This window comes from Corella eumyota, chromosome 5 (assembly GCF_963082875.1).
Source record: "Corella eumyota chromosome 5, kaCorEumy4.1, whole genome shotgun sequence".
NCBI classification, from domain to species: Eukaryota; Metazoa; Chordata; class Ascidiacea; order Phlebobranchia; family Corellidae; genus Corella; species Corella eumyota.
The window spans coordinates 11,211,825-11,497,661 of NC_137494.1; the positions used below are offsets into that span (position 1 = coordinate 11,211,825).

Consider the following 285,837-nt stretch of genomic DNA (forward strand, 5'->3'; position numbering starts at 1 on the left):
CTAACTTTTTATACTTTTAATAAATGTTTAATGCTTTTGGTAAAGTAATACAATAAGATATTAGTTTTATTGTTTTACGTGTTAAAATTTTTAAGCGCATGGTGGTGTTATTGAGCTAATTAAATTAGCTCTGCCATTTACAAAATTTCTGCTTAATCCTCTTACTGAAATTTTTTATTGTTACGAATTCTTAAATTTGCTGTAGTAAATAAATTATACATTAACTTTCTTCTGGTAAAAACACAACATATAAAAATATAATATATAAAATATGGTTTGGTTTTACGTTTTTAATAGTGGCAAAACAAAATAATATAATTATGATTCAGTTCTTAGCTAAAAAAATTTTTTTTTGAAAACTATTTCCAAAATAAATTTACCTAAAATAAATTGTAACACTTCGGGCCACATAAGAGCGCGTGTCGCCAATGCGGGCAGTGTTGGCTATAGGTAAATGCTCGTAAACGTAGATTATTAGGTAAGTTATTTGCTGAAGATAAGAATCAAAAACGAGGCGTCGTGAGTCTGCACCGCAGTGAATCGTCTAATCGTCTCTATTATTATGAATATGTCCATATATTACCAAAACACGGCGATAACCTATCTGCATAACCCAAAGCCTTTGATAAAACACAAATGTAAACGCACGGCTTAATTAAAACAGGACGTAAAAATGTTTAACTCTCGCGTTATCTTAAGGCTCGATCTGCAAGAAGCGTGTGTACCTTAACATATGTTCTACACTCTAAAATATCATCCTCCGAGACATATTTATGCAGGTTAGGCCTGCGATAATAATTACAGTCTACTAGATCTTATGTTGTTGCCAATTAAGCTCTTAAGCTCGTTTTAACATATAATTGCTACCGTAGATGTAGCACACGTAGGCTGAACCTTATTTCAAGTACCCACAATCACGAATTTTTCGTCTAAAATTTTTGAGTTTTTTAGATTTTAGTTATTTGCTGAAGTACGCCGTCCTATTGAGAAAGAAATTTATGGATAAGACTTAAGATATTATTTTCCCAAAGTTAGGGTTAGTTTATTGTATTAGTGGTTCGTATAAACGATTGTTTGTGTGCTGGGGTTGTTTAATAATTAACTTAGAATAGACCATAATTAGAATAAGTGGCTGTAATTTTAAACCAAATGTTTATATTATAAATTTAGAACTTAAAATTTCAAAGAATTTTGACGTTAAATCAGTCGGTACATTTGGGCAGGCGAATTGCATTTTTTTGCAAACCTAAAATCGCCGCAATTCGAAAATTCAAGTAAATTTTAAAAATCGCGAAGTTTGTTGTCGGGCTTCATCCCGTCTTAGCGTCGCCAAAAACGCGGCCCGGGCGCCAACTTATAAATCTCAGCTCGTATAGCTAAACATTGGGTGATTTAGGTCTGTGACGTAGAAATGCATTGTTTATTGCGTTTAGTTAATTTATGACGCTTAAGCCATTAACCCAGCTGTTAGTATGTATCAGAACTATCAAGTTTCACTTTTTTTCCTGATTGTGTCTCTTTTATTTCGTCACAATAAAGGCTTGTGTTAAATAATAACACACAAGGCCGTTTATAAACAAGGGGTCTTTGTGGCTTCACAATCATTCAGATAATAAACGGCAAAAGCGCGGCGTCAGTGGTCTGCGCGAATCTTAATCGACGGAAAAAAAATACCAAGGCACAGCCAGTCCGGCGCTTCTTTTTTCGTTCATTTGAAAAGTGATATTAGTTTAAACTCGTACGCTTCAAGTCGTAGTAGTACGTTGTAATTAAGGCAAACGGTCGCTCTTCACCATCGGGCGTTTTTACAGTTGTTATTTATAAAATATTTTTGTTTTTCCAGAAAAATTTAAGATATATTTTTATTGCTATAGAATGAGAATGAATTATTTTAAAAGTCAAACCTTGATGAAACCATTCTCGCTAAAATGGTTGGTTTTGTTGGTTCTTATGGTTTTTATTTTGATTGTAAACTTACAACCCGTGTCAGCTCGAAAGCGAGACCGGAAGAGAAAAAATCTGTCAAGTTCTGCAAATGTTGAGACCGGTACATCGACAATAAGCGGCGGGGTATCGGACCCACCCACCCCGTCAAATGTAGCGGAATCGACCGATGTAGTTCGGGAAAAACCGAAGCGTGGCAGAAAATCGCGAAAACGAGAAGGCCTCAATCAAGAATCGATAAAAACTGGCAAAAAAGCAAAAAAAATCACCGAAAGGAATCTGGTGCGAAAAGACTGGTGCAAAAGTCACCCAGTTTACCAGACCATCACCACAAAAAATGGTTGTAAAGGTCGACTAGTCAACCAGTTTTGTTATGGGCAATGCAACTCGTTTTATATTCCGCGGGATATCGAAGGTGTGGACGACAAAACAGATTACATCGACCAAAGTCTTTATTTTAAGTCTTGCTCGTTCTGCAAACCCAAGAGCGAGGTCTGGGTCCCTGTCAAATTTCGATGTCGTCGCGGCAAAGGCCGACGAAAGGGTCGTTACGTCACAAAGATGGTGCGAAGGGTCAAAGGTTGCTCCTGCATCGCCGTTCCCAAACTGAGTAGTCTAACCGGGGAAATTCCCTTAATTGAGGTGGGGGAGGCCGCGGCCCACGTCCCCGCGCCTGTGAACGCAACTGCACTGACGCGATAGTGCCTGTGACGTCATAGAAAACCAACAAAAACGTCATAATAACCGAATAATGGGTCGGTATAGCACAAGGACGAGTGGGCGCGAAAACCAATTTTGCCTCATTTCGATCACGGCGCGTGCTCGGCGTCGATTATGACGTCACAAACATCATTTTGACAGAGGAGAGTCAAAAAGACTCACGTGACCAAAAACACTCGGGAAAACGGTTTCACTCAAGACTGTTAAACTTGAAATCAGCTTTCCCACGAAGTTTAAGACGTTCCGGCGCCAACCGGGGTGAAAATAATCACTCTTGATATTCGAGCATCAAATTTAAACCTCGTTAACATTTTTTAAAACTTTTTTTTCAAAATACGATTTTTTTTTGGTTACAAGATGTTTATTCCAATTTTTGTGCTCTGTTCTGTTTTATTTTTCTCATTCCAACATTTTTTTTTATTTTTAAAAATGTCATTTTAAAGTATTTTAATTATATTAAGTGGGACAGTGAAAATGTTTGGATTTTTTCGGTTTTAATTAAAATACCGAGATCGCCCACGAGCTTTAATCGAAATTTAATTATCATGTTTGTCGAAAAAATTAATTTTAATATTTTTCTAATTTCCCATTTTTCAGTCGTTCAATTTTCTTTTCTTGAAAAAAAAAATAATAAAAACACACAAAAAATTTCAAATTTTTGTGATTATTAATCGACTTTTATTACGTCATAAACGCTTAAAAGTAACACCGAAAAAATAGGAATAACACCAAGAAAATTGCAGGTAAAATTAACACCATGACATCACTAATAGATGAGCGTGACGTCATAAATAGGAAATTAAAATCTAAAACGATTGCTTAGTAAACGGAGTGTGTAAAAAATACAAAAAAGAAAAAATGTGTAAAGAATAAGTACAAAAAATGATATCGACTATTGCGCATGTGCAACACAGATTACGTAATACTGGTGACGTCATGAGTTGCTAACGACAAGAGTTGTACAAAAAGTGACGTCACAAATTTTTATGACGTCACGGGAAAAGACCAGCTTTTCAATTGGGGCCGATAAGGCTGTGTTTCTAAAAAAAAAAACTGAATTAAAAAATTGATGAAAAATATTTAGAATTTAAAAAAAAATTAAAAATCTGACAGACTCGAAAAAATGTTATTCTTAAAAACAAATTCGTACGAGTAACATTCCTTGAAATTTAAGTATTTTTGTAACAAAATTGGCAAAACAAACCCAGCCTTTCATGTTCGCAACATTTCAACAACACAAAAAAAACTAAAAATAACGAATTAAAAAACTTCAAAAAATCTTGGACTTGGTTTACCGAAGCCGCAGACCCTTTACCAACGACAGTCAAAAAATTAACCCAAATTTAAATGCGATAAAAAGTCTCGAGGCCGTTAAAGGGTTGCCCGCTAGTAAAGGGTGCTTGTTAACTTTTTTCTCACGCCTCCCAGGGTAACTCGAATTGTTAAACCTTAAACAAACCAACACTTAAAAAGGTCAAGGGTCAAGGTAGATTACTAAACAACATTTGGTCACGTGATCGCACTTCAAAGACAAAACATCGGCGCTTCAAATTTAGGGCAAAAAATTAAAATTTTTATAATAAAAAATTCACGAAAATTGTTGGAAATTTAGTTACATTTTTTACTGCGCGCTTATTTTTCTTTCCATATAATTCTTTAAACAAAAAAGTTTTTTTGAAATTTATTATTTATATTTTTTTTTGGACGAAAGCAAAAAGTGTGAAAAAATTAAATGTTTAAAAAAAGATTTTTCAAACTATTTTTTCTTCAGACTAATTTCCTTCTAAAATTTTTCAAAGTCTTTCGCTGTTTATTTTAACGTCTTAATTATCAAAGTAATTGCATTGGCCTCCGTAACCCAAAACTTTGTAAATTCAAAAAAATTCGAAACCAAAATTCGAGTCGTCTAAAGCCTTGTTTGTTTTCGGGTTTTTTATTACAAAGTTATTTTAACCCAAAATTTTGCGAAAAACAAATCAAAAATGGCCTAAAAATCGTTTTTTTTCAGTCACCGTCTGGTACATTATTACGTCACAATTTAATCGAGGCCGCGCGCTAAACAAACTTCCCATTATGACGTCATAATCAACAAATAATGCAGGAGTCGCGTGGTCGCTTCGGAATATAACACACGGCGCCACTGGACCCCGCCCCGCGAAAAATCGGATCTCGAATTTCAATTAATTAATAGACCGGTAAACCGCGGGCTCGTCGGCGGGGATCAATCGATTTAAAGCCCGCCGAATCTAAACTGGGCGCCCGTGATGCGATATCCTAAGTAACCTTACACCCAGCACACTTTGCGTTGTTTTTCGACCACAAGCGTATTTTTATTTGAAAAAACTTGTTGTTTTCGTAAGGAAATAAAAGGATTTGTCAATTCAAATAAACAAAACTCTCCTTTTAGTAAGATATCCAATTAAACTAAGTTGTTAAGGCTAAAAAATTACAACTTTTATTTTAATTCTAATTATCTTGTTACAATATCTATTAATCTTCAACATTGGTCGCGGTTTGTTAACACTTTCGATCGTTACCAGTGGCGCCTTAAAGCGTGTAGCCTATGTGACGTCATAATTGCCTCATTGTTACCGCTAAAAAAGTCCCCGGACGCTGTAAGCGCGTTGAAAATTGATGACGTCACGAATCGAAAACCTAGCTAATTGTAATTTTTATGCTTGAATTTATTTCTAAACCTAATGTTGTTACCAGTCCCGTAACTACATGTTCTTAAGGTGTTATGACGTCACAGAAAAATAAAAAGTGATTGTGACGTCACACTTACCAGTCTTTTGCGAGTCCGGGTTCTGAGGACCGATTTAATTTGAACATCGACTTGCTTTTGCCTGCAACGAAAAATCGAATTACAACAATAGAAAATGACGTCACCAAAATAAAAGCATTCCTTGAATGACGTCACAAAGTTACGTGATTGATTGTAACACAAAAAAGTACAAGCTTTTTTCATTATTAAAACATAAAAATTTTACTATTATATAATGGTCAACAATTTTGTACTGACGTCACTAAAAATGTCGAAATGACGTCATACTAACTTTCGATGACGTCACACTTACTTTGTAGCAACTTCCTTGGCGATGGTGGGTTTCCACAATTCATTGAAATCGGAAACGAACGGAATCCAAAGCTCAAAAAAATCTTTCGGTTCCAAACATTTCGAATCGAAGCAATCGACCGTGTCCTTGAAACTATGACGTAATAAAAAAATTATGACGTCACAATATACTTTTTTGAGTGTTTCATGTAATAAAACAAAGAATAAGTTTTGTTGTTTTTTTTGTGAAACCACAATTGGAATCATCGAAAAAACGCGATCATAATTATGACGTCACAAGAAAATTACGCTTCCTTTCAAACTGTGTCGAAATGTTTCAAGATTTTGAAGATAATTCAAATTTAAGTTGAGGCTTACACGAGCTTACCGCTACCCTTTGCCCACGAGGAAAATAATTTCCCCCAATTTTTAAGTACTAACATGTTTTCCCGGGGGTTAAAGAGTTAATTTGAAACAACTTAGCTTAAGAAGAGAGCTTGTGGCATAATTATGTGGGATTAGGTGGCCGTGGCGTCGTCCTGTCTCGACCACAACCCCTCCTCCTAATCACCAGCATATTTAGGGGTTAAAATTCACCCCCAATTAAGATTAAAACAGTAATTGACGGTTTAAACTTAAGCGATGTTTACTTGGAATTTATGTTGTTGAACCTATTTGTGGTTAAGGGCTTATCTACCGGTCTATGTCTCAAGTTAAAAATATATAGCCCCGAGTTCGAATCCCACCGAAAGCAATACTTTTTTTTTATTTTAAATGAAAAATAAAATAAAAATAAATAATTTCCTAAAAATTATAATTTAAAATCCCCCAAAAAAAACAAAAAAAATGTTAAAATTCAGTTTTTTTACCTTTTTTGGGATTCATTTACTTTTGTTTCCAATTCTTCGATTTCAAACGAGGCTAAAAATTAAAAAAAAAAATTAAAACAAAGACCATTTATTTTGGTTTTTTAATTATGTATCAACAAAGTATTACAAGTTAATTAATTAAGTTCAAAAGCGCAAATCGCGATTGTTTATTATGACATCATAGAAAAACATTGCCGAGTTTGATTAAAAATAAACACAACCCAAAAAAAGTTTTAGAAATCAGAAAACGATCTAAAAACCGAAAAAAAATCATCAAAAATCTATTTTTATATATAAATTATAAATTTAAAAAATAATTTAAAAAAATGTTTTATTTTTTATTTTGACTTCTCAGAATTAAATTTTTTTTCATCATTGAAGTTTTTTTGCTTCCGCGGAGCATGGTGGCTCAGATTGAAAACTATTTATTATTATCACGTGACAATCAATTGTGTTGTGACGTCATCATTGCCGCTACGACGCGGTCGCAATTAAAAAAAAAATATAGAAAAAAAAATATGACAATTACGTCATCACGTTTGTGACGTCATAGGTTGTTACGGCGAACACGTGATACTTTGACACGTGATCAAATAACGATGACGTAATAACATTGCTTTAGGTCGACGTGTAAGCACGTGACTTGAACTTAAAGTCACGTGTTCTGGGTCGACCAAAAAAAAATTCTCATTTTTATTAAAATTTATTTATTTCAAAAAAAAAAAAATGTTTAAAAATATAAAACAATTAAACAACAACTAACCCGTTTTTATAAATTCTTCCATACTCGATTTAAAAGGTTCAACCTGACTTTCTTCAGTTTTGGATAAAACAGTTTTAACTCTTCGACTGCAATCTAAATATTAAACAAAAAATTTTATAAAATAATTATGATCAAATAATAAAATATTTATTTGATTAAACATGCATAAACAATTTATCGGCCTTTCAAAAATCAGAAACTGCCATTTGTGGTGCGCTGGTAAAATAAAATAGCACAGGCAAAGATATTAGATACAAGTTGCTACTAAATTAAGATAAGCGATTTTATTAAGTAAATAAGAAAAAGGCAGTCTGGAAAGCGGGCGCTAACTAGAAATATTAAGGCAGTAAATAAATTTAAATAATTATTAAATAAAACAATTATTTCTGATTTTTGTTTAAAATTAAAGAAAGTGTAAATTTTAATAAAATATATAAAAAATATGTGAACTGTTTTAAAATCAAAAGTAATACTATTTTATTTCTAAATATTGGTATCTATCGTTCTATATAGGTTTTATTTCTTATAAATTTTAATGTTTTAAGATTTCCTAATAAAAAAAATGTGTAAAAGCTCAAAAAAATGTCATCTAAAAATACAACATTTAAGCAAATAACAATTCAAGTTATAGAGAAATTCCCATAAAAAATCTTCAAATAAAGATCAAAAAAATAAGATAACGTTATGGAAAGCGCCTAAATAAATCTAATATTTGAATAAATTCGAAATTTTTAATGTCACCACGCCCAGAGTGGTGCCAAAATTTTATTTTTTTATTGACCTATAGTCTTTTGTTAAATATAAACCTATATAACTGGCGTCTTATTTTACGATATTACCAGAGATTATTCGATAATTAATATCATGTAAAATCATGTTGGTGAGCTTAGAGTGCGGTAGACATATTTTGTTTGATCATTTTTTTGTTCATTTTCTTTTAAAATTAAAAACTGCCATTCAGGATTACATTTAATTAATTAGAAAAAAATCCAAAAAATTACTACGTATTCCTATTTAGTTAAACTATAAATTAAAAGAAAAACACCAAGAAAAATAATTTATTTTGTTTTAAAGCCAAAAATTTTTTTTTTTTTAACTTTAAATATTTCAAATAAAAATTTATTTTTAAGAATAAAAAAATAATTTTTTACCTTTGAGTTTTAATTCAATTTTTTTCCTCTGCCTAAGAAGATCATTATAACAGACCCCTGCCGCTCTTAACAAATTCACGGTTTGCGGAATCGGGCACGTGACCGCGCTGACGTCATCGTCCTGTGACGTATTAAAAAAATATTTTTTTTCAATATTTGTTTTAATAGTGAAATTAAATAAAGTATAGGTATAAAAAAAGCTTTATCTACCACGTCACAAATGTTTGTCGTGACGTCACAAAAATTATTTGTGTACGTGACGTCACTACCTACCTTTACGGCCATCCGGATGTAAGCGACTATGACGTAAGAAAGAAGAGTTTCTTTTCCTCTGTTCGCTCTCACGTCTCTCAGCTTTCCCAATATCTCGAGCTCGAATCCCTCCGCTTCCCCTCGCGCGTCGTTGCCTGTGACGTAATAGCAACAGATACGTCATAATCATTCGATTTTATACGTCACCAATTTACTTTTTTGTCATTGACATTTTTTTAGGTTATAATACTAAATAATTGTAATAAGGAAAGCATTGCTACGTAATGACTTTCTGATGACGTCACGACCATCGAAATACAATAAAATAGACCATGTGACGTCACCGACATGACGAGGTTAAAGCTTCAGGTATTCAACGGTTTTCGTCAAGAAAGTTTAAATAAATTTCGGACGAGCAAAGTTTTAATAAAACGTCAATCATCGCCCCTAACCGAACGAAGAGACATTGTCGCGTAACAATAGAAAAATCAGACGGCACGCGAGTATTGTGACGTCATATTGTTATGTTAATATTTTCGACGACGCCACCAGGTTGGTGAATTTGTTGATCTTGTGTCGTGGCAGGAAGCGATAAACAGAAAAAATTAAAATAAGGATAAAAAAATGAATAAACCTAATGACCCCCCTTTAAAAAGGTTGTATAATAAAACTTAATTAAAATAAATTAATAATAAAGGTAGTTTTACTGTTGAAATACACACTAAAAATTTAAAATTTCTGTTTTTTAAGGACATAAATATATTATCTTTTTATTTTTTATTTTAACTCAAAGGTTTTTATCAAATTTTTATTTTTTTTTAATTTTTTTATCAAAAAATGATAATAACTATGACAGTGATTTTTACCATAATCAGTTTCTTTAAGTAGTTTAAATTAAATTCCCAATCCTTTATGACTTTATTGATTCAAAATCAAAACATTTTAAGCTAGAATTTCAACAGGAAAACTTATTGTTTATTTTGTTATGCCAAACAAGGAAAATCTTATTTTGAAAAGCTAAGCAAAATATTTAGTTTTAATTTGAAGGCCACCTCCACGACTTACTCTAACCGCGATTAAAAAAATAATAAAAATAATCAAAATCCACGATCTTCGAATTCGAAAAATGCCAAAAATGGGGAAAAAATTCATTAAAAAAAATGCGCAAAAAAGATTCAATTTTATCTCAAATTCGATTATGACGTAACAATGTAACTCGATACAATAATAAGGGCGGAAATGAAGACTTAGTCGCAGGCAACGGCGCCAACGTTCAAATTCGATTATGACGCCGCACATCGCCAACTGTGACGTCACAAAAAAGAAGTCGCAAATTGACGACAGGGCGTCTCGGGACATGGCGGGGCGACGAATCGGCGATTTTTTGACAAATTACAAAAATTTTAAAAGTTTTTGATGATTTTCGGGCGGAATCCGGGGCGTCGTAAATCAATTTCAATTTTTAATTGAATTTCGAATTTTTTTCGAATATCAAAACCCTGATCGCGAATCGCGCAAATTCCTGGGGGTCGCGTGACGTCATACAGAATATTTGAACCGCCAAACACGAGAAAATTCAATAAAAAATTCGCCCAAAACCGCGGGGGTCAAGAAAAAATAAATATTATCATGTTTATCAAATTGGTTCGAATTAATAGACAAAAATTAAAATTTTTAGACGAACGCGTCAGAAAATCTAAAAACTAGACAAACTAAAACAAAAAATTTAAAAAAATAAAACGAAAAATTTACATTACAAAATTTATTTTAAAAAAATATTTAAAAATTCTTTAATTCTGAAAAAAAAAATTATTCTAACCTCGATTCATGCAATTTCCAACCGACAGAATAATGCCAAGTAGTCTCGTAACAGCCTCGCCTTTTAACTCCTGCGAACAATAATTTAAAAACGTGACAAAAAATACAAAATTTTTTAATATTTTTTTTGCATAATATAATGACGTCACCTGGCATACGTCATCGACAGTTGCAATCATTTTCTTAAGGTCCCTGACGTCATTTTGAAAATGGTTCGAAAAAATGATGCAAAAAAGTCGGTCGGACAAACAGGGAGTTCCCCACAGTTTCCATAGAAATCTAATGACGAAAAAAAATGTTGGACTTGGTATGGGTTATCACTGGTAAACCTTACCCAAATACGATTCTACAATTTACACAATTTTAATATTATTTGTTGAGAAAGTATGCAGTTGTGTGTTTTGAGATATCTGTAAACGCCGAACCCAAGGGTGAATAGTTTGGCATTGGTGCGGCTTGAACCAAATACCTTTAAGCTTATGTCGCCAAGACTGTGCACCACACTATCGAATAAAAGTTTGTACGTTACTCCCGTTTTAAAAAACTTACTCTTCAGCGCGATCTAGCGGTTGCTTTTTATCGTCAGGTAGGTTCGCCTCCTTCTCCACGTGACTCCGTATCAGCTCAAGCTCGCCCGCTTGCGGTCGCTAATAAAAAAAATAACAGATAATAATGATAAGCAAATCACAAGAAATCTAATATACCAGTCATTGTATGGAACTATCAACGAAAAGGCAGCGTGGTGCAGTGGTAAGAATATTTGCTACACCACACATGAGGTCGTAGGTTCAATTCAAACTGCTCTTATGCTTTAGCGCCTTTGAGTAAGGCATTATAAACGGTGTGAACTCCTGCTGAGCCAGCACTTAATCAGCAGAATAATTATCAGGCAGTTATAATCTATAATATCCCAAACTGCCACAGGCAACTCGAGACTGGGTGGGAGTAACTGATGTTACTTCTTTATGTTTAAGTCGCGCATTCGACTTTCCCACATTGAGGATAAAAATATATACAAAAAAAAAAGGTTTCGGGTTCGAGCCGCACCAATGCCATAACATTCGCACTTAAATCCGGCGTTTACAGAAAGCTTAAAAACATCACAACAGCACACGTTTACCCAAACATAAAACTAATCACCTAAAGATCAATATTTACCTGTTCATATATCCCCATCATAACTTCTACATCAACACTAGAAGTATCTACGTTTAATATCGCGGTCTTTATTTCGTCCGAGTTCACGCTTAAACTTGATAGAAAAATGGCGACCATTTGAGAACGTTTCGTGTCAAGCAGTTTCACACATTTAACCTAAATATATTTTTGTTAGAATTACTGATTTTGTAAAGTTTAAATAAATAACAGGCTTTACTACACAAGTCCTGGGTTAGATTCCCACTGCTTCCATGTAGTGTCAGACTTAAGTTAAAAGCAAAAAACCAATCAACAAGCAAGTAACAGAGTATAAGATTGATAATATCTTTAACTGCAACTAATAACTTGGTTGGGTTAACAAATGTTGCTATATGCTAAGGCCATGATGTCAACCTTTTAAATTTCGGGGATAAATAATTATAATTTTTATTTTTTATAGATTTATTTATCCGTATTTTTAAAAGATTGACTTAACAACCTAAACATAGAGTAACATTAGTTACCCCAACCAAGTTTCAAGTTGTCTTTGGCAGTTTGATTTATTATATATTTTAATACCCCGAAAAGTATAAACGGCTGATCAAGTATTGACCCAGCAGCAATTCATACAGTTTTAGGCGTGTTACTCAAGAGAGCCACAGCATAAGAGCAGTGGAGACCGAACCCAAGACTTCATGTAGTGAAGCCAAGTGTTCTAACTACTACACCATGCTGCTGATAAAAAAACTGAAATATTAAAAAAAAAAAAATTGTATTTTTTAGAAATAGTTATAGCCCACATATTTCAACCACCTAAAAATAAAACAAATGCCTATAAAAAGTTCAAATTATATTAAATTCCAGAATGAAATACCTTTTTAGAGGCTTTTTTAGCCACAGCAGCATTTGAAACATGCTTTTTTCTTTCGACTGTAATTTTACAAAAAAGTTCAGTTACTTCTTCTTCATCCAAACATTCTTCTTTAATCGTAGACCAAATATTTCTAAAAAATAAATTAAATTAAATATAATTTAAGTTTAAATTCTATGTGCACTTTATGCCCCTAAAAGTTTAAAATTTAGTTGCAAGAACTGTAAAAATAACAAGCACAATATTTATTAATTATCGCAATTATAAAATAATAATAATCTATAATTAAATATATAGTACCTATAGAGTTAGAGTTAGAGTATATATACCCATATATATATTTATATATTTTAAAGAACCATAAAATTATTGTGTTAATTTGAGGACTGTAAAGTACATATAATTTATAATTAGTAGCAATACAGGCTGAAACAGGGAAATTAAGCTAATTAAAATATGAAAAAAATTCAAGTAAAAAATAGAAGTTTACTTTTTAGGCTGAACTTGTGATGTTTTAATTTTCTTCCAATAAAGAGCTTTCATTGGTTTTAAAGGTACTTTTGGAACTTCTAAAATTTAAAAAACAACGAGTTAATGACCAGGTCAAAAAGTAAAAACATTTCAGGTTTATAGGTAAGTTTTAAAACCTCAGTTAACATTTTTTTTCTAAATTTTGTTAATTAGCCACAAAGACCTACCTTTTGGTTGAACATTTGGCATTGGCAAAGGTGGAGGAATACCCCCTAAGTTAGGGGGTGGTGGTATTTCCAAATTAGGGGGTGGAGGTGTCCCTAAACTAGGGGGCGGTGGTATTCCCAAATTAGGGGGTGGTGGTATCCCTAAACCAGGGGGTGGTGGTATCCCTAAACTAGGGGGTAGTGGTATCCCTAAACTAGGGGGTGGTGGTATCCCTAAACTAGGGGGTGGTGGTATCCCTAAACTAGGGGGTGGTGGTATCCCTAAACCAGGGGGTTGTGGTATCCCCAAATCCGGGGGAGGTGGTATCTCCGAATCAAGGGGTAATGTCTCAGTTGAACTTTTTGAATCAATCTGAAAAAAAAATGTTTTTTTTTAACACAACTGAAATAAAATTTTTACAAATTTTAAAAGTTAACCTAAATAATATTTATTAAGTACAAGTTACAGAGAATTCAATTCAGGTTTAACCATACCTTATCTGGTTCGAAACTGGTCTGCGTACCAATGTTAACAAGAATAACAGTTTTATTGTAAGAACCACTATTTCGGTTGGTTCCATTCGGTAAAACAGTGTTTTGAGATGAAATAGAGTTTTGGCTTGAGGTCGGTATTAAAATGGTACTTTGAGATGGTAACATGGTACTTTCTTCTGGTTGCATAGTGTTTTTGGTTGGTAGAGCTAAGCATTGGTTTGGTAAAGTAGAGCTATTAACCAGATCTGGTGTTTGATCAGCTAAATTGGTGGTTGCTTTATGATCCAAATTGGTTTCTAATATTGGGAGCTTAGTTTTGGTTTTAAAATTGGTTCCAAAACTGGTTTCAATGGTACCAGATGGTGTTGTCATGGTAACAGGAGATGCAGCCAACCTTTTGAATTGTCGTTTTGACTAAAATTAAAATAATTTTTTTTTAAATCATTTAACTCTAGATATAAAGCTCAACTATATAAAGTTTGCCCATGACAGTTGTTCAAACACAAAAATGCACCAACACCAAGTTTAAAACTAGTTAACATTGCCAACTCAACTTAGCCATTGGCAAGGTGTAGTGGTTAAAAAACTAGAATTTAACTACATATTACACAAAATCATTGGTTTGATTCTAGCTGCCTTCATGCTGTAGTGCCCTTAAGTAATGTTCTATAGCAGTATAAACTTCTACTGAGTCAAATACTAATCACCAAATAAGTTATCGGGCAAAATTAATCAAAAAACATCCCAAACTGGTAAAAGCAATTCGAGACTAGTTCGGAGTAACCAAATTCACTTTTTTTTGTATATATCTTTATCCTCAATGTGGAAAGGTCGAATGAATGACCTAATATAAATGCCTAGTAATTATGCTGCTGATTTAGTGCTGGCTCAGCAGGAGTTCATACCATATATAGCACCTTACTAAAAAGCGCTACAGCATGAAAGCAGTGGGGATTAAACCCACGCCCTCATGTGGTTGTAGCAAGTGTTCTTACCGCTACACCACACTGGTGTTATTCTACCCCTTCCTACATTAAGATATATACAAAAGATAAACACTTACGTAAGATCTGCTCAATTTCCTTGCATGTTGGTTTCCAATCAGCTGAGATTTAACAATGTAAGCAGGAAGCGAGGTACGCCGTTGCCGTAGACAACTAAACATGACATCATCATCCGTAGAAGGGGAAGTCCCCGGTGATGTAATAAAAGTAGTGTTCCACGTGTAGTAGGCAGATTGCTGTTAAAATAGTTTTTATTTTTTAAAAATTAATTTAAACAAATTTTTAAGTTAGGTTACCTTTTTTTTCTTAAATTAAATAATTTTTTCTTGCAACAAACTTTAAAAATTTAATTCAAAACTATTTTTATTTAAAAAATAAAAAGGATAAAGAACCTGAAATTGAGTGGATTCTATAGTGTTATCTAAAGACACAATCAGTTTATATTTAAGTAAAGTTTGGCATAATTCCTTTATAAACTTGGTTTTGTTTTCACATCCATTCAACAACCAATTGTACAGAGATTCACCTAAAATAATAAAAAATCTTAAAAACTACTTTTAAACAATTTTTTTAAGTAACAATGTGTAAATAAATGTTTAAATATTTTGCCAGTTTTTAAAGTGTTTTACTTAAACAATTTAAATCAATTGCAAAACAAAATTGTAACATTTTATAAATTGGTTTTAAATATTAAAAATAATTAATGAAATGTCAAGTAACCAATGTCAAGTAAAACCATTTTATTACTTGCCTTTAAATTTTTGCAGATTTTTTTCTCTTTTTTTATCAACTTTCTTTTTGTATCTAGAAGGTTTAGTACTAAGTGATAACGACCGTCCCCGAAAATGGGTCAATTCATTTTCATTTAATAAACCAGTATTAGAATTTGGTGAAAGCATATTTACATCTTCTGTGTTTTTAACACTACATAAATTGTTATTTTGTGTTTCAGAATTTGTGTTCGGCATTTTAGAAACTTCATTATTACAGATTTTTTCAATAATTTCGTTTAAAATTTCATGTGAAATATCTTCGTAAGAAAATCCGTTTTTCAGATCGTTGTCCGAAATGCCATCCACTTTCTCTTTAAAATCACCAGGTAAATTTATTTCAGCTAATATCTTTGTTTGGCAATTTTTGGTTTTAGAAACCAAGTTATTTAATTTAGGTAAAGAGTTGCTTCTATGTAATATTGTCGGGTGTATTTCAATTATTTCTTTTTCGAATAATGATGGTAGAGATCTAGAGGTTTCTTTTTCTTTATCTTTCTTTTTTAAACTAAAAATAAATATAAAATTCAGATAAACTCAATAATCGACAAAATAACACTAAAAAAGCTTATATATATTATACTCCTATAACAGCAATTGGTTAAGTCGCATAAAATTAAAAACAATTGGTAGCCTATACAATAATATAAACAAATTAAAAAAGTAAACTAAATCTTAAAATCTTTATTATGTGATTGGTAAGGCAGTTGTTTTGGAAGGTATTTTAAAAGGTGTATTATAGTAGTTATTTTAGCAGTATAGTTGTTTTTTTTCAAAGAATGGTTGTCATTTTAAAATGATGGTTATTATTTTAAAGAGTATGGTAGTAATTTAAAAAAGATATGCTACGTAGTTTAAAAAAGATGGTAGTTATTTTTGAAGATATCATAGTTGTTATTTTGAAAGTATATATAGTTATTTTTTAAAAGGTTTGGTTGTTTTATGAAGATTAATAATAAAAAAAAAAAAATATTATGACCTGATACAAAATTTTTTTTTTAAATCTAAAATCAACTTAAATACTGACCTTAACTTTTTAGTACCAAAACCCACAGCATTTAATACAGTAGAAGTGGCATCAGATTGTAACAAAATATCTCCATTTTCCTTTTGAATTGTAGTTAGTCTATCCTGTAACCCTGATATGACAGTTGCTATATCACTTAATGCTTCACTTGTTAATATTTCATCTGTTAGCAAAGTTTCCTCCAAATTTAATCCAGCAAGAGAATTTTGAATTTCTGTGAATATTAGATAAATAATAATTCCTAAATGTATTTTTGATCTATTATAAAATCAGTTTTAAAAAAATTAAAAATGGTAATAAAATAAATAACAATATTTAAAAAGATGGTTCGGTCGCAGAGTTTCTTTTTTAATTATGTTAGATTTTTCCAACTTGCACGTGGATAACATTGGGACTTTCCCTATTTACAATATTTTAACTGCAAAGTCCGATATCTCGAAAACTACTTGACCAATTTTTAAAATAATGGTATTCTCGTGCATGTTGAAAAAATTCCAACATAATTAAAAAAGAAACTCTGCGACCGAACCATCTCTTTAAAATATATTTCAAAAAGTAAAAAAATAAAACATAAATATTTTTTTCATTCTAAAGCAAAGAACAATTTAAATAGTCTATAAACTTTTAAAATAAAATAAAAAAAAAACAATGTAGACTATATACTTTTAATGTTTTTAACGTAAAAAATAACAACAGGCTTTTGAAAGTAATATTTTATTTTTTAATTATATCTTAATTATCACAACCAAAAAATTAAAATTCTAATTCAAGTGAAGTAACAAAAAGGTTACCCGATTGTAATGAAGTTTGAATATTAGGATCATATGAACATAACTGGTTTATAGCAGCTTCTAATTCAGCGCTCATATTCGATTCTCCTTGTAAAGTAGTAGCATTATCTAGTATTAAAATAGGTACTGTTATTGAGTGTTTAGAAATTACGGTCATTTTTGAATCAATCGTTTTTTGGCACCTTCAAAAAATTAAGAATAATAAAATGATGAAACAAAAACTGTAAACGTAACAAGAACAATATATATATAAATTAGTTATGGCGTTCCTTAAATTATAATACCTAATGTTAGATAACAATATGTTAATGTCTGATATGTTAATGTCTTTTAAAAAATCATAAGTGAAAAGTTTGTTTAACAACCAGAAACCACAAGCAATTCTTTTTTAAAGTGTTATATGACAAAGTTTTGCATAAAAAACAGGTTACCATATTTTTTGTGTGACGTGAAAGTTCTAAGTACCGTAGTAAATGTATACAAGCTAGTACTTTCTACGTCATCACAAACAGGGTTTCCCTTTTCTTTTTTTAATTAATTTTAATTCTTTCATTTAAAGTTGTATAACTTAAAAAGTAGGTAAAATTATTTAAAGTTAAAACCAATTTTGTATTCAGTGACACCAACTTTTTAAATCTTTAAGTATAAAAATATTGCTAATATATGACTATAAACAACATATTCGATTCAAAATATTGCTTTAATGACAATAAACATATAAAGGTATATAAACTTGCAACTATATTTATATAACATGAATTCAAAAACTAAAGTCTAAATAATTTTAAAATTGTTATAAAATACTACACTATACCAATTGGCTAATTTAACTTAAATAATCTTATAATTCTACCCAAAAATCTTTCTTTTAAAAAACTAATTTGCTATCTATTTTACATTGATAAGGTTTTACTATATTTGCTACACATATACGCATAAAAAACTGTCCGTCAAATTTAATTAAACTTAAAGTTTACAACATTTACAACATTATGTAAATATTGTTTAGGCATTAATATCAAAGGCTTTTGATTTAAATGAAATAGGTGTAAATGGAAAAATTAATGGAATCAAGTCCAGTTATTAAAATAAAATTCTGTAAAGTTTAAAATATCAAATCTTTGCAAATCCAAGAATTTAGTTCAATACCTTTTGTTATATTTGCTTATGTTTCAAAGAAAACTCAATAACTCAAACACATTAACATTAATACAATATATTCGACAAACATTGAACCTGATTGTACAAATAAAAATTTAATTTACAATACCCTAATTAGCAAATTCGGTTGGCTTAAACAAATACCTTAAAAATAATTTTTGCTTTGATGTAAGACTAGAATATATTTAAGTATTTAAAATATTTTAACCCTTTTGTGCAGAAATAAAAACAAGATTGCCAAAAAATATTTTTTGTTTGAATTTTTTAAGGTAAATATACCACAATGCACATCCACTTTTAAAAACTGAACACAATTTACAAAAAAAATCTACTAAAAAATTTACAAATAATCCACATAAATATTCATAATTTTAACTTTAATCATTTTTTAAAAATTATTTCGTTAATTATTAATGATATTAAATTGTTTTAATTCTTACCATTTTCATTGTTAATTTGGTCATTAGTGGCATTAGAAGAAACCTCACTTACATTGTCATAATTCTCTGACAGCCTAAATTTAAAAATATTGTAAATAATGTTAACATAATTTTACTTGATACAATTTATTTATATTTACACAAAACTTGTTTATATGTAAATATATAAAGTATTACCTATACAAAAAAATATTTTTTTTTACAAACAGAACATTTTAAATTATTACATTAAGATTTATCAAGAATAAAGATTGCCTAAAAAACATATTTTCATCTAATTAAACTTAAGAAAAATTAAATATTTAAAAATAAACAAATACCCAAACAATGCATTAAAATAAATTATGCAAAGCTTTCAAATTGTGGCGCACCAAACATTAAATTATTTAAAAAATTAAAAAAAAAAACAGGTGCACAAATACAAATATCAAAAAAAGGTTCCTAAATATAGTTATTAGGGCGTAAGCACATTCCTAATACTTTATTCACTTTTTAAAACATGTGACACCCTAAAAATAAACATAACCTTGTTTAAATGTATAAAGTTTTTTTGTTTAAATATTACATATGGTTGTATAGCCTTTAGTTTAAACCAACCTTATTCCCTTTAGTTTCAATTTATTTTGTTCTTTTTTCCGTTTACGACTTCGTTTGTGGACATGAATTTCATTTATTTCTTTTAAACCTAAAAAATGAAATCACTTTTTTTTTGACAATATATAGAAGTACAAATCACTTTTAAAAAACATATTTTTAAATTTAATTCAACTTGAATTTATTTTTTTTGCCAAAATTTTAATTATTATATTGCATCAAGGCAAAAAAACAACAACATTTTAAAACTTAATTGTGAGAGAATGGTTTTAAGTATTTAATTCCATATTTAATTGACGTCATAGTATAAAGATAATAGGATTTTCACTGACTTTATGACATCATAAACTGATATACATAACACACCTATATACCTAATAATTACATGAATATAACTTAAATAACAAAACAATTTATTAAAATTTAAACATTTAAAAACAAAGCAAAAATATATAAAACAGTTTTACATATTTTACATTTTATTTGAAAAAAGCTCTAAATTTTACGATATTATCTTAAAATAAATTTTGGTTTTTAATTTTTTGTTCAAAACAATTACTACAAAATTGCTATCATAATATTATTTTTATTAACTTACCATTTTGAAGAGCATTATGTTTATGTAATTTTCCCTCAATATTGCCCATACTAAAATATAATTTTAAACTTTTTTAAATGTAATATATATAATAATACAAGTCTAAAAATAAATTTCACATATTATATCGGCAAAAATTAATTTATAAAGTTTTATGGTATTCTATCGAATTAATTAAAAACAGTATTTATATATCTACTTTCTTTAATATTAAAATAAATTATTATTTTAGTCATACTGTATAATAAAACATTACTTAGCTTGTAAATTTTATATTTTTCTTTAAATTAGTATTTTAAAATAATTGCTAAACTAATTATTATTATATTCATAAATAACAGTACTAAAATTTAAATGTAAACAAAAATATCATCACAACTAAATAAATTATTCACAACTAAAATCAGTCAACTATTAAACATAAAAAAATTACTTTAACAAAAATCTTATAAAATTAACAAGAAATTTGAAATCACAAGTGGAAAATTGCTTAGTGTAGGCTGAGCGTCTAATAATTAGCATAATTGTGGCAGTATTATTACATGGATAAGCCCATTTATGACATCATAATGTGTGTTTATTACAAACTTACTCGTCGATTAAACTTTCTTCTTTTTCAAGCTCTTCGTCGTCGATGAATTGAAATTTTTCTAAAAATAAGAAAATTAAAAAATAATTAATTGGAATGTATGGCCGGAACTTTGTACTTTAAAACAAAAATTTTAACGTCAAGTAACATTAATATATGTTTAGAATTTTTATTAAAACAATAAAAAATGGTTTTTGTTTACACTAAATTCTAAAAATAAAAAATCCACCTGCATTATTATCTATTTTTTCATAACTTTATTAAAATTATTTTAGTTTTAGTTCAAACTACTGGTTATTATAATCATCATTATTTTTTTTTCATACAAGTGTATTGTGTGGTTTAATTATCTTGTTAAATTATGGCTAAAGAGAAAGCTGTATAAACAAATTGTCTAACTGCTTTCTTAACTAATTGCTAAAAAAATATTTTAAGCACTTTTAAAATATGATATCGCTTTCTTATTTTCAGTTAATAAATTAATAATATAAATTATGAAGCAAATAATTGTTTTTTTTTTATATATATACAGCACAAAAAATAAATTGCTTAAAATTTGATATATTTAATTTGTAATTTTTAAAAATCACAAAATCACATACCGCAATATTAATATTGAAAAGTCCTTGACAATGTTTTAAAAATTAAACTGATAATTCAAAACCGCGTTTAAAAATCTATTGATTTTTTAAAAGTACTAGCTGGTATTTATCACAGTGACTAAATTCTATAACTCTTAACATTAATTGGTAGGTATTTCAATACTATAAAAACAATTTCTTTAACTTGTACAATTTGGAATTAGATAAAAATAATTATTTTTGTTCAGTGTATTACCTGTAAAATTATTTAAAATAAAAAATAAGTAAAAATCTAAAAACACTTTTGATTCAAAATTAAATTTAAATATGTATGTTCAAAATTAAAAAACAGCACAAACATTTACATAATTACACGAAAAAAAATTGTCTGAAATATTAAATATTACTTTTATTCTAAAATAACTATTATACAAAATATTTATATTATTAAATAATGTGCTTACCTGTTAAAAGTGACCCATAAGTTGCATTATCATCCAAAATTGTAAGAACATTGTTGTTATTTTGATTAACATCTTTAACGTTATCTTTTAAACTCGTAACTTGGTTACGCATTTGCATAGCTTGCACAGTGCATTGATTAGCGTCATATTGATCCATTAAAATCTTACATTCCCTCGGGAAAACGTCCTTTACTAATTTTCAAAGGTTGTTTAATTTATGCACTTAATAAAATAGCAAAATTCTTCGTCAACGCTTTGTGCGATTGCATGATTCTGGACAACGCCGTAAGCAATAGATTGGTTTGCTTACTATGTTAATGAATGGGTTTTAAACTTTTTTCGCTATAGCGATTAATAGTTGTTGATAAAATTTGCTTATAGTGGTTATCTATATTAAAAAAACTTTTTAAAACAATGTTTAAATAAACGTTAAAGCTGTCTAAAATTGGTTATTTTTTACCTTAAACATTCAAAATATATATGCTATACCTTTTTTAATTAAATAGTTTAAAATAGTTGAATTACAAATTAAAAATGGCATACTTACATGAAGTAATGTGAATATAAAATAACGTGTTGTCCACGAATTTTTAAAATTCTAAATTTTTTCTTTTTCTTTTAACTTCTCTGTAGTCAACAGCTAAAGTAATGTAAGTATTTAAGTAAATCTAACATAATGTAAGGACATTTAATATTCTAATTCTTAAGTTTAACCTTAAATTTGGTTTTTAAATTATACTTTATTCCTTACAAAGTAAATAACGAAGCTAAGCGCCATTTTCTGTCAGTTCTGCGCAAGCGTATGGTAGTATTTGAAAAGCGTAACAACAATTTAATTTTTAAATGCTATACGATTTTATTGATTGCTTTGTTATGTAAAGTCGTTTAAATGGCAAAGGATCAATATTGATTTTAATGTTAATTAGGGTTGTTTTATAAAATCAATTTTTGGTAAATTATGTTATGCTTTTTAACTGGCAAACTAGACGGTTGCTAGTGATCCATACTTAAGTTTATGCATCTTAGGTGATCTGCACTTAAAAACAGCGTAAATTTTAAAATTTCTCTGCAAGGATTTTTTTCCTTGCAGGAACCATGCAGGCTGGCTCTACTGTTAATTCGTACTCAGGCTATTTACATTACTCGTGAAATAAAAAAGTGATGAAAGATCATAACTTTTATTTTTAAAGATCATATTTACGAAAACCAAAAAACACGCAGTAATTTAAAAAAATAATGATAAAAAGTACTTTTTTGTAATTATAATTTAAAACATTTCGCGACTATTGACCATGTGCAAGGTTTGTTAAGGTGGGCACATGCGTTTAAAAGTTCTTGGGTTGTTGTAGTTCCTCTGTTATATTCATCCCAATAACCGATTATTTTTTTGCAAATCTTTGTATTTTTTGCACTATTGTGGTTTTAACTTATTTGTGATACCAAGCATATTTAGGCGACGAGAAGGTATGTTTAGGCGACCAAAAGATAAAGAGGCATGTTTAGGTGACCACAACCAAGTCTTAATCCATGTTAATCTTATATAAGAAATATGTTTTTGAAGTTGAGTATTTGTTGCTGTGCACGCAAGCCAGCTCGGGATTTTGATTGTTGTTTTTTCATGTAACTCTTTTTTGGATCTATAAAAAATTGGTAAGAAATTAGCATTGTTGTTAACAACATGAAGCTATAACAGTATTGTTTGTTCGATTGCGTTATTAGTGTAGTAAAAATCTTTATTATAGAAATTAAATTTAAATTTTTACTCTGTTTTTTTAACATAAGTTCGATAGGTTTTCCGACTCATTTCTGAATCACATATTCTATGTTGCCAGTTATGGCAGTAATTACACTGAAGTCCTTTGCCAAGGTTAAACAGTATTTTTGCATACCACGCAAGTACTTATTTTTAAATATAACGTAAATGTAAGTGGTATTACATGATGTACAGCCATTCATGTTTTGATCTTTCTTCAACATTTGTTCAACTGGTGTTGTGATTTTTAAAAAGCACAACGACTTCTTAGTTTCATATTTGTTTTAGTTTTTATTATTGTTGAATAAGGAAAATGCGATCGAGTAAAATAAAATGGACTGTGTGATTCCTAAAAAGTTGTCTAAATTAATGTTCATTGGTGTAATTTTTTCCAGCGAAAAAATGTTTTTTCCAAAAAAATATCCTGAAAAGTTCATGGCTAGGATGCCATTAATGTTTTTAGTATTGCTATTCCAGCAAACTGTTAAATTATTGATTTAACTTCATGCATGAGTGGTATCACATGATGTTTGACACTTAGGCTTTGATCTTTCTTCAACATTTTTTTATTTTAACTGTTGTGATTTTTAAAATGCACAACAACTTTTTAGTTTCTCATATTTGTCCTTCTTTTACTTATTCTTTATTAAGAAAAATGTGATCGGGTAAAATAGAATGGACTACATGATCCTGAATGATTTTCTAAGTTAATGTCCATTGATGCAATTTTCCCTGCAAATACATTTAAAAAAATATTCATATTCGTTCACGAAAAGCCATTACTAAATCGAAATTAATATTTTAGGAAATTGCTGTTCCAGCGAAATTTTAGTTTTTGTTTTATCCAGAAAACTGTTAAATTATCGATTTAACTTCATGCATGAGTGGTATCAAATGATGTTTGACACTTTAATGCTTTGATCTTCTTTGAACATTTTTTTTTACTGTCATGATTTTAAAGATGCATGCCAACTTTTTAGTCTCATATTTGTCCTAGTTTTTTTTTGTTTTTAAATAAGAAAAATGCGATTGGGTAAAATAGAATAGACTACTGCATCATCCTTGAAATGTTGTCTATATTAATGTTCATTAATGTCATTTTACCTGCAAGTACATTTTACAAAAAATCCCATGGCTAAATTTACATTAATACTTTTTGTATTGCTATCCCAAGAAATTTGTTGTTTTTAGAAAACAGTTAAAAATTGGTTTAACTTTATGCATTGGTGGTGTCACATGATGTTTCACACTTTTTATCCATTGAACTTCTTTAAACATCTGTTCAACTGTTGTTGTGGTTTTTTAAAAGGAACAACAACATTAAGTCTTGCATTCGTTTAAATGTTGACTAACTTAATGCTTATTGATGCAACTTGCTCTTTCCATTAAATATTTTTTTTAAAAAACTTTTGGGAAAATTCCATGGTTAGGATAGATGCTAGCTATCTCAGCAAATTTTTTAATTTTTTAGGTCTTTAAAAGTTATTACCTTTACTAGTGAAAAATCTTAAAACAAACAAACTTATGTTTTTTTTATTTTCTGCCAAAGTTATACAAAACTTGGTTTATGTTTTATACTTTTTGGCTGCAGTATTTTTGGAAGTAATTGCTGCTTCTGCCAACCAATCATCTCATCTTATTTGGGACATTTTTTCACAATTTCGCTGTTTTTATGTGGCTAATTTTAATTTTTTTATATACTTTTTTGCACAAAACTGGGCTAGCCTGGCAATTTTTATTATAGTATCCATACTCTAATAACATCAAGAAAACAGCACTTTTTTTAAAGGTATTTTCGAAATGATGCTGTTTTTGCATTAAGAAATTCTTTTTAACATAAACAATTAAAGTTGGTTTAAGGTAAAATGTGTAACACTCTTTTTGAAATTTGTTTTAAAAATTACTTAATTTTATGTGTTTTTATTAAAGTTTTTAAATTTAGTTTGGCATATAAGGTTTTCTAAGTTTTTTTAATATATAATGTTAAATATTTTTTAGGTTTGGCTCTGTAAACATGCTACCCAACAACAGCTTTGTGATAACTACTCGGTAATTAGATTTAAACAATGTGGAATTTGGGAGCGTTATCAGACATTAAATACTTAAAGTGTAACCCAGTAAATTTGTTCGTATTTATTTAGGGTTCATGTCAATTTACATCTTGTCCAATTTAAACAAATGTTGTAAAAATTCAAAGTTTTACTACAGCATTAGATTATTATTGTATGTTTATTTTAAAACAATGTATATATTATTCAACTAATGTAACTAACATTTGTTTTTTTAGGAATTGAAATGTAATGCTTTCTAACATTGTTTAGCAGTTAAGATAGTGATAAATACTGCCTTCATTGCATTCTAATATAAAACACCAAATATGATAAACAAAATTTTTTATATACATTTATTATTTACTGTTTAAATTTAAGGCTGTAAATTTTGATTAAATAACATTACCTTCAAAGCTTGTTTTAAAAGTTTTTTTTATTTTCCTAGTTGTTTTTTTGTATAAACAATTGGTTATACTATAGATTATAAATACCCAAGTTATAATTTTGGTGGTAACACGTAGCCAAACAACTAGGAATGACCAAAAACTATTAAACCAATTTAAAAAACAATTTTTAAACTGCTATAAGGGGTAACATCAGTTACTCCCTCGAGTTGCCTTTAGAAGTTTGGGATATTAGATAGGTTATAATTGCCCTATAATTATGCTGCTGATTAGCATTTTTAAATCTAACACAATCATGTTAAATTAAAAATATATTTACATTCAAATGTAGGAAAATTTATCAACGTTTTTTCAACTAATGTTTTGCTAGAATACGTGCCAAATACAGCTAACGACAAAGATTAGAACAGTGTAAGAGTGACCACAGGTCTTACGTGTTTTTTTTATGACATACAGGTTATACGTTGGCAATTAATCACAACAGACGTGTTGTTTACTGTTTATCAAAAAAAAACGTTTTGAGTGGAAATGAGTTAAAGATGTTTTAGTTTGATTACTTTTCAGTACGAGCAGACGCTGTCAGATAAGCCCTTAACAACTCTACACACAGTTATTTGGCTTAAGGTTTTTAAAATGCCTATCATAGAATATCGTATAATTTTGCCCATAACTGTAGAGGAATATGAAATTGGCCAACTTTGGTCAATAGCAGAAGCAAGTAAAAGGGAAACTGGGGGTGGAGAAGGAGTTGAAATTGTTCAAGACGAACCGTATGCTGAAAAAAGTGGAGAGTCGGGACACTATACTCAAAAAATGTATCGCTTTCAATCCCAGCTACCTACCGTAATTACGAAACTTATTCCCTTTGACCGACTTGCGATAAAAGAAGAGTCTTGGAGCACCTATCCCTACTGTAAGACTAAGCTATCAAATCCTTTCTATATGAAAGATAATTTCGGTATAACTGTTTTAACAAAACATAAGGCGGACGGCGGCGAAACGGAAAACATCCACGGCCTAACGAAAGAGGAATGGGATAACACTAAAGTTGTTACAATCGACATAGCAAACGACCCAATATCAAGTTCAGATTACAAGGCGGAGTTTGATCCCAAATTGTTTATGTCGGAAAAATGTGGTCGAGGCAAACTATCATCAAATTGGATTGAGGAATTGAAAGCTAAAAAACAAAACGGAGAAAATCCAGCCTTGATGTGTGCTTACAAACTTGTTAAGTTTAACATTACTTGGTATGGAATGGAACCAAAGTTTGAAAATATTATTGAGAGCAAAATGCACCGTCAATTTTTTGATTTTAATCGCCAGGTTTTTTGTTGGCTTGATAAATGGTACGGATTAAAAATAGATGAAATTCGAAAAATTGAAGAGAAAACTAAAGAAGATTTAAAAATACTAAGGGCAAGTGGAAGTATTTAAAAGGGAGAAAAAATAACAGCTTTCTGTGCTTGTTGCTTATAGTTACTTATATTTATAAAAGAAATATCATTGTATTTACTTATCTAGGTTTTATTTTGTTTTTTTTAATGGTGTGTTAAATTTGAAAAAAAAATATTTTTGTGACTTTTAAATATATGCTTTTTTTATGGTAAATATTTTATTTTATTATTCAAAACATTATTTGCTGTGAATTCCTTTATCGTTATTTTATTTGTTTATATTTGTAATATTCTACGAAGAACTGTTTTATTGTTTATACCGGACATTCATAGTTTCCCCTTAGTTTTTAACGCTTATAGGCCTAACTATATTTCCGCTATTGCAAATGTTTGGGTTAAATTAGTGTAGGCTACAACATTAAAATAATTATAAGTTTAATCATTTTTTCTTTAATTCTAAGTTTACTGTTTTAATTTTTCTTGTTATACATATCTTACCAATAAGTTTTCCTTTTTGTGGCAAAATGTAATTACTATTTGATTTATGTGTTGTTTATGTTAGGTTTGCTGTAAAATCCGCATATATCTTGCTTTTATGTTAAATACCATATTAAAATATATGAAGTTTTTGTTTAATACAAATTTTAGAGTCTGTTGTTAGGTTTTTAGCTTAGCAGAAGTTATAGTTAATTATGCGACTAACTATTATGTGCCACGGCATGGTAGCAGTGGATTTTAAACTTAAAACAAAATATTGTAAAATCAAGTGTTATAACCATTACTTCACGCCTTTAGTTCATTACAAATATTGGCATAATAGTTTTTTTTATATTTAAGACAATTTGGCGCCGAGGTATAATGTTTAACTTGATCTTATAACAAAAATGAAAATATTATAAATTTTGTACACTTTAGGTACCAAATTTCAGATGGTGTTTTTATGCTCTATTTTTACCTTGATATGTTAATAATCTACGAAGAAAATCTCGTTTTAGAGAAAATTAGGTACACGGGCAAATTTTATAAAGTCATATATTAACGATAGTTTTTTTACCCCGAAATTGGTGAAGTTGGTGTCATTGAACACAAAACTGGTTTTAACTTTAAATAATTTTACCTACTTTTCAAGTTATACAACTTAAAAAAAAATTAAAATTATTAAAAAAAAGGAAAGGTAAGCCCTTCTTGCGATGACGTAGTAAGTACCAGCTTGTATACATTTACTACGCTACTTAGTACTTTTACGTCACACGAAAAAATATGGTAACCTTGTTTTTTATGTTAAATATTTTTCAGTATTTTTGACTATTAAATTGTAAGTATAACATACATTTTTTAAAAGTTCTCAGGCCATTTTGTGATTCTTGTTAACCATACTAACGTGCTATATACTCAACTTACAAAATTGCAAAACTCTCTAATATAGCACTTTAAAAACAGGAGATGCTTTCTTTTGATTTGTAATTACAACGTTGAGTTTTCTTTAAACTACAAGTTTAACAAATATTTAGTTTTTAAAGAACAATATTGTGTGTGCATTATAAAAATGTTAAGTGATAATTTAATGTTGCAATATGAATTAAACAACTGCATATGTTTAATGTAGCTAGCAATTTTTAACAAAACAATTGCATTAAGGGGTGTTTTAGTCATTTTAGTAATATTGTTTATGATTGCGACATACTTACTAATGTTTATCTTAAAAACAGGATATACGTTTTAAGTAAAAATGAGTTTAAAATATTTTCTTATATTAATTTGTATTACAGGTCTAAAGGGATAGGTATCTAAGCGCGTTAATACCCAAGGCATATCCTTTTGGCTGTAGAAATGATAATAACAGAATTTCGTATAATTTTGCCTCTAACATTAGAAGAATATGAAATTGGTCACCTCTGGTCGTTTGCAGAAGCAAGTAAAATTGAAACTGGGGAAGGAGAAGGAGTGGAAATGGTTGAAAACGAACCATATGTTAAAAGTGGCGAAGCAGGGCAATATACTTATAACATATATCATATAAAATCACGGTTTCCGTTTGCAATTCAAAAACTTGCTCCCATTGGCAGCCTGGACGAGATACATGAAAAATCTTGGAATTCTTTTCCTAACTGTAAAACTGAGATGCATAATTCAATCTTAAATTCTCTTGCCTCGAATGTTCTTACAATTCATAAAAATGACGGTGGCGAAACGGAAAACATTCACAATTTACCAGAAGATGAGTGGAATAACACTAAAGTTGTTAAAATCGATATAGCAAACGACCAAATATTAGGTTCAGATTATAAGGCCGAGTTTGATCCCAAATTATTTATGTCGGAAAAATGCGGTCGAGGAAAACTGTCGTCAAATTGGATCGATGATTTAAAAGCTAAAAAACAAAACGGAGAAAATCCAGCCTTGATGTGTGTCTATAAACTGGTGAAATGTAGTTTTGAATGGCGTGGCTTGCAAGCGTACGTTGAATCTATAATTGAAAGGGAAGCGCACCGTCGACTTTTTGATTTCCATCGCCAGGTTTTTTGTTGGCTTGATAAATGGTATGGACTAAAAATGGATGAAATTCGAAAAATTGAAGAGAAAACTAAAGAAGATTTGGAAATACTAAGAGGCGATAGTGTTAGAGCTGTGCGAAGCTAAATACCTATATAACATTATAGTAACTTTAAATTTTTTTCTATGTTAGTTTTTTTTATGTATATTGAAATATATTAAAAATAAGAAAAAGGTTTATAAAAATTTTGTGGTTTTTAAGTACATGCTTGTTTAATAATCAAGAAATAATTTTATTTTAAATATTTATTGCATTATAATTTAACTTACTTATTATTAAAAATGTGCATTTCTAAATGGTTTATTTTTCATGTTTACATTTGTAGTTTTAATCAATAACTGTTTATTGTTTTGGTACCGGACAAGCTTAGGTTCTTCTTCGTTTTGAACATTATGTTACGTGCTGATGTTTGATTTTTGATATAAACAAAAAATGATTAAAAACAATATCTTATTTTAATATGTGTTTAAAAGTGGGCCACTACAAAATAACATAAACTTATTTCTCTAATAAATTGTTAGTACGTCGGTTAAATTTAATATGTTACACACCCTGCTTATTAGTTGTTGTCTTTTATTTGCGAAATGCATTTAGCATTTGACTTACATGATGCTTAGTTTAAACTTGCCTTTCTATAAACGGATCTTTAAAAAATAGAAGTCTTTGGTACAAATATTCAGATTGTGCTTTGTCACATTTTGGCGACAAACTCAAAAAAAATGTGTGTGAAATACAATAGATTACTTTTTCATTGTTCAATGCAAGTTTACTGTTTAAAAAAGTTAAACAATAAATTAGCACCAAAAAAAGGCAGAAAATATTCGCCAAATGTATATTCTATATGTCCAAATTACCAGTTGTTGGTTTACAACAAATATTTACTGAACAAACAGGTATAGTGCTTTTTATTTAGTAGCAAATTAACTGGTTCACCTACAGTAACGCTTATATGCTATAGACCTTCTTATAATAAAGAGGCCAGACATGTAAATGGCATATAAATCTTTAACACAAACTTGCCATTGCAACATAGAACAAAAATCTTAAATTCTAAAAAAAACATAACGCTTTAAAACTAAGGTCGTAATGTTATTTTTTTCTGCTTAAAAAATCTACGAAAGCGTACAAGTTATTTATTGACAGGTAACATTAATAATAGCACACTTGTTAAAAAAATTCTTTTAGGAAAGCCAATGCTCATTAGTAAAATTAAAATTAAGATGATTTTTAAACCCTTTCCTGCACCAACGTAGTGAAAACGTTAATCTAAAGATTTTAATTTCTGTGTTGCATCAATATATTTGATTGTCATGATTTCGTAAATTAATCTACATATCTGTTATATAAAACATTATCATTTTAAAAATGTAAGAAACAAAAGCATAATATTTAATTTTTTTAACACCAGGTTTAAACTAAGTGAAATGCTTTACCTGTACATTAATCTTAATCACCCAAACAAATATTTGGCAATGCAATAACCGAACTACTTAAAAAAGTGGAGAGTCAGGACACTATACTCAAAAAATTTATCACTTTTAATCCCAGCTACCTACCGTAAATACAAAACTTGTTCCCTTTGACCGATTTGCGATAAAAGAAGAGTCTTGGAGCACCTATCCTTACTGTAAGACTGAACTATCAAATCCTTTCTATATGAAAGATAATTTCGGTATAACTGTTTTAACAAAACATAAGGCGGACGGCGGCGAAACGGAAAACATCCACGGCCTAACGAAAGAGGAATGGGATAACACTAAAGTTGTTACAATCGACATAGCTAACGACCCAATATCAAGTTTAGATTACAAGGACGAGTTTGATCCCAAATTGTTCATGTCGGAAAAATGTGATCGAGGCAAACTATCATCAAATTGGATTGAGGAATTGAAAGCTAAAAAACAAAACGGAGAAAATCCAGCCTTGATGAGTGCCTACAAACTTGTTAAGTTTAACATTACTTGGTATGGAATGGAACCAAAATTTGAAAAAATTATTGAGAGCAAAATGCACCGTCAATTTTTTGATTTTAATCGCCAGGTTTTTTGTTGGCTTGATTAATGATACGGATTAAAAATAGATGAAATTCGAAAAATTGAAGAGAAAACTAAGGAAGATTTAAAAATACTAAGGGCAAGTGGAAGTATTTAAATGGGAGAAAAAATAACAGCTTTCTGTGCTTGTTGCCTATAGTTACTAATATTTATAAAGGAACAATCATTGTATTTATTTATCTAGGTTTTATTTTGTTTCTTTTAATGGTGTGTTAAATTTGAAAAAAAAAAATTTTGTGACTTTTAAATATATGCTTTTTTTATGGTAAATATTTTATTTTATTATTCAAAACATTATTTGCTGTGAATTCCTTTATCGTTATTTTATTTGTTTATATTTGTAATATTCTACGAAGAACTGTTTTATTGTTTATACCGGACATTCATAGTATCCCCTTAGTTTTTAACGCTTATAGTCCTATCTATATTTCCGCTATTGCAAATGTTTGGGTTAAATTAGTGTAGGCTACAACATTAAAATAACTATAAGTTTATTCATTTTTTCTTTAATTCTAAGTTTACTGTTTTAATTTTTCTTGTTATACATATCTTACCAATAAGTTTTCCTTTTTCTGGCAAAATGTAATTACTATTTGATTTATGTGTTGTTTATGTTAGGTTTGCTGTAAAATCCGCATATATCTTGCTTTTATGTTAAATACCATATTAAAATATATGAAGTTTTTGTTTAATACAAATTTTGGGGTCTGTTGTTAGGTTTTTAGCTTAGCAGAAGTTATAGTTAATTATGCGACTAACTATTATGTGCCACGGCATGGTAGCAGTGGATTTTAAACTTAAAACAAAATATTGTAAAGTCAAGTGTTATAACCATTACTTCACGCCTTTAGTTCATTACAAATATTGGCAAAATAGTTTTTTTTATATTTAAGACAATTTGGCGCCGAGGTATAATGTTTAACTTGATCTTATTACAAAATGAAAATATTATAAATTTTGTACACTTTAGGTATCAAATTTCAGATGGTGTTTTTATGCTCTATTTTTACCTTGATATGTTAATAATCTACGAAGAAAATCTCGTTTTAGAGAAAATTAGGTACACGGGCAAATTTTATAAAGTCATATATTAACGATAGTTTTTTTACCCCAAAATTGGTGAAGTTGGTGTCATTGAACACAAAAATGGTTTTAACTTTAAATAATTTTACCTACTTTTCAAGTTATACAACTTAAAAAAAAATTATTAAAAAAAAGGAAAGGTAAGCCCTTCTTGCGATGACGTAGTAAGTACCAGCTTGTATACATTTACTACGCTACTTAGTACTTTTACGTCACACGAAAAAATATGGTAACCTTGTTTTTTATGTTAAATATTTTTCAGTATTTTCGACTATTAAATTGTAAGTATAACATACATTTTTTAAAAGTTCTCAGGCCATTTTGTGATTCTTGTTAACCATACAAACGTGCTATATACATTACTTACAAAATTGCAAAACTCTTTAATATAGCACTTTAAAAACATGAGATGCTTTCTTTTGATTAGTAATTACAACGTTGATTTTCTTTAAACTACAAGTTTAACAAATATTTAGTTTTTAAAGAACAATATTGTGTGTGCATTATAAAGAAGTTAAGCGATAATTTAATGTTGCAATATGAATTAAACAACTGCATGTGTTTAATGTAGCTAGCAATTTTCAACAAAAAAATTGCATTGAGGGTGTTTCAGACATTTTAATAATAATGTTTATAATTGCGACATACTTACTAATGTTTATCTTAAAAAAATAGGATATACGTTTTAAGTAAAAATGAGTTTAAAATATTTTCTTTTAATAATTTGTATTACATGTCTAAAGGGATAGGTACCTAAGCGCGTTAATACCCAAGGCATATCCTTTTGGCTGTAGAAATGATAATAACAGAATTTCGTATAATTTTGCCTCTAACATTGGAAGAATATGAAATTGGTCACCTCTGGTCGTTTGCAGAAGCAAGTAAAATTGAAACTGGGGGAGGAGAAGGAGTGGAAATGATTACAAACGGACCATATTTTGAAAATGGCAAAGCAGGGCAATATACTCATAACATATATCATATAAAATCACGGTTTCCGTTTGCAATTCAAAAACTTGCTCCTATGGGCAGCCTGGACGAGATACATGAAAAATCTTGGAATTCTTTTCCTAACTGTAAAACTATCGTGCGTGATTCAGGCTTAAATGTTCTTGCCTCGAATGTTCTAACAATTCATAAGAATGACGGTGGCGAAACGGAAAACATTCACAATTTACCAGAAGATGAGTGGAATAACACTAAAGTTGTTAAAATCGACATAGCAAACGACCAAATATTAGGTTCAGATTATAAGGCCGAGTTTGATCCCAAATTATTTATGTCGGAAAAATGCGGTCGAGGAAAACTGTCGTCAAATTGGATCGAGGAATTAAAAGCTAAAAAACAAAACGGAGAAAATCCAGCCTTGATGTGTGTCTATAAACTGGTGAAATGTAGTTTTGAATGGTATGGCTTGCAAGCGGACGTTGAATCTAGAATTGAGCGGGAAGCGCACCGTCGACTTTTTGATTTCCATCGCCAGGTTTTTTGTTGGCTTGATAAATGGTATGGACTAAAAATGGATGAAATTCGAAAAATTGAAGAGAAAACTAAAGAAGATTTGGAAATACTAAGAGGCGGCGATAATGTTAGAGCTGTGCGAAGCTAAATACCAATAACATTATAGTAACTTTATATTTTTTATCTATGTTAGTTTCTTTTATTGGTACGTTAAAAATAAGAAAAGGGTTTATAAAAATTCTGAGGTTTTTAAGTATTTGCTTGTTTATTAATCAGAAAAATTTTTTATTTTTAATATTTATTGCATAATAATTTAACTTACTTATTATTAAAAATGTGCATTTCAAAATTATTTATTTTTCATGTTTACATTTGTAGTTTTAATCAATAACTGTTTATTGTTTTGGTACCGGACAAGCTTAGGTTCTTCTTCGTTTTAAACATTATGTTACGTGCTGATGTTTGATTTTTGATATAAACAAAAAATGATTAAAAACAATATCTTATTTTAATATGTGTTTAAAAGTGGGCCACCACAAAATAACATAAACTTATTTCTCTAATAAATTCTTAGTACGTCGGTTAAATTTAATATGTTACACACCCTGCTTATTAGTTGTTGTCTTTTATTTGCGAAATGCATTTAGCATTTGACTTACATGATGCTTAGTTTAAACTTGCCTTTCTATAAACGGATCTTTAAAAAATAGAAGTCTTTGGTACAAATATTCAGATTGTGCTTTGTCACATTTTGGCAACAAACTCAAAAAAAATGTGTGTGAAATACAATAGATTACTTTTTCATTGTTAAATGCAAGTTTACTGTTTAAAAAAGTTAAACAATAAATTAGCACCAAAAAAAGGCAGAAAATATTCGCCAAATGTATATTCTATATGTCCAAAGTACCACTTGTTGGTTTACATCAAATATTTACTGAACAAACAGGTATAGTGCTTTTTATTTAGTAGGAAATTAACTGGGGCACCTACAGTAACGCTTATATGCTATAGACCTTCTTATAATAAAGAGGCCAGACATGTAAATGGCATATAAATCTTTAACACAAACTTGCCATTGCAACATAGAACAAAAATCTTAAATTCTAAAAAAAACATAACGCTTTAAAACTAAGGTCGTAATGTTATTTTTTTCTGCTTAAAAAATCTACGAAAGCGTACAAGTTATTTATTGACAGGTAACATTAATAATAGAACACTTGTTCAAAAAAATTCTTTTAGGAAAGCCAATGCTTATCAGTAAAATTAAAATTAAGATAATTAAAACCCATAGTTTTTAATTTTTCATCGCTATCTTTATCTTTTTTTAGTGGTATAGGTTTTCCTGCACCAACGTAGTTTTAATTTCTGTGCTGCATCAATATTTTTGATTGTCATGATTTCGTAAATTAATCTACATATCTGTTACAGTAAACATTATTATTTTAAAAATGTAAGAAATAAAAGCATAATAATAAATTTTTTTAACAAATTGAGATTCTTATTTACTTAGTTTAACAATTTTCGTCATTTTATGTAAAGGATAAAATATTGAGTCATTTAGCTCCAGGTTTAAACTAAGTAAAATGCTTTACCTGTACATTAATCTTAATCAAAACAAACAACTATTTGGCAATGCAATAACCGAACTACTTAAAAAAAGTGGAGAGTCAGGACACTATACTCAAAAAATTTATCACTTTTAATCCCATCTACCTACCGTAAATACAAAACTTGTTCCCTTTGACCGACTTGCGATAAAAGAAGAGTCTTGGAGCACCTATTCTTACTGTAAGACTGAACTATCAAATCCTTTCTATATGAAAGATAATTACGGTATAACTGTTTTAACAAAACATAAGGCGGACTGCGGCGAAACGGAAAACATCCACGGCATAACGAAAGGGAATGGGATAACACTAAAGTTGTTACAATCGACATAGCTAACGACCCAATATCAATTTCAGATTACAAGGACGAGTTTGATCCCAAATTGTTTATGTCGGAAAAATGTGGTCGAGGCAAACTATCATCAAATTGGATTGAGGAATTGAAAGCTAAAAAACAAAACGGAGAAAATCCAGCCTTGATGTGTGCTTACAAACTTGTTAAGTTTAACATTACTTGGTACGGAATGGAACCAAAATTTAAAAAAATTATTGAGAGCAAAATGCACTGTCAATTTTTTGATTTTAATCGCCAGGTTTTTTGTTGGCTTGATTAATGATACGGATTAAAAATAGATGAAATTCGAAAAATTGAAGACAAACCTAAGGAGGATTTAAAAATACTAAGGGCAAGTGGAAGTATTTAAAAGGGAGAAAAAATAACAGCTTTCTGTGCTTGTTGCCTATGGTTACTAACATTTATAAAATAATTATCATTGTATTCATTTATCTAGATTTTATTTTGTTTCTTTTATTGGTGTGTTAAATTTGAAAAAAAATTATTTTTGTGAGTTTTAAGTAAATGCTTTTTTATGGTAAATATTTTATTTTATTATTCAAAACATTATTTGCTGTGAATTCCTTTATCGTTATTTTATTTGTTTATATTTGTAATATTCTACGAAGAACTGTTTTATTGTTTATACCGGACATTCATAGTATCCCCTTAGTTTTTAACGCATATAGGCCTATCTATATTTCCGCTATTGCAAATGTTTGGGTTAAATTAGTGTAGGCTACAACATTAAAATAACTATAAGTTTATTCATTTTTTCTTTAATTCTAAGTTTACTGTTTTAATTTTTCTTGTTATACATATCTTACCAATAAGTTTTCCTTTTTCTGGCAAAATGTAATTACTATTTGATTTATGTGTTTGTTTATGTTAGGTTTGCTGTAAAATCCGCATATATCTTGCTTTTATGTTAAATACCATATTAAAATATATGAAGTTTTTGTTTAATACAAATTTTGGGGTCTGTTGTTAGGTTTTTAGCTTAGCAGAAGTTATAGTTAATTATGCGACTAACTATAATGAGCCACGGCATGGTAGCAGTGGATTTTAAACTTAAAACAAAATATTGTAAAATCAAGTGTTACTTCACGCCTTTAGTTCATTACAAATATTGGCAAAATAGTTTTTTTTATATTTAAGACAATTTGGCGCCGAGGTATAATGTTTAACTTGATCTTATTACAAAAATGAAAATATTATAAATTTTGTACACTTTAGGTATCAAATTTCAGATGGTGTTTTTATGCTCTATTTTTACCTTGATATGTTAATAATCTACGAAGAAAATCTCGCTTTAGAGAAAATTAGGTACACGGGCAAATTTTATAAAGTCATATATTAACGATAGTTTTTTTACCCCAAAATTGGTGAAGTTGGTGTCATTGAACACAAAAGTGGTTTTAACTTTAAATAATTTTACCTACTTTTCAAGTTATACAACTTAAAAAAAAATTAAAATTATTAAAAAAAAGGAAAGGTAAGCCCTTCTTGCGATGACGTAGTAAGTACCAGCTTGTATACATTTACTACGCTACTTAGTACTTTTACGTCACACGAAAAAATATGGTAACCTTGTTTTTTATGTTAAATATTTTTCAGTATTTTTGACTATTAAATTGTAAGTATAACATACATTTTTTAAAAGTTCTCAGGCCATTTTGTGATTCTTGTTAACCATACAAACGTGCTATATACATTACTTACAAAATTGCAAAACTCTTTAATATAGCACTTTAAAAACATGAGATGCTTTCTTTTAATTAGTAATTACAACGTTGATTTTCTTTAAACTACAAGTTTAACAAATATTTAGTTTTTAAAGAACAATATTGTGTGTGCATTATAAAGAAGTTAAGCGATAATTTAATGTTGCAATATGAATTAAACAACTGCATGTGTTTAATGTAGCTAGCAATTTTCAACAAAAAAATTGCATTGAGGGTGTTTCAGACATTTTAATAATAATGTTTATAATTGCGACATACTTACTAATGTTTATCTTAAAAAAATAGGATATACGTTTTAAGTAAAAATGAGTTTAAAATATTTTCTTTTAATAATTTGTATTACATGTCTAAAGGAATAGGTACCTAAGCGCGTTAATACCCAAGGCATATCCTTTTGGCTGTAGAAATGATAATAACAGAATTTCGTATAATTTTGCCTCTAACATTGGAAGAATATGAAATTGGTCACCTCTGGTCGTTTGCAGAAGCAAGTAAAATTGAAACTGGGGGAGGAGAAGGAGTGGAAATGATTACAAACGGACCATATGTTGAAAATGGCAAAGCAGGGCAATATACTCATAACATATATCATATAAAATCACGGTTTCCGTTTGCAATTCAAAAACTTGCTCCCATGGGCAGCCTGGACGAGATACATGAAAAATCTTGGAATTCTTTTCCTAACTGTAAAACTATCGTGCGTGATTCAGGCTTAAATGTTCTTGCCTCGAATGTTCTAACAATTCATAAGAATGACGGTGGCGAAACGGAAAACATTCACAATTTACCAGAAGATGAGTGGAATAACACTAAAGTTGTTAAAATCGACATAGCAAACGACCAAATATTAGGTTCAGATTATAAGGCCGAGTTTGATCCCAAATTATTTATGTCGGAAAAATGCGGTCGAGGAAAACTGTCGTCAAATTGGATCGAGGAATTAAAAGCTAAAAAACAAAACGGAGAAAATCCAGCCTTGATGTGTGTCTATAAACTGGTGAAATGTAGTTTTGAATGGTATGGCTTGCAAGCGGACGTTGAATCTAGAATTGAGCGGGAAGCGCACCGTCGACTTTTTGATTTCCATCGCCAGGTTTTTTGTTGGCTTGATAAATGGTATGGACTAAAAATGGATGAAATTCGAAAAATTGAAGAGAAAACTAAAGAAGATTTGGAAATACTAAGAGGCGGCGATAATGTTAGAGCTGTGCGAAGCTAAATACCAATAACATTATAGTAACTTTATATTTTTTATCTATGTTAGTTTCTTTTATTGGTACGTTAAAAATAAGAAAAGGTTTATAAAAATTCTGAGGTTTTTAAGTATTTGCTTGTTTATTAATCAGAAAAATATTTTATTTTTAATATTTATTGCATAATAATTTAACTTACTTATTATTAAAAATGTGCATTTCAAAATTATTTATTTTTCATGTTTACATTTGTAGTTTTAATCAATAACTGTTTATTGTTTTGGTACCGGACAAGCTTAGGTTCTTCTTCGTTTTAAACATTATGTTACGTGCTGATGTTTGATTTTTGATATAAACAAAAAATGATTAAAAACAATATCTTATTTTAATATGTGTTTAAAAGTGGGCCACCACAAAATAACATAAACTTATTTCTCTAATAAATTCTTAGTACGTCGGTTAAATTTAATATGTTACACACCCTGCTTATTAGTTGTTGTCTTTTATTTGCGAAATGCATTTAGCATTTGACTTACATGATGCTTAGTTTAAACTTGCCTTTCTATAAACGGATCTTTAAAAAATAGAAGTCTTTGGTACAAATATTCAGATTGTGCTTTGTCACATTTTGGCGACAAACTCAAAAAAAATGTGTGTGAAATACAATAGATTACTTTTTCATTGTTCAATGCAAGTTTACTGTTTAAAAAAGTTAAACAATAAAGTAGCACCAAAAAAAGGCAGAAAATATTCGCAAAATGTATATTCTATATGTCCAAAGTACCACTTGTTGGTTTACAACAAATATTTACTGAACAAACAGGTATAGTGCTTTTTATTTAGTAGAAAATTAACTGGTTCACCTACAGTAACGCTTATATGCTATAGACCTTCTTATAATAAAGAGGCCAGACATGTAAATGGCATATAAATCTTTAACACAAACTTGCCATTGCAACATAGAACAAAAATCTTAAATTCTAAAAAAAACATAACGCTTTAAAACTAAGGTCGTAATGTTATTTTTTTCTGCTTAAAAAATCTACGAAAGCGTACAAGTTATTTATTGACAGGTAACATTAATAATAGCACACTTGTTAAAAAAATTCTTTTAGGAAAGCCAATGCTCATCAGTAAAATTAAAATTAAGATAATTAAAACCCATAGTTTTTAATTTTTCATCGCTATCTTTATCTTTTTTTAGTGGTATAGGTTTTCCTGCACCAACGTAGTGAAAACGTGAATCTAAAGATTTTAATTTCTGTGCTGCATCAATATTTTTGATTGTCATGATTTCGTAAATTAATCTACATATCTGTTACAGTAAACATTATTATTTTAAAAATGTAAGAAATAAAAGCATAATAATAAATTTTTTTAACAAATTGAGTTTCTTATTTACATAGTTTAACAATTTTCGTCATTTTATATAAAGGATAAAATATTGAGTCATTTAGCTCCAGGTTTAAACTAAGTAAAATGCTTTACCTGTACATTAATCTTAATCACCCAAACAACTATTTGGCAATGCAATAACCGAACTACTTAAAAAAAGTGGAGAGTCAGGACACTATACTCAAAAAATTTATCACTTTTAATCCCAGCTACCTACCGTAAATACAAAACTTGTTCCCTTTGACCGACTTGCGATAAAAGAAGAGTCTTGGAGCACCTATTCTTACTGTAAGACTGAACTATCAAATCCTTTCTATATGAAAGATAATTACGGTATAACTGTTTTAACAAAACATAAGGCGGACTGCGGCGAAACGGAAAACATCCACGGCATAACGAAAGGGAATGGGATAACACTAAAGTTGTTACAATCGACATAGCTAACGACCCAATAACAATTTCAGATTACAAGGACGAGTTTGATCCCAAATTGTTTATGTCGGAAAAATGTGGTCGAGGCAAACTATCATCAAATTGGATTGAGGAATTGAAAGCTAAAAAACAAAACGGAGAAAATCCAGCCTTGATGTGTGCTTACAAACTTGTTAAGTTTAACATTACTTGGTATGGAATGGAACCAAAATTTAAAAAAATTATTGAGAGCAAAATGCACCGTCAATTTTTTGATTTTAATCGCCAGGTTTTTTGTTGGCTTGATTAATGATACGGATTAAAAATAGATAAAATTCGAAAAATTGAAGACAAACCTAAGGAGGATTTAAAAATACTAAGGGCAAGTGGAAGTATTTAAAAGGGAGAAAAAATAACAGCTTTCTGTGCTTGTTGCCTATGGTTACTAATATTTATAAAATAATTATCATTGTATTCATTTATCTAGATTTTATTTTGTTTCTTTTATTGGTGTGTTAAATTTGAAAAAAAATTATTTTTGTGAGTTTTAAGTAAATGCTTTTTTATGGTAAATATTTTATTTTATTATTCAAAACATTATTTGCTGTGAATTCCTTTATCGTTATTTTATTTGTTTATATTTGTAATATTCTACGAAGAGCTGTTTTATTGTTTATACCGGACATTCATAGTTTCCCCTTAGTTTTTAACGCATATAGGCCTATCTATATTTCCGCTATTGCAAATGTTTGGGTTAAATTAGTGTAGGCTACAACATTAAAATAATTATAAGTTTAATCATTTTTTTTTTAATTCTAAGTTTACTGTTTTATTTTTCTTGTTTTACATATCTTACCAATAAGTTTTCCTTTTTCTGGCAAAATGTAATTACTATTTGATTTATGTGTTGTTTATGTTAGGTTTGCTGTAAAATCCGCATATATCTTGCTTTTATGTTAAATACCATATTAAAATATATGAAGTTTTTGTTTAATACAAATTTTAGAGTCTGTTGTTAGGTTTTTAGCTTAGCAGAAGTTATAGTTAATTATGCGACTAACTATTATGTGCCACGGCATGGTAGCAGTGGATTTTAAACTTAAAACAAAATATTGTAAAATCAAGTGTTATAACCATTACTTCACGCCTTTAGTTCATTACAAATATTGGCATAATAGTTTTTTTTATATTTAAGACAATTTGGCGCCGAGGTATAATGTTTAACTTGATCTTATAACAAAAATGAAAATATTATAAATTTTGTACACTTTAGGTACCAAATTTCAGATGGTGTTTTTATGCTCTATTTTTACCTTGATATGTTAATAATCTACGAAGAAAATCTCGTTTTAGAGAAAATTAGGTACACGGGCAAATTTTATAAAGTCATATATTAACGATAGTTTTTTTACCCCGAAATTGGTGAAGTTGGTGTCATTGAACACAAAACTGGTTTTAACTTTAAATAATTTTACCTACTTTTCAAGTTATACAACTTAAAAAAAAATTAAAATTATTAAAAAAAAGGAAAGGTAAGCCCTTCTTGCGATGACGTAGTAAGTACCAGCTTGTATACATTTACTACGCTACTTAGTACTTTTACGTCACACGAAAAAATATGGTAACCTTGTTTTTTATGTTAAATATTTTTCAGTATTTTTGACTATTAAATTGTAAGTATAACATACATTTTTTAAAAGTTCTCAGGCCATTTTGTGATTCTTGTTAACCATACTAACGTGCTATATACTCAACTTACAAAATTGCAAAACTCTCTAATATAGCACTTTAAAAACAGGAGATGCTTTCTTTTGATTTGTAATTACAACGTTGAGTTTTCTTTAAACTACAAGTTTAACAAATATTTAGTTTTTAAAGAACAATATTGTGTGTGCATTATAAAAATGTTAAGTGATAATTTAATGTTGCAATATGAATTAAACAACTGCATATGTTTAATGTAGCTAGCAATTTTCAACAAAAAAATTGCATTAAGGGGTGTTTTAGTCATTTTAGTAATATTGTTTATGATTGCGACATACTTACTAATGTTTATCTTAAAAACAGGATATACGTTTTAAGTAAAAATGAGTTTAAAATATTTTCTTATATTAATTTGTATTACAGGTCTAAAGGGATAGGTATCTAAGCGCGTTAATACCCAAGGCATATCCTTTTGGCTGTAGAAATGATAATAACAGAATTTCGTATAATTTTGCCTCTAACATTGGAAGAATATGAAATTGGTCACCTCTGGTCGTTTGCAGAAGCAAGTAAAATTGAAACTGGGGAAGGAGAAGGAGTGGAAATGGTTAAAAACGAACCATATGTTAAAAGTGGCGAAGCAGGGCAATATACTCATAACATATATCATATAAAATCACGGTTTCCGTTTGCAATTCGAAAACTTGCTCCCATGGGCAGCCTGGACGAGATATATGAAAAATCTTGGAATTCTTTTCCTAACTGTAAAACTATCGTGCGTGATTCAGGCTTAAATGTTCTTGCCTCGAATGTTCTAACAATTCATAAGAATGACGGTGGCGAAACGGAAAACATTCACAATTTACCAGAAGATGAGTGGAATAACACTAAAGTTGTTAAAATCGACATAGCAAACGACCAAATATTAGGTTCAGATTATAAGGCCGAGTTTGATCCCAAATTATTTATGTCGGAAAAATGCGGTCGGGGAAAACTGTCGTCAAATTGGATCGAGGAATTAAAAGCTAAAAAACAAAACGGAGAAAATCCAGCCTTGATGTGTGTCTATAAACTGGTTAAATGTAGTTTTGAATGGCTTGGCTTGCAAGCGTCCGTTGAATCTATAATTGAGAGGGAAGCCCACCGTCGACTTTTTGATTTCCATCGCCAGGTTTTTTGTTGGCTTGATAAATGGTATGGACTAAAAATGGATGAAATTCGAAAAATTGAAGAGAAAACTAAAGAAGATTTGGAAATACTAAGAGGCGGCGATAGTGTTAGAGCTGTGCGAAGCTAAATACCTATATAACATTATAGTAACTTTAAATTTTTTTTCTATGTTAGTTTCTTTTATGTATATTAAAATATATTAAAAATAAGAAAAAGGTTTATAAAAATTTTGTGGTTTTTAAGTACATGCTTGTTTAATAATCAAGAAATAATTTTATTTTAAATATTTATTGCATTATAATTTAACTTACTTATTAATAAAAATGTGTATTTTTAAATTGTTTATTTTTCATGTTTACATTTGTAGTTTTTATCAATAACTGTTTATTATTTTGGTACCAGACAAGCTGGGTTTCCTTTCCGCCTTTAACGTGATATTACGTGCTGATGTGTTATTTCCGATATAAACAAAAAATAATTAAAAACAATATTTTATTTTAATATGTGTTTAAAAGTGGGCCGCCACATTAAAATAACATAAACTTATTTTTTAATAAATTCTTAGTACGCCGGTTAAATTTAATATGTTACACACCTAGCTTATTAGTCGTTGTCTTTTATTTGCGAAATGCATTTCGCATTTGACTTACATGATGCTTAGTTTAAACTTGCCTTTCTATAAACGGATCTTTAAAAAATTGTAGTCTTTAGTACAAATATTCAGATTGTGCTTTGTCACATTTTGGCGACAAACTCAAAAAAAATGTGTGTGAAATACAATAGATTACTTTTTCATTGTTCAATGCAAGTTTACTGTTTAAAAAAGTTAAACAATAAATTAGCAACCAAAAAAAAGCAGAAAATATTCGCCAAATGTATATTCTATATGTCCAAATTACCAGTTGTTGGTTTACAACAAATATTTACTAAACAAACAGGTATAGTGCTTTTTATTTAGTAGGAAATTAATTGGGGCACCTACAGTAACGCTTATATGATATAGACCCTCTTATAATAAAGAGGCCAGACATGTAAATGGCATATAAATCTTTAACACAAACTTGCCATTGCAACATAGAACAAAAATCTTAAATTCTAAAAAAAACATAACGCTTTAAAACTAGGGTCGTAAAGTTATTTTTTTCTGCTTAAAAAATCTACGAAAGCGTACAAGTTATTTATTGACAGGTAACGTTAATAATAGCTCACTTGTTCAAAAAAATTCTTTTAGGAAAGCCAATGCTTATCAGTAAAATTAAAATTAAGATAATTAAAACCCATAGTTTTTAATTTTTCTTCGCTATCTTTATCTTTTTTTAGTGGTATAGGTTTTCCTGCACCAACGTAGTGAAAACGTGAATCTAAAGATTTTAATTTCTGTGCTGCATCAATATTTTTGATTGTCATGATTTCGTAAATTAATCTACATATCTGTTACAGTAAACATTATTATTTTAAAAATGTAAAAAATAAAAGCATGATAATAAATTTTTTTCAACAAAGTGAATTTTTAATTTATTTAGTTTAGTAATTTTCGTCATTTTATATAAAGAATAAAAGGATCACGTTAACTGTCCGTAACTCAACAAAAAAAGTTACGTTCTCAAAACCAGTGAATCAAAACCAGGAGTTATGTAATATTTTTGAGATAGCTCTCTCGCAATGTAGCCTATGCGAATAAATAATAAACAATAAGTAATAAACATTAGCTATAAATTACCACATTTTAGTGTAATATAATTTAATTAAACTGTGATATAGTTTAATTAAACAGTTATAAGTTCGATTATGTTCCGAATTAGGCAGTACGCTTGTTGATAAACAATAGTCGTCAGACAAGACCTATTGTTTTAAGTTTGCGACTTTACTGAACACCGACGGTTGTTTTGCAGACATCATCTTAGTCTTCAAATATATATACCCTTACCCCAACCCTATCTAAGTTTGTTGTTAGAGAGAACCACACAAAACGAAAAAGGCGTTGCGTAGGAGAGTTATGTACAAGCTACGAGTAAATTTGAGAGGTACATAGTTTTTATCAGTTTGTCTGGGTACGGACAGTTAACGTGAACCGAATGAAATATTGAGTCATTTAACTCCAGGTTTAAACTAAGTGAAATGCCTTACCTGTACATTAATCTTAATTAACCCAAACCAATATTTGGCAATGCAATAACCGAACTACTTAAGTGTTAAACACACAAATTTTATTGGCGAAAACCAACATGAGATCTTTTTGTAAATTAAATTTCTCTAAGCAAAAAGTTAACTTACATTTGATGAAAATGTACATACAACAAAATCGCATTCGGTGAGTATACTAAAATCCAAAAGTATTCCTTCCAAGCCATTTTCACCGTTTCGAATTTTGACGTTGCCGTTTTTGGCAATTGTTTCGTTGTAAAGAAACGTATAGTTCTTATATCTGTAAAACATAACAGCTTTAATTTCAAGAAAAACTAATTTTGTTTTTAAAATTTTGGTGGCAAGTTGTATCGGGTAGTGATTCAAGCACTTCGATTGCAATTAAAGGATCCGGTTTCGTTTATGTTTTTTTGTATATACATTTATTCATGAAGTGGGAAAGTTTAATGCGGAGTAAATATAAAGTAAAACAAGTTACCCCGACCCAGTCTTAAGTTGCATATGGCAGTTTGGGATATTATAAAATATATTTGCCCAATAATTACGCTGCTGATCAAGTATTGGCTCAAAGGGAGTTCATATCGTTTATAGCGCTTTAGTTAAGGGCGCTACAGCATAAAATCAATGGGAATCGAACCCAGGACCTCATGTAGTGTAGGAAATGTCCTGGCTACTACACCACGCTTACACCATGTAGTATCGTTCTTAGGTATGACGCTGACCTAAACCATTTATACCGATACCGATACCATAAGTTAAAATATAAAAGGAAAGTAATGTTAAGCAATATTATTAGATCGATATTATTTAAACCAGGTAAATAGAAACTGGTTTCAGGTGATAAAATATATTATTCAACGTACCGTTCGCGAAGCTGTTTTAAGGCAGGTACATCATCAGTTGCTACAAAAACCATTCGGGGTATAGAATAATTGCCGGTTGTAGCAGTTAGATTATCATACCATTTTTCTACTTGTTTCATGTAAAGTTCATTTGCTTTCAACTTAGCTTCCGAAATAAGTTTATCAGTTCGCCGTATGTGTATACTAGATTAATAATTTATTCTGAGATAAACATAAGAAGGGTAGTTAAACCAAAATTTTACGACATACCCTGCTATTGGAAAATTTCGTGGCTGATTTATTCCCAAATTTTTTCTGTTTTCTTTTATTTTTTCCGTAAAATTTCTGTTAACTTGCGACATATAACCCATAATATGTCCAATCCACCAAACAGATGGTTCTATGTCAAATTTAGCGGCAATTGGCAGCAATCCTTTAGGAAAAGTGCCAGGAAGAAAACGCCTTTTTCCATCTATTTTAACTCGAATAATTTTCGGATCGCCCGCTTCTATTAAAAAATAAAATTTTTATTTGGCAACTCTTAAATTTAAACCACTGTATACATTCTAATTATAACAATCAGTTTAAAAGAAAAACCGAATCAAACCAGTGTGTTAAACGCTCGTTGCATTTTCTTACTTGAATTTCTAAATTCTTTGCATTTACTAAAGCTAGGAAACATTCTGTAAATGTTTTGAACCCCATATATCGATTGAGTCAAATCCACAACCATAGTTCTGTTTGTTCCCAATGCTTCAAACATGCATCTAGATGTTTGATGTAACAGGCAACCAACCCCACATTTCTGTTTCATTTCACATATTAGTAACTTTCTATCTTTGCAGTCTTGAACATTCTACATAAACAAGTGCACATCAGTTGTGTTTTATAGGTATAATGTTAAAGTAACACTATAAACTAAGTTACATATACTTGCAATTCTTCAATTTTTGCCCTAATTTTTTGGCCAAATTTAAGGAACTCGGTTTCAAGGGTTGAGGTTTTACTTTGTGACGCTTCTGTTGCTTCTGTAATCAATATAAGAGACAAAAAAGATTATACAAATCTCTTAGAAAAAAAAGCATATTAGACAAAAAAGTGTTAAAGTCTTAAATAAGTTTAGGTTTACCTGGAATATTATGTTGTGAAGCTGTAATATTTAACTCATTTTTATTTTCTACATCATCTATTTGAAGCAGTTGTCTGTAAAAAACATCGATATGATTCATATTTAAAATTTTTAATTTTTTATATTAAACTCTAAAACAATATTTAAAACTCTAACCTGTATTTAATCATAATGTAAATACATATGCTTGCGGTAAACACTAAAAATGTTATACGCAAACCAGTGTTAACCATTTTTTGCTAAAGATTATGTATCCTAAGTTAGACAATAAATAATAAAGCAGTTAAGTGTTGTCTTCGTTGTTTGCCAAATGTAAAAGAAATGGCTATTTATTAACCAGCAACCCTATTGCGATAAATGTAAACATTTGTTTTTTAGCGCTTGTTTTAAATTTAGTCAATAAACTATAAAATTTATTTACAAATTTATTACAGAACATTATAATGATAAGGTAAATTAGTTTTAAAATGATAAGGTAAATAAGTATGATAAGGTAAATTAGTGTCCCTATGATAACAACTTTATAAAAGAATATTTTATAGCCAAAGTTATTAAAAATGTAAAAATTACAACCGCATTTTGTTTATTTTAGTGTAAAACCTTAATTTTAATTAATTTTAATTGTAAACCTTAATTTTAATTAAATATTTTGGAAAAAATATAATAAAAGCTTGGGCAAAAGGCTTTTTAGAAAATTTGGCAAAATAAAAATATTAATATTTACCAGATTATGTCAAAATTATTTAAATTTGTGGAAAACTACTTTATTTTAAATCGTGTATTAAAAAAGGTGTATTGTCGTAACTAGTTAAAAAAAGATTTATTTGATTCGCTATCAGCGATTCGATTTTCAAATTAAAAACCAGAAATAATTTTTTTAAATAAAATGGCCGATAATAAAGTGTGTTCATGTCAATAATTGTTGCAAAATAGTCAAAAAGTGTTATGCTTATCTAAAAATTAACACGAGACCCTCGCCATTAATGCGTTTTTTTCTAATAAAAAGTTTCGCCATTAATGCGTTTTTTTCTAATAAAAAGTTTTGAAAAAGGGGCTCGTCCGGGATTTGAACCCGGGACCTCTCGCACCCAAAGCGAGAATCATACCCCTAGACCAACGAGCCACATGACGAGATACTGTCGTATTATTGATTCTATGCGTTCCATTTAAAACTACGACAACTATTCACAAAAAGTAAAAGTGTTCCGACTAAAGTACTTACAACTGTTTTCAAAAGTTTTAAAACTACTTATATACACAATACACGATGTCTATTTCAATAACCTACAATTTTGCAGTAATTTAAAACATGTGGCTCGTTGGTCCAATCCTCCTATTTTGATAATTTAAATATCACTAATTTTTTCTACTATTTTTTATTTTGTGTTTAATTAGCTCACGTGATATTTTTGGCCAATTATATTGCATAAAAAATTTTTTTTTTTTAATTTTAAATCGAAAAATAACTGTTCTGTTAGAACTGCACATGTCCAATTAAAGTGCTTAAAAATAATTTTTGAAAATATTAATATTCATAAAAGTTATCAGACTTTTTTAAAAATTGATTAAATCTTAAAACCTAAAATTTTATCAGGTCTATCCCTGGGGGACTTTGATTTTCTATTCTTATAATCAACAAATGAGCTAAATATATAGTAAAGGTTAAGTCGTCGGCGCCAAAAGCAAAAATCATATCCCCGATTATGTAAGAACGTTTGTTCCAACAAGCACTTATTATCGACTCTATGCGTTAGATTTAAAACTAGGACAAGTATTTATATAACTTAGAGGTGTTTGAACTGAAGTACTTACAACTTCTGTAAAAATTTTAAAACTACTTAGAGCGAAGACAATATACAAAGTTCCTTTCAAGAACTTACAACTTTAATGGATTATGGAACATGTGGCTCGTTGGTCTAGTGGTATGATTCTCGCTTAGGGTGCGAGAGGTCCCGGGTTCAACTCCCGGACGAGCCCTTAATATTTTTATTATAATTTTATCATTCAAAAATATATAATACATTTTTTTAATGAGTGTTTAGAAAGAAGTTTAAAATTTTGTAGTGAAACATTCCTCAGCAAATAAGCCTTTAAAGATTAAACACTAGGTAAGGAAAGCCACTACATGTAAGTTTTGTCAATGTTAACGCTAGTAAACCAATTGAAATTCTGAAATTTTTATTGAGATTACGAAAACACTTGCAATTTTTCTTATATAATAACAGAAAAAAAATTTAAGAAAGTTAATAATATTAATTTACAAGACATATTAATTATCGAGACAATAACACATCGAAGCACTTTTTTTTATTTCTATAATACTATAATACACCAACATTAGTTATTATTGCGACATATTCACTAAAAATAACATATTATGCAAAAATTTCTATAAAAGTTGTTCTAGTAAATATAAACAAAAAATAACTTAATTTAAATCTTAGTTACACCTAAATGGGCATTTTTGTTATTCAAAACCAATTTTTTTACATTTTAAATATTAGTAGTATTGCCTGTAATACGTTAATCGGTCAATCAAAAGCACGATACTAAAATCACTAACTTTTATTCTATTGACTTTATTCAAAAAATACTTTATTTAAACCTTATGTACACCTATACGAACCCATTAAAACACAAAATTATAGGTTTTGTGATCTCGCATATATTTGTTAAATCCGCCATAACTTCTGCAATTATTAATATTATGTATTAAAGTTTTGCAAACAGGCCTTTTAAACCAGCAAGGTTTTATTAATAAACCAAGTTAGTTTTTTTTTCAATAAAACTAATTTTAAATTAAAAAATTTTTTTTACAATTTTAGTACTAGTAGTATAGCCTATGTATGTAAGAAGTCAATGAGTCAGCTACAGGGACAATTATAAAATACAATTATATTGACTATTTAAAAAAAATTCTTTTATTTGAATCAGAGTAACGCCTATACGGACTATTTTTCAAAAAAATTAGGTTTTTTGAATTCGTGTATATTTAATAAATCCGTCGTAACTCTCGTGAATATTAATATGATGTATTACAATTATGCGAATAGTTTTTTTTTAACCAGCATGGATTTAATAATATTACCAAATTTAAGTTTAAAATTTGTTTTTTATAATTTTAATACTCTTAGTATATATAGCCTATATATTAAATGGGATAATAGGTCAGCCAACGGCACGAACAAAAAACTATTAATAAAACTAATTTTAACTTAAAAAACGAACAAAAAACTATTAATAAAACTAATTTTAACTTAAGACAATGTTAACAAATATGTCAACGTACTATAAGATAACTTATAGCTTATTGCCATAAAATTAAAAAAAAAAAAAAGTTTATAAAATATACTTTTTTATTTTAATTTTAATATATATTTTTAGTACAAAGTCGATTATGTGTTGGTTGTCAACATTACAACTTATTAAGACTTCTGAGTTACTTTTTTCTATTTTAATTTTAAAATCGACTAGCTAATATTTGTAAAAAACTGTAAATATTTCGCCTTTTTGCTGATACATTTATTCTACCTCTTTAAAGTATGCAGCAACAAAAACGATTTCAAAATCAAAACAAACTGTTACTGATAAGCAACTGGCTATTCAAGCAGAACGTTTGGTTTATTTACAACCTTTAGGCAGATTTAATTTTTGTATTTTTATTTCGTAAACTAGGGCTCTGGGTGAAAAATTACCTGATACAATTTTGTTATAATTTTTTTTTTTCGACCAGTCTTAAATTAAAGATTTTATTAATAATAATTACTATATTACATGGCAAGACAATAATAAATGAACTGACGATTACAAAAGGTTAGATATAATAACTGTTATAGAAATTGCATAAATATTTGAAAACGGTTAAAAATAACATGCATAATTAAATAGCGAAGCATACATTGAAACATCAAAGAATATAGAATATTTACAGAAAAAAGTGCATTTATAACATTTAAAAAGATATACGCAATCCAACTAAGTTTACGAAATTCGAAAGTTTTTTGTTTTAAAAATCTAATATAGATTCTTACATATTTTTTTTTATTTTTTACTTACTTAATTTCATAAAGAAGGTAATAGATGAGTTAGTTATCAATAGTTAATAAAATGATTCGTTTTAAATCTTGCATACTAAAAAATCGAAAAACTCTACAAAATTCACATAATAATTACAAATAATGTCAACAATTTAAAAAAACGACAATTTACATAGAATGGGTCCGTTTTAACCCCACTTTACCCTACCCCTTTCTTTTAAAGAGAATGCCCGTTAATTTTTAAAAATGCCGACCTAAATTTCGGTAAAACGTCGCTTCCGAAAATCTTGTTTTGGAAAATGTCTTTTCGAGCAAATGGTTTATAGTAACATGGGCGGGTACAAGTGAAAAAAAGGATTTTGCGATGTCATGCAATAATACAACCGCGTAAAAAAAATTTAAACGTCGGCAATCTCTTTATCCAATTATTACTGTCAACTTTTTAGTCAAATATCACAAAATCAAAACTCATATAGTTTTGATAATTCCACGAACATAAATACAGAGTTAAATTTGTGTGGAAGTGTTATTGATTGTCGTTGTTCCATAAGTCGAATTACTTCGCGAATTTTTATTATTAGAGCTGGATAACGTGCCGTTGCTTGCCGTTTTCGACGACCCAAACCAGGTACTATGTGTCGCTAGAGAGGCGTATTCACGAATCTTTGAAGTCCAGAATGTTCTCATGGAGGTTTGCTTAACGCAAGTCAACAAGAAAATGCTAAAACCCTATACGGAAAATAAAATTTTTAATATTTTACAAATACCGATTTTTTTTTCTGCTTAATGTGGTAAGGCTCTACGACATAAACCTAAAAGTAACATTGTTACACCGATTCAGTCTCGAGTAGATTTTTGCGATTTAAAATGTTATTAATTGTAATAACCACATAATTAAGCTGCCTAACACAAATGGTAATAATGCTAAGCAAAAATCTAAAAACCAATTGACAGGTTTATTATAGGGCGATAATGTCTGTAATATCTCTTAACGCCAAAGTTAACTCATGACTGTGCAGGAATTACAAACGTTATGCTATTGCTATAGGCTGTAAAGTTAGTTATACAACATTTAAAATAAATGTTTTTTAAATATATAAACCTCAATATAAATTAAACAAAATAAACGTAATCTTTTATGTGTTAAATTCATAAAACTTTCAAATAAAAAATTCCCTTTCTACTAGTTGCGAGTTGTGATCATATAACGACAACCTAAATTTAGCTTGTAGGGCGGACAATTTAATAACATACAATATATATGTAAAAACCGGCAGCGAGGTGTAGTGATACCGGCAGAGTGGTGTAGTGGTAAGAACACTTGCACCACCACACATAAGGTCGTTGGTTCGATCCCCACTGCTCTTATGCTGTAGTAACCTTGAATTAAGCGCTATAAACGGTATGTCTTCTGCTGAGCCAGTACTTAATCAGCAGCATAATTATCAGGCAATTATAATCTATATTATTCCAAACTGCAACAGGCAACTCGAGACTGGGTCGGAGTAACTGATGTTACTATATGTTTAAGTCGCGCATTCGACTTTCTCACATTGAGGATAAAGATATATACAAAAAAAAAAAAAAACATTTAATACTTAAGATATTTTTTAAATCATAAAATTAAGTTTGTCATTTTTTATTAATGTAACATTTTTTGTATATCTTTTTATAACTTTTATAGATGCGCAAACCCTAAATAAGAAATATCAACTTACCTGCAGCGAATTAAATACTGCAAAAATCCAGCTCATCACAGCAACGTAAACTGCATTCCTTGAAATCAGCAAAATAAATCCAAAAACCCACGTAAGGCCCATGATAACTGTCATCAGAAGCGCAATTAAAAATGTTTGACTATTTTTTCGTTTAAGGTTTGGAGAAGCAGCCTAAAATAAAATTTGTTTTAATTTAATGTTAGAAGTTTATGTTTTTTTGCATAAAATTGTTTTTTTTTAACATTTTAGTTGAGATTTTTTTTAAAAATGAGAGTTTATAGAAAATTTGTAAATAGTTGGTAAAATAGCGTTTTTGAAAATAAAATTTTCGGTTAAATCTCCTATCGGTAAAATGGATTTCGTTAGTATTTTAGTAATCCATTTATATATAATAAAATAAAATTTTCTTTTTAAAACAATTTAAAAAGTTTAAACAAAAGTAAAATAGTGCAGTTTATACTACAGATGGACTACAAACACGGTAACTAAATAATATAAAAAAATACCGAATTTTTGAATGCAATTTCCCTGAAAACACAAGTAAAAACAACAATGTTGAATAACAACATGATTCCAACAGGCAGTAGAAATCCAATATAGAGTGAATAGGAATTTAACCAACATGCATTATCAGCTAAGTAATGAGAAGAAACCGATGGATCTGGTTCTAAAATTATAATAAAAATGTAAATTTTCTTTAGTCTCTAATTTTAAAACATCTATAAAAATAAAAAGGTTTTGATCAAAAAATACAAATCTGACGTTTAACTTTTAATTTAAAAAAATGGTAAGTGTAAAAAAATTCAAAATTTTGAATGTAAAAACTGGTAAAATTTTGAGTGTAAAAGCAATTAAAATTTTGAATGTAAAAAAAATTAAATTTTTAAGTGTAAAAACTGTTAAAATTTTGAGTGTAAAAACAGTTAAAATTTTGAGTGTAAAAGCAATTAAAATTTTGAATGTAAAAAAAATTAAATTTTTAAGTGTAAAAACTGTTAAAATTTTGAGTGTAAAAACTGGTAAAAATTTGAGTGTAAAAGCAATTAAAATTTTGAATGTAAAAAAAATTAAATTTTTAAATGTAAAAACTGTTAAAATTTTGAGTGTAAAAACTGTTAAAATTTTAAGTGTAAAAACAGTTAAAATTTTGAGTGTAAAAACAGTTAAAATTTTGAGTGTAAAAGCAGTTAATGTTTTGAATGTAAAAAAAATTAAATTTTTAAATGTAAAAACTGTTAAAATTTTGAGTGTAAAAACTGTTAAAATTTTAAGTGTAAAAACAGTTAAAATTTTGAGTGTAAAAACAGTTAAAATTTTGAGTGTAAAAACAGTTAAAATTTTGAGTGTAAAAACAGTTAAAATTTTGAGTGTAAAAACAGTTAAAATTTTGAGTGTAAAAACAGTTAAAATTTTGAGTGTAAAAGCAGTTAAAGTTTTAAGCACAAAAAATTTAAGTGTAAAAACAGTTAAAAAGTTAAGGGCGAAAAATATTTTTAAAAAAATGAAAAAAAACGTAACAATTTTCAGTTAGTTGTATATGTAACACTTAATGTAAATATAGCATAGTTTAATATTTATTAATTTTTTCACAAAGCAGTTTTAAAAAGATCTAAATACCTCCACCACAAAAATCTGAAGTTGTTTGTTGATCCAGATATCCAATAGTTAGCCCAACATTAAAAACAACAATAATAAGAGGAACGATGTAAGCAAATATTGCACATTTTTGCAAAAACTTTTTCTCTATCTCTCGAAATACCTGCAATTTAGAAGTTTACATCAAATCAATAAAAAAAAATCAGTTAAAAATTAGTATAATCAACGATATTGGTGACCATGCCATAACATACTTAAAATCTTTATGTAAACATTAATACTTTTGGCATGTTTTAAATCATTAAATTGATTTTGTAATTTTTTTCCGTCGCATTGTTGTAATATTAATTGTATATCATATTTATTATTTACTTTTATCAATGTGCGAAAAAACAAAATAAAAAAAAAATATCCAAAACTGCCAAAGTTAGCCTAAAGTTGAATCAGGCAACAAATGTTATCTTATGCTTAGGCTATCGCTGGCCTTTTTTCATTGCAGATAAATTATACAAGAAATATCCAATAAATAACAATGCAAAAATGTAAAATTAATAAAATATGTAAAAGTATTTTGTAAAAAATATTAAATACAAACCTTCACTATTGACATATACATTTCAAAACTATAAATTGCCATCCACGACCAAGCCACCAAGAAAAAATATTGTAACAAAACTGCCACACTTATGCAACCACCCCTGTTTTCAGTAGAATCAATTCCGACAATGAACACTAGATTGGCTACCAATAAAGTTAAACAAATTTGAATGAGAATTTTAGAAGGGCGGCGGTTTCTGGACTCTCTGTTTAAAAAAATCATTTTATTAAATTTTTTTTAATTTTAGGTTTTATCGTTTAACCTTGCAAATTCATAAAAAAAAATTTTCGTGTCCATGAATGTTTTGTGAAGCCTAGAGGACCATATTCATATGTAAGTATGCTGGATTTAAAGGCATTTAAAAATTAAAAAACCTTAATTTTGGTGCATGGGTAAATTATCACAGGCATATCTAAGTGGCAAGGTATGTATAAGTTTTACTATTACAACAATTGAAATATAGCCCAAAGGCTGGCTATTAACTAGTTCTAACAACTCATATAAAAAAAAAAAAGTTTCAAAATATATTTCAATTGTAAATAGTAAAAATTTAATTTAATGTCACATTGGCCAGCAGCGTAGTGTAGTGGTCAAAACCCACGGCTGCACTACATAAGATCCTGAGGTCAATTCTTACTGCTCTCATGCTGTAACAAACATTTCATTTCTGCTAAGCCAACATTTATTCAAAAACTTAATTTTGGGGCAATTAAACTTTTTATATCCCAAACTAATTAAAGCAACATGAGAATGGATCGGAGTTACTAATGTTACTCTATGTTTTGGTCATAAAGTCGACTTTCCCAAATCAAGGATAAATAAATGTAAAAAAATTAATTTGTATAACATTAAACAACAGCATACCTGTTAATAATATGAAGTATTGCAGTGACCAACAAACCAGCAACAGACAATGAACAACCAACTTTGCTTACAATTTCCAAAACGACATCTGCTGCTACTGGCTCAGAGCTCTGTAAAACATAGTTAAGCATTAAACATTTTTTGTATACACATAAGGCCATGGGTTCGATCCCCACTGATCTCATGCTAAAGCACCCTTGAGTGCGATATAAGCGGTATAAACTTCTGCTGAGCCAGCATTAATCAGCAGCATAAATACCGAGCAAATATATTCTATAATATCCCAAACTGCCACAGGCAACTTGAGACTGGGTCTGAGTAACTGATGTTACTCTATGTTTAAGTCGTACATTCGACTTTTCCACATCAAAGATAAATTTGTACAAAATAAAAAAAAGTTGTTTAAAACTTACCACAATAATAGCAAAGTTGGTGAGATGATTACATGAGCATCGGGGAGGATCAACATTTGCATTTAAACAACAACCCTCACTCGACCATTTACTTGTGTTAAAATCCCAAAATACACATTCCAGTTGAGTTTGAGATGCCTATAGATTTTATTTTGTTTAACATTTTGTTTGTCAATTTTGGTAACTGAATTTGGGGAAATTTTTTTTTTTGTTTACTTAAAAAAACCTACCCCTGCCAAACCAAAACAGCATTTGGCATAAAAAGAAGAACATTTTACTAAGTCAATGATATTCAAAAAAAACAATGTCACCTTAAACCTTGTTAAAAGGGGTTACAAAATTTTAAGTCAGCCTGTTTTAATATAGAGCAGTAATTCTCCCTCGTCAAATTAAAAAAAAATTTAAGAATATAAAATATAAAAAAATGTTACATACCAAGTTTGATCCATTATTAAAAGGCACTTTTCCATAGGTAGTATTAATATCATTATAAGCTATTTGAACTGGGTCATCAAGATCTTGCAAACTCCCACTTTGGCCTAAGTCAACTGATGTAACCTTCAAGCGATATTAAAATTAACGTTTTTTCTAGTTATCTTTACTTAGAAATGCCTTGTTTAAAATTCTTACAAAGTTTAAACCCACTATAATTTTTCTCTGACAATGTTGACCCATAAACAACTTTTAAATAAAAATTTAAGTAAAAAAATTTAATTTGTACAAAATTAATACAGGGAGGGGGTCAACGGAACAGTTGTTTACAATAACAGACCTTTCCTTTAATTTACCGGCAGCGTGGTGTAGTGGTAAGAACACTTACTACACCACAAATGAGGTCGTTGGTTCAATCCCCACTGATATCATGCTGTAGAGTAAGGCGCTATAAACGGTGTGAACTCCTGCTGAGCCAGCACTTAATCAGCAGCATAATTATCGAGCAATTATAATCTGTATAATATCCCAAACTACAAAGGGCAACTCGAGACTGGGTCGGAGTAACTGATGTTACTCTATGTTTAAGTCGCACATTCGACTTTCCCACATCAAGGATAAAGATATATACAAAAAAAAAATCAAAAACAGAAAAACTAACAAAAAACAAACTTACCGTTGAAACGTTGGCACTAGTTTGAAACAACTCAGGATTTTTGTAATATATTATTGTCACTCTTAAAGGTTCTGTTACTTGGCGTTTTTTGCGACTTGTTTGTTGACTAAGTGCTCTTTCAAAAGCGCTTCTTGGGATGCTAACTTGAACCAGTGTTAATTGTGAAAAAGTGTCGACCACAGTAAGTTCAACATCCTCGCTCTGATCAGTTAAATCCAATATCTATGTAAATAATTTTTGAAGATAATTATTAAGAAAAATTAAAAAGGTTTTAACAAAAAAAATATTTTTTTTCTAAAAAAGTATTTGTTTTAAATAATAACACCAAAAAATCAATGTGCAAAAAAATTAAATTTAGATTTTTTATGATAATTTTTTTTTAAATAAACTAGGTCTAATATTCATCCCCCAAAAAACGGCGCACCACAAACAGAAGTTTTTTGTAGGCCATATAAAAAACCTAAGCTGAATCATATATAAATATTAGTCAAAATTTTACTTTTTAAAAATAAATTGATTTTTTTTAAACTGACCTGCACAAACATCACCTCATTCGCAAATGTAAATGAATCATTTTCTAGATTCAAATTCCTTGCAATCGTGGTAAGAGCTTCAATCAGACGATTGTTTACTTCACTGTTTGAATTATTCAGACTAGTAATTATGTTGGCAGTAAAATTTAATAAGCTTTCGAAATCGTCCTCGGAAAGCTAAAAGAACAATTTATAAAATAAAAACCTGATAATTTAGGCAGTATTTTTGTAAAAATTCACATTGGGCAACTTCTTTGTAAATTTTTTTTTGTATATAGAAAAAATGGTTACAAAAACTACAAAAAGTGTCTTTATCATATAGTGTAGATAGAACTTAAAATTACTGTGCAGGAATTACATTGTAAAATAGTACATAGTTCGATATTTCATTAAAGTGTTTTAATTGGGCAATATTACAAACCTGATATTATTAAATATCATATCGAAGTGACAATTATGCTGTAGTAAAAACTTACACCTAAAATTTTTGATAGAAAAAACAAACAAATAAAAAGTTTCTGCTTACAAATTCTTGGTCTGTTTCTACTTCTGATGAAATATTAGAATACCGGATCGCTAAATTTTCCTGTTCCAAAACACTTAATATGCTGATTTCCATAGATTGGTTGCGTAATTGACTCTAAAAATAAAATAAAAAGTTTAACAAACTAGTAGCGTAATGTGGTGGTAAAAACACTTAGCTCTGAAAGTCCTGAGTTCGATTCCCACTGCTTTTACAATGTAGCTTTCTTAAGTAACATGCTATAAACAGTACGTAATAGAACCGCATACTTATCAGCAGATTAATTATCCTACAATTATAATTAATATAATTACTTTCTAAATGAATAAATGCAGAAAAAAACAAGATTTGTTGATATTTTATCAATAAAATTAGATGTTCTCCACTTAAGAATTTCAGAATTATGGTATTACTCAAGATAAAAACATAATTAATATACTTACTAAAACAATAATGAACCCAGAATTTGACAAATTTAATGTCTGATTTAGAAAACCTAAATAAAACAGAAATAGCAAATTCGAATAAAAAATTTATAAACAAAATTTTGTCATTTTAAAATTAGCAAAAATTTTTTAATTTAGATTTCAAATAAAAACAGTCAGGTTCTGACTTACTGCTTAAAGTTAAAGAAACCGTAAATAAACATTCAAATCCTCCATCAGTATTATTGCATGTTTGAAAAGCATTACAAGAATTTGTAGTTGAACATTCATCAATATCTAGACAAAAAACAAGTCATTTAATAAACATCAAAGAAAGGGGTTAAAAAAAACTATAAGGCTAAAAAACTTTTCCACACAAAATTAATATAATTTTTTCCATCAAGTTATTCTTTTTTATTCTTTGAAAATTTACAACATGTTGCTTGTTAGAACACTGTAACACTTGCATTAGTATATGTTTACAAATGGTTTATTTATTTTACTCTGTAAAAGGTAGCAGGTTATAAAATTGCAATGCAAAATAAATTTTCTCAAAAAGTCTTAGAAAAAAATTTAAAAAAATAAAAACCGTTACCCTTTCATCAAAAAATATTGAAAATCTTGAAAAAAAAAATGTATACAAAAAAATTCTAGCAGTATAAAAATTTAAACAATAAATTTTAATAATTATTTGCAATCGTTGTTAAAAAAAACATGAAAAAGAAAATTGAAAATTAAATTAATGCAAACGTAAAATATTCTAACTTGCAACATGCAGTAAAATTAAAACTAAATCAAACTGAACAGTAAAATAGCTTTAATTTAAAAACAAATATTTAAGAAATAGTAAAATCCTACTTAAAATTTAACACTTTTGCTATAGCTTTTAAGACTGGAAATAAAACAAAAAAACCTGAGCAGAAAAATCCATTGCCAGTGTATCCAGAATTACAGGCACAAATAAATGATCCATTTGTGTTTGTACAATTTGCATTTAAACCACAAATGTTTGGTGTTAAATCACATTCATTTATGTATGTGCAGTTAACTCCATCACCAGTGTATCCAATATTACAAGCACACCTATAAGATCCATTTGTGTTTGTACAACTTGCATTTAAACCACAAATGTTTGCTGTTATGTCACATTCATTTATGTCAGTGCAGTTAACTTCATGGTCAGTGTACCCAGTATCACAGGCACAAGAAAAGGATCCGTTCAAGTTTATACAATTTGCATTCGAACCACAAATATTTGGCATTATTTCACATTCATTTATGTCATTGCAGTTAGCTCCATTGTCAGTGTATCCAGTATTACAGTTACAAATAAAAGATCCATTTGTGTTTGTACAATTTGCATTTAAACCACAAATGTTGGGCATTGTAATGCATTCATTTATGTCTGTGCAGTTAACTCCATCGCCCGTGTATCCAGTATCACAGGCACAAATAAAATTTCCATTAGTGTTTGTACAATATGCATTTAAACCACAAATGTTTGCCATTATGTTACATTCATTTATGTCTGTGCAGTTAATTCCATTGCCAGTGTATCCAGTATCACAGGCACAAGAAAAGGAACCGTTCGTGTTTGTACAATATGCATTTAAACCACAAATGTTTGCCATTATGTTACATTCATTTATGTCTGTGCAGTTAATTCCATTGCCAGTGTATCCAGTATCACAGGCACAAGAAAAGGAACCGTTCGTGTTTGTACAATATGCATTTAAACCACAAATGTTTGCCATTATGTTACATTCATTTATGTCTGTGCAGTTAATTCCATTGCCAGTGTATCCAGTATCACAGGCACAAGAAAAGGAACCGTTCGTGTTTGTACAATATGCATTTAAACCACAAATGTTTTCCATTATGTCACATTCATTTATGTCAGTGCAGTTAACTCTATTGTCAGTGTATCCAATAATACAAGTACACCTATAAGATCCATTTGTGTTTGTACAATTTGCATTTAAACCACAAATGTTAGGCGTTATTTCACATTCATTTACATCTGTACAGGTATCTCCATTGTCAGTGTATCCAGTATCACATGCACAAATAAAAGATCCATTAGTGTTTGTACAATTTGCATTTAAACCACAAATGTTTGCTGTTATGTCACATTCATTTACATCTGTACAGGTATCTCCATTGTCAGTGTACCCAGAATGACATGCACAAGTAAAAGATCCATTAGTATTTGTACAATTCGCATTCAAACCACAAATGTTTGCTGATATGTCACATTCATTTACATCTGTACAGGTATCTCCATTGTCAGTGTACCCAGAATTACATGCACAAGTAAAAGATCCATTAGTATTTGTACAATTCGCATTCGAACCACAAATGTTTGCTGATATGTCACATTCATTTACATCTGTACAGGTATCTCCATTGTCAGTGTACCCAGAATTACATGCACAAGTAAAAGATCCATTAGCATTTGTACAATTCGCATTCGAACCACAAATGTTTGCTGTTATGTCACATTCATTTACATCTGTACAGGTATCTCCATTGTCAGTGTACCCAGAATTACATGCACAAGTAAAAGATCCATTAGTGTTTGTACAATTCGCATTCGAACGACAAATGTTTGGCGTTATTTCACATTCATTTACATCTGTACAGGTATCTCCATTGTCAGTGTACCCAGAATTACATGCACAAGTAAAAGATCCATTAGTGTTTGTACAATTTGCATTTAAACCACAAATGTTTGCTGTTGTGTTACATTCATTTATGTCTGTACAGTTAACTCTATCTCCAGTGTATCCAGTATCACAGGCACAAGAAAAGGAACCGTTTGTGTTTGTACAATTTGCATTCAAACCACAAATGTTTGCCATTATTTCACATTCATTTATTTCATTACAGTTACTTCCATCGTCAGTGTACCCAGAATTACAGGAACAAATAAAAGATCCATTAGTGTTTGTACAATTTGCATTCAAACCACAAATGTTTGCCGTTATTTCACATTCATTTATTTCGGTACAGTTGGCTCCATTGCCAATGTATCCAATATTACAAGCACATCTATAAGATCCGTTTGTGTTCGTACAATTTGCATTTAAACCACAAATGTTTTCCATTATGTCACATTCATTTACATCTGTACAGGTATCTCCATTGTCAGTGTACCCAGAATTACATGCACAAGTAAAAGATCCATTAGTATTTGTACAATTCGCATTCGAACCACAAATGTTTGCTGTTATGTCACATTCATTTACATCTGTACAGGTATCTCCATTGTCAGTGTACCCAGAATTACATGCACAAGTAAAAGATCCATTTGTGTTTGTACAATTCGCATTCGAACCACAAATGTTTGGCGTTATTTCACATTCATTTACATCTGTACAGGTATGTCCATTGTCAGTGTACCCAGAATTACATGCACAAATAAAAGATCCATTAGTATTTGAACAATTCGCATTCGAACCACAAATGTTTGGCGTTATTTCACATTCGTTTACATCTGTACAGGTATCTCCATTGTCACTGTACCCAGAATTACATGCACAAGTAAAAGATCCATTAGTGTTTGTACAATTTGCATTTGAACCACAAATGTTTGGCGTTATTTCACATTCATTTACATCTGTACAGGTATTTCCATTGTCAGTGTACCCAGTATCACAGGCACAAGAAAAGGATCCGTTTGTGTTTGTACAATTTGCATTCGAACCACAAATGTTTAGCATTATTTCACATTCATTTACATCTGTACAGGTATCTCCATTGTCAGTGTACCCAGAATTACATGCACAAGTAAAAGATCCATTAGTATTTGTACAATTCGCATTCGAACCACAAATGTTTGCTGTTATGTCACATTCATTTACATCTGTACAGGTATCTCCATTGTCAGTGTACCCAGAATTACATGCACAAGTAAAAGATCCATTAGTGTTTGTACAATTCGCATTCGAACCACAAATGTTTGGCGTTATTTCACATTCATTTACATCTGTACAGGTATCTCCATTGTCAGTGTACCCAGAATTACATGCACAAATAAAAGATCCATTAGTATTTGTACAATTCGCATTCGAACCACAAATGTTTGGCGTTATTTCACATTCGTTTACATATGTACAGGTATCTCCATTGTCAGTGTACCCAGAATTACATGCACAAGTAAAAGATCCATTAGTGTTTGTACAATTTGCATTTGAACCACAAATGTTTGGCGTTATTTCACATTCATTTACATCTGTACAGGTATTTTCATTGTCAGTGTACCCAGTATCACAGGCACAAGAAAAGGATCCGTTTGTGTTTGTACAATTTGCATTCGAACCACAAATGTTTAGCATTATTTCACATTCATTTACATCTGTACATGTATCTCCATTGTCAGTGTACCCAGAATTACATGCACAAGTAAAAGATCCATTAGTATTTGTACAATTCGCATTCGAACCACAAATGTTTGCTGTTATGTCACATTCATTTACATCTGTACAGGTATCTCCACCGTCAGTGTACCCAGAATTACATGCACAAGTAAAAGATCCATTAGCATTTGTACAATTCGCATTCGAACCACAAATGTTTGCTGTTATGTCACATTCATTTACATCTGTACAGGTATCTCCATTGTCAGTGTACCCAGAATTACATGCACAAGTAAAAGATCCATTAGCATTTGTACAATTCGCATTCGAACCACAAATGTTTGCTGTTATGTCACATTCATTTACATCTGTACAGGTATCTCCATTGTCAGTGTACCCAGAATTACATGCACAAATAAAAGATCCATTAGTATTTGTACAATTCGCATTCGAACCACAAATGTTTGGCGTTATTTCACATTCATTTACATCTGTACAGGTATCTCCATTGTCAGTGTACCCAGAACTACATGCACAAGTAAAAGATCCATTAGTGTTTGTACAATTTGCATTTAAACCACAAATGTTTGCCGTTGTGTTACATTCATTTATGTCTGTACAGTTAACTCTATCTCCAGTGTATCCAGTATCACAGGCACAAGAAAAGGAACCGTTTGTGTTTGTACAATTTGCATTCAAACCACAAATGTTTGCCATTATTTCACATTCATTTATTTCGGTACAGTTACTTCCATCGTCAGTGTACCCAGAATTACATGAACAAATAAAAGATCCATTAGTGTTTGTACAATTTGCATTCAAACCACAAATGTTTGCCGTTATTTCACATTCATTTATTTCGGTACAGTTGGCTCCATTGCCAATGTATCCAATATTACAAGCACATCTATAAGATCCATTTGTGTTCGTACAATTTGCATTTAAACCACAAATGTTTGCTATTATGCCACATTCATTTATGTCAGTGCAGTTAACTCTATTGTCAGTGTACCCACAATTACATGCACAAATAAAAGATCCATTAGTGTTTGTACAATTTGCATTCGAACCACAAATGTTTTCCATTATGTCACATTCATTTATGTCAGTGCAGTTAACTCTATTGTAAGTGTACCCAGAATTACATGCACAAATAAAAGATCCATTAGTGTTTGTACAATTTGCATTTGAACCACAAATGTTTGGCGTTATTTCACATTCATTTACATCTGTACAGGTATCTCCATTGTCAGTGTACCCAAAATTACATGCACAAATAAAAGATCCATTAGTGTTTGTACAATTTGCATTCAAACCACAAATGTTTGCCATTATTTCACATTCATTTATTTCGGTACAGTTACCTCCATCGTCAGTGTACCCAGAATTACATGCACAAATAAAAGATCCATTAGTGTTTGTACAATTTGCATTCAAACCACAAATGTTTGCTATTATGTTACATTCATTTATGTCTGTGCAGTTAACTCTATCTCCAGTGTATCCAATATCACAGGCACAAGAAAAGGAACTGTTCGTGTTTGTACAATTTGCATTCGAGCCACAAATGTTTGGCATTATTTCACATTCATTTACATCTGTACAGGTATCTCCATTGTCAGTGTACCCAAAATTACATTCACAAATAAAAGATCCATTAGTGTTTGTACAATTTGCATTTAAACCACAAATGTTTGCCGTTGTGTTACATTCATTTATGTCTGTGCAGTTAACTCTATCTCCAGTGTATCCAATATCACAGGCACAAGAAAAGGAACCGTTCGTGTTTGTACAATTTGCATTCGAGCCACAAATGTTTGGCATTATTTCACATTCATTTACATCTGTACAGGTATCTCCATTGTCAGTGTACCCAAAATTACATGCACAAATAAAAGATCCATTAGTGTTTGTACAATTTGCATTTAAACTACAAATGTTTGCCGTTGTGTTACATTCATTTATGTCTGTACAGTTAACCCTATCTCCAGTGTATCCAGTATCACAGGCACAAGAAAAGGAACCGTTCGTGTTTGTACAATTTGCATTCAATCCACAAATGTTTGCCATTATTTCACATTCATTTATTTCGGTACAGTTACCTCCATCATCAGTGTACCCAGAATTACATGCACAAATAAAAGATCCATTAGTGTTTGTACAATTTGCATTTAAACTACAAATGTTTGCCATTAAGTCACATTCATTTATGTCTGTGCAGTTTACTCTATCTCCAGTGTATCCAGTATCACAGGCACAAGAAAAGGATCCGTTCGTGTTTGTACAATTCGCATTCGCACCACAAATGTTTGGCATTATGTCACATTCATTTATTTCGGTACAGTTAGCTTCATTGTCAGTGTATCCAATATTACAAGTACACTTATAAGATCCATTTGTGTTTGTACAATTTGCATTTAAACCACAAATGTTTGGCATTATGTCACATTCATTTATGTCAGTGCAGTTACTTTCATTGTTGGTGTATCCAGTATTACAGTTACAAATAAAAGATCCATTTGTGTTTAAACAATTTGCATTTAAACCACAAAAGGATGGCACCATATCACATTCATTAACATCTGAGCAGTTGGCTTCTTTACCTGCATATGCAGATTTAAATAGAAAAAAAATTCTAACCTCACTATTAAATGCAATACAACATTTGCAAAAGGTATCTGGCAATACTGGAATAAAATGTTTATAAGACCAAGTCATTTTTATATAAAACTTAGCATACCCTAAAACATAATACAATTTACAAATTTTAGTTTAACAAAATAATTAATCGCTGTCAATAAAATCAAAAGTAAATTTAACTTGGAACATGCAGCATGGTTGATTTATTGTTATAGAAACAGTACATGCTTAAATGTGTTAAAATGGATTTGTCTGATTCTAACACTTTTATATTTATATTATTAATATTTCTACCGGTCATATAATATATAAATATAAAAGTAAAGGTTAGTCAGTTAGTATTGTATGTAAAGCATAAAAAATATGCTAGATTTAAAAAGTAGTAAAATTAATAAGATACAATAAAAATAAGGTAAAAGCTTTAAAAAAATATCACATACCTGTGCAGTTATTTCCATTATCACTATATCCAAAATGACAAATACAGAAAAAACTTCCATTGGTGTTGGTACAATTTGCATTTAAACCACAAATGTTTGTCATTAAAGTACATTCGTCAAAATCTGTGCAGTTTACTCCATCGCCCGTGTATCCAGTATTACAAGCACAAGAAAATGATCCATTTGTGTTGGTACAATTTGCATTTATATCACAATCACTGAGCATTAAATTACATTCATTTATGTCTGTGCAAGTACCTCCATTGCCAGTGTATCCAGTATTACAAGCACAGGTAAAGGATCCATTAGTGTTGGTACAATTTGCATTTAAATTGCAATTGTTTAACATTAAATTACACTCATTTATGTCTGTGCAGGTAACTTCATCACCAGTGTATCCAGTATTACAGGCACAAAAAAAGGATCCATTTGTGTTGGTACAATTTGCATTTAAATTGCAATTGTTTAACATTAAATTACATTCATTTATGTCTGTGCAGGTAACGCCATCACCAGTGTATCCAGTATTACAAGCACAAGAAAAGGATCCATTTGTGTTGGTACAATTTGCATTTAAATTGCAATTGTTTAACATTAAATTACACTCATTTATGTCTGTGCAGGTAACTTCATCACCAGTGTATCCAGTATTACAGGCACAAAAAAAGGATCCATTTGTGTTGGTACAATTTGCATTTAAATTGCAATTGTTTAACATTAAATTACATTCATCTATGTCTGTGCAGGTAATGCCATCACCAGTGTATCCAGTATTACAAGCACAAGAAAAGGATCCATTTGTGTTGGTACAATTTGCATTTAAATTGCAATTGTTTAACATTAAATTACATTCATCTATGTCTGTGCAGGTAATGCCATCACCAGTGTATCCAGTATTACAAGCACAAGAAAAGGATCCATTTGTGTTGGTACAATTTGCATTTAAATTGCAATTGTTTAACATTAAATTACACTCATTTATGTCTGTGCAGGTAACTTCATCACCAGTGTATCCAGTATTACAGGCACAAAAAAAGGATCCATTTGTGTTGGTACAATTTGCATTTAAATTGCAATTGTTTAACATTAAATTACATTCATCTATGTCTGTGCAGGTAATGCCATCACCAGTGTATCCAGTATTACAAGCACAAGAAAAGGATCCATTTGTGTTGGTACAATTTGCATTTAAATTGCAATTGTTTAACATTAAATTACATTCATTTATGTCTGTGCAGGTAACGCCATCACCAGTGTATCCAGTATTACACGCACAAGAAAAGGATCCATTTGTGTTGGTACAATTTGCATTTAAATTGCAATTGTTTAACATTAAATTACACTCATTTATGTCTGTGCAGGTAACGCCATCACCAGTGTATCCAGTATTACAGGCACAAAAAAAGGATCCATTTGTGTTGGTACAATTTGCATTTAAATTGCAATTGTTTAACATTAAATTACATTCATCTATGTCTGTGCAGGTAATGCCATCACCAGTGTATCCAGTATTACAGGCACAAAAAAAGGATCCATTTGTGTTGGTACAATTTGCATTTAAATTGCAATTGTTTAACATTAAATTACATTCATTTATGTCTGTGCAGGTAACGCCATCACCAGTGTATCCAGTATTACAAGCACAAGAAAAGGATCCATTTGTGTTGGTACAATTTGCATTTAAATTGCAATTGTTTAACAATAAATTACACTCATTTATGTCTGTGCAGGTAACTTCATCACCAGTGTATCCAGTATTACAGGCACAAAAAAAGGATCCATTTGTGTTGGTACAATTTGCATTTAAATTGCAATTGTTTAACATTAAATTACATTCATCTATGTCTGTGCAGGTAATGCCATCACCAGTGTATCCAGTATTACAAGCACAAGAAAAGGATCCATTTGTGTTGGTACAATTTGCATTTAAATTGCAATTGTTTAACATTAAATTACATTCATCTATGTCTGTGCAGGTAATGCCATCACCAGTGTATCCAGTATTACAAGCACAAGAAAACGATCCATTTGTGTTGGTACAATTTGCATTTAAATTGCAATTGTTTAACATTAAATTACACTCATTTATGTCTGTGCAGGTAACTTCATCACCAGTGTATCCAGTATTACAGGCACAAAAAAAGGATCCATTTGTGTTGGTACAATTTGCATTTAAATTGCAATTGTTTAACATTAAATTACATTCATCTATGTCTGTGCAGGTAATGCCATCACCAGTGTATCCAGTATTACAAGCACAAGAAAAGGATCCATTTGTGTTGGTACAATTTGCATTTAAATTGCAATTGTTTAACATTAAATTACATTCATTTATGTCTGTGCAGGTAATGCCATCACCAGTGTATCCAGTATTACAAGCACAAGAAAAGGATCCATTTGTGTTGGTACAATTTGCATTTAAATTGCAATTGTTTAACATTAAATTACATTCATTTATGTCTGTGCAGGTAACTTCATCACCAGTGTATCCAGTTTTACAGGCACAAAAAAAGGATCCATTTGTGTTGGTACAATTTGCATTTAAATTGCAATTGTTTAACATTAAATTACATTCATCTATGTCTGTGCAGGTAATGCCATCACCAGTGTATCCAGTATTACAAGCACAAGAAAAGGATCCATTTGTGTTAGTACAATTTGCATTTAAATTGCAATTGTTTAACATTAAATTACATTCATTTATGTCTGTGCAGGTATCTTCATCACCAGTGTATCCAATATTACAAGCACAAAAAAAAGATCCATTCGTGTTTGTGCAAGTAGCATTTGAATCACAAATGTTTGGCATTAAATCACATTCATTTATGTCTGTACAGTTAACTCCATTGCCAGTATATCCGGTATTACAGGCACAACTAAAATTTCCAAATGTGTTTGTGCAGTTTGCATTTGGGTCACAATTGTTGGTTGTATTACACTCATTTTTGTCTGTAAAAATATATGTAAACAAAAGAAATAAATAAATAAATAACTTGAGAATTTAAATTCACATTTTAACACAAATTTTATAATCCTTTTTTAAAGCACATATAGAATGTTTAATTAATATTACATAAACTTTGGCGTTTTTTTTAATTTTTATTTATTTTAAGCTAATTACTTTAATTTTATGGAAGTTTAGATTATTTAAAAAAATATAAGAAAGCAAATTTTAGTGTTAGTAAGCAATTATTCAGAGTCTATCTAATCTTTGAGTAAAAAAGAAATAAGAAATAAAAAGTTTTTAAGTTTTGCGAGTTTTCAGCCAAAAATAAACCATGCATTATTTTTTAAACATAATAAGTAAATACATTGTAAATTTAATATATAAAGTCGATTTAAAATATTTTATTTGTTATAAAAATATTACATTTGTAAGTCAACATACCAACACAATGAGTCATGTTGCTATTAACAAGGCCTGGAAAGCATATACATTTAAATGTACCTGGCAAATCTTCACAAATAGTAGTAAGAGGATCACAAATATTCAAATCACATCCAATTATATCTAGAAAATTAATTTTTTTGTTTCTTGTTTTTTTAATTATTATAAAGAAATTACATTATTAGTATGGTTTGATGTTTTATTTGTTTAAAATTAATTTTAAATCCTGCTGATATAAATTAACTAGTAAAAAAAATAAAGGTTTTTGATGCCTTTTATAGCCCAAAATAAGAAATTAAAAAATTTTAAGTTAGTTATATTTATTTGGTTAAAAAAATTATTACTGGTGCAGGTCTTTCCATCACTAGTGTATCCAGATTTACATTCACAAGCAAAAGATCCATTTGTGTTTATACAGTTTGCATTTGAATCACAGTTGGCTGTCATTGAATCACATTCATTTATGTCTGAAAAATATAAGTAATCAAAATAAATAAATTGTTATAATTGTTAGAAAAACCAAGGTTTTTCCACAAATTTTAATAAATAATTATTTGTGGCATGTGTACAGTTGTTATTTTGTATTATTCTTGTGCTTAAAATTACAAAATAGCAAAATAGTTTAATTCTTGATTTAAGATAATACTACATCATTTTTGTCTATCATTAATAAATGCATCATTATGTGTTGTTTTTAGCAATCATCTAATTTTAGTAAACATTGTTAATTGCGATTTATTTTTAAGTTATGACTGTTATTTTTGGTTAGTAAATACTTTTTAGTGTTGATATGTAAATGTATGTAAGCTTTATTCAATGAAATAAGAATGTGTTCTTTCATATTTCTGGGTAATAAACAAATGAAAGATAAAAAGAGTTTGTGACAAATTTAGTAAATTTATAATAAGAAAACAATCAAACTAATCATTTTTGAAGTGGTATATATATAAACATTAAAACTGAAAAATAAGGTTTGTTTTTTTAAAAATTTTATAAAAAGTTATTGTTATTTCACAAAAATTCCCCAAACTCAACATACCAATACAAACATTCATGTCGTTTAATATATATCCAGAAAGACAAACACATATATGAGTCCCAGCTAAATTGTCACATTCACCACCCGCACAAAAATTCAGTGCACATTCATCAATATCTATTTTTACATATTAATTATTTATTTGAGACTAGTCATTTTGTTACATCTAACAAAAAATACCTTTAATTAAATGTTTATGTATTTTATCAACTTTTGTTTAGCAAAAAAATAAAAGGTCAGAAAATATAATTATGTGAATTTTCATACCAGCGCAAACTGTGTTATTAACAGCATAACCAGGTTCACATTCACACATATAAATGTCATCTGAATTTAAACTACATTTTCCATTCTCTCCGCACGTATCTGGATCACAGCTACATTTATTAATATCTAAAAAAGATAAATAAATAAATTTTTGGAATTTAAAACTTAAGATTTTTTTTAATTTTATTTTGCAATTTAAAAAAGGTGATTGTAATGTGATAGAGTTTAAATAATAGTTGTATATTTAAAAAAAAATTTTTTATTTAAATGACAAACCAAACAAATCACATATTATGCAGCATTAAAATAATAGAGGTCCATGGTAACAAATGGACAAAGTCTTGGCAGTTAAAATTTATAAATACAAGTAAACATAAATTTAGGTAAAATTTTGTTTTTTTTTAAATCAAAGACATATATAAAAATGCTTTATTGTCGGTAAAGTGGAGTTTTTGGCATATTTTTTTTGTTATTTTTAATCAAAAATTATACTTTTCCCAATATATTTTTGGTAAAAGCTTGCATAATAGTGTGTTTTGTTTTTTTTATGTAGCCTTTTAGAGCAACCCCATTACTTTTGTTATCTTTAAAAAGGAAGCACACTAATGCTAAATTAGTTTACTTAGTTTACTACAATTTTCAATAATTAACTGAGTTGAATTTTATATCACTTACTTTCACAGCTACTTCCATTGCCAGAAAAACCAGTATCGCAGATACAAATAAAATCTGTTCCATTGGAGGAACAAGTGGCATTCAAATGACAATTAGAATTTAAACAAGGATCAGTGGGAACTGTAGGGTTTAATGGTGTAGTTGATTGTACATTACCACTAATTTCTAAAAAAAATCATACAGATTTTTTTTAAATTTTTGCTCTAGATTTATACACATTTTTTTTATATTTTTGTGCCTTATATAAAGAGAGCAAGTTTATATAAAAAACATTAAATAATATTTTAGCAAGGGCACTAAGACGTGTTCTAAACCAGTTTTTAAAGCTATTTAAAAAAAGAATTAAGCAATATAGATGCAAAATTGACAAATTTACATGCAGTCTTGACTAACATTTAAACACTACAATATTACTAAGGGAAACTATTGCATATTTTCCAACATTCACATTTCTAAAATTATGTTTTCTTGTTGCAATATGAAAACAGGTTCGAAATTCAATTTAATTCAGTTTTTTTCTTTTACAAAGTGACTTTTACAACCCATATCTGATTGCAATTAAATGCCTATGTAAAAATTGCTTAATTGTTACCAAAACCCGAGCTTAAAAACTACGAATTATAGTTGTGTTATAATTTTTCATAACAACATTTAAAAAATCCAAAAGGTAACTTTAGTTATAAATTTTAATTTTTTTATATATAATATTAATTTTTTTCTATGCTTTTTATGTTACATTGGTGCTAACATTTTAAACATATTAATAACTAGTTTAGGTAAAATAATAAAAAAATTAAGTGAATGGCCTAAAACAATTAGCAACTTGGCCTACTGGTTAAGGGAAACATTGAGTAAGATAATATAAATAATACCAACTCCTGCCAAGAACCTTTGGCCAAGTTAACAATTATGTAACATAAATGTTACTGTATGGTAGTCTACAGCCCATAAGATTCAATTTAAATTATTTAACTTTGTTTGTATTTTTTATATTATTAATTTGAATTTTTGTATTATTTTAAATGAAAAAATTATTAGGTAATAGTGTTAAATAATAAATAGGCCTATAAAACTCTATAATAATGGCATGCGGGCCAAAATCTTTTTTTAGTAAAATCGCTTAAGAAAAAAATTCTGTTTAATAAATAATATAAATATTAACATGAATATTAACCTGTACATTCCAATCCACTTCCAGTAAACCCTGAATTACAAACACACCCTGAATCAATAAGTGAATTAGTGCATAGAGCATTTTCATGACATCGAACTGCTGCCATACAAGCTGATTCTAAAACAAAATACTTAAATATGTATTTTATATCAAAAACATCACAATTATTTTAAAATTTAAAATTAAAACCAAATTCTACTAATAAAACTAAAAAGTAAAAAATTTACTTTATTTTTTAAAATTCAAAATTAATGGTTAGCGTGAAAATTAATTACACAGAAAACTATGTCTAAATTCTAAAAAAAAAAAAAAATTGGTACTTGTTAGTATTTTTTTGAATATTCCAAAAAATAACAACAATTTAATGTTCACGTATTTAATAAAGTTTTTTATGTTTAAAATTTATTTTTTGTGTACCAATTTATTTTGTTATTATTTTTTTTTAAATGTAAAAATTCATACCATCACATGAATAAGAACCATCTGTATTTCTACATAATCCTCTCTCACAAATAGTTAAATCAAGACATTCATCAATATCTTAAAAAAGAAAAAAAAGTGGAATAAAAGTTATAAATTATTTGAATTTTTTTTGGAATTTGAAATAGGTAATTAAGGTATATATAAGCTTAAAAATATTAATAGGGTTTAAAATTTTACTTATTTACTATTTAAATGAGAGGTCAAACATGGTTTAAATAATACAGCATAAAAGTGAAGGCTATGTGCCCATTAACACATAAACATATCCTTGACAGCCAAAATTTTGCAATGAACACTAAGCAGAAAGTAAGATTAAATTTTCTTTCGAAAATTTAGATTGAATTTTCTTTCGAAAATGTAAATTAAATTTTCTTTCGAAAATGTAGATTAAATTTTCTTTCAAAAATTTAGATTAAATTTTCTTTCGAAAATTTAAAGAAAATTTACTGAGGAATTTTAGAGTAGAAGCGGTTTATTGGCAAATAAATAATTCTATAATATACCTACATAAAATTTATGGCATGGATAATAATGATATTGTGATCAAACCGAATTTTAATATATTGCCTTGTAAAATAGTTTCGTGGAAAAATCAGAGCAAATCGGTTCATTTTTTTACTTATGCAGGTTTTTGTTCCATCCCCAGTGAATCCTGTATTACAAACACACCCTGAAGCTGCATTACATGTGGCATGTGAATGACATGTCAATAAATGGCATGGTATTGCAAAAGTTAGTGTTTTAGTCTCTGATTTTACTAAAAAATTAAAAAATGTATTTACTTTCTATTAAAACATTAACAAATTTTTAATAAAAACTAGCTTTATTTAACAAATAAATAATGGTTCGAAATCATTCCCCAAGTTTATATTTTGATTGTTTAGGAAATTCTTTATCCATTTAACATGTGAACACACAAAACCAATTTTCAGCGGGGGTTTATAATTTACATGTGATCATAAATATTAATTACTTATAAATAATGTCAATAAACAGTAACCAGAATTTTGTATATCCTTATTGAGTGCCTAAACATGCAGATGCACATGACTTTAAAATTTTTTTTTTCCGGATTGAATGCGATAGATTTAATAATCAAAACCTATTCTAAGGTTTTTAATTCGTGATACTTAACATAATAAACAATCAACTATTTGTCTGCCTTATAAGTCGCAGTTTAACCTTTAATCGCAATAGTTGCAAGTCTTTTCCTAAACTTCTAATCAGAAGTGTACACGATAAACGCAAGTTTAAATTTTTTAAGTTAATATAAAATAAACATGCTATTATTTTGTAAATAGTGATCACCAAAATGAGTTATTGGCGAAACAAAACGAGGCTGAAGATCAATATTATTGATAATAATAATACTGACGATAACAATATGTTACGAAATCATAGTTTCGAACCATTACAAATAGATTGACAAAAATTAGGATGAAAAAAAAGAGTAAAAAAAACACAAAAAGAAACAAAAATTGTAAAGTTAGCTGAATAAATTTTTTATTACAAATTATTTTACCTTCACAGTTCGTTCCATTTCCAGTAAATCCAGTATTACATGTACAAGGAAATGTATTTCCTCTAATCGCACAATTTGCATTTGCATCACATGGATTACTGCTACATGGCGTTATTTCTAAAAATAATATTTTAAATACAATTACTCACTAAATAAAAAATAACCAAATTTTGTTTACTCAAAAGTTCAATAGATAAACTACTGTGAACTAAAACAATTGTCTTTTTTTATAAATTCATTTTTATGCTCACCTTTTTGACAGATAAATTTCAATCTTAGTGCACCAGTGTTTTCATCATGCCAAAAACCATACCCATCTCGACTTTGATTTAGCCCGGAAATCTCACACACCCCTAACAACTGCACAACATTTGTGGCATTAAGGGGAAGGTTATCAGGCTGACCAAAACCCCAATTTTCAAAACCTTGTCCTTGTAGGTTTATTTCTTCCCCTGAATGCTGCCAATTCCAAGTATTGGAATCAATGTTGTATCTTCCACCAGTCCAATAACCTTGGTGGTAACAGCAAAAATTGGTAGCATTTACTGGAGTGGGATTTAAATTTCTTATTATCATTGTTAAATGATTTTGTATTGGCTGCCTTAAAACTTCTACAAGATACGAATCTGTTGAGTCACAGAACGCAACAGCTTCATCATAAGTTGCTGTTTGGTTGTAGAAAGTATATTGAACATTTTGAAATTCAGTTTGGGATTCTATAAATAAATACAATTTTCATATTATATTTTTTTAAGATTTTAATTTTTTTATATTTAATATTTTAAAACTGTATAAGAATTAATGGTTAAATGCAACACAAAAACCTAATAAGGGAATTTAAATAAGTCAGCTTTTTTGGGCAGATGGACAGATTTTTAAGTCCATATTTATAAGTCCTTATTAGTAAAAATCAGGCAACTTCATTAACTAACCTATTACTTAAAGTTATTACTTAAAAATAAAATAAATCTAGCAGCAAGGAAGGGTGTTAGTGTTGTTTTATTTTTAAGTAAAGAGTTAAAAATTAAAATAAGCTATGTCTAAAACATTAGCAACTGAACCGCGAACTTTTGATAGGGGGTTACCCTAAAATATATTATTTTATTTAGTCAACAGCTTTGTTTTCTTTTTAATAACTGTCGCCCATTGTCATATAAATCGCGAATAAAAATGCGGGGTTATATTATTTGATCGTAAACTGTTTTTGTTTCTCTCAGCAAAAGTACAAAATGATAATCAAACTTAAATACTATCTAGCCAGCTGACATCATTACGCGAAAACAGAATTTTCTGCGGTAAATAAAACGCTAAAGTCCCGCTGTTTTATAAAAAAAACGTTGGGCCAAGGTGTTTAGGCTGAGGTGTCCGCGGTCCAAGGCGTCTGGTTACCAAACTAAATATTTATTTTATCACGCAACGAAAAAAGCGTACATTAATGGCTGTTTAAGATACAATTAATTTTAAAAACTAAGCCAACTATTAATGAAAATATTATACATCTGCTACGTTTTAATATCTCCGTAAGTTTTGGTATGGTTACCCTTATGGTTAGACAAATAGACCAATGGGACCATCTGGTGTTCATCGCACATGCCCGCACTATTTGTAGATTACTGTCGAATAACCGAAAGTCAAATAACCGTAAACAAATAGACATTTGACTAAAAACCATAAGCCCAAAAACCCTCATTTTCTTCATCAGGCTGCGATCAGAATTGATATATTAAATGTAGTTGGTTTACCACTTTATTTTTTGGTACAAAGATATTATTAAAATCCACTTACCTATATATAAACTTAAATCCGAAGTTTCGGGAATCGGTGGAATAACGTCATTACAATCCATAAACATGCAACCTAAATTAAATTGAATATTACAAATTTTTATATTTGTTTTTAAAATTTAAAACGGTAACTTAATATTTTAGTTTAATAAATTTTATTTAATAACTTATAATATGTAATTATAAAATTAAAGATTAAAAAAAGGAAAAAATGCGCACTTGATTATTTTTATAACATTTTTACAGTTGTGCAACCTGAAAAACTAGATATTACTCAACAGCGCCGTTTAGCAACAAGTTATTCTTTGGTGCAAAACATTTTTTTATGCAAAAAGGCTTACTTAACAAAGCCTTACGTAAATCTTTTCAGGTAAAAAGCTAATTGATTTTTATGCTTGTCGGTTGTAAATACCGGCAGCGTGGTGTAGTGGTAAGAACACTTGCTACACCACACATGAGGTCGTGGGTTTAGTCACTACTGATCTCATGCTGTAGAGCCCTCGAGTAAGGCGCCATAAATGGTATAAACTCCTGCTGAGCCAGCACTTAATCATCAGCATAATTATCGGGCAATTATAATCTATAATATCCTAAACTGCCACAGGCAACTCAAGATTGGGTCGGAGTAACTAATGTTACTCTATGTTTAAGTCGCGCATTCGACTTTCCCACATCGAGGATAAAGATACAAAAAAATAACCTTATGTAGAAAAACGACCGAATAAGTTTAAAAAAGTTTTTGCAAAAAGTTTATGGTCATGAGGGCATAAAGTTATCGAACTTCTTAATATTAAAATAAATTTATTACTAAAAAATAAAAATAAAATAACTAAACACTAACAAATATTAAAAATACTAACTTAGAACATCACAGGACTGCCGCGCTGAAGTATTGTATATGATTAGGACAAAAGTTTCCAAAAATATAATAAACTTGAACATTTTTTCACCTGAAACAAAAAATATTATTTACAATATAAATACAATATAACAAAGCCGTTTTTACTAGCTGCCGATGTTTATAGAAAAAAGCAACTCTATAGACATAGTTAAGCAAGTTGTTGGAGTTTAACATTAGCAATCGCGTTGGGCGAGTTTAGAGCTTGGCCCGCTATTTGGACAACCTAAACCCTACAAGTTTAAAAGGAGGCAAACCTAAAGTCCAAAGAACCCAACGTTGCCGTCACAAACGTACGGCTCAAGGAAGCTGACGTGTCTAAAGTAATATCAATCGACCAACCTAAATTCCAGCGTAGTTGACATAACCGATGTTAACTTTACCGGTCAAAAAGATGTTTAACTCAGTAAACGCTCTTAAAGTTATGTTTATTGCAGACAAAAAAATACACAAAATTTTAAAAATAAAAGGAGCTTAAGTGTTTTCGTTAGAGAACAAGGAAACGGTTCTTAACTTGACCAACGAAATGTTTAACCGGACCAACGTGTTTAATTAACAAACCTTTGTAATTTTCAACTAGGCAACGTGGTATATATATATATGCAAAAGACTTGCCTTAATTCAAGCAGTTGTGTTTTTATTTAAATTTTAAGCCTTTTTTTCTTCTATCGTGACGTCTATGTATGTAAATGAATACGTACTTCCCCTCGAGTTACTTTTATTGCTCGAATTCTTTTCAGTGTAAAACTGTCTTGCGCTATTTATGGAAGCAGGGAAATATTTAAATACGGTGAGAAAAAAAAATTGAGATTTGCAAACTTGCAAAAAAGTGGGTAAACAAAAACGAAATTTTTAGAACATCTTATTTTATTTTATACTTGCATAACTTGAATAATTAACATATAACGACAATTGAAGTGAATGCCCGTGCTTGTAAAATATTTTTGTTTAATACATGCATTTTTAATTTTTTTTTACCCAATTTTTGACTCGACAGCATTAAAAAAGTAATATAACCAGAATCTTTCTCAGAAGCACTTAAACGTGGAAAAGGATTTATTTTTAATTACACCAAAGCTATATATATATGTATATAGATAGATATTTCTATAATAAAAATCTTACCTTTTTATGTTCTCTTACATTTCTGAAAATACGCAACTAGTAATTAACTCTACAACATTTTATTTTAACGATTACGCTAAAAAGGGTAACAGATTTTTATATTAAGTTTTCTTTGCCCTGATAAGGTCGACACTAATTTAACCTGTCGCTTAGAAAATAGTTTGTTTTATTTTTTTTACTTTCACTTTTTTTAAAAACATCGCTTTTGTTATTATGATTTAAAGAACGAAAAATAACCCGACAATTTAAAATGAAACCCCATATCTAAAATAAGGCGCGATAAATTATACCCAAACATAAAATTACCCATTTAGTTGCGTAACATCGTATATAATACGAACAACTTTTTTGTTTAAACGTAGTTATTTAGTACTAAAATACGCAAATAAAAAAATAACAACAAAATAAACTAATAGCAGAAATAATGAGGCTGACTTTAAAAATTTTTATAAATTATAAAAAATCTTTTTTCTTTATTTTTATTGGCACCGTTTACTAAGAAACTTAAAACATGTGTGACGTAAACTGCGTGACGTCACGGACAGTTCGTCTTACTTATTCACGGTCTACGGGGTTTTTGTTTTCCTGTGCCTTTTTGACCCAACTTAACCCAAAAAAATTTTATTGTTTGGTCGTTTCACCTCGCCCCAAAATGTTAACTAACTTCCTTTTTTTTATGGACAAAATTAGAACAAATACTAATTTGAATACCAGTTTTTACCGCAGATGACGAAAACAACCCTATGACACCTACTCCGTAAAATATTTATCTGTTGTTACATTACCCTTCTAACAAAAAAAGTTTTGGTAAGCGATGCGTAATATATCGAGGTAGTCTTATATTAAAGCCTATAAATAAAAAAATAGTAACAAATTTAGACACAATAAATTTTAAGATTTACAACCAGCCCAAAATTATTTGTAGTTATAAACCAACTTTAAACTGACATAAAAAATAATTGAACCGTAAATCTGTACAAAGCATTAACATTAAGCCTTTATAGGTACATAACAACTATATTTAGTAGATTTGCCTAAATACCTTTCATTCACATGCAATAAACTATTTCAATTTTGCCGAAATGTTTAAAAACACAACACAATTATATATATAACTCATACCAATTGGTAAAATTAAAACTACCGTAAAACCATACTTATAAAAACTGCCTAAATGACTAGAAAATCTATGTAAAATTGAAATAAACTTAAACTAAAATCGAAGAAACACGCATCTAGCGTTTTAATTAAACTGCTTCTGTTTATTTTCTTACAAGATTATTTCGACCTATGCCAATTCGATAGAATTCAACTGTATGGACTTAAGCACGAAACGCTTGTTTTCCTCTATAAAACAAGCGGGTTTTTCCTAAAGATAGATTTCGTTGGCCCTACAAACTGCGTGGTTTTTCTAATTTGCCCGAGCAGAAAATTCTCGGGGCCTGGCCACGCATGATTACCTTTTCTATATGCCTCGAGAATTAAAATAGACTTTGGGTATTTTTTTATTGGAGTCTAACAGGTTCATGGCTGTTATTTTTTCGCAATCAAGCGCAAAAACTTTGTAGAAAACATAAACAGCTGCATGCAAGTGTTGTATTTGTATATCCACAACTAATAGTGCACGTTATTCAGTTAATAATAGCGCGCGTTATTCAGTTAACTATGTCTAAATCCGCAATTACTCTACAAATCATACGTTATTTTCCTTTTAAAATATCAAGGGCTTAAAGTATTTCTATATATATATATTATGCACAAAAGTGCCCATAAAAAGTGTAGGCAGCCTAATACGTCATCATATATTTGCTTTAACTGTATTGACTTCACCTACGCTTAATAGTGATTTATGCTTACTAACTAAATTCCTGTATGTATTTATTCTAGTTGGAATGTGTGGTTGTTATTCATTTAAACATCACATTAGTAAGTAATTTATCATAATCTTATACAAATAATTTTTCAAATAGTTGTTACTATATGATTGAGATTTAAAAATTTTACCGTTGTTATATTATAGAGAAATGATATATATATATTTAAATTTTTAATATGGGTGACTAAACATGTCGTCCCAAAAATAGAAAAATAATTTCCCAAATAAAAAAAAATTATATTTTTAACATGACGTTGATATTAAAAAAAGCTACCAACAATATAATACAACTTTTATGTAATACAATTGTTTTAAATACATAAATCCCCAAAATCAAAAAGCATTTTTTTAGAACTTTTGTGAAAAATGCTCATAAAAAATCACACCATCTTTTCTATTAGGCTGCACTTACCGGTTCTCTTGGGTATGGCTTTTATTATTGCTATAGTGTTTGTAACTTTTTAATATTAAGTTTTCGATGTTTATGTAAATAAAATATTTATTATATGACATTTTTCTGTTTTCATTAATAACACATAACAATAAGGACTATAAGGTTATGGTAATACTTTAAAGTAATCAGTAGTTTTTAGACTTTTGTTTAAAAAAAATGTTCTAAAAAAACACGTGTGTTGTTTACTTAAACACCAGGCTTTAAGGCTCTTAGTACGGCTTGAGTGCGACTCAAACCCTGGACCAGCTGGACCGTAACCAAAGCCAAGGCCAATGATCCATATTTTTAAAAACTATAAATATGGTTAAAAATGTTTTTATTTTAAGCCGACGGCGTTTAATGAAGCCTAACAGAGTTTCGAATTTCCGTTTTTAAGGTTTTAGGTTTGATTTTGATTACTGCCCGGTTGCAGTCCTCTTTAGTAAAACGCTACCGGTAGCTATTAACTCTATCTAATCTTGTAAGCAAGAACATCTTGCAAAACTATTAAAATTTTAATCATAAGCAAGTCAAGAAAAAAAAATAAAAAGAAACCAATTTATTGTTTTTGATTTTGGTGTCTAAATTTCCCTAGAATTCGTTGATATACAAATATAAATCATATTAATAAATCTAATAAAGGACTATTTTAAGAACAATTTCCACTAAAAAGCTATTTGCTTTGTTTTTTTTTAGACAATTTAATAAAGCGCTTTTTGTTTGGGCCAAGCCTAAAACCAATCGACTCGTTAACAAACAAGTAATAAGTCAGGTTAAACAAATCAATGTTTTAATACCAAGAATTTAAATAACTCGGCCTTTCTAAAATTTATGTAAAATCAATAGCTTCTTTCTTTAACTCGTTTTAAGACAAACTTACAGGGTTATCAGTCGGAGCATTTGCTATACTCGGCTATTAGAACTAAAACTGGTTGTGTGTATTTTTTATTTAGCCAATTGGTTTAGCCAATGATCATAAACCATTATATATGATGGTTGTATGATCATTGGTTTAGCCAAAAAATCAGTTATTTAAACAAAATTTAGTATAACACAAATATTAGCAAAAATTTTAAATTTTTAACTGATTGAAATTATAATAAATACTTAAATAAGTTTTATAACCATTTTTAATAATTATTTTTCAATAATTAAATATAAAAAGTTGGGAAACTCTTTGGTTGTGACGTAACTTGCGATTTGTCGCCTATCCACTTTATCGCTGCACCTGTGTGAAGTTAGGCGTCAGTAGTACGTTCATTATTTAACACTGGATTTAAAAGTAAACATGGGTAAGATGGATTTTAAATCTGGTGTTGAATAATAAACTAGGTTTTAAATCTGGTGCAAAATAATAAACTAGAAACTGGTGTTTCACTATACCGCGTGTATCACCTTTTCTTGCAGGCCGGCAGCGTGGTGTAGTGGTAAGAAAATTTGCTACACCACACATGAGGTTGTTGGTTTAATCCCCACTGATCCCATGCTGAAGCGTCCTTGAATAAGGCGCTATAAACGGTACGAAATCCTGCTAAGCCAGCACTCAATCAGCAGAACTTTTTTAAATAAATAAACAGACATTTAAATATAACAAACAAACCTAAGTTAATTTTTAAAACCATTTTCAAACTACTAATCCCTGAAATACAATAGCCTTAATTGTAATGATTTATATTAATCATTAAATTTTAAGTACACACAGCCATGTAATTATAAAAAAACAAACAAAAATCAATTCGTTGGCCCATTTTTTATGTTATTAATATCATAATATACAGTTAATCAAAATTTAAACCTTAATACAAATTTTTAAAGTTTAATTAAAATACAATATGTTCGAATCGAATAACTATATGTTTGTAATCGAATATTTTAAACTCTAATAAGACTTTTTAACATGTCAGATATGTCATTTTTTCAAATAAAACATTTTCAAACAATAACACACAAGTAAAGGGAGCTAGAGTAAAAAAGGGTCTCATTATTAACAAAAAATAAAATCATCAAAACAGAAAATTAAACAACATAATTTAATTCGAGCACTTCATGATTAAACAGCCTTATTTAAACTAAGAACAAATATTTGTTGCTACCAGAGAAATATAGTAAAATACTAGTATAATTAAAAAATCCCTTTCTCTAAACAAGGTATTCTTTAAGAGCACAACAAAAGCATGAGCAAAAATAGCCAAAGGTTTAGCAAAAATTTACGGCATTTTTAAGGTATAGTAAGCATATACAGCAACAGGGCTATGTAATGGAACTAGAGGGGATAAACCCACAACATTATGTAGTAAAGCCGAGTGTTCTAATTACACCACACTGCTTTTTTAAGGAATTCCATTGCTAGCATAACCAGGGTTACACGAACAGGTAAAACTTCCAACTGTGTTTTCACAAACTGCATTTAACCCACAAACAGGTGGCATTATACCACATTCATTCACATCTGTGAAAACATATTTGTAAACAAAATTATAAATAAAGTAAATAAACAAAATCATAACAGAAAGGGTAATTTAAAAATCAATATTTTTTGTGGTTATTTTAAATAAAAAGGTTTAAAACTGGCAGCGTGGTGTAGTGGTAAGAACACTCGCTGTATCCAGTATTACAGTTTCAAAACGTTAATCTTTGAAAAAAAAAATTGCATAAAAAATGATTGACTACTTTCTTACCAATACAATTAACACCATCTCCTGAATAACCATTTAAACATTGGCAAATAAATGAACCATTTAAATTTGTACATGTTGCCCAAGTTTCATGACAATTGTCACTTGCTGTTGAACATTCATCAATATCTGAATAAAAAACAATTTTGTTAAAACAAATTATAGACTAACTTTTAATTCACATTTTAAATTAAAAATATCAAACTTAAAAGTTTTTTTACACTCTTACCATAACAATTTACACCATCTCCTGAATAACCATTGTTACATTGGCAAATAAACGAACCATTTGTATTTGCACATGTTGCCCAAGTTTCGTGACAATTGTCACTTGCTGTTGAACATTCATCAATATCTGAATAATAGAAAATTATGTTGAAACAAATTATGTAGATACTTTTAAAATTTATTTTAATTAAAATATCAAGAATACGTAATCTAATAGAAATTATTATAGTTTCTTACCAATACAATTAACACCATTTCCAGAATAACCATTGTTACATTGGCAAATAAACGAACCATTTGTATTTGTACATGTTGCCCAAGTTTCATGACAATTGTCACTTGCTGTTGAACATTCAACAATATCTGAACAATAGAAACAATTTTGTTAAAACAAATTATGTAGATCTTTTTAAAATTTATTTCAATTAAAATATCAATGTTAAACAATCTTTTATATATTAATTTACATTCTTACCAATACAATTAACACCATTTCCTGTATAACCATTTAAACATTGACAACTAAATGAACCATTTGTATTTGTACATGTTGCCCAAGTTTCATGACAATTGTCACTTGCTGTTGAACATTCATCAATATCTGAATAGGAAAGAATTTTGTTAAAACAAATTATAGACTAACTTTTAATTCACATTTTAAATTAAAAATATCAAACTTAAAAGTTTTTTTACACTCTTACCATAACAATTTACACCATCTCCTGAATAACCATTGTTACATTGGCAAATAAACGAACCATTTGTATTTGCACATGTTGCCCAAGTTTCGTGACAATTGTCACTTGCTGTTGAACATTCATCAATATCTGAATAATAGAAAATTATGTTGAAACAAATTATGTAGATACTTTTAAAATTTATTTTAATTAAAATATCAAGAATACGTAATCTAATAGGAATTATTATGGTTTCTTACCAATACAATTAACACCATTTCCAGAAAAACCATCATCACATTGACAACTAAATGAACCATTTGTGTTGGTACATGTTGCCCAAGTTTTATGACAATTGTCACTCGCTGTTGAACATTCATCAATATCTGAATAGAAAAGAATTATGTTGAAACAAATTATGCAGATACTTTTAAAATTTATTTAAATTAAAATATTAAGGATACGTAATCTTATAGAAATTAATATAGTTTCTTACCGACACAATTAACACCATTTCCAGAATAACCATTGTTACATTGGCAAATAAACGAACCATTTGTATTTGTACATGTTGCCCAAGTTTCATGACAATTGTCACTTGCTGTTGAACATTCAACAATATCTGAACAATAGAAACAATTTTGTTAAAACAAATTATGTAGATCTTTTTAAAATTTATTTCAATTAAAATATCAATGTTAAACAATCTTTTATATATTAATTTACATTCTTACCAATACAATTAACACCATTTCCTGTATAACCATTTAAACATTGACAACTAAATGAACCATTTGTATTTGTACATGTTGCCCAAGTTTCATGACAATTGTCACTTGCTGTTGAACATTCATTAATATCTGAATAGGAAAGAATTATGTTGCAACAAATTATAGAATAATATTTAATTTACATTTTAAATTAAAAATATCAAACTGAAAAGTTTTTTTACATTCTTACCATAACAATTTACACCATTTCCCGAATAACCATTGTTACATTGGCAAATAAACGAACCATTTGTATTTGTACATGTTGCCCAAGTTTCATGACAATTGTCACTTGCTGTTGAACATTCATCAATATCTGAATAATAGAAAAAAATTTGTTAAAACAAATTATGTAGATCTTTTTAAAATTTGTTTCAATTAAAATATCAATGTTAAAAAATCTTTCATACATTAATTTACTTTCTTACCAATACAATTAACACCATTTCCTGAATAACCATCCAAACATTGACAAATAAATGAACCATTTGTGTTTGTACATGTTGCCCAAGTTTCATGACAATTGTCACTTTCTGTTGAACATTCATCAAAATCTGAATAATAAAAAATTAGGTTGAAACAAATTATGTAAATACCTTTAAAATTTATTTTAATTAAAACATCAAGCATTTGATATCTTTTAAAATTTATTATAGTTTCTTACCAATACAATTAACACCATCTCCCGTATAAGCATTTAAACATTGGCAAATAAATGAACCATTTGTATTTGTACATGTTGCCCAATTTACATGGCAATTGTCACTTGCTGTTGAACATTCATCTATATCTAAAAAGTTACAAATAAAAGAAATAATATAAAAAAATTAAAATTAAATCTATATAAAAAAACAAATTTGCAAAGTTTTATATTAAAAAAAATTTTATATGCGCACCAACACAATTAACACCATCACCAGAGTAACCATCCAGACATTGGCAAATATATGAACCATCTATATTTGTACATGCAACCTGAGTATCTTGACAGTTGTTATTTGTTATATTACATTCAATTAAACCTAAAAATGTTCAAACATATAACAGTATATCATAATAATAAAGAGCAATATAAGAAAATAAACAAAATATAAACTTTTAAAACAAAAAAAAACAAATAAATTAAAATCTTTCAGTAACTTATCAATTTAAAAAAATTATTCTTTTTTAAACACCAATCAAGTTAAAAAATACCAAATAAAGACAATTTTATTTAGAGCTAATTAAATGCTAATATTAGTACCAAAACAATTAACACCATTTCCAGAATACCCATCCAAGCACTGGCAACTAAATGAACCATTTGTATTTGTACATGTTGCCCAAGTTCCATGACAATTATCAATTTCTGCTAAACATTCATCTATATCTAAATACAAAAAGGTTTAATAAAATGACCCATATAGATATCTAAAAAAAATTTAAACAACTAATATGCAAATTCGAAATTTTTTAACGGATTTGGTTTTTTGTTTTTACCATTACAATTGACACCATCTCCTGTATAACCATTTAAACATTGGCAACTAAATGAACCATTAGTATTTGTACATGTTGCCCAAGTTTCATGACAATTGTCACTTGCTGTTGAACATTCATCAATATCTGTATAGAAAAAAATTATGTTAAAACAAATTATGAAAATGATTTTAAAATGTTATTTTACGTAAAATAACAAAAGTACAAAATCTTTTATTTATTACTTTAATTTCTTACCAATACAATTAACACCATTTCCTGTATAACCATTTAAACATTGGCAACTAAATGAACCATTAGTATTTGTACATGTTGCCCAAGTTTCATGACAATTGTCACTTGCTGTTGAACATTCATCTATATCTGTATAGAAAAAAATTATGTTAAAACAAACTATAAAAATGATTTTAAAATGTTATTTTACGTAAAATAACAAAAGTACAAAATCTTTTATTTATTATTTTAATTTCTTACCAATACAATTAAGACCATTTTCTGTATAACCATTTAAACATTGGCAACTAAATGAACCATTTGTATTTGTACATGTTGCCCAATTTACATGGCAATTGTGAATTCCTGTTGAACATTCATCTATATCTAAAAAGTTATAAATAAAAGAAATAATAAAAAAAATTAAAATTAAATCTATACTAAAAACCAAATTTGCAAAGTTTTATATTAATAAAATGTTTATATGCGCACCAACACAATTAACACCATCACCAGAGTAACCATCCAGACATTGGCAAATATATGAACCATTTATATTTGTACATGCAGCCCGAGTATCTTGACAGTTGTTATTTGTTATATTACATTCAATTAAATCTAAAAATGTTCAAACATATAACAGTATATCATAACAAAAAAGAGCAACATAAAAAATAAACAAAATATAAATTTTTAAAACAAAAAAAAAAATAATAAATTATAATCTTTTAGCAAAATATCAATTTTAAAATTTATTTGTTTATGTTTAAACACCAATCACCAAAGTTTAAAAATACAAATTTAAGACTATTTTATTAAAAGCTTATTAAACGCAATTAATAGTACCAAAACAATTGACACCATTTCCAGAATACCCATCCAAGCACTGGCAACTAAATGAACCATTTGTATTTGTACATGTTGCCCAAGTTTCATGACAATTATCAATTTCTGCTGAACATTCATCCATATCTGAATACAAAAACAATTTTGTTAAAACAAATTATAGAATAACTTTTAATTCACAATTTAAATTAAAAATATTAAACTGAAAAGTTTTTTTACACTCTTACCATAACAATTAACACCATCTCCTGAATAACCATTGCCACATTGGCAAATAAATGAACCATTCGTATTGGTACATGTTGCCCAAGTTTCATGACAATTGTCACTTGCTGTTGCACATTCATCAATATCTAAATCAAAAAAATGTTGTAATGAATTCTATAAAAAACTTCTAAATCAGATTTTTATAACGAATATATATTAAAACAGAAAAGTTTATTTAAATATTTTAACACTCATACCATAACAATTAACCCCATTTCCAGAATACCCATCCAAGCATTGGCAAATAAATGAACCATTTGTATTTAAACATGTTGCCCAAGTTTCATGACAATTGTCACTCATTAAATTACATTCAATAATGTCTAAAAACATTTTAATAAATTTATGTTATTTAAAAAGCAAATAGTTTATCAAAATCAGCCATTCAATTTATAAAAATAAAAGTAAATAGTATTAACAAAAAATAGCATAAATAATTCACAATCTTTTAAAAAATCAAATCTAAACCAAACTAATATTTTAAAAAATCATTACAACTATAGTTTAAAGATACAAAATAATAAATATTTTTTTTAAATAAACTAAATGCAAAAAATTATACCAAAACAATTAACACCATTTCCAGAAAAACCATCATCACACTGACAATTAAATGAACCATTTGTGTTTGTACATGTTGCCCAAGTTTCATGACAATCGTTACTTGCTGTTAAACATTCATCAATATCTGTATAGAAAAAAATTATGTTGCAACAAATTATGAAGATGATTTTAAAATGTTATTATACGTAAAATAACAAAAGTACAAAATCTTTTATTTATTACTTTAATTTCATACCAATACAATTAACACCATTTCCTGTATAACCATTATTACATTGGCAAATAAATGAACCATTTGTGTTTGTACATGTTGCCCAAGTTTCATGACAATTATCAATTTCTGCTGAACATTCATCCATATCTGAATACAAAAACAATTTTGTTAAAACAAATTATAGAATAACTTTTAATTCACAATTTAAATTAAAAATATTAAACTGAAAAGTTTTTTTACACTCTTACCATAACAATTAACACCATCTCCTGAATAACCATTGCCACATTGGCAAATAAATGAACCATTCGTATTGGTACATGTTGCCCAAGTTTCATGACAATTGTCACTTGCTGTTGCACATTCATCAATATCTAAATCAAAAAAATGTTGTAATGAATTCTATAAAAAACTTCTAAATCAGATTTTTATAACGAATATATATTAAAACAGAAAAGTTTATTTAAATATTTTAACACTCATACCATAACAATTAACCCCATTTCCAGAATACCCATCCAAGCATTGGCAAATAAATGAACCATTTGTATTTAAACATGTTGCCCAAGTTTCATGACAATTGTCACTCATTAAATTACATTCAATAATGTCTAAAAACATTTTAATAAATTTATGTTATTTAAAAAGCAAATAGTTTATCAAAATCAGCCATTCAATTTATAAAAATAAAAGTACATAGTATTAACAAAAAATAGCATAAATAATTCACAATCTTTTAAAAAATCAAATCTAAACCAAACTAATATTTTAAAAAATCATTACAACTATAGTTTAAAGATACAAAATAATAAATATTTTTTTTAAATAAACTAAATGCAAAAAATTATACCAAAACAATTAACACCATTTCCAGAAAAACCATCATCACACTGACAATTAAATGAACCATTTGTGTTTGTACATGTTGCCCAAGTTTCATGACAATCGTTACTTGCTGTTAAACATTCATCAATATCTGTATAGAAAAAAATTATGTTGCAACAAATTATGAAGATGATTTTAAAATGTTATTATACGTAAAATAACAAAAGTACAAAATCTTTTATTTATTACTTTAATTTCATACCAATACAATTAACACCATTTCCTGTATAACCATTATTACATTGGCAAATAAATGAACCATTTGTGTTTGTACATGTTGCCCAAGTTTCATGACAATTGTCACTTTCTGTTGAACATTCATCGTTATCTAAATAATAAAAAATTATGTTGAAACAAATTATGTAGATACTTTTAAAATTTATTGCAGTTAAAATATTAAGGACACAATATCTTTATAAATTATTATAGTTTCTTACCTATACAATTAACACCATCTCCTGTATAACCATTTAAACATTGGCAAATAAATGAACCATTTGTATTTGTACATGTTGCCCAAGTTTCATGACAATTGTCACTTGCTGTTGAACATTCATTAATATCTAAATAGAAAAGAACTATGTTAAAACAAATTAAATAAATGATTTCAAAATTCATTTTAATTAAAATATCAAAGTTAAAAAACTATTTATAAATTATCATACTTTCTTACCAATACAATTAACACCATTTCCTGTATAACCATTTAAACATTGGCAAATAAATGAACCATTTGTGTTTGTACATGTTGCCCAAGTTTCATGACAATTGTCAGTAGTGGTTGAACATTCATCAATATCTGTCATTAATCAAAACCTATTCTAAGGTTTTTAATTCGTGATACTTAACATTATAAACAATCAACTATTTGTCTGCCTTATAAGTCGCAGTTTAACCTTTAATCGCTATGGTTGCAAATCTTTTACTAAACTTCTAATCAGAAGTGTACACGATAAACGCAAGTTTAAATTTTTTAAGTTAATATAAAATAAACATGCTATTATTTTGTAAATAGTGATCACCAAAATGAGTTATTGGCGAAACAAAACGAGGCTGAAGATCAATATTATTGATAATAATAATACTGACAATAACAATATGTTACGAAATCATAGTTTCAAACCATTACAAATAGATTGACAAAAATTAGGATGAAAAAAAGAGTAAAAAAAACACAAAAAGAAACAAAAATTGTAAAGTTGGCTGAATAAATTTTTTAGTACAAATTATTTTACCTTTACAGTTCGTTCCATTTCCAGTAAATCCAGTATTACATGTACAAGTAAATGTATTTCCTCTAATCGCACAATTTGCATTTGCATCACATGGATTACTGCTACATGGCGTTATTTCTAAAAATAATATTTTAAATACAATTACTCACTAAATAAAAAATAACCAAATTTTGTTTACTCAAAAGTTCAATAGATAAACTACTGTGAACTAAAACAATTGTCTTTTTTTATAAATTCATTTTTATGCTCACCTTTTTGACAGATAAATTTCAATCTTAGTGCACCAGTGTTTTCATCATGCCAAAAACCATACCCATCTCGACTTTGATTTAGCCCGGAAATCTCACACACCCCTAACAACTGCACAACATTTGTGGCATTAAGAGGAAGGTTATCAGGCTGACCAAAACCCCAATTTTCAAAACCTTGTCCTTGTAGGTTTATTTCTTCCCCTGAATGCTGCCAATTCCAAGTATTGGAATCAATGTTGTATATTCCACCAGTCCAATAACCTTGGTTGTAACAGCAAAAATTGGTAGCATTTTCTGGGGTAGGATTTAATTCTTCTATTTCCATTTCTAACTGATTTTGTATTTCCTGATTTAAAACTTCTACAAGATACGAATCTGTTGAGTCACAGAACGCAACAGCTTTATCATAAGTTGCTGTTTGGTTGTAGAAAGTATATTGAACATTTTGAAATTCAGTTTGGGATTCTATAAATAAATACAATTTTCATATTATATTTTTTTAAGATTTTAATTTTTTTATATTTAATATTTTAAAACTCTATAAAAATTAATGGTTAAATGCAACACAAAAACCTAATAAGGGAATTTAAATAAGTCAGCTTTTTTGGGCAGATGGACAGATTTTTTTAAAATTCTCTCTTGTCCAAAAAAAAAACAAAAATTCTCTCTTGTCCAAAAAAAATTGGGGACAAACTTAAATTATACCCAGCCATGCAACAATTTCTTAGAGGGAATTTAATTTACTATTTTTAATATTAATTTGTCAAAATTTTTGTAAAATGAAAATCCGGTTAAGTTTTTAAATTTCTATTTATAAATTTTTGCAAATCAAAATATTCGTGTTTTCCCCTATAGCTAAAAAATCAGAAAAATGGTGTTACATTCTGGTTGAATTATACTTTTTTTATGGTTAGAGTTTAGTTGGATGTGGAAACAAGATTTGTAACAAAAATATGTCAAAAATTATTTTAAATTTGGTTAGAATAGAGTAAGAAGTCAAACTAAACTTTAATTTTATTTTTTTCATGGCACTACAATTTTTTTTCTCATGCTCAAATTCCTTGGTCAATATAATTGTCGGAAAGGGTGTGATATTGTGACCCTGTTTATAAATTATTTAAATGTCACATTTATAGACAATTAGCGGTTGGTTTAGCTCTAACTATATATATATATATTTTTATCCTCAATGTGGGAAAGGCAAATGCGCAACTTACACATAGAGTAACATCAGTTACTCCAACCAAGTCTTGAGTTGCCTGTGGCAGTTTGGGATATTATAGATTATAAAAGTTAGGGTTAAACCCACGACCTTATGTGTGGTGTATTGTTTTTTGGCAAAAACACCCCGCTACTGTGGGGAACCAGTCATAGATTACACAATATTAATATTTTTTTATTAGTTAATCTATTAAACTGTATCTGTACCTATATACAAGCTTATATCAGATGCATTGGTAAACGATGGTATAACGTCATTACAACCAAGCTTCGTGCAACCTAAAAAACATTAAATTTTAGATTTTATTTTTTTTAGTCATTACCCTTGGCTTAAATAATAATTCCAATATAAAAAAATGTAAAAAGTTATATTTTTTCAACCATATCACGATAGATTAATAGGGTTTTAGTATTTTATAATGAGGAAATGTGTGGTTGTAACAGGTTTTACGCTAACCATTAAAGTCATATAGTAACCATATTTTTTTACTTAAAAATTGATAAAGTTGGTGTCACTGAACACAAAAATGGTTTTAACTTTAAATAATTTCACTTACTTTTTAAGTTACACAACTTTAAAAAATAAATTTAATTTAATTAAAAAAAAGGGGGAAGCCCTGTTTGTGATGACGCTCAAAGTACCATTGTCGCTCCGCCCACTTTATCGCTAAATGTAAACAAGCGAAGACTGTCTGTATAGCGCATTTGAAATAAATTTTTTCGCCGATATTTTGATTTTAGTTTTAAAAATTAAATTGTTGGTCAGTTGTCAACGATGAGGTCTTAGTGCTGTTTAAACTTAAAACCTTTCGGATCGTATTCTGCTGCCATGAACATATAACACTCTACTGGACTTAATATAAAACATTGTGCAATTTAATTTTAACTTAACGATGATGTAAAGCAAAAATTAAATTTTCAATTCATAGGCCTGATTTGTTAAATAGTTTTCATCTTAACAAAAAACAAGCCTTTTTATATTCGCACCATACTACCACAAACCATATCACCAAAAGGACTTATTCTTAAAAGCCAAAATTTTAAAAGCAACACGTCACTGAAATTTAGACCCAAATTTATTTAAATTTAGAGGGCATTTGTCACAGTGGTTTTAAAAAAATCTTAACTGGTAAGAAAAATATTGCTTTTGATTATATAGTTTACGGTAAAACAAAGCCATTTTGGATATCTCTAAATTCAAGATACCACCCTTTTATGTAATTAAATTAATCTATACCTAGTTTACCACTACTTTCGATAAGAGCAGTTAGAATATGACATAAATTGGCAAAATCAACACAAAATAAATAAAGGTTTTCCCAGTAGATTAGTAAGCATTTGTAAAATAAAAAATTACTAACTTTGAATAGGGCATTGCTGTGCTGAAGTATTAAAAATAGTTAGGAAGATAGTTTCCAAAAACAAAATAATTTTGAACATTTTTTCACCTGAAACAAAAAAGTGATATTACAAAAACTATATCATTTAAAAAAAAGTTTATTTGTTAACTTTGGTTTAAGAAAAAAAAAATTAACAATTTTTTTATTGTTGTTTGGTCATTGTTTTTAGTATTAACACTTCTTTTAAACAATAGGAAAAGGGTAGCTTCAAAAAAATTGATAAAATCATTTCACCGGCTAAGTTCAATAAGTAAAAAAACTTCTATCCTTTTTATGTACTTTCTAAGTCTACAAATCAATCGACAATAAAAATAGGTGCTGTAAATACTCTTAAGCCATTATAGAATTATTCAAATGCACTCACCTTTATCCTAATATGAAAAAATCAACTGCTAAGTGAAGAACTGTGTTACAGTAGGCTTTTAATAGTATATATTTATAAAAGCATTGGCATAATATAAATGAAAAGTTGACTTAGCCCACTGGAAAAAGTTTTAAGTTATTGTACCACATACTTTCTAAGAATATGTAGGTGCAAATGTTTATTTAAACATTAGCCCACGTTCTAAATAAGTAAAGTTTGTAATCATTTTACTATAGTAATGCATATTTAAAACTTAAACAAGATTTATTTAATAAATAATATATTATTTAAAATCGTTTGATAATTTTTATTTACAGATACAAATTGTTAAGCGCGAGTATAAAAAGGCTCAGACTATATGCTTAATTTTTTTACATTATTAAGATATCAAACTAATTAAAATTAAACAATTTTTTTAATAATCTTTAAATTTTAATGAACAAACAAGTATTTAAATAAGCTCAAAATACAAGAGTTATAATTTAAAGACGTTTTATATTATTGTTATTGCAATGTAAATTTGATCAAAAAGTACCAATTGTTGAGTCATATTAAACATTTAGAATAAACTTCACATTAAGTGAAAGATTTCAACACACCAAATTTCCTTTTAATATGTAGTGTAGCCTGTTTTCTTTAAACAGCAATAATCAAACAAAACAGCAAAAAAAACAAAAAAACAGTAATTGCCCAAGACTCATTTTTATCAACAAATTATAAATTTTTTTTTTTAATTTTTAAGAAGTATTTTAAAAACAATAAACACTTTAAAAAAACCAAGCATACAATTTTAAACCTAGCACAAAATAAGGTTTAATACTTTTTTAGATTAATAAATGTATATAGCAATAAAAATATTTTCAAACTAAAATTTATTTGACCTCCTACCTATATAGAAAATAAAGAAACAAATAAAATATTCTAACAAAAGATTGAACCCAAAACTTATTTTTGTATGTAAGAACACATCTCATACATTAAATAAACAAAACACTGAATGGAAAGTCAACCAGCTGTGTTAAACTTACTCTTTGATTCCTTAATAGTTACCAATGCCTTAATATTTTATTTTAACAAAAAAGTGACCTTAACACATGTACTAAAAATTAGAATGTAAATTTTCTCACAGATTTAAGAATTATTTCCAAAATTTTTAACCTACTGCTATGCATAATAAAAGTAACTTCTTTAATTTTTAATCTAAATTTAGCATGCCTTTATCTCCTATATAAAAAAAATATGTTAGTAAAAATATAATGTTATTACGCCTTCGATTTCAGCAGGATTACAATCTAGGTGAATTTAAACAAATTATTAACATATAATATATGTCCAATTTATAGCCATTTAAAATAAAAAAGCTGCTGTTTGTGGCACACAAAAAATTGATGTTGGCAAATATCAGTTGCCACCGTTAATATATTGTAAAAGCGCAATATAAAAAAATGCAGCCAGTTGGGTGGGCAAAAAAAACGGTATTATATAAAAACAATAAATGTTTTTTTAAAACATTTTTAAACAATTGCACTTAGTATGTGCAGAAAAAAAAAGATTATTCCCGAAAAGCATGCCCTTCGTCACAAAAATTAGCATAGAAAAAATAAGCTAAAGGTATAGTAAGCATTTACAAAACTTTTTGTGTTGAACTAAACCATACTGCTCTTTTAAGGAATTCCGTTGCTAGCATACCCAGGGTTACATGAACAAGTAAAACTTCCAACTGTGTTTTCACAAACTGCATTTAACCCACAAACAGGTGGCATTTTTTCACATTCATTCACATCTGTGAAAACATAATTGTAACAAAATTATAAAGACTGTAAATTAACAAAATTTAGTACAAAATAATTACAGGAAAGGTAATTTAAAAGTCAATATCTTTTGTGGTTATTTTAAATAAAAAGGTTTGAAAACCAGCAGCGTGATGTAGTGGTAAGAACACGCTGCACCATCATGAGGTCGTAGGTTCAATCCCCACTGCTCTCATGCTGTAGCGGCTTCGAGTAAGGCGCTATAAACGGTAAAAACTTTTGCTGAGCCAGCACTAAATTGACAGCATAATTACTGGGCAATGATAGCCCCTGTAATATACCAAACTGCCACAGACAACTCAAGACTGGGTTGGAGTAACTGATGTTACTCTACGTTTAGGTCGACAATCGACCTTTCCACATCAAGGATAAAGATATATACATAAAAAAAAAGGTTACATACCAACGCAAACAGTAAAGTTGTAGAAAACAAACCCATTAAAGCAATTACAACGATAAGACCCAGGTAAATTTGTGCAGGTTCCAGGCCCACATACATTTGATTCACACTCATTAATATCTAAATTATTTGTAAAATATTAATTTTTTTTTATTTAAAAAGTATATATATACATTTTTTAAGACCGAACAATCTACTTATTAAACCATTTTATTTATTTAAAAATACTAGTTATTATAATTTAAAACTTGGAAAGTAGTAAAAAAATATGAAAAAATTACACAGTTTTTAGTAACAACTAGTAATTTGAAAAATAAAATTAAACAATATTACCATTACAGTTAACTCCATCGCCAGTATATCCAGTATTACAGGCACAAGAAAAAGATCCATTTGTGTTGGTACAATTTGCATTTAAATTGCAATTGTTTAACATTAAATTACACTCATTTATATCTGTGCAGGTAACGCCATCACCAGTGTATCCAGTATTACAGGCACAAAAAAAGGATCCATTAGTGTTGGTACAATTTGCATTTAAATTGCAATTGTTTAACATTAAATTACACTCATTTATATCTGTGCAGGTAACGCCATCACCAGTGTATCCAGTATTACAGGCACAAGAAAATGATCCAAATGTGTTTGTACAGTTTGCATTTAAACCACAAGTATTTGGTATATTACATTCGTTCATGTCTGTGCAAATAAATGTAAACAAAAAAAAATTAAAGCAGTTATATGAAATTTTTAGTATACTAAACAAAATTAAATTTTTAAAAGAACTAGGTATAAGAGGTTATTTTACTATTTCTTACAGTATTCTTTCTGTATTTTAAAGTTAACATACCAACACAATGAGTCATGTTGCTTAAAACAAGGCCTGGAAAGCAAGTACATTCAAATGTACCTGGCAAATTGTCACATGTAGTAAAAGGACCACAAAAATTCAACTCACATTCACTAATATCTGAAAAATTAATTTTTTTGTTTCTTGTTTTTTTAATTGTTATAAAGAAATTACATTATTTGTATGGTTTGATGTTTTATCTGTTTAAAATTAATTTTAAATCTTGCTGATATAAATTAATTAGTAAAGAAAATTAAAGTTTTTTGATGGCTTTTATAACCGAAAACAAGAAATTTAAAAATTTTAAGTTAGTTATATTTATTTGGTTAAAAAAATTATTACCAAAGCAGGTCTCTCCATCACCAGTGTATCCAGTATTACAGGCACAAGAAAATGATCCATTTGTGTTGGTACAATTTGCATTTAAATCACAATCATTAAGCATTAAATCACATTCATTTAGGTCTGTAGAATAAATGTAAAAAAAAAAATAAAATAGTAAATTAATAGTTTTAGGATATTTAAAATCTTCTTGCTGAATTTTCTCACAGTCGAATCTTCTAGTCCCCTTATACATAGGTCATTCTTATGTACATACATGACATAATTTTTACAATTTTTAAAAACAAGACCGTAAAAAAATATTTAAACTGTCAATTAAGAAAAATTACTAAATGTTAAATAAACATAATATTTTAAGTATCATTACAAAAGACAGGTAGAAAAAAAACATAAAACATTTTTTTGCTTTTACAGTTAAACTTATGTGACAACACGACTAGAATTTTCCCACAAAAAATATCATAAAAAAGTGTAGTTACATTTTAGTGAACTTATTAAAGTGCAAAACCCCACTTTTTTTGGATATATCTTTATCCTCGATGTGGGAAAGTCAAATGCGCGACTTAAAAATAGAGTAACATCAGTTACTCCGACCCAGTCTCGAGTTGCCTGTGGCAGTTTGGGATATTATAGATTATAATGGCCTGGTAATTATGCTGCTGTTTAAGTGCTGGCTCAGCAGGAGTTTATACCGTTTGTAGCGCCTTACCCAAGTGCGTAACAGTATGAGAGCATTGGGTATTGAACCCACGACCTCATGGTGGTGTAGCAAGTGTTCTTACCACTACACCACGCTGCTGGTTTTGTTTATATAATTTTAAAAACTGTTTAGAATTTTTATATAGCAGCAGACTTGAAGCTCAAACAGCAATAAAAGTATATTTGTGGGGGCTAGACAGTAAACCCATGTTGTGACAGACAGAACAAAAAATTGTGAAGTTTGTTACAGTAGTTTAGTAAAATAATCTTTTAGTACGAAAAAAATTGCCAATAGGTTATGTTTTCATAGTCTACTGGTTAGTATATGTGTATTTAATAATAAAACAATCAAAAAATAAAAATGTTTTAAATAACCCTCAAAATAAATGTTTAAAATTCCTTTTTTTTAAAGAAAAAATTTTTTGTTTTTTTTATGGGTTTAAATGTTGTTTAGGACTTTTTGTAATTGTTCTTGCTGATATAAATTAATTAGTAAAAAAAATTAAAGTTTTTTGATGCCTTTTATAACCGAAAACAAGAAATTTGAAAATTTTAAGTTAGTTATATTTATTTGGTTAAAAAAATTATTACCAGTGCAGGTCTCTCCATCACCAGTGAATCCAGTATTACATTCACAAGCAAAGGATCCATTTGTGTTTATACAGTTTGCATTTAAATCACAATCGGCTGTCATTAAATCACATTCATTTATGTCTGTAGATAAAAAATTAAAATAGTAATTTAATAGTTTTAGGATATTTAAAATCTTCTTGCTGAATTTTCTCACAGTCGAATCTTCTAGTCCCCTTATACATAGGTCATTCTTATGTACATACATGACACAATTTTTACAAATTTTAAAAACAAGACCATAAAAAAAATATTTTAACTGTCAATTAAGAAAAATTACTATATGTTAAATAAACCTTATATTTTAGGTATCATTACAAAAGATAGGTAGGAAAAAAAACATAAAACATTTTTTTGCTTTTACAGTTAAACTTATGTGACAACATGACTAGAATTTTCCCACAAAAAATATCTTAAAAACATGTAGTTACATTTTAGTGAACTTATTGAAGTGCAAAACCCCACTTTTTTGGATATATCTTTATCCTCGATGTGGGAAAGTCGAATGCGCGACGAGTAACATCAGTTACTCCGACCCAGTCTCGAGTTGCCTGTGGCAGTTTGGGATATTATAGATTATAATTGCCCGGTTATTAAGCTGCTGATTAAGTGCTGGCTCAGCAGGAATTTATACCGTTTATAGCGCCTTACCCAAGGGCGCTACAGTATGAGAGCATTGGGTATTGAACCCACAACCTCATGGTGGTATAGCAAGTGTTCTTACCACTACACCACGCTGCTGGTTTTGTTTATATAATTTTAAAACGTTATTCCTGTCACGAAGGTCATGTGACATATACTTGTGATGTAAATAAATTTATAAAAAACTAGGACATTAAAATAAATGTAAACAAAAAAAAATTAAAATAGTAATTTGACAGTTTTATTATATTTAAAAATTAAAAATTTAAAAAAACTTAGTATATACAAAAGTTTATATATTAAAAAATAATTTTTTTACAGTATTCTTTCTGTATTTTAAAGTTAACATACCAATACAACCATTTCTGTTAGTCAACGAAAATCCAGAAGGACAAACACATACAAAAGTCCCCTCTAAATTTTCACATTCACCACCCGCACAAAAATTCAGTGCACATTCATCAATATCTATTTTCAAAAAAAAGTATTAAATTTTTGTGTAGGTTGAACATTTATTTTTTTGTGTTGATAAAACATTCATCAATATCTAATTAAAAAAAATTTACACAACAATTCCTTATATATATTCTTTTTTTATATTTTAAAGTTTTAATATATTTAACAAAATTTCACAAAAATTTATTTTATTGTACAACCTTATTTTACTTTATTTTTTATGTATATATATTAAAGTTACATAATTTATAAAACATAAAAGTTTTCATACCAACGCAGACCGTCATGTTGTTAAAAGTAAAGCCAGGATTACAATCACATGAATAAGAACCCTCTGTATTTGAACATGATCCTGCCCCACAAATAGTTACATCAAGACATTCATCGATATCTAAAAAATATAAACTGTGAAACATCTGGCAAACCACAATTTTAAACTTGAAAGTGTTGTAAAAAAATAAGTTAAAACCTTAAAGATTATACTTAAATATTTAAACAAAGTTCAAAATATCAAAATTAATTTTATGATGTAAATTTACAAAAAATAAGCAACTGGTTAAAAGCAGCCCTTATTAAGACAATATAATAATATAAAATGTCCCTAAAATTATAAGACAAGTAAATAATTTAATAGCAAATCTAAATTTTATTAAAAAAAGTTTATTAAATTTTAAACATAAAAAATACAATTTTTAAGTATTGTTTTACAGATAAATAGAGTAGGCCTTCTAAATTTTAATAATATTAAGTTGTCTTATAGCAAAAAAAATCTAAAAAAGTTTTTAATTATATATTTTTAATTATTTATTTAAAACAATTTTACAAATATTTCTAAAAATTGAAAAAAAACTGTAAAAAATATCCCTTTTTTACCTATGCAGGTTGTTTCATTCCCAGTAAAGCCTATATCACAAACACACCCTAAAGCTGCATCACATGTAGCATGTGTATGACAAGTTAATAAACTGCATTGTATTACCACAACTATTGCTTTAGTCTTTGATTTTACTAAAAAATCAAAAATGTTCTTTCTATGTACTGAAATTAAAAAAGAACACAAAAAAAATAAAATAAACTCTACATTACAAATTATTTTACCTTCACAGTTCATTCCATTTCCAGTAAATCCAGTATTACATGTACAAGTAAATGTATTTCCTCTAATCGCACAATTTGCATTTGCATCACATGGATTATTGCTACATGCAGTTATTTCTAAAAACAATTATTAAATGCAATCACTATGGAGTAAATGTGGTGTAGTAGAACAATTGTTACACAACATGAGGTAGTGGGTTCGCCCCCCACTGCTTTCATGCTGTAGCGTAAACGAGTAAGGCACTAGTACTGATATAAACTCCGGCTGAGCTAGCACTAAATCAGCAGGAATTTATAAATCTATGTTATCCCAAACTGCCAAAGGTAACTCAGGACTGGATCAGGGTAACAGTTGTTACTCTAAGTTTGGGTCGTGAATTCAACCTTAATGTATCAAGGATAAATTTAAATGAAAAAAATGTATGGATTATCTAATAAAAAATTAATACCAATTTACACTATTTATTAAAAAAGTTTAAAAAAAAAACTACTGTAAACAAGCGTCTTTTTTATAAATTGAATTGCGTGCTAACCTTTTTGACAGATGAACCTTTTCCTTAGTTCACCAGCATTATCATCATGCCACCTACCATAATCCTCTAGACTTAGGCCAGGTATGCAATCTACTCCTAACATATGCACAACACTCGAAGCACCAATGGAGACATTTGGCTGATTTGTCCCCCAATTTTCAAAACCTTGTCCTGGTAGATTGATTTCAATTCCCGAGTGCTGCCAGCTCCAAGTACCAGAATCATTGCTATATCTACCACCAGTCCAATAACCATAGTTATAGCAACAAAAACTGTTACTTTCTGGGGTAGGATTTAACGAACGTATTGCATTAGTTAGTAGATTTTGTGTTTCTTGATTTAAAACTTCTACAAGATAGGAGTCTGTTGAGTTACAGAAAACAAAAGCTTCATCATAAGTTGCTGTTTGGTTGTAGAAAGAATATCGAAAGTTTTGAAAATCAGTTTGCAATTCTATAAACACATACAATTTTGTTTTATAATATTTTAAAACTAGATAAAGTAAAATTATAACACAAACTGCAAAAAAAATTTATTTACACCGTTAAAGCCCATTCTAAGATTTCACAACCATTTAAAATAAACAGAGTCGTTCATACGTACAAAATTTTGCAAAAGTTACGTAAGATTTTGTAAAGTTTTGTAGCCGAAGCAAAATTTACGCAAGATTTCGTAAGCGGTATACTTTTATTAGATATTTTGTATTTGTTAATCCCTAGAACTCGTAAAGCGCAACGCTACCTTCTCGTGTGAATAGGCCTTTAAGCACAAGATAAAATAAACAACAAAACAACAACTGTAAAGTAAAATTACACAGGAAAGTAAAATTCGAGGGAGAATTAGCGATAACCTAGCAGTACAAAAATTGGTCGTAAGGTATTAATTAGCCAAGTTTAATATTTGATTTATGTAAAAGAGAAACTTTGCAAAGGACTGTAAAGTGAGAAAAAAAAATTAGCAAAATCCAGAAAGTTAGACGACGGTAAAGTACAAGTCATCCAAAAACGAGCTTTCCTAGTCAGAGACAGCTAGGCTAAAACATTTTTGATGCATTCTAAATTACTTGTGTACGTTTAACTTATTGTTGATTTTATGGCTCTTATGTTGTATCAAATATCAATATTTTTTTAGGTAAATCAAGTGAAGTTTTTTTTAAATAAAAAACAGTAAAAGCTGGTGTTAAGTTGTTTTGGTAGAACAATACCCCGGCTAATTTAAAAAGTGAGACTGGGAAAATGGCGGAGTGCATCGGTGGAGCGCGGAGTGCATCAAAGTGTTTTTTTAATCAGCTTTAATGACGTCTTAAAAATATTATATTAAAACGTTTATAGCGTAAAGTAAAATGCAACCAACAGCGATACACTGTATTTACTGATATACAGTGAACAATTATGGCGAAAATGACGCCATGGCCCCTGTGTACCACATTTTTAAAGTCGATTTAGTTTGCAATCGTAAGAAGCTACTTTAAAGTTAGCACAATGGGATAACGAACGCATTATTAAAAAAGTTACGTTTATTATCCTCGTGCCTATATTCTCTTTTTTACTACAGCATTAAATTAACTTTTCCTGTTGATCAAAGTAAAAACTAACGACCATAATATGTTTATATAGTTACGCACCATTTAAAAAAGAATTTTAAATTAATAAAAAAATTACCCAATATTGCAATTGAATTTAAAAGATAATATTTTGTTATTTAGGTTACAGCTTTAATGGGATGTTTTAATTTGTTAAATTTATTTTTTTCCCTCACCACAGTTCAATATTTATAGTGAATATAACTTTTACTAATACGCTAAAAACCTTAAACGTAAATAAAAAAGCGATTTTCAATTCCCATTATTTTTCTTCACTTTTCTCTTAATTTAACGTGTTTTGTATTTTTAAAAATGTGGTAATTGATTTTTTTATATGTATACTATAATCTTATAGAAAGGTCGACTTCACGACCCAAACAGAGAGTAACATAAGTTACCCCGACCCAGTCTTGATTTGGCAGTTTATACCGTTTGTAGCGCCTATGTCAACAGCGTGAAAGCAGTGGGAATCAAACACAGGGCCTCATGTGGTGAAGACAAGTGAACTGATCACAACACTATGCTTGATAAGTTTTACTCGCAGTACAGATAATTAAAATAAACTCACCTATAAACAAGCTTATATCAGAGGTATTGGTAAACGATGGTATAACGTTGTCACAACCGCTATTTCTGCAGCCTAAAAATCACTTTTTTTAAGAATTTTTTTATTTGTTTTATAAAATCTTTCTTTTTTAAATTCTTAACAAGTGAAAAAAATAAATAGGCAATTTAAAAAATTACAAATACTAACTTTGAATAGGACATGTTTGTGCCGAAATTTTAAATACAACTAGAACAAAAGTTTCCAAAAATATAATAAACTTAAACATTTTTCCACCTAAAAATATAATATTTACAATAATATTATAATTTACAATTCTACTCAACTAGCGCGCGGTATTTATAAAAAAACACTTCACCACAATTTTGTATCGTCTAATCGCTGCAAAACTATTTTTTATCGCGCTAACAATACTTACCTAACCAAAGTATGTATACCTACTTGTACTCTAACCCTACTTAGGAAAATATGCTTCTAATTTGGCAAAAAAAAAACAATGTTAAGTCTGTACGTTTTTGGTTACGTTATCAAGCGAAAAATTCGTCGAAACTTAAAAATAGGCTACATTTGTATGTGGTGTGTTTGTAGCGTGTTGGTTATTTAATCATGCATAAATAAGACATTACTTAACAAATCAAATGTTACTTTTTTCTAAATATTTAAAGTTTAAGTAAAAAAACATTAAAAAAATAAATGGAAGCCCTTTGATTGTGACGTAATTTACAATTTGTCAGCTGTTTACTTTTTTTGTTACCGGTTAAACCAAAATTTATTACCGGTTAAACCCTTGTTACCGGTTAAACCAAAAACCAAAACAAAACGTTTGCTATAAGTTTTAATGTGTTTACAAAATCTAAAGCTATTTTCCATATTTAAGCGATGGCGTTAATGATTATTAGTTTTCGCATGAATAGTCTTATATATATCCCGTATGTACATTTACTCTTCAAAATTTATTTTAAATTTTTTAGATAACTGTTGTTATAATACCACATGCTACTGCTTATACCATTCTCATTGGCACACTAAAACAAAGTTGAACTGAAGGCATGGTTAAATAGTAAAGTATGGGCGATGTACAAATCAAAGTATAGCGTTTATGCCTGGCTCTATAGTTACATCAAGTGGCGCTTCGGCACTAGCTCTGCGCTTAAGGTAGCGTAACCAGAGCAACCAAAATTAAGCCATAAAAATTACTGAGATTGCAAAAAAATAGCAACCGTATGATTAGTTTACTAGGGGACACAAAAAAGTAATATTTGATTTATTAACCCTTACAGTCTTGAAACGTCTTAGACTTTTCAAAATAATTTAGATCTTTTATTTTTAAAACTATTACGCACTTGGGTTTTCGGTACCTAAGTAGCTACCCACGGAAGCAGTGATGATTAAACCTAAGACCTTATGTAGAATAAGCAATAAGGATTAAACTTTAAACCTCATGTAGTATATGTAACCAAACGTTATTACCGTACGCCACTGTTAAAAATAAATCAGTTGTTAAAAAAAATTGTCGCGAGACTTATATATACAAAAACATATACTGACTGTCTTATTTATTTTTGAACAAACAGCAAAGATAATTAACATTTTTATATCATATTCAAAGAATTTAAATTTAATCTTATTTTTGTTAAATTTTTATATTATTTTATTTTAAAGGTATTTTTCGAGCCCTTACGTTTTTCAGTGCTAAATAAAGACAACTTTTTTGTAATACTATAGTTATTTTACTGCCATTAAAACCATAAATAAGCTGCTAATAAAATGCGATAACATAACAAGAGCCCTTTTTACTTATTTTCATCACCCCAAATTGCAAGAAAATTAAAGAGGAATTTTTCTTGGTCTCTGTAGAATATATTTCATAGTAAAGCTATCTTCGTCTTCGCCAGTCAGCTCGTTTAAGTTTTTGACAAACCAGCAATCCACTGCTTTCATGTCGTAAGTGTCGAACATTTTGTTTTTAACAACCTTCACTACGTTATGCCTGCAATATTACACGCATTTATTAAATATTTTTTTAAATTAAAGTGCTGATGGTATACGGGTTATAAAGTTGGGGAACAGGTCATACGGTCTCGGGTTTGAGCCGCACCAATGCCACATAACTCGACCTTGAGCCAGGTGTTTACAGATAGCTTAAACAAATCATAGTTTAACATCTTTTCTCAATAAAAAAGTAAAAACCTAATTTTTATTTATTTATCCTTGATGTGGAAAGGTCGACTTCACAGACTAAACATAGAGCAACATTTGTTACCTCGATTTAGCCTGTAGTCGACTTTGGCAGTTTTAAATATTAATTTCGGGCTTAGCAGGAGTTTAAACCAATTACAATCCCTTTTTCAATGGCATTTACATCATGGGAGTAGTGGGAATCTAACCCAGGACATCAGGTTGAAAATCCAAATGTTCTACCACTACATTGCCAAAAATTTTTACCTGTATCTTAACATTGCTTCGTCCGTATTCGGTATAAAGTCAATCGTGCCTTCGCTTTTTCCTTTTTTGGGGAATAACCCGACAAAACCGCTCACACGATCCGAGAATCCGCGTTGATTGGTTATTGAAAAATCGAGATGATTAAACATAGATTGATGGCCGTTGTTAACGTGAGTTATAATCTGTGAACAATAAATTTTTCTCAAAAAAGAATTTAGTTTTACTAAAAAATTTAACATGCCATTTTTTTGGAAGCATTTTTTTATATAAAAGTGACGTAACATAGATGAAAAGTTTAGAGTACCAAGACCAAGTATTTAGCGGTTTTTGGTCATTTTTAAATAATATTAAAAACAAAAAAGCAGCGGGGATCAAACCCAAGCCCTTACGTAATAAAAAATATATATTTTAAAATATTTTTAAAATAAAAAAGCGGTGGGAATCAAACCCAAAACCTCGCCTAACAAAAAAACTATTTTTAAATGTCAATAAAATTTAAAAAGGACAGCGGTGGTTATCGAACCCGGGACCTCATGTTACAATTAAAAAAACATCAGAATTATACCTGGAATGAGATTCTCTTGTTAAGTGAGATTTGAACGAAGGACGACGAATGTGACCTCATGATGACCTCTACAACTATTCCGCGTTTAAATATCGACGACGACCTATTGGTGGGGATTTCCCATTTTTGCGAACTACCGACGGTCATCTTTACAACGGTTGGTTCCACCTGAAAAATTACGGTTTAGCTAGAATTTGTAAAAAAAATTGCAAAAAATTATTATATTTAACCATATACATTGACGCAGTGGGCTAAACTTAATATTATTAGTTACCCTGACCCAATCACGAGTTGCCTTCGGCAGTTTGCAATATAATTAATTTTTATTGCCCGATAATTAAACTGCTTATTAAGTGCTGGCTTAGCAGGAGTTTATACCGTTTATATCGCCTTACTCCAGGGCGCTACAGCATGAGAGCAGTGGGAATTAAACCCACGACCTCATGTAGTGTAGCAAGTGTTCTTACCACTACACCACGCTACCGGTGTAAGCCTTTATAATATTTAACTAAAACAGGTATTAAAAAACGTCTAAAAACAAATACATATTTACCAAAATAGTTATTCCTTGTTTAGAGAATCTAAACCCAGTTTCGCCGATATAAACCCGGTGTGAATTTCCAACTTCGCCTTGGACCAACTTAGCGTTCACTGTCACACCGGTGATGACGTCACTTATGAGGTTGTAGATCTGGTTAAAGTTAAAAAACAAAAAGTTAATTTTTTGTATTGATTTCAACCTATTTTTTAACTCGAACTTTGCAGACATTAATAAAAGTAACAAAAAATAAAATTACCAATAGATTCACGTGGTAAAAAATAAAATATAACAAAATCAAATTAATAATTCAAAACATACCAGCTCAAACATAGAGTAACTTTAGTTACCCCGACCCAGTCTTGAGTTGCCTGTGGCAGTTTAGAATATTATAGATTATAATTGCCCAATATTTATGCTGCTGATTAAGTGTTGGCTTAGCGGGAGTTAATACCGTTTATAATGCCTTACTTAAGAGCGCTACATCATGAAAGCAGTGGGGTTCGAACTTACGACCTTATGTTGTGAAGCCATAGTGTTCTAACCACTACACCACGCTGTCGTTTTTTTTTAAGTTGATTTTTTAAAAGAAAGGATAAAATTGTTAATATTGCCTTGCTGAAATAGGCTAAAACAAGGAGACAGCGGGAATCTAACCCAGAACCTTACGTATTAAAAAATTACTAAAACCGTTTTTCGTAAAAAAAAATTGGGCCTGCAAGATTTTTCACTAAACAGCGAGAAGATACAAAAACAATTTTTTTAACCTTTTTGTCGCCTCCAATCCAGTTAAAACAGATAGTAAGTTGTGGATTTAAGTCAATAATAACATGAGGGTCACCAAAGACAAAGAAACGTCCAGAAGAGGGGGTTGTTGTTGGAAAGGGTCTAAACGTTGGAGGGGGTCGGACGGCTACTCGACCGGAGAAGTCATCGGTTAAAGCAGAAAATGATGGACGGGCGATTGAAAAATCACCTGTTTATTTTAAAGTCATTAGATAAGCGACATTTCTATACCAAAAAATAAAGTTGGTGTCATTGAACACAAAAATGATATTAACTTTAAATAATTTCATCTACTTTTTAAGTTTTACAACCTAAAAAATTAAAATTAATTAAAAAAAAAGGGAAACCCTGTTTGTGATGACGTGAAAAAGTACTATCTTGTATACATTCACTATGCTACTTGGTACTTTCTACGTCATACAAAAAATATGGTAACCTGTTTTTTATGTAAATTATTTTTCAGTATTTTTGAAAATTAAATTGTAAGTGCTACAGAAATTTTTCAAAGGTTCTGAAGCCATTTTGTGATTTATTGTCAACCATACTAACATGCTATATACATTACTAACACAATTGCAAAACTCTGTAACATAACCCTTTAAAGTATATATATATATATTTATTTTTGTATAAAAAATTTGTTGTGGGTTATTGTCATATAATCGAAAACCGTTTTCCTGACTTGACTTTTTACCGAAAAACATAACCCTAAAAACTTCATTCTACCGACTACGAGATATTTTGTAATAAAACCGGCAACGTGATGTAGTGGTCAAACACTCGGCTTTACTACATGAGGTCCTGGGTTCAATCCCCACTGCTCTTATGCTTTAGCGCCCTTGAATAAGGCGCTATAAACATTATGAACTTCTACTGAGCCAACACTTAATCAGTAGTTTATAGTAATCGGCAAATATAATCAATAATATCCTTAATTGTCAAGGGTAACTAACTTAAGACTAGGTTTAGGTAACTGATGTTACTCCTTGTTTTTTTTTTCTTGTTTTTGTATATATCTTTATCCTCGATGTAGGAAAGTCGAATGCGCGACTTAAACATGGAGTAACATCATCAGTTACTCCGACCCAGTCTCGAGTTGCCTGTAGCAGTTTGGGATAATATATTGATCATAATTGTCCGGTAATTATGCTGCTGAATAAGTGCTGGCTCAGCAGGAGTTCATACCGTTTATAGCGCCTTACTTAAGGGTGCTACAGCATGAGATCAGTGGGGATTGAACCCACGACCTCATGTGTAGTGAAGCAAAACTTCTGTAAGGTTTTTTAGTTTACAAAATTAAGTTTAAACAATTTTTAAAATTCTTTTTCTTAATGTTTGATTTTTATAATTATGTATTATTTTGTTTTTTCGTTAAATATTTTTTTTTATTTTCGATTAAATTATTTTTAGGATTTTATCTTACGCTCTTCATCCGTGTCCACAGATGCTAGACCAAATGGACCCTCAAGTCCTCGGGATGGGAAAGAAAGAGAGGGATCTGGAAGACGAGGAAAAGGTGCAGGAGCCCCGGGGGTTGTGGAGAGGGTAGTAGGAGCAGAGGTTGTAGCATCTAACACTCCTTCTATTTCTTTCAGGTCTTCAGGTTTTATTACGATAAGAGAACTGATGCCTGGTGTTACAAACCCAAATCTATAAAAAATTAATATTTTGTATTTAGAATAAATTTGTCCTTAATGTAGAAAGGTCGACTACACGGCCCAAACGTAGAGTAACATTCTTTACCCACACCCAGTCTAAAGTTACCTTTGGCAGTTTGGGATATTATAAATTATAATTGTACGAAAATTAAGTTGCTGATTAAGTGTTGGCTCAGCAGGAGTTATATCGTTTATAGAGCCTTACTTAAAGGCACTACAGCATGAAAGCGGTGGGAATCAAATCCATGACCTCATGTTGTGAAGCCAAGTGTTCTTAGTACAACACCATTTTGTGGATAAAAAAAAAACTCAATTAACAGATTAAGCAAAAAAAATATAAAAATTTTTAAAATAAAAACTAAGGCTACATAAGCGGCATAAAAACTTAAGGTCTTTTTTCTATTTTAACTAAAATTTGATTTTTTTAAAGTTGCTACCAAAAAGTACTTACTCTAGTGATCTGTTCAAAGCCTCATCTCGTAAAACCTGGGTTTCCTGGGGTACAATTGAAGCGCTTATCTGTCTCAGCAAATCATTTAATTCCATAAAAATTCTCAATCTCATTGGAAATTGTTGAATCTAAATTCACAAATTTAATTTTTTGAATGATTAAGAGAAAACAAGTCGCATGGTCAGGTAGTTCGATTCCCACTGCTTGCCTTTTAAGAAGTGTGCCTTTAAATACACTTGCTACACCATACATAAGATCGTAGGTTTAATCCCTACTGATCTCATGCTGTAGAGCCCTTGAGTAAAGCGGTATAAACGGTAAGAACTCCTGCTAAGCCAACACTTAATCAGCAGCTTAACTATTGGGCAATTATAATCTATAATATCCCAAACTGCCATAGACAACTCAAGACTGGGTCGAAGTAACTCATGTTACTCTATGTTTAAGTCGCGCATTCGACTTTCCCACATCGAGGATAAAAACATATACAAAAAAAATGTTACTTTATGTTTAGGCCTTAAGGTCACATTTTCTACATTAATTAAATAAGTAATTTAGCAAAAAATAAGTAAAACTTTTGTGTGTTTAAAAAAGTATCATACATACTTGAAATTCATTCGAAGCACATGATTCCTCCAAATCAAAAATTTGAACTTCTTCGTCCGATTTCACATCTCCTGACCGTCTTTTACCTAAAAAGGAAAATATTTTGTTAAAACTTTTTTTTTTTTAAATTTCAACATCAAAAATGTAAATAGTTTTATTTATTATGTTAAGTATACTTAAAACGGTGTCATTACATTTAAACTTCTTACTTTTATAGAACTTTACCCTTTTTTTACCCTCCTTACAACTAACCCCCTTACAACTAACCTCTTTATTGTAACCCCCACCACAATTAAACCCCTTAACATTTAAACCCCCTTCAAATAAACCCCTTTAATCTAACCCCCTTACAACTAAACCCCTTTTTTGTAAACCCCCTAAAACTAACCTCTTTATTGTAACCCCCACCACAATTAAACCCCTTACAACTAAAATTCCCTTTTATTTAAATTATATTAAACAATAAGATAAAATGTTAAAAACAAAAAAAAAATTGAAACTTGCCAGTGATTGCGACAGGAAGATCCTCGTAGGCTTGTCTCTTCTTTCTACTCCGGCCACTTGCTGCATCCAGATCAAGTGGAGCACGAAGATCAAAGTCGGAGAAGACTCCTGCTATGACGAGATCATCTCCACTAAGAAATAAAAATTACTTTATAAATTTTTTTTACAAAAAATAAAAACATTTTTTTTACAAAAAAAAATTTCCCATAAAAAATATTAACTGTGGCACCTATTACTGCTTTATGTTAAAGCAGCCCTATGTAAAGTGCTATAAACAGTAAAAACTGTTGCAAAGGCAATTGCCAAATGTTAAGGTTAGCACACTTGAATTCACTACATGACATCCTGGGTTCGATCCCACATTTTTTATCTTACAGTGCGGTCAAGTAAGGCAATATAAATGATATGCTGAGTCAAAAAACAATTGCCAAAAAAATTTATGACAATTATAATCTATGATTTCCCAAACTGGTTAAGGCAACTCGAAACTGGGTCAGGGTAACAAAAGTTACTCTATGTTTAGGTTGTGAATTTGGCCTTTCCACATTAAAGATATATACAAAAAAAGTAAATACTTTGAAAAAAAATACAAGTATTTACCCTCCATAATAGACAGGAAATGTAATCTTTGAGATTTTTTCAACCCTCTGTGGTGGATATTGGATGGTTATGTTTGTTAAAATTGGCTCAGAAATTGTTTCATAAAAATTCGAAATCTAAAAAAATAAAAAAAGGTTTTAAAAAAATAGCAAACTAATATTTTTTATTTATGAAATTGAATTTAAATTATTTATTTAACAAAAATTTCTTTATGTCGTACAAAATTGCTACTATAAAATTTTAAGTAAAACAAAACAAAAAAAAACTTTTTATTTAAAAAATTTAATCACATAAACTTTAAAGACCATTAATGTAATGACATGTTAAAATTATAAAAAATTGAAACAAAAGAAACAAAAACAACATGTATTACGTATTGGGATTATAAAATTATGATAACCTATTATTAAATATATAGATATTATAGAGTTATGGTTAGAGTATATACACTTAAGCAATATATATAATTATTCTTTAATGAAAAATTTTGCATAAAATATGTTGAACTATCTGTTATCGGCAGCGTGGTGTATGGTTAAGAACACTTGCTACACCACTATGAGGTCGTGGGTTCAATCCCCACTGATCTCATGCTAGCTCCCTTAAGTAAGGCGCTTTAAACAGTATAAACTCCTGCTAAGCCAGCAGCATAATTTATGGATCATTTATAATATCCCAAACTGCTAAAAGGCAACTCGATACTGGATCGAAGTCTATATGTTTAGGTCGCGCATTGACCTTTCCACAACGAGGATAAAGATATCTACAAAAAAATAAATAAAAAACTTAGGAACTGTAGAAACCACAGAATAAAAAAATGTTTGCATTTAATATTTTTTAACACATACTTGTAAATGAGAATCCAAATCCACAAATATTTGAATAAATTGTCCTTGATTCTGAGCAGATAATGTTTCAAGAAAAGAGGTGTCAACTAAACTTCCAAACCCAATTGTATGGATTGCAAATCTACCACTATAAAAATATATTATTTTTGTATTTATTTTTCTCGATTTGGGTTTAAGTAGGCTATCTTTACAGCCTGAACATAGAGTAACATTAACCCAGTCTCAAGTTGACCTTATCAGTTGTGGATATGATAAAATAACATTGCTTAAATAATTCAGTAAGAGTTTGTACCAATTACAACGCCTTATTTAAGCGTCCTATTGCATTACGGCAGTGGTAATTGAACCCAAGACTTCATGTAGTAAAAACGATTGTTCAAATTACCAAACAATGCAGTCCAATTTAAAAAAAATTAAAATCAATTTTTTTTAGGGGTTGTTTCTAATTTTCTTTAAACCCAAGACCTCATTTAGTAAAATTAAGTTTTCTTATCACCAAATAATTCAGCCCAATTTAAAAAAAACTTTAAAAAGTTAAATAATTATATTAAGTTATTCTTGCGGGTCTTTTTAAATTTTTTTAGGTAAAAAATAGAAAATCTTACTCGTTTAAAGTAGAAATATTTCTGAGGATAACTTGAGAGTTCAATTCACCAGATGTTGATCTTCCATCAGTTAATAAAACAATAAAATCGGCTGTTGCTAATGACTCTCTTCTGCCACCTACTGCCTTATCTGTAAATATAAAAAAAAATAGTGGTTGCAAAACTTGGCTTCACAACACAAGGTCATAGGTTTAATCCCTACCACTTTCATGCTGTAGTTTTCTTAAGTAGGAAGATATGAACAATATAAACTTCTGCCAGGTCAAAAAAACAATTGGCATATACATTATTGCAACATGTTTTTAGTCTATAAATACATTGTTTATATATCTTTATCCTTGATGTGGAAAAGTCAAATGCGCGACTTAAACAACGAGTAATATCAGTTAATCCAACCCAGTCTTAAGTTGCCTGTGGCAGTTTGGGATATAATAAATTATAATTGCCCGGTAATTATGCTGCTGATTAAGTGTTGGCTTAGCAGGAGTTTGTACTGTTTATAGCGCCTTACTCAAGGGCGCTACAGCATGAGATCAGTGGGGATTAAACCCACAACCTCATGAGTGGTGTAGCAAGTGTTCCTACCACTACACAATTCTACCGGTATTACCTTAAGGTGATAAATTTTGTATATATATTGGGGTTTTTAGTTGGGACACATTTATTAGCATCCATAAACTCTAGGCTTAAGTGCAAGTAGTGTGGCATTGGTGCAGCTTGAACTTGAAATCTGTCGGCATGTAATCCTTATGCCATAACTGCTATACCACACTATTGGCAAATATTGAGCAATGATAATTGATAGTATCTTAAACTGCTAAAAGTCAATTCGAGACTGGTTCAGAGTAATAAATGTTATATAATGGGTAAAGTCAACCTTTTTATATCAAGGATAAAAAAAAAAAAAAAGAAATTTTTTTTACCTGTGCTACTATCCTCAATAGATCGTTCTAACAAATCAATCGCAGTTACGAGAGAATCTAAAATGTTAGTGCTCCCTCGTGTGAGGATATTGTTTAGAAAATCTTTGGCGTCTTGCTTGAATGTAGAGATTCCTGGTACGAGCCCCGCAGTAGCCCCTTCTGGGTTCCAGACTTGAACTGTGCTGTTGAATACCACAATTGAGAAAAGATCCTAAAAAAATTTTGAGGTAAAAAAAATTAAAAAATAAGAAAATTTACCAAAAATTTTTTTTATTTAATTTAGATTTTACAAAAAAATTTTTAAATTTTTACTGATGTTATAAAAAAGTACAACGCATTTACTATAAAAATAAAATTAACATCATTTTTTAAACCAGATTTCAATAAAAATTCAATATTTAAAATTGTTACAGAAAACTAGTTCTAAATTATTTGCAAATATTTTAAACAAAACAAAAAAAAATATTTCAATTTATTTACAGTTTAGTTAACCTTGTATTATACCAAGTAAAACAAAAAAAAAACAATAATTAATAATTATTAATAAAATAAAAATACTAAATTTATCCGAAATAAAAATTTAAAAAAAAAAAAATTATTTTTTACATCAAGGGTAAGACCATCTAATATCCTGTCCATAGCTTGTCTCAATTGCGCTATCTTGTGGCCGAACATTGATCCCGATATATCGAGGACAAACACAACCCTTTTGGGAAGGGGGTCAAAATTTGGGCTCAAAAAGTGAACAAAATCACTGAAAAATATTTAAAAATATATTTCAAGTTGCTTATAAAAAAAATAATTTTCTAATTTTTTTAAATTTATTTATTTTTGAGATAAAGAGGTTTAAAAACTTAATCATAAAACAATTTCTGTTTTCCTGACCATGATCCAGTCTCAAAGTTGACTTTAACAGTTTGGGATATTACTGATTATAATTGCCTGATAATTAATCTGCTAATCAGCCTTTCAAATGGAAGGAATCAAACACAAGACCTTATCTAGCCAAATGTTCTAAAAACTTTACTGTTTAAAATTGCTTAATACCTAATCTTATAATAGGTTTTTAGCTAAACAGTAGTTTAAACCGTTTATAGTGCTTTACTCATGGAAGCTATGACATAGAAGTAGTTAGGATCGAACTAATGACCCTAAATACTAAAGTAAATTATTCTTAACATTATACCATGCAATCGATCGGCAGTATGGTGTAGTGGTAAGAACACTTGTTACATCACCATGAGGTCGCAAGTTTAATCCCCACTGCTTTCATGCTGTAGCGCCCTTGAGTAAAGCGCTATTAACAGTATAAACTCCTGCTTAGCCAGCACTTAATTAGCAGCATAATTACCAGGCAATTACAATTTCTATAAATCGAGATGGAGTCGGAGTATCTGATGGTACTCTATGTTAAGGTCGCGCATTCGACCTTCTCACATCGAGGATAAAAATTATACAAAAAAATATATATATACTGAATAAAATAAAAATTTTGTACTTTTCGATTTTGATAAGTTCGCTTTTTCCTCTACTTCTTACAACACTATACTCGATAATAAACCTTCCGTTTAATCCAAATGGGGAAAGATGGGTCTGTTCTCCGGGGGTAGGGTTGTAACTGATTTGTGCTGTGTTTCTATATTTTTTTTTTAGAAAAATATTAAAAAAAAATTTTATTAAAATTTTTTTATTGTTTTTTTAGTATTGTTTAAATTTATTAAATAATAAAAATTATTAAAATTAAAATAATTAAACTAATTACACATACCCTGCTCTGTTGATGTTCAAATTATCCAATGGAATTGGTTCTGCTATGCTTGTTTGATCAGTATCAAATCCCAAAACATCAACATTCATTAACTGCTCGCTTTCGCAAATTGAAATATCAATTCCAAAACTTTGAACAGGTTGAAGCATTTGAACCGAAACGTCGTACGTGTATCTAGAAATTAAAATGGTTTTAATATTTTTTATTTTCGATTTTTTAATGCGAAAAAGAATTTAGTTGAATAGCAGGGTTGTGTAGTGGTTAAAACCATAGAGATACTAATATATACACTAGAGTAGGTGTTGCTAGGCAGTTGTTCACTGCAAATTGTCGCAAATTGAAGGCGATTTGCCATACTGGCCAGAGTTGCTATTTGCAATTTTTGAACAATTTACTTATTATTTTTATGTTAAAATCTAAAAATTATCTAGCAAAGTTAATACAAAAATTTCAAAAAAATGTATAAAATAGCACTATACAAGTAAAACACTTCGATTCTCACAAATAGTTATTAAACAGTCGGCCTCTATGGCACAGGTTTGCAAGACCACTTTAAAATGATAAAAAATCAAGAAAATTCGCTTTTTAATAAAAAGATAACATTTTTTTATTGATCAATGATTTAAATAGATTAAATTAAACGTAAAAAAATGTTTATTTTAGTTTCCTAAAAACAATCTAAAAGTTTAAATTTCGCTTTGGCAACTCTGGCGAGTATGGCAAATCGGTCTTCAATTTGCGACACAAAATGGATGCGAAGCCCACTCTAGTGTATATATTAGTATCTCTATGGTTAAAACACTGGGCTTACTACATGAGGTCCAAAGTTCAATCCCTGGTTTTGATATGCTAAAAATGCAATAAGTAAGGTGCAAAATTTAATTGAAAGACAAATTTTTGAGCAAATATGATAAAAAAATAACCGAACTGCCAAAGTCAACTTAAGACTAGGTCAAAGTAACAAAAGTTTTTTTTTTTGGTTGACTTTAGTTACCCTGCCGGAGTCTTGAGTTGACTGTGGAAGTTTGGGATATTATTGATTTATAATTTTCTGATAATTAATCTGCTGATTGTTTTTGGCTTAGCAGATAATTCCATTATTTATAGCATTTTACTTAAGAACACTACAACATAGAGACCGGCAGCATGATGTAGTGGTAACAAAACTTGCTACACCACACATGAGGTTGTGGGTTTAATTCCCACTGCTCTCATGCTGTAGCGCCCTCGAGTAAGGCGCTATAAACGGTATGAACTCCTGCTGAGCCAGCACTTAATCAGCAGCATAATTACCGGGCAGTTATAATCTATTATATTCCAAACTGCTAAAGACAACTCGAGACTGGGTTGAAATAACTGATGTTACTCTATGTTTAGGTTGCACATTCGACCTTCCCACATCGAGGATTAAAATATATACAAAAAAAGCAGTAGGGATCAAACCAAGAAACTCGTGTAGTAAAACTAAGTGTTTTGACAAATACAATAAATCGCATCTAATAGAGCATTATTCAAAAATGATGTGACATAATTTATTACTTTTATAACACAATAACAATTACAAGATAAAACATATTCACCTTCCGTTCCTTCGTGCAAGTACTTGTTGATAAGTCAACCTAAAAGTTACTTGTTGATTCGGGGCAAGATTGACACTTGTTTGAAAAACTTTTGTTGAACTTCCGCGTGAAGCTACATGTCCAACTGTTATATCACGCTCCTAAAACACAAGATATTATTAACTAGAAATTTTTTGTAAACAAAATTACAAAATATAGTGTAAAAATAATTAAAGTGTTATATTAGAGAGTTTTGCAATTTTATAAATGATGTATATAGCATGTTAGTATGGTTGACAATAAATCACAAAATGGCTTTAGAATGGTTTAAAAATGTCTGTGGTACTTACAATTTAATTTTCAAAAATACTGGAAAATGATTAACATAAAAAAACAGGTTACCATATTTTTTGTGTGATGTAGAAAGTACCAAGTTAGCCTAGTGAATGTATACACGCTAGTACTTTCTACGTTATCACAAACAGGGCTTCCTTTTTCTTTTTTTAATTAATTTAAATTTTTTTTAGTTGTATAACTTAAAAAGTAGGTGAAAATATTTAAAGTTAAAACTATTTTTGTGTTCAGTGACACCAACTCTATTAAATTTTTGGTAAAAAATATCTCTAATATATGACTTTAAAATGGTTGGAAAGGTATTTTACAAAAAATTGCTAAATAAAAAAAATTCTTTGTATAGTGTTTTTATATTTTTTTATCCTCAATGTGGAAAGGATAACTTAACAGCGTAAACATAGGGTAACATTAGTTACCCTGACCCAGTCTCGAGTCGTTTTTGACAGTTTAGAATATTTTTAATTATATTAGCCTTACTTAAGGGCACTACAGCATGAAAGTAGTGGGGATCGAACCCAAGGCCTCTTGTTATGTATTGAATCTTGTTATTGAAAGTCTTTTAAACACTATTTCATGTTTAATAGAAATAAATATATTGAAATGCTTTTTTTAGAAATAAAAACAATAAAATAAAAGTTAAAATTAAAACGTGATAAAAAAATGCATTTTTACAAAAGTTTAATGTTTCAAAAATCAAATTTTCCAAAATTTTTTTTTTTTTTTAATAATTATAATCCTTTTTTACTCTTAAGTTGAAAAATTTTCAAACTTACTCTCGCAATTCTAACAATCTCTCTAGCTCTCTCAAGTGCCTCGATTTGGCCATCGTAAATAATTCCGTCAATTTCCATAGAAAATGCAACAATAAATGCGGCATTTGGTAGCAACACAAAGTAGTCAGCTTCCCTGCTCACCTCAGCACTGTAAAAAAAATGTAATTTAATAATTGAGAAAAAAATTATCTAATTAATTAATTTTTTTTGTCAATTGAATAAAGGTGCTAACAATACATTTTTCTAAAGCCCGTGATCCTGTGTTTAATTACAACTGCTTTTTGTTTTCAAGTGAAAGACTGAGCTAATGTTATTGTTATATGCCCTATATAATATATCCTAGATTCGATTCCCCCTTCTTCCATGCTAGGGTGCAAATAACTCAAACAATAGAAACAATATGAACTTTTGTCGAGTTGGTTAGTTAAAAAACAAATTAGTTGGTTAAATAGCCAAAAATTATAATCATTGGTATCTTAAACTGACAGGGTGGTGTAGTGGTAAGAACACTTGCTACACTACATGAAGTTGTGGGTTTGATCCCTATTGCTCTTATGCTTTGGTGCTCCTTAGTAAGGTGCTATAATCGGTATGAACTCCTGCTGAGCCAGCACTTAATCAGCAGCATAATTATCGGGAGCATCTATAATATTCCAAACTGCCACAGACAACTCGAGATTGAGTCGGGATAACAGTTGTTACTTTATGTTTAAGTCGCGCATTCGACCTTTCCACATCGAGGATAAATAAATACATAAAATAAAAAGCTATCAAAATTAAAAATAATATTAAAAATAAATTTTAAAAATTAATAAAATTTACAGCAAATTTTTTCTTACTTATTTTCTACTACACTTGTCATAACAGTTTGGGCAAATCGAGCACTTATTTGAGCATTGACATGGAAACTTAAAACTCTTGGTCTTGCTTTTTGACCAACAACTAATCTGCAGGTTTTAAATATCAGAGAGCTAGAGGTATTACCCTGTGCTGTAAAAAAAAAATAATAATTTTAAGTAAAATTTTTTTTGGATAAATAAAAAAATGTTGTGTTACAAAAAGCGTATAGTAAAAATAAAAAAATGCGTAAAAAATAAATAAATTTATATTTAGCTTGTTATCAAATATAAAATGTTTAAAAAAATTTGTAAATTACAAAAATATGTTTTTATAAGAAAAAAACTAAAAAAGTTTTAGTTTAAATTTTCAGGTAGACATAAAATATAAGATTTATAATTTAGAGTTGTTGTATTTTGACTTATAAACCACAAAGCCATCTAACCGGTTTATTTGAAGAAATAAACACGTGTATTAATTGGATTGGAATTTTGTGTTAAATTCATCAAAACAAAAAATTCCGAATTTCATAAAAGTTAAACGAAAAAAAACTTTTATATTAAGAAAGTTAAAAAAATTATAAAAATTTATTTTCAAAAATATATACCTAAAAAAATCCAAAAATTAAAAAAAAATATTTAAAAATAAACTAAGTTATCAAATTTTGAAATTAATAAAATTAATATATCTTATATATAATAAAGCTTAGTGGGCAACATATATATATGTAAGTCCAATATATAGGCCAACAAAACAAATAAAACTGCCATTTGTGGTGTGCGAGTAAATTATCATCATTAAAATTTTGTTGCAATCAAATTACAACAATTAAAATCCTGATCGCAGGGCATCTACTAACTAGTTTTACAAAAAAAAAGTTAAATAAAAACTTACCAGTAATAGTGATAACACTTGTGGTCCCAATATTGGTACTATTTGGGGCTCGAACTGTAACAACTGCCTGTTCCTGACCCCCTCTGCCCCCGACTGAGACCAAATTGGGTGAAATTCGGCCAACCACAAAGTTCTGGGTGTCGGTGACTCCTAATTCAAACGTTTCGCGGTTACCACCGTTGTTTGTCACGGTGATAGGAACCTCAACTAAGCGGCTATCAGCTCTGTTTGTATAAAAACATTAAGTATTAAATAATGAAACTAGAAAAATATAAGGAAAATATAATTACATATCATTAGATATACTACTCAAAATCCCGCCCTACAGTTGGCTATTTTTTGCCATAATATGGTCACAACTCTTAACTAAAAAACGCAATAATTTACCCGCACACCACAAATAGGAGTTTTATTTATTTTGTGAGCCTATAAATTAAACTTTAACTAAGCCCTATTATAAATAGATAGCAATTAAAGAATGTGGGTTAAGTTAATATATTTCGGCAAAATATAGAGTTAAAATATATGCTTATATATATATATATATGTAAGTCCAACTTACAGACTTAAAAAATAAATAAAATTGCTCTTTGTAGTGTGCCGAAAATATAAGTTGAAAGTTATGACCCTTAAGCCCGGTGTTTATGAATAGCTCAAAAACACATCATAACAGCACACCCTTTCCCAATAAAAAATATAAAACCTATCACCTCAATGTGATATGAAAAAAAAATATGTTTTTTGAGAACCGAAAAAGTAAAAAGTTAATTTGAGAATCATAGTCCATGTAATTTATCACAATTTATATTCAACAATAAGTTAAAAAAAATAATCCAAAATATTTTTTTTTCAAACCTGAAAATTATTTCCTCGATTTGAGGACAATCAATATTTATCCTCACAAACTCTATTCCGTTACTCATGACCCTCGTAAATGCAAACCCGTTGGAGTCAACCCCATTTATTCTCACCACAAAAGGTGCTGTTGGCGGGTTAGTTATTGCCAATCGAAAATGGTTTGCAGTTTCATCGTCAATACTAAAAAACATAAAAAAATTGAATAAATGAATTTTTGAATTAGAAACTTCTAAAAATAAACAATTTTTTAACTTAACAGATTAATATCATTGACAAAAACAGATATGTTTATAAACTTTTAGGTTTAAATGAAATTAAGAAACAGAATTTGCTTTTTTTATATTTATTTATCCTCGATGTAGAAAGGTTGAATTCATGGCCTAAACATGGAGTAACATCTGTTACTTCAACCCAGTCTTAAGTTGACTTTGACAATTGGGATATTATTTAATAAAATTTTCTTTTAATCAACCTGCAGATAGGTTTTTGACTTGAGTTTGTACTGTTTATAGCACCTTACTATAGAATGCAACATCAAAAAATTAGTGAGAATTGAACCCAGAACCTCATGTGGTGAAACCAAGTATTTTAACTACTACACCATGCAGCAGTACTTTTTTTGTATATATCTTTATCTTCGATGTGGGAAAGTCGAATGCGTGACTTAAACATAGAGTAACATCAGTTACTCCGGCCCAGTCTCAATTCGCCTGTGGCAGTATGGGATATTATAGAATAAATGATTAAGTGCTGGCTCAGCAGAAGTTCATACCGTTTATAGCGCCTTACTCAAGAGCGCTACAGCATGAGATCAGTGGGAATTGAACCCACGACCTCATGTGTGGTGTAGCAAGTGTTCTTACCACTAGACCATGCTGCCGGTTTTAGGTTGGTATATCAAACTTACAATATGTTACCTTATAGTTTCAAGAACTACACCAGTCCTTTGATGAACAAACTCAACAGTAGTTACTCTGTCAGCAGCATTTTGACCATAACTGTCAAGCAATAACACTATGTCATCTGATATCAAGGGTTGCCCTAGAAATTTACAATATGTTTGTTAGTGTCTATTATTTTGCCTACAAAATTACAAGATTACAACTACCATAATTACTATAAGGCATTTTTAAATTAAAAAAATTAAAAATATTTTAATTTCATATTTTTTTGTCCTTAAATTGGGTAGGCCGATTTTACAGCCTAAACATAGGGTAACAGTGAAACCCCCGGCCCAGTTTTGAGTTTATATATGTAGTTTAAGATAATATTAATTGTAATTGCCTAAATTTTAATCTGCTGATTTTTTTTGACTCAGCAGAAGTTTAATTTGTTGATAGCACAACACCTAATAATGCTACAGCATGGAAGCAGTAAGGATCGAACCACAGACACTATGTAGCAAATAAGAAAATTTCTTCTTCAAAATTTACATTTTTGTGTTTAGTTATTTTAGTAATGTTTTACAAAAAATTAAAGAAATAAAAATGTAAAACCTTCAAATCTTTCCAATATAAGCTCCCCTCCTTGATTTCTAACTTCTCTAGCAAGTGTTTGGATAAATCCAACTGTACTTCTTCCTATTATCTAGTAAACAAACAAAAAATCAATTTAAATAAGTCTATATATATAAATATTTTGTATATATCTTTATCCTCAATGTGGGAAGATCGAATGCGCAACCTTAACATAGAGTAACATCAGATACCCCAACCCAGTCTCGAGTTTGAGATATTATAGATTATAATTGCCCGATAATTATGCTGCTGATTAAGTGCTGGCTCATCAAGAGTTCATACCGGTTATAATGCCTTACTCAAAGGCGGTAAAGCATAAGATAGATCACTGGAGCTAACCGTTAATAATAAAAAAGGGAATAAATATTCGTATTTTGTGTTTTTGTAAAATAATTATGTTTTTCTTTTTTTTTAAATTTCTTTTTCTTAGCACATTTTGACATGATTATGTCCTTGAAAAAGTTGTATAAAAGAATTTATTGAACTAAATTGCCCAAGTTAAATTTTTTGTCATTTTTCTTGACTTTTTTGTTTAGTAAACAAAAATTCTCTAAATAAGTGGGTTATCTGATTACCTAAACCCTTTTAAAATAGCAATCAACAGTTATTAAAAATTTGACAAAAAAAAAATTAATAATAAAATTGTAATTAAAAATAAATCGTAATTTAATTATTAAAATCTAACCTTAGCTGAACATCGTTGTGAGCCAGAATCCAATGAAACCTCCCAGCTTCCGAAATTATCTCCAACCAACAACCTTCCTTCATATAAGTTTCCTATTTGGGTTTGGTTCTATAAATAAAAATGTTATAAGTTTAAAAAAAAGATTAGTAAGTATTTACTGGCAACATGGTGTAATGGTAAGAACACTTAGGTACACTACATGGGGTCGTGGGCTCGATCACAACTGCTCTCATGCTGTACCGCCTTTGAGTAAGGCGCTATAAACAGTATAAACTTCTACTTCGCCAACACTAAATTAGAAGCATAATAATCAGGCAAATATAAATCTATAATCTCCCAAACTGCCAAAGGCAACTCAAGACTAGGATGAAGTAACTGATGTTACTTTATGTTTAGGTCGCGCATTCGACTTTCCTTTCACAGGCCAGATATTATTGATTATAACTACCCAATGAATATTAAACAAATTGTTTTCGGGTTAGTAGGAGGGCATACTGTTTATAGTGTTTTATTAAAGGCAACTACAGCAAAAAAACAGAGGAGTTTAAACCCAGGGCCTCATGTAGTGAATCCAAGTGTTTTACCCATTACAACAATAAGTCATTAACATAACAATACCATTCAATAACTTTAATTCATAAGTTATATAAGTAGTCTTTTGTATTAAAATTACACTTCAATAGCAATTTAATATAGTTGTAAATAAACAAAAATATTTTTTTTAAAAAACGAGCATTTTTTAGTACTCGGACGCAAGTAATAATTTGTCATAACTGAAAAAAAAACACGAGGTTTGGCTTTTTCCAATAATTTATAATCTACTCTCAATTGTATCACTTTATTTAAGCAACGATGGCGCAACAAATACACTTTTTACATAGTAAAATTTTACGAAATAAATTTAAGACTTTTACATTTTTGTTTACACTTAAAATGATATTGCTACCAGCGGTAAATAGTTTTGCCAACGTTAAACACTTTATAATCCATAAATAAGTGTTTTTTGGCAAATTTTGCAGTTTTAAAATTTTGTGGGAAAGATTCTCGTAAACAGTTATATACGTTTAAATGACGTCATAACCGAGTACTCGGACTCGGCCAAGTATCGCGACAAAATACTCGGGCTCGTCGAATCCAAGTAAATTGGATTTAAGCCCATCCCTAAATTCATAAATAACTATAAATGTGTTAACTTACCATAATATCAAGTTGGTTTCCATTAAAAGTAACGGAAACGTCTTGGCATGTTCCAGTTAGCTGAAGAAAGACTTCAAAAATTGAACTATCCACATTTACTTCAAAACTCCCTTCTCCCCCTATGAATAAAATAAAACAACTTACAACAGTCAATACAAAATAAAAACTTAAAAAGCTAAAGTTTTTTTTTTCGTAAATATTTAACCTTGATTTGAAATTGTCAATTTTACAGCCTGAACATAGAGTCACATTTACTACCCCAGCTCAGTCTTCAGTTAACTTTGGCAGTTTTAGATATTACCAATTATATTTGCCTGATAATATCCCTGCTAATTATTTTTTTAGCAGAAGTTATTACGTTAATGGCTCCTTACTCAAAGGCTATGGCTTGAAAGCAGTGGGGATAGAACCCAGAACCTCATGTATTAAAGCCAAGTGTTTTAACTGCCACACCATGCCATTAGGTATTATATATTATAAATTTTAAGTCTGATTGAGGTAAACTACAAAGTTATTTTAGAATTATATTGAAAGAAAATTTAGCAAACCTGATACAAAAGAAAGCCCAATATCAACAACTCCTTGTTTTACAGTAGAGTCGATAACTTGAGTGGCTCGGAAGATGTCGTCTTTGGAAACAACTAAAACATTTCCCCCTAAAAATGATTAACGTAAATTAAAAGAAGTCCCAAACAAAAGTTATGAATAATATAATGCTATATTATATAAAATAATGTTTTTTTGTTTTGTTATTTTGTATATATCTTTAACCTTGATGTGGATAGGTCGAATACGCGACCTAAACATAGATGAACATCAGTTACTCCGACCCAGTCTCGAGTTGCCTCCAGCAGTTTGGGATATTATACAGATTATAATTGCCCGGTAATTATGCTGCTGATTAAGTGCTGGCTCAGCAGGAGTTTATACCGTTTTAGCGCCTTACTCAAGAGCGCTACAGCTTAAGAGCAATGGGGATTGAACCCATGACCTCATAGTTGTGTAGCAAGTGTTCTTACCACTACACCATGCTGCCGGTATTTTTATTTATTCTAGAATTTATTCGGCCCTCAGTTTTTTTAAAATTATGCAATTAGCTTGTTGAAATTAAGTTTTTAATTCAGATTTTAACACATTTCAGTCACAACTCTTGGTAAAGTAGAAAAGTTCGTAACTTTAAATTCAAAAAAATTTACATTATTTAACATTGTCACTAAATTTTTATAAAAAATTAAAAATTAAAATAAATGATGTTAACCTGTGCTATCTGCTAAATAGCGATATAATTCTAACCCAAGCTTGTACGAATCAGTTGTGCATCTTTGTACTGTTAATGGGTCTGCGTTAGGAAACCTTAGAAGTAATTTTTACAAATTAAGAATGTTAGTTAACAACCTATCATACAATTAAAACAAAAAAAATCAGGTTTGGATTTATTTGGACCGGCAGCGTGGTGTAGTGATAAGAACACAAGCTACATCACTATGAGGTCGCGGGTTCAATTCCCACTGCTCCCATGCTGCAGCGTCCCTGAGTAAGGTGCTATAAACGGTATAAACTCCTGCTAAGCCAGCACTTAATCAGCATTATAACTATCAGGCAATTATAATCTATAATATCCCAAACTGCCACAGGCAACTTAAGACTGGGTCGGAGTAATAGTTGTTACTTTATGTTTAGATTGCGCATTTGACCTTCCCACATTGAGAATAAATTGATATATACAAAAAAAAATTGTTTTCAATGTAAAAGGGTCAAAATCACAGCCCAAATGTAAAGTACCCTTGGTTACCCAGTCTTAAGTTAACTTTTGCAGTTTGGACATTTTTGTATATAAATACTTGATAATTAACATGTTAATTTGTTTTTAGTTAGACAAAAGTTTATATTGTTTTTATAGCGCCTTTCTTAAAAACATGAAAGCAGCGAATATTACACTTAGGATCTCATGCAGAAAACCATATATTTTTTTTTGTATATATCTTTATCCTCAATGTGGAAAGGTCAAATGCATGACCTAAACATAGAGTAACATTTGTTACCCCGACCCTGCCTCGATGTGCCTTTGGCAGTTTAGAATATTATATATTATAATTGCCCGGTAATTATGTTGCTGATTAAGTGCTGGCTTAGCAGAAGTTCGTATCGTTCATAGCGCCTTACACAAGGGCGCTACAGCATGAGATCAGTAAGGATTGAACCCACGACTTCATGTGTGGTTTAAATCACCAAACCAAATCAAATTATATTAAAAAGTATTCATAAATACATAAATATCTATACAGTATATTTTAATAAAATTTACTCTATGTTAAAAAATTAAAATTATGTTACAGCAACAGAATTACTAAAATTAAAAAAATACATTTTAAAAATTATTTAATAATCGCACTGCAAAAATTTGTTTTTCAAATAATTCACCTGCTAAAGAAATTACACATCGTTGTTGGGATACGATTTGTAAGAAGAAAAGTGATCGTAATTTCTTTCTGAAGTGCTTGGGCAAGTAGGCCATCCTAAATAATGTTTTGATTTTATCACTTTAAATAAACATAAAACAAAATTTAATTTTGTTACAACATTTCTTTTTTTTATAAATATTTTTATTCTTGATATGGAGAGATCGACCTCACAACCTCAACATAGGTTAACATTTCTACCCTGACTTAGTCTTAAGTTGTCTTTTGCAGAATATTAAATATAATTGCCCGATAATTACACTGTCCATTAAGTGTTAGATAACAGAAGTTCATACTTGGTATAGCGCCTTACTTAAGAGCGCTACAGCATGAGAGCAGTGAATATCAAACCTAGGACCTCATTTAGTAAAGCTAATTTCAGTAAAAAAAAACAAGATATGTCCCCAAAATGTTTTCCCTATGCAAAATTTGATTTAATTTATTTTGTATAATTTGTCAACTTACAAAATAAGATTGTGGCTTATATTAAAACCCCCTAAAAAGTAATAACGGCCCCCAAAAAAAGTAATTTAAATTTTATTAATTAATTCAAGTTTTAAAAAACAACGTTTTTGGACGGGTGTAAAATAATTTCTAGGGGGAGTATAATTATCAGGATATTTTTAATTTCTATAAACTAATTTACCTGCAACTCGACGTCTTTAGCATCGATATCTGTTATTACAAAAATCGTGGATCCCGCTTTGCTGTTCTCTATTGCTTGTAAAATACCTCGCAGTGCTAGTTCAGGGGCATCCCCGCCGCCGTGCGCAAACAACCTTGAAAATACAATTTATGTTAAAATGTAAATATTTCAATAACGGTATTTTAACACGAATTAGATTTTAATTTTTGTTTAATTAAAAATAAGTTTTTTTTATAAAAAATTACGGGACAAGGCAGAAAATGGTCGATTGTCTGTAAAATGGCGTATTTCGGCAAAATGTTTAGCGATAATTAAGCTGCGAGCGCAAAATATTTTAAACAAATAAATTCAAATTTATTTGATAACGTTGCCGAAGAATAAATTAACATTTCGTGATAAGCTTTCCATCACTAAAATTTTATATTTAATCCACACTTGAAAGAATGAAATGCCCAAGGCACTTTCACTACAAATTTATAATTGACTTTCTAAGAACAATTTCTTGAAGAATAAGTATAGTAAGGTTTAAATATTAATACAATAAAAAAAGTAATTAAGGGCTCGTCCGGGAGTTGAACCCGGGACCTCTCGCACCCTAAGCGAGAATCATACCACTAGACCAACGAGCCACATGTTTGAAACCATTGTAAAATTGTGGGTTATTGGAACAGGCTTCGTATTTTGTGTTCGTTGAGTAGTTTTATTTTTTAAAATAGTTGTAAGTACTTTAGTCAGAACACTTTTACTTTATGTAAATACTTGTCGTAGTTTTGAATAAACGCATAGGATCAATACTACCGCGATATATTATTATGTGGCTCGTTGGTCTAGGGGTATGATTCTCGCTTTGGGTGCGAGAGGTCCCGGGTTCAAATCCCGGACGAGCCCGTTTTTTATCAATTTTTTTTAAATTTAACACGCTTACAATGAATTGTCGCTTAAAGAAAAAAAACGTTTTTTAATAATCGGAGAACATGATTTTCGCTTTTGGCACAAACGACTTAACTTGGAGTAAATATCAAGCAGTTTTGTTTTTTAACAATAGAATTAGGTCGCTAGCGCTAAGCCAGACGATTGCGCGTATTCAGTATAAAAATCCTGTCCATTGATTTAATTAAAATGGTAAGCCAAAACATGCTAAACAAAAATTTTGAAAATTTACCTAGAATTTTATCTTTACCCTTTAATTAGTATATAAGTCTAATTTCTAAAAAATGTTTCTCTGCAATATTTTAAACTATCTATTAACGTTTATTATTGTGAAAAACTAATACCATCTATTTTTGCATGTTTAAAATTATAGTTAACAAAAGTAAGGGCTCGTCCGGGAGTTGAACCCGGGACCTCTCGCACCCTAAGCGAGAATCATACCACTAGACCAACGAGCCAAATGTTCTAAATCCTTGCAGAATTGTAGGTTATTGGTACTTCAGTTTAAAAAAGTACTTCAGTTAAAACACTTTTACTTTATGTAAATACTTGTCATAGTATTAATTCGAGCGCTTAGAGTTGATACTGTGACCAACATGACCAACTGTAACATGTGGCTCGTTGGATAGGGTATGATTTTCCTAAACATGAAGTTACATTTGTTACCTTGACCTAGTACAAAATAATCGGGGACGCGGAATTTGAGGGAATGGAAAATAAAGGAACGGAAAATAAAGGAACCGGAAATTGAAGGAACGGAAAATAAAGGAACCGGAAAATGAAGAAACGGAAAGTAAAGGAATCTGAAAATGAAGGAACGGAAATTGAAGGAAAGTAAAAAAAAAAGACGGAATCTTAAAAATAAAACGCGGTGTCATACTAATTTATTTTTAATCTTATGGCTTAATTACAACTCTATTTGTACTTGTTAATTTGTATACCAAATTACCGATGCACCTATACTGGAACCGTAAATTTTGTAGACTCATTCGTATTAGAAAATAGCGAAACTTTATAATTGACTAATTTATTGTTGTTTAAATTGCCAGGAGCGATTTATAATTTTGAAATCGAGCGAAACAGTCAGTTTTAAAACGCTGTTTTGTCATCTGGCTCGTTGGTCTAGGGGTATGATTCTCGCTTTGGGTGCGAGAGGTCCCGGGTTCAAATCCCGGACGAGCCCGATTTATTGTTTAATTTTGCATTTTTTGTTATAAAACTTGACTGTTCAGTCGTTGTCTTATTAATATTATAGAGTTTTTGTTTCTTTAAAATAAATAATTGTAAACACGCTTTAGTATCGATAAATTTAATTTGAAAATTTATTTCTGGTTTTTAATTTGTAAGTCGAATCGCCGATAGCGATTCAAACAGAATCCAAAACTTTAACCGCAACAAAATAGGAGTCGCTACTTCCAGAATAAAAATACTTTTTCAGTTACAAAGCACGAAAATTTTATTAAAAAGGTATTATTAAATCAACATAGATTAAAACAAAAGATGGGCTCGTCCGGGAGTTGAACCCGGGACCTCTCGCACCCTAAGCGAGAATCATACCACTAGACCAACGAGCCAGATGACAGATAAACGCGTGGTCTAAGTTTCCTTTCAAACTCCTTCGACTGAATTCCAAAATCAAACGGGAGCGGTTAGTTTTACGGCGTAGTTGTTATTTGTGGCGCGTTGGTTAGGGGTATGATTCTCGCTTTGGGTGCGAGAGGTCCCGGATTCAAATCCCGGACGAGCACTAATGTTTTTTTTAATTTTTTTGAACTCTTAATATACTCAAAAAGACACATCAAATATTTAGCGCATAAAAAGTATAATAATCAATACCCAATATTTTACAAAGTATGCTGCAAGCCAATATAGCTCTACTCTCCCAAACTTAAATATTTAATTAAATTTTGTAAGTCGAATTGCCGGAGGATATTTCGAAAAACATTTAATTTTCAACCACAACATAATTACGACGCCCTATACCTTTTCAAACAAATAATTTCCCAGATTTTAAGATGACCCAAACTTAAAATAATTTTGCAAGTTAAAATATTAAAGCAAATTATATTATAATAATTGAATTAACATATTTTTATTATTTCGGATATACATAACATAAAGCTTGCAAATTTACAGGTTCTTAAAAAAAATTTTAAACCAAATTACTTTGACTAAGTTATTTTTTTAAATTCTCTATAACATTTTTTCAAAAATAAGGGCTCGTCCGGGAATTGAACCCGGGACCTCTCGCACCCGAAGCGAGAATCTTACCCCTAGACCAACGAGCCAGATGATCACAAGTATATGCAATTTTAGTTTTTTCCAGATGTATTAACAAAAGACTTCGAACAAACAGAATTCGCATTATTTAGAATTTATACACATACGACATGGCTCAATGGTCTAAAAGTATTATTGTAACCTTAAATAAACTAATTTTAAAGTTGTTTGGGCACAAATTTTTTCTCAAAAGTGAACAAACTAATGCTTACTTAAAATTCTATTTATGTTTGCCAATTTGTAAATGGAATTACCGATAGCTATCCGAGTGATAAGCTTAAATTTTAACCGCTGGTAAATTATATCATTTCACCTAAACTAGAATCGTAAGTCTAAAGAGTTGCTCGTATTAGAAAATAACAAAACTTCATAATTGACTAATTTGTCGTTCAAATTGCCATGAGCGATTTAATTTGTTTAAAATCGAGCGAAACGGTCGATTTTATGGCACGATTGTAATATGTGGCTCGTTGGTCTAGGGGTATGATTCTCGCTTTGGGTGCGAGAAGTCCCGGGTTCAAATCCCGGACGAGCCCGATTTTTTTTTAAATTTGCACTTTTTGTTATACAACTCAACTGTTAAGCCGTTGACTTATCAATATTATAGAGTTTTTGTTTCTTTAAAATAAATAATTGTAAACACACTTTAGTATCGATAAATTTAATTTGAAAATTTATTTCTGGTTTTAATTTGTAAGTCGAATTGCCGATAGCGATTCAAACGGAATCCAAAATGTTAACCGCAACAAAATAGGAGTCGCTACTTCCAGAATAAAAATACTTTTTTAAATACAAAACACGAAGATTTTATTAAAAATGTATTATTGAATCAACATAGATTAAAACAAAAGATGGGCTCGTCCGGGAGTTGAACCCGGGACCTCTCGCACCCTAAGCGAGAATCATACCACTAGACCAACGAGCCAGATGACAGAAAACCACGTGGTCTAAGTTTCTTTTCAGACTCCTTCGACTGAATTAATTCCAAAATCGAACGGGAACGGTTAGTTTTACGGCGCAATTATTGCCAGAGGTCCTTGGTTCAAATCCCGGACAAGCCCGTTTTTTTAAAATTTTTTTAAACTCTTAATTTACTCAAAAAGAAACACCAAATATTCAGCGCATAAAAAGTATAATAACCAATAACCAATATTTTACAAAGTGTGCTGCAAGTTTATATAGTTCTACTCTCCCAAACTTAAATATTTAATTAATTTTGTAAGTCGAATTGCCGGAGAATATTTCGAAAAACATTTAATTTTAAACCACAACATAATTACGACGCCCTATACTTTTCAATAAAATAATTTTCCAGATTTTAAGATGACCCAATTTAAAAAAAACTTTGCCAGTTTGAAATATTTAAGCAAATTGTATTGACATCTTTTTTATTTTGTATATACATAACATAACGCTAGCAAATTTATAGGTACTAAAAAAGATTTTAAACCAAATTACTTTGACTAAGTTATTTTATTAAATTCTTTATAACATTTTTTAAAATAAGGGCTCAATTTTAACAAATATAAGGAAGTACACGTCACGTTTTATTTGTATATTAAAAAATGTTATAAATAAATATTGTAAAATATATTTTTGTTAATTTGTAAGTCGAGTTGCCGATAGCGATTCAAACGAAATCCAAAATTTGAAATAGGAGTCGCTACCTCCAAAATAGAAATACTTTTTTAGTTACAAAACAAGTGGCTATTAAATTTTAATAAAAAGGTATTATTGAATCAACATATATTAAAACAAAAGATGGGCTCGTCCGGGAGTTGAACCCGGGACCTCTCGCACCCTAAGCGAGAATCATACCACTAGACCAACGAGCCAGATGAGCGATAACCGCGTGGTCTAAGTTTTATTTCAGACTCCTTCGACTGAATTCCAAAATCGAATGGGAACGGTTAGTTTTACGGCGCAGTTGTTATATGTGGCTCGTTGGTCTAGGGGTATGATTCTCGCTTTGGGTGCGAGAGGTCCCAGGTTCAAATCCCGGACCAACGAGCCAGATATTCGAAAGCACACGCAGTTTTAATTTTTTCCAGATGTATTAACAAAAGACTTAAAAAACAGAGTTCGTATTATTTAGAATTTATACACATACGATATGGCTCAATGGTCTAAAAGCATAAAAGCAATAAATTTAAAGTTGTTTGGGCACACATTTTTTCTTAAAAGTAAACAAACTAATGCTTACTTAAAACTCTATTTAAGTTTGCTAATTTGTAAATCGAATTGCCGATAGCTATTCGAGTGATAAGCCTAAACTTTAACCGCTGGTAAATTATATTATTCCACCTAAACTAGAGTCGTAGGTTTCTAACGACATATTAAGAAAATATATACTTTATAATTGACTAATAGGTGTTTAAAGTGCCCTGAGCGGTTTAATTTGTTTAAAATCGAGCGAAACAGTCGATTTTACGGCGAAAATTTAAATATGGCTCGTTGGTCTAGGGGTATGATTCTCGCTTTGGGTGCGAGAGGTCCCGGGTTCAAATCCCGGAAGAGCCCGTTTTATTTTACATTTTAAATTTTTTGTTATAAAACTTGACTGTCAAGCCGTTGTTTTATTAATATATTTTAGTTTTTGTTTTTTTTAATAAATAATTGTAAACACACTTTAGTATCGATAAATTTAATTTGAAAATTTATTTCTGGTTTTAATTTGTAAGTCGAATTGCCGATAGCGATTCAAACAGAATCCAAAACTTTAACAGCAACAAAATAGGAGTCGCTACCTCCAGAATAAAAGTACTTTTTTAGTTACAAAACACGTAGCTATATTTAATTTTAATAAAAATGTATCATTGAATCAACATAGATTAAAACAAAGATGGGCTCGTCCGGGAGTTGAACCCGGCACCTCTCGCACCCTAAGCGAGAATCATACCACTAGACCAACGAGCCAGATGATAGAAAACCACGTGGTATAAGTTTTTTTTCAGACTCATTTGACTGAATTCCAAAATCGAACGGGAATGGTCAGTTTTACGGCGCAATTATTGCAAGATGTCCCAGGTTCAAATCCCGAACAAGCCCGTTTTTTTTAAATTTTTTTAAACTCTCAATAAACTCAAAAGAAACACCAAATATTTAGCGCATAAAAAGTAAAACAACAAATACCCAATATTTTACAAAGTATGCTTCAAGCTTATATAGTTCTACTCCCTCAAACTTAAATATTTAATTAATTTTGTAAGTCGAATTGGTGGAGGATATTTCGAAAAACATTTAATTTTAAACCACAACATAATTACGACGCCCTATACTTTTCAAACAAATAATTTCTCAGACTTTAGCAAACAATTATATTATAATAATTGTATTAACATCAATCTATTATTTCGGATATCGATAACATAAAGTTAGCAAATTTATAGGTACTAAAAAAAGATTTTAAACCAAATTACTTTGACCAAGTTATTTTATTAAATTCTTTATAACATTTTTTAAAATGAGGGCTCAATTTTAACAAATATAAGGAAGTACACGTCACGTTTTATTTGTATATTAAAAAATGTTATAAATAAATATTGTAAAATATATTTTTGTTAATTTGTAAGTCGAATTGTCGATAGCGATTCAAACGAAATCCAAAATTTAAAATAGGAGTCACTACCTCCAGAATAGAATTACTTTTTTAGTTACAAAAGTCGTGGCTATTAAATTTTAATAAAAAGGTATTATTGAATCAACATAGATTAAAACAAAATATGGGCTCGTCCGGGAGTTGAACCCGGGACCTCTCGCACCCTAAGCGAGAATCATACCACTAGACCAACGAGCCAGATGACAGATAACCGCGTGGTCTAAGTTTCCTTTTAAACTCCTTCGACTGAATTCCAAAATCAAACGGGAGCGGTTAGTTTTACGGCGCAGTTGTTATTTGTGGCGCGTTGGTTAGGGGTATGATTCTCGCTTTGGGTGCGAGAGGTCCCGGATTCAAATCCCGGACGAGCCCTTATGTTTTTTTTAATTTTTTTGAACTCTTAATATACTCAAAAAGACACATCAAATATTTAGCGCATAAAAAGTATAATAATCAATACCCAATATTTTACAAAGTATGCTGCAAGCCAATATAGCTCTACTCTCCCAAACTTAAATATTTAATTAAATTTTGTAAGTCAAATTGCCGGAGGATATTTCGAAAAACAATTAATTTTCAACCACAACATAATTACGACGCCTTATACTTTTCAATAAAATAATTTTCCAGATTTTAAGATGACCCAATTTTAAAAAAACTTTGCCAGTTAGAAATATTTAAGCAAATTGTATTGACATCTTTTTAATTTTGTATATACATAACATAACGCTAGCAAATTTATAGGTATACTTAAAAAGATTTTTAACCAAATTACTTTGACTAAGTTATTTTCTCAAATTCTCTTTTTTTTCAAAAATAAGGGCTCGTCCGGGAATTGAACCCGGGACCTCTCGCACCCGAAGCGAGAATCATACCCCTAGACCAACGAGCCAGATATTCGAAAGCACACGCAGTTTTAATTTTTTCCAGATGTATTAACAAAAGACTTAAAAAAACAGAGGTCGCATTATTTAGAGTTTATAGACATACAAAATGGTTTGATGGTCTAAAAGCATTATTGTAGCGTTCAATAATATAAATTTAAAGTTGTTTGGGCACACATTTTTTCTCAAAAGTGAACAAACTAATGCTTACTTAAAACTCTATTTAGGTTTGCTAATTTGTAAATCGAATTGCCGATAGCTATTCGAGTGATAAGCTTAAACTTTAACCGCTGTTAAATTAAATCATTTCACCTAAACTAGAATCGTAAGTCTAAAGATTTGCTCGTATTAGGAAATAGCAAAACTTCATAATTAACTAATTTGTCGTTTAAATTGCCATGAGCGATTTAATTTGTTTAAAATCGACTAAAACAGACGAAACAGTCGATTTTACGGCGCAATCTTTAAATGTGGCTCGTTGGTCTAGGGGTATGATTCTCGCTTTGGGTGCGAGAGGTCCCGGGTTCAAATCCCGGACGAGCCCATTCTTTAAAAAATTTTTATTATGTTTATAATAAAATATTAACGTCGCGGTCTGTTTGTAAATTTAAAAAGTAACAAACTGGAAGAATAATATTCCAAATAAAAAAAAATTTAACCAAATTACTTTGACTAAGTTATTTTACTTAATTCTCTATTACACTTTTTAAAAATCAGGGCTCGTCCGGGAATTGAACCCGGGACCTCTCGCACCCGAAGCGAGAATCATACCGCTAGACCAACAAGCCATATGATAAACTAGCTTGATGGTCACTTCCAACTATTTTTTCCCAAAAGTAAACAAACAAAGTTTAGTAATCACATTAAATTTATTTGTGTTTTTTTATTTGTAAACCGAATTGCCGATCGATATTCAAATGAAAAGCTTAAATTTTGACCGCTGCTAAATTATATCATCACACTTAAACTAGGATCGTAAGTATAAAGACGTATGTATTCGTATCAAAATATATACTTTTTAAATGATTAATAGGTGTTCAAATTGCCATGAGCGATTTAATTTGTTCAAATTCGAACGAAACAGTTGATTTTACGGCGCAATTGTAGTATGTGGCTCGTTGGTCTAGGGGTATGATTCTCGCTTTGGGTGCGAGAGGTCCCGGGTTCAAATCCCGGACGAGCCCGTTTTTTTATATAATAATTTTAACTTTTATGAGAAAGTATACACATCACGTTTTATTTGTATTTTAAATTTTTCTATAAATAAATACTTCAAAAGATATTTTTGTTAATTTGTTAGTCGAATCGCAGAAAGCGTTTCTAACGGAATCCAAAATTTTAACCGCAACAAAATAGGAGTCGATGCTTAAAGAATAAAAATAATTTTTGAGATGCAAACCACGTAGATATTAATTTTAATAAAGAAGTATTATTAAATAAAGAGAAATTAAAACAAATTACAAAAACGGGCTCGTCCGGGAGTTGAACCCGGGACCTCTCGCACCCTAAGCGAGAATCATACCACTAGACCAACGAGCCACACTTTCGGAACGACTTATTTTTCAAGCCGATGCGCAGAAACAAAAAAACTTATACAATAACTTTTAAATCAAAACCAATTCACTAACCTAATACCAAAAAAGTTTTAAAACTATATAATATTACTTATTTTTTAATATAAGATATTTATCCTCGATGTAAGAAGGTCGACTGCACGACCTAAACATAGAGTAACATAAGTTCCCCCCGCCCCATTCTCAAGTTGCCTTTGGCAGTTTAGGATATTATAAATTATAATTGGCCAATATTTATAAGCTGCTGATTAAGTATTGGCTCATCAGGAGTTTAATGCCGTTTATAGCACCTTACTCAATGGCGCTACAGCATGATAGCATAGGAATTGAAACCACGACTTCACGTGGTGTAGCAAGTGTTCTTACCACTACACCACGCTGTCGGTACTTGATAAAAGCTGCGTTATTTCCGCTATCTAATTCTATAAACCTTTACCCCAGGTAAAAATTGCAATAAAATACCTGTCGATGGCTTGCTTAAAAACATTTGGATTGTTTGTTGACGTAATAGGTCCTACTGTTGGGTCATTAAATGGTACGAGGACGAAATCCTGGGGCTGATCTAGCGAGCCTTCGCGTTCGTCAATGATTTGCTGTTAAACAAATTGTGACGTCATAATTTCAGTTGTATTGTTGTCTTAGGCAGTTTTAGATATTAAGTTTGTACCGTTTATAGCATCTTACTTAAGGGTGCTGCTACAACATGGAAGCAGTGAGAATCGAACATACACCTCACGTTGTAAATATTCTAACTAACCACTACGGAACGCCGCTAATATTTTTTACTAGTAAATATATTACAGATAACACATTTATAAGGAAAATTCTAACAGGTTTTTAAATATCAAACTATGTATATTTAACGATGTATTTTCCATAATTATGTGACACGGTCATTATAAAAACACACCTTAAAATTTATCGTAAACCGAATCAGTTCTGTTAGGCTGTGACTAATGTTAAAACTATTATGTCAAGGTAATTAGTAAAATAAAAGAATAACTTACTTTTGCCCGTTGTTTAGCAGCAGCAATCTCGCCAGACATACTCCCCGTGTCATCAATGGCAAACGCTAAAGTTGTACCGGAGCCCAGATCCAGGAACCGACCGAACCGGAATTCACCGATTTCATTTCGAACCCTGCGTTAAGAAAATTTAGATTTAACTACTGCTTGCGATTTCAAGCAGTATTGTTTCTCGCGGTGCCTGAAGCTGTTTTATTAAACAGTTCGTTTTGAAATTTCTTGTGTTTTCTTTAAGCAAGAAATTACACATTTTCTTTAAAAGGTGCGTTTGATTATCGCTGATCTTAAAACCTTATCTAGATAGCATTTGATTAGGTGTAGTCGTATTTTGGTTGCGCTAGCCCTATTAGTTTAAATTTATGTTTGTAGCCTAAAAGTAAAGCATTATATTCGACATTACCTGTTGTGTATATGCCTTAACTAAACACTTAAACTGCAGGATATGTATCCTTATAAAAAGCTCAGTGTGTAACATTAACATGCAAGTTTATTTATGAAACCTTGTTTTTAATATTACAAAATAACTTAGCAAGTAAAATGTATACAACCGCCAAGTTGGTAAAAAGAGTATATAAAAGTTTGTCCCTTACCTTTCCAGTTCAGTAATAATCACTTGCGAAATGCTGTCAACAAACTCTTCACTAATACAACGATAAGAATTCCAAAATGGCGACCCACTGGCATAATCTTCAACGTCCAAGTATAATAGCAAGCCAAACTTTTCGCGGGCTAGCACATAACTCGAAGCACGAGCGTAAGTGTAAATATTTTCGCGCAAAAATATTCGGTCACTGTCTTCCTGGTTTGGTCCCTCAGGGCCCGGGTCCGAATAATAAATTCTAAATACATTTTAATGCCTAATTAGATAAAAGATTTAAAAATTAAAAGATGATTTTTAAAGTAATAAGAACACTTTTACGTTAGAAACGTTATAATGAATTGCCAATCGTGGGTATATAAGACCAACAAAGCGGTTAAGTCAATTTGACAAGCCCTAACAAAACAACAAACAGAAAATAGCATGACCAAATACGTCCAGGCTTTCCTAATAATTTATTTTAACTAAATACTTCTGACAATCTCTTGTTAGACGAATTTATAAAAATAGAATAAAAGAAGGGCTCGTCCGGGAGTTGAACCCGGGACCTCTCGCACCCTAAGCGAGAATCATACCACTAGACCAACGAGCCACACGTCGAAGGGCAGCGTATTCATAGTTTTTTAAACTTTTCATTAGATGTTACAGCACGTTGGTCAGAAAAAATAACTTAAAAAGAGTTTTAAAAATAAATTAGTCTACCTTAAAATTGCAAGTTCGAAGTCCCGGGGCGTTGCATGGGGTCCATAGAACTCCCGAAATAGCGCAACCGGGGTAAAATCGTTGATCAAGTTGGGGTCCAAAATGGCGTTGGTCGACCGGGGATTGTCCGAAAAATAGGTGGCGGAATATTGCACCAGGGTGCGGGTCAAGAGGGACCGGAACGGAACGCAATTCCGGACTTGGTCATCTTCCGGCGGAATGACGGCACGAACTGTTGCTAGGACGACCAAAAGAGTCGTAACCTGAAGAATGATGCTGGCCATCACGTGATCAAAAGTTTAAAATCTTCTTTTAGTGTAAATTTTCTTAAGTTTTGCTTAGATTAATATCTAAAAAATTAAAACAAAGGTTAACCAAGATGACAAAGTAAATTGCTACATGTTACCGCCATTACGTATAGTAGCTGATATACATGACGTCACAATTAATGAAGGATATTGTCACGCCTATCTAAGTGTCAGTTTAAATTATAATTGACTTTAAATTGCTTTAATTTAAACTTGTTTAGTAAGATCAAAAAATTACAGACTATTTCTACGAAATTTAAACAAAATTGTCAAATATTTATAGAAATTATAAAAACATAATAAAATCACCTTTGGCTAAACGAGCTAAAATATTGGTTTATAAAACACGTATATCTACAGTTTTTTAACATGCCAATGTATCATATAAACGCAACTTAATCTATGTCTAACCCTTAAGGCAAAAAGAAAGCGTAATAAAATATTTTTAAAAAAATATTTAAAAAAAAAAAAAAAAATATTTAAAATTTTGAATAAAACACAATTATATGACTTTAAAATAATCAAAAAAATGTTAAGATTATTGTTTAAATTCCATCGCTTATCAAACTTATGATTAAGATTTAAATGTGATAAAGTAAGATAGGTTAAGTGCTAGTTTTATCGTGGTTTTGTCGTTTAAAGGCAAATTAGACTCAGAACCAATAAATAAAATAAATATTCTACGTAGCCTAAAGTTGAGTTTGCTATAAAAATAAACACCCATTTACATAATATTTAACATAATTTAAACCAAAATAAACTTTAGTTACTAACTTTCTTTTTATTACTATTTTATATATAAAATATTTATTATTTTTGTAGCTAATGTAATATTTTTCTCTAAATTTTAACTAATGTCATAATATTATAAATTAAACAATTGTTTCTGTTTTTCAAGCTAAAGCAATATTTTAATAAACTATCCGATGGTACTAAAACATTGAAACTACAAATACTAACAAGTAATATTTAATATATAAACTAGAATTAAAACAGACTTTATTCTAAATAACTAAATTTACGAATATCTAAAAAAGTTTAAACAAATAGCGACCTTATGCATTGTATATAACAAAATAATCGCAAATGCGTTGTACTTATAAAAAAATTTCAATCAAATTTTTCCTAAATTGCCTACAGGGCATGTAGATAGAGAGTGACGCTAACGTTCAACTAATACTTCGTGTTAAAAACGTAAATGGTTAAACTTTTTTAGAGGAACACCTACTCTTTATAAATAAAAACAAATTTAAAGGTCAAACAAGAATTACATTTTTTTTTTAAGTTTTTTTAGTCGTATTATTTAAACAATTCAAAAAAAGTCGTATTAATTTAAAAAAAATGTTTGTTTTTCTGTATATGTTTCTAAGTTAACCAAAAATGTTTTAAAATATTGAACGTCACTGTCATTTAAATCACCTTGTGACGTCATAAAACCTTTAATCGTCATTGTCCAAAACTAGTTTTCGTTTTAAAAGCGAAAATTCCACTTAAAATTCTTTTTTAAAACCAGCATAATTAATTTACTTCAAATTTTAGATTAAAATTTCACATGTATGTTTAAAAAAATAAAATTATTTGAATACTTAAAATCACAATAACTTTATTATTGAATAAATAAAAATTTTAAAAATGGGATCACCCAATTTAGTACTTTTTTATAAAAATTCTATTTTGTAAAAGCATGAAACTAATTCTTTTTAAATTTTTATTTTGTTTTAATAAATAACACAAAGTTATAAAACACACACATCTTACAAAGAATAAGACTCTCTTGCGCCAACGCGCGGTAAATGATTCCGCTTTTAAATTAAACCAAAAAAAACAAATAACATAAATTTTTTTTGATTAAATTCATTTTTCTTTTACAATTTTATCTTAAAAATCAAAAAAAAAATACTATCTTAACAGTTTTTATGCCTAAGTTTCCAAAAAAACATAAAATTAAATATAATTTTGAAATATGCCGAAAAATTTGCTGACTCAACTATTTCTATGCTGTTTGCTAAAAACCGTTGACAGCATTTGCATATAAGCACAAAGCATTAAAAAAAAGGCAAATAGCATAAAATTGTAACATAAAAATGCTTAAATTACAAAAATATGTGATATGGCAAAAAAGCAAAAAAAAATTGCAATAAAATATGAAAAACTTGTTAAAATTTCGATATTTTTCCCAAAAAAATTACAAAAAACATGATTGTAAAATCCAAACTAAACAAATTTAAAAAATATGCCACCATAGGTAAAAAAAAAATTAAGAAAAAAATAAAACAATAGCTAAAGCAAAAAATTAATATCCGAAAAACACACAAAAACACTTTGAAGACAAAAAACAACTTTTTTACTTGAAATTATTCAAGTTTTCACAGGTTAAAACAATTTTTAGCAAGAAAAACACAATGCCAAAAATAAAATTAGTGATTTTAATACAACATTGCACTCTAATAAATATAACATCTTCTGTAAGCATAGTTAGAGTTCAATAAAGGCAAGATACCCCCGTTTGCCATTGAAAACTTCATTAAAAATATAAATTACCAATAATTTTGAATAAAAAATGCATTTAAAATGTAACCCTGACACAACATTTTAAATTATTTACCCTTAAAACAATTTTAAGTCTTAAGATTTTGGTACAAACCCCCTTTTCGTGAATAAACAATAAAAAAATACATCTTTTGAAAAATACACAAAAATATAGCCTACACATTTTAGCACCAAAAATTTTAAAATTTTGTTTCCTTTCCATACCTTAACCTCAACTGTTCTTTAAACAACCAGGTTAAAATTGTTTGAGGTCCAAGTCTAACAAAGGCTGGGACAAAACCCTGAAAACCCCCAAAAAATATAAAAATTAAAAAATTTTTGAAAAAACAAATCTAAAAAAATTTTTTTTTTCTTACCTTAAAAAAGCTTAAAGGGCCATGTTTACCCGTTTCTTTAACGCAATGCCAAATACTCTGCAAAAAAAAAACACAAAAAGGTTACTAAAGCCTGTTATCACTAACAATACAACATTTTCCACTTTGCAATTTTTTTTTTTTTTTTTTTTGTTTTGCATTATAGAAAATTACTATCTTTAAATGATGTATTTTACAGTATAAGAGAATTGTGTTTAAATTTAGAGATATGACCTTTTTTAAATAGACATTTTATGTTCTGTTCGAGAAGTATTTTTATATTTAATGACATTACAATACTATAAAATATATTTTAAAGGTTAATTAGCATAATTGCATAAACAAAAGTTATTTTTTAAATTAAAAACAATTGTGAATTAAAATTTAAGGCAAATTTATAATAGAATTTATTTACCATTTAAGAAAAGGACATAAATAAGTAAATAAAATTTTTTTCTATTATATTTTTTTAACAACAAAAATAAAATATATCTTTTGAATGAAAAATACATTTTTATCAATTTAAAGACAAATAAAATCTATAGAAACTTTTCATTACCTTATATTCTCCTTTTTTAGCATTCATTAACCTTGTTTTCATAACATCAACTGGTTGGGTTATGGTGGTTGCAATTCCGCCCTTGATGTTAAAATTAAAATGTTTATAAATAATAAAAAACCTTTTTAGTTGTTTAAATCTTAACTTTTGCTCTAAAATAATATTTCCATATTACTCAGATTTTTTAAATATAAATTCATAGTTGTGTTATGTTTTAGGCCTATAATAAAGTTATTATCTACATTAGCAATAAATTTAAGATACACAATGTTAAAGAGGGCCGACTTTATAGCCTATACATGGGGTTACAGTTGTTACTGTGACCCAGTCTTGTTAGGTTTTTTGACAGAGGGTGTTTTGACACCTTACTCAAGGGCACAACATGCATGTAATTAGTGGTGATCAAACTTAAGACCTTATGTAGTAAAATCAAGTCATTTAACCACTACACAACTTGCCTTGTTCTTATTAGGTTAATTCGTTAATAAATTAAATGACATAATAATAATTGCAATTTAAAAATTTAACTAAGTAATCTAATCTATATATAATAGAGCTTAGTGGATAATATATATATTTGTGCAATGTTCTTATATATATTTTTTGTGAATTTTCAAAAAAAATGAGCATTTTTTTCAATGCTAGGTAGACTGAATTTAAATAAAACTTTTGTTAACTGTGTCAGCAGTTTTTTAACTGAAAAACCACAAGATTTCAGTTAACCATTTAACCATGGCCTTGTATCAATATTTGAGCTCGTTGGTTTTGGTTATTGTCAACTTCAGGTTTACTGATAAAAAATGACTTATAATATGCCAGCAACTTCAGCATTATCTTGAATATATTAGTACTAAAAATGCTTGTGCAGCATTCAATATTGTTTAAAATATTGGTATATATATTTAGTATTTAACATACCATACAAATATTCTGATTTTAACTTTGGACACATAATTAAAAGATGTAAAAAAATTAAAACATTGCGCTATTTTAAACAAAGGCAAAAACTATATATATTTTTTAGGTTCTATTTTATTGCGAAAAGTATAGCCTAATTATTGTGTGTATTTAGTATTTAGCACTATAAAATTTTAATACTTACTGCTAATAAACTGGCTGTAAAATGGGTGTAAATGTTGTCATTAAAAAATGATGTCTTTAATAAATTTTCCTTTATCTGATCATAAAATGCTATCTGAAAATTAAACATAATTTAAATTAAGTATATACATCATTTGGGTGCATAATTTTTTTGAGTAAATAATTTTTTTTTTTAAAAGAATTTTTTTTAAATATATTAATACATGTATAATTTACACATTGATTTAAAATGTTTTTATAATTTTTCTAATAAAAAAAACTAACAATAGCCTAAACATTAAAAAATCAAGTATATATACAATCTGTACCTAAAAAATAATTATTAAAAATTTTTATCTAATTTATTTACACTACTTAAAAAAAATAAAGGATCAAATAGTTTGAAAAAATCAAATAAATTTAAAATAGGTTAGAGTTAAAGTAAGCATTTGGTTAAGAATTCCGACTTAATTTGGTATATATTTTTAAAAACTAGCCTATTTTAACTTTACTTAAAAAATTATTAAATGAAATATTCTTATGTAATACCTGTGCTATAGTGATTAGAACCGCTCTGCTTGATGCCATTGCCACTCCATTGAATAATGCAGAAACTCCTTCTTTAGAATAAACTTTAAATAATCCATCGAACACATGCTTGTAACTAAAATATTAAAAATAAAGTAACATTATTAAATAATTTTTTTGAAATTAAAAATATTTTTACTGAATAGACATTTCACCGAAAACCAAAATCTATTTTTTAGTGAGTTTTATGTTCATAGTCAAATAGGTTACCATAAAAAAAAATATAACGTATTTTAATGTTAACAACCAAACATTAAAAAAATTTTTTTTTACTTTTTAAAACAATGTTTCAAAAAATATGCAAAAAAGAAAGCTCTTTTGTTTATTGCTAGATATGCTTAAAATTTAACTATTTATAACCTATCAATTATTTAACACAACAATTAGCTTGGGATTATAAACACTCTTAAAAATCAATAAAAGAAAGCAGACTAACAAACTACATAGTATCTAAAGGGGCTTATAATCAATATACAAATGTACAAGTTAATATTATTTTACTCCCAAGTGAATAGAACAAATAGTTTAACAATGTATAGGGCTTTTTAGAGTCACCAGTATTATTATATAAAACAATTAAACTAATTAGGTAAAAAATAAAACAATTGTTTTTTGATAAAATAACGGTTAAATTTTGGTAATTTACATATTTTTTTAAACTATTTGACTAAATGGACGTTTTCCGAAAAACTAAAATTTCAAAAACAATATTTTTCTGAAATTTAGGTCAAAATTTGTTTGAAATTAAAGGGCATTTCCCGAAGAAGGGTAGGACTTAGGAGGTGTTATTAGAAAATATTATTTTGTGATGGCAGTTTTGAAAATATAGTTTCCAGCCAAATGCTTCCTTACAAAATAAACATGATCAAATAGATAGAGTGATCAAGGGTTTGATTTTTAATTTTAAAAATTGATTTTTTTAAATCATTTTTACCAATGCCTATAAAACTTATTTTAAAACAGTTTTGCTTACTTTCTTCTTTGATCAACAGGTAATTTAATGTCGTTCTGTAACCTTACGTTTATGACATCACAAGGTGTTCCTACTATACCTCCGATAAAACCTGGTTGCAAAAAAAACAATTTTTTAAATACTAAATCAAATATATATTATATATATTTACTAAATTCATATATGTCATAAAAAATACAAATCTGTTTATTATATATATACTTGTTAAAAGAATAAAAGAAGCATATAGTATATTTTAAAGTGTGTTGTATGGTTACAACATTTGGCTTTAAAACATAAGGTCTTTGGTTCGATTCCAACTGCTTTCATGTATCCCTAAAATCCTTAGGTAGGCGCTATAAACATTACAAACTTTTGCCGACCATAAAAATCAGTGGGCAATAAGCTTTATAATATTTCAAACTGACAATATTAACTTGTAATATTAATAAAATTTATTTACCGGCTACTGAAGCAATCATCATTTTTTGAAAAATTGTTGGATTGGATTTTTCACCAGCGATAACTGGTCGTAATATATCATATATTGCAAATCTTGTCATTGAATAAGTCATCTGTAGTAAAAAAAATGTTTTTTATGCCTATTATAAAATGGTTTTGATTTCTTTACAAAATTTTTTTTTCAAAATAACAAGTTATTTATATATACTAGTTGAATGCAGACTCTATATGCTGCATTTCATTTGTCGTAATGTAGTTGCAATTTGCAACCAATATATGCTTGTTAAAATTTACTTGTACATCACAAATAACAATTTTTTCATTTTAAGGTCTTTAAATTGGTCATACATATAACATTCACTAAACTTCTTTGTATAAAAATATGCAAAAACAAATAAAAACACACAATAATAAAAAATGTTAAATTACATTTAGAAGAAAAACATTATAAAATAACCTAAAACAAAAATTAAGCTTTAATACCTGTCTTCCTACTGAAGCACTTATTCCATTATAGAGCGCTAAAACACCTTGACTTCTTACAATATGGACTGCCATTTGTGTACCCCTCATTTTGCTGGCTTGCTGGGTTTGCAAGTGAACCTACACAAATTTAATTTTGAACAAATTATAAAATTGATTGCAAGTTTTTTTTGGGCTCAGCGGAAGTTTGTATTGTTATAGCACTTTACTCATGGGTGCTATAACATCGAAGCAGTGCGGATCAAACCCATGACCTTATATATTTGTATAAAAGGCCAATGTTTTGACCCCTACATGACATCAGTCGCTTTCTTATATTATTTTATGTTTTAATTATGTTATTTTTTAATAAAACCTTTAAATTTACACATGGAAACAATTTTATGCTAATTAATATTTTACCTTTATAAGATCTAAGGGGTGAGTGCACATTGCAGCTCCTGCTGAGGCAAAACCACCATGATACCATAACGACGTTTTGTTGGTTTGTAACATGCTTACTAAATCTAACTGTGCGCTTTTTGATGCTGTATGTTACTTATAAATGCTGTTGTAAGCCGTATTAACGCAATAATCTTCAAAAAACGTGTCCAAAGTCAAATTAAACAGTTAAATCGCGTTGGGGACAACCAAACGGATATACCTAACGATTAATTGCTTTTTTTTATACCGCGCTGACCTAATTCTGCAAAAATAAGTTGAAGATAACGTTCTATACTTTTAAAAGACGGCGATAACGTTCGTAAATAACCTTGCGGACTTTGCAACTTTCAAAAGTGCTGAAACACCATTCACTCATTACTCATCAAAAAAAACCCGACTTGTCGATAACAAATGTCCGTTACAGTCGGGCGCTTTCATGGTTTGTAGTTTGTCCCTAATAAATTAAGTTTCGGTCGTGAATTTAGCGCAAAAAAGTGACTTTAATAAAAAATTATTGCCTGATTTTAGCCTTTTTAAAAATTTAAACTATGCATATTTTGCCTACATGCCACAGTCTTTCAAATTTTGGACATTTCTGAAGTTAAGATCTAAAAGCAAATGTCGATTTTTAACTTCATTGCCGAGTTCAAACTAATGATTATTGCGGGACCTAACCTTCTGTTGGCATGATAAAGTGGTAAAAACATTTGGCTATATTGTATTTCGTCTATGGTTTAATAAATAAAGCCTAATGAATATAAAACCCGACTTCTATTCTAATAAGACAAATCTAAAAACTTAAATTAGGTCGATATAACAACATTAACCCGATAAAAACTTTAAATTTAAATGTTAGTGTCCATTTTATTAAATAATGTACTATCTTCCCTCCACCTTAGCAAAAGTAGACACAGAGTACACCCTTTTTAGGTAATACGAGAACATGAAAGTGATTGTAACCTATTGTTCTTCACTCCTGGTTAAGTTTAGACTAAGAAAGGGTAAATTTATACTTTTTTTAGCAATTGAGTGTTTGGGTCTTAAAACCTAACGAACAAATGATTTTTAAACATAATCAATTAAAATGCAGTTATTTTTATTCTTTTACAACATTCATTAAGGTATATTTTGTGATAAACGCCTCCGTTAACTCGGGTTTTAAATTCTTCATTGCCCTCCAATATACCGGCCCTGAATCGTCACCACTTTGTCGTACATAGCATAAATAATCAAGCCATAAATCAGGTTGGGTTGCTCCATTAGCCTGGAGGGCCTTCTCATAAAACTCGACCATGATTTTGTTAGAAAGAGTTGGGCTTGATTTTAGCAGGGTTAACATAATTGTAAATTGATCATAATCAGGGGTTTTAAATTTCGATATCACATCAGTAAAAATCTAAATAAAATATGAAATTTTTAAAACCGTAATCAATTCAAATTTATTGGGTGAAAATTTTTAGGTGATTAAGGGAAAAATCTTATTATTTTTATGTTACGAAGCTAAGTGTTACAGCACAAAGTCATACAAAAAGCCCACAGTAATGATGCACCCCCCCTCCCCCCCAAAAAAAAACAATTAACAAATAATAAAAGGCAACAGGTCAATGATATTTAAAAAAAATAAAGGCAACCAAAAAATGAATAGGTCTCGAGTTCGAATCCCACTGTTCTCATGCTGCAGCAACCTTAAGTAAGGTGCTATAAACAGTATAAACTCCTGCTGAACCAACAATCAGCAGCTTATAAATGGCGAGCAACTATAATTTACAATATTCCAAACTGCCAAAGGCAACTTGAAACTGGGCCAGTATAACTAAAGTTATTCTATGTTTGGGTCCTGAAGTTGACCTTTCCACATCAAGAATAAAAAAAGTAAAAAAATTAATTTGTCTACAAAAGGCTTTAATATCAAGAAAGTACAATAATTAAAATAAAAAATTTATAAGATTTTACCTTGTAAGCTTCTACTACCCCATCTTTTGATGCCTTCCATTTCAAAAAAAGGAACTGCATTTCGTTGACGTTATCAGATTTCAGCGAAAACTTAGATAAAATTTTCATCATAACTTCCTCGTTGTTTTGGGCAACGTTATACCCCAACCAAAGACACCAAAATCGGCTTTTTTGATGGCCTTTCATGCAAGACACTAACGGCATGGTGTCCATTGCGATTTTATTGATATCGATTTTAAACTCAAAATCTTCGACTGAAATGGACGTCAAAATTTCGAGTCGTTTCAGCCACAACTCTGCCTCCCTTTGGCAGTCACAAGCCTCGTTTAAAATATTCAGAGCTCGGCTGACAAGACCCTTGGAAAGGGAGAAATGAACAAAGGTAGTGTAGCGAGATGCAGACAGCTTTTTTTGATGATGAGCTCTTAAAGCGATGTTAAAAAATTGATTTCCATTTTCAAGTTTATGATTACTGTTGATGTTTTCGATGTAGTTTTCATGCAAAGTGTCGAAGTATTCACCCCACATTTCTTGGGTGTTGATTTCAGTCACATTTTTCTCAAAATCATTCCAGCATTTTTGTTCGCCTAGCTTTAAATCTTTCTCTATAAAAACATAATTATACAAATTTTTATTTAAATAAGACAGCTTAACAGCCTACACAGCATGGAAGCAGTAGGAAATAAACCCATGACCTAATGTAGTCAGTTTAATTATTTTCAAAGTAATGAATACTAAAAAAGGATGATTTTTTTTAAAAAGTTACCTGTTTTAAGATGTAGTTTTGCTAAGATTGCTCTTGCTTTAACATTCTCATTAAAATTCTCTTTTAAACTTATCTTAATCATTTCTATTACATCACTAGCAAATGGTGACGAAGTCAAAAATAGTAAAGAGATTTCAATAAATTTGGAACAAAATTCAACATTTTCTGGAATGGATTTGATTGCATTTTTGTAAACTATTTTCACTCCTTCTCCTTTGATCAGTTTCAAATCATTTTCATCTATGCTGTGATAAAAATTCATATTTTAAACATTTAATTTTAGACTGTACAATAGAAAAACAAAAATTGTTAAATAAAAAGGGTCTATTACCTAAATATAGAAATTATGAAATTTAAATAAGTAATAATTTTCTAAAGCAATAAACCTAAAAAAATTTCTTAAAAAAAATAAATTTTTTTAAATTGGTTTTTACAACACTTGGTTTTACAACAGGAGGTCATCGGTTCAATTCCCACTGTTTTCAATGTTATATCAGCCTTGAATAATGTGCTTAAAACCCTATGTACTAATGCTATGCCTAAAAACAAACCAACAAATTAAAAATCGGGCAATACGCTCAATAAATTCTAAGTCTACCAAAGGCAACCCAAGACTGAGTCTAGGTAACAAATGTCACCCTAAGTTTAAACCGTAAAGTCAACCTTTAAATATTCAGGATAAAAGCATTTATAAGGGAGATTTTTACTCTACGGTAGTCTTTAGATGCCTTATTAATTTTAAATGCCATTTAGCTCTATTGCAAGAAGTAGGGATCAAACCCAGAACTTTGGTTCATCTATAAAAAAAAAAACAAGTTATAAATTTTAAAACTTATTTTACCTGTCTTCAAAACCAGAATTTCCAGCACTTAGCAACTTTATTCTTCTTCTCATTTTCTCCGAGATCAAGAACTCGGCTCGGAAAAACTCGTGCCAGATCTTCTGGTTGGTCGGATGCAGGTGGGTGCCTCTAAGAAAGATGCTCCTGGTCTTTTCAGATGATCCGTCGACTTCCATTTCCCACTTGGCTGCGAGGATCCAAACTAGGGGCTTTCCCCCATGCATCTAAAATAAAATTTTTTTTTTAATAATTTATTTATTTTTTTTATTCTTGATGTTGGAAGGCTGACTGCACATTCTAAACATAAATCCACTGTATGTTACTTCCACACAGTCTTGATTTGATTTTGGTTGTTTGGGATAATATTGATCCTTTTTTCTGACAACAAATCTGCTGATTATTTTTTGACACCGAATCAGGATCGAACCTGGGGCCTAATGTAGTACAACCACTTTAATAGTTAATACCGTCTATATTGCTTTACTCAAGGAACCTATAGCATGAAAGCAGTAGGAATTAAACCCAGGGCCTAATTTAGTGCAACCAAGTGTCCTAACAACTTTTATTATTGCAAATCGGTTTACAGCAATTTTTTTATTTTTACAAACAAAAAAGTAAAAACAATACCTGCAAAAATCTGGAAGATAGTTTACTAAGTTGTGATTTATTTTTCCACTTTATACTGAAGTGAGCATATGACATCCATATTTTCATATCATGGGGCCATCTGAATGTCATTTGCTTGAACAAACTAAAAACAGTAGAAAAAAAAATGATAAAAAATGTGAAAATAAAAATTAGTGATGTGATTGCCTATTTATGATCGAATCGTTATTATTATTTCCGGTCAGATCGCGATCCGATAACATGACCGAAAAATTGGTAACTTAACAGTGACTAAATTACTAAAAAAATAATCTAGTATGTTAAATAATTTACTTACATTTTCACACATTTGTTAAAATATGCAACATTCAGTATTATTTACTATAACTAGAGCAAAAATAACGCGCTGTAAATAGATTTGCTTAGAATTACCAAATAAATATACGTAACACTATTTGAATTATGGTATTACAATATTCTTAAAAAGTTTATGGAAATCTTTGTGGTTAAGGTATGTGAAGTGCGTGTTTAATTGACCGGCAGCGTGGTGTAGGGGTAAGAACACTTGCTACACCACACATGAGGTTGTGGGTTCCATCCCCACTGATCTCATGCTGTAGCGCCCTTGAGTAAGGCGCTATCAACGATACAAACTCCTGCTGAGCCAATACTTAATCAGCAGTTTATTTGTCGGACAATTATAATCTATATAATATCCCAAACTGCCACAGGCAACTTAAGACTGGGTCGGAGTAACTGATGTTACTCTATGTTTAAGTCGCACATTTGACTTTCCCACATCGAGGATAAAAAAATATAGAAAAAAAAAATTGTAACACAAAATTAAATGTTACGTAATCACCGATCTGCCGATTTTGGACCTTAATCAGGTGATCGCAAAATACCTTTCAAAATCTGCGATTTACAATCACCATTTTGATCGGCACATTACTAATACAAATATTGAATTATATATACTTTACAGTAACAAAAATTTAAAACCATCATAAAATCAATGAGATGCAATTTTAATTAAGCTTCGGAAAAAAATTGTAAGAAAATAATTTTACAAACCTGTTAATTCTGGTCACAATAACATATTCAATTTCATCCTTCTTATAAAAATATTGCATGGTCTTCCTTCGTTTATGAATAAGAGAGAGAAAGTTGATATCATATTGAACATAAGCTAAAAAATCCCTTTTTTCCTTTTCACGACGAACCAGTTTATATTCGTGAGCCCTTCGTTTTTTGACTACAGCCTTTATCTAAATTGAAAATAAAAATATATAGCAAGTTAACTTCCAAATTTTAAACGAAGTATTTATAAAAAAAAAATTTTTAACTTTTGTTTTAAATAAATATGTTTATTTGTATATTACATTACTCAAAAGCACAATGACATGATAATAGTAAAAATCAAAGTGATGACCTCATGTTTTAAAGTCAGGTGTTCTAACCACCACACCACCTTACTTTTAACTTATACTTACTTCTTGGGGAGAAAAAAGTTTAACTCTTTGCAGTTGCTCCAACTCTGGCAGCATTGCTTCGGTTTTCTTGTTAACAAATTCAGCCATGATTGTTTTTTGTGCTATTATTTTTAAAAAACAAATTACCAATGCACCTATAAAAAATAACAAAACATACTCTTATTTATATATATAAATATATCCTTTACACTAATTCTACAGCACAAGTAACAAGATGAGGCAGTATAATTTTAGAATATATATATTTATATATCTGCAAATTAAATTACCTATACATAAAAACAATTAAATAAAAAAACCTTGTGGTTTACGATCCTTTAAAAAACATTAAGGATAACTTCTACAGTATTTGAAATATGTATTTACATAATCTAAACATGTATCTTACCTATATATATAATTAATATATGTTTATTAATAAGTTATTAATATTATATATTCACAATAAATAACATATATTTTTCTCTTTATTTTTACAGGCCTAATTTCTGTGGGACCTTGAACTACAAGTAATGCAAAAGTTTAATTTGAAAAACAAAACCTTAAATTTTATCAAGTATATAAAGCCCACAATAGTAAATATTGACAAAAATCAATCAGCCCCTCTTTTTCTTTTACGAAGCCTCGAAACCATTTTCGAAACCTCAAGTTTTCTACTTTCCCCGACTTCCCATTTTTGAAATTTGGTCAGCGAACTTTGACCTTGATTAAAAAGGTCACGTTCAACTTCGTCCAAGCGTTTAATAAGCGACGAATTGTCTTGGTCAAATGCATTTCCTGACCAGTCCATAATCATCCGAAAACGATCGCTAAAAGCCGCTACAAGGGTATTTGAAAGCGGAATTGTTTCATTATGATTTAAAGTAAGTAACTGCTGCCCAAAGGCATAATAATACGGCCCTAATTTATGTAAGTCAACCACACAAGCATCAGCTTTTAATATTTCTCGATAAGTGTCTTTATATTGCTTTGTAAATTGAACAGTTATAAAATTCCGCTTGTTTTGAGCTAGGGTTTTTGCAAGCCAAAATGGCAAATCCATCTTTGTGTTTACAGCAATGTCTTTTTTGTTGGTGCTTGTGTCCAAAAATCCAAGTCCCTTTACTGGAACCAGAAATTTACTCGGCAGCTTCTCACTCGACATAATAATATCTTCAATGCTTAAATAATTTTGCTCTGTGCCACCCCCCGGTGGGCAAAGAAAACTCATTTTAAAGTCTTATTAAAGATTTTAAAAAAATACTAAATGTAAAAATTTTTAAGATTAAGTTTCAATTATTTGTTGTTAATTATTTTGATATAATATACAAAAAAATTAATTTGTGTATAGCTTTATCCTCGATGTGGGAAGGTCGAATGCGCTAACCTAAACATAGAGTAACATCAGTTACTCCGACTCGGTCTCGAGTTGCCTTAAGCAGTTTGGGATTTATATAGATTATAATTGCTCGGTAATTATGTTGCTGATTAAGTGCTTGCTCAGCAAGAGTTCATACCGTTTATAATGCCTTACTCAAAGGCGCTAAAGCATAAGAGCAGTGGGGATTGAACCCACGACCTCATGAGTAGTGTAGCAATTGGTACCTGTGTACCTTATGGCATCAGTAACAATACCAACAGCATTTTGTAATAAATACAATTCTTAGCTTTACTTCACGAAACAACTTGACTAAAGCCTAAAATACTCTGGTCTAGAAAGTATGGCAGTTTTCGACGACAAAATAAATCCTAAAAACGTGAAAATAAAAAACGACCAATTATATAATTATTTAAAACTGTTTAAAAAGTTAAAACCAACACCTCCAAATTAATAAAAAAATACACTTGCGACACAATTATTTTCAAATAAATTTAAACTAGAAAGACCGCAACAACAGAAATCTATTTACTAAACCAACTAAAATTTATTTTTTGAAATTCGCGAAATGCAACACATGTATTTTGTAAAAATAGAAGTTGTAACCGTAGAGTGACGATTTATTTGAATCTATGTTTTATTTATCCCCGTTGCTTAAGAGTAAGTAACTGTTTAAAATCAAACAGGTTAAATTCTAATTGATCATATTTAAGTATCGTTTTTGTTTTTTTTGTACACTATCCATCAATTAAAATCAAAACATTTTTAATGTTGATTTCAGGGAAATATGCAGGTTTATTTTTATATTCACAAAACCTCATGGTAATAGAAACAGGTAAAACAAATTATAGGGCAAACCATAGTTAAGCTAAGCTTTACTTTAGTAAATTAGCTTTTTGTATTTAACAACAGTTCTACAACATTATCGCCAATTCCCTTTTTAAGTCTATTAAATGTTCGATTAAAATAATTTTAAAATTCTGTATAAATTTTGCGATGTTGTACAAATTAAATATAATGATAGAAACAAAACAATGCTGTTTTCGAATGCTAAAAAAATGTAAATGTTAACAGTACGTAAATTTTATTAATACAAATTTAAAATATTCCATTTTTAGAAGATTTTGGCAAACTATTTGTTATTAATTTAGATTTATAACTACGCAATTAAATTTAGAACAAATAAAAATAGTATACTTATTGAAGCTGTTTATAATTTAAAAAACTAATAATACAAATCAACAATTGCATAGTCACAAACAATTAAGAGGTATAAATCATAAAATGAACAAGAGTTTTTTATTAAACAGTTTTAAAATTTGTAATTATTTCTTTTCAAACAGTAAGGGGATATTAAATTAAAAATACAAAAAGTAATTAAACTAGCATGAGTAAAACTAATTAAATAAATAAGAATATGCTACATAAAATATTTAACAGTTTAACCATATGAATTTTTACACAACTAAAGCAATAATTAATAATTATATTAGCAGTAATAACAAAAAGTTCAAAAGTTGTATTGCACATATTGAAAAATCATTTAAAAAAATGGTTATATTTTCTCTTGTTGCAGAAGTCAATTTGATATTTTTAAGTTAATGAATGGGTTTTAATTCATCTAAATGCTAAAAATTAATGACCAAAAGCACCTAACTTAAGGGTGCTATGACATAGCTTTAGTGGAGGTCGAACTCAGGGGCTTAATTACTGGTGCCCAAAGTTAGTTTTACATAACAGTACCACAACAACTTGATTTTTCTCAGCTTAATTTTTACTCTTTTTTTAAACTGTAATGAACATCAGGCAATTCTCTAAGCTTTTTAGCAGCCTGCTCAGCTGTCAAGTCCCTTTGAGGCTGTGCCAACATCTCATACCCAACCATAAACTTTCTAACAGTTGAAGATCTCAACAAAGGTGGATAATAATGTGCATGTAATTGCCAGTGGTCATTAACCAAGTCTAAATCCTTGCCAGTTGGTGCCCCATGCCACCCCATTGAATATGGAAATGAACACTCAAATAAATTATCATATTTTACGAGCAATCTTTTCATGGCATCAGCGAGAGCTTCTTTTTCCTCATTACTAAGCTCCAAGATGCGCTTGACATGCCGCTTTGGAATAAGTAAGGTTTGGTAAGGCCAGGTAGCCCAGTAGGGCACTACTGCCACCCAGTGGTTGTTTTGAATGACAATTCTTTCTCCGGCCCTACATTCTCGGCTGACATAATCTAAAAGCATTGGGGACCCATATTTTTGAAAATATTTTTTTTGATTTTGATCAGAAACCCTAGGCTCATTTGGAAGAAATGAGCTTGCCCATATTTGGCAATGTGGGTGAGGGTTAGAACACCCCATAATCGCCCCCTTATTCTCAAAAATCTGAACCCAGCGATATTTTTTTGACAAATTGTCTGTTACCGAAATCCATTTATTAATTACCTCCATGATTTCGTCAATTTTCATAACAGGTAAAGTGACATTCGAAAGAGGGTGAAAACACATCACCTTACATTCCCCACTAGCTGGCGCTGTTTTAAACAAAGGGTCTTCGATCTCTTGAAAATGGACATTATCTTTTTGCAAGGCGGGAAAATCGTTATCAAACACAAATGTTTTTGCATAATCCTCATTTTTCTTCCCATTTGGTCTTGTATTACCGGGGCATAATGGATTTTTGGGGTCAAAAGGTGGGATAAATGCCTCCTGGGGCTTCTCAACTTGCCCCGCCCAGGGTCTCTTTAGTCTATGGGGTGAAACCAAAACCCATTCGTCTTTTAGAGGGTTGTATCTAATATGTTGATTTTCATTTGGGTCAAATTGCATATTTCTTAAAAAGTGACAGTGACAGTTATGTATAAAACTTGAAGAATATAGAAAACTATTATTTTATTAAATATCTAAATAAAAGCACAAAATAACAGATAAATACAATGAACAAATACAACAAAACTATAATCTAAACAACAGACCAAACTTTAATTGTATTTTATTTGTGTTTTCTATATAACAATATTGATAATTTGATTGGATTGCCCATTGCAATTGCCCCACCTTTAGTATTTTTTAAACTGGGTAACCAGACACTTCGGCCCCCGGACACCTCGGCCAAGACACTTCCGAATTAGGTATAAGTTAATTAATTGATTAAGTGGTTAAACAGTTACTGGACTAAAAAGTTAAACGTTTTTATCATAATTTTGCTAAATATATATTTGACTATCTTGCAAAAATAATTTAATGTTTACAAAACTAAAGTCCATGCGTTTCCGGTACCGCACGGAAACATATATTCCCACGGTGTCTAATACGCATTTAACGAAAAATAGTTAAACAACGATGTTTTTTTCTTTCGATAAATTTTATTTCAATTTTATTCAAAGATTAAACTAAGATAACGCAAACATCGACTTTAAAAGAAAAATACAAATCAAACTTAAACCCCAAAAAACAACATTCATCTAAAACAAACTATTTTAAATTTGAAAAATAAATTCTAATTTAAGTTGTTTTAAAACACCACAAAAAACAACAATTGAAATTTGGACTTTTATAAAAAGTAAGCCAAAATTAAAACATTAACTAAAACAATTGCACGAAAAAACAAACTATTAAAACTAGAATATTGCGAGTTTCTGCGGGAATTTATAAATGGCAAAAGTTTAAAAAAGTAAGCCAAGGCCAGTAAAATTATCCCAATTTTACTGAATTTCTTCCACGAATTTAAAGATTCCGGCACCTTGCAAACGTTACAACTAGCCATACAATTTCGCTCCATCCATTTTGGATAATGTTTTCCCATTGCTTTGCTACCACAATATCCATTTTCAGCCCAAACTTTGCAGTCCTCCTCGTAGGCGGGGTTGTCCAAACACTCACCGTCGTCAGCTTAAATTTAAAAGATTTTGGTTAATTAAATAGGTAAAATCGTGGCTTTTTTACACTTATTTATTTTTGATGTGAGAACCTAAACATAGAGTAACATAGAGTTTTATAAATTCGACTTCATAAAGGTCGACTTCACGACCTAAACATAAAGTAACATTAGTTTTATAAAAAGAATTATAAATTGTAATTGTCCGTTGTCCGCTAATTAAAATCTTCTGATTAAGTGTTGGCTTAGCAGGAGTTTGTACTGTTCATAGCATCTTACTTAATAGCGTTACAACATGGAAGGAGTGGTAATTAAACCCAGGACATCTTGTAGTAAAGACAAGTGTTTTAACTGCATCGTGCTGCCGGTTTATTGAGTGACTAATTAATTTAACTTGAAAATACCTACCCTAGACAACTTAAACCTTATACACTTCATTCATAAGTAAATCTATTTAAATTTATTCGACAATTAACCAATTAAATCTCAGTAAATTGTCATGTAATAGGTGAAGAAAGGATAATTGCAAAAACTGCAAATAGCAATTCAAGGCCGTTATGACGTAACAAATGATAGCCTTTATTTGTAAAGTTGTCCTTCTTACATCGAAGATAAATTAATAAAATAAATCCTAATATTAACGCCAAATATTAAACGCTATACCTTATGTTTTAACCTAAAACAAAATTTCTTATATGACAAATAAATTAAAAACCGTTTTTTACTTACCAGACCAAAATTTTGGTGGAACTGGTGGATGATTTTTCTTTGTGGCAAATTTTGGTGATTTATCCAAGTTTTCGGAATTAACCTGTAAGCAAAAATTTAAAAAGATTTGTTCCCTTGTTATTAGAATTACGACTATTTAACATATTTAACAAATTTTATTATTCAACAAAAAATTTAAAACATTAAAAGATATACTTACATTTAAAATTCCAACAAAAAGCACGACAACAATGAATAGTCTTGTAGAAAACATTTTTGCAATGTTTTGAACTTATTTAGCCACAAAAATATACGCACTGCAGCGTATTAAAAGGTAATTGACGTCCAAGTCTTTACCTGTCTAACTCTAGCTAGCTATATTGACTACATAGCATTGCTAACTAAGTTACTACATGTACGATAGGCCTGTTCTGCCCTAAGGCTATATCTATACCGTTCAAGATCATACATTATACATACACGTAATGCATATCCACATTACCTTATGTTACGGGTCATATATCATTCATCTAAATAACTTTAGAAGGGCCGCAACCTTTTGCCGACTGACGTGTCGCAATATACAATTGTGACGTCATAAATTCGTTGTTTGTTACGTCGTTCGGGGAATTAAATTGATTGTTTATGAGTAAATAAAACGATTTGTTTGATGAAAAGTAATATTTTTTTTCCGATTTCGGAGCGTTTTTTAATTAGTTGATGTAAATTGATTGCCAGTCGGAAGTTATAAATTTTTTCGTTTTTTATAAAATTAAAATTTTTTTTTAGTTATTCAAAAAAAAATATTAACTTAATTTTTTTTTCTAAAATTAAAAAAAAAGATTTTAGTGTTTTTGCAAATGCAACACTGCTTTTTTAACGTCATGCGAATACAATGACGTAACGAATAATGTAATTATGACGTCATATTAACACTAATATTACCTAATAATCATAAATTTATTGAAAGAACAATTTTTAAATACGATAACATGGAAATAAAAAATGTAAAAAAATAATTATTGCAGTAACATCTTGATCAGCTAAGGATCTGAAAAAGGAGAAAATAATAAAATCAGATGACTTATATTAAATTTAAAATTAAAAACAAAATTGTATCAACATTACCTTATTTTTTTTTTGTTTTTAGATCATTTTTATAAAGCGTTTTTTTTTTCATTATTCTTTTGTTTTCACAAAATTTGGAACATAATTGCAAATTGGAAACTTTATAATAAAATACTGTAACTTTCATCTTTATAACTGCATAACATTATAAATGGAATCCTAAAAAAAAATGTTAAATGAAAAAATTATACAGTTTAAAAAAATTAAAAAATATTTAACAGAAATTGTTAAATTTTTCCTACATTTAAAAATTTAAAACAAAATAACACCAAAAAAAATTTAATAAAATATAAATTTAAAAAATAATTAAAAAAACTAAAAAATATCGAAAAAACTTTAACATAATTTAAAAAATCTTTTTTAAATCAATAGAATTAAAAAAATATAATAAAAAAACTAATTTTAAAAAATAATAAAAAATTTTTAAAATATTTAAAAAAAAAACACTTACTCTCTTGTAAACCTAACCTCATAAATATGTTCAATAATATGAGTCGTATATTTCTTATTTTTAGTGTTTGAGGTAAGAAAGTGTGCCACACTTAAGTTAAACTCTTCTTCAGTTTTACTTAAGTTGAGTGAACTTGAAAGTGACTTAAGTAAGCTTGAGTGTAAGTCGACCTAAAATTAAGAAAAAAGTATGTAAATTATAAATAACAAATATTAGTTTAAAATTAAATGAATAAATTTTTCTGCACACGGAGCCCAATGTTTAGAACACTTGGATTCGACACATTATATCCTAAGTTTGATTCCCACAGCGTCCATGTTGTTTCTTTAAGTATGGCTAAAAATAATATAAACTCCTGCAAACCCAAAACCAATTAAATTTTTGGAAAATTTTAAACAATAATAACCCAATCTGCAAAAGTCTACTTGAGACTGAGTTGGGGTAACTAATTTTACTCTATGTTTGAAAAAAAAGTTAGCCTTCCCACATCTAAAATATAAAAATAAAACAAAAAAATTATCAATACACTTACCGCCAAAACACACACTTTTGCTTTACTAGAAATATGGCTTAAAATAGGAAGGGATAGGATAACCGTTCTAACTTCAAACTCGTGTCGTTTTTTCGTGTTAAAAGCTAGTTTATCGGGGGAAATCACCTCAATTGATACCTGCCCAGCACTGTTGTTGTTACTGTTGTATGTTGGTTGATTTGTGTCTGTACTATTTGTTGTAGAATTTGGTTTACTGAAAATCAAAAAATAATTATTAGAAAATATTTTAAAGAGTACTTTTGGTTGGTGTAGTAATAAAAACACTTGACTTTACAAATAAGGTCATGGGTTCGATCCCTACTGCTTTTATCTCACATTGGCATTGAGTTAAACACTATAATTGGTTTTCCTGCTAGGTCCATAACCAATTTTCTCGCTAGGTCCATAACCAATCAGCAAAGCAAATATCAGGTAACTATAACTAATAACATCTCAAACTGCCAAAGTCAACTCGAGACTGGGTCGGGTTAACTAATGTTACTCTAAGTTTAGGTCGTGTAGTTGACCTTCCCAAATTGGTATAAATTTATACAAAAAAAAGTAGCATAAATTTGACAAATAAATATTTTAAAAATAAATAAATATACAAATGTTTTAAATATTTTTAATAAATACTTACTTTGAGTTAATATAACTCGTATCATCATTTTCTTTTAACTTTCGGGTTAAATACTCGACTATTTGATTAACAGGAACTTTACGCTCCACTGGTTTGGAGTTTGAGTCACAGCTGAATGATTTCACTATAGCGAAACCACTTTCTTTTTCGTTGAGCAATACCAAGTGGCTAATTCCTCTCCTTTGCGCTTTCTCCTACAAAAAAATTTGTTTTATTGATTTAAAGTTGGACATGTTGATAAAATTAAAGCATAATTTTGTAGAATAACACTATAGGTTCTCAGTTTTACCGGCAGCGTGGTGTAGTGGTAAGAACACTTGCTTCACCACCATGAGGTCGTGGGTTTAATCCCCATGGCTCTCATGCTGTAGCGCCCTTGGGTAAGGCACTGTAAACTCCTGCTGAGCCAGCCTTTTAATCAGCAGCATAATAACCGGACAAATATAATCTATAATATCCCAAACTGCTAAAGGCAACTCTTTCAGGTCGCGCATTGACCTTCTTACATCGAGAATAAAGATATATACAAAAAAAAGGTTCAATTCTCACTGTCATTTTATAGCAACCTAAAAAGGTGCAAATGGTGTTTAAAATTAATACTTTTTATAATTTTTTTTATATTATTTATTCTTGATGTAAGAAGACTTTACAACCTAAACATAGAGTAGCATCAGTTACCCCAAATAAGTCGTAGTGTTAACAGAGCATATGGTAATGGTAATCAAACCAAGTGTTTAAATTTAAATTGATTACAAATATTTTTTTACCTGTATTTCTTGAATAGTTGTATGCACACTTCTTTCATAATCGGTCTCTGCTTTTATATTTTCGTCCCAAAGTGATTTTAATAATTTGATTATTTCGTGTATTAGTTGATATCTGCCTATGGCACAAACTAAAACATCAACACTAGAGCATTTCGCTGTCGATGATAATTTATTGGGTTCAGGTGAGGTGGTTAAAGTTGATTCTAAATCTGCTAAAGACACAGCTACTATCTGTAACATTATAAATTTATACTAAAAAAATTAATAAAAAAAAAATTTAAAAAAGGTTTTGAACATATAAATTATAAACCGGCTTTTATGTCCCAAACATAGAGTAATATTAGCTACCCCTTAATCTAGAGTTCCCTGGCAGTTTAAAATATTACCAATTTTAACTATAAGATAATGAAGCTGCTGATTTAGTATTGGCTCAGCAGGAGTTTATACCGTTATAGTGCCTTACTCAAGACTTGGACTTAGACTGCCAGCGTGGTGTAGTGGTAAGAACACTTGCTACACCACACATGAGATCGTGGGTTCAATCCCCACTGATCTCATGCTGTAGCGCCCTTGAGTAAGGCACTATAAACAATATAAACTCCTGCTGAGCCAGCACTTAATTAGCAGCATAATGACCGGGCAATTATAATCTTTATAATATCCCAAACTGCCACAGGCAACTCGAGACTGGGTCGGAGTAACTGATGTTACTTTATGTTTAAGTCGCGCATTCGACTTTCCCACATCGAGGATAAAGATATATATACAAAAAAAAGTGGGAATCAAACATAGGATCTTTCATGCCAAGTGTTCTAAAACACCATTACAACATTCTTAAACAATTTATCTTTTTACCTTATCAATAGCTATACTAACTCCAACACCGCTCGTTGGATGTATTTTTCCTTCTTTAATATTAAATCTTAAATTATTAAAACTTTCGAGCAGTTTATTATAACGGCCACCCACTGCAAGGACATCAATAACAGTTTGTTTCTTTTTCTGAATTTGGGCAGAGACCTGAAAAAAAATTAGATAGATCAGAAAATAATATCAAAATTTAAGAAACTAACTTAGTAAGAAAATTGTTTTTTCTTGATTAAAAGTTTAGGATAAAAAAAAAAATAGCTGGTAACTTATTTCATCAGGTACTTGAATTTTTTTTTTCCAGACAATATTTTTTAAAACCAAATCTTTGCAAAATGCTTTTGAAATAAAAAAAATTAAATCCAAATAAAAATGGAGAAAAAAAACAGAAGCTGTTTAAAAAAAACCCAAATTACAAATATCATTATTTTTGTTTATATATATATATATATATATATTTATTCTTGATGTGGGGAGGTCGATTTTACAACAGCAACATAGAGTTGTTGATACCTAGACCCAAACTTGAGTTAAGTTTGGCAGTTTGCGATATTATAGATTATATTTGCCCGGTAATTCTGCTGCATATTAAATATTGGCTCAGCAGGAGTTTATACCGTTAAGAGCACCTTACCTTAGAGCACTACAGCATAAAAGCAGTAAGGATTAAACCCAGGACCCCATGTAGTAAAAACAAGTGCTCTGACCACTACTATTAGACCTAAATTATTGTTTTGTTTTTTTTAAATAAATGAGACACAAAAAAAATTTTACCTTAAAAATAAGTCCACTATAATGTCGGTGAAACTTTTGTGAATAACCGAGATCAAAAACTATTGGAAGTTGAACTTGAAACGATTCCAACAAACTTTTGATTGCCTCAAGTTCATGTAACGCCTATTGAAAATACAATTACGTTTGATTAACAACACTAAAATAAAAATTATTTGGAAACACTGAAGGCAAATATTTATCAGGCAATACTAAAATAAAATTATTTGGCAACACTGATTTAATTTATTATTTGGCAACACTGGAATAAAATTATTTGGAAACACTAGAATAAAATTGTTTGACAACACTAAAAAAAATTAATTGGCAACAATTGAATAAAATTTTTGGCAACACTGAAATTGATAAATAATTTTAAACCTGTCTAGCCCATGACGAGGCAGCAGTTTCTTTGTTTCGGGTGATCGATTTCAACGACGATTGTATTTTAGCAAGAGAGCCATTGGAGCGAGCAAATGAGCACAACATGGCCACTTGGTGGTCGTTTAAAGGAAGATTGCTTAGACAAGCGTGAATCTTAAAAAATAATATTATTTTTTAAAGAAAGTAAATACTAGTTGGATGTTGAATGTTTTTTTATATTTTTATTTATCTTGATGTGGGAAGGTCGACTTTACAGCCTAAACATAATGTAACACTTGTTACCCCAAACCAGTCTCAAGTTGCCTTTGACAGTTTTGAATATTTCAGATTTATTATTGTCCTATAATTAAGCTGCTAATTGAGTTATTGCTTAGCAAAAGTTCTTATCATTTATAGTGCCTTTCATAAAGGTTCTACAGCATAAGAGCAGTGGGGATCAAACCCAAGACCTCATGTAATTGAGTCATGTATTCTGACCACTACATCATGCTACCAGCTAAGGTAAGAACACTTTGATATGCTATTTAAGATCGTGGGGGTTGATTTCCACTGCTTTTAATACTAACTTCTGACAAATTTAAAATTAATCTGCAGATTAATTGTGGGTTGTGGTAACAACAGTTACCCTCCAAGACCTAACTTAAATTAACAATAACAAACTTGAAATGCCAAAAAAAAAATTACAAAATTTAGATTAAAATTATTTCAAAAATTATAAAAACCTGGGCATTGCTCTGATGATTTAAAGTTGCTAATAAATCGAGCGCGACATCGTGTTTATCCTCGTTTAAACCACAAAAAGTTAACACGGCTTTTATCAACAAAATATGGTTAATTGTGACCTCATAATTACGTGAGGATAAAGTCGGAAATCTTGAGATTATATCCGCAACAACAGAGATCACTTCGGCATCTGGAACTAGCCTGTGATGTCATAATAGTCGTTTAATTATGATGTCATAAAAGTTATATTAAAAAAAAAGTATTTTAGTATAAATAAAAAAAAATTAAAAAAGGCCAACAGTGGGATTCGAACCCTGTACTCCATGTTCAAAAAATAAACGGTTCACTTACCCAACAGCAGTAGAGGTTATAATATCAAATGAACATTCCCATATTTCTTTTGGCCTTGATCTTCTTATTTTTCTACTTCTGTATACTTTATCTATGGCATGCCTTTTTATATTTGTTATCCCATTACATGCTACAAACCTACAGAAAGGAACCTAAACATATATAACAGTATGTTAGTGTATCATATATATAAAAAATCTTGGTATCAGTTTTTATTATTTTGGTTGTAATTTAGATGTAATTTTTTTTAACTTTAGGTTTTGTTCTTTATTTTAAAAGGAATGCTGTTGTGCTGTGTTTGAGCTATGGTAAAATAATAAGGGATTGGGGAGGCTTAAACATAAAACCTTTTGATTCGTAATCCAAGACCATATCACACTTCCAACATTTTATTTGTTTCTTTAACCTTAAGGTGATAGGTTTTTATATTTTTATTGTAAAAGGGTGTAATAAATGATGTGTTTAAGCTATCTGTAAATGCTGGGCTTAAGAGCCACTAATGTTGCATAGGTGGGGCTTAAACCCTAAACCTTTTGGCTTGTAGTTTGATTCTACAATAGGTATCCACATTTCAGAACTTAAGATTTATTTTTTGTCATAAAACCATAAAGTTTTGGTTTTATATTCCTTGAAAAAGAGAGTGCTAGTGTATTGTGTTGACTATGAATAATTACAGAGCTTGAGGAAAAATAGTGGGGCTTTGGTGGGGATTGAACCCCATACCTTCCGGCTTGCAATCTAATTCCAAAACTGGTACACCACACTAACAGTTTTTTTTTAATTAAAAAAAAAAATTATAATTTTTTTTAGTATCTTACCCTTAAATTATAAGGAAGGGTGACTATAGTGCCTCCAGTGTCCATAAAAACAACTTCATCAACTGTAGCATCAGTAGGTTGTCGTGGTAACATAAGTGGTATGTTGACTTTTGTTGAACCGTGGCGTTGTATGACTGTCGTGATTGTGTCGAAAACTTTTTGTTGTGCAATAGAGGTTGTAACTGAGAAAGGACGCTAAAAATATATTTTTAAAAATTATTTTCATTATTTAAAAAAATGTTTTCAAAAAACAACCCCTTTTTTAAAATATTTTTACACTTAACCTTTAAAACACCTAAAACTAAATCCTAAAAGAATATAAGCATGTAATAATTAGGTACATTTAAACCAAGTTTAAACATTTAGTATAATTAGTAAAAATTTTAAATAAATAATTTTTCAAAGTATACTAACTGTTATCATATTTTCAAAAAGAAGATTTAAAAAAAAAAAAAAAGATTTTACCAAAATTTAGGTGAAAATTTTTATCAGAAATTAAAAAACATATGCAGCGCCGTGTAGTGGTAGGAACACTTGCTACACCACACATGAGGTCGTGGGTTTAATCCCCACTGATCTCATGCTGTAGCACCCTTAAGTAAGGTGCTATATACGGTATGAACTCCAGCTGAGCCAGCACTTAATTAACAGTATAATTATTGGGCAATTATAATCTATATAAAATCCCAAACTGCCACAGGCAACATGAGACTGGGTCGGAGCAACTGATGTTACTCTATGTTTAAGTCGGGCATTCGACTTTTCCACATCAAGAATAAAAATATATATATAAAAAAAATATACATATATATATATATATATTCCAGAGAAGGAGTTAAGGTAGGAGGGGATTAATAGCAAATATTTTAATGTAGGTAAAATGGTGTTTTCAGGCATAGTCCATATGATTTAATGGTTTTTAGAGATATGACAGTAATTTTCATAATAACTTACAGTATGCATATCAATATCATAAACCACCGACGTAGCTGGATTTTCCGGTTGATTAAAAACGGCGTCCACCACCAACCTGTAAGGTTTAGTGTGGGGGTCCAACAACATTTCTCCCACTGCTTCAAGGACATTGCTTTCCTCAAGGACAGGGGTTGGCACAAGTTTACACTAAAGGAAAAAATAAACTTTTAATTTGGAGTGGTGTTTTAAGACACTTGATGTTAATACTCTAAAGTCTTGGGTGTAAAGCCCCTTGCTTCTATGTAGTACTGCCTTTAAGTGAAGTATTTTATATATTTTTTCCATACATAGTATCATGTTTGTGCTAAATGTTAAAGCTGGGCTCAAGGATGAATAGTGTGGCATTGGTCCAGCTCGAACCTTTTTTTGGATCGCAGTCCAATGCCATGACCAGTATACAACACTACTGAACATAAGCACTATAAGAAAATAAACTTTGTTCCGCAAAGAAGTAATTAATTTGCAGTTTAATTATCAGGCAATTATTATCATTAATATCCAAACTCCAAACGGTAACTCAAGACTGGGGGGGGGGGGGGGGGGGTTATAAATGTTACTCTAAGTTTAGGACGTAAAGTCAGTCTTCTCACAGAAACAATGTTAAAATTAAATTCTAATTTTGTCTTCTTTAACAATACTTCAAAATAACAAATAATCGTGGAAGTGTAAAAATTTTTATTAATCCAACCTTGAGTAACTCAGTTGCAGTTGGTCGTGCTTGAGGTTGGTGGTTCAAACACCAGCGAGTGATCTCACTCTCCCGATGAAATTTGGCTTCATCCAAATCAGATGGAAAATTTATAGAAGCCTGAAAAAAATTCTTAAAAATAAAAAATTAGAAAAAAAAATGAAAAAAGAAGATAAAAAATGAAAAATTTTTTTTTTAAAGATTTCTAATTTCCTAAAATTTCAAAATCTAAATTAAATAAAATTTCAAGTAAATTAAAATATCTTATAAATTAAAATAAATAAAAAAAAAAAATTTTATTTGCTTTTAGTTGGGTTTTTACAGCAATTTTTGTATTATAATAAAAGTTTTTTCAAATAAATAAAATGTTTTAAATTTTTACCAGTCTTAGATTTCCCAATACAGTAACCCTCTCCATTTTAGTACTAATACCAGGATAAAACATTTCAAAAAATATAATTCCAACGCTATAGATGTCAACTTTCTGACTGTATAAAGTTCTGAAATATATAAAATAAAAATTTAAAGACAAAAAAATAAATAAAATAGTTTAAAATTTATAATAAAAAATAATTTTTTTTTTGGAACAGGGTTTGTAACCTTTTTCCAGAAGTAAACAACTCTGGTGCCACATAAAAACTTGTCCCGACAACTCCTGTCACATTACTGTCACCACCATCACTCACCAAGTCTTCAATATTCTCAGTAACAACCTGCAAAAAAATTATTTAAAAAATAATAAAAAACACGAAAGTTAAAAAAATCAAAAAATTAATTTTTTTACCCCTTTCTTTATCTTTGTTTTTCCATTACCCATTTTTTAACCTTTTCACCTATTTATCTCTTTCACCCATTTATTGCCTTTTGCACATTTCTAACCCCTTTACCCATTTTATCCCTATACCTACTTTTTTGCTGTTTTTTTCCATTTAACTTTTACACCTTTTTACTTATTTTTTACCCCTTTAGATCTGGATGTAGCTAATCCAAAATCTCCAATTTTCACGTGATCATATCTATCCAGAAATATATTCTGAGGTTTAAGATCTCGATGAATCATCCCCTGTTCATGAATATGTACTAAACCCTCCAAAATTTCTCTAAAAAACAAAAACATAGGACTAAGGTTCAAACCCCACTGACAACAACTTAAATAATTTTTTTTAGAATAAGTATAATATTAACAGTAAATTTAAAAAATAAATATTTTTTAAATTTAAATACCTAGCAAGATTGCCAACCATGGGGTCTAAGGTTTAATTCCCACCATAGCACAATAAAATAACACCAAACACCATTACATTTACTTGTTTAAATCAAAAATAATTTTTAATGGCAAACTAAAATTATTAAAATTAAATTTTTTTAACATTAATTTTTTACACAAAAAACTACCTAAACAATCTCCATATTCTTTCTTCCTCATGGCATAAACCAGCATCAATAGTTTGTCTTAAAGTGCTCTTCTCACAATACTCCATCTAATTTCATTTAAATATAATAAATTTATATTTAATATGGGAAGAATGACTTGAAGGCTTAAACATAAGGTAAGATTTTTTGCCCAGACACAGTCTTAAGTTGACTTTGGCAGTCTGGGATATTATTAAATGCCTGATAATTTATTAATCTGCTGATTAATTTTAGCTCGACAAAAGTTTATTTCGGTTAATTTAATTTATATCATAAATTTATTCTTAGTGTGGAAGCTAAACATAGAGTAACATTTAATCTTAATCCAAACCTAGGTCAAAGGGACTTTAGCAGTTTGGAATATTTTTAGGAATGTTGACTAAAAACTATATTGCCGATGACTTTTGGCTTAGTAAGAGTTTATTTTGGTTAGTTTAATTTACAAAATAAATTTATCCTTAATGTAAAAAGGCTGGCTTTAGGACCAAACATGGAGTATCATTGTTACCCTAATCCAGCCTTGAGTTGACCTTAGCAGTTTGGGATATTAATTATTGTAATTGCCCGATAATTAGTCTGCTGGTTGGTTTTTGGCTAAGTTTATTTTCCTTAAGGTGCCCTACTTAAAAATACCCCAGAATGAAAGCAGTGGGAATCAAAACGTCTGGCAGTAAAACATTTAACTATTAAAAATATTTCTTCAAAAATGAAATACAAGTTTGCTTATAAGAAAATATAAAAATATTTATAAATATATTTTTTTACTAAAAAATAAACCCAATTTTTAACTTACTTGAATGTAAAGATATTGTCGAGTGATTATTGACTTGGTTGAGTCAGACTCAGTTTGAGTTGTACTTAGGTCTTCTTCCTTGCTTAAACTCGAGTCAGAGTTGTGATCGAACAAAATACTTTCAGAAGAGGAGTTGTCACTTTGTGAAAAAATTAATATTTTTATTAGTTATTGACAATCAAAATAAATATATTTCACGAAATGGTAATAATTTATGGGTAAAGAAGGGTAATAGTAACACCCAAATCTAGGGTAAATAACTCAGAGAATTTTCTTTTTAGCTTTCAGACATTAACGAATAAAAACTCTTAGATTAGCATCTTTTAGACAATAACATAAGTGTAGTGGTTAGAACACTTGACTTTACTATGTGAGGTCCTGGGTTCAATCCCAACTAAAATCATGCCATAGCATCCATAAATAAAATAATGAAAACATTACATGTATTTGCCAAGGTTAAACTGATTTGTTTTTTCAGTATTAGTAAATAAGACCCTAAAGTGGTAAGAACACTTGCTACACCACACATGGGGTCGTGGGTTCAATCCCCACTGACCTCACGCTGTAGCGCTCTTGAGTAAGGCGCTATAAATGATACAAACTCCTGCTGAGCCAGCACTTAGTTAGCAACATAATTACGGGCAATTATAATCTATAATATCCCAAACTGCCACAGGCAACTCGAGACTGGGTCGGAGTAACTGATGTTACTCATTCTATGTTTAAGTCGCACATTCGACTTTCCCACATCGAGAATAAAGATATATACAAAAAAAAAAAGTGCAAAAAATGAAATTACAAACTGCCACAGTCGACTAAAGGTTTGACTGAGGTATCAATTTGCTATGTTTAAGGTTAAGGTTAGGGTTAGGGGTGTTAGTATCATATAAAAATTGAGCAGCCTAGTATGTTATTGCTGCCAATTACCCACAATTAATTTATATTTCAAAACTATATATGATAGAATCTTAACAAACAAGAGAAAAATTTTAAAACTTACACATAGATAGTTTTGAAAATTTCATCCTCATCCTCCTCTACTTCCACCCGGTGGCTGACCTCCTCACTACAAACACTCCACTCACTGGTGCTAGAGAGCACGGGTGGAGGAGCAAATTTTTCAATGTTGTCTAAAAAAATTAAAAATCATAAAAATATTAAACAAAAAAAAAAAATTCTTTAAAAAAGATAATTTTATCCGGTTTTATTTATCCTTAATGTAAGAAGGTCAATTTTATGGCCAAAACATAAAGTTACATGTGTAACTCCCAGCAGAGTTGAGCAATTTAAAGTAATATAGTTTATAATTGCTTGGTAATTAATTTACTAATTGTTTTTTGGCGCGATACAAATTTATATCACTTATACCGCTATACTCAAGGGGCTACAGCATTTAAGCTGTATCTAAAAAAAATGTACACAAATTACCAAAATTATTTTTTTCTAAAATAAAAAAATAGTCACCTATCAGTCCTAGTGAATTCTTTGATGAGTCAAAACTAGGTTTAGTAGAGTTTGTTGTGTTTGTGTTTGTTAAATTCGAACTTGTTTGTGAGATGTCATCACTTGAACATTGTATTGTCTCAATCCAGGAATTATAATACCTAAATAGAATTTTTTGGTTACTTTACTCAAAATTTGTTTACAAAAATTTTAATCACACAAGGTCTCAAAATTTGACCACATGAAGTCCTGGGTTCGACTCTTGCTGCTTTACCTATAACTTAATCCTGTAAACGCAAAAAAAACATCTGTATATAATAAAGCATAGTAAACAATATAAAAATGCATTTATAGCCAGTTTATACACAAAATTATAAGGGCTATACAACTAAAAATATGCTGTTGTGATGGTCTGGTAAATTATCACGAGCAAATATTAATTTAGAGTTAAGACCTTATTACAAAAATTATGCAGCCCGTATAGCAGGCTATCAACTAGTGGTAAAAATATAAAACACAAAAAAGGTTTTTAATATTAAGTAAGATTAATAAAAAATTATAATTAATATATAAGTTGGTTTGTAGACCTAGAATTTAGATCAAAATTTAAAAAAATAATGAAACCAACCTGACCACGTTTTCATGATTAAGTCTGGAAAGTAATTTAACTTCTCTTGTAATTTTTTTGTTAAACTGGGGTCTATGGGGGTTAAGTAGAATTCGTTTAATAGCATAATGTCGATCGTCTAATTTATTCTGAACCTGCATGAAAAGAATTGTGACAAATGGTTACTAAATTTAATTAACCAAATAAACATTTGATCTAAAACCATTTCAAAATGAAATTTGTTCATTTAGTCAAATAATTTTAGGCAATATGGGCAGATGTCTGTGTTAAAGAATGTAACAAAAATAAATAAATTTAAAAAAATTTGATAATTTAATTTTAATATTTCACTTAAATATAAGGCAAACTTGAAAAAAAGTATTAAATTTTAACATTTTTACACACTGCCAATTTTAAATTTGATTTTTCTTCTTTTGCTATCAAAATTTTAACTTAAGTTTTGCACTCAATTTTTAACTTAAAACTTGAGTAGTTTTTAAACTCACCTTAACTACATCCCCATATCCTCCTTTACCCAACCACTCAAGCTCAATAAACTCTGAGTGGAGTCTTGAAAGTTGAGTCGGGTGTGAACTAACTTCTATTGAGTTATACTCAATGTCACTCTCCTCGAGTTGTTCTACTCCATTTAAGTTAGTAGGTGACTTAAGTTCTATATTTAAGATACTCGGCTATAAATATATAAAACTTTATAAATTTTTGATTTTGTATTTTTGGTATGTTTAGTAAGTATTTTTGGTATGTTTAGTAAGTATATATCTTTATCCTCGATGTGGGAAGGTCAAATGCGCTTGAACATAGAGTAACATCAGTTACTCCAACCCAGTCTAGAGTTTCTGTGACAATTTTGGATATTATAGATTGTAAATTAACCGGTAATTATGCTGCTGATTAAGTGCTGGCTCAGCATGAGTTTATATCGTATATAGCGTCTTAATCAAGAGTGCTGCAGCATGAGAACAGTGGGAATTGAACCGACGACCTAATGGTAGTGTAGCAAGTGTTCTTACCACTACACCACGCTGCCGGGATTTATATACACTGCATAAGCTTCTGTGTTTGATTACCATTACTTCCATGCTGCTTCCTTAAGTAATAAGAGACAAATGGTATAAACTCCTGCTCAGCCAAAAATACAATTTGAAAATTAACTATCATGCAACTATAATCTATAATATCTTAAACTTCCAAATTAACTCAAGACTGGTTTGAGGTAACTAGTATTACTTTATGTTTAGGCTGTAAAGTTGGCCCTTCCACATAGATGATAAACAAATACAAAATTACATATAAAAAATCACCAGTTACAAAATTACATATAAAATATCACCAGTTAGCTATTTACCTTTATAAAGCTATGTTCAAGTAACTGGTCAATATTGGAGCATTTTACATCTTCAACTACCAAACATTTTTCAACAAAATCTTGAAATACTTGTGGAAAGTTGTTAGAAATATCGGGAGGGTAGGTTAGTATTGGTTCGCCTTGCGCTAATGATAAAATAACTATACCCTGAAAAATTAAAAAAGCTGTTAATTTTGTAAAACTTAAAAAAATAAAAAAAAATTATTTAAAACAAATATTTAGAAAAAAGTTGTTTAAATTTTGCAAACTAAAAAAAAATATCAAAAAATTTTAAAAATTTAGAAAAAGTTTTTTAAATTTAATTTTTTTTTAAATTTTACTTTAAAAAAAACTTATATGTTATCTACAAATGTTACTAAAATGTTACATATTTAACACAAAAACTTACAAATCTCAAAATATCTCCCTTTTTTCCAGGTTTATTAGGTATCTGGTCATCTGTAAATCTAACAGCAGGCTGACTCAATTTTGATTCATTATGTAAGTCTATTAACCTGTTAGAAAAAGAAAATAAAATAAACAGAAAAAATATTTTTTAAATTTGTGAACTTATATTATTTTTTACCTTTTTCCAATACTATAATCTGCCACTTTTATCCACCCACAATGGGTTAAAAATACATTGGATGCCTATAATAAAAAATATTTAAAAATTTTGGGTTGACGTTAAGTTGTTTCTCAAAAAAAAAATAAAAAAGTAACAAAAAAAAATAATAATACAAAACTGTAAAAGTAATAATTAAATTAATGAACTGTAAACTTAACATGGTACTTTAGATTTGCCTTTTTTATTTCAAATAGCAACCAACTAGCCGGTCTGGAAAGTTGGACAGCGTGCACGCACGAGATTTTTTTGATAAAAAAATGCACGCCTGAAATTAACGTTTTGCACGCCTGGTTTTAAAAAAAATTGCGCACGCGCAATACTGACGTCTTGTGGTAGCATATTTAGGCCAAATTTAGTTAAAACACACAAAAATAAATCACGTGTGCATGCGTAGACCAAAAATTTTAGTACAAGTGCATGCGCGGTCACGTCATTTTTTATGCTTGCACGCACAAGATCTCGTCGAAAACTGCCCTACTTTCCAGACTGGCCAACTACAAGTTAAATAACATTTATTAAGCTTCGTTATATACAGACTATTTATAAAGATTTCTAATTTGCAAAATATTTAGTAAAAACTTACCTTGAAATTTTTGTGTACCACTGACTTTCTATGTAAATAATTGAGAGCCAATAACATTTGTTCAGCATAAACTCTAAGATTTTCCAGAGAAACAATTTCTTTATTCTGAATTTTTTGTTGTAAAGATATACCTTAACAAACAAAAAGTAAAAAAAAAATCAACAACAAATATTACATTTTGTATATATAACAAAAAGTGAAATGACTTCTAAATTTTCAAAATTAAATATCAAAATGAAAACATTAAATAGATTTTTAAATTTTATTTTATGTAAAAATTTTAGCACTTAAGCCTTTAACCAGAATTAAAAAAAGAGTTTGAAAATTGATTTACTGTTTTTATATAACACAAATTGGTACTGCAAGATATACTGCTGAAATTTTTACTAAAACTGCTTTATACACATTATATATATAATATATACCTTTTTTGTAATAAATTTAAAAAAATAATATAGGCTATACTTTTTATTTTTTTTAATTAAACCTACCTTTAATAAATTCCTGTAGAACATAAATTTCAACAAAATTTTCAGTTTCAATAGTTTTAAGATTAAGATATGGTACCAAGTGATTGTGAGACAATTTGACTAAACTTTGTAATTCCTGTAATAAACAAATATATATTTATGAAAAGAGATAATGAAGCAAACGAACGCTTTTGCAACATATTTAAGCTATCCATATACCCTAAATTCAAGGAAAATTAGTATGGCATTGGTGAGGCTTAAACTTAAAATCTTTTAGCTTTAACTTAATGGCCAGTATACCATTCTACCGGATATTTTAAAATATTTTAAAGCAGACACTGTTATTGCTTTGAACAACAACAAAAAAAAAAAAAAATTGTCCCGTTAACCATAAAAATTATTATTTTTAATTGCCAAGAACAATATCACAATAAAATCTTTTAAAAATAATTTTTTATACTATATTAAAATTTTGAACAACTGTTATTACCTGTTCAATGGTGCTTATAACTTTAAAGTACTTATCCACTTTTAATCGTTCTGATTGCGACCACATGGTTTTACGAGATGGAAATGGTATTTTCCAACAATGCATGGCAACCAGTTGACCAGAGGTGGTGTCCATACCAGCGTAAACCATACAACCATTTTGTCCACAACCTATGATTTTTTATAAAAAAAAAATTAATTTTTTTAATAAAAATCGCATTTAGATAATATGAATTATCCTCCATTTGAGAAGGTCAACTTCATGACCAAAACATAGAGTAACGCACAATTTCCCTGATCTAGTCTTAGGTTTCCTTTGAAAGTTTACGATATTATAAATTATAACTGCCTGATAATAATTAAGCTGTTAATTAGGTGCTGGCACAGCAGAAAACCATTTATGGTTACTTATTAAAGGGCACTACAGTATGAGAGTAGTGGGGATCAAACACAAGACCTCATGTAGTGAAACCGAGTGTTCTTACCACTACACCATACTGCTGATTAGAACCTTTGGTAATATAACATAAAGTCATGAGTTTAGTTCATACTTATTCCAGTAATGTTTTTTTTACTTTCCAGTATTATTCATAAGTTAAGCAAGTTACCGATGCTCTCCCCTCTATGCACAGTCTTTGGTTGTTTTCCTCCAAATTTAAGTTCCAAAACTCCATTACCCTTGTTGTGATTATCATTACTGTTCGTGCTACTTTCTGATATGTTCCGTGGTCTGTCTGCGAAATTAAATGATTATTACATCTAAAGCCAAAAAAAAATTTAAATCTATAAAAGCTTGGTAAACTATATGTATATGGTCCAATTTAATGTGATTCAAAATAAAAAAAAAACTCAGTGGTGGTGGGTAAATTATCACAGGCAAAAATTGGACTGTTACTGGTAGTAGTGGTCATAACAATTGTCTATATTACATGAGGTCCTGCATTCAATCCACACTGCTCATATAGTGTAGCGCCCCCCTTAAGTGCCAAAGGCAACTTGAGACTGGGTCTGGGTAACTAATGTTATTTTATGTTTAGGTCGTGAAGTCGACCTTTCCACATTGAGGATAAAAAAAATAAATTACCTTAATTTAACTGAAAAAAATCATAAAAAAGTTAAAAATAAATAATAATTTTTATTAATCTATTTACCTAGAGAGCCTCTTTTCTTGGAAGAATCTCTTTCCCTTCTCTTTATTTTTCTTAAATTTAATTCTTCCTGATGTCTGTGTGCCAACTCTGCCTCTATCTCTTTCATCTAAAATAAAAATAAAATATTTTTAAAAAAAATTTTTTTTTTTTTAGTTTAATGCTACTACAAATTTTGCAATAAATAAACCTAGACCTATTTTTAATAATTTTAACACACTTGTAAAGCTTCTTTTTGTAGTTGCAACCTTTTTCTTTTTTCTTCTTCTTTCGCTTCTCTTTCAAGTTGATTTTGTTTATTTTTAACCATTTCTTCATAAATTGATTCATATCTGGGCACATTATGTTGATGTAGAAATTCCTAAATAAATAATTCAAATAAAAGACAAAAATTATAGGCTTCTTAATAATAATCAAATAAAATTTAGCCTAAAACTAAAACCAGCACTTTTGCTATTGATTAAAAGACTGCCATAAAACTCAACCAGCAGCGTTGTGTAGTGGTAAGAACACTTGCTACACCACACATGAGGTCGTGGGTTCAATCCCCACTGATTTCATGCTGTAGTGCCCTTGAGTAAGGCGCTATAAACGGTATGAACTCCTGCTGAGCCAGCACTTAATCATCAGCATAATTATCAGGCAATTATAATCTATAATATCCCAAACTGCCACAGGCAACTCGAGACTGGGTCGAAGTAACTAATGTTGCTCTATAGTTAAGTCGCGCATTCGACTTTCCCACATCAAGGATAAAGATATATACAAAAAAATAAAACAACAACACATTACACCCTGGTTTCAATTTCTACTGAATGCCAAAAACTAATCAGCAAATTAAGAATCAGAAAACTTTACAGAAAATCAAAAAAAGGTAGCCACATTAAAAATGTAAGTACTAGTAACATGAGATAGTTATAGAGCATTTTGTTACAGTACATGAGATATTTTCAATCCCTACTGCTTTCATGTAGTAACAACTTGATGCAAGGTAACATAAACTGTACTTTTGCAGGTATATTACAATGGAAAAGTTGATTATTAGGCAATTTAGAGTGAAAAGTCTGCTTACTACACCAGAAACAAAAAATATAGTAAATGAAAAATATTACAAACTTGTATTAATTGTGCCATTTCCAATATCATAACCTCTCCCAGAAGTGAATTACACAAATTTTTTACTTTCTTGCCTAATTCTGCCACATTTTCATCAGATAAACCAACAGGATTTTCAAATTTCAATTCAGGACAACTAGAAAATATAATCAATAGTTAAAAAATTATATATAAAAAAATATATAATTTTTAAAACAAGAACCAGATTTTTTTAATATTCAATTATTCTTAATGTAAAAGGGTCATTTTCATCGCCTAACATTTGATAACATTTGTTACCCAGGCCATGATGTCGACTTTCCCACAATGAGAATAAATAAATATAAAAAATATATATATATATTAACCTATCTGGGTAATTCGGTAAAAATTTCACTTTAACATCAACATGATTTTGTCCTTCTTTCTTTCCACTCATACCTTCTTGAGGTTTTAACTTTAACAAGAACTCTGGGGGCCTCTTCACCTATTACAATCAAAAATCAAATTTTTAAATTATATGTGTATTTTAACAAATCCGCCATTTAATTGTATAGTCACGTGGGCACATCTTATCTCTGTTGTCTGTATCATGTGACTTGCTAGTTAAAAGTGTAAGAAATGAATAGTATGGCGTGGCGTAGTGAACGGCCTAATAAACGGTTGTTTTTGGTTGCTTTATTGTGCATATATATTATGTGGGCTATTGTAAAAAGGTAAACTTCTAAGGCTAATTATACAACTCAATATTTGTTACCCTTAGTTTTTTTACATTTATTTTTATAATGTAGCACACTGATAGAACTGGCCACTTAGTATTTAGACAGAGCAAGAGTACAGATTGTAATAAAAACTTAAATAAGCTAGCACATTAAAGAAGTAGAATAGTTTCATTCACCCCTTTTTTTATGCTGTACCGACCTTAAACAGTACAAACTTCTGCCAAAAAAAAAAACTCTTGACAGATGAACTATAGGGCAATTTTATTCAATAATTTCCCATTTGATAAGGTCAACTTAAAACTGGGTTAGAAAAATAAAAAAGACTCTATGTTTAAGTCATGAGTCGGCTTTAACACATCAAAGATAAAAAAATATAAGACAAAAAAAATATAAGCATTATTGTTCTTTACTGCGAGATAAATACTCTAATTACCTAAAAGACTGAGAAATGATGTGGAATTGACTTTAAAGGCCAAGAGATGATACGAAATTAACTATAAAGCTCAAGAGAAGATTAAGAAAGGGTATAAAAGTTCCGTCTTTTTCCGCATTCAGCAACTTTTTTTTACGTTTACATTCGGTATCAATATTTTCCGCACCCCGCAACTTCCCGAATCCCGTATTTTAGTACCACCAAAAAAATGTAAAAAGCGCAAGGATAAAAGATGCATTCAATAGGCACAATTTCTTAAACCACAACCGGTCCACAATACCTTTTAAGGGTAAATTAATTTTAAAAATCAAATTGTAAATGTATAACTTACTTTCCATGCGTCGTTGTTTCGTAAATCCAGAACATCGTCGTTAAAAATCGACTGAATAATTTCAAACTCATTTTCTTGTCTTTCTGCGTAAGATTCTACATCACTTGACGACATTTTGTGTTGCCTTTTACATTTTTGTTGCTATTTTCATAAAAAACGTTGTTTTTCTTAAATTTCAACAAATTTTTGTCTTGTTTACAAATTGTGAAAACGTGAAGACAATCATTTTCAAGGTTCATTGAGCATGACGTCATATAAAAACGAATGTTGTTTCTATGTTTGGTTTTGCAGATTTTTTGAACAAACCGCGATAAAATGTAAAAATCTATTATTATTATTTTGAAAATGTAAAGACTTAAGAATAGTAAGCTTAAACAATAATTTATTTTACCCAAATATAAATAGCATAAAGATCGGTATAAACTCCTGCTAAGTCAACACTTAATCAGCAGTTATAGTTAGCGGGCAATTATAATCAATAAAATCCCAATTCGAAACAGGGTCGGGATAACTAATGTAAGTTACTCTATGTTTATTTCGTGAAGTCGATCCTCCCACATCAGCGATAAATAAATACAAAAAAAAAATCTCAAAAAAATTTTTTTATTTTTCACAAGGTGGTGCTACAGAGCATAAATTATTAAAAATATCGTCGTCAGGCGTAACATTTAGCGCTGTATTAATTCGTAAATCCTATTAAGAAAACACTTCGTCAGCACGAGGCTTATGTAACAATTATATAACAAGTTACATTTTCGAATTTTTTTAAATTCTTGTATATATAAAACAATCTCTAAAAATAAAAACATGTTTTATTATGTTTTGTTTATATTAAAATAATATAAAAATCACTTGTTAATTTGGTTCGATTGATACACAAAAGAATTTAATAAAAAGGCATGTTATTATTTTCTCCTTACACGATATAAGCCACAATTTTTGTGGTAAAAAAACAGCTTTTATTGTTTAAATAGCTGTGAAAAAAAAACTGTTTTTAAAATATAAATTTTTTTTTTGTTTAATGAAAACATTTTGCTTCACAACAATGGGTCAATGGTTCGATCCCGACTGCAACCGTGTCGTAGCTCCCATAGGTAAGGCATTCTTAATGGTACAAACTTCTGTCGAGCCAAAAACAATCAACATATTAATTATTAATATGATTAACATTCTTATTATTACGTCAAACTGCTAAAATCAACTTGAAATAGGGTTTGGATAACAAATAATTTAAAGTCGGCTTTTTAACATTAAAAATAAAAATATACAAAAATTGTATTTTTTGGATTACGATATTGTCACGTGATTTACTTCTTATTTTTCTAAAATTCAATTGAATATTTTTCATGCATTTTTAATAAGCAGAAACTTACAGTTTACTTCTATTACTGTAATATAAACTTCTGTTTTTAGCAAAAATTGACGTTAAAAAAACTATTTGAGCTTGCAAAACTTTAAAAATGACGTCAAAAATCTATGTGCTTGCCTAAAATAGCAAATAATGCAGACAGTGACCTTTAAGTTAAGCCCAGAGAAAAAAAATGCACATTTAATTCTTTTTAAAAGCAGTACAATAGACAATATATTAAAAACAAGGGCAAAATGATTTAAATTTATTTAATATTTTTTCCACATCCCCTTTGGGAGATAGATTTTTGATACCTATATTGGGTAAGGGTGTAATATTTGGACGTGTTTGAGCTATCTGTAAACGCCGGGCTTAAGGACGAAGATCAAAACATTTATATAATAAAGATTAGTGGACAATACACAATTTATAGACCTGCAAAATAAATAAAATTTAAAACTGCCGTTCGTGGTGTGCTGCTAAATTATTGCGGGTGTGCAGCTAAATCATAGATATTAGTTGAAAGCTGCGACCATATTACAACAACTAAAAACCCAACTCTAGAAGGAGCTATCGACTAGTGTTTTTAATAAAATGACAAAAAATTTTTTCGGTAGTGTGGCGAACCGGTCATGGCGTGGATTACGAGTCGAAAGGTTTTGGGTTCGAGCCGCACCAACGCCACACTATTCGCCCTTGAGTCCGAAATTTATGGATAGCTCAAAAACACGTCATAACAGCACACCCTTACCCAATAAAAAAATATAAAACCTATTACCTTAAGGAGATATGAAAAAAAATCATTTTTTTTTCTTAATTGGTGGCATATTTTTTACAACTTATTTTAAACACGCCAATTAATTAAGAAAAAAACGCATCGTAATTGAATGACTCCCTCGAGAAATGACGACCCCCAGAGTAAAACTTAATCAATTTCACGCACGAGTTAATAATAACCTTCCATTGTAGAGGTCATATTTTTGTATTTTAAATGAAGATGTAAACAGTATAACTAAAGCAGGTAAAAAAATCGATCACAAAGAAAAACGAACTAAAAAAACATAAAAATATATTGCTGACTTAGTAGTATGACGTCATAACCATATCGGTTAAAAAGAAAATAAACAAATTTATGCAATATATCAAAAAAAAATTTTGCAACAAAGACATTTTTTTATAATGGAGTATTAATATAAAGCGCACGCATATTGTGTCTTCACAAACAATTCTCAAAATTCTGACGTCGTACTAAATTTATGACGTCACAGAGTTGGTGACGTCAGCCAGCGAGTCGTGGTTTACATAAAAAGATGGCAGACAAGTTTATAAGGACTCGGCTGTGTAAGTATTTTCGAAAAAGTTTTAGTCGCCAAGCGTATAGGAAAAAGTTGATGGCACTGTTAGTGTGCGATAGTATAACAGCGATATCAAACATAAAAGGTCGTAGAAAAACGCTCTTTGAATAATCAAACCTAAAAATAAATAATTGTGATAATTATTTTTTTAATTTTAAATATTTTCAAATTTTTTTTTTAAATTTAAATTTTTTTTTTAATTTTGTTTTTTTTTAAGGATTTTTTAATTGAAAAATTTTAAATTTAATTTTTTTGTTATCTTTTATTTTTTTTAATGTCCAATTAGTAAAATTTATTTAAAAACAAACGGTCCAAATACGTAAAAAATTATGAACAAAAAAAAAATTCAAATAATTTACAAAAATTCTCTGAATAAAAATAAATTTCAAAATATCCATAACAAAAATTCTAAAAACTAATTATAAACCTAAATAATTAAAAAGTGAAAAACAATATATTACCTATGTATCGTGTTAAGTATATGTATAGGTAGCCAGCAAACGGTGAAAGATAAGACCAGTAGCGCCAAGACGGCTGCTGCCTTGAATTCTCTCATTTTTTTGTGATTTTTTCCATCATGAAAAGATTTTTTAGTTGACTGACTTGTTAAACTATCACATCTTGATCTTACAAATATTGGAGACTACAAAATAACAATTTTTTTTTAAATGTTTGCAAACAAAAAAAATTGCTAAAAAGAATATCAAAAAATCTGTTTAGGATTTAAAAACTACTGCAACAAACACACAATTTTTTGCATTCATTTATCCTTAATTAAAAAAGACTGACTTCATGGCATAAACATAGAGTAACATTTGTTATTCTACATAAGGATATGCGTTCGATCCCCACTGCTCTCATCCTGTATCAGCCTCGAGTAAGGCGCTATAACAGTATAAACTTCTGCTAGGCCAATACTTAATTAGCAGATTAATTATCAAACAATTAAAATCTATAATATCCCAAACTACTAAAGGAAACTCAAGACAGGGTCAGGGTTACTGATGTTACTCTATGTTTAGGTCATGAAGTTGACCTTTCCACATCGATAAATAAATATAAAAAAATCCAACCCCAGTCTTGAGTTGCTTTTGGTAGTTTTAAATGGAACATATTGCCAGAGAGTTAATCTGTTGATTTTTTTTGCTTCAGCACGAGTTTATATCTGCTATAGCACCTTACTTAAAGGTAGCACAGTATGAAAGCAGTTGGAATCAAACACAAAACCTCATGTAGTAAAGCCAAGTGTTTTTTAAATTATGTAATGACCCAATTAAATTTTAATTATTGACAAGGATAATATTTTTAAAAACATCTTTTAAAATAGAAAAAATTAATTATATAGCAATAGTTTAGTATTTTTTATTTTCTTTTTAAAATGGCATTTTTATTATGCGTAGGTGGAACCACAAAAAAGCAATTAGAAAATTGATAAACAGATATATTATTAGGCTATTAATATTTTAAACTTCCGCTCAAAATAATATTTAAAAATCTTACCGAGCATGTGGAATGATGCTGTATTTTTGGAAAAACAGTGCCATTTCTCCAATCTAAACTAAAATATTTAAAAGGTTTAAAATTTAAATAAATATATATTTAAATAATAAAATATTCCACAAAGAAATTTCTTATAAAAACATTTTTTTTAAAATTTTTTTTATTTTTTTAGAAAGTTAATTAAAATTAAAATAAAATTCAAAAAAATAAATAATTAACTTACTTTGGCGGTTTTAGTTCAAAATCATTTGTTTTTTTGTCTTTATTATTTTGTGTTTTGTTCTCTACATTATTTGATTCCTTTATATTTTCGATATCTTTCAGTTTGTTTTCAAGATCATAGATACCTACAAAAAAAAACAAGTAAAAAAAATAAAAATAACTACTTTTTAAACTTTAAGTAAAACAGAAGTGCATATTACCAATATGTCTATTGACCCTATAATCATCAATAGCTTAAACTTTTGTGTACATTCTATTCTCGATTTTAAAAAGCTGACATTATAGGGTTACATTTGTGTCAGAGACAACGCAGCGTACAAGCACTTGGAATTAAAACCAAATCCTCATGTAGTAAAAACAAGGGTTCTAACCATTAAAACAATACCCTTGCTTGCCCTATTATAGGTAGGTAACAGCAACAAAAATAATAGTAACAAAATTAAATAGTCTTTTTATATGCTTTTTTAGATAAACTAATCACATGACAGTAGTGGGAACCAAACCTTAAGCCTTGACTTTAAGACTTTAATGCTGTTCTAAATAATAATAAAACAAACATACCAGATTGGGTTTTTAAAGATTTTATTCTTAAATCTTCTTTAAAATTTCTTTTTTGTAATTCAATTGAATTTAATTTTTCATTTTCTTGTAATATTCTGAGTGGTTCTGAAAAAAAAATTAAAAGTTCATTTAAAAAAGTTTTTACTTTTAACAGTTTATTAAAAAAAAGTGTTTACTTAATAATTGTTGTTCTTCGGGTGTTAATTTATTGTGTTCGTCACCACTAGGGGCACTATAACATCTTTTTCTTTTTCGATTATTTGGACCCCTTAGTGTTATTACTGGAGTCTTCTTAAAAAGTTCAGGAAAAATTTAAAACTTAATTTTTTTTAAACTAGATTTAAGAAAAAAAGTGGTTAAAAAAATTCAACTACAAAAAAAATAAGAAAAATATTTTATTATTTTTAAAAACAATATTTTTTAGAAAAACTGTTTTTCGAAACACATTTTAAAAATACACTTATAAGGACAGATGAGCTTTTAATACAGCAAGTTTGCAAAATAAATTTTGGCTTTTTTATTAAAAAAAACAGTCCTTATTTAAATTTGACTTGTTTTTAAAAAAACACACGATTTCCGTTTTTAAGGGTCAATTTTTTTCAGTTTTTGCCATTTTAAAAGTCAACTCCTTAAAAGTTAATTAAAATTTGGGGATTAAATTTAAGGCATGTCTTTTATGTCAAGTATTATATCCTGTGTAGGAAGTTATATAAGGGGGTGACCTACAAGCTATTTCCTATCAATTGTTAAATTTTTTTTAAATCTTAAAAAAAAATTGGCAAATCAGTAAAAAAATATTACAGATTAAATATAATAAGAGTTAGAATATGTTTACATTTAAAAGATTACATTAAAAGATAACTAATTTATTTAAAAATGACAGCTTTGAAAATTTAATTTAAATTCAATTAATTTAACTTAACCAACAAAACTATTATCTTATTCCTTCATCTGAACATGTATTTATACTTATTTATTTTCAATGTAAAACAGCCAATTTCTTGGCCTTAACATGGAGTAACATACGTCATCTAACCCACTTTTTTGTCTTATAAAAAATTATCCGATTGTTTTTTGTCTTAACAGTAGGTTATACCATTTATAACACCCTTTTTTTGTATATATCTTCATCCTCGAAGTGGGAAGGTGAAATGCCCGACCTAAACATCTCTCAAGTTGCCTGTGGCAGTTTAGGATATTATATAAATTATAAATGCCCTAAATGCCGATTAAGTGCTGGCTCAGCAGAAGTTTGTACCGTTTATAGCGCCTTAATTAAGGGTGCTACAGCATGAGATCACTGAGGATTGAACCCAGGACCTTGTGTATGGTAGAAGAGTGTTCTAACCACTACACCACGCTGCCAGTTTACCTATGCAAGTATATACAGCACAAGTGCAGAAAGGATTAAAACTAAGACCCCATAAAATAAAGTTGAATGTTCTTACCACTAAAAGTTAAATAATAAATGACATACTTACTTTTTTAAGACTGGGGCTTTCCTCTGTGCTACTAAAACACCTTTCATATTTATCTAAAGACCTAAAAACAAACAAATATTTAGTTTTGAAACTGTTATAAATATAGCCGAAAAAAGCTAATAAAAACAATAAAAATGTAAGTTTTAGTGAGCCTAGTGTAAACATTTTTTTATTGCTCAAAATTTACAAACACAATAAAATTTACAAAAAAAATAATCGAGAATCCTGATGGCGTAGTGTAGTAATTTAAACACTTGGCTTCATTACATGAGGTCCTAAGTTCGATCCCCACTGCTCTTATTTTGTAGTGCCCTTAAGTATGGAGTTATTAACGGTATGAACTCATGCTGAGCCAATACTTAATTAGCAGTTTAATTTTGAAGTAAATATAATTCATTATATCCCAAACTTTTAAAGGCAACTTGAGACTAGGTCAACGCAACTTATGTTACTCTATGTTTAGGTCATGAAGTAAGCCCATATCAGGAATTTTTGCTATAATAAACCTTTTCACATCGAGAACAAATATATATTTTGTTAACACTGCTTACTTGATTTGATTTACTCTTTGTTGTAAACCCTTTGCTGTGTTGCTAACATCTACCAGAATCGGTGAAGTGTGCGATTTAACACGGGGAGCTCGTTTGATTTTTAACAACCAGGAAAAGATGATCGAGTAAAGAATTGCCGACGCCACAAGAGGGGGCAAAACACATGCCACAAAGTTGAAAAACATGTAGTCGAAGTTCATAACCTAAACATAAATTTTTTTTTGGTAATTTTTATCCTTTTTTTTTTATCAATATTGAACAGCTTTAATTAAGGCTGAAAATATAGCCTAAAGGTGAACTTAAAAATTCATTTTTTGGAAATATTTTTTTTTTTGAAAATAAAGTAACATTTGTTGCCCTGACCTAGTCTCAAGTTGGCCCTGACAGTTTTTGATAATATTAAAACTTTGCCTAATAACTACCTTGCTAATTTGTTTAAAAGTTAAATTGTTTTAAATTTGATTTTGTTTTTCTTACTCAACAATTTTAATGTTTTTTAATAAAACTATTATTAGCTTGTTTATTGAATTGTTAAATAATTTTTAGGCTGTATGAGGGTTAGCAATAAGCCAAAGCTCTGTATTTTGGCGCAAACCAATACCTTATTTTTCATAATTGATTTGAAAATTTTTGAAATTTGAAATATCAATTTTAGAATTACCCCAACAACAAAAATACAAAAAAAATTAATGAAAATTTATTTACCTTCATAAAAATACAAGCATTCCATGTAGTTGTATTCTGCTGTAGACTAAAGAAATTTGATTTGTCTGTAGTAAAGTTTGCTGTATTTAAGGCCACCAGTTCAATTCCCACCTTTTCCAAAGTTGAATTCCAAAAAGTATGATTTCCATAACCTGTAAAAAATATATTTTATCACTAAAATATAACTAGTTAATTAATTAAAAAAAAAAACTTTAAATTCAGTGGGTACATAAAAAAAATATTTTTAAGAAGATAAAAAATATATTTATAAAAACTTATAAAAAAATATTTTTTTACTTTTATTTTTCGCACATGCTTTTTTATAAACATTTTTATTAAGCGAATCTTCAAAAAAATCAAAACATATCGTTCATTTATCTTAAATTAAGTGTTATTATTAAATATTTTAATAATCAATACTAAACATATTAAGATTGGAATGTATATTAGAACCACAATATTTTCTTAAATACATAAGCAACTAAACTAATATTAATAATGTCAATACATTTAACATGTGTTAAACTGATACCTGTACAGTGTAACTTTGGTTTTTTAATATATTTATTTAAAAAAATTAGTACCTTTTTTTAATTTAATACAATTTTTTTAATGTTTAGCCTATAGTTTTTTTATTATTATAATATAAAAATATAATACTAATATTAAAAGTTATTAAATATAGATTTAAAACATTCTTTAAAGAAAAACTATATAAAGTACCCCACAAAAAATAATTCCAGTTGGAAAAAAAAAATATTTTTTAATAATTTTAATTTTTTTACTTTTATATTGTGGTACTGTCAATCCACCATTTTCTTGATTTCCATAACCAATATTGTTCCAACCGAATAATGGTAACATTCCGATTAAAGCAGATAATAACCAAGTAACGAAAATGACAAATACCGAACGTTTAGGAGTTAGTTTGTTATGGTGAATGATGGGACACCGTATGGCAAGATATCTAAAGACAAATAAAGGTTAAATTAATAACAAAAATAAATTTTGTTTAATTGACTTAAAATAAAGCATATGAATTCATTGGTTTGGTGTAGTAGTAAGAATGCTAGGTTTTAATAGATAAGGGTCCTAAGTTCAAACCCTGCAAATTTCCTACTTTAGAGCACTTAATTAAGATGCTATAAAAAAACACAGTCATCCTGAGCCAATAATCAATCAGAAGATTAATTATCAGAATCAATAATATCGTAACTGGCAAAATTAACTTGAGACTAATTAAGGGTAACAAATGTTACTTCATGATTGGGTTGTTAAGTCAACCTTCCAACAGAAAAAATTAATAAAATTTAAAAAATAACACATCACATTGAAGCAATTTAACACGAGGTTTGCAATTTTAAAAATAGTTTTTTGTTTTTAAATAGAAAAGTTTTTCAAAACTTGAAAAAAACAAGTTTTTAAAATAAGATTTAAAAATTAAATTTTTAATCGTTTGGTAAAATTTTTACTTGTTTAAATTATTAAATATTTCTAATTAGCTACAATAATATACAAAAAAAAACGTAATAATAAAATCTTCATTTAAATATAGGTATAAATTTATAAATATATAAGTTATAAAAATTTATTTAAAAAAAGTGTTTTACAAAAATATTGTTTAAATTTTTGTTAGTGCATTCAGACAGTGACTAAAATGTTTTTACAAAAAATTGACATTTTTATAATTGAATAAACCACAACACACTACTTAAACCAATTTGATTCAAATCTTAACAATTCATTGACGTGTTTAGTTATTACAAAACATCAATAGTTTATACAAGCAAAGATTATAAATATTCCAAAATCAACAAATATTTAACACTATGCCTATCTTATAAACTATTGTGTTTTTTATTCAATTTGTTATATACACAGTTATTACAATAAATTTTTACTAACTTACTGTTTTAATAAAATAGTATAATGTTGTTATTATTTTTTACTTAGAATATTGATGTTTTAAATATCAAAACAAAAATATTGTTTAATGTCATGCAAAATAATATCAATTTTAATTAGGTTTTTCTAAACGTAAAAATATAAACACATAACAAATAATTAAATATAAAATATCATTACCTGCCATACCTAACAAAGTTAAACAAAAATGAGTTTGGTGACCATGCCATAATATACTATAAAATCTTTGTTTAAACAATCACTAAATTGATTTTGTCATTTTTTCCCGTCGCATTGTTGTAATATTAATTGTATATCGTATTTATTATTTACTTTTAATGCGCAAAAAAAACAAAAAAAAATAAAAAAAAATGTTTTGTTATAAACAGTAAACAATGTCAAATTGAAAAAAAATACCATTTGATAACATTAAAAAATTCCGTTTGAAAAATAAACGCCTACGATGGGGTTTTAACTCTAGACCATACGTTCCGGAAATAATAAGCGCACGCAGTCAAATACAAAGTCAACTCACCGCTCTACAGCAACAGCCAGGATATTAAAAATCGAAATCTGTGTGGGAACAACGATAAAAGATAACATCGCCATACAAACAAGAGGAGGCGCATGGGGAAGTCCCAGTTTTGATAGTATGGAGAAGGGTATTGACGTTAGAGCCACGCAGATGTCCGCGAGAGCAAGTGACGTCACAAACATATACATCACCTGCAAAACAAAATTGTACTTCTACTTTAAATATGCTTTTGTATAATAAATTAATATGTAAAAAAAATTAAGAAAGATGTTGTAAGTACAAAATGGTGATTTTTGAAAACTGTGATGCTTAGCTTCTTCACAACGCTAAAGTCGAACAAAGACCTAAGAATAAAAAGAAACTCGCATAATTGAAATTTATGGACCTAACAAACCAACAATAGCACCAACCCAGGTCCAGTTTAAATTAAATTGTAACCGTATACCTATCTAACGTATGTTAAATGTAACAAGATCCTAAAACTAAAAATAATGTTATAAGAAAATGGGCAATGAGATTTTGCGTTCATATACTCACTATATCCTCTTTTTTATGTTGTAAAATGATATTTTTAAATGTATTTTATCAAAGTTCCTTATACGCATTTTTACTTAAAATAGGTAAGCGGCCTACAAACTCTTAACTAAAAAAGGTTTGGTTGCAGTTTATGAAAAACTGGTAGTTAAATGATATTGCATGTATACAAAGCATTATAATTTAATTTTGTTTAAATATTTAGTTGATTTCCAAAATGGTGTACAAATTTATAATTTTTAAAAATGGCGTAGTAGCCTAGTCTTTCAATATAATGACTGGTTTTCATTAAAATAGAAAAAAATCTTTTTAAAACAACTATTTTTAAATACTCGAAAGTAAGTTTAAAGTGTAAATGTTTGTTATACACTTTTGGTTATATTCACTTTTATTTAAAAAGTATTAAAAACACTTTTAATTTTGTCAAAAGCTTCGAATGACTTGTAGCAACAAATATCTCTTGACATTAAGGGCCCTCGTCAAAAATCACGTGACCTCTATGGCGTCATAATCCCACTTAAAGAAAGCGAACGACGCAAAGTTTGCATTGGTAACCGAGCAATAAAAAAATAAGCAGTTTATGCAATTTCATTTTTTTCAAATCCAGCACCAAAAAGTAAATTTTCAAAGTAAATAATGAAAGTTAAACATTAAAAATGTCACCTACCTTCTTTCTTAGAGGGCTATGCAACACCACATAGCATACAATGGTATTTCCAGTTATTGCTATTATACCAATAAAAACTTCGACAACGATAAAAATGATTGTCGTAACGTCCATTTTCGACCCCCTTTTATTTATTTAAACCCATTATCGAACAAGGGTTGGGTCTTGTGACGTCATATTAACATTGTTATACTAATAAAACCTTTGTTCTCTAAAAATGAGAAAAGGAATTGTTAGAATTGCATTTGATCGTTGTTAACAATACCGACTTCTGTGACATCATACAAGTTTTGTTAGCTTTTTTTAAGAAAAAAAATTCATTTGTGTTTTGGTTAACGTTTATATAAATAACTTTAAAAATATTAAAATTCGTATTTCTGTATATTTTTAGTATATAACACTATTTAAATTAAGAAATGCGTAAATTAAAATGTATTATTATTAAATAACTCAACTTAATGGTAAAAGCCTGCATATATTTTTACTTCTGATTTTTTTTTTAACTTCTAATTCATATTTCGCAAATAAAGACGAAATTATTTTAAGCTCACTGTAAATGTCCCTTACCGGCCTTTTTTATCGCTTCCTTACCGGCCCTTATTTATTGTGTTTATAAGAAATAGTTGAAAGTACTAACATTTTTAAGTTTGACGTATTACTTCATTCGGCCATATCAGGTCAATCTTTAAGTAAATGCAAAAACCGATAATTGATTAATTGATTTATAAGCAAGAAAGCGTAAAGATATTTAAAAAAATAATGAGTAAAATAATTACCGATACTAGTTAAAAAAAAAAACGATATAGTCATTAATATTAAATTTGATTTTTCTAATAGGCGGTTAAAACTTATTTTCGCTAATTAATTACGCCTAAAATTACAGCAACTCCCCCTGCTATCAAGTTACCTTCTAACAATATAAAGCTCTATTTCAAAAACTACTGTGCTAACCTTAGTACTACAGTATTTTATTGCTTGTTCTACCATTATATTGGAAACCTTTATACCTTATAGATCTTACAGTTAAACTTAAATGGCCAATATATATAATATTTAAATACTTATTTGCTTAATATTATAAAAATAATGTTTTTACAATTTTGGTTTTATTTGTCAGTTTCTTTAAATTGAATTATTGGCCAAAATTGATTTTTAATTAATCTTCCTTTTCAAGATAATCGACATTTATGGCCAAAAATCATATCCGTAACGCTAGATTTAAATTAAGATACAAATCTAATCTGATTTCTAATCTACGGGGCCTTACGTTAGCAAGAGTTCTTATACAAATAAAGTTCAATTATATTGTAAAGAGCCCTGTTTCGATATCCTAAAGGTTGTATTGACTGAACAAATATAACTTTGACAAATAACTAGTAAACCTTGAAGTTTTTACGTTTACTTACTCTTTCGATTTGTCTAAAAGGGATTAACTTAAATTATTAATAGAATAAGTCTAAGCTATAGACTTGTTATTGTAATGTCGTCTGGCTTGTAGCCAAAACTTTCGCTTCTTCCCTTTTTAACGCAACAAAAACAACGCGCTTAATTACAAAAGTGATCAATATAGTCCTCGCACTAGCGTTGTAGTTCTATAGGAACTCACACAACATGTTCTGTAAGTAAATAAAACAAAATTCCAGTAGCTCTTTAGCCTAATCTAGCGGCTAATAAAACTAAGCTGCAAAATTTTAAAAATAACATTTAACTTACATAGTTAAATACATATTTGAAACAAGTATTAATATAAAGCTAGTACACTTTAACAGTATTTAGTATGATTTAAAATCTTTGGTGTATGTAAAACAATTTTACGTAATTCGAAAAAACTATTACAAAGAATTAAAGTTTTTTTTTTGTGTTTATTTATTAAAAGCGAAGTTATTATAAATTAAAACATTTTAACATTAACTTATGTTTATTAGTTAAATTAAAAATGCATTTAATAAACACGTTTATTTAAATTCAAATTTTTTTACTATAAAATACATTAGTTCAATAATTAAATTTAAAAAAATGAGGATAAATAAAAAATGCGTTTACCATACGCCGTCTCCATGGTAATGTCAAGAATTTGTTTCTAACAATAACAATTAAGAAATTTTTCCGTTTAGGCATTTAAATCTTTGTATTGTATTGCTTGTTACTATTAATTAATAAACAAACCTTATTGTTAAATAAATTGTGTAATTTTTTAATCTTTTGAAGGTTGCCTAACTTAAAATAACAAAAAAAGGTTTAGTTAAAAAGTTTTTTAATATTTTTATGATAATAAACTTGCAAACTTTATTTTTGGCAGGATTTTATAATTAAACAAAACAATTTTTTGCTGTTATTTGAATCGGGGTGCATATTAAAAAATAAAACCATAACTAACATAATTTTTGTTAATTTTTGACTTTTTTTCTCTGCTCTAGATTTTTTATAATTATTTTTAAAAACAAACAACTGTGACATCATGAAAGGTAAAAAGAGCCCAAAAGGAAAAAAGGGGACAAGCCCGGAACCAGAAATTATTTCAGAACCAAATCCAAACGAAAACGAGAAACAAGGAATTGGTATTGAAACACAAATGTTGACGATCAGCGACGAGACCTCATTTAATGAAAACCAACTTCGCGGTTCAACGAACAAAGAAGGGTTGCCGCCGAATAATTTGTTTATCCCCGACGATGCATCATCAATTGTTGAGCCAGAGGAAGAGACACCATATCATGTGGCGGTACTTTCTGAAGAAATTCTTGCTGCAGGTTTATCCAACATTGGTAACTCAGCTTGTGGTACAAAACATGTGTTTTTAAACTTGACACTTCCTGGATATGGTATGCAAGATATCAGCCTCCTAACTACATTTGTACATCTTCAGAATGTTAATCTTTCCTATAACAACCTATCGGATATTTCAGTGATAAGTAACATGAAGTATTTAGTGGAATTGGATGTTTCCCATAATGACCTAACATCGTTGTTAGATTTCACACCCCCCTTTAGCCTAAGGGAGGTTAATTTTTCCTACAACCAAATTACAGAAATTAAGGATTTGTCGGCTTTTAGTCATTTAATTCGACTAGAAATTGAACACAACTCAATTGAATCTATCCAAGGTCTTGGCGAATGTAAATCTTTGCTTCACTTGAACCTTGCTTTTAACCAGCTTGAAAAAATCAAAGGCCTGGACAAGTTGAATATAAGAAAACTTCAGCTTAATCACAACAAGTTAATCAACATCGAAAATCTTGAATCTTTAAAACAACTTCAAGAACTAGATTTGTCAGGAAATAATATCTCGTCATTACATGGGCTCTTAACAAATCGAAGCTTACAGGTACTTAATCTTGAAGAGAACCAGATATCTGAATTGGCCGAGATGCACAACATTGACATGATAAAAACTATCCGTGAACTCAATTTGCTCAAAAACTCAGTCATGGAGACTGAAGATTACAGAAAATGTGTGATATTTGCCATGCAACAACTAACAGAGTTAGACAAACAAGTAGTCAGCATCGACGAAAAAGTTGCTGCCATCAACTTGTTTTCTCCACCTCCTGAAGTACAAGCGGCGTTAGATCATATCACGCATACTGTCTATCGCTTTTTACAGCCCAGCAAGATATATGAAAGCACCTTGCCAAGTATTGAGATGCCTTACCCAATGCTGGTACTTACTGGTCCACAGGCTTCAGGAAAACGGGAATTGGCACATCGACTTGTACAAGAATTCCCTGACTATTTTGGCTTTGGTGTTTCACACACTACAAGGTTACCTTATCCTGGCGAGATAAATGGCAAAGATTATCATTTTGTGACACCTGATCAGTTTCAAGCATTGGTAAGACAAGGTTGTTTTATCCAGACTTTTAAGCATGGTGGTTGTTTGTATGGTCTAACACTTGATGCAATTGAAAATGTTGCCAAAGAAGGCCTTGCTTGTGTTGTTCACATGGAAATAAACGGCCTTAGAACCTTAAAAAACACTTATTTTGAGCCGAGATATGTTCTTATACTCCCAGTAAGTAAAGAAACTCATACAGCGAGAATGTTTGAGCGTGGGGTCTACAATGCTGATCAAATAAGGCATGCAACCATTAATCAAAGCAACATGTACAAGGCAATCAATCAAGATCATCCTGGCTTTTTTGATATGGTTATAAACAGCAACAAACTAGGTGAGGCTTATGATAGATTGCGCCAGCTTGTAATGGATTACTTGGGGACCTCGGATCTTACTTCAGGTGATGAAGTGCAACAACCAAGGCTGTCTACAAATGAGAACAAGGACGAAACTACAACACAGCATACAGCAATGTCGGCAAATATGAGGCGAAGTTGGTCCAGGCCCTCATTTCAGGCAGACTCGAACAACAGTAATGATGGAACATCGGCAAGAAACAAGTTATCATCTCGCAAGACTCCTGTTGAGGAAGCATCTTACAGAAGAAGACAGAATGCGGCGATTGAAGCAGTTGAGGGATTTTCTCCATCTATGTATGACGAAATATTTAGGAGACCCATGGTTCCTATGACAGCTCCTGGAATGTTAGAAGGAAGTCCGATGGCACAAGCTGCATCCCTATATCAGGACCCCGCGTTTGCAGCATCTATGTATCCAAACATGAGCAGTGACAAAATGGAGAATTCTGACCAAATCGCAACGGAAAATTCGGATAACACTAAAACACATATGTCCGAAAGTCCTGACAGTTCAAATGTTTCTCGATTAGCAAGTTCAGGCCTCTCTGGTCTATCTTCAGCAAGGGGTTTTTCAGACCAAGCTTCAGGTGCTCAAAAAGTGGCATCGACCAATATAGAGCAACCTCTGGACTTGACAGCTCTAAGCGACGCTCTTGACTCCTTGAAAGGCTCTATAAAAGATTCTTCAAGAGCTAGTACACCCTTGACGCCAAGATTAAACCAGAATAACATTTCAGAATGGTTTGAGAACAATTATGACAAGCCTCTGGGGCAAAATGTTAAACCCGTTTTACCCCCCATTCCTAGTGGAAGTTTTTAAGACTTAAATTTTTATCGTTTTCTGACGCTTTTTATGTTTTAAATTGTGGATTTACATGTAAATAGAACATTTCATATCGCTTTTTTGTAGCCTATTTTTATACTTAAGATTTTTTTTAATTTAAACCCAAATTTTTTTATGTAAAATACTAGTAAAAGTTTTCTGTGTTTGTTATTTATTTAGAGATCTTAATTTAAATTTAGAATAAAAGGGTAAAGGGGTAAAAATGCATAGTGAAGATGAAAAAACGCCGGAATCGAATGATTTGGAAGAAACGAAAAAGGAACCTAATTTTCCTGGAGATAAAACAGTGAACGATGATACACATCGAGTAACTGTGACAGTTACAGTGGCTGTTGCATATCAAAAACGTATGTTTAAGTTTTAGGTTATTAATTACCGGCAGCGTGGTGTAGTAGTAAGAACACTTGCTACACCACCATGAGGTCTTGGGTTCAATCCCCACTGCTGTCACGCTGCAGCGCTCTGAGTAAGGTGCTATAAACGGTATGAACTCCTGTTGAGCCAGCACTTAATCAGCACTATAATTACTGGGCAATTTTAATTTATATTATCCCAAACTGCTAAAGGCAACTCGAGACTGGGTCGGAGTAACAGTTGTTACTTTATCGGAGTAACAATTGTTACTTGACTTTCCCACATCGGGGATAAAGATATATACACAAAAATAAGTACTAAAGTACTAACCGTATTGTGTTGATAGCCCTCCCTACAGTCGGCATTTTAATTGTCATTATATGGATGCAACATTCATCTTATACTTGCACGTAAATTAAAAACTTGATCCCAAAATAAACAGAATTGGGATTTTACAATTTTAACCAACTTAAAAATTTTAATAAATATTATTTTAAATTAGCCAATGATGAACACAGTAAACTTATGGATGAACTAATTCGTCGAAACAAAAAAACAGTCGAAGCCCCAAGACCTCATCAGTACTTACATTGTGAATATGTAGTTGCTCCTAAGTATGAAAAAGTGCTTACCGATGTAGTGACCTACAGTGTTGCAGCAAAAGTTTTTACCGAAAATGATGCAAGAGTTGTTAAAACCTGGGACGATGGAAAGCTAATATGGGTTGCCTGGATGCACAGGTAAAAAGTAACCCCAACCTTAAGTTAAATAATTTCGAATAATGATTTTGGATTTAAAAAGTTTCTTAACTTTTTAAGTTTTTTTTTAATGAATTTTCTGTTTTTGTCTGATCACAAAAATTATCGTAGTGGTATTTTAAATTAAGAACTTGGGCATGGTTCAGTAATTGAGGCACTTGATTATACTATATCTAAAGTCTTAGGTTTCATTCCAAAGAATTCCGTTACAGCCTCTATTCCTGCTTAGAACAAAAATTTAACAACATTTTTTTTTCTGTATAATTATTTTTGCAGCCACAAATTGGAGGTTACCTCTAAAAATGTTCTTCAACTTTACAACCACACAATTGACATGAAAATTTGGGACGCAAAAGAAAAAGTTTCCATCAAAGCAAGAACAGATCGCCCAAAAGCTTTTCGGTTACCATCAGCAAATGAAACAAATTTTCCAGGCAAAGGAGTGAGTACTTTAAATAATTTTTTAGTGAGTACTTTAAATCAAAGCATCATTTTTTATGTTATATTATTGGAATAGTTGGTCAAATTCAAAAAAAGAATTAGGTATAAATAAAAAAAAACTCATATTAAAGGTTCAAGCAGCAGTTTTAAAGCAATCCAATAGTTGGTTAAACCTTCAGCCCAGAGATTCTGTTACTGATATAAGCAAAAAATCGGAAAAAAGAAGCTCAATTCCTCCACTTAACCAGATGGACATTGCTGGGCAGGAGATAACTAAAGAAAAAAAAGAGGAGCCGGTTCCTGTTTCTCCTATGAGGTTAATTTTTTTAAAACTTTGTAATAAATAACCTTTTTTGTGTGGTGTAGTGATTAGAAAACTGTGCTACAAAACATAAGATCCTTGGTTTAAAATTTTTAGTTCCCTCCTAACAGCTGAGAATTCTTTTATTGTGTACAATGTTTGTAATGGATGTAATAAACCAGCAGCATGGTGTAGTGGTAAAAACACTTGTTACATCACCATGAGCTCGTGGGTTTAATCCCCACTGTTCTGATGCTTTTGCGCACTCAAGTAAGGCGGTATAAACGGTATGAACTCCCGCTGAGCCAGCACTTATTTAGCAACATAATTACCGGGCAATTATAGACTATATAAAATCCCAAACTGCTAAAGGCAACTCGAAACTAGGTCGGAGTAACTGATGTTACTCTATGTTTAGGTCGCGCATTCAACCTTCCCACATTGAGGAAAAAAAATAAAAAAAATAAACGTACATCAAACTAAACTGGATAGAGTATCTAGACTGTTTACATATTTGCACACATTGTACACAGCCAATTTTAAGAAACCCAACCCTACTAGTTTCATGTTGTGGCACATTTAAGTTACATACTATAAATGATTTTTACTCCCACTAGACAAAAACAGAGAACAATCTGCAGGATATAATCTCTAATCAGCCATAATAAGTTATATTTGTTTATTAATACTAGCCAGATGAATTAAACTGGTTTAAAAAAGAATAATATTTCCTAACACAGAGTAAGAAGTTCGCTTGGAAGGCTGGCAGGGATAAATGCTTCAGATGAAGAAAAAAAGAGAATAAATGAACTGAAGAAACAACAGGTATAGGCTTCAATATTATTTTAAGGTTTAAGCTTAAGTTCGAAATACAACAAAGTTAAAACAAGCAAGGCAATATCTTAGAAACTTTCCAAAAAACTAGTGAAATAAAAACAAGATTAGGACTTATCAGATAGTGATAAGAACACTTGCTACACCGCCATAAGGTCGTGGGTTCAATCCCCACCGCTCTCATGCTGCAGTGCCCTTGAGTCAGGCGCTATAAATGGTATAAACTCCTGCTGAGCCAGCACTAAATCAACAGCATAATTACCGGGCAATTATAATCTATAATATCTTAAACTGCTGAAGGTATCTTGAGACTGGGTCAAAGTAAACGATGTTACTCTATGTTTAGGTCACGCATTCGACCTTTCCACATCTAAAATGAAGATATATACAAAAAAAAAACTATTATTGTGTAAAATCTTATATTCAAACAATTATTGGTTTGTATATCTCTTAAATTCTTTTAAGGCTAAACTTCAAAAGCAAATCTCAAAAAATTCGAAAGCCAATTTATCTGCTTCAAGTGACAAAAAGAAGAGAAAAGTAACTGGGTAAATTTTATACAAAATAAATAAACTAAAGCTAGATCTTTTCTAAACTTAAAAATTATACTTTTAAACTAAAAAAATCTATGTATTGAATTAGTGTTATGTACCTTAGAGAAAAAAAAGGGTCAGCTGTTAGTGACAAAAAGGGCAAATCACCAAATGAAGGGACGGCACAAAAGAATCAAAGTGCTCGACAAAAACCAGTTGTAATTCCCATCAAGTTGGAGGCCCTTTTTTCAGGTAAAAAAGCAATAAATTTTGCACAACAGAATCTATTTCTTGTTTTGGACATATCTAATTTAATCTAAGTTGATTGGCAGCTTAGTGTCTTGGTTACATTACTTGGCTTTATTACATAAGTTTCTGGGTTTAATCGCTATTGACACTATATTAAAGCATATTAAAGTAAGATGTATTAATAATTTGCTGGTAGCGTGATGTAGTGTAAGGGACACTTGCTACACCACCATGAAGTCATATGTTTAATCCCCACTGCTCTTATGCTGCAGCACCCTTGAGTAAGGCGCTATATCCGGTATAAACTTCTGCTGAGCCAGCACTTAATCGGCAGCTTAATTATCGGGCAATTATAGACTATTTAATATCCCAAACTGCTAAAAGCAACTCAAGACCGGGTCAGGGTAACTGATGTTACTCTATGTTTGGGTCGCACATTCAACCTTCTTACATCAAGGATAAAGATGTTTTCAAAATTTTTCTACTTTTGTTGTCTAAAAATATTATAAACTTAATTTCCTTTGAAGGTTTAAAAACTTACACGAAAAGATTACACGATCCAAAAGGATCTGTGCGTGACGCTCTGGTTACCATTTCGATTGATGGACCATTATTACCAGACAAAATACAACACCATCTCAACCCAATGGTGATTACCATCAAATCTGTAAAGGACTTACCATCTACCCCCATGCCATATAATAGGTTATTTTTTTGAATTTAATTGTGAGATTTGTAAAATGCTAGTCTAGTTGCCCAAATAATGTGAATAATTGATATTACATAGAATAGCTACTGACCTTACTATTATATGAATATGTTAAGTTGCTTGACTTCATTAAATAAGATAAAAAGGCAAACTTTTCAAAATCTTAATTGAATACAATAAGTTACTCAAATTTGTTTTTTAAAATTAGCAAAAAATCGTCAAAAAAGTTTTTTTTAGCAACTACTTCGTGATATCTTTCCCTATTAATTTTTTTCCTTAAATTTTTTTAAGGTTATCAATGACTTGTGATCCCGTGCATTGCAAGTATTCATTTTTGGGGCATCAAACTCACGTTACTAGTGGAAGACCACATGGAAGACATGTCTATTTTGAGGACAATCATGTGGTATTATTAGGTACGGAATTTTTTTGTGCACTTTTAGCAAGAGTTTAGTAAATCGTTGAAATTAAAAGCGTATAATTGTTACAGCATATGGCTATACTATATAAAACCATGGATTTTATCCCCACTTTTTTCATGTTGTAGTACCCTTATGTAAAGCGCCGTATATAAATACAAACTTATGCCAACCAAACATTTTTTTGTAGCCAAAAACTTTATTCAATATGTAGAAAAATATAGTAAATCTACCTAAGTCCCCATGTGTTATGACCATGAAGTGGATGTTACCATGTGTTATGACCATGAAGTTAAGGACAAAGATTTAAAAAAAAAATCTTTATTTAAAGGTCGTTTAAATGATGGAGAGGTTCGAGAATTTATTCAGAGTAATTCCCTCGCTGTTGAGATTCATGACAGAGATGGAAAGGAAGATGACACACCTGGGTAATTAAAAAACTAAATAAATATTTATGTGACATTGTTTAGTCACTGAAAATAGGTTTTAGGATATGCTTTTTTGGACACTCTTACCAACAAAACAATATATTTTACTTGAAATAAAAAATTTCTTTAACGTTTTGGGCCAGGAAGACGTACATCTTGAAAGTGTATTATGGTAGGGTTTGTAGTTCTAAGTTCTATGATCAGGTTAATTTTTTTCAAGATTAGCTGTTTTGGTTTTAATGTTTCGCAATAGTAACGTTACGGGCAGCAGGAAACATGAGGTTCTGGCTTCAATACCAAGTGTGCCCTAGAGTAAGGCGCTATAAACGGTATAAACATTATCATAAGAGCACTTAATCAGCAGCATAATTACTCAGCAATTATATTTTTATAATATCCCAAACTGCCACAGGCAACTTAAAACTGCCACAGGCGACTGGGTTGGAGTAAATGTTGTTCATCTTTGTTCAAGTCACGCATTCGACCTTTTTACATCAAAAATAAATCTTATGATAATGTTTACTTCGTCACAGGAGTGCCGTCTAAAAATTTTGTTTATATCTAGTGTGCCAACAATATTCGGGGACGAAGCAAATGATGCAAAAATTTCGAATGTTGGGGTCATCAGTGCAAAACGTACTACCCACAATGCATTTCAATCAAAGAGTAAGGCTTATGACCCATATGGGGTTGCTCGGGTTAATTTGATCGAACTTTTAAGGGGACAAACCAAGCTTAATCTTCAGGTAAATTGATTATTATAATTTTTTAATTTTTGCTTTTTAAATGCAGATAATCATACATTCCTTTGTAAGCATTTAGCAATAGACGTCTTATTTAATCCTTTTTTAGATTCCAGTTAACCCCAGCCCCATTCCAGACGTGTTGCGGGACCCTACAAACACCCAGGGTAATGTTGAGTTAGTTGGACATCCTGGGGCAGTGGATCGCCCTGAAAGACCCCCTTTTCTTCCAGGACATTATATTCAATCTGGCACTGTGCTCAAGGTCAAAATCTCCTTGCTTTATCCTCTTGTGCCACATGAAAATGTGCCACGGTTGTTGCCATTGCCAACACAGGTAAATATAAGGGTTGGTTAAAACCAATAGACATTAGATTTTGGAATTTGTTAAGTGGTCAAAAACAAATTTCCGTCAAAATTTAAAAAATTTCAAAATTTTGTCAAAATAATTTTTTTTTCAAGTTTTTTGTAATTTGCCTTTTGTAGTTAGATTAACTCAATTTTATTTTTAGAAAATAAATTAACTAGTTTTTTTTTACAGATGTGCCCATTTGCTAGAGTGATATTTTATTTCAGTTACGAAAACAAGGATTTATTAAAAAAGTTGGAGGAATATGTAACTCAAGCAAATGCAAAAGCTTTAAAACTTTCACATTTGGATAAAAATATGATCACAGCAACTTTATCAACTTATAAATTGACTATGTAAGTTATTTTTAAAATAAATTCTTTGAACGAAAAGTCTACTTTTGCAACGTAATTTTAATGTAAATTTTATAGCTTTGGTTTTATTTAAAGATACTTTCGCCCTAGTCATAAGTTGCTTACTTATGGTAATAATTTTATAACAGTTAGTGTTTTTTTATTAATTTATATTCTAATAAATAAATGCAAACAAATTAATTAAAAAAAAATGTTTAGTAAATAAATAAAACTTAAAGTTATTTTCCCAATTATGCAAAGTCCTTTTGTTAAAATAGCTAATATTTGCTTTATACAAATGTAGATGTTTTTTTTTAATATGTATATTATTTCACATAACAGAGATCAGAAGAAAAGCAGAAAGCTCGATATTATTACTGGCTTTCATGTTATAGATGGAAAAGCACACATAGTGGTGCTAGAGGGTTTAAGCCAAGGAGCAATGCTCGGTTTACACCAAGAGTTGGATAGAAGTAATATTAAGGGTAAAACATCATGTAAAAGTTCTTGAAACTAGGACTATTTGACCAAATTACATTTTTTTATTCAAATTTCTAATTAATTCTTGATGTGAAGAGACTACCTAAACATAGGGTAACAATTGTTGCCCATTTTATTTTCATCCTAATTGCTCGATAACTAACTTATTAGTTTTTTTGCTTTGGCAGAAGTTTGTATTATTTATAGCACTTTACCTCATTATTCTACAGCATAAAAGCAGTGGGGATTAAACCTTAACCTTTTAAAAAAATGTATAGATTTTTTTTTAAATGTATAGATTTTTTTAATATTGTTAATAAAAGTTTTTTTTTTAATAAATTTTTTGTTATTTTTTAGATGGTGAAGTACTGACTCATCTTTTCGATACCTCACTGACATTTAGCACAAGACTCTATGCTGGTTTAGACGTCGACTTGTGCCGTGTAAGATTGCACCAGAGCATTGGTGAAATTATGGCACAACCTTTACTTTATGTCAGGGATATGGTCCCAAGGCCTTGCTTTGAATGCCTCTCGAAAATTAACCAGGTTCAAAATACATCAATCTGTGAACTTAAATAATGAAAACTTATTGCTCAAAATTTTTTTTTAATAAAATACAATGACTGTGTGTTGATAATTTTTTATTTCGAAATATACTAGTTTCAAGTAAGTGTAAATAATTTAAATTTTAGGAACTTTTTTTTGCTAATGAAATGATTTGTTAAAACAGTGACAACTACCCAGTAATGTTTAAACTTTTTAAACATTCTAATTTAACAGATAAGTGAACTAACAAGATTACGTGATGTTGTACAATCAAATCTGTTTCCATCTTCAGACATGATCGTTTCAATGAGCAGAGAGTTTGGAATTCCCCTAACTTATGATGACTTTGAGGCACACCATAGATATCCTGAGACCAAAACTGAAGGTAAAATATTTAAATACACTGGTTTTTTAGTTAGTGTACTAACCCCTTGCGGCATCGAATTACTGTCATATTACTAAAAACCAAACCAAGAGTGTGACAAAAATTTTCAATTAACCTTATTATACCTTTATCCTTCTTTGAAAAAAGCCCTTTAAATTTACAAAACAAATTTTGATAAGTTTTAGTCAAATGTCATTATTAAAACTTCGAGGTATATATCCATTAAGTAATATATTGGCAATTAAAGCACTATAATTAAAAATATTATGTCCTAATCAGAAACAGAAGAGGTACCTGATGTCATAGTTGACCCCCACCCAGGACGAAGGTGGACCCCTATAGATCACAACAATTCAGCGTTTATAGAAGTTATGCAAAAAAGAGTTTCTGATCCTGTACAACCTGATTATGTTGTTACTAATATTGTAAGTTCTTTTATATGAAGTAAAGACTCTTAAATAATTTTTTTTAAATATTTAACTATGACCTTGCGACCTTTTAAGGTTGCAGTTCAAGAAGCAGGCAAGCGACGACGACCTCTTCACCCCAAAGTGCATAGTCTCACAGCAGACGTACCAGCACACAATTACAGTACCCAGACACTTAATACCACTGAGTTGGCAAAAGACATGCTCAGAAATATGTTAAGGGAACAAGATCCCAAAGCAAGGTATGAATTATTCATTTTCAATAGCTCATTTTATATGTTGTTGCAAATTAAAATTACCTTTTGAAAAGTAACTGTCAATTAACTCAAATTTTTGACATTGTGTTTATTTGTAACTAGCTATATATTGTAGAAGTGACTGATGTTGTGCCTTTTTTTACCTTATCCATTTTAATAATGCTTAAACTAATATATACCCGACTTTACATATTTATTGTTTTTTTAACTTATTATTTTAATGTTTATAAGCTTCTTTTTTAATTTTTGTTCATGTTTTTATTTGTTGTTAAACCTAATACAAAACATTCTTAGATTTGCATACCATCCAACTTACAACTCTGCCATGGTTGTCCCTGTTGACGTAGCAGCTTTCTATCGAACTCAAGATAAAATTGATCAGCAACGTTGGCAGACAGATGACGGGTTTGTGTACCCAGGCGTGAAAAGCAGTCGTGCGTGTAACGAGCATGTGTTCAAGCCTGATGAGTCACGGATCAATGATTTGCGTCTTCAGTTTAAAGACAATGTTCTTCATAAAAATATTTTGGAGCCGTCGCTATTAAGAAATAGAATGAGGTTTGGAAAAAAATTTGTTTAAAAAAAATTTTGAACTGGATTATTATTTTTGCCCTTAAAATTTCAGGGTACTTACTCTAAGGTTTTTTAATACTTAAGTTACCTGCTGGAAGTTACAAAAAAAATTGAATAATCTTGAGAAAAAAGGGCCATTTTTTGTAATAAAACACACAAACTATTTTTGTTTAATTAAGGTGGGACGAGCGAAAACATGATATTGAGCTGTACAGAAGACCCAATCCTTATTTTGGGGAATCACCTCCAGTAACCATTCATCTGGCTGGTCAACTTCTTGAGCAGGAAAAACTTTCACAAAAAGAGTTTGTATTTGTTTAAATTCTAATTGATTTAAAATATTCACAAGGGGCCAAATTCAGAAATAAACTAAAGCCTGGACCCTATCTAAAAAAAATCCTTGCATAGTTTTCTGTTTATCTTTATCCTCGATATTGGTAGGCAGACTTTGTTGCTAAAACTTTAAGTTGTAAAGCCAAGTATCTTTACAATATATATAATATCACTGATTTGACACTAGCTTAATGTTAAATATCAATTGTTTTCTATAGATTGGAGAAACAAAGATGGAAAGAAGGTTTAATTGTTGATGACCCCCAAATGCGGTTTCACAGGGTATTACCCCAAACTGAAAAAACCAATGCATCAAACCAACTGGATAGACTGACAAATCTTCTAAAAGACGAACCGAAGAAACTTTCCCTCAAAAGACAACCTGTGCCCGTTATTCCACCTTTGTCAGTGGTGGGTGTAAAATATATATTATCAACATGGCTTAAACATAAAATTGTATTATAACAAGCGCTCTATAAATCGCTTATTAAAAATAAGTTAACCTTCACTAATTCTTTAATAATTAACCAGAATGAGTGTTTTTTGTTTTGTTCTAAGTTTGATAAAATACATTGTTACCACGAAAAAACTCTTTTACAAAATCACATAAACTAGACATTTCACAAGTAACATTTTGAAAAAAATTTACCTAGGTTTTAAACCCAAGTGTAGACACAGCAACTAGGCTAAAAGGTATTAAACTACCTCCAGCATTTGATGAAGCGAAGGAGAAAAATGTTGGTTTTGCTCCCGGTCCCCATGACAACACAACCTGGAATATGGAAACAAATAAAATTCCAATTCAAGATCGTTGCCATGACAAATTTGCTAAAATTCATGGTCATGACATGAAGTAAGTTGTTGTTTATTTTAATTTTACAACTTATCAAGATATAATTTTTTTGTATTAATCTTTGCCCTGACCCAGTCTTAAGTTGCCTGTGGCAGTTTGGGATATTATAGATTATATTTGCCCGATGACTATGCTGCTGATTAAGTTCTGGCCAAGCAGGAGTTTATACCGTTTATAGCGCCTTACTCAAGGGCGCTACAGCATGTGAGAAGTGGGGATTGAGCCCACGACCTTATGTGGTGTAGCAAGTGTTTTTACCACTACACCACGCTGCCGGTTTAGTAAAAACACATTTGGTAACATTTTTTCGAATATATATTATACTTAACCTGAAGTAAGATTTGTTACTCCAAACCAGTTTCAATCAAGGCAGATAAGGATATCATTGTTTTAAATTCCTAGTTTAATCAATCTGCTGATAGGTTTTAGCTTAAATTGTTTTCATACCGGGTTCGTTTACCATGCATTACTTAACAAACTGCAACATGAAATCAGTGGAGATTAAACCAAGGACCTCATAGAATAAAGCTTAGTTTTTTAACCAAGACCATATTCTAACAAACAAATTATGGTATGTAGCTAATTGGTAAAAACTGTAGCCTGTAGAGCAGTGAATATAATAACAAAAAATGTAATACTTTTCAGATCAGATTTCTTTAGTATACTAGACAATGTTGAGCCTAATAGCAAGCTTCCAAAATCATTGATGCATGCAAAAAGTGGTCAGCTTAAAGTTTAAGAAGTTCCGAAGAATTTTATTTATCATGTTTATTATTTAAATACAAACAAATACACATTCAGTTGTTAGTTTAAAAAAGACATTTGAAATATTTACAACTTAAAAACTCATTCGCGAAGTTTATTTAAGGTATAAGGGGGTTCAGATGAAGAGGTTTAAGTGTAAGAGTTTTAAATTAAGGGACTTAAATGTGAGGAATTTAGTTAAGAAGGTTCAGTTGTAAGGGATTTAAATGTAAGAGGTTTAAATGCAAAGTTTTTATATAAAAGGGGGTTTAAATGTGAAGACTTTGAATAAAGGGGGTTTAAATGTAAGGGTTCAGATGTAGCAGTTCAGATAAAACAGTTTAAATGTAAAGGGTTAAGATAAAGGGTTTTAACTGTAAGGTGTTCAGGTAAATGTCAGGCCACCAAGCTCAGCATATGTTGAAGTTTGCCTTAAAAGGTTTATTTTGTTAATAAATACTTCTTATGAAATTATTTGTGTATCATAATTTCATTTTTTTATTTTGTTCAATTCTCAATTTTGTTAGTTTTTATTATAAAATAATATTTTTTCAAAGTTTGGTACATACTGAAAGAAGTTTGCTGTCGAAGCACAAACTAATCCAATTCTTAACCCAAAAAGAAAAAGAAACTCACTATTTTAAGATTCCTGACATTGAAAGGAAAATAGTGAAAAAAGAGCAGCCTAGCACTCAGGTAAGCAATATTATAAGATTTCAGTTCTAAAAAATGCAAATAATACATTACTAGTAAATAAATATTTTAACAGCAATAAAGTTGCGATATTTATTACTATTTTGAAATACAATTTTTCTGTATTTATTCATCATTAATGTAAAAAGGCTAACTTCACAGCTCTAACATTAAGTAGCTTTTTTGTAATGACACAACTTCGAGTTGACATTTGAAGTTTGGGTTGTTATTGGTCATAACTGCCAGATAATAAACCTGGCAACTATTTTCTGACATGAGGGCTATACTTGTATTTTAATCGTGCAATTTTGTTATAAAACCTTCAAACCATAGGAAGTTGAAAGTTGGACAGAATATGGAAAGGGAATGGAAGAAAAAAGTGAATATCGACATAAATTTCCCGATTATGACATCATGGGTCGAATTAAAGAAATTTATCCTCGACATACCTTTCATGGTCTAGCTCCAGTGTCACATGACGGAAAACCGGTGACTCGTGATGCCAGTATTCAGTTTATTGATGGGGGCAATCAAAAAGTGGAAAAGACAATGCAAGATGGGGACAAAGTAAAAGTTGGATTTATTTTGCCGGGTGAAGCTAGCGTTGAAATATCAACCAACAAACCAATGATTGAAACATCTGGTTAAAATTTTGGTTAACCAATATTCAATTGGTTTTGTAGCAAACTTTATGATTTAATTTTTTTTTTACCAAATTAAAAAATTCTAATTGTGTTAAAGTAGCAACTTATATATTCTGTTAAACTTAAACATTTTTAAAACTGTTTATTATCAACAATTAAAAAAATTAATTGTGTTTTTCATAGTATTACCGCCATTTTGTTGTTTTTAAGATGTCTTTCGATTGTTTTTTTAGCACTGTGATTTTAATAAAATATCAAACCACCTAAAGTTCAAACGTCTAAATTAACACCATCTTTTTGGCATTTATATCAGTAAAATAAAAGTTTTATTTCATGTTTTATTTGATCATATTAATGGTGGTTAATTATTACACATGGGTAATCAAGTTGTTAATACAAAAATACATTACCTATGTACCTAATTTCTAAACAAAATGGAACATAACACTGTCACTTTTGTTAAACTGGCAAATTAACCATGGTTGATTTATTCTATTACCTATTGAAATTAATAGAAAAAGGAAAAAAGAACGTAACCTATTGAAATTAATAAACAAAGCAAAAAAGCACCTACTGAAAAAGAAAAGTTAAAACTTTTTAAAGTTTAATTTGTTGAAATTTAAATCAATTAACATGTAAAAAATTAGTAGTCTTTATAAAAAATGTGTCATGACAACTTTATATAAGTATTCTATAAAAAAATAAAAAATACTATTTATCAGTACAGACATTAAAAAAAATCATCGAAATGACTATAATGGGATTTAGAACGTTTCTTAGTAATAACAAAGACAGTCTGATAAAAGATGGAGTTTTTAAAATTGTTCAATTATCAAACCAATATGTTGTTATGGATGGAAGTGAAACATCATTAATGTTTTATCTTACACAACAAAAAAACCTCTAGTATGTTGTTGTATTTTTATGAATATTGATTTATTTCTTAAAGCAGTGGTTTTTAAAATGTGTGCTGTGCCAAGCTAGTACAGAGCAGTTACTCACAATGTGCAATGTATAAATTGTTAGATTAATGCTGTTTTTGTAAAAAAATATGACATGGCAAATAATATAATTGCACGGAACTTGCTAAATAAGGAAATTCTTCTAGCTTTATTTCCCGAACAAAGGTTTTAATGTATTGGCAATGACATTGCCAAAAGGTATTATGGGCCAAGTGTAAAAATGTCAAAATTTAATTACTTAAACTAATGAATAAACATTTTTTGTTGGTTTAGCGAAATGTACGAAATGTATCGTCAAAAAATTATGAAATTTTTTAAAAATATGAAGAGATGTGGAATTAAACCAATTATTTTATTTGATGGGTAAGTAAAAATAACGACACGTTTATTTAATTTTGCGTTATTCTTTATTTTAAAATTTATATATTGAGTATTGAATCAGAAAAAATTAGGTTATTTTAGTATACTTTTTGGTTAAAATTTTTAAGACTAATCAAAATTACTTTAGACTTGCTTAGCCTACAATAAAAATTTAACCTTAATATGTAAAGCTGGGCACTTTAGCCTTCCTGGTGACTAGTTAATATAAATGTTTATTTTTATTATTTTACACTGCGAAGGTTTAAGTATGAAAATGATTTGGTTTATCACAAAGAAGAAAACAATACAAGAATACAAGAGTTATTAGTTTTCTTTCAAAACAACCTCACAAATAGGAAATTAAAATTAAAGCCTATGATGAATGGTAAATTAACTAAACAACTTGATTACCATTTTTACTTTTATTACACACCTAGATTCCACTCAGTACTAAAACCATAAAATTTACTTCTATTTTTCTATTTTTTACAGATCTTGTGTTTAAGCAGGTGTTAGATGAGCTTCAAATACCATGGACAATGGGTAAAGGAAATATTGATAGCGAAACAGTGGCATTAGCCCACATATTAAATGCTTCTATTCTTGGCTATAGCACCAATTATCTAGCCCATAACATTAATGGGTTTGTTAATTTTGAAGACTTTAAATGGGATAAAGTAAGATGGAATAGCGATTAAAATTTTACTACTAAGTTACATTTATCTCTCTGAATTATTGTTCTTACTGAAACCAATAAGTTAGAGTATGTAATATTTTAATATTTAGCATCAGATTTAAAAATCAAATCTAAAAAAAGATTACTATTACCATCTTAGCTTAAACAAGTTTTGTTTCACGTTAACTGTCCGTACCCAGACAAAACTAATAAACACTACGTACCTCCCAAATTTACTCGTAGCTTGTACGTAACTTTCCTACGCAACGCCTTTTTCGTTTTGTGTGGTTCTCTCTAACAACAAACTTAGATAGGGTTGGGGTAAGGGTATATATATTTGAAGACTAAGATGATGTCTGCAAAACAACCGTTGGTGTTCAGTAAAGTCGCAAACTTAAAACAACAGGTCTTGTCGGACGACTATTGTTTATCAACAAGCGTACTGCCTAATTTGGGACATACCCAAACTTATAACTGCTTAATTAAACTATATTACAGTTTTATTAAATTATATTACACTAAAATGTAGTAATTTATAGCTAATGTTTATTATTTATTCGCATAGGCTACATTGCGAGAGAGCTATCTCGTAATTATTACGTAACTCCTAAATTCACTGGTTTTAAAAACGTAACTTTTTTTGTTGAGTTACGGACAGTTAACGTGATCCCAAGTTTTGCTTCAAATAAACGAAGTTCATATATTACCTGGCTGACTGGCTTGTATTAATTAACAAAAGGCTAAGCGGTAATAGTACTTTGACTATGAATCTGAGCTAAACACATAGTTTTAAATATCGCGCTATACTATAAACTTTAGTTTTATCGGACGCGTTAACCGTGGCCCAGGTTTAAAGTCTTGTGCTATATAATTAACCAAGATCTCTTTAACGTTTTAAATCCGGCGTCGATTAATAAACCGGAAACTTATCCCATGTTTTAAACCCGGTACTTTATTGTAAACCGGGAAATGGTGTACATCTTAAAGCTTGTAACTAAATAACGTTAAACTTAAAAATTTAAACTGCTTCCTTTTAAATGGTCTTTGAAGTAAAATTTTACAACGATTAATCGTTTACTCCAGACGTAAACGTATCGCGCTCTTATGTACGTTTCTGATATAAAATAAAATTTACTTCGCGTCTTGTGTAAACCGGCCTTTACTTTTACTATAAATGAATTCCTATTTAACTTTTGATTCTAATTAAACAAAATTTTAAGCGATAAGAACATTTTTGTAACATTTAATGAACATAAACAAATACCAGAACTTTAAAAAAACAATCTTTACTAAAATTACTATTAAATTTTTAATACTTTACAGGTGCTTGAAGCTAATGGTCCGAATCAGATCAAAGCAACTGTATTTAACAACGAAAAGTTTCTACAAAATATCGGAATTACACAAGAAGCAATGTGGTTTATGGCAGTCGTGTTTACTAATTCGAGTGATCAGGGACATGAATCAATACGAGATTTTTTTAAGGTTGAAGTTTTGTTTGCTTTTTAGTAGGGCTAAAAAATCACCCATGTATTTTTTATTTACTTACCCTTGAACAGTTTTTATCGGTAGGCTACCGGTTTCCGCGGCACACCACCATATTGATGAACGTACCCCAAAATGTTGCATTTTTTTTGTTTAGGGACAAATTATGGGAGAAAAGTTAAATGCATATTTAAAATGGGCTCAAAATAATTATCAAGACGGAGAATTATTTAATAATGTACAAGCTTTAACTAGCGGTAACGTGTTAGGTGAGTTTAATTGAATAGTTTTTATACCAAGAATTTACACGGTCATAGAATTTTCTAATAAATTATCCTTAAGGTAAAACTTAGTTAAAACTTATGTGTACCTAACATACTTAACATCATGTATTCTACGTTTAATAAATTACAAATCCAAATGTCTTGTTTTGCAATTTAACTTTTCTTTATTCGACATAGAAATCAAAACAAAAGAATTGGCAGAAAACATTAAGAGTCATTTGGAGAAATATAAAAATCCAAAAATTCACATTAATGTCTTAAGAAATCTAAAAAAATCTCTGGCACTAGATCCAGAGTTAGTTAATTTGTTAAAATCTAATGAAGACGCGACTTTACCCGATGTAGAACACCCTCAGAGCGAGAAAACAGAGCTTGGGTTGCTGTTAAGGAAGTTGAATTTACCAGATCATTTGTTAGATCTTCTTAACGACCAGGAAAACCTAAACCAACTTCCGCTAAATGTTCATTTAAGGGTTCTTATGACCGATCCGTCGATGTTCAAATCTCCACATGTTGTCACAAAATTGATAAGGAAGAAAATGTACGAGTTAGTAGCATTAACTAGCAACTTGCGAATTGTAGAATATGATACTGTTGACGCTGAGTACAAAGAAACGGAAATGATGACAATTCAGCCGTCAAGTAAACAATAATAGCTTTTTATTAGCCTACCTACCTAGTCAGTTTTTTATATAAATACATTTTTATGTTTTATTTATTTTCCTCGAATGCAAATGCTAGCGGTTAAACTATATCAAAATTTAGCTTTAATACTAAGAAATGTAAAATTTATATATATTTTTTTTTTATTTTTTCGGCAGATCAAGAAATCTTAAAAGCGCCTGTGAAAGCCAAAATGCAACATCTAGCAAGTGAAATATTGAGCCCGTTTAACTTTGATATTTTTAACCAAAGTGTTAATTCGATTGCAGATGAGTTAAAATTATTGGCCCTCGCTTCCATATATTGGGTAGAAAAGGCAAAACCAAGTGACCATGTGATTAAAGCCCTAACGACGGTTGTTGCTTTGGTATTTACCAGGAATTTGAAAAAATTTAAAAACGCAAGGGGACTTGATATTCATCTCGACAACGCGCGTTTTTGTGCTGACGATGTTAACACATCCACACAATGGCAGTTATGTATGTTAGAGGTCATCAATTTTAACAAATTGTTAGATTGCCCTTATCCCACCACACAAGTCGGCAAAGTGTTTTGCGGTTTCTTGTTTTTGCGCATTTTGTCAAACCCGAAGGAGCCCAAATCCTTGTTAAGTTACGAGTCTCCTGCAAAGAGTACCGACAAGAGGATTTACAGCATTCTGAATCAATGTGAACGTTAATGAATATTTCACAACGCTCACACCAATCCTTTGCCTTATATGTAATTTTATACTTTGTTTAATTTTTATGAAAAAATACCTTAAACCAAAAAAACGTTGTTATATTAAAAATATTGAATATATTATATTGTTGTAAATTCTATCTTGTCATAAAATTGTACATATAAAAAAATGTAAATTAATTTAAAAAAATGTATGTCTTTAGTTTAAACTTAATCATTATAGAATTATATATCTTGTTTTTTATATTTTACTTTACTTTTTAAACTATAAGTTTAATTTTGAAAGCTCTGTTTTAATGAAATAGCTCACATATGTACAAATAAATGTAAAAAAACGATTTTAACTTATATAAATATTTAACAGATGTACCTTTAAAGCTATTTCAAGAGCTTGCTTTTCACCACAAATAATAATAAATTTAACAACTTTATATAGGCGGAGCCTTTTTCTTTTAAACTTTAAAACTTAATATTAACTGGTTGTGATATGTTAAATATTTTTTAATAAAAATTTTTAATTTTTACATACTTTTTTAAATGGGTGTTTTAATTGATTTGGAGATTAAAATACTGGTCGAATCTCATTAAATATAATTTTACCGATAAAATACTTTTAATATTTAATATTGGTAAAAAAATATTTGGGCCTATTAATTGTGGAATCATATTTAACAAATTAAACAATTTTTATGAAATAATTTTAAATAAAATTGACAAACCCCCGATTTGGTCTTAAGCTGTAATTTTTGTATTCAGCGTTTTTAAACATTCAGTCATTCAAAAATAGTAACATATTAGTAACAACAATAAATAAATTATTTTATAATTTCTAAATCGAACAACCTCAGCGATTTTAAATGTTTATAATATTTAATCCATCGCAATATTAACTATATTCTTTTGTTAACGTTGATATTTACAACTTGGTAGATTCGGGTTTTGTGTTAGCTATAAAAATACCAACATCGCGCGATGTGACGTCATTGGGTTAAATATTATCTCCGCGTAGGTTATTTCCCTCATTGTATAGACATATCTTTCAGCTCTCCATGTTAAGTTTTTATTTTTGTCTACTACCCTTTTTTTTAAATACAAGATTCTTAGTTTTTATTTAAAACAATATTTTTAATACAAAAAATATTTGATTTTAGTTGTTATTTTTTTCCATCAACTTTTTTAAACATTTTGCAAGAAAAAAATTATAAAAGCAACAACATTTAAGTTAAAAAATATAGAAATAATTGGCCAACTTTAACAAAACCTTGTTTAAATATATAACCTCATATTGTTGTAGTATATATCTTGCTGTGGTTAAAACGTTTTTATATAGCAATAATAATAAACTTAACCTCTAGATTACATTAAAAAACTTTATTTTTTACACTTTGGGATATTTAAAAAAATCTTTTTTAGTTATCATGTTATAATGCATTTTTTAACAAATAATAAAAATTTAATCTTATGTTTAAATCATGGTTTTGCTGTTTGTGTCTTAAAACATGGTGGTATTTAATGCATTTAAAAAAGTAATAATTTTTTATTCTATGTCTTATTTGCTCATATTAAGGTGGTAAATTTTTATACATGGTTAATCTAGTTGTAAAACGAAACATAAGTGAACTATGTACCTAATTTTGCGTTAGTTTACCAAACAAAATATAAAGAAAGTAAATATTGCACTGTAGTTATTGTGAAACTAGTTAAGGTATTTTAGGTTTATTATATTTACATTATTGACTGGAATTTAATAATGAACAAAAAACACCCAATGGAAAATTAAAGTTTAAATTTTTGTATTATACACTGTTTAAATATTAATTGAAGTAAATTATATAAGTAGATATTACTAATGCTATTTTGTAACTAAATAAATTTTAATTTTTTTAAAGCTAAAGTTTAGTAGTACAGATATTTTAAAATTTAAAAAGGAAAATTTATAAGTATGACTATATTGGGTTTTAAATGGTTTATTGCTGATAACAAAGATAGTCTGATGAAAGCAGGAGTTTTGCAAAAGCTTCAATTATCAAACCAATATGTTGTTATGGATGGAAGTGGGACATTATCAATGTTTCATAGTAAACTACAGAAGGAACGCTAGTATGTTGTTGTATTTCATTAATGTAAAATTTATGTCTTGGTAGGAGTTACCGAAATGTGTACTGTGCTGACTTAGTGCAGTAACTTGCATTGTGTAGTCTAAAATTTTGATTAATACTGTTGTTGTAAAATAAGAACACCATATTCGCACAAAGTATTTTTACATCTTAGAAATGTAAACCATTAAACCAAGAATTAAACCCTTTTTTGTTGTTTTAGCGGAAAGTATGAAAAACATCGTCAAAATATACAGAGTTTTTTTAAAAATATGAAAAATTGTGGAATTAAACCTATTATTTTATTTGATGGGTAAGAAAAAATAGTTAAATTTTGAATTTTTTTGCATCATTTATCAGTTTTAATATTTTTAATATTAAGTATTAAATAACAAAAAATATGGTTATATTAAAAAAATGTTTAAACATGATGTCAATGATCTTTTAGATTGCCAAATATAAATTAGCAACCAACAAAACCTAAAAAATTCAAAAATAGCACTTTAGTCCAAATGCTGACTAAATCTTATGAATGTTTAAAACTAATATTTAACATAATTTAGATTTAAGCACGAAGACAGTTTGGTTTATTACAAAAAAAGAAATAATGCAGGAGTACAAGAGTTATCGCATTTCTTTCAGAATAACCTGAAAAGTCATAATCTAACAACCCCTTTGCTTAATGGTAAATAAACAAATGAATTATTTTGAACTTCATCAACTACAAGTATTTTGTTGACGCAACAAAATTCATAATAACATGAGCCTATAGCCTAAATATTCGGTGAGTAACTTTAAATGTTTTTTTTATTTTCACAGATCTTGTATTGAAACAGACTTTAGATGAGCTCCAAATACCATGGACAGTGGGTAAAGGAAATATTGACAGCCAAACAGTGACATTAGCCAACATATTAAATGTTTATGTTTTTGGCTATAGCACTAATTATTTAGCTCAAAGCCATAATGGATTTGTTAATTGTGAAAACTTTGAATGGGAGAAAGTAAGATAAATATGTCATTGCTTTTTTACCACTAAATTTAAATAACTTTCTGAATTGTTTTCTTATTACATAATGTTAAACATATTAGAACTACCCTTTTCTTTAATCGTTTAATAACTTAATGTGTTTTACGGTAAATTTTACAACAATTGATTATATTTTACTTGATTAAATTAAAATTGTTTTTAGTTAGTATTTATAAAAAAGGGGCAGAATGTCAAAATTAAATAGAATCTTATTCCCCAAAGTCAAAAATGTATTATTACTTAATTTATCTTATTATGTTTGACTTATAGCCTATATGTTATGAGTTAATTACTATATAAAAATAAATTACATGTAGTTTTTAAAGTGTATGGTTTCTACAGGTACGTAATGCTAACGGTCAAAATTACATCGAAGCAACATTATTTAACACCGAAAAATTTCTACAATGTTTTGGAATTACACAGGAAGCAATGTGGTTCATGGAAGTTGTACTCACCAACTTGAACAAGGAAAAATATGAAACAATACGGGAATCTTTAGACGTTTGAGTTATTTTTTGATTTTGTGAAAAAACACACTCATTTATTTTAAATTTACTCATTCCTCTACTAATTTGCATGAAACGGTTTATGGATCAGACATAAAATAGCCGTTATTTATTTTCCATTGCATATTTAAATAAAGTTAAAAGATAGGTATTTTATCTAATTATTAACCATTACATAGGTAAATAACGTTGATCAAGCAAAAGCACCAATACATCGGTTTATCTAATAAATAGTGCATTTTTATTGTTTAGGGGGAATATATGAGCGATAAACTTCATTCATATTTAAAATGGGCTTCAAATAATTATCAAGACGGTGAAATATTAGAGAATGTTCAAGCTCTGACAAGCGATCTCATGTCAGACGATCTCATGTCAGGTGATTTTAAATAACTGCTATATTCCATAAGATCATGGGATGCTATAAAAATGATATATCAGTTGACATGGCATATTAAATTTCTATTAAAGGATTCTATAAATAAGCAAAATAAAAATTTTTTATGTAATAGAAACTGTTGTTAATGAGTTGGCAGTTAACATTGAAAGCGATTTAGAGAAATATAGAACTCCGAAAATCCATACCAGCATCCTAAAAAGTTTAAAGAAAAATGTGAAACAAGATCCTGAGTTAATTGATTTGTTAAAATCCAATAAAGACAAAGCTGTGCCCGATGTAGGGCAATCTCAAAGCGAAAAAACAGAGCTTGGGTTGCAGTTGAGGAGGTTGAATTTATCAGATCATTTGTTAGATCTTCTTAACAACCAAGAAAACCTGGTTGAATTTCCTCTAAATGTTCATTTAAGGGTTCTTATGGCCGACCCGTCAATGTCTAAATCTCCACGTGCGATTACAAAGCTAATAAGGAAGAAAATGTACGAGCTAGTAGCATTGAAAAATAACCTGCAGATAGTAGAATACGATACTGTTGACGCAGAGTACAAAGAAACTGAAATGATGACAATTCAGCCGTCAAGTAAGCATGATAATTTTTTATTACCCTAGAGTTATACCAAGTCAGTTCATATAAATGTGTTTTATGGTTTATTTATTTTACACAGGGCAAATGTTACTGGTAAAGTATATATTAAAATTTAGGTTTTATCCTAGAAAATGTAAAATTTATATAATTTTTTTTCTTTTTTTGACAGATCAAGAAATCTTAAAAGCGCCCATGATAGCCAAAATGCGACATCTAGCGAGTGAAATTCTAAGTCCGTTTAATTTTGATATTTTCAATCAAAGTGTTAATTTATTTACAAATGAGTTAAAATTATTGGCCCTCGCTTCCATATATTGGGTAGAAAAAGCAGAACCAAGTGACCATATGATTAAAGCCTTGGCAACTGTGGTTGCTCTGGTATTCACTAATAACTTGGAGAAATTTGAGAATGCAAAAAAAGAAGTTGCCCAAACCCGTTACGTGCGTTTTGATGCTAATGGCATTAACACATCGACACAATGGCAGTTATGTATGTTAGAGGTCATCAATTTTAACAAGTTGTTAGATTGCCCTTATCCCACCACGCAAGTCGGCAAAGTTTTCTGCGGTAACTTGTTTCTGCGCATTTTCTCAAACTCAAAGAAGCCCGAATCCTTGTTAAGTCACGAGTCTCCTGCAAAGAGTACGTACAAGAGGATTTACAGCATCCTGAATCAATGTGAACGTTAAGTTATATATTTAACGCACACAATTTGTACATTCAAACACTAAAAACGTTAACTGTGTCAATTACCTAATCCTTTGCCCTATATATAATTTTATAATTTGTTTGATTTTAATAAAAAAAAATTTTAAACTAAAAAAAAGGTTGTTATATAAAAATGATATTGAAAATATTGTATATATTATATTGTTATAAATTCTATATTGTTATAAATTTGTATATATATAAAAATGTAAATTAATTTAAAAAAATGTATGTCTTTCGTTCAAACTTAATCATTATAGAATTATATATCTTGTTTTTTATATTTTACTTTACTTTTTAAACCATAAGTTTAATTTTGAAAGCTCTGTTTTAATAAAATAGCCAACATACGGACGAAAAAAATGTAAAAAACCAATTCAACCTGTACAAATATTTAACATATGTACCTTTAAAGCTTATTTAAGAGCTTGCTTTTCACCACAAATAATAATAAATTTAACAACTTTATATAGGCCGTCTATATAAAGTTGTTAAATTTAGTATTATTTCAACCTTTTTTGGAACCTTTTTTTTTTTGTTACATAATTTCTTTTTTAGAACTTAATTTTAAATCTTAATATTATTAACTGATTGTGATATGGTAAATGTATTTTTAATAAAGTCTTTTAATCTGTATATGCTTTTTTAAATGGGTGTTTTAATTGATTTAGATATTAAAATAAATGTCGAATTTCATTAGATATAATTTTAGCGATAAAATATTTTTAATATTTAATATTGGTAAAAAAATATTTAGGCCTATTAATTGTGGAATAATTTTTACCAAATTAAACCATTTTTATAAAATAATTTTAAATAAAATTGGCAAACCCCCAATTTGGTCTTAAGCTGTAATTTTTGTATTAGGGTTTTTAGCATTCGGTCATTCAAAAAAATAGTAACATATCAGTAACAACAATAAATAAATTATTTTATTATTTCTAAAGCAAACAACCCCATCGATTTTTAAATATTTATAATATTTAATCTATCGCAATATTAACTATGATCTTTTGTTAACGTTAATATTTACAACTTGGTAGATTCGGGTTTTGTGTTAGCTATAAAAATACCAACATCACGCGATGTGACGTCATTGGGTTGAATATTATCCCCGCGTAGGTTATTTCCCTACTTGTATAGATATATCTCTTACATTTTAATAAAAATAGTAATATGATAGCAATAAAATTTAAGTTAAATACGTCTAATATTATAAAAGTTTAATATTATGTTTAAGCCATGGTTTCGCTGTTTGTGTCTTGAAACATAGTATTATTTAATGCGTTTCAAAAAAAAAATTATCTTATGTTTTATTTGATCATATTGCATGGTTAATCAAGTTGTGAAAACAGAAATATGTAAACGTTGTACCCTTGGGCAACAGTTCACCAAACAAACTATAAAAAAAATAAATATTGATGCGCTGTAGTTATTGTAAAACTAGTCATTTTATTGTAGGTTTATTATATTTACATTATTGACTGGAATTTAATACTTAACAAAAAACACCCAAAAATAAATTAAAGTTTAAATTTATCTTAAAAATCAGATTTCATTTTTAAATAAAGTTTTGTACGCACAATTAACTGTGAGAATGTAAATGATGTTGTAAATAATATAATGTCTAAAAAACAGCAAAGCCATGTTTTACCCACACTTTTTTATTAAGGGGTAAAAGGGGTAACATATTTTAATAATTTTATATAATTCTACATGCTGGTAAATATTGCAAACGGTCAAAATTACATCGAAGCAACAGTATTTAACAACGAAAATTTCTACAATGTTTTGGAATTACACGGGAAGCAATGTGGTTCATAGCAAATGTGTCCACCAACTCGAGCAAGCAAAAATATAAAACAATTCGTGAATCTTTAGGGGTTTAAGTTTTTTTTGGTTGCCTGGAAAAGACACTTATTTATTTTAAATTAACTTAAACTTATATTAACTTGCATGAGAAAGTATGTCCCAGACCTAAAAAAGCCATTCTTTATTTGCCATTATAAATTTAAATAAAAAGCTTTGACAAGCGGTCTTATGTCAGGTGAATTTAAATGACTGCTATATTCCATAAGATCACAGGATGCAATCAAAAGAATATAACAGTTTACATAGCCTATAAATTTTTTCTAAATTTTTTCTTTTTCTTTTTTTAATATTTTTTCTATTAAAGATTTTATACAAAACATATAAGAACTATAAAGGTCAAGGTAGCAACTAATACATGTTGTTAATGCAAAACATTTTATAAGCTTTATATAATTAAAAAAACTTGTTTATTTATAAAAATTGAATTGTGAATTTAAAGTTTAATGCCATTAAATTGTTTTGAGATTTTATTTTTAGGAGCACTGTGATTTTGACATTTTGAACTTATTTACATTTTTTTACAAAAAAGTTAAAATAAATTTGTATTTTTTATAGTGAAAATTATAGATTTAGTTAGTTAGTATTACTTAAAATCTATAGTTTAAAAATGGACATTTGTTGCCATAAAATAGTGTTAAATATATTAAATAGCTTTTGCAATTAAATTTACAATTCTTAAAAAAATTAATTGCCTGAAGTTTTATGGGTCACCAAAAAGACAAAATTTTTAAAACCAAAAACTTAAAAAAATGTTTTTACTGCCAAAAGTTTTAAAGGTCGCCAATAACTCACAAAATTTTTTTTTTAACAACCTAAGAAAATTTTTTTATTGTGGAACTTGTCATTTTATTGTAGGTTTATTATATTTACATTATTAACTGGAATTTAATAATGAACAAAGAACACCCAATAGAAAATAAAAGTTTTTTTATAGTATACGCTGTTTAAATATAAATCGAAGTAAATCAAATGCTTAGTAAAAATTAATAGTCAATATAAAAATTGTGAGGAAATCATTATTGGCTAAATATTTTGTAACTGAACGGATTTAAATTTTTTTAAAGCTAAAGTACAGATATTTTCAAAATTTTGAAGAACAATAGTTATTTATTAAGATGACTATTTTGGGTTTTAAATGGTTTATTGCTAATAACAGAGATAGTCTGCTAAAAGCAGGAGTTTTGCAAAACGTTCAATTGTCAAAACAATATGTTGTTATGGATGGAAGTGAAACATCATTAATGTTTTTTCTTACACTACAAAATAAACGCTAGTATGTTGTTGCAATTTATAAATATAAAATTTATTTCTTAAAGCTAGAGTTACTAAAATGTGTATTATGCTGACTTAGTGCAGTAACTTGTATTGTGTACTCCAAAAATTTTAATTAATGCTGTTGTTGTAAAACAAATAATACATATTTGCACAAAAATATTCTAACATCTCAAAAATTTAAACTATTAAACCAATAATTTAACCCTGTTTTTGTTGGGTTAGCGGAATGTATGAAATGTATCGTCAAAAAGTACAAAATTTTTTTAAAAATATGAACAAATGTGGAATTAAACCTATTATTTTATTTGATGGGTAAGAAAACATATTAAAATTATTAGTTTTTGTGCATCATTTATCAGTTTTACTATTTTTAATATTAAGTTTTAAATAACAAAAAATATAGTAATATTAAAAATTGTTTAAATATAGTGTCAATGATTTTTTAGATTGCCAAATATAAATTAGCAACCAACAAAACCTAAAAAATTCAAAAATAGCGCCTTAGTCCAAATGCTGACTAGATCTTATAAATGTTTAAAACTAATATTTACCATCATTAAGATTTAAACACGAAGACAGTTTGGTTTTTCACAAAGAAAGAAATAATGCAAGAGTACAAGAGTTATCGTTTTTCTTTCAGAATAACCTGAAAAATCATAATCTAAGAATAAGACCTTTGCTTAATGGTAAATAAACAAATTGATTATTCTAAACTTTACCAACTGCAAGTATTCTGTTTACACAACAAAAACTATAGTAACATAAGTCTTTCAATTTTTTTTTACAGATCTGGTATTGAAACAGACTTTAGATGAGCTCCAAATACCATGGACAGTGGGTAAAGGAGATATTGACAGCCAAACAGTGGCATTAGCCAACATATTAAATGTTTCTATTCTTGGCTATAGCTCTAATTATTTAGCCTATAACCTTAATGGGTTTGTTAATTTTACAAACTTTGAATGGAATAAGGTAAGATGGAATAGTGATTAAAATTTTTACTACCAAATTACATTTATCTCCCTAAATTGTTTTCTTATTAAATTAACCACTACCTACACTACATGAGGTCCTGGATTCGTACCCAAGTAACATCATGCTGTAGTGCCCTTGAGTAAGGCGCTATAAACTGTATGAACTCCTGCTAAGTCAGCACTTAATCAGCAGCATAATTACTGGGCAATTATAATCTATAATATCCTAAACTGCCACAGGCAACTTGAGACTGGGTCTGGGTAACTGTTGTTACTCTATGTTTGGGTCTTTCGACCTTTTTACATCGAGGATATAAACAAAAAAAATTATACTTAATAAATATTTATTTTTTAAATATATACAAAAAAATATATACTTAATGAATATTTATTTTTTAAAATTGTTTTTAATTAGTATTTACAAATTTTGTTGTTGTAGGGGCAGAATGTCAAAATTAAATAGAATTGTAATCCCAAAAGTTCAAATTATTATTACTTAGTTTATCCTAAAAGGTTTGACTTAGAAAGGAGCCTGTTTGTTAAGAGTTAATTACTATATAAAAATGAATTACATGTATTTTTTAAATTGTATGGTTTTTACAGGAACGTAATGCTAACGGTCAAAATTACATCGAAGCAACAGTCTTTAACAACGAAAAATTTCTACAATGTTTTGGAATTACACAGGAAGCAATGTGGTTCATGGCAGTTGTACTCACCAACTTGAGCATACAGAAATATGAAACAATACGGGAATCTTTAGACGTTTGAGTTATTTTTTAATTTTCTTAAAAACACACTTATTTATCTTATAAGAAATTTCATGGCCCAGACATAAAATAGCCATTCTTAAATTACAGCATACTTAAATAAAGTTAAGAGGAAGATATGTTTTGTCTTGTCATTAACCATTATATTGGTTTATAATGTTGATGGAGCAAATAAGCACTAGTACATCGGTTTATATAATAAGTAGTGTATTTTTTATGTTTAGGGCCACCATAAGAACGATAAACTTAATTCATATTTAAAATGGGCTTCAAATAATTATCAAGACGGTGAAATATTAAACAATGTTCAAGCTCTGACAAGCGGTCTCATGTCAGGTATTTTTAAAAAACTGCTATATTCCATAAGATCATACGATGCTATAAAAATGATATATCAGTTTACATGGCATATTAAATTTCTATTAAAGGGTTCTAAAAATAGGCAAAATAAATATTTTTTATGTAATAGAAACTGTTAATGAGTTGGCAGTTAAAATTAAAAGCGATTTATTGAAATTCAAAAATCCAAAAATCCATACCAGCATCCTAAAAAGTTTAAAGAAAAATGTGAAACAAGATCCTGGGTTAATTGATTTGTTAAAATCCAATAAGAACAAGGCCATGCCCGATGTAGAACAATCTCAAAGCAAGAAAACAGAGCTTGGGTTGCTGTTAAGAAAATTAAATTTACCAGATCATTTGTTAGATCTTCTTAACGACCAAGAAAACCTGGTCGATTTTCCTCTAAATGTTCATCTAAGGGTTCTTATGGCCGATCCGTCGATGTCTAAATCTCCACATGCACTTACAAAGCTAATAAGGAAGAAAATGTACGAGTTAGTAGCATTGAAAAATAACCTGCAGATAGTAGAATACGATACTGTTGACGCAGAGTACAAACAAACTGAAATGATGACAATTCAGCCGTCAAGTAAGCATTAATAATTTTTTATTTGCCTAAAAGTATACCTAGTCAGTTCATATAAATAAGTTTTTATAATTTATCTATTTTTCCCAAAGGCAAATGCTACCGGATAAACTCCTAATTGAATATAGGTTTATTACTAAAAATGTAAAATTTATATCAATTTTTTTAATATTTTTTAGTTATTTTCTTTTTTTATTTTTTCGACAGATCAAGAAATCTTTAAAGCGCCCGCGAAAGCCAAAATGCGACATCTAGCGAGTGAAATTTTAAGTCCGTTTAATTTTGATATTTTCAATCAAAGTGTTAATTTATTTGCAAATAAGTTAAAATTATTGGCCCTTGCTTCCATATATTGGGTAGAAAAAGCAAAACCAAGTGACCAAGTGATTAAGGGCCTAGCGACGGTTGTAGCTTTGGTATTTACCAGAAATTCCGAAGAATTTAAAAATGCAAACGGACTTAATATTTATACCGGCAACGTGCGCTTTCTTGCAAAAGATATAAACATTTCTACACAGTGGCCAGTTTGTATGTTAGAGGTGATTAATTTTAACAAGTTGTTAGATTGTCCTTATCCCATCACACAAGTCGGCAAAGTTTTCTGCGGTAACTTGTTTTTGCGCATTTTGTCAAACCCGAAGGAGCCCGAATCCTTGTTAAGTCACGAATCTCCTGCAAAAAGTACTTACAAGAAGATTTACAGCATCTTAATTCAGTGTGAACGTTAAATTATAATTTACAACGCTGACACTTTATACAATTAAACACTAAAAACGTAAACTGTGTCAATAAACTAATCCTTTGCCTTATATATAATTTTATAATTTGTAAAGGACTTTAAACTAAAAAAGGGTTGTTATATTAAAATTGATATTAAAAATATTGTATATATTATATTGTTGTAAATTCTATATTGTCATAAAACTGTACATATATAAAAATGTAAATTAATTTAAAAAAAATGTATGTCTTTCGTTTAAACTTAATCATTATAGAATTATATATCTTGTTTTTTATATTTTACTTTACTTTTTAAACCATAAGTTTAATTTTAAAAGCTCTGTTTTAATGAAATAGCTCACATATGTACAAATAAATGTAAAAAACGATTTTAACTTATATAAATATTTAACAGATGTACCTTTAAAGTTATTTTAAGAGCTTGCTTTTCACCACAAATAATAATAAATTTAACAACTTTATATAGGCAGAGCCTTTTTCTTTTAAACTTTAAAACTTAATATTAACTGGTTGTGATATGTGAAATAATTTTTAATTAAAAATTTTAATTTGTATATACTTTATTAAATGGGTGTTTTGATTGATTTGAATATTGAATAACTGGTCGAATTTTATTAGATATAATTTTACCGATAAAATACTTTTAATATTTAATATTGGTAAAAAAATATTTAGGCCTATTAATTGTGGAATCATATTTAACGAATTAAACTATTTTCATGAAATAATTTCGAATAAAATTAACAAAACCCCCGATTTGGTCTTAAGCTGTAATTTTTGTATTAGGGTTTTTAGCATTCAGTCAAAAATAGTAACATATCAGTAACATCGTTTTTAAATGTTTATAATATTTTGTTAACGTTGATATTTACAACTTGGTGGATTCGGGTTTTGGGCTAGCTATGAAATACCAACATCACGCCATATGTCGTCATTAGGCTAAATTGTCATCCTTGTGTTCGTAATTCCCCTGTTGTTAAAGTAAATTCTTACCCTTACAGTTGTAAAAATTTATACAAACATCACGCTATATGACGCAATTGGGTTAAATATTATCTCTGCTTAGGTTATTTCCCTAATTGCATAGACATATCTCTTGCCTCTTAATGTTAGGTTTTTATTTTTGTCCACTACGCTTTTTAAAAATATAAGATTATCAGTTATTATTTAATATAATATTTTTAACACAAAAAAAATATTTGATTTTAGGTGTTATTTTTTTTCATCAACTTTTTTAAATATTTTGCAAAAAATAGTATTATAATAGCAATAAAACTTAAGTTAAAAAACGTCAAATTAATTGGCCAATTTTGACAAAACTTTCTCCAAATAAGTAAACCCCCTATTGTGTAGTGGTATATCTTGCTTTAGGTAAAAAGTTTATATATATAAAGACACACTCAACCACGTTATTAGGTTAAACATTATCCTTACGTTTGTAATTCTACCGTTGTTATAGTAACATCTCTTACCCCTTACTGTTAAAAGGACTGAAACAAACAATTCGCCATATGACGTCATTGGGTTAACTATTATCCCCGCGTAGGTTATTTCCCCACCTATATATATCTCTTATCTCCTAAAGTGTAAAAATCTAAATATTTACCAACACATTTACCCTCGGTGAACATCAAAAACTTTAATTCTTTCTTCCAGATACTTAAAAAATGATGTTTAGTGACCATATTATAATATACCACAAAATCAATCATAAAGATTAAATAGTATATTTAAACCATGGTTTGGCTGTTTAAATATATTGAAACATGGTGTTATTTACACTAACTTAATTTTTTACAGTCATTGGTGCGTACAAAATTGTTACAGTCATTGGTGCGTACAAAACTGTTTTAAAAGTAAAAATATTATTTTTAAGCGAAAAAGTTAGCTGCCTAATCCAATTTACTATCTTAAACCTTATAATATTAGAAGAAAAGTGGTTTAGCCCAGCATAGCATTTTTATTTTATATGCTACTAAAACAATTGTTTTAAAAATACTTACTTGTTTTGTAAAAGCTATTTTTTGGTCAATAAATTGTTGATATTTTGGAAAAAGATACGAATATCATATAATATAAAACGCCAAAGTTTGCGGTTTTAATTTGTAAAACCTTTAAATTTTTTACAATGATTTTAACACATTGGGTTAATTAATCAACTATCCAAACATAGCAAGATAAGCAAATCTTTGTGAACAGGTGCGGGCGACGTATTAACTAAAATGAGTTACGGATGTTTTAAAACGTTTAATATTAGTAATAGAAAACAGTTTGGTAGAAATAGTGTTTTACAGAAGAGTGAGTATACAGTTTAAAAAGTGGAACAAAACGCCTTATATTGTACGGGAGGTTTAAGTTTAGCATTTTTTACGGAAGTTTTAAATTTAGCACACTAAAATAAAAATATTTGATTTTAGCTGTTATTTTTTTTCATCACATTTTTTAAACATTTTGCAAGAAAAGGAAACAAAAGCAATAACATATAAGTTAAAAAATGTCAAACTGATTGGCCAACATTAACAAAACCTTGTTTAAATATATAACCTCATATTGTTGTAGTATATATATATTGCTGTGGTTAAAACGTTTTTATATAGCAATAAACTTAACCTCTAGATTACATTAAAAAACTTTATTTTTTACACTTTGGGATATTTGAAAAAATCTTATTTAGTTATCATGTTATAATGCACTTTTTAACAAATAATAAAAATTTGATATTATGTTTAAACCACGGTTTTGCTGTTTGTGTCTTGAAACATAGTGTTATTTAATGTGCATTTTAAAAAGTAATAATTTTTTATTCTCTGTTTTATTTGCTCATATCGAGATTGGTAATCAAGTTGTAAAACGAAACATAAGTGAACTATGTACCTAATTTTGCGTTAGTTTACCAAACAAACTACAAAAAATGTAAACAGTACACTGTAGTTATTGTGAAACTACTCATTTTATTGTAGGTTTGTTATATTTACATTATTGACTGGAATTTAATACTGAACAAAAAACACCCAATGGAAAATTAAAGTTTAAATTTTTGTATTATACACTGTTTAAATATTAATTGAAGTAAATTATATAAGTAGATATTACTAATGCTATTTTGTAACTAAATAAATTTTAATTTTTTTAAAGCTAAAGTTTAGTAGTACAGATATTTTAAAATTTAAAAAGGAAAATTTACAAGTATGACTATATTGGGTTTTAAATGGTTTATTGCTAATAACAAAGATAGTCTGATGAAAGCAGGAGTTTTGCAAAAGCTTCAATTATCAAACCAATATGTTGTTATGGATGGAAGTGGGACATTATCAATGTTTCATAGTAAACTACAGAAGGAACGCTAGTATGTTGTTATGTTTCATTAATGTAAAATTTATGTCTTGGTAGGAGTTACCGAAATGTGTACTGTACTGACTTAGTGCAGTAACTTGCATTGGGTAGTCTTAAATTTTGATTAATACTGTTGTTGTAAAATAAGAACACCGTATTTGCACAAAATATTTTTACATCTTAGAAATGTAAACCATTAAACCAAGAATTAAACCCTTTTTTGTTGTTTTAGCGGAAAGTATGAAAAACATCGTCAAAATATACAGAGTTTTTTTAAAAATATGAAAAATTGTGGAATTAAACCTATTATTTTATTTGATGGGTAAGAAAAAATAGTTAAATTTTGAATTTTTTTGCATCATTTATCAGTTTTAATATTTTTAATATTAACTATTAAATAACAAAAAATGTGGTTATATTAAAAAAATGTTTAAACATGATGTCAATAATCTTTTAGATTGCCATATATAAATTAACAACTAACAAAACCTAAAAAAATCAAAAATAGCGCTTTAGTCTAAATGCTGACTAGATCTTATAAATGTTTAAAACTAATATTTACCATTATTAAGATTTACGCACGAAGACAGTTTGGTTTATTACAAAGAAAGAAATAATGCAAGAGTACAAGAGTTATCGCATTTCTTTCAGAATAACCTGAAAAGTCATAATCTAAGAACAAGACCTTTGCTTAATGGTAAATAAACAAATGAATTATTTTGAACTTCACCAACTACAAGTATTTTGTTTACGCAACAAAATTCATAATAACATGAGCCTATAGCCTAAATATTCAGTGAGCAACTTTAAATGTTTTTTTTATTTTCACAGATCTTGTATTGAAACAGACTTTAGATGAGCTCCAAATACCATGGACAGTGGGTAAAGGAAATATTGACAGCCAAACAGTGACATTAGCCAACATATTAAATGTTTATGTTTTTGGCTATAGCACCAATTATTTAGCTCAAAGCCATAATGGATTTGTTAATTGTGAAAACTTCGAATGGGAGAATGTAAGATAAATATGTCATTATTTTTTTACTACTAAATTTATATAACTTTCTGAATTGTTTTCTTATTAAATTATGTTAAACATGTTACCCTTTTCTTTAATCGTTTAATAACTTAATGTGTTTCACGGTAAATTTTACAACGATTGATTAAATTTTACTAAACGAATTTTTATTATTTAAAATTGCTTTTAGTTAGTATTTACAAAAAAGAGGCAGAATGTCAAAATTAAATAGAATCTTAATCCCAAAGTCAAAAACGTATTATTACTTAATTTATCTTATTATGTTCGACTTATAGCCTATATGTTAAGAGTTAATTAATATATAAAAATTTTCTACAGGTACGTAGTGCTAACGGTCAAAATTACATCGAAGCAACAGTATTTAACGACGAAAAATTTCTACAATGTTTTGGAATTACACGGGAAGCGATGTGGTTCATGGCAGTTATACTTACCAACTTGAGCATGCAGAAATATGAAAAAATACGGAAATCTTTAGACGTTTGAGTTATTTTTTGATTTTGTAAAAAAACATACTTCTTTATTTTAAATTTACTCATTACTCAAAACCTAAAAACCAAATAAATAGTGCATTTTTAATGTTTAGGGCCAACGTATGAACGATAAACTTCATTCATATTTAAAATGGGCTTCAAATAATTATCAAGACGGTGAAATATTAAAGAATGTTCAAGCTCTGACAAGCGATCTCATGTCAGGTGATTTTAAATAACTGCTGTATTTCATAAGAGCATAGAATGCCATAAAAAGGATATATCAGTTTACATGGCAAATTACATTTTTATTAAAGGATTTTAAAAATAGGCAAAATAAATATTTTTTATGTAATAGAAACCGTTGTTAATGAGTTGGCAGTTAACATTGAAAGCGATTTAGAGAAATATAGAACTCCGAAAATCCATTCAAGCATTCTAAAAAGTTTAAAGAAAAATGTGAAACAAGATCCTGAGTTAATTGATTTGTTAAAATCCAATAAAGACAAAGCTGTGCCCGATGTAGGGCAATCTCAAAGCAAGAAAACAGAGCTTGGGTTGCAGTTGAGGAAGTTGAATTTACCAGATCACTTGTTAGATCTTCTTAACGACCAAGAAAACCTGGTTGAATTTCCGCTAAATGTCCATTTAAGGGTTCTTATGGCCGATCCGTCGATGTCTGAATCTTCACATGCACTTACAAAGCTAATAAGGAAAAAAATGTACGAGCTAGTAGCATTAAAAAATAACCTGCAGATAGTAGAATATGATACTGTTGACGCAGAGTACAAAGAAACTGAAATGATGACAATTCAGCCGTCAAGTAAGCATTACTAGCTTTTTATTTTATTTTTTTTTATATATATTTTTTTCCATATTACCTTAAGGTGATAGGTTTTATATTTTTTATTGGGGAAGGGTGTCCTGTTATGACGTGATCGAGCTATCCGTAAACGCCGGGCTCAAGGGCGAATAGTGTAACGTTGGTGCGGCTCAAACCCGAAACCTTTCGGCTCGTAGTCCAACGCCATGACCGGTTCGCCGACTTAATAGCTTTTTATTACCCTAAAGTTATACCTAGTCAGTTCATATAAATGAGTGTTTATTGTTTATTTTTTTTTTCTCAAATGCAAATGCTAGCGGTTAAACTATATATTAAATAGGTACTAAGAAATGTAAAATTTATATAATTTTTTTATATCTTTTTTTTTCGTTTTTTGACAGATCAAGAAATCTTAAAAGCGCCCATGAAAGTCAAAATGCGACATCTAGCGAGTGAAATAATTAGTCCGTTTAATTTTAATATTTTCACCCAAAGTGTTAATTCGATTGCAGATGAGTTGAAATTATTGGCCCTCGCTTCCATATATTGGGTAGAAAAAGCAAAACCAAGTGACCAAGTGATTAAGGGCCTAGCGACGGTTGTAGCTTTGGTATATACCAGAAATTCCGAAGAATTTAGAAACGCAAAGGGTCTTGATATTCAACCAGGCCGCGCTCGTTTTCGTGCTGACGATGTGAACTTCTCGACACAATGGCAGTTATGTTTGTTAGAGGTCATTAATTTTAACAAGTTGTTAGAATGCCCTTATCCCATTACACAAGTTGGTAAAGTGTTCTGTGGTTTCTTGTTTTCGCGCATTTTGGCAAACCCGATTGATCCAGAGAGCGTGTTTAGACTTGGATCTTCTTCAATGGATACGTACAAAAACATTTACAGCGTTCTGAATCAGTGTGAGCGTTAGGCTTTGTTTTTAGATCCTAAAAACTAAAACTGTATTAATTAACCAACTACATTAGATGCATTTTTATAGTCATTAAACCTAATAAAAAGGGCTTTATTACAAAAAAACCTTGGTATGTTAAAATTGATATTGAAAATATTGTATATATTATACTGTTGTAAATTCTATATTGTTATAAATCTGTATATATATAAAAAAAATGTAAATTAATTTTAAAAAATGTATGTCCTTAGTTCAAACTTAATCATTAAATAATTATATATCCCTCAAACTTAATTATTATAGAATTATAATAGCTTACATATAAACAAATAATTGTAAAAAACGAATTTAACATATACAAATATTTAACATACGTACCGCTAAAGCCCATTTTAAGAGCGTACTTTTTAACTTTAAATAATAATTTTTATTTCAATTTTTTTTATATAATTTATTTAAAACTTAATATTAACTGAACGTGATATGTGAAATGTATTTTAATCTATAACTGCTGTTTTTAAATGGGTGTTTTAATTGATTTGGATATTAGAATTCTCGAATTTTTACCTATAGATATTAGTAAAATTATTATTTATAGGATCATACCAAACAAATAGAACAATTTTTAAGAAATTATTTTAAATAAAATTGACAAAATCTCCTGATTTGGTGTTTAGCTATATGGTAGTAACATGACAGTAATCACACTAAATAAATTATTTATAGTTTCCCAAACAAACAACCCCAGTGATTTTTAAATGTTTATAATATTTAATCCATCACAATATTAACTATAATCTTTTGTTAACGTTGATATTTACCATGTATTAGATTTGGGTTTAGGGTTAGCTATTAAAATACCAACATCACGCGATATGATGTCATTGGGTTAAATTATCATCCTTGTGTTCGTAATGCCCCTGTTGTTAAAATAAATTCCTACCCTTACTGTTGTAAAGATTTATACAAACACCACGCTATAAGACGCCATTGGGTTAAATATTATCCCCGCGTAGGTTATTTCCCTAATTGCATAGACATATTTCTTACCTCCCAATGTTGAGTTTTTTTTTGTCTACTACGCCGTTTTAAAATACAAGATTCTTAGTTATTATTTAAAATTTTTTCTTACACAAAATAAAAAATATTTGATTTTAGCTGTTATTTTTTTTCATCAACTTTTTTAAACATTTTGCAAAAAAATAGTAACATAATAGCAATAAAATTTAAGTTAAAAAACGTCAAATTAATTGACCAACTTTGACAGACCTTGTCTAAATATATAACCTTCTATAGTAATATTGTTTTGGTTAAAGTGTTTATATATATACCAACACACTCAACCTCTATATAACATTAAAAAAAACATTTAACCAAGAAAATTCTTTAAAAATATTTGAAATTACACGGAAAGCAATGAGGTTCATGGCGGTGGTTTTCACAAAGGACAGTTATCAAAAGTACAAACCAGTTCAGGATTTTTTAAAAGTATGATTTTTGTTTGTTTTAAATAATCAGTTATTTTAAATTCAACAAACATTTTTTTTAAAACAAAAAATAAGTTCTAGGCGATAACAATTAAATACAGCTTTGCTCATTAAAGTTTACAGATTTGTCATTTATTAATAAACACAATAAAGTATATTTGTACATTTAATACTTTGTTAAAAAAGAAACCCAGAGGAAAGAAATTTCTGATAGCATTAAACGCCATTTGAGTAAATACAAAAATTCAAACGTTTACCTTAACCTTTTAACAAAGTTAATGCAGTATGTGGAATGTGACCAGACGTTACTTGATTTGTTAACGGCAAACGAAAGGGGGCCGGTAAAACCAAAAACCGATGAAACCGATTCCTTGTTTAGTCTAGACTAATTTACCCAAGCAAAAAGCACGTACAACAAGATATATAGCATTCTAAACGAGTGTGAAGGCACATTAGCGTGAGCGTTGCAAAAAAAAAAACAAAAAAAAACGTTGCATAGGAGTCGAATTTGTACAAAATTACAAGTTTAATATAATGTAAACTTTACTAATTAAAACTTTATCACGTGTAGAAACAAAATAAAACGATATTGAATTTGTTTAAACAAATGTAATTAAAAAAAAAATGTAATCATATTGTATTCTTAAAAATAAAATTTTAATCTAGTTTGTATAACATAGAATTTTTAATTTTTTTTATAGTTCTTATTTTTTATAATTGAGTCTATCACAATATTTACAATATCTTGTTGACGTTGTTATAAACAACTTGGTAGATTTGGCTTTTGGGTTAGTTACATGAAGGTATGCAAAAACCACGTGATATTACGTCATTAGGTTAAACATTATCCTCGCGTTTGTAAGTCTACCGTTAACATCTTTTACCCCTTACTGTTAATAGGACTGAAACAAACATTTCGTCATATGGCGTCATTGGGTTAACTATTATCCCCGCGTAGGTTATTTTCCCACCTATATATATCTCTTACCTCCTAAAGTGTAAAAATCTAAATATTTACCAACACATTTACCCTCGGTGAACATCAAAAACTTTAATTCTTTACTTCGAGATACTTAAAAAAATGATGTTTAGAGACCCTATTATAATATATACCACAAAATCAATCATAAAGATTAAATAGTATATTTAAACCATGGTTTGGCTGTTTAAATATTGAAACATAGTGTTATTTACACCAACTTTAAAATTTTTACAGTCATTGGTGCGTACAAAACTGTTTTAAAAGCAGAAATATTATTTTTAAGCATAGCAATTTAAGAAGTTCGCTGCCCGATTCAATTTACTATCTTAAATCTTACGATATTAAAAGAAAAGTGGTTTAGCCCAGCATAGCATTTTATTTTATATGCTACTAAAACAATTGTCAATAAATTGTTGATATTTTGAAAAAAGATACAATTATCATAAAATTTAAAACACCGAAATTTGCAGTTTTAATTTGTAAAACCTCTAAATTTCTTTACAATGATTTAAACGCATCAGGTTACTTGGTTAACTAAGCCAAACATAGCAAGTTAAGCAAATCATTGTGAACAGGTGTTGGCGACATATTAACTTAAACGAGTTACGGATGTTTTAAAACGTTTATTATTAGTTATAGAAACCAGGTTGGTAAGAAATGGTATTTTACAGAAGAGTAAGTATACAGTTTAAAAAGAGTTATATTTTACGGAAGATATAAATTTAGCATTTTTTATCAATCAGTTTTTAACTAAAATTGTAATAAATAATCTATTGTCGATCTGTAGTTACATTGTATACACCAATTTTTGAAACTAAAACTGTATAATCATGACATAATCAGACGAACATTTAACATTGCGTAACTTGACAATATTGTAAAATACTTTTATACTTAGTAGGTAATTTCTTGTTGATTATCGTTGCGTGATATTGTGTTATGTTTTTCTCGCGTCGGGGACCTTAACAACTTTTGTCAAAGATTATCGTTTTCCAATTATAAATGTTATACTTTGTTTACTCTATTAAATACCCTGTTATTTTCGATTATAAGTCTCGAAAGTCAAGTAATCATTTGGATCACCAAAATGTAAAATATTATGAAATTGTTTTTGCTAAATTTAATGTTTTTTATTACCTATTACCAATTTGTAAATTTACTAATTTTAATTAAGTAATTATGTTTCTTTTTTAGAGTTAGTGTAATTAAAACATAATGTAAATAAGGCAAGTGCGCTAAACTTCAAAAATGTTTAAAGCAGTGAAGGATTTTCTTTAAGCGTGCACTATTTTGTTATTTTAAGGGTTATTTAAACTTTAATAAAGATAGGTATATTGGGTTTTAAAACCTTTGTTAATAATAATAAAGACTGTTGTCGGTCTGTAGTTACATTGTATACACCAATTTTTGAAACTAAAACTGTATAATCATGACATAACCAGACGAACATTTAACATTGCGTAACTTGACAATATTGTTAAATACTTTTATACTTAGTAGGTAATTTCTTGTTGATTATCGTTGCGTGATATTGTGTTATGTTTTTCTCGCGTCGGGGACTTTAACAACTTTTGTCAAATATTATTGTTTTCCAATTATAAATGTTATACTTTGTTTACTCTATTAAATACCCTGTTATTTTCGATTATAAGTCTCGAAAGTCAAGTAATCATTTGGATCACCAAAATGTAAAATATTGTGAAATTGTTTTTGCTAAATTTAATGTTTTTTATTACCTATTACCAATTTGTAAATTTACTAATTTTAATTAAGTAATTATGTTTCTTTTTTAGAGTTAGTGTAATTAAAACATAATGTAAATAAGGCAAGTGCGCTAAACTTAAAAAAATGTTTAAAGCAGTGAAGCATTTTTCTTTAAGCGTGCACTATTTTGTTATTTTAAGGGTTATTTAAACTTTAATAAAGATGGGTATATTGGGTTTTAAAACCTTTGTTAATAATAATAAAGATAAGCTCGAAAATGATGGAGTTTTTAGTTTTAAGGTTAAATTATCAAACCAATATGTTATTATGGAGGGGTCTGAAACTTCGATAAAAATTTTTGATAAACTAGAAAATGGATGCTAGTAAGTTTTTTTTTGCTTTTTTAGATAATTAATATAAAAATAAAATTGTACTGTTAAAATGACAACCTGATAATAATGATAGTGTTTAATAGTTTATTTTTTTAATATGATTGACCTTGTTATATTGCCTTATCATTTACTTGTCATTAATTTAAGTTAAACAAAGGTAAAAAAGTCTAGTTTAACAAAGGTAAGAAAGTCTATAAACTCAACGGCATGAAATCTAATTTTTGACTGTTGTTAAGTTTGGTGATTGGTAAATAACTTTACAGCGCTTAAAATGTGTGTTATAGATCACTTGTACGGTTTTCAAAAAAAAATAAAAAAAAAACGAAAGCGGGGCCGATAAAACCCAAAACCGATGAAACCGATTTCTTGTTTAGTCCCGACTAATTTACCCAAGCAAAAAGCACGTACAACGAGATTTATAGCGTCCTAAACGAGTGTGAAGGCAAATCAACGTAAGCCTAGCAAAAAAAAAAAAATGTTGCATAAAATTTAAATTTGTACAAAATTAAAAGTTTAGTATAATGTAAACTTAACCACTTAAAAATTTAACACAAGTAGAAACAAATTAAAACGATATTGAATTTGTTTAAACAAATATTATTTTTTAAGAAAAAATGTAATCATATTGTATTTTTAAAAATAAAATTTTAATCTAGTTTGTATAACATAGAATTTTTAATTTTTGTTATAGTTATTTTTTTATAATTTATTCTATCACAATATTTATAATATCTTGTTGACGTTGTTATAAACAACTTGGTAGATTTGGCTTTTGGGTTAGTTACAAAAAGGTATGCAAAAACCACGTGATATTACGTCATTAGGTTAAACATTATCCTCGCGTTTGTAAGTCTACCGTTAACATCTTTTACCCCTTACTGTTAATAGGACTGAAACAAACATTTCGTCATATGACGTCATTGGGTTAACTATTATCCCCGCGTAGGTTATTTTCCCACCTATATATATCTCTTACCTCCTAAAGTGTAAAAATCTAAATATTTACCAACACATTTACCCTCGGTGAACATCAAAAACTTTAATTCTTTACTTCGAGATACTTAAAAAATGATGTTTAGTGACCATATTATAATATACCACAAAATCAATCATAAAGATTAAATAATATATTTGAACCATGGTTTGGCTGTTTAAATATTGAAACATAGTGTTATTTACACCAACTTAATTTTTTACAGTCATTGGTGCGTACAAAACTGTTTTAAAAGTAAAAATATTATTTTTAAGCGAAAGAGTTAGCTGCCTAATCCAATTTACTATCTTAAACCTTATAATATTAGAAGAAAAGTGGTTTAGCCCAGCATAGCATTTTTATTTTATATGCTACTAAAACAATTGTTTTAAAAATACTTACTTGTTTTGTAAAAGCTATTTTTTGGTCAATAAATTGTTGATATTTTGGAAAAAGATACGAATATCATATAATATAAAACGCCAAAGTTTGCGGTTTTAATTTGTAAAACCTTTAAATTTTTTACAATGATTTTAACACATTGGGTTAATTAATCAACTATCCAAACATAGCAAGATAAGCAAATCTTTGTGAACAGGTGCGGGCGACGTATTAACTAAAATGAGTTACGGATGTTTTAAAACGTTTAATATTAGTAATAGAAAACAGTTTGGTAGAAATAGTGTTTTACAGAAGAGTGAGTATACAGTTTAAAAAGTGGAACAAAACGCCTTATATTGTACGGGAGGTTTAAGTTTAGCATTTTTTACGGAAGTTTTAAATTTAGCACACTAAAATAAAAATATTTGATTTTAGCTGTTATTTTTTTTCATCACATTTTTTAAACATTTTGCAAGAAAAGGAAACAAAAGCAATAACATATAAGTTAAAAAATGTCAAACTGATTGGCCAACATTAACAAAACCTTGTTTAAATATATAACCTCATATTGTTGTAGTATATATATATTGCTGTGGTTAAAACGTTTTTATATAGCAATAAACTTAACCTCTAGATTACATTAAAAAACTTTATTTTTTACACTTTGGGATATTTGAAAAAATCTTATTTAGTTATCATGTTATAATGCACTTTTTAACAAATAATAAAAATTTGATATTATGTTTAAACCACGGTTTTGCTGTTTGTGTCTTGAAACATAGTGTTATTTAATGTGCATTTTAAAAAGTAATAATTTTTTATTCTCTGTTTTATTTGCTCATATCGAGATTGGTAATCAAGTTGTAAAACGAAACATAAGTGAACTATGTACCTAATTTTGCGTTAGTTTACCAAACAAACTACAAAAAATGTAAACAGTACACTGTAGTTATTGTGAAACTACTCATTTTATTGTAGGTTTGTTATATTTACATTATTGACTGGAATTTAATACTGAACAAAAAACGCCCAATGGAAAATTAAAGTTTAAATTTTTGTATTATACACTGTTTAAATATTAATTGAAGTAAATTATATAAGTAGATATTACTAATGCTATTTTGTAACTAAATAAATTTTAATTTTTTTAAAGCTAAAGTTTAGTAGTACAGATATTTTAAAATTTAAAAAGGAAAATTTACAAGTATGACTATATTGGGTTTTAAATGGTTTATTGCTAATAACAAAGATAGTCTGATGAAAGCAGGAGTTTTGCAAAAGCTTCAATTATCAAACCAATATGTTGTTATGGATGGAAGTGGGACATTATCAATGTTTCATAGTAAACTACAGAAGGAACGCTAGTATGTTGTTATGTTTCATTAATGTAAAATTTATGTCTTGGTAGGAGTTACCGAAATGTGTACTGTACTGACTTAGTGCAGTAACTTGCATTGGGTAGTCTTAAATTTTGATTAATACTGTTGTTGTAAAATAAGAACACCGTATTTGCACAAAATATTTTTACATCTTAGAAATGTAAACCATTAAACCAAGAATTAAACCCTTTTTTGTTGTTTTAGCGGAAAGTATGAAAAACATCGTCAAAATATACAGAGTTTTTTTAAAAATATGAAAAATTGTGGAATTAAACCTATTATTTTATTTGATGGGTAAGAAAAAATAGTTAAATTTTGAATTTTTTTGCATCATTTATCAGTTTTAATATTTTTAATATTAACTATTAAATAACAAAAAATGTGGTTATATTAAAAAAATGTTTAAACATGATGTCAATAATCTTTTAGATTGCCATATATAAATTAACAACTAACAAAACCTAAAAAAATCAAAAATAGCGCTTTAGTCTAAATGCTGACTAGATCTTATAAATGTTTAAAACTAATATTTACCATTATTAAGATTTACGCACGAAGACAGTTTGGTTTATTACAAAGAAAGAAATAATGCAAGAGTACAAGAGTTATCGCATTTCTTTCAGAATAACCTGAAAAGTCATAATCTAAGAACAAGACCTTTGCTTAATGGTAAATAAACAAATGAATTATTTTGAACTTCACCAACTACAAGTATTTTGTTTACGCAACAAAATTCATAATAACATGAGCCTATAGCCTAAATATTCAGTGAGCAACTTTAAATGTTTTTTTTATTTTCACAGATCTTGTATTGAAACAGACTTTAGATGAGCTCCAAATACCATGGACAGTGGGTAAAGGAAATATTGACAGCCAAACAGTGACATTAGCCAACATATTAAATGTTTATGTTTTTGGCTATAGCACCAATTATTTAGCTCAAAGCCATAATGGATTTGTTAATTGTGAAAACTTCGAATGGGAGAATGTAAGATAAATATGTCATTATTTTTTTACTACTAAATTTATATAACTTTCTGAATTGTTTTCTTATTAAATTATGTTAAACATGTTACCCTTTTCTTTAATCGTTTAATAACTTAATGTGTTTCACGGTAAATTTTACAACGATTGATTAAATTTTACTAAACGAATTTTTATTATTTAAAATTGCTTTTAGTTAGTATTTACAAAAAAGAGGCAGAATGTCAAAATTAAATAGAATCTTAATCCCAAAGTCAAAAACGTATTATTACTTAATTTATCTTATTATGTTCGACTTATAGCCTATATGTTAAGAGTTAATTAATATATAAAAATTTTCTACAGGTACGTAGTGCTAACGGTCAAAATTACATCGAAGCAACAGTATTTAACGACGAAAAATTTCTACAATGTTTTGGAATTACACGGGAAGCGATGTGGTTCATGGCAGTTATACTTACCAACTTGAGCATGCAGAAATATGAAAAAATACGGAAATCTTTAGACGTTTGAGTTATTTTTTGATTTTGTAAAAAAACATACTTCTTTATTTTAAATTTACTCATTACTCAAAACCTAAAAACCAAATAAATAGTGCATTTTTAATGTTTAGGGCCAACGTATGAACGATAAACTTCATTCATATTTAAAATGGGCTTCAAATAATTATCAAGACGGTGAAATATTAAAGAATGTTCAAGCTCTGACAAGCGATCTCATGTCAGGTGATTTTAAATAACTGCTGTATTTCATAAGAGCATAGAATGCCATAAAAAGGATATATCAGTTTACATGGCAAATTACATTTTTATTAAAGGATTTTAAAAATAGGCAAAATAAATATTTTTTATGTAATAGAAACCGTTGTTAATGAGTTGGCAGTTAACATTGAAAGCGATTTAGAGAAATATAGAACTCCGAAAATCCATTCAAGCATTCTAAAAAGTTTAAAGAAAAATGTGAAACAAGATCCTGAGTTAATTGATTTGTTAAAATCCAATAAAGACAAAGCTGTGCCCGATGTAGGGCAATCTCAAAGCAAGAAAACAGAGCTTGGGTTGCAGTTGAGGAAGTTGAATTTACCAGATCACTTGTTAGATCTTCTTAACGACCAAGAAAACCTGGTTGAATTTCCGCTAAATGTCCATTTAAGGGTTCTTATGGCCGATCCGTCGATGTCTGAATCTTCACATGCACTTACAAAGCTAATAAGGAAAAAAATGTACGAGCTAGTAGCATTAAAAAATAACCTGCAGATAGTAGAATATGATACTGTTGACGCAGAGTACAAAGAAACTGAAATGATGACAATTCAGCCGTCAAGTAAGCATTACTAGCTTTTTATTTTATTTTTTTTTATATATATTTTTTTCCATATTACCTTAAGGTGATAGGTTTTATATTTTTTATTGGGGAAGGGTGTCCTGTTATGACGTGATCGAGCTATCCGTAAACGCCGGGCTCAAGGGCGAATAGTGTAACGTTGGTGCGGCTCAAACCCGAAACCTTTCGGCTCGTAGTCCAACGCCATGACCGGTTCGCCGACTTAATAGCTTTTTATTACCCTAAAGTTATACCTAGTCAGTTCATATAAATGAGTGTTTATTGTTTATTTTTTTTTTCTCAAATGCAAATGCTAGCGGTTAAACTATATATTAAATAGGTACTAAGAAATGTAAAATTTATATAATTTTTTTATATCTTTTTTTTTCGTTTTTTGACAGATCAAGAAATCTTAAAAGCGCCCATGAAAGTCAAAATGCGACATCTAGCGAGTGAAATAATTAGTCCGTTTAATTTTAATATTTTCACCCAAAGTGTTAATTCGATTGCAGATGAGTTGAAATTATTGGCCCTCGCTTCCATATATTGGGTAGAAAAAGCAAAACCAAGTGACCAAGTGATTAAGGGCCTAGCGACGGTTGTAGCTTTGGTATATACCAGAAATTCCGAAGAATTTAGAAACGCAAAGGGTCTTGATATTCAACCAGGCCGCGCTCGTTTTCGTGCTGACGATGTGAACTTCTCGACACAATGGCAGTTATGTTTGTTAGAGGTCATTAATTTTAACAAGTTGTTAGAATGCCCTTATCCCATTACACAAGTTGGTAAAGTGTTCTGTGGTTTCTTGTTTTCGCGCATTTTGGCAAACCCGATTGATCCAGAGAGCGTGTTTAGACTTGGATCTTCTTCAATGGATACGTACAAAAACATTTACAGCGTTCTGAATCAGTGTGAGCGTTAGGCTTTGTTTTTAGATCCTAAAAACTAAAACTGTATTAATTAACCAACTACATTAGATGCATTTTTATAGTCATTAAACCTAATAAAAAGGGCTTTATTACAAAAAAACCTTGGTATGTTAAAATTGATATTGAAAATATTGTATATATTATACTGTTGTAAATTCTATATTGTTATAAATCTGTATATATATAAAAAAAATGTAAATTAATTTTAAAAAATGTATGTCCTTAGTTCAAACTTAATCATTAAATAATTATATATCCCTCAAACTTAATTATTATAGAATTATAATAGCTTACATATAAACAAATAATTGTAAAAAACGAATTTAACATATACAAATATTTAACATACGTACCGCTAAAGCCCATTTTAAGAGCGTACTTTTTAACTTTAAATAATAATTTTTATTTCAATTTTTTTTATATAATTTATTTAAAACTTAATATTAACTGAACGTGATATGTGAAATGTATTTTAATCTATAACTGCTGTTTTTAAATGGGTGTTTTAATTGATTTGGATATTAGAATTCTCGAATTTTTACCTATAGATATTAGTAAAATTATTATTTATAGGATCATACCAAACAAATAGAACAATTTTTAAGAAATTATTTTAAATAAAATTGACAAAATCTCCTGATTTGGTGTTTAGCTATATGGTAGTAACATGACAGTAATCACACTAAATAAATTATTTATAGTTTCCCAAACAAACAACCCCAGTGATTTTTAAATGTTTATAATATTTAATCCATCACAATATTAACTATAATCTTTTGTTAACGTTGATATTTACCATGTATTAGATTTGGGTTTAGGGTTAGCTATTAAAATACCAACATCACGCGATATGATGTCATTGGGTTAAATTATCATCCTTGTGTTCGTAATGCCCCTGTTGTTAAAATAAATTCCTACCCTTACTGTTGTAAAGATTTATACAAACACCACGCTATAAGACGCCATTGGGTTAAATATTATCCCCGCGTAGGTTATTTCCCTAATTGCATAGACATATTTCTTACCTCCCAATGTTGAGTTTTTTTTTGTCTACTACGCCGTTTTAAAATACAAGATTCTTAGTTATTATTTAAAATTTTTTCTTACACAAAATAAAAAATATTTGATTTTAGCTGTTATTTTTTTTCATCAACTTTTTTAAACATTTTGCAAAAAAATAGTAACATAATAGCAATAAAATTTAAGTTAAAAAACGTCAAATTAATTGACCAACTTTGACAGACCTTGTCTAAATATATAACCTTCTATAGTAATATTGTTTTGGTTAAAGTGTTTATATATATACCAACACACTCAACCTCTATATAACATTAAAAAAAACATTTAACCAAGAAAATTCTTTAAAAATATTTGAAATTACACGGAAAGCAATGAGGTTCATGGCGGTGGTTTTCACAAAGGACAGTTATCAAAAGTACAAACCAGTTCAGGATTTTTTAAAAGTATGATTTTTGTTTGTTTTAAATAATCAGTTATTTTAAATTCAACAAACATTTTTTTTAAAACAAAAAATAAGTTCTAGGCGATAACAATTAAATACAGCTTTGCTCATTAAAGTTTACAGATTTGTCATTTATTAATAAACACAATAAAGTATATTTGTACATTTAATACTTTGTTAAAAAAGAAACCCAGAGGAAAGAAATTTCTGATAGCATTAAACGCCATTTGAGTAAATACAAAAATTCAAACGTTTACCTTAACCTTTTAACAAAGTTAATGCAGTATGTGGAATGTGACCAGACGTTACTTGATTTGTTAACGGCAAACGAAAGGGGGCCGGTAAAACCAAAAACCGATGAAACCGATTCCTTGTTTAGTCTAGACTAATTTACCCAAGCAAAAAGCACGTACAACAAGATATATAGCATTCTAAACGAGTGTGAAGGCACATTAGCGTGAGCGTTGCAAAAAAAAAAACAAAAAAAAACGTTGCATAGGAGTCGAATTTGTACAAAATTACAAGTTTAATATAATGTAAACTTTACTAATTAAAATTTTATCAAGTGTAGAAACAAAATAAAACGATATTGAATTTGTTTAAACAAATGTAATTAAAAAAAAAATGTAATCATATTGTATTCTTAAAAATAAAATTTTAATCTAGTTTGTATAACATAGAATTTTTAATTTTTTTTATAGTTCTTATTTTTTATAATTGAGTCTATCACAATATTTACAATATCTTGTTGACGTTGTTATAAACAACTTGGTAGATTTGGCTTTTGGGTTAGTTACATGAAGGTATGCAAAAACCACGTGATATTACGTCATTAGGTTAAACATTATCCTCGCGTTTGTAAGTCTACCGTTAACATCTTTTACCCCTTACTGTTAATAGGACTGAAACAAACATTTCGTCATATGACGTCATTGGGTTAACTATTATCCCCGCGTAGGTTATTTTCCCACCTATATATATCTCTTACCTCCTAAAGTGTAGAAATCTAAATATTTACCCACACTTTTACCTCGGTGAACATCAAAAACTTTAATTCCTACTTCCAGATACTTAAAAAATGATGTTTAGTGACCATATTATACTATACCACAAAATCAATCATAAAGATTAAATAATATATTTAAACCATGGTTTGGCTGTTTAAATATTGAAACATAGTGTTATTTACACCAACTTTAAAATTTTTACAGTCATTGGTGCGTACAAAACTGTTTTAAAAGAAGAAATATTATTTTTAAGCATAGCAATTTAAGAAGTTCGCTGCCCGATTCAATTTACTATCTTAAATCTTACGATATTAAAAGAAAAGTGGTTTAGCCCAGCATAGCATTTTATTTTATATGCTACTAAAACAATTGTCAATAAATTGTTGATATTTTGAAAAAAGATACAATTATCATAAAATTTAAAACACCGAAATTTGCAGTTTTAATTTGTAAAACCTCTAAATTTCTTTACAATGATTTAAACGCATCAGGTTACTTGGTTAACTAAGCCAAACATAGCAAGTTAAGCAAATCATTGTGAACAGGTGTTGGCGACATATTAACTTAAACGAGTTACGGATGTTTTAAAACGTTTATTATTAGTTATAGAAACCAGGTTGGTAAGAAATGGTATTTTACAGAAGAGTAAGTATACAGTTTAAAAAGAGTTATATTTTACGGAAGATATAAATTTAGCATTTTTTATCAATCAGTTTTTAACTAAAATTGTAATAAATAATCTATTGTCGATCTGTAGTTACATTGTATACACCAATTTTTGAAACTAAAACTGTATAATCATGACATAATCAGACGAACATTTAACATTGCGTAACTTGACAATATTGTAAATTACTTTTATACTTAGTAGGTAATTTCTTGTTGATTATCGTTGCGTGATATTGTGTTATGTTTTTCTCGCGTCGGGGACCTTAACAACTTTTGTCAAAGATTATCGTTTTCCAATTATAAATGTTATACTTTGTTTACTCTATTAAATACCCTGTTATTTTCGATTATAAGTCTCGAAAGTCAAGTAATCATTTGGATCACCAAAATGTAAAATATTATGAAATTGTTTTTGCTAAATTTAATGTTTTTTATTACCTATTACCAATTTGTAAATTTACTAATTTTAATTAAGTAATTATGTTTCTTTTTTAGAGTTAGTGTAATTAAAACATAATGTAAATAAGGCAAGTGCGCTAAACTTCAAAAATGTTTAAAGCAGTGAAGGATTTTCTTTAAGCGTGCACTATTTTGTTATTTTAAGGGTTATTTAAACTTTAATAAAGATAGGTATATTGGGTTTTAAAACCTTTGTTAATAATAATAAAGACTGTTGTCGGTCTGTAGTTACATTGTATACACCAATTTTTGAAACTAAAACTGTATAATCATGACATAACCAGACGAACATTTAACATTGCGTAACTTGACAATATTGTTAAATACTTTTATACTTAGTAGGTAATTTCTTGTTGATTATCGTTGCGTGATATTGTGTTATGTTTTTCTCGCGTCGGGGACTTTAACAACTTTTGTCAAATATTATTGTTTTCCAATTATAAATGTTATACTTTGTTTACTCTATTAAATACCCTGTTATTTTCGATTATAAGTCTCGAAAGTCAAGTAATCATTTGGATCACCAAAATGTAAAATATTGTGAAATTGTTTTTGCTAAATTTAATGTTTTTTATTACCTATTACCAATTTGTAAATTTACTAATTTTAATTAAGTAATTATGTTTCTTTTTTAGAGTTAGTGTAATTAAAACATAATGTAAATAAGGCAAGTGCGCTAAACTTAAAAAAATGTTTAAAGCAGTGAAGCATTTTTCTTTAAGCGTGCACTATTTTGTTATTTTAAGGGTTATTTAAACTTTAATAAAGATGGGTATATTGGGTTTTAAAACCTTTGTTAATAATAATAAAGATAAGCTCGAAAATGATGGAGTTTTTAGTTTTAAGGTTAAATTATCAAACCAATATGTTATTATGGAGGGGTCTGAAACTTCGATAAAAATTTTTGATAAACTAGAAAATGGATGCTAGTAAGTTTTTTTTTGCTTTTTTAGATAATTAATATAAAAATAAAATTGTACTGTTAAAATGACAACCTGATAATAATGATAGTGTTTAATAGTTTATTTTTTTAATATGATTGACCTTGTTATATTGCCTTATCATTTACTTGTCATTAATTTAAGTTAAACAAAGGTAAAAAAGTCTAGTTTAACAAAGGTAAGAAAGTCTATAAACTCAACGGCATGAAATCTAATTTTTGACTGTTGTTAAGTTTGGTGATTGGTAAATAACTTTACAGCGCTTAAAATGTGTGTTATAGATCACTTGTACGGTTTTCAAAAAAAAATAAAAAAAAAACGAAAGCGGGGCCGATAAAACCCAAAACCGATGAAACCGATTTCTTGTTTAGTCCCGACTAATTTACCCAAGCAAAAAGCACGTACAACGAGATTTATAGCGTCCTAAACGAGTGTGAAGGCAAATCAACGTAAGCCTAGCAAAAAAAAAAAAATGTTGCATAAAATTTAAATTTGTACAAAATTAAAAGTTTAGTATAATGTAAACTTAACCACTTAAAAATTTAACACAAGTAGAAACAAATTAAAACGATATTGAATTTGTTTAAACAAATATTATTTTTTAAGAAAAAATGTAATCATATTGTATTTTTAAAAATAAAATTTTAATCTAGTTTGTATAACATAGAATTTTTAATTTTTGTTATAGTTATTTTTTTATAATTTATTCTATCACAATATTTATAATATCTTGTTGACGTTGTTATAAACAACTTGGTAGATTTGGCTTTTGGGTTAGTTACAAAAAGGTATGCAAAAACCACGTGATATTACGTCATTAGGTTAAACATTATCCTCGCGTTTGTAAGTCTACCGTTAACATCTTTTACCCCTTACTGTTAATAGGACTGAAACAAACATTTCGTCATATGACGTCATTGGGTTAACTATTATCCCCGCGTAGGTTATTTTCCCACCTATATATATCTCTTACCTCCTAAAGTGTAAAAATCTAAATATTTACCAACACATTTACCCTCGGTGAACATCAAAAACTTTAATTCTTTACTTCGAGATACTTAAAAAATGATGTTTAGTGACCATATTATAATATACCACAAAATCAATCATAAAGATTAAATAATATATTTGAACCATGGTTTGGCTGTTTAAATATTGAAACATAGTGTTATTTACACCAACTTAATTTTTTACAGTCATTGGTGCGTACAAAACTGTTTTAAAAGTAAAAATATTATTTTTAAGCGAAAGAGTTAGCTGCCTAATCCAATTTACTATCTTAAACCTTATAATATTAGAAGAAAAGTGGTTTAGCCCAGCATAGCATTTTTATTTTATATGCTACTAAAACAATTGTTTTAAAAATACTTACTTGTTTTGTAAAAGCTATTTTTTGGTCAATAAATTGTTGATATTTTGGAAAAAGATACGAATATCATATAATATAAAACGCCAAAGTTTGCGGTTTTAATTTGTAAAACCTTTAAATTTTTTACAATGATTTTAACACATTGGGTTAATTAATCAACTATCCAAACATAGCAAGATAAGCAAATCTTTGTGAACAGGTGCGGGCGACGTATTAACTAAAATGAGTTACGGATGTTTTAAAACGTTTAATATTAGTAATAGAAAACAGTTTGGTAGAAATAGTGTTTTACAGAAGAGTGAGTATACAGTTTAAAAAGTGGAACAAAACGCCTTATATTGTACGGGAGGTTTAAGTTTAGCATTTTTTACGGAAGTTTTAAATTTAGCACACTAAAATAAAAATATTTGATTTTAGCTGTTATTTTTTTTCATCACATTTTTTAAACATTTTGCAAGAAAAGGAAACAAAAGCAATAACATATAAGTTAAAAAATGTCAAACTGATTGGCCAACATTAACAAAACCTTGTTTAAATATATAACCTCATATTGTTGTAGTATATATATATTGCTGTGGTTAAAACGTTTTTATATAGCAATAAACTTAACCTCTAGATTACATTAAAAAACTTTATTTTTTACACTTTGGGATATTTGAAAAAATCTTATTTAGTTATCATGTTATAATGCACTTTTTAACAAATAATAAAAATTTGATATTATGTTTAAACCACGGTTTTGCTGTTTGTGTCTTGAAACATAGTGTTATTTAATGTGCATTTTAAAAAGTAATAATTTTTTATTCTCTGTTTTATTTGCTCATATCGAGATTGGTAATCAAGTTGTAAAACGAAACATAAGTGAACTATGTACCTAATTTTGCGTTAGTTTACCAAACAAACTACAAAAAATGTAAACAGTACACTGTAGTTATTGTGAAACTACTCATTTTATTGTAGGTTTGTTATATTTACATTATTGACTGGAATTTAATACTGAACAAAAAACGCCCAATGGAAAATTAAAGTTTAAATTTTTGTATTATACACTGTTTAAATATTAATTGAAGTAAATTATATAAGTAGATATTACTAATGCTATTTTGTAACTAAATAAATTTTAATTTTTTTAAAGCTAAAGTTTAGTAGTACAGATATTTTAAAATTTAAAAAGGAAAATTTACAAGTATGACTATATTGGGTTTTAAATGGTTTATTGCTAATAACAAAGATAGTCTGATGAAAGCAGGAGTTTTGCAAAAGCTTCAATTATCAAACCAATATGTTGTTATGGATGGAAGTGGGACATTATCAATGTTTCATAGTAAACTACAGAAGGAACGCTAGTATGTTGTTATGTTTCATTAATGTAAAATTTATGTCTTGGTAGGAGTTACCGAAATGTGTACTGTACTGACTTAGTGCAGTAACTTGCATTGGGTAGTCTTAAATTTTGATTAATACTGTTGTTGTAAAATAAGAACACCGTATTTGCACAAAATATTTTTACATCTTAGAAATGTAAACCATTAAACCAAGAATTAAACCCTTTTTTGTTGTTTTAGCGGAAAGTATGAAAAACATCGTCAAAATATACAGAGTTTTTTTAAAAATATGAAAAATTGTGGAATTAAACCTATTATTTTATTTGATGGGTAAGAAAAAATAGTTAAATTTTGAATTTTTTTGCATCATTTATCAGTTTTAATATTTTTAATATTAACTATTAAATAACAAAAAATGTGGTTATATTAAAAAAATGTTTAAACATGATGTCAATAATCTTTTAGATTGCCATATATAAATTAACAACTAACAAAACCTAAAAAAATCAAAAATAGCGCTTTAGTCTAAATGCTGACTAGATCTTATAAATGTTTAAAACTAATATTTACCATTATTAAGATTTACGCACGAAGACAGTTTGGTTTATTACAAAGAAAGAAATAATGCAAGAGTACAAGAGTTATCGCATTTCTTTCAGAATAACCTGAAAAGTCATAATCTAAGAACAAGACCTTTGCTTAATGGTAAATAAACAAATGAATTATTTTGAACTTCACCAACTACAAGTATTTTGTTTACGCAACAAAATTCATAATAACATGAGCCTATAGCCTAAATATTCAGTGAGCAACTTTAAATGTTTTTTTTATTTTCACAGATCTTGTATTGAAACAGACTTTAGATGAGCTCCAAATACCATGGACAGTGGGTAAAGGAAATATTGACAGCCAAACAGTGACATTAGCCAACATATTAAATGTTTATGTTTTTGGCTATAGCACCAATTATTTAGCTCAAAGCCATAATGGATTTGTTAATTGTGAAAACTTCGAATGGGAGAATGTAAGATAAATATGTCATTATTTTTTTACTACTAAATTTATATAACTTTCTGAATTGTTTTCTTATTAAATTATGTTAAACATGTTACCCTTTTCTTTAATCGTTTAATAACTTAATGTGTTTCACGGTAAATTTTACAACGATTGATTAAATTTTACTAAACGAATTTTTATTATTTAAAATTGCTTTTAGTTAGTATTTACAAAAAAGAGGCAGAATGTCAAAATTAAATAGAATCTTAATCCCAAAGTCAAAAACGTATTATTACTTAATTTATCTTATTATGTTCGACTTATAGCCTATATGTTAAGAGTTAATTAATATATAAAAATTTTCTACAGGTACGTAGTGCTAACGGTCAAAATTACATCGAAGCAACAGTATTTAACGACGAAAAATTTCTACAATGTTTTGGAATTACACGGGAAGCGATGTGGTTCATGGCAGTTATACTTACCAACTTGAGCATGCAGAAATATGAAAAAATACGGAAATCTTTAGACGTTTGAGTTATTTTTTGATTTTGTAAAAAAACATACTTCTTTATTTTAAATTTACTCATTACTCAAAACCTAAAAACCAAATAAATAGTGCATTTTTAATGTTTAGGGCCAACGTATGAACGATAAACTTCATTCATATTTAAAATGGGCTTCAAATAATTATCAAGACGGTGAAATATTAAAGAATGTTCAAGCTCTGACAAGCGATCTCATGTCAGGTGATTTTAAATAACTGCTGTATTTCATAAGAGCATAGAATGCCATAAAAAGGATATATCAGTTTACATGGCAAATTACATTTTTATTAAAGGATTTTAAAAATAGGCAAAATAAATATTTTTTATGTAATAGAAACCGTTGTTAATGAGTTGGCAGTTAACATTGAAAGCGATTTAGAGAAATATAGAACTCCGAAAATCCATTCAAGCATTCTAAAAAGTTTAAAGAAAAATGTGAAACAAGATCCTGAGTTAATTGATTTGTTAAAATCCAATAAAGACAAAGCTGTGCCCGATGTAGGGCAATCTCAAAGCAAGAAAACAGAGCTTGGGTTGCAGTTGAGGAAGTTGAATTTACCAGATCACTTGTTAGATCTTCTTAACGACCAAGAAAACCTGGTTGAATTTCCGCTAAATGTCCATTTAAGGGTTCTTATGGCCGATCCGTCGATGTCTGAATCTTCACATGCACTTACAAAGCTAATAAGGAAAAAAATGTACGAGCTAGTAGCATTAAAAAATAACCTGCAGATAGTAGAATATGATACTGTTGACGCAGAGTACAAAGAAACTGAAATGATGACAATTCAGCCGTCAAGTAAGCATTACTAGCTTTTTATTTTATTTTTTTTTATATATATTTTTTTCCATATTACCTTAAGGTGATAGGTTTTATATTTTTTATTGGGGAAGGGTGTCCTGTTATGACGTGATCGAGCTATCCGTAAACGCCGGGCTCAAGGGCGAATAGTGTAACGTTGGTGCGGCTCAAACCCGAAACCTTTCGGCTCGTAGTCCAACGCCATGACCGGTTCGCCGACTTAATAGCTTTTTATTACCCTAAAGTTATACCTAGTCAGTTCATATAAATGAGTGTTTATTGTTTATTTTTTTTTTCTCAAATGCAAATGCTAGCGGTTAAACTATATATTAAATAGGTACTAAGAAATGTAAAATTTATATAATTTTTTTATATCTTTTTTTTTCGTTTTTTGACAGATCAAGAAATCTTAAAAGCGCCCATGAAAGTCAAAATGCGACATCTAGCGAGTGAAATAATTAGTCCGTTTAATTTTAATATTTTCACCCAAAGTGTTAATTCGATTGCAGATGAGTTGAAATTATTGGCCCTCGCTTCCATATATTGGGTAGAAAAAGCAAAACCAAGTGACCAAGTGATTAAGGGCCTAGCGACGGTTGTAGCTTTGGTATATACCAGAAATTCCGAAGAATTTAGAAACGCAAAGGGTCTTGATATTCAACCAGGCCGCGCTCGTTTTCGTGCTGACGATGTGAACTTCTCGACACAATGGCAGTTATGTTTGTTAGAGGTCATTAATTTTAACAAGTTGTTAGAATGCCCTTATCCCATTACACAAGTTGGTAAAGTGTTCTGTGGTTTCTTGTTTTCGCGCATTTTGGCAAACCCGATTGATCCAGAGAGCGTGTTTAGACTTGGATCTTCTTCAATGGATACGTACAAAAACATTTACAGCGTTCTGAATCAGTGTGAGCGTTAGGCTTTGTTTTTAGATCCTAAAAACTAAAACTGTATTAATTAACCAACTACATTAGATGCATTTTTATAGTCATTAAACCTAATAAAAAGGGCTTTATTACAAAAAAACCTTGGTATGTTAAAATTGATATTGAAAATATTGTATATATTATACTGTTGTAAATTCTATATTGTTATAAATCTGTATATATATAAAAAAAATGTAAATTAATTTTAAAAAATGTATGTCCTTAGTTCAAACTTAATCATTAAATAATTATATATCCCTCAAACTTAATTATTATAGAATTATAATAGCTTACATATAAACAAATAATTGTAAAAAACGAATTTAACATATACAAATATTTAACATACGTACCGCTAAAGCCCATTTTAAGAGCGTACTTTTTAACTTTAAATAATAATTTTTATTTCAATTTTTTTTATATAATTTATTTAAAACTTAATATTAACTGAACGTGATATGTGAAATGTATTTTAATCTATAACTGCTGTTTTTAAATGGGTGTTTTAATTGATTTGGATATTAGAATTCTCGAATTTTTACCTATAGATATTAGTAAAATTATTATTTATAGGATCATACCAAACAAATAGAACAATTTTTAAGAAATTATTTTAAATAAAATTGACAAAATCTCCTGATTTGGTGTTTAGCTATATGGTAGTAACATGACAGTAATCACACTAAATAAATTATTTATAGTTTCCCAAACAAACAACCCCAGTGATTTTTAAATGTTTATAATATTTAATCCATCACAATATTAACTATAATCTTTTGTTAACGTTGATATTTACCATGTATTAGATTTGGGTTTAGGGTTAGCTATTAAAATACCAACATCACGCGATATGATGTCATTGGGTTAAATTATCATCCTTGTGTTCGTAATGCCCCTGTTGTTAAAATAAATTCCTACCCTTACTGTTGTAAAGATTTATACAAACACCACGCTATAAGACGCCATTGGGTTAAATATTATCCCCGCGTAGGTTATTTCCCTAATTGCATAGACATATTTCTTACCTCCCAATGTTGAGTTTTTTTTTGTCTACTACGCCGTTTTAAAATACAAGATTCTTAGTTATTATTTAAAATTTTTTCTTACACAAAATAAAAAATATTTGATTTTAGCTGTTATTTTTTTTCATCAACTTTTTTAAACATTTTGCAAAAAAATAGTAACATAATAGCAATAAAATTTAAGTTAAAAAACGTCAAATTAATTGACCAACTTTGACAGACCTTGTCTAAATATATAACCTTCTATAGTAATATTGTTTTGGTTAAAGTGTTTATATATATACCAACACACTCAACCTCTATATAACATTAAAAAAAACATTTAACCAAGAAAATTCTTTAAAAATATTTGAAATTACACGGAAAGCAATGAGGTTCATGGCGGTGGTTTTCACAAAGGACAGTTATCAAAAGTACAAACCAGTTCAGGATTTTTTAAAAGTATGATTTTTGTTTGTTTTAAATAATCAGTTATTTTAAATTCAACAAACATTTTTTTTAAAACAAAAAATAAGTTCTAGGCGATAACAATTAAATACAGCTTTGCTCATTAAAGTTTACAGATTTGTCATTTATTAATAAACACAATAAAGTATATTTGTACATTTAATACTTTGTTAAAAAAGAAACCCAGAGGAAAGAAATTTCTGATAGCATTAAACGCCATTTGAGTAAATACAAAAATTCAAACGTTTACCTTAACCTTTTAACAAAGTTAATGCAGTATGTGGAATGTGACCAGACGTTACTTGATTTGTTAACGGCAAACGAAAGGGGGCCGGTAAAACCAAAAACCGATGAAACCGATTCCTTGTTTAGTCTAGACTAATTTACCCAAGCAAAAAGCACGTACAACAAGATATATAGCATTCTAAACGAGTGTGAAGGCACATTAGCGTGAGCGTTGCAAAAAAAAAAACAAAAAAAAACGTTGCATAGGAGTCGAATTTGTACAAAATTACAAGTTTAATATAATGTAAACTTTACTAATTAAAATTTTATCAAGTGTAGAAACAAAATAAAACGATATTGAATTTGTTTAAACAAATGTAATTAAAAAAAAAATGTAATCATATTGTATTCTTAAAAATAAAATTTTAATCTAGTTTGTATAACATAGAATTTTTAATTTTTTTTATAGTTCTTATTTTTTATAATTGAGTCTATCACAATATTTACAATATCTTGTTGACGTTGTTATAAACAACTTGGTAGATTTGGCTTTTGGGTTAGTTACATGAAGGTATGCAAAAACCACGTGATATTACGTCATTAGGTTAAACATTATCCTCGCGTTTGTAAGTCTACCGTTAACATCTTTTACCCCTTACTGTTAATAGGACTGAAACAAACATTTCGTCATATGACGTCATTGGGTTAACTATTATCCCCGCGTAGGTTATTTTCCCACCTATATATATCTCTTACCTCCTAAAGTGTAGAAATCTAAATATTTACCCACACTTTTACCTCGGTGAACATCAAAAACTTTAATTCCTACTTCCAGATACTTAAAAAATGATGTTTAGTGACCATATTATACTATACCACAAAATCAATCATAAAGATTAAATAATATATTTAAACCATGGTTTGGCTGTTTAAATATTGAAACATAGTGTTATTTACACCAACTTTAAAATTTTTACAGTCATTGGTGCGTACAAAACTGTTTTAAAAGAAGAAATATTATTTTTAAGCATAGCAATTTAAGAAGTTCGCTGCCCGATTCAATTTACTATCTTAAATCTTACGATATTAAAAGAAAAGTGGTTTAGCCCAGCATAGCATTTTATTTTATATGCTACTAAAACAATTGTCAATAAATTGTTGATATTTTGAAAAAAGATACAATTATCATAAAATTTAAAACACCGAAATTTGCAGTTTTAATTTGTAAAACCTCTAAATTTCTTTACAATGATTTAAACGCATCAGGTTACTTGGTTAACTAAGCCAAACATAGCAAGTTAAGCAAATCATTGTGAACAGGTGTTGGCGACATATTAACTTAAACGAGTTACGGATGTTTTAAAACGTTTATTATTAGTTATAGAAACCAGGTTGGTAAGAAATGGTATTTTACAGAAGAGTAAGTACAGTTTAAAAAGGGTTATATTTTACGGAAGATATAAATTTAGCATTTTTTATCAATCAGTTTTTAACTAAAATTGTAATAAATAATCTATTGTCGATCTGTAGTTACATTGTATACACCAATTTTTGAAACTAAAACTGTATAATCATGACATAATCAGACGAACATTTAACATTGCGTAACTTGACAATATTGTAAATTACTTTTATACTTAGTAGGTAATTTCTTGTTGATTATCGTTGCGTGATATTGTGTTATGTTTTTCTCGCGTCGGGGACCTTAACAACTTTTGTCAAAGATTATCGTTTTCCAATTATAAATGTTATACTTTGTTTACTCTATTAAATACCCTGTTATTTTCGATTATAAGTCTCGAAAGTCAAGTAATCATTTGGATCACCAAAATGTAAAATATTATGAAATTGTTTTTGCTAAATTTAATGTTTTTTATTACCTATTATCAATTTGTAGATTTACTAATTTTAATTAAGTAATTATGTTTCTTTTTTAGAGTTAGTGTAATTAAAACATAATGTAAATAAGGCAAGTGCGCTAAACTTAAAAAAATGTTTAAAGCAGTGAAGGATTTTCTTTAAGCGTGCACTATTTTGTTATTTTAAGGGTTATTTAAACTTTAATAAAGATGGGTATATTGGGTTTTAAAACCTTTGTTAATAATAATAAAGACAAGCTCGAAAATGATGGAGTTTTTAGTTTTAAGGTTAAATTATCAAACCAATATGTTATTATGGAGGGGTCTGAAACTTCGATAAAAATTTTTGATAAACTAGAAAATGGATGCTAGTAAGTTTTTTTTTGCTTTTTTAGATAATTAATATAAAAATAAAATTGTACTGTTAAAATGACAACCTGATAATAATGATAGTGTTTAATAGTTTATTTTTTTAATATGATTGACCTTGTTATATTGCCTTATCATTTACTTGTCATTAATTTAAGTTAAACAAAGGTAAAAAAGTCTAGTTTAACAAAGGTAAGAAAGTCTATAAACTCAACGGCATGAAATCTAATTTTTGACTGTTGTTAAGTTTGGTGATTGGTAAATAACTTTACAGCGCTTAAAATGTGTGTTATAGATCACTTGTACGGTTTTCAAAAAAAAAATAAAAAAAAAACGAAAGCGGGGCCGATAAAACCCAAAACCGATGAAACCGATTTCTTGTTTAGTCCCGACTAATTTACCCAAGCAAAAAGCACGTACAACGAGATTTATAGCGTCCTAAACGAGTGTGAAGGCAAATTAACGTGAGCCTAGCAAAAAAACAAAAAAATGTTGCATAAAATTTAAATTTGTACAAAATTAAAAGTTTAGTATAATGTAAACTTAACCACTTAAAAATTTAACACGTGTAGAAACAAAATAAAACGATATTGAATTTGTTTAAACAAATATTATTTTTTAAAAAAAAATGTAATCATATTGTATTTTTAAAAATAAAATTTTAATCTAGTTTGTATAACATAGAATTTTTAATTTTCGTTATAGTTATTTTTTTATAATTTATTCTATCACAATATTTATAATATTTTGTTGACGTTGTTATAAACAACTTGGTAGATTTGGCTTTTGGGTTAGTTACAAAAAGGTATGCAAAAACTACGTGATATTACGTCATTAGGTTAAACATTATCCTCGCGTTTGTAAGTCTACCGTTAACATCTTTTACCCCTTACTGTTAATAGGACTGAAACAAACATTTCGTCATATGACGTCATTGGGTTAACTATTATCCCCGCGTAGGTTATTTCCCCACCTATATATATATATCTTACCTCCTAAAGTGTAAAAATCTAAATATTTACCAACACATTTACCCTCGGTGAACATCAAAAACTTTAATTCTTTACTTCGAGATACTCAAAAAATGATGTTTAAAGACCCTATTATAATATACCACAAAATCAATCATAAAGATTAAATAATATATTTGAACCATGGTTTGGCTGTTTAAATATATTAAAACATAGTGTTATTTACACCAACTTAATTTTTTACAGTCATTGGTGCGTACAAAACTGTTTTAAAAGTAAAAATATTATTTTTAAGCGAAAAAGTTAGCTGCCTAATCCAATTTACTATCTTAAACCTTATAATATTAGAAGAAAAGTGGTTTAGCCCAGCATAGCATTTTTATTTTATATGCTACTAAAACAATTGTTTTAAAAATACTTACTTGTTTTGTAAAAGCTATTTTTTGGTCAATAAATTGTTGATATTTTGGAAAAAGATACGAATATCATATAATATAAAACGCCAAAGTTTGCGGTTTTAATTTGTAAAACCTTTAAATTTTTTACAATGATTTTAACACATTGGGTTAATTAATCAACTATCCAAACATAGCAAGATAAGCAAATCTTTGTGAACAGGTGCGGGCGACGTATTAACTAAAATGAGTTACGGATGTTTTAAAACGTTTAATATTAGTAATAGAAAACAGTTTGGTAGAAATAGTGTTTTACAGAAGAGTGAGTATACAGTTTAAAAAGTGGAACAAAACGCCTTATATTGTACGGGAGGTTTAAGTTTAGCATTTTTTACGGAAGTTTTAAATTTAGCACACTAAAATAAAAATATTTGATTTTAGCTGTTATTTTTTTTCATCACATTTTTTAAACATTTTGCAAGAAAAGGAAACAAAAGCAATAACATATAAGTTAAAAAATGTCAAACTGATTGGCCAACATTAACAAAACCTTGTTTAAATATATAACCTCATATTGTTGTAGTATATATATATTGCTGTGGTTAAAACGTTTTTATATAGCAATAAACTTAACCTCTAGATTACATTAAAAAACTTTATTTTTTACACTTTGGGATATTTGAAAAAATCTTATTTAGTTATCATGTTATAATGCACTTTTTAACAAATAATAAAAATTTGATATTATGTTTAAACCACGGTTTTGCTGTTTGTGTCTTGAAACATAGTGTTATTTAATGTGCATTTTAAAAAGTAATAATTTTTTATTCTCTGTTTTATTTGCTCATATCGAGATTGGTAATCAAGTTGTAAAACGAAACATAAGTGAACTATGTACCTAATTTTGCGTTAGTTTACCAAACAAACTACAAAAAATGTAAACAGTACACTGTAGTTATTGTGAAACTACTCATTTTATTGTAGGTTTGTTATATTTACATTATTGACTGGAATTTAATACTGAACAAAAAACACCCAATGGAAAATTAAAGTTTAAATTTTTGTATTATACACTGTTTAAATATTAATTGAAGTAAATTATATAAGTAGATATTACTAATGCTATTTTGTAACTAAATAAATTTTAATTTTTTTAAAGCTAAAGTTTAGTAGTACAGATATTTTAAAATTTAAAAAGGAAAATTTATAAGTATGACTATATTGGGTTTTAAATGGTTTATTGCTAATAACAAAGATAGTCTGATGAAAGCAGGAGTTTTGCAAAAGCTTCAATTATCAAACCAATATGTTGTTATGGATGGAAGTGGGACATTATCAATGTTTCATAGTAAACTACAGAAGGAACGCTAGTATGTTGTTATGTTTCATTAATGTAAAATTTATGTCTTGGTAGGAGTTACCGAAATGTGTACTGTACTGACTTAGTGCAGTAACTTGCATTGGGTAGTCTTAAATTTTGATTAATACTGTTGTTGTAAAATAAGAACACCGTATTTGCACAAAATATTTTTACATCTTAGAAATGTAAACCATTAAACCAAGAATTAAACCCTTTTTTGTTGTTTTAGCGGAAAGTATGAAAAACATCGTCAAAATATACAGAGTTTTTTTAAAAATATGAAAAATTGTGGAATTAAACCTATTATTTTATTTGATGGGTAAGAAAAAATAGTTAAATTTTAAATTTTTTTGCATCATTTATCAGTTTTAATATTTTTAATATTAAGTATTAAATAACAAAAAATATGGTTATATTAAAAAAATGTTTAAACATGATGTCAATGATCTTTTAGATTGCCATATATAAATTAACAACTAACAAAACCTAAAAAATTCAAAAATAGCGCTTTAGTCTAAATGCTGACTAGATCTTATGAATGTTTAAAACTAATATTTAACATAATTTAGATTTAAGCACGAAGACAGTTTGGTTTATTACAAAGAAAGAAATAATGCAAGAGTACAAGAGTTATCGCATTTCTTTCAGAATAACCTGAAAAGTCATAATCTAACAACCCCTTTGCTTAATGGTAAATAAACAAATGAATTATTTTGAACTTTATCAACTACAAGTATTTTGTTTACGCAACAAAATTCATAATAACATGAGCCTATAGCCTAAATATTCGGTGAGCAACTTTAAATGTTTTTTTTTATTTTCACAGATCTTGTATTGAAACAGACTTTAGATGAGCTCCAAATACCATGGACAATGGGTAAAGGAAATATTGACAGCCAAACAGTGACATTAGCCAACATATTAAATGTTTATGTTTTTGGCTATAGCACCAATTATTTAGCTCAAAGCCATAATGGATTTGTTAATTATGAAAACTTTGAATGGGAGAAAGTAAGATAAATATGTCATTGCTTTTTTTACCACTAAATTTAAATAACTTTCTGAATTGTTTTCTTATTAAATTATGTTAAACATATTAGAACTACCCTTTTCTTTAATCGTTTAATAACTTAATGTGTTTTACGGTAAATTTTACAACAATTGATTATATTTTACTTGATTAAATTAAAATTGTTTTTAGTTAGTATTTACAAAAAAGGGGCAGAATGTCAAAATTAAATAGAATCTTATTCCCCAAAGTCAAAAATGTATTATTACTTAATTTATCTTATTATGTTTGACTTATAGCCTATATGTTAAGAGTTAATTAATATATAAAAATAAATTACATGTAGTTTTTTAAATGTATGGTTTCTACAGGTACGTAATGCTGACGGTCAAAATTACATCGAAGCAATATTATTTAACAACGAAAAATTTCTACAATGTTTTGGAATTACACGAGAAGCAATGTGGTTCATGGAAGTTGTACTCACCGACTTGAGCATGCAGAAATATGAAACAATACGGGAATCTTTAGACGTTATTTTTTGATTTTGTGAAAAAACACACTCATTTATTTTAAATTTACTTATTCCTACACTAATTTGCATGAGACAGTTTATGGATTAGACATAAAATAGCCATTCTTTATTTGCCATTGCTTATTTAAATAAAACTGAGAGGTATACGTATTTTGTCTAATTATTAACCATTACATTGGTAAATAACGTTAATGGAGCAAAAGCACCACTACATCGGTTTACCAAATAAATTGTGCGTTTTTAATGTTTAGGGTCAACGTATGAACGATAAACTTCATTCATTTTTAAAATGGGCTTCAAATAATTATCAAGACGGTGAAATATTAAACAATGTACAAGCTCTGACAAGCGGTCTCGTGTCAGGTGAATTTAAATAACTGCTATATTCTAAAAGATCATAGAATGCTATAAATATGATATATCAGTTTACATGGCATATTAAATTTCTATTAAAGGGTTCTAAAAATAGGCAAAATAAATATTTTTTATGTAATAGAAACCGTTGTTAATGAGTTGGCATTTAACATTGAAAGCGATTTAGAGAAATATAGAACTCCGAAAATTCATACCAGCATCCTAAAAAGTTTAAAGAAAAATGTGAAACAAGATCCTGGGTTAATTGATTTGTTAAAATCCAATAAAGACAAAGCTGTGCCCGATGTAGGGCAATCTCAAAGCGAAAAAACAGAGCTTGGGTTGCTGTTGAGGAAGTTGAATTTATCAGATCATTTGTTAGATCTTCTTAACAACCAAGAAAACCTGGTTGAATTTCCTCTAAATGTTCATTTAAGGGTTCTTATGGCCGACCCGTCAATGTCTAAATCTCCACGTGCAATTACAAAGCTAATAAGGAAGAAAATGTACGAGCTAGTAGCATTGAAAAACAACCTGCAGATAGTAGAATATGATACAGTTGACGCAGAGTACAAAGAAACGGAAATGATGACAATTCAGCCGTCAAGTAAGCATGATAATTTTTTATTAGCCTAAAGTCATACCTAGTCAGTTCATATAAATGTGTTTTATGGTTTATTTATTTTACACAGGGCAAATGTTACCGGTAAAGTATATTTTAAAATTCAGGTTTTATCCTAGAAAATGTAAAATTTATATAATTTTTTATAATTTTTTTCTTTTTTTGACAGATCAAGAAATCTTAAAAGCGCCCATGATAGCCAAAATGCGACATCTAGCGAGTGAAATTCTAAGTCCGTTTAATTTTGATATTTTCAATCAAAGTGTTAATTTATTTACAGATGAGTTAAAATTATTGGCCCTCGCTTCCATATATTGGGTAGAAAAGGCAGAACCAAGTGACCATATGATTAAAGCCTTGGCAACTGTGGTTGCTCTGGTATTCACTAATACCTTGGAGAAATTTGAGAATGCAAAAAAAGAAGTTGCCCAAACCCGTTACGTGCGTTTTGATGCTAATGGCATTAACACATCGACACAATGGCAGTTATGTATGTTAGAGATCATCAATTTTAACAAGTTGTTAGATTGCCCTTATCCCACCACGCAAGTCAGCAAAGTTTTCTGTGGTAACTTGTTTCTGCGCATTTTCTCAAACTCAAAGAAGCCCGAATCCTTGTTAAGTCACGAGTCTCCTGCAAAGAGTACGTACAAGAGGATTTACAGCATCCTGAATCAATGTGAACGTTAAGTTATATATTTAACGCACACAATTTGTACATTCAAACACTAAAAACGTGAACTGTGTCAATTACCTAATCCTTTGCCCTATATATAATTTTATAATTTGTTTGATTTTAATAAAAAAAAATTTTAAACTAAAAAAAAGTTTGTTATATAAAAAAGATATTGAAAATATTGTATATATTATATTGTTATAAATTCTATATCGTTATAAAATTGTATATATATATAAAAAAATGTAAATTAATTTTAAAAAATGTATGTATTTAACTTAATCAGTGTAGAATTGTATATCTTGTTTTTTATATTTTACTTTACTTTTTAAACCATAACTTTAAATCCGAAAGTTCTGTTTTTTAATGAAATAGCTCACATACGTACAAATAAATGTAAAAAATGATTTCAACTTATATAAATATTTAACATACGTACCTTTAAAGCTATTTTAAAAGCTTGCTTTTCACCACGAATAATAATAAATTTAACAACTTTATATAGGCGAAGCCTTTTTCTTTTAAACTTTAAAACTTAATATTAACTGGTTGTGATATGTGAAATATTTTTTAATTAAAAATTTTAATTTGTATATACTTTATTAAATGGGTGTTTTGATTAATTTGAAGATTGAATAACTGGTCGAATTTTATTAGATATAATTTTAGCGATAAAATACTTTTATTATTTAATATTGGTAAAAAAATATTTAGGCCTATTAATTGTGGAATCATTTTTAACGAATTAAACAATTTTTATGAAATAATTTTAAATAAAATTGACAAACCCCCGATTTGATCTTAAGCTGTTATTTTTTGTATTAGGGTTTTTAGCATTCGGTCAAAAATAGTAACATATCAGTAACAACATTTTTAAATGTTTATAATATTTAATTCATCGCAATATTAACTATAATCTTTTGTTAACGTTTATATTTACAACTTGGTAGATTAGGGTTTTGGGTTAGCTATGAAATACCAACATCACGCCATATGTCGTCATTGGGCTAAATTATCATCTTTGTGTTCGTAATTCTCCTGTTGTTAAAGTAAATTCCTACCCTTACTGTTGTAAAGATTTATACAAACACCACGCTATATGACGTCATTGGGTTAAATATTATTTCCGCGTGGGTTATTTCCCTAATTGCATAGACATATTTTTTGCCCCTTAATGTTGAGTTTTTATTTTTGTCCACTACGCTTTTTAAAAATATAAGATTATCAATTATTATTTAATATAATATTTTTAACACAAAAAAAATATTTGATTTTAGCTGTTATTTTTTTTCATCAACTTTTTTAAATATTTTGCAAAAAATAGTAATATATCTTACCTCCTAAAGTGTAAAAATCTAAATATTTACCAACACTTTTACCTTGGTGAACATCAAAAACTTTAATTCTTTACTTCGAGATACTTAAAAAATAATGTTTAGTGACCATATTATAATATACCACAAAAACAATCATAAAGATTAATAGCATTTTTATTTTATATGCTACTAAAACAATTGTTTTAAAATTACTTACTTAAATTTGCAGTTTTAATTTGTAAAACCTTGAAATTTTTTACAATGATTTTAACACATTGGGTTAATTAATCAACTAAGGCAATACCAAACATAACAAGTTAAGCAAATCTTCGTGAACAGGTGTTGGCGACATATTTACTTAAATGAGTTACGGATGTTTTAAAACGTTTATTATTAGTAATAGAAAACAGGTTGGTAGAAATGATGTTTTACAGAAGAGTGATTATACAGTTTAAAAAGTGAAACAAAACGCCTTATATTGTACGGGAAGTTTAAATTTAGCACACTAAAATAAAAATATTTGATTTTAGCTGTTATTTTTTTTCATCACATTTTTTAAACATTTTGCAAGAAAAGGAAACAAAAGCAATAACATTTAAGTTAAAAAATGTCAAACTGATTGGCCAACTTTAACAAAATCTTGTTTAAATATATAACCTCATATTGTTGTAGTATATATCTTGCTGTGGTTAAAAGTTTTTTTTATAGAAATAAACTTAACCTCTAGATTACATTAAAAAACTTTATTTTTTACACTTTATGATATTAAAAAAATCTTATTTAGTTATCATGTTATAATGCACTTTTTAACAAATAATAAAAATTTAATATTATATTTAAACCATAGTTTTGCTGTTTGTGTCTTAAAACATGGTGTTATTTAATGCATTTAAAAAAGTAATAATTTTTTATTCTATGTCTTATTTGCTCATATTAAGGTGGTAAATTTTTATACATGGTTAAACTAGTTGTAAAACGAAAAAAAAGTGAACTATGTACCTAATTTTGCGTTAGTTTACCAAACAAACTATAAAGAAAGTAAACATTACACATTACAATTTACCAGATCATTTGTTAGCTTACATATGAGCAAATAATTGTTAAAAATGAATTCAACTTATACAAATATTTAACATTCGTACCGCTAAAGCCCATTTTAAGAGCGTACTTTTTAACTTTAAATAATAATTTTTATTTCAAATTTTTTTATATAATTTATTTAAAACTTAATATTAACTGAACGTGATATGTGAAATATATTTTAATCTATAACTGCTGTTTTTAAATGGGTGTTTTAATTGATTTGGATATTAGAATTCTCGAATATTTACATATAGATATTAGTAAAAAAACAGAATTATTATTTATAGGGTTAACTAAATAATTTTTGATTTTTTAAAGCTAAAGTTTAGTAATACAGATATTTTCAAAGTTTAAAAAGAAAAGAAAAATTCATCAAGATGACCATATTGGGTTTTAAATGGTTTATTGCTAATAACAGAGACAAGCTAATGAAAGCAGGAGTTTTGCAAAAGGTTCAATTATCAAACCAATATGTTGTTATGGATGGTAGTGAAACATCATTAATGTTTCATGTTAAACTACGGAATAGACGCTAGTATGTTGTTGTATTTTATGAATATTAAATTTAACTCCCAAAGCAGGAGTTACCAAAATGTGTACTGTGCTGACTTAGTGCAGTAACTTGCATTGTGTAAAGCAAAAAATATTAATTAATGTTATTGTTGTAAAATAAATATACCGTATTTGCACAAAATATTTTTACATCTTAGAAATGTAAACCATTAAACCAAAAATTAAACTCTTTTTTGTTGTTTTAGCGGAAAGTATGAAAAACATCGTCAAAATATACAGAGTTTTTTTAAAAATATGAAAAATTGTGGAATTAAACCTATTATTTTATTTGATGGGTAAGAACAAAAAATTAAAATCTTTGGCTTTTTTTGCGTCATTTATCGTTTTTCCTATTTTTAATATTAAGTTTTGAATAACAAAACAAACAATATTATTATAATATAAAATTGTTTAAATATGGTGTCAATGATTTTTTTGATTATATAAAATAGCAAGCCATATGTAAAATTGCAACCAACAAAACCCTGAAAACATAGTAAATTAAGAGCTTTAGTCTACATGCTGACTAGATCTTATAATTGTTTAAAACTAATATTTAACATTATTAAGATTTAAGCACGAAGACAGCTTGGTTTTTTACAAAGAAAAAAATGATGAAAAAATACAGGAGATATCGGTTTTCTTCCAGAATAACCTGGACAATTTTAAACTAAGAATAAGGCCTATGCTTAACGGTAAATAAACAAATTCATTATTATAGTTTTAGTAACTGCGAGTCATTTATTTACACAACAAAAATTATACCAACGTAAGCCTCTAGAATTAATACTCATTGAAATGATTTTAAAATTTTCTTTTTACAGATCTTGTATTGAAACAGACTTTAGATGAGCTCCAAATACCATGGACAGTGGGTAAAGGAGATATTGACAGCCAAACAGCGAAATTAGCCCACTTAATAAATGTTTATATTCTTGGCTATAGCACCAATTATCTAGTTCAGAGCCATAATGGGTTTGTTAATTTTGAAAACTTCGAATGGGACAAAGTAAGATAAAATGTTATTGTTTTTGTACTACTAAATTTGAATTACGCTTTGGTTGTTTTCCTTACTAAATTATAATTTGGGACTGCCTCTTATTTTTGTATATATAATTTATCCTCGCGATCTAAACATAAAGTAACAACCGACCCAGTTTTTGGTTGCTTTTGGCAGTTTGGTAAATTATTAAATATAACTGCCCAATAACTAAGCAGCTGATTAAGTGCTGGCCCAGCAGAATTTTTTACCGTCTTTAGCGCCTTACTCAAGAGCGCTACAGCATAAGATTACTAGAAATCAAACCCAGGACGTCATGTTATGTAGCAAGTGTTCTGACCACTACACCACGCTGCTGGTTTTCTTAAATCGTTTAACAACATGAATGTGTTTTACGGTAAATGTCACAACAATCAATAATATTTTAGTTAACGATTGTTTATTTAAAATTATTTATAGTTAGTATTTACAGAAATTCGTTGTTTAGGGAGCAAAATGTTAAATTAAATAGAATTGTAATCCCCAATATTCAAAATGTATGATTAATTATTTTATCTAAATATGTTTTGGGGTTAATTACTATATAAATTAAATAACATGTATGTATATGGTTTCTGCAGGTAAATTTTGCAAACGGTCAAAATTACATCGAAGCAATAACATTTAACAACGAAGAATTTCTACAATGTTTTGGAATTACTCGGGAAGCAATGTGGTTCATGGCAGTCGTGTTCACCAACTCGAGCAAGGAAAAATATAAAACAATATGGGAATCTTTAGGCGTTTGAGTTATTTTTTAGTTTCTTGAAAAAAGAAAATTATATATCTTAAATTTACTTATACTAATTTGCATAAAAAATTTCATAGCCCAGACATAAAATAGCCATTCTTAAATTGCCGCATATTTAAATAAAATTGAGAGGTAGGTATTTTATCTAATCATTAACCATTATATTGGGTTATAATGTTGATGGAGCAAAATAGCACCAATACATCAGTTTACCTAATAAATAGTGCATTTTTAATGTTTAGGGTCAATATATGAACGATAAACTTCATTCATATTTAAAATGGGCTTCAAATAATTATCAAGACGGAGAAATATTCAAGAATGTTGTAGCTTTAACAAGCGGGCTCGTGTCAGGTAAGTTAAAATGACTGCTGTATTCTATGGGATCATGGGATGTCATTAAAAAGATATAATATTTAACATGGTCTATTAAACTTTTATTAAAAGATTCTTAAAGTGGCCAAACTAAATATTTTTTTTATGTAATAGAAACCGTTAATGAATTGGCAGTTAGCATTGAAAGCGATTTAGAGAAATATAGAAATCCCAAAATCCACATCAATGTTTTAAAAAGTTTAAAGAAAAATGTGAAACAAGATCCTGGGTTAATTGATTTGTTAAAATCCAATAAGGACAAGGTTATGCCCGATGTAGGGCAATCTCAAAGCAAAAAAACAGAGCTTGGGTTGCAGTTGAGGAAGTTGAATTTACCAGATCATTTGTTAGATCTTCTTAACGACCAAGAAAACCTGGTTAAATTTCCGCTAAATGTTCATTTAAGGGTTCTTATGGCCGATCCGTCGATGTCTGAATCTCCACATGCACTTACAAAGCTAATAAGGAAAAAAATGTACGAGCTAGTAGCATTAAAAAATAACCTGCAGATAGTAGAATATGATACTGTTGACGCAGAGTACAAAGAAACTGAAATGATGACCATTCAGCCGTCAAGTAAGCATTACTAGCTTTTTATTTTATATATTTTTTTTCCATATTACCTTAAGGTGATAGGTTTTATATTTTTTATTGGGGAAGGGTGTGCTGTTATGACGTGATCGAGCTATCCGTAAACGCCGGGCGAATAGTGTAAGGTTGGTGCGGCTCAAACCCGAAACCTTTCGACTCGTAGTCCAACGCCATGACCGGTTCGCCGACTTAATAGCTTTTTATTACCCTAAAGTTATAGTCAGTTCATATAAATGAGTGTTTATAGTTTATTTATTTTTCTCAAATGCAAATGCTAGCGGTTAAACTATATATTAAATAGGTACTAAGAAATGTAAAATTTATGTAGATTTTTTTTATTAATTTTTTTTCTTTTTTTTGACAGATCAAGAAATCTTAAAAGCGCCCATGAAAGCCAAAATGCGACATCTAGCGAGTGAAATAATTAGTCCGTTTAATTTTGATATTTTCAATCAAAGTGTTAATTTATTTGCAGATGAGTTAAAATTATTGGCCCTTGCTTCCATATATTGGGTAGAAAAAGCAAAACCAAGTGACCAAGTGATTAAGGGCATAGCGACGGTTGTTGCTTTGGTATATACCAGAAATTCCGAAGAATTTAGAAACGCAAAGAGACTTGATATTCAACCAGGCCGCGCTCGTTTTCGTGCTGACGATGTGAACTTCTCGACACAATGGCAGTTATGTTTGTTAGAGGTCATTAATTTTAACAAGTTGTTAGAATGCCCTTATCCCATTACACAAGTTGGCAAAGTGTTCTGTGGTTTCTTGTTTTCGCGCATTTTGGCAAACCCGATTGATCCAGAGAGCGTGTTTAGACTTGGATCTTCTTCAATGGATACGTACAAAAACATTTACAGCGTTCTGAATCAGTGTGAGCGTTAGGCTTTGTTTTTAGGTCCTAAAAACTAAAACTGTATTAATTAACCAACTACATTAGATGCATTTTTATAGTCATTAAACCTAATAAAAAGGGCTTTATTACAAAAAAACCTTGTTATGTTAAAATTTATATTGAAAACATTGTATATATTATATTGTTGCAAATTCTATATTGTTATAAATCTGTATATGTATAAAAAAAATGTAAATTAATTTAAAAAAATGTATGTCCTTAGTTCAAACTTAATCATTATAGAATTATATATCTTGTTTTTTATATTTTACTTTACTTTTTAAACCATTAGTTTAGAACTAAAACCCTTGTTTTTTGTAATAGCTTACATATGAGCAAATAATTGTTAAAAATAAATTCAACTTATACAAATATTTAACATTCGTACCACCAAAGACCATTTTAAGAGCGTTCTTTTTAACTTTAAATAATAATTTTTATTTCAAATTTTTTATATAATTTATTTAAAACTTAATATTAACTGAACGTGATGTGTGAAATGTATTTTAATCTATAACTGCTGTTTTTAAATGGGTGTTTTAATTGATTTGGATATTAGAATTCTTGAATTTTTACGTGTAGATATTGGTAAAAAAAACTAAAAAAAAAAAAAAAAAAAAAACAATTTTTAAGAAATTATTTTAAATAAAATTGACAAAACCTCCTGATTTGGTGTTTAGCTATAGTAGTAACATGACAGTAATAACACTAAATAAATTATTTTATAATTTCCAAAACGAACAACTCCAGTGATTTTTAAATGTTTGTAATAATTAATCCATCACAATATTAACTATATCCCTTTGTTAACATTAATATTTACAACTTGGTAGATTAGGGTTTTGGGTTAGCTATGAAAATACCAACATCACGCCATATGTCGTCACTGAGTTAAATTATCATCCTTGTGTTCGTAATTCCCCTGTTGTTAAAGTAAATTCCTACCTTTACAGTTGTAAAGATTTATACAAACACCACGCTAAATGACGACATTGGGTTAAATATTATTTCCGCGTGGGTTATTTCCCTAATTGTATAGACATATCTCTTGCCTCTTAATGTTGAGTTTTTATTTTGTCTACTACGTTTTTTCTAAATATTAAATTTTATTTAAAATAATATTTTTCATTTAAAATAATATTTTTAACACAAAAAAAATATTTGATTTTAGCTGTTATTTTTTTCATCAACTTTTTTAAACATTTTGCCAAAATAATATAAAATTTTTAAAATTGTTTTTCATTAAACAATTTACATTTTTTTTTAATTTTCTAATAAACAAATACCCAAAGGAAACAACATTGTTTAATTAACCCTAAACTGATTTAAATTTTCATAATATCTAAAAAAAAATTCTTGTTGTAGTTCTTATTTTTGATAAAAATTCCTTTATTAATATATAAGTTGCTTATAGCTGTGTAATAAAACTACTTACACAAAAAACAATTTTTTGGCTCTAATTTTTATAATCAGATTTTGTAGACATTTTTTCCAAAAAGGGGTATTACCAGCAAAGTAAAGTAGTCAAAACAATTTACTAGAAGCGGTTTTAGCTTTCTGAATTGCAAATGGCAACCCGAGACTTGGTTGGATACTTGCAATGTTACCGTGTGTTTAAATCGCAAAGTCGATCACAACGAGAATAAATAAAAATATTAAAAAATTATCATTGTAATAACATTAAACAAACCAAACAACCGCAGTGATTTTGTTGATGTTTATATTTTTTTATCGCAATATTAACAATATTCTGTTGTTAACGTTAATATTTTTAACTTGTTAAATTTGACTTTTAGGTTAGCTACGAAAAGCAATACAAACATCGCGTGATATTACGTCATTGGGTTAAATTACTATCCTCGCATAGGTAATTTATCTATTTATATAAAGTTATCCCTTTCATAGTTGTTAAGACTCTCAATTTCTCTTTCTATCATTAACCATTGTCGTCTGATATATAGTCAACTGTTCAGCAATGTCCCCGCGTTGGTAAAACACCTACAAGAACGTTGTATCCTTAACTACTGTTGTCAACGCAAAAATATTAAAAAACTATTTAAGACCTTGTTTGGCCTTATAATGATCTAGAAATTTTATTATATTGCGAAGAATGTAAAGAGATTGCTAATTCTAAATAAGGGAATATTTGGCATTTAAGAGTTCAGTTTAATTAATATGCAAAATTGAACAAATACATTAAACTCTTAAATCTCCATTAAATAATTTTTTTTTAGCTATTATACAAATATGATTATATAAATTATTCAATAATATGGGTATAAGGGGTTTTAAGGGGTTTATAAAGAGAAATAGAGATAGTTTGGAAAAAGAGAAATGTTTCCAACAGGTTAAATTATCAAACCAATATATTGTTATGAGTGGATCTGAAACTTCAATATTGTTGTATGAGGAACTTACAACTGGATGCTAGTAAGTTGTTTTCTTTTTCATATTAAATTAGTTTATCTAATTCGAACGAGCAACCCGTTTTATAATATTTGCCTAAATTGAATAACAGTGCCATGGTAATAATAATAATACGTATTCTGAAATATATATTTTAAAGGTACAAAAACCAACTGGTCGTTGTTTAACAAAAATTTACTTTTGAAAAATATATTTTAGAACTAGCAAAGTGAAATTGTAAAATCCGTTTTTATGTTACGTTAAAATTGTGAAAAATTTGTAAAAGGTGAAAACATAACTTTAAAAATTTTAAAACATATCACCTCTTTATATAACAAAAACATTTTTTTTTATAAGTTTTCTTTATTTTTAGCGGAACCTATGAAATGTATCGACAAAAAATTCAAGAATTTTTCAATAAATTAAAAGAGTGTCAAATTAAGCCGATTGTTTTATTTGAAGGGTAAAAATCCTTTTTAGTATCTTATTATTTTGTTTTATTTAACTTCTTAGAAATTTTGATATTGTACTAAAAGCAGTGCTTTTTGCATAAAACTCTTTTATAAACGTTTAATATATATTTTTAGGTTTAACTACAAAGAGGACCTGAAGATTTCTATAGACAGGAAAGAGGAGAGAATACAGAAAATATTAAATTTTTTTAAGAATTCACAAAGAAACAAAAAAATTAAAACGATGCCCATTCTTTGCAGTAAATCATCTAATCATAAATGCTGTGGCTTTAACTATACGAAATTCCAGTGTATTTATGCAAATAATAACTAACCTCAAATTTTTATCGTAATTAATTTAGCCTTAGATGTAACGTAAATGTTATCCTCGATGTGGAAAGGCCGATTGCGCAACCTAAACATAGCGTGACAACAGTTACCCCGATCCAGTCTTAAGTTGTTGTGTCAGTTTGAGATATTATAAAGACTATAATTGCCTGATAACTAAGCTGCTGTTTAAGTGCTGGTCAGCAGTAGTTTATACCGTAAAGTTACTCAAGGGCGGTTCAGCATGAGATCCTAAACGGTACCTTTTAATGTATATTAACTATTAATTTAAAAATTGGTGTTAGATCATAATTACTCATATTATCTTGTTCAGATATGTGTGAAGGTCAAACTCATTATTCCAAGCTCTAATATTTACATTTATTCATTGTTTTAACAGAGATAGTTTTCGAGCAAGTGTTAGACGAGCTAAAAATACCATGGGCTATGGGTAACGGATATGCTGACAGCGAGACGGAAGCCTTAGCAAAAATGTTGAACGCGTTTGTTCTTGGAACTAGCTCTAATTTTTTTTCTCGTAATCTTAGAGGATTATTTGATTATGCTGACTTTAAATGGGAAAATGTAAATTCATTTAAATAGTTTCTAACACTATTTAAAGCCTACAGAGTTTGTTGTTTATTTGAAAGAACGGGTATCAAAAAATAACTGAGTCGAGTTGTTTGTTCATACAAAGATATCCTCAAATCATTTAGGCATATTGCGACTTAAACCTTAAGTATATATTAAACGATCGCATATAATAATGCCAGGTGTATTAAAAACTTCACTCTACGAAAATATTTTTGGTTGAATCTAGCCAAAATGATCTGTATTCGGAAAGCAAGCTAAAACCACTATTTAACACCAATTTTTCACATCTAAATGCCTGATAATTGTTTAAACGTTTACTATATCAAATTACTAAAATAACATCGGTACGTTTTAAATAATAATTGACTCAAACTTTTAAACAGTTTTAAAATAAGTAAATATACTTATTTAGGTGGAGAATGCTAATGGACAAAATTACATCCCAGCAACAATACTTAACTACGAAAAGTTTCTACAAAGTTCTAAAGTTACAAAAGAAGCAATGTGGTTTATGGCGGTAGTTTTTAAACAATCAAGTAATCAAGATCACAAAAAAATGCAAGATTTTTTTGAGGTGTGGGTTTCGTTGCAATTATATATAAAAAAATAAACCAGTTTTTTTAAACCTAAAGCTTTTTTATTGTAAAACTATATATTCAAGACATCAGTAGGCATATATTTAACCTAAATATTGTGGTTTGTTTAAACATAGGAGAACTTCATGCATAAGAAAATTGAGGAATATTTTAAATGGGCTTCAAACAATTATCAGGACGGAGAAGTGTTTAAAAATGTCCAAACATTAACATACAATAGAATGTCGGGTAATTCAATTATTCTTTTGTAACCTGGTAAAGTTATATGCTTTAAATACCCTTTTAAACTCACTATAATAAAATTTCATTTTATTAATTCCTAATAAACTATAATTTATCAGACTAAAAAATGAGCCGTTTTGGGTATTGGATATTCTAAATGATCAGAAAAATGAAACTCCGCTAAATGTTCGTTTGCCACTTCTTGTTACAAATCCAACAAAGTTTGAATCCCCACATGTTGTCACCAAGTTAATAAGAAAGAAAATGTACGAGTTGGTAGCATTAAAAAGCAACCTGCAGATTGTAGAATACGATGCTGTTGACGCAGAGTATAAAGAAACGGAAATGATGACAATTCAGCCGTCAAGTAAGCTTAACTTGTTTTTTTTTGATTATTTTAATAAATGTTTTAAGGATTTTATATTGGCTTAAAAAGTAAACATCGTGGTTCCCTGCCGAGAATTTTAGTTAGTAATTCTCCAATTCCACGACACAAGTTCATTAAGTTGTTTAAATATTAAAACACAAATACAACTTTAGAAATCTGACTTATTTAAATCAACATTATTTTATCAGATAAAGTAGTCTTAAAAGGATCCAAAGAAGATCAAATGCAATATCTAGCGACTGAAATATTAAGCACCGCTAATTTTGCTATTTTTGACCAAAGCGTTAGTTCGATTCGAGATGAGTTAAAGTTATTGGTTCTTGCCTCAATATATTGGGTAGAAAATTCAAAGCCAAGTGAAGACATGATCAAGGCCCTAGCCATGGTAGTTGCTATGGTATCCAACAACATCATTCCAGAGTTAAAAAAAACAGAAAATCTAGATGTTTGTTTTAATGAAGGTGACGTTAATTTCTCGACACAATGGCAGGTTTGTATGTCAGAGGTCATCAATTTTAACAAGTTGTTAGATTGTCCTTATCCCACCACACAAGTCGGCAAAGTGTTCTGTGGTTTGATGTTTTTGCGTATTTTATCGAAACCTCCTGAGAACCTGATTGACTTAGAATCTTCTACAAAAAGCACCTACGACGAAATATATACCGTACTAAGTCGGTGTGTGAGTAAATAACTTGAACATTGCATCAAATTACTTACAGACAAATTGTTGTAATAAATTAGTATTTGTAGATTTTAATGTGAAGTAAGCGACTAGCTAAAAATATGAAATTTTAAACCACTGATACAAAAAAAATTGCAAACATTTTAACATAACAAAAATTGCTTTCTTTAGCATACAGTAAAATATTTTTACATACAAATTTTAAATTTGCTGTATTAAAATGTAACGTCCGTAACCTATTAATAGTGATTTTGTTTTTGTGAAGTAGTCAGTCACTAAATTATAATATTAAATGTACATTAGATTAACTTTTAGTTTTAATATTTTTGTAAACCAAATCTTATTAGAATTTTAAGATAGTTTTTCTAGCCTTGTGATAAAATTGTTTTTATTTATTGTGGCTGTACATTGTGTAATTTTCGATAAATGTTGTATTAAACAATAATATAGAAAATAAGAAAATAGTGTTGGTTTGCGCAAAATTTGTATTTAAGTCAGCTACGCAAAATAAAAAACATACAATATTTCTAGGAAATCAAACCAAGTCTAACAGGTATGTGATACTGTTATCCTTAAGTTGGTTATTTACCAACCTGAATAGTTTCTTTCAGCAGGTGTTGGCTAAAAGTCAGTATTGTACAAACAAAAATGTGTGGCAAGGCTAAATATGCAACAAAAAAGTAAAACCAAGTAGGTTTTATGCAATTTGTATTTACTCAGTTTCGAACAAATATTATATTAAGTAGGTACGTGCATTTAAACGTTGTTAAATAACATTAAATATTTACACAACCTTTGTTGCTTATTTGTTATATTGACATTTATTACTTTAAATTTACTATGTGGTGTAGGTATGTTAAGGAGTACTATTGAAATGTTAATTCTGCATTTTCATCAGGTGAAACTTGTTAGCTTGTTCAAATAGGATGCAATACAAAACAAACGTCATATAAAAAATATAACACAATCACTCAGTGGCGTTTTGCACATGTGACATATAGAAGAAGGTTTCCCACCTAACCCACATAAAATTGAATAGCTATATTGTTCATGCATAACAATACATGTATATAAAAAACAACTAAACCAGCAAAATATCTATATAAGTTGTGTTTTTTTGCATTTGAACAAGGTTAAAGCAAATTATAGGCCTATTAAAAATATTTTCCTGTTTTCTATGTTTAATAAAGTTACAGAATAAATAGTAGTTACAAGATAAAATCATTTACACATTACACCGCCAATCTTACAATAAAGTAAATGCTAGTTTCAACAGAGTTTAGACCCATCGAAAATCGAATATCATGAAATTTAAATGATTTTTGTTTTAATATATTTATGGTACATACAAATATTTTATTATTTGCCATTCCATTTTTTTGCACGATGCCTCTGCTCAAACATTTTTTTGCACGATGCCTCTTGCATGTGGCCCAATGATGCATTAAACAAGTTACTTATTATACTGTTTGTTTTAAAAAAAACAATGTTATTTCTTCAACATATCTTATGGGTATTAAATATTATTGATAACACAACTATACTTTTATTTTAAAGGTTTCTCAGGTTTAACATAAAATGGGTATATATGGTTTTAAAGTGTTTATAAATAGAAACAGGCCACGTTTGGAAAACGATAAAGTTTTTCAACAGGTTAAATTATCAAACCAATATATTGTTATGGATGGGGCTGAAACTGCAATATTGTTGTATGAGGAACCAAGAAATGGATGCTAGTAAGTTGTTGTTTTAATGTCAAATTATTAAGCTTGATTTAAAAATCGTCTAATAATAATTTTTGTTGAAGCAACCTACTTTTTCATAGCCTTTGTCTATTTTTGTAATTAAGCATCAGGAACTTAAAGACCGATTGGTTGCTAGTTTTTTTAGATAATTTTAAATGATCACCGTTAATTTAAATAACTGTTTTTAAAGTTTATAGATGTTTATGAATGTAAATAATTTTATAAAAATCAAGTTTTTATATGAAAAAAAACAATATTTATTAATTTTTTTATTTTTAGCGGAACCTATGAAAAGTATCGACAAACTGTTGTAGAATTTTTCGATAAATTAAACAAATGTCAAATTAGGCCGATCCTTTTATTTAATGGGTAAAAATATTTTGCTGTTTTGGTAATGTATAAAAAATAGCTTATTTTTGTTTTAAATTCCATTAGGAACTTTATTATACATGTTTAATCTTAACACTGTTTAGGTTTAACCACAAAGATGATCTGGATTTTTATATTGAAAGAAGAAATAAAAGAATACAAAATTTATTGAATTTTTTTGAGAATTCACAAACAAATAATAACATTTATACGAAGCCCATTCTATGCGGTAAATAAACTAAACATAGACGCCGTGGTTTTAACTATACGAACTCCTAGTGTTTTATTTAAGCAAATAAAAACTAATCTACTAAAATTACCCTAATTCAGCCATAGATGTATTGCCGAAAAACTATTAACTTTATTGCCAAATAACTATTAACTTGGCGATTGGTTTAAACTCAACATTACTAACTACTATTGACCCAAAATGCTGACAAGCATAAAATATTAACATTTATTCATTGTTTTAACAGGGGTAGTTTTTAAGCAAGTGTTAGACGAGCTAAAAATACCATGGGCAATAGGTAACGGATATGCTGACAGCGAAACGAAAGCATTAGCAAAAATGTTGAACGCATTTGTTCTTGGAACAAGCTCTAATTTTTTTGCTCTTAATCTTAAAAAATTTGTTGATTATGCTGACTTTAAATGGAAAAACGTATGATTTATTAAATATTTTTTAACGTAAGAAAGCCTATCTGTTGACCAAAACGATCTGTATTCGGTTGGAAGGCTAGACCCAAAACTCTTTATTTAATTTAGGCACACATGTGTGCCTGATAATTATCCAATGGTTTACCACGTAAAAGTGCTGAAATAAAATCGGTACGTCTTAATTATTACTCGATCACAACCTCTGTAATTTAAAAAATAAATGAATTTCTACAGGTGCTTAAAGCTAACGGTCAAAATTACATCAAAGCAACTGCATTTAACAACGAAAATTTTCTGCAAAATTTTAAAATATCACAAGAAGCAATGTGGTTTATGGCGGTTGTGTTTACAAATTCGACTGATCAAAGACACAAAAGATTGCAAGATTTCTTTAAGGTGAGAGCTGTTTTAATTTAGAACAGATTCGTTGTAATACTTCAGATTATTTTTAAAACATTAATTTTGTTTGTTTAACATCATGAGTTGAATTAACCTTTAATAGTAGTGCTTCGTTTAAACATAGGGAAATTACACAAATGAAAAAATTGAAGAATTTTTCAAATGGGCCTCAAACAATTATCACGACGGGCAAGTTTTTGAAAATGTCAAAGCATTAATAGGCAATGAAATGTCAGGTTAGTGTTAATCAACGATCAAGTTTACATAATTTAAAAAAATTTTAAACCCATTACATTTTTTATTCTTTAAAAACTATAATTTAGCATGCTTCAAACATTATACTTTTTCCGTTGTAAACAGAAGCTAAAACAATTGAATTGGCTGCAAACATTAGGGGGCTTTTGGAGAAATACAGAAATCCAAATATTCATATCAACGTGCTCAATAGTTTAAAGAAATGTGCCAAACAAGACCCACAGTTGTTACATTTAATAACTTCTAACGAAGACAAAGCTTTACCAGAAATAGAACCATCCCAAAACGAAAAGACAGAATTTGGGTTGCTGTTGAGAAAAAGAAATTTACCATTTTGGGTATTGGATATTCTAAATGATCAGAAAAATGAAACTTCGGTAATTGTTCGTTTGCCACTTCTTGTTACAAATTCAAAAAAGTTTGAATCCCCACATGTTGTCACCAAGTCAATAAGAAAGAAAATGTACGAGTTGGTAGCATTAAAAAGTAACCTGCAGATTGTAGAATACGATACTGTTGACGCAGAGTATAAAGAAACAAAAATGATGACAATTCAGCCGTCAAGTAAGCTTAACTTGTTTTTTTTTTAATTATTTTATAAATGTTTTAAGGATTTTATATTGGCTTAAAAAGTAAAAATCGTGGTTCCCTGCCAAGAATTTTAGTTAGTAATTCTCCAATTCCACGACACAAATTTATTAAGTTGTTTAAATATTAAAACACAAATACAATTTTAGAAATCTGACTTATTTAAATCAACATTATTTTAACAGAAAAAGAAGTCTTGAAAGGATCCAAAGAAAATCAAATGCGATATCTAGCGACTGAAATATTAAGCACCGCTAATTTTGCTATTTTTGACCAAAGCGTTAGTTCGATTCGAGATGAGTTAAAGTTATTGGTTCTCGCTTCAATATATTGGGAAGAAAATTCAAAGCCAAGTGAAGATATGATCAAGGCCCTAGCCATGGTAGTTGCTATGGTGTCCAACAACATCATTCCAGAGTTTAGAAAAACAGAAAATCTAGATGTTTGTTTTAATGAAGGTGACGTTAATTTCTCGACACAATGGCAGGTTTGTATGTCAGAGGTCATTAATTTCAACAAGTTGTTAGATTGCCCTTATCCCACCACACAAGTCGGCAAAGTGTTCTGTGGTTTGATGTTTTTGCGCATTTTATCGAAACCGCCTGACAACCTGATTGACTTAGAATCTTTTGCAAAAAGCACCTACGACGAAGTATATACGGTACTAAGTCGGTGTGTAAGTAAATAACTTGAACTAAGCATCAAATTACTTACAGATCAATTAGTATTTGTAGATTTCAATGTAAAGTAAGCGACTACCTAAAAATATGAAAATTTAAACCACTGATACAAAAAAAATTGCAAACATTTTAACATTACAAAAATTGCTTTCTTTAGCATACCGTAAAATATTTTCACAAACAAATTTTTAATTTGCTGTATTAAAATGTAACGTCCGTAACCTAACGTTTTATTTTTTGTGAAAGCGTATTGATTTTGAAAAGGTTATTACTTTAAATTTTAAAACCTTGATAGCAAAAAATTTGTATCTATGACATGCTTTAGTCTGAGTTAAAATATTTTTTAAATTTTCGTAATAGTAATGTAGTTTCTGTATTGTAGTATAACATCCATAATTTACGATTTTATATTGTCATTGGAATAACGTAAGGTTCAAGAAATCTTGTGAACCCAATTCTATTAAAATTTTATTTTATTTTTTGTAGCTTAGTGATTAAATTTGCTTTTCTTTGTACTAACAGTTGAATATAATTTATTTTTAGTTTACACGCTTGTTCGACCTTTAATGACAACCAATTTATTCTTAAAAGCTGTAAATAGTGTTATTTTCAGTTTTATTGTGTATTTAACGTTGCTTAATATAAAAAATATTGTTGATTTACGTCTGGTTTTAAATCGACTATGCAAAATAAAGAAATAATTCTCTTAAACGATATGTTAAACTTAATTGTTGTGCGATACTATCATCCTTTTAATGGTAATTCCCTTACAGAAATAGTACCTTCAGCAAGCCTTGTCTAAAAGTATACACGTATTTATACCTAGGCCTATACAAATAAAAAGTACGGCTACATAAAGAGATTATGTTGTTTTGCAACAGAAAAAGGGGTAACAGAGTAGATTTATACAAACAAATATTGCGCAGTTTCAAACAAATATAAGACTAAAGTAAAGTATTGAATGGTTGGTTAAATATTGTTCAACTATTTGCACGACCTTTGTTGCATATTTGTTATATTGACATTTAATGCTTTTGTTTAATATGTGGGTTTATTATGCAACAGCAAGGCTGCATTGTAAGCAAAGTGTAACTGGGTAATGTAAGGCTGTGTAAAAACAAAGGCAAACAAAATAATACGTACAATAATTACTCAGAGGCGTCGCGCATTTGGGCAAAAGAGATTAATTGTTTTTAGGTCTGTTCCTATACTAGATAAAAATCAATTAAAAGCCTGCGAAACATTGTTTCTTATTTTTTTAATGTAGTTGTGTAATAAATTAACGAAATCATATTAATTATACATCAAACTGCTAATTTTACTTTAAAAAAATTACTAAATTTATTTCTGTAAAACCAAGTTGTTTAATTACTCAATATTTTTGTTCACCAATATGATATTATTCGAAAAAATTCTATAAATTGCCCATCAAAATTGCCTTTGCCCGACGCCTTTGCATTTCCCTATATAAATAATGCAGCTTTATAAAAAAGGCGCAATACACAATAATATATCATTAGTTTTTCAACAAAAGAATTTAATTTTTTTAAATATGTTTGTATTAACCAAATATCTATTTTGTTATTTTAAGAACTTTAGGTGTTATTTAAAATGGGTATTTGGGGTTTTAAGGGGTTTATAAATAGAAATACACAACGCTTAAAAAGGGATGGGGTTTTACAACAGGTTAAAATATCAAACCAATATATTGTTATGGATGGGTCTGAAACTTCAATAATGCTTTATCGGGAACTAAGAAACGGATGCTAGTAAGTTGTTGTTAAATTATTTATTTTAATTTAATCCTTGTGTTTAACTTGAACTATGCCTTCAACCTTAGCCATGTATGCTTTAATGTTATTGATTTTTAGGTCATACTAGATTGTAAAGCATTCTATTTAGGCTTTAGCATGTAACGATTAAGTGCCTTTTTATATAGTACCACAAAATAATTAATTTTTTATGAAAAGGCCGTTTTTAAACGTATTAAAAGCATTATAATAAAGAGAAAATAGTATGACATTGATGCGACTTAAACCCTTAGCTTTCGGTTAAGTACTTTTACCTTACGCTATGCACAATTAAAGTTTTTTTTGCAATTTTAGTGGAACTTATGAACTCTATCGCCAAAAAATTCGAAACTTTTTTAATGATTTAAAGAAGTGTGGAATCAAGCCGATAGTTTTGTTTGATGGGTAAATAAAACAATATTTGTACTTTTTATATTTTTTAGTAATATTTACCTTTAAAAAAATTAGACAGCTATAAAATGTTTCAATAAAAACATACAAAACAAAAAAATAAAAGTAGGACTAGGCCTTAACCATGACTAAGTATTGTGACTGTTTAATTTAAGAATTTTAAAACGTTACATAGGTTTAAGTACAAAACCGACCTAGTTTATTACATCAAAAGAAGAAATGAAAGAATAGGGGAACTATTAAGATTTTTTGAAAATAACCAAGATAAAAAAATAAGCACAAGACCCATCCTAATCGGTAAATACTTTAAACAAATACACAGTGTCATTAACTATAACTAAAAATGAGTTTAAAATTCAATATGCACTTACCAAATTCTATTTACTTAACCCGGTCTCAACGTACTTCTAAAAGTCTTTCTCGATTAAATTTTTTATTTTGACAGGGCTTGTATTTAAGCAAGTATTAGACGAGCTACACATACCATGGGCATTGGGCAAGGGAGATGTCGATAGCGAAACACAAAGATTGGCAAACATTTTGGGATGTTGCGTTCTTGGAACTAGCTCCAATTTTTTTGCTCGCAACCTTAAAGGATTTATTGATTTTGATGATTTTGAATGGAAAAATGTAAGAATAGCTCGCAGTGATCATTTTTTTTAATTCGAATGGCTCAAAAATACTGCAGCATCAAGTATTAAATCCTAATAATGGCTAGTGCATTAAAACGCTGGTAAATTTAAATAAAACATAGGTAAATATATATATGTTCGCAGGTAAATAATGGACAAAGATACGTTGCAGCAACAATATTTAACAACAAGAAGTTTCTACAAAGTTTTAAAATATCACAAGAAGCAATGTGGTTTATGGCAATCGTGTTCACAAATTCAAGTAATCAGGAACAAAAAATTTTGCAAGATTTCTTTGAGGTAAGAGCTTTGTTTGCCTTACCAAACCGAGGACTAAGCATGAAATAATAAAGCTTAGTAAACTTTTTTTCGTTTGAGTTAAAAATGAAATTGATTTAAAAACAATTGTTACAAAAGTTTATGTTGTAAATAAGGTAATGTTTAAACACAGGGAAAATATCATAGCCAAAAAATTGCATCCTATTTCGAATGGGCCTCACATAGTTACCAAGACGGAGAAATATTAAATAATGTTCAAGCTTTAACTAGTGGTCAAATGTCAGGTAAGATATAATAAATATTTTGTTTTGATCAAATTAGAGATAATACAATTTTCATGTTTTTAACAACCCACAATTATAATAAATTGTTACTTAAAGGTTTTACACCTAAGTGTACCGAAATTTTATCTGTAAATAAGTTACTATGGTACGATTAAGTAGAAACTTTTAGACAATTGCATTTTTAGCTAAATATAATATAGAATAAATAAATATATGTATATCAAAAACAGAAAACATAGAATTGGCAGAAAATGTCCAGGCCCTTTTAGAGAAATACAGAAATCCACAAATTCATATCAACGTTCTAAATAATCTAAAGATGAATGCAGATTTCGAGTTGTTGGATTTATTAACTTCCAACGAAGGCGGGGCTTTACCAGACATAGAAACACCCCAAAAGGAAAAGTCGGAGTTCGGGTTGCTACTAAGAAAAAAAAATTTACCATTGCGGGTATCAGATGTTCTCCATGATCAAGAAAATGGCGTCAAAAGCCCCGTAAACATGTATTTAAAAGTTATTCTTACAGATCCATCCAAGTTCAAATCGCCTCATGTTGTTACAAGACCAATAAGAATGAAAATGTACGAGTTAAAAGCGTTAGAAAGTAACCTGCGCATTGTAGAATACGATACTGTTGACGCAGAGTACAAGGAAACTGAAATGATGACAATTCAGCCGTCAAGTAAAATCAATTTTGTGTTTTGAAATTTCATTTACATTTTGATTTATTTACTTTAACATGAACCTTGGTGATCAAACCCAAAACCTTACGTAGTGACGTTTAGTTCATTAAACATTAATTAATTAGTAAATGTCAAAGATCGTTACAAAATTCTATATACTTTATTTGGTGTAACACTTTATGAAAATTAAATTATTAATTTTTTACAAATGTAATTCAATAATATTTTTGTTTGTATTGACAGATCAACAAATTCTAAAAGCATCCAAGAAAGACCAAGTGCGATACCTGGCGGCCGAAATATTGAGCATTAATAATTTTGCTATTTTTAACCAGCGGGTTAACTCAATTCGGAAGGATCTCAAGTTATTGGTCCTTGCTTCCATATATTGGGTTGAAAACGCAAAACCAAGTGACAACGAGGTCAAGGCCCTTGCGACTGTGGTTGCTATGGTATTCAACAAGAGTTCTGATGGGTTTAAAACTGCACAGAAAAAAGTTTTCCTCTCTCGTGATGTGCATTTTGATGCTAGCAGCGTTAACATTTCGACACAATGGCAGGTTTGTTTGTCAGAGGTCCTCAATTTTAACCAATTGTTAGATTGTCCATTTACCAAAACCCAAGTCGGAAAAGTGTTTTGCGGTTTGATGTTTTTGCGCATTTTGTCAGTACCGATTGAGCCCGAGGTCTTATTCAGTCGCAGTGTATTTCCTTTTGCAAAAACTACGTACATTGAAATTCATAGCGTACTGAATCGGTGTAAAATGGCACAGTAAAAAAAGGTTATATTAAATTTCAAACTGTTGTGTTAAATTATTAATTGTGGAATTTTAATATAATTTTTTTTTCTTTGTAAAAGTGATTTTTTATTTCTA

The 285,837-nt window shown here is 29.1% G+C and overlaps 25 protein-coding genes, 21 non-coding genes and 6 pseudogenes across 54 annotated transcripts; 26 read left to right on the top strand and 26 right to left on the bottom strand.

Moving 5' to 3' along the window:
- The first annotated feature begins 1,848 nt into the window (after positions 1–1,848).
- Positions 1,849–3,303, top strand: LOC145753624 (uncharacterized). Its single transcript, XM_082570027.1, has one exon. It carries the CDS (start codon positions 1,876–1,878, stop codon positions 2,644–2,646), a length of 771 nt encoding a protein of 256 aa, XP_082426153.1. The 5' UTR covers positions 1,849–1,875; the 3' UTR covers positions 2,647–3,303.
- Positions 3,304–3,335: 32 nt separating this feature from the next.
- On the bottom strand, positions 3,336–22,031 carry LOC145753482 (uncharacterized). The gene is made up of 25 exons (XM_082569890.1): positions 21,772–22,031; positions 20,730–20,787; positions 20,138–20,187; positions 19,543–19,630; positions 18,946–19,019; positions 17,345–17,452; positions 16,554–16,767; positions 15,508–16,034; positions 15,149–15,282; positions 14,816–14,992; positions 13,753–14,166; positions 13,279–13,630; positions 13,071–13,149; positions 12,584–12,713; positions 11,731–11,886; positions 11,122–11,219; positions 10,722–10,851; positions 10,574–10,643; positions 8,776–8,909; positions 8,503–8,623; positions 7,352–7,444; positions 6,589–6,640; positions 5,742–5,873; positions 5,450–5,510; positions 3,336–3,704 (listed from the first exon to the last, which is right to left on the bottom strand). Exons 1-25 carry the CDS (start codon positions 21,926–21,928, stop codon positions 3,678–3,680), a joined length of 3,636 nt encoding a protein of 1,211 aa, XP_082426016.1. The 5' UTR covers positions 21,929–22,031; the 3' UTR covers positions 3,336–3,677.
- Positions 22,032–26,612: 4,581 nt separating this feature from the next.
- LOC145753483 (phosphatidylinositol transfer protein alpha isoform pseudogene) lies at positions 26,613–27,950 on the top strand (annotated as a pseudogene).
- Positions 27,951–29,197: 1,247 nt separating this feature from the next.
- Positions 29,198–30,016, top strand: LOC145753484 (phosphatidylinositol transfer protein alpha isoform pseudogene; annotated as a pseudogene).
- Positions 30,017–31,586: 1,570 nt separating this feature from the next.
- On the top strand, positions 31,587–31,991 carry LOC145753485 (phosphatidylinositol transfer protein beta isoform pseudogene; annotated as a pseudogene).
- A 1,872-nt stretch (positions 31,992–33,863) lies between these two features.
- LOC145753486 (phosphatidylinositol transfer protein alpha isoform pseudogene) lies at positions 33,864–34,676 on the top strand (annotated as a pseudogene).
- Positions 34,677–38,620: 3,944 nt separating this feature from the next.
- On the top strand, positions 38,621–39,433 carry LOC145753488 (phosphatidylinositol transfer protein alpha isoform pseudogene; annotated as a pseudogene).
- Positions 39,434–43,401: 3,968 nt separating this feature from the next.
- On the top strand, positions 43,402–44,214 carry LOC145753489 (phosphatidylinositol transfer protein alpha isoform pseudogene; annotated as a pseudogene).
- A 923-nt stretch (positions 44,215–45,137) lies between these two features.
- On the bottom strand, positions 45,138–48,303 carry LOC145753490 (alpha-(1,6)-fucosyltransferase-like). Its single transcript, XM_082569892.1, has 8 exons — positions 48,204–48,303; positions 48,008–48,102; positions 47,714–47,930; positions 47,345–47,582; positions 47,096–47,278; positions 46,362–46,512; positions 45,432–45,518; positions 45,138–45,182 (listed from the first exon to the last, which is right to left on the bottom strand). The coding sequence occupies exons 1-8, from the start codon at positions 48,301–48,303 to the stop codon at positions 45,138–45,140; spliced, it is 1,116 nt and encodes a 371-aa protein (XP_082426018.1).
- Positions 48,304–49,254: 951 nt separating this feature from the next.
- Trnap-ugg (transfer RNA proline (anticodon UGG)) lies at positions 49,255–49,326 on the bottom strand. Its single transcript has one exon. It is a non-coding gene; the product is annotated as a tRNA-Pro (tRNA).
- Positions 49,327–50,108: 782 nt separating this feature from the next.
- Trnap-agg (transfer RNA proline (anticodon AGG)) lies at positions 50,109–50,180 on the top strand. Its single transcript has one exon. It is a non-coding gene; the product is annotated as a tRNA-Pro (tRNA).
- A 1,764-nt stretch (positions 50,181–51,944) lies between these two features.
- On the bottom strand, positions 51,945–79,942 carry LOC145751817 (uncharacterized). 4 transcript variants are annotated; one of them, XM_082567930.1, is made up of 27 exons: positions 79,812–79,942; positions 78,649–78,738; positions 77,790–77,861; positions 76,256–76,720; positions 76,005–76,121; positions 74,462–74,539; positions 74,000–74,116; positions 72,826–72,990; positions 72,151–72,276; positions 71,884–72,000; positions 71,189–71,311; positions 70,905–70,967; positions 67,457–70,405; positions 60,932–66,979; positions 60,211–60,315; positions 60,037–60,089; positions 59,597–59,710; positions 59,071–59,247; positions 58,538–58,759; positions 57,865–57,987; positions 57,430–57,567; positions 57,017–57,126; positions 56,150–56,357; positions 55,576–55,717; positions 54,465–54,625; positions 53,959–54,129; positions 51,945–52,969 (listed from the first exon to the last, which is right to left on the bottom strand). In XM_082567930.1, the coding sequence occupies exons 2-27, from the start codon at positions 78,728–78,730 to the stop codon at positions 52,748–52,750; spliced, it is 12,468 nt and encodes a 4,155-aa protein (XP_082424056.1). In that variant the 5' UTR covers positions 78,731–78,738; positions 79,812–79,942; the 3' UTR covers positions 51,945–52,747. The 4 variants fall into 4 exon arrangements, with proteins under 4 accessions (XP_082424056.1, XP_082424055.1, XP_082424057.1 ...); XM_082567929.1 differs by having other exon boundaries at positions 70,845–70,967; XM_082567931.1 differs by lacking the exon at positions 71,884–72,000 and having other exon boundaries at positions 70,845–70,967.
- Positions 79,943–83,835: 3,893 nt separating this feature from the next.
- Positions 83,836–95,583, bottom strand: LOC145751818 (uncharacterized). The gene is made up of 34 exons (XM_082567933.1): positions 95,410–95,583; positions 95,007–95,093; positions 93,853–93,924; positions 92,425–92,889; positions 92,174–92,290; positions 91,612–91,737; positions 91,376–91,501; positions 91,141–91,266; positions 90,904–91,029; positions 90,539–90,664; positions 90,302–90,427; positions 90,075–90,200; positions 89,838–89,963; positions 89,473–89,598; positions 89,236–89,361; positions 89,009–89,134; positions 88,655–88,780; positions 88,424–88,549; positions 88,187–88,312; positions 87,950–88,075; positions 87,714–87,839; positions 87,367–87,492; positions 87,135–87,260; positions 86,899–87,024; positions 86,661–86,786; positions 86,435–86,560; positions 86,197–86,322; positions 85,961–86,086; positions 85,725–85,850; positions 85,499–85,624; positions 85,261–85,386; positions 85,025–85,150; positions 84,799–84,924; positions 83,836–84,569 (listed from the first exon to the last, which is right to left on the bottom strand). Exons 2-34 carry the CDS (start codon positions 95,083–95,085, stop codon positions 84,451–84,453), a joined length of 4,380 nt encoding a protein of 1,459 aa, XP_082424059.1. The 5' UTR covers positions 95,086–95,093; positions 95,410–95,583; the 3' UTR covers positions 83,836–84,450.
- A 165-nt stretch (positions 95,584–95,748) lies between these two features.
- On the bottom strand, positions 95,749–105,887 carry LOC145753491 (uncharacterized). The gene is made up of 13 exons (XM_082569894.1): positions 105,794–105,887; positions 105,207–105,293; positions 105,021–105,092; positions 102,871–103,323; positions 102,338–102,454; positions 101,511–101,630; positions 101,135–101,251; positions 100,103–100,225; positions 98,813–98,935; positions 98,471–98,590; positions 97,954–98,319; positions 97,624–97,740; positions 95,749–97,192 (listed from the first exon to the last, which is right to left on the bottom strand). The coding sequence occupies exons 1-13, from the start codon at positions 105,885–105,887 to the stop codon at positions 97,074–97,076; spliced, it is 2,028 nt and encodes a 675-aa protein (XP_082426020.1). The 3' UTR covers positions 95,749–97,073.
- An 812-nt stretch (positions 105,888–106,699) lies between these two features.
- Positions 106,700–141,027, bottom strand: LOC145751823 (inter-alpha-trypsin inhibitor heavy chain H5-like). Its single transcript, XM_082567939.1, has 33 exons — positions 140,685–141,027; positions 139,975–140,223; positions 139,367–139,499; positions 138,822–138,952; positions 129,094–129,226; positions 128,410–128,504; positions 127,247–127,341; positions 126,537–126,644; positions 125,989–126,107; positions 124,792–124,899; positions 124,086–124,176; positions 123,507–123,630; positions 122,587–122,769; positions 121,732–121,955; positions 120,840–120,990; positions 120,001–120,148; positions 118,895–119,034; positions 117,315–117,488; positions 117,045–117,182; positions 116,153–116,300; positions 115,547–115,757; positions 114,624–114,753; positions 114,019–114,145; positions 113,171–113,286; positions 112,571–112,701; positions 112,067–112,152; positions 111,461–111,588; positions 110,775–111,001; positions 109,333–109,541; positions 108,581–108,718; positions 108,028–108,195; positions 107,463–107,644; positions 106,700–107,007 (listed from the first exon to the last, which is right to left on the bottom strand). The coding sequence occupies exons 1-33, from the start codon at positions 140,966–140,968 to the stop codon at positions 106,845–106,847; spliced, it is 4,992 nt and encodes a 1,663-aa protein (XP_082424065.1). The 5' UTR covers positions 140,969–141,027; the 3' UTR covers positions 106,700–106,844.
- Trnap-agg (transfer RNA proline (anticodon AGG)) lies at positions 129,651–129,722 on the bottom strand. Its single transcript has one exon. It is a non-coding gene; the product is annotated as a tRNA-Pro (tRNA).
- Positions 129,910–129,981, top strand: Trnap-ugg (transfer RNA proline (anticodon UGG)). Its single transcript has one exon. It is a non-coding gene; the product is annotated as a tRNA-Pro (tRNA).
- Positions 130,410–130,481, bottom strand: Trnap-agg (transfer RNA proline (anticodon AGG)). The gene has a single exon. It is a non-coding gene; the product is annotated as a tRNA-Pro (tRNA).
- On the top strand, positions 131,135–131,206 carry Trnap-ugg (transfer RNA proline (anticodon UGG)). Its single transcript has one exon. It is a non-coding gene; the product is annotated as a tRNA-Pro (tRNA).
- Positions 131,526–131,597, bottom strand: Trnap-agg (transfer RNA proline (anticodon AGG)). The gene has a single exon. It is a non-coding gene; the product is annotated as a tRNA-Pro (tRNA).
- Positions 132,240–132,311, bottom strand: Trnap-cgg (transfer RNA proline (anticodon CGG)). The gene has a single exon. It is a non-coding gene; the product is annotated as a tRNA-Pro (tRNA).
- Positions 132,768–132,839, top strand: Trnap-ugg (transfer RNA proline (anticodon UGG)). The gene has a single exon. It is a non-coding gene; the product is annotated as a tRNA-Pro (tRNA).
- Positions 133,157–133,228, bottom strand: Trnap-agg (transfer RNA proline (anticodon AGG)). The gene has a single exon. It is a non-coding gene; the product is annotated as a tRNA-Pro (tRNA).
- Positions 134,067–134,138, bottom strand: Trnap-agg (transfer RNA proline (anticodon AGG)). Its single transcript has one exon. It is a non-coding gene; the product is annotated as a tRNA-Pro (tRNA).
- On the top strand, positions 134,242–134,317 carry Trnap-ugg (transfer RNA proline (anticodon UGG)). The gene has a single exon. It is a non-coding gene; the product is annotated as a tRNA-Pro (tRNA).
- Trnap-ugg (transfer RNA proline (anticodon UGG)) lies at positions 134,752–134,823 on the top strand. Its single transcript has one exon. It is a non-coding gene; the product is annotated as a tRNA-Pro (tRNA).
- On the bottom strand, positions 135,148–135,219 carry Trnap-agg (transfer RNA proline (anticodon AGG)). Its single transcript has one exon. It is a non-coding gene; the product is annotated as a tRNA-Pro (tRNA).
- Trnap-agg (transfer RNA proline (anticodon AGG)) lies at positions 136,028–136,099 on the bottom strand. The gene has a single exon. It is a non-coding gene; the product is annotated as a tRNA-Pro (tRNA).
- On the bottom strand, positions 136,722–136,793 carry Trnap-cgg (transfer RNA proline (anticodon CGG)). The gene has a single exon. It is a non-coding gene; the product is annotated as a tRNA-Pro (tRNA).
- Positions 137,258–137,329, top strand: Trnap-ugg (transfer RNA proline (anticodon UGG)). The gene has a single exon. It is a non-coding gene; the product is annotated as a tRNA-Pro (tRNA).
- On the bottom strand, positions 137,502–137,573 carry Trnap-cgg (transfer RNA proline (anticodon CGG)). The gene has a single exon. It is a non-coding gene; the product is annotated as a tRNA-Pro (tRNA).
- Trnap-ugg (transfer RNA proline (anticodon UGG)) lies at positions 137,898–137,969 on the top strand. The gene has a single exon. It is a non-coding gene; the product is annotated as a tRNA-Pro (tRNA).
- Positions 138,253–138,324, bottom strand: Trnap-agg (transfer RNA proline (anticodon AGG)). Its single transcript has one exon. It is a non-coding gene; the product is annotated as a tRNA-Pro (tRNA).
- Positions 140,503–140,574, bottom strand: Trnap-agg (transfer RNA proline (anticodon AGG)). The gene has a single exon. It is a non-coding gene; the product is annotated as a tRNA-Pro (tRNA).
- Positions 141,028–142,699: 1,672 nt separating the features above from the next.
- LOC145752013 (mitochondrial dicarboxylate carrier-like) lies at positions 142,700–149,309 on the bottom strand. The gene is made up of 9 exons (XM_082568194.1): positions 148,422–149,309; positions 148,020–148,139; positions 147,538–147,649; positions 147,096–147,186; positions 146,084–146,198; positions 145,557–145,649; positions 144,455–144,535; positions 143,899–143,955; positions 142,700–143,823 (listed from the first exon to the last, which is right to left on the bottom strand). Exons 1-9 carry the CDS (start codon positions 148,512–148,514, stop codon positions 143,722–143,724), a joined length of 864 nt encoding a protein of 287 aa, XP_082424320.1. The 5' UTR covers positions 148,515–149,309; the 3' UTR covers positions 142,700–143,721.
- A 124-nt stretch (positions 149,310–149,433) lies between these two features.
- LOC145752831 (U3 small nucleolar RNA-associated protein 6 homolog) lies at positions 149,434–154,231 on the bottom strand. The gene is made up of 7 exons (XM_082569181.1): positions 154,102–154,231; positions 153,683–153,876; positions 152,630–152,753; positions 152,003–152,226; positions 151,162–151,406; positions 150,396–151,000; positions 149,434–149,838 (listed from the first exon to the last, which is right to left on the bottom strand). The coding sequence occupies exons 1-7, from the start codon at positions 154,186–154,188 to the stop codon at positions 149,539–149,541; spliced, it is 1,779 nt and encodes a 592-aa protein (XP_082425307.1). The 5' UTR covers positions 154,189–154,231; the 3' UTR covers positions 149,434–149,538.
- A 357-nt stretch (positions 154,232–154,588) lies between these two features.
- LOC145752873 (DNA replication complex GINS protein PSF3-like) lies at positions 154,589–155,331 on the bottom strand. The gene has a single exon (XM_082569236.1). It carries the CDS (start codon positions 155,309–155,311, stop codon positions 154,694–154,696), a length of 618 nt encoding a protein of 205 aa, XP_082425362.1. The 5' UTR covers positions 155,312–155,331; the 3' UTR covers positions 154,589–154,693.
- A 1,732-nt stretch (positions 155,332–157,063) lies between these two features.
- Positions 157,064–158,285, bottom strand: LOC145752882 (galactose-1-phosphate uridylyltransferase-like). The gene has a single exon (XM_082569248.1). The coding sequence runs from the start codon at positions 158,283–158,285 to the stop codon at positions 157,233–157,235; it is 1,053 nt and encodes a 350-aa protein (XP_082425374.1). The 3' UTR covers positions 157,064–157,232.
- A 537-nt stretch (positions 158,286–158,822) lies between these two features.
- On the bottom strand, positions 158,823–160,396 carry LOC145753137 (uncharacterized). The gene is made up of 3 exons (XM_082569532.1): positions 160,262–160,396; positions 160,063–160,144; positions 158,823–159,347 (listed from the first exon to the last, which is right to left on the bottom strand). Exons 1-3 carry the CDS (start codon positions 160,313–160,315, stop codon positions 159,010–159,012), a joined length of 474 nt encoding a protein of 157 aa, XP_082425658.1. The 5' UTR covers positions 160,316–160,396; the 3' UTR covers positions 158,823–159,009.
- Positions 160,397–160,982: 586 nt separating this feature from the next.
- Positions 160,983–180,853, bottom strand: LOC145751871 (eIF-2-alpha kinase GCN2-like). The gene is made up of 35 exons (XM_082567999.1): positions 180,658–180,853; positions 179,540–179,658; positions 179,193–179,328; positions 178,297–178,437; positions 178,080–178,185; positions 177,537–177,662; positions 176,930–177,099; positions 176,461–176,575; positions 175,970–176,100; positions 175,345–175,409; positions 175,168–175,273; positions 174,759–174,926; positions 173,899–174,084; positions 173,414–173,547; positions 172,807–172,946; positions 172,343–172,472; positions 171,343–171,481; positions 170,532–170,617; positions 170,098–170,236; positions 169,737–169,849; positions 169,519–169,636; positions 169,137–169,256; positions 168,428–168,595; positions 167,474–167,668; positions 166,656–166,807; positions 166,304–166,505; positions 165,579–165,734; positions 165,201–165,323; positions 164,415–164,579; positions 163,560–163,790; positions 162,793–162,986; positions 162,153–162,366; positions 161,621–161,790; positions 161,170–161,328; positions 160,983–161,092 (listed from the first exon to the last, which is right to left on the bottom strand). The coding sequence occupies exons 1-34, from the start codon at positions 180,769–180,771 to the stop codon at positions 161,271–161,273; spliced, it is 4,830 nt and encodes a 1,609-aa protein (XP_082424125.1). The 5' UTR covers positions 180,772–180,853; the 3' UTR covers positions 160,983–161,092; positions 161,170–161,270.
- Positions 180,854–182,996: 2,143 nt separating this feature from the next.
- Positions 182,997–192,228, bottom strand: LOC145752719 (uncharacterized). 2 transcript variants are annotated; one of them, XM_082569045.1, is made up of 12 exons: positions 192,022–192,228; positions 190,821–191,011; positions 189,166–189,347; positions 188,381–188,532; positions 187,676–187,878; positions 187,125–187,185; positions 185,820–185,931; positions 185,644–185,748; positions 185,084–185,207; positions 184,861–184,918; positions 183,822–184,003; positions 182,997–183,477 (listed from the first exon to the last, which is right to left on the bottom strand). In XM_082569045.1, exons 1-12 carry the CDS (start codon positions 192,133–192,135, stop codon positions 183,285–183,287), a joined length of 1,677 nt encoding a protein of 558 aa, XP_082425171.1. In that variant the 5' UTR covers positions 192,136–192,228; the 3' UTR covers positions 182,997–183,284. The 2 variants fall into 2 exon arrangements, with proteins under 2 accessions (XP_082425171.1, XP_082425170.1); XM_082569044.1 differs by having other exon boundaries at positions 185,820–185,934.
- A 2,217-nt stretch (positions 192,229–194,445) lies between these two features.
- LOC145752088 (leucine-rich repeat and guanylate kinase domain-containing protein-like) lies at positions 194,446–197,219 on the top strand. The gene has a single exon (XM_082568294.1). It carries the CDS (start codon positions 194,480–194,482, stop codon positions 197,033–197,035), a length of 2,556 nt encoding a protein of 851 aa, XP_082424420.1. The 5' UTR covers positions 194,446–194,479; the 3' UTR covers positions 197,036–197,219.
- A 20-nt stretch (positions 197,220–197,239) lies between these two features.
- On the top strand, positions 197,240–209,803 carry LOC145752087 (uncharacterized). The gene is made up of 24 exons (XM_082568293.1): positions 197,240–197,406; positions 197,916–198,153; positions 198,448–198,613; positions 198,744–198,928; positions 199,654–199,738; positions 200,213–200,295; positions 200,405–200,532; positions 201,057–201,234; positions 201,530–201,654; positions 201,989–202,085; positions 202,651–202,831; positions 202,938–203,165; positions 203,370–203,533; positions 203,873–204,015; positions 204,368–204,558; positions 204,793–204,943; positions 205,223–205,368; positions 205,447–205,613; positions 205,923–206,186; positions 206,381–206,506; positions 206,753–206,945; positions 207,188–207,387; positions 208,689–208,827; positions 209,158–209,803. The coding sequence occupies exons 1-24, from the start codon at positions 197,262–197,264 to the stop codon at positions 209,470–209,472; spliced, it is 4,038 nt and encodes a 1,345-aa protein (XP_082424419.1). The 5' UTR covers positions 197,240–197,261; the 3' UTR covers positions 209,473–209,803.
- A 309-nt stretch (positions 209,804–210,112) lies between these two features.
- On the top strand, positions 210,113–214,657 carry LOC145752832 (single-strand DNA endonuclease ASTE1-like). Its single transcript, XM_082569182.1, has 8 exons — positions 210,113–210,374; positions 210,704–210,793; positions 211,051–211,175; positions 211,283–211,467; positions 212,790–212,951; positions 213,109–213,220; positions 213,413–213,877; positions 214,057–214,657. Exons 1-8 carry the CDS (start codon positions 210,217–210,219, stop codon positions 214,575–214,577), a joined length of 1,818 nt encoding a protein of 605 aa, XP_082425308.1. The 5' UTR covers positions 210,113–210,216; the 3' UTR covers positions 214,578–214,657.
- A 1,841-nt stretch (positions 214,658–216,498) lies between these two features.
- LOC145753492 (single-strand DNA endonuclease ASTE1-like) lies at positions 216,499–219,887 on the top strand. The gene is made up of 8 exons (XM_082569895.1): positions 216,499–216,679; positions 216,899–216,988; positions 217,239–217,360; positions 217,495–217,679; positions 218,048–218,209; positions 218,467–218,593; positions 218,727–219,191; positions 219,367–219,887. The coding sequence occupies exons 1-8, from the start codon at positions 216,522–216,524 to the stop codon at positions 219,885–219,887; spliced, it is 1,830 nt and encodes a 609-aa protein (XP_082426021.1). The 5' UTR covers positions 216,499–216,521.
- An 8,453-nt stretch (positions 219,888–228,340) lies between these two features.
- On the top strand, positions 228,341–233,495 carry LOC145752101 (uncharacterized). Of its 2 annotated transcripts, none has more exons than XM_082568314.1 (8): positions 228,341–229,812; positions 230,032–230,121; positions 230,372–230,496; positions 230,631–230,815; positions 231,157–231,318; positions 231,425–231,536; positions 231,670–232,134; positions 232,647–233,495. In XM_082568314.1, the coding sequence occupies exons 1-8, from the start codon at positions 229,655–229,657 to the stop codon at positions 233,054–233,056; spliced, it is 1,707 nt and encodes a 568-aa protein (XP_082424440.1). In that variant the 5' UTR covers positions 228,341–229,654; the 3' UTR covers positions 233,057–233,495. The 2 variants fall into 2 exon arrangements, with proteins under 2 accessions (XP_082424440.1, XP_082424439.1); XM_082568313.1 differs by having other exon boundaries at positions 228,344–229,812; positions 232,536–233,490.
- A 2,636-nt stretch (positions 233,496–236,131) lies between these two features.
- On the top strand, positions 236,132–244,004 carry LOC145752817 (uncharacterized). 2 transcript variants are annotated; one of them, XM_082569163.1, is made up of 8 exons: positions 236,132–240,321; positions 240,541–240,630; positions 240,881–241,005; positions 241,140–241,324; positions 241,666–241,827; positions 241,934–242,045; positions 242,179–242,643; positions 243,156–244,004. In XM_082569163.1, the coding sequence occupies exons 1-8, from the start codon at positions 240,164–240,166 to the stop codon at positions 243,563–243,565; spliced, it is 1,707 nt and encodes a 568-aa protein (XP_082425289.1). In that variant the 5' UTR covers positions 236,132–240,163; the 3' UTR covers positions 243,566–244,004. The 2 variants fall into 2 exon arrangements, with proteins under 2 accessions (XP_082425289.1, XP_082425288.1); XM_082569162.1 differs by having other exon boundaries at positions 236,135–240,321; positions 243,045–243,998.
- Positions 244,005–246,613: 2,609 nt separating this feature from the next.
- Positions 246,614–254,508, top strand: LOC145752803 (uncharacterized). 2 transcript variants are annotated; one of them, XM_082569144.1, is made up of 8 exons: positions 246,614–250,825; positions 251,045–251,134; positions 251,385–251,509; positions 251,644–251,828; positions 252,170–252,331; positions 252,438–252,549; positions 252,683–253,147; positions 253,660–254,508. In XM_082569144.1, the coding sequence occupies exons 1-8, from the start codon at positions 250,668–250,670 to the stop codon at positions 254,067–254,069; spliced, it is 1,707 nt and encodes a 568-aa protein (XP_082425270.1). In that variant the 5' UTR covers positions 246,614–250,667; the 3' UTR covers positions 254,070–254,508. The 2 variants fall into 2 exon arrangements, with proteins under 2 accessions (XP_082425270.1, XP_082425269.1); XM_082569143.1 differs by having other exon boundaries at positions 246,617–250,825; positions 253,549–254,503.
- A 2,615-nt stretch (positions 254,509–257,123) lies between these two features.
- Positions 257,124–264,347, top strand: LOC145752968 (single-strand DNA endonuclease ASTE1-like). Its single transcript, XM_082569348.1, has 8 exons — positions 257,124–260,734; positions 260,954–261,043; positions 261,294–261,415; positions 261,551–261,735; positions 262,105–262,266; positions 262,520–262,631; positions 262,765–263,229; positions 263,414–264,347. The coding sequence occupies exons 1-8, from the start codon at positions 260,577–260,579 to the stop codon at positions 263,932–263,934; spliced, it is 1,815 nt and encodes a 604-aa protein (XP_082425474.1). The 5' UTR covers positions 257,124–260,576; the 3' UTR covers positions 263,935–264,347.
- A 2,349-nt stretch (positions 264,348–266,696) lies between these two features.
- Positions 266,697–270,512, top strand: LOC145753493 (uncharacterized). Its single transcript, XM_082569896.1, has 8 exons — positions 266,697–266,854; positions 267,078–267,167; positions 267,442–267,566; positions 267,696–267,880; positions 268,492–268,653; positions 268,904–269,015; positions 269,151–269,612; positions 269,992–270,512. The coding sequence occupies exons 1-8, from the start codon at positions 266,697–266,699 to the stop codon at positions 270,510–270,512; spliced, it is 1,815 nt and encodes a 604-aa protein (XP_082426022.1).
- Positions 270,513–272,716: 2,204 nt separating this feature from the next.
- Positions 272,717–275,380, top strand: LOC145752645 (single-strand DNA endonuclease ASTE1-like). 2 transcript variants are annotated; one of them, XM_082568950.1, is made up of 7 exons: positions 272,717–272,952; positions 273,302–273,391; positions 273,516–273,640; positions 274,108–274,292; positions 274,714–274,875; positions 275,014–275,125; positions 275,239–275,380. In XM_082568950.1, the coding sequence occupies exons 1-7, from the start codon at positions 272,795–272,797 to the stop codon at positions 275,241–275,243; spliced, it is 837 nt and encodes a 278-aa protein (XP_082425076.1). In that variant the 5' UTR covers positions 272,717–272,794; the 3' UTR covers positions 275,244–275,380. The 2 variants fall into 2 exon arrangements, with proteins under 2 accessions (XP_082425076.1, XP_082425075.1); XM_082568949.1 differs by lacking the exon at positions 275,239–275,380 and having other exon boundaries at positions 275,014–275,161.
- Positions 275,241–276,582, top strand: LOC145752646 (uncharacterized). Its single transcript, XM_082568951.1, has 2 exons — positions 275,241–275,486; positions 275,696–276,582. The coding sequence occupies exons 1-2, from the start codon at positions 275,384–275,386 to the stop codon at positions 276,196–276,198; spliced, it is 606 nt and encodes a 201-aa protein (XP_082425077.1). The 5' UTR covers positions 275,241–275,383; the 3' UTR covers positions 276,199–276,582.
- The last annotated feature ends 9,255 nt before the right edge of the window (positions 276,583–285,837 follow it).

Excerpts from the sequence above, each read along its gene's own strand:
- LOC145751817 (XM_082567929.1), bottom strand. The coding sequence starts at position 78,730 with ATGTTCAAGTTTATTATATTTTTGGAAACTTTTGTCCTAATCATATAC. Across the intron at positions 77,862-78,648 it reads GCAGTCCTGTGATGTTCTAA|GTTGCATGTTTATGGATTGT; the intron begins GTTAGTATTTTT and ends AATTTAATTTAG. Across the intron at positions 52,970-53,958 it reads CAGTATTTAATTCGCTGCAG|GGTTTTAGCATTTTCTTGTT; the intron begins GTAAGTTGATAT and ends TTTTCCGTATAG.
- LOC145753492 (XM_082569895.1), top strand. The coding sequence starts at position 216,522 with ATGACTATATTGGGTTTTAAATGGTTTATTGCTGATAACAAAGATAGT. Across the intron at positions 216,680-216,898 it reads AAACTACAGAAGGAACGCTA|CGGAAAGTATGAAAAACATC; the intron begins GTATGTTGTTGT and ends TTGTTGTTTTAG. Across the intron at positions 219,192-219,366 it reads GATGACAATTCAGCCGTCAA|ATCAAGAAATCTTAAAAGCG; the intron begins GTAAGCATGATA and ends TTTTTTTGACAG.
- LOC145752101 (XM_082568313.1), top strand. The coding sequence starts at position 229,655 with ATGACTATATTGGGTTTTAAATGGTTTATTGCTAATAACAAAGATAGT. Across the intron at positions 230,122-230,371 it reads CCTATTATTTTATTTGATGG|ATTTACGCACGAAGACAGTT; the intron begins GTAAGAAAAAAT and ends ACCATTATTAAG. Across the intron at positions 232,135-232,535 it reads GATGACAATTCAGCCGTCAA|ATCAAGAAATCTTAAAAGCG; the intron begins GTAAGCATTACT and ends GTTTTTTGACAG.
- LOC145753624 (XM_082570027.1), top strand. The coding sequence starts at position 1,876 with ATGAGAATGAATTATTTTAAAAGTCAAACCTTGATGAAACCATTCTCG.
- LOC145752873 (XM_082569236.1), bottom strand. The coding sequence starts at position 155,311 with ATGAGTTTTCTTTGCCCACCGGGGGGTGGCACAGAGCAAAATTATTTA.
- LOC145752817 (XM_082569162.1), top strand. The coding sequence starts at position 240,164 with ATGACTATATTGGGTTTTAAATGGTTTATTGCTAATAACAAAGATAGT. Across the intron at positions 240,322-240,540 it reads AAACTACAGAAGGAACGCTA|CGGAAAGTATGAAAAACATC; the intron begins GTATGTTGTTAT and ends TTGTTGTTTTAG. Across the intron at positions 241,828-241,933 it reads AAATACGGAAATCTTTAGAC|GGCCAACGTATGAACGATAA; the intron begins GTTTGAGTTATT and ends TTTAATGTTTAG.
- LOC145752088 (XM_082568294.1), top strand. The coding sequence starts at position 194,480 with ATGAAAGGTAAAAAGAGCCCAAAAGGAAAAAAGGGGACAAGCCCGGAA.
- LOC145751823 (XM_082567939.1), bottom strand. The coding sequence starts at position 140,968 with ATGGCCAGCATCATTCTTCAGGTTACGACTCTTTTGGTCGTCCTAGCA. Across the intron at positions 124,900-125,988 it reads GAAACCAACTTGATATTATG|AACCAAACCCAAATAGGAAA; the intron begins GTAAGTTAACAC and ends TTTTATTTATAG. Across the intron at positions 115,758-116,152 it reads TAGATGGTCTTACCCTTGAT|GATCTTTTCTCAATTGTGGT; the intron begins GTAAAAAATAAT and ends AAATTTTTTTAG.
- LOC145753490 (XM_082569892.1), bottom strand. The coding sequence starts at position 48,303 with ATGAATCATATCGATGTTTTTTACAGACAACTGCTTCAAATAGATGAT. Across the intron at positions 47,931-48,007 it reads CAAAAATTGAAGAATTGCAA|AATGTTCAAGACTGCAAAGA; the intron begins GTATATGTAACT and ends TTGTTTATGTAG. Across the intron at positions 45,519-46,361 it reads TATGTACATTTTCATCAAAT|ATATGTAGATTAATTTACGA; the intron begins GTAAGTTAACTT and ends TTACTGTAACAG.
- LOC145753491 (XM_082569894.1), bottom strand. The coding sequence starts at position 105,887 with ATGGAAAATAGCTTTAGATTTTGTAAACACATTAAAACTTATAGCAAA. Across the intron at positions 102,455-102,870 it reads AAGGTTCATCTGTCAAAAAG|AAATAACTGCATGTAGCAAT; the intron begins GTTAGCACGCAA and ends AATTGTTTTTAG. Across the intron at positions 101,252-101,510 it reads CAACATGACGGTCTGCGTTG|ATATTGATGAATGTGCACTG; the intron begins GTATGAAAACTT and ends TTTTGAAAATAG.
- LOC145751871 (XM_082567999.1), bottom strand. The coding sequence starts at position 180,771 with ATGTCGTCAAGTGATGTAGAATCTTACGCAGAAAGACAAGAAAATGAG. Across the intron at positions 179,659-180,657 it reads GAAACAACGACGCATGGAAA|GTGAAGAGGCCCCCAGAGTT; the intron begins GTAAGTTATACA and ends TGATTGTAATAG. Across the intron at positions 165,735-166,303 it reads ATCATCAGAGCAATGCCCAG|ATTCACGCTTGTCTAAGCAA; the intron begins GTTTTTATAATT and ends TTATTTTTTAAG.
- LOC145753493 (XM_082569896.1), top strand. The coding sequence starts at position 266,697 with ATGACCATATTGGGTTTTAAATGGTTTATTGCTAATAACAGAGACAAG. Across the intron at positions 267,567-267,695 it reads AATAAGGCCTATGCTTAACG|ATCTTGTATTGAAACAGACT; the intron begins GTAAATAAACAA and ends TTCTTTTTACAG. Across the intron at positions 269,016-269,150 it reads AACAAGCGGGCTCGTGTCAG|AAACCGTTAATGAATTGGCA; the intron begins GTAAGTTAAAAT and ends TTTATGTAATAG.
- LOC145752832 (XM_082569182.1), top strand. The coding sequence starts at position 210,217 with ATGACTATAATGGGATTTAGAACGTTTCTTAGTAATAACAAAGACAGT. Across the intron at positions 211,176-211,282 it reads ATTAAAGCCTATGATGAATG|ATCTTGTGTTTAAGCAGGTG; the intron begins GTAAATTAACTA and ends TATTTTTTACAG. Across the intron at positions 213,221-213,412 it reads AACTAGCGGTAACGTGTTAG|AAATCAAAACAAAAGAATTG; the intron begins GTGAGTTTAATT and ends TATTCGACATAG.
- LOC145752719 (XM_082569044.1), bottom strand. The coding sequence starts at position 192,135 with ATGGACGTTACGACAATCATTTTTATCGTTGTCGAAGTTTTTATTGGT. Across the intron at positions 185,208-185,643 it reads ATCTTTAAAAACCCAATCTG|GTATCTATGATCTTGAAAAC; the intron begins GTATGTTTGTTT and ends TTTTTTTTGTAG. Across the intron at positions 184,919-185,083 it reads TTTGAACTAAAACCGCCAAA|TTTAGATTGGAGAAATGGCA; the intron begins GTAAGTTAATTA and ends TAAATATTTTAG.
- LOC145753482 (XM_082569890.1), bottom strand. The coding sequence starts at position 21,928 with ATGGATCAATATGACGCTAATCAATGCACTGTGCAAGCTATGCAAATG. Across the intron at positions 17,453-18,945 it reads CCAAATTAACAATGAAAATG|ATAATGCTACTACTTTACAA; the intron begins GTAAGAATTAAA and ends TTTTAATACTAG. Across the intron at positions 5,874-6,588 it reads GTAAATGAATCCCAAAAAAG|TTTCAAGGACACGGTCGATT; the intron begins GTAAAAAAACTG and ends ATTACGTCATAG.
- LOC145752882 (XM_082569248.1), bottom strand. The coding sequence starts at position 158,285 with ATGCAATTTGACCCAAATGAAAATCAACATATTAGATACAACCCTCTA.
- LOC145753137 (XM_082569532.1), bottom strand. The coding sequence starts at position 160,315 with ATGTTTTCTACAAGACTATTCATTGTTGTCGTGCTTTTTGTTGGAATT. Across the intron at positions 160,145-160,261 it reads TTTTTGTTGGAATTTTAAAT|GTTAATTCCGAAAACTTGGA; the intron begins GTAAGTATATCT and ends TTTTGCTTACAG. Across the intron at positions 159,348-160,062 it reads TCCACCAAAATTTTGGTCTG|CTGACGACGGTGAGTGTTTG; the intron begins GTAAGTAAAAAA and ends TTTAAATTTAAG.
- LOC145752968 (XM_082569348.1), top strand. The coding sequence starts at position 260,577 with ATGACTATATTGGGTTTTAAATGGTTTATTGCTAATAACAAAGATAGT. Across the intron at positions 261,736-262,104 it reads AAAACTTTGAATGGGAGAAA|GTACGTAATGCTGACGGTCA; the intron begins GTAAGATAAATA and ends TGGTTTCTACAG. Across the intron at positions 263,230-263,413 it reads GATGACAATTCAGCCGTCAA|ATCAAGAAATCTTAAAAGCG; the intron begins GTAAGCATGATA and ends TTTTTTTGACAG.
- LOC145752803 (XM_082569143.1), top strand. The coding sequence starts at position 250,668 with ATGACTATATTGGGTTTTAAATGGTTTATTGCTAATAACAAAGATAGT. Across the intron at positions 251,135-251,384 it reads CCTATTATTTTATTTGATGG|ATTTACGCACGAAGACAGTT; the intron begins GTAAGAAAAAAT and ends ACCATTATTAAG. Across the intron at positions 251,829-252,169 it reads AAAACTTCGAATGGGAGAAT|GTACGTAGTGCTAACGGTCA; the intron begins GTAAGATAAATA and ends AATTTTCTACAG.
- LOC145752013 (XM_082568194.1), bottom strand. The coding sequence starts at position 148,514 with ATGTTACAAACCAACAAAACGTCGTTATGGTATCATGGTGGTTTTGCC. Across the intron at positions 147,650-148,019 it reads GTGCTTCAGTAGGAAGACAG|ATGACTTATTCAATGACAAG; the intron begins GTATTAAAGCTT and ends TTTTTACTACAG. Across the intron at positions 144,536-145,556 it reads TTACAGCCAGTTTATTAGCA|GGCGGAATTGCAACCACCAT; the intron begins GTAAGTATTAAA and ends TTTAACATCAAG.
- LOC145752646 (XM_082568951.1), top strand. The coding sequence starts at position 275,384 with ATGTACGAGTTGGTAGCATTAAAAAGCAACCTGCAGATTGTAGAATAC. Across the intron at positions 275,487-275,695 it reads GATGACAATTCAGCCGTCAA|ATAAAGTAGTCTTAAAAGGA; the intron begins GTAAGCTTAACT and ends TTATTTTATCAG.
- LOC145752087 (XM_082568293.1), top strand. The coding sequence starts at position 197,262 with ATGCATAGTGAAGATGAAAAAACGCCGGAATCGAATGATTTGGAAGAA. Across the intron at positions 197,407-197,915 it reads GGCTGTTGCATATCAAAAAC|CCAATGATGAACACAGTAAA; the intron begins GTATGTTTAAGT and ends ATTTTAAATTAG. Across the intron at positions 207,388-208,688 it reads ATTCATGGTCATGACATGAA|TTTGGTACATACTGAAAGAA; the intron begins GTAAGTTGTTGT and ends ATTTTTTCAAAG.
- LOC145752645 (XM_082568949.1), top strand. The coding sequence starts at position 272,795 with ATGGGTATAAGGGGTTTTAAGGGGTTTATAAAGAGAAATAGAGATAGT. Across the intron at positions 273,392-273,515 it reads CCGATTGTTTTATTTGAAGG|GTTTAACTACAAAGAGGACC; the intron begins GTAAAAATCCTT and ends ATATATTTTTAG. Across the intron at positions 274,876-275,013 it reads AAATGCAAGATTTTTTTGAG|GAGAACTTCATGCATAAGAA; the intron begins GTGTGGGTTTCG and ends GTTTAAACATAG.
- LOC145752831 (XM_082569181.1), bottom strand. The coding sequence starts at position 154,188 with ATGGCTGAATTTGTTAACAAGAAAACCGAAGCAATGCTGCCAGAGTTG. Across the intron at positions 152,754-153,682 it reads ATTGTGACCAGAATTAACAG|TTTGTTCAAGCAAATGACAT; the intron begins GTTTGTAAAATT and ends TACTGTTTTTAG. Across the intron at positions 151,407-152,002 it reads AATTCTGGTTTTGAAGACAG|CATAGATGAAAATGATTTGA; the intron begins GTAAAATAAGTT and ends TTTTTATCACAG.
- LOC145751818 (XM_082567933.1), bottom strand. The coding sequence starts at position 95,085 with ATGTTCAAAATTATTTTGTTTTTGGAAACTATCTTCCTAACTATTTTT. Across the intron at positions 87,025-87,134 it reads AGATGGTGTTAATTGTATTG|ATTTTGATGAATGTTCAACA; the intron begins GTAAGAAACTAT and ends TTTATTATTCAG. Across the intron at positions 86,323-86,434 it reads AAATGGTGTTAATTGTATTG|ATATTGTTGAATGTTCAACA; the intron begins GTAAGAATGTAA and ends TCTATTGTTCAG.